Source organism: Cylas formicarius, unplaced genomic scaffold (assembly GCF_029955315.1).
Source record: "Cylas formicarius isolate icCylForm1 unplaced genomic scaffold, icCylForm1.1 PGA_scaffold_3__17_contigs__length_32017465, whole genome shotgun sequence".
NCBI classification, from domain to species: domain Eukaryota; kingdom Metazoa; phylum Arthropoda; class Insecta; order Coleoptera; family Brentidae; genus Cylas; species Cylas formicarius.
In genome coordinates this window covers 21,020,420-21,270,292 of record NW_026844326.1, presented here as the reverse complement: position 1 = coordinate 21,270,292, position 249,873 = coordinate 21,020,420, and the positions used below count along the sequence as shown (strand labels likewise).

General features: G+C 35.3%; 12 protein-coding genes and 2 long non-coding RNA genes across 36 annotated transcripts; 6 read left to right on the top strand and 8 right to left on the bottom strand.

Moving 5' to 3' along the window:
• Positions 1 to 46,737: 46,737 nt before the first annotated feature.
• LOC132699104 (polypeptide N-acetylgalactosaminyltransferase 1-like) lies at positions 46,738 to 61,077 on the bottom strand. Its single transcript, XM_060665595.1, has 10 exons — positions 60,949 to 61,077; positions 60,222 to 60,371; positions 59,878 to 60,159; positions 59,409 to 59,578; positions 56,845 to 57,160; positions 55,062 to 55,241; positions 50,721 to 50,812; positions 50,340 to 50,664; positions 46,958 to 47,132; positions 46,738 to 46,904 (listed from the first exon to the last, which is right to left on the bottom strand). Exons 2-10 carry the CDS (start codon positions 60,365 to 60,367, stop codon positions 46,764 to 46,766), a joined length of 1,827 nt encoding a protein of 608 aa, XP_060521578.1. The 5' UTR covers positions 60,368 to 60,371; positions 60,949 to 61,077; the 3' UTR covers positions 46,738 to 46,763.
• LOC132699105 (uncharacterized) lies at positions 60,857 to 62,057 on the top strand. The gene is made up of 3 exons (XR_009618473.1): positions 60,857 to 60,934; positions 60,984 to 61,110; positions 61,923 to 62,057. It is a non-coding gene; the product is annotated as an uncharacterized LOC132699105 (long non-coding RNA).
• A 1,622-nt stretch (positions 62,058 to 63,679) lies between these two features.
• LOC132699102 (uncharacterized) lies at positions 63,680 to 189,160 on the bottom strand. Of its 2 annotated transcripts, none has more exons than XM_060665593.1 (11): positions 188,916 to 189,160; positions 71,424 to 71,599; positions 70,842 to 70,992; positions 70,560 to 70,779; positions 67,652 to 67,907; positions 67,421 to 67,597; positions 67,030 to 67,368; positions 66,834 to 66,980; positions 66,668 to 66,777; positions 66,447 to 66,613; positions 63,680 to 63,863 (listed from the first exon to the last, which is right to left on the bottom strand). In XM_060665593.1, exons 1-11 carry the CDS (start codon positions 189,029 to 189,031, stop codon positions 63,680 to 63,682), a joined length of 2,043 nt encoding a protein of 680 aa, XP_060521576.1. In that variant the 5' UTR covers positions 189,032 to 189,160. The 2 variants fall into 2 exon arrangements, with proteins under 2 accessions (XP_060521576.1, XP_060521577.1); XM_060665594.1 differs by having other exon boundaries at positions 71,424 to 71,594; positions 188,916 to 188,986.
• Positions 135,526 to 145,759, top strand: LOC132699814 (uncharacterized). Of its 9 annotated transcripts, XR_009618552.1 has the most exons (6): positions 135,526 to 136,913; positions 139,487 to 139,561; positions 139,615 to 139,668; positions 140,401 to 140,613; positions 145,093 to 145,267; positions 145,376 to 145,759. It is a non-coding gene; the product is annotated as an uncharacterized LOC132699814 (long non-coding RNA). The 9 variants fall into 9 exon arrangements; XR_009618554.1 differs by lacking the exon at positions 139,615 to 139,668; XR_009618549.1 differs by having other exon boundaries at positions 139,487 to 139,668.
• A 7,480-nt stretch (positions 189,161 to 196,640) lies between the features above and the next one.
• LOC132699787 (1-acyl-sn-glycerol-3-phosphate acyltransferase alpha) lies at positions 196,641 to 200,993 on the top strand. Its single transcript, XM_060666672.1, has 4 exons — positions 196,641 to 197,601; positions 198,550 to 198,865; positions 199,652 to 199,817; positions 199,899 to 200,993. Exons 1-4 carry the CDS (start codon positions 197,417 to 197,419, stop codon positions 200,072 to 200,074), a joined length of 843 nt encoding a protein of 280 aa, XP_060522655.1. The 5' UTR covers positions 196,641 to 197,416; the 3' UTR covers positions 200,075 to 200,993.
• Positions 200,994 to 201,048: 55 nt separating this feature from the next.
• Positions 201,049 to 204,477, bottom strand: LOC132699249 (BLOC-3 complex member HPS1). Of its 2 annotated transcripts, none has more exons than XM_060665868.1 (10): positions 203,819 to 204,477; positions 203,613 to 203,759; positions 203,456 to 203,559; positions 203,157 to 203,402; positions 202,890 to 203,107; positions 202,616 to 202,824; positions 202,340 to 202,566; positions 201,957 to 202,074; positions 201,718 to 201,908; positions 201,049 to 201,667 (listed from the first exon to the last, which is right to left on the bottom strand). In XM_060665868.1, the coding sequence occupies exons 1-10, from the start codon at positions 203,936 to 203,938 to the stop codon at positions 201,490 to 201,492; spliced, it is 1,758 nt and encodes a 585-aa protein (XP_060521851.1). In that variant the 5' UTR covers positions 203,939 to 204,477; the 3' UTR covers positions 201,049 to 201,489. The 2 variants fall into 2 exon arrangements, with proteins under 2 accessions (XP_060521851.1, XP_060521850.1); XM_060665867.1 differs by having other exon boundaries at positions 201,957 to 202,099; positions 202,341 to 202,566.
• Positions 204,478 to 204,610: 133 nt separating this feature from the next.
• LOC132699250 (peroxiredoxin 2) lies at positions 204,611 to 207,216 on the bottom strand. Of its 2 annotated transcripts, none has more exons than XM_060665869.1 (3): positions 207,104 to 207,216; positions 205,328 to 205,442; positions 204,611 to 205,276 (listed from the first exon to the last, which is right to left on the bottom strand). In XM_060665869.1, exons 2-3 carry the CDS (start codon positions 205,422 to 205,424, stop codon positions 204,780 to 204,782), a joined length of 594 nt encoding a protein of 197 aa, XP_060521852.1. In that variant the 5' UTR covers positions 205,425 to 205,442; positions 207,104 to 207,216; the 3' UTR covers positions 204,611 to 204,779. The 2 variants fall into 2 exon arrangements, with proteins under 2 accessions (XP_060521852.1, XP_060521853.1); XM_060665870.1 differs by having other exon boundaries at positions 205,328 to 205,447; positions 207,104 to 207,190.
• LOC132699251 (DNA-directed RNA polymerases I, II, and III subunit RPABC4) lies at positions 205,454 to 207,225 on the bottom strand. The gene is made up of 2 exons (XM_060665871.1): positions 207,104 to 207,225; positions 205,454 to 206,555 (listed from the first exon to the last, which is right to left on the bottom strand). The coding sequence occupies exon 2, from the start codon at positions 206,525 to 206,527 to the stop codon at positions 206,345 to 206,347; it is 183 nt and encodes a 60-aa protein (XP_060521854.1). The 5' UTR covers positions 206,528 to 206,555; positions 207,104 to 207,225; the 3' UTR covers positions 205,454 to 206,344.
• Positions 207,226 to 207,625: 400 nt separating this feature from the next.
• LOC132699352 (ubiquitin conjugation factor E4 B) lies at positions 207,626 to 219,359 on the top strand. Its single transcript, XM_060666009.1, has 13 exons — positions 207,626 to 207,737; positions 207,816 to 207,990; positions 208,391 to 208,855; positions 209,202 to 210,090; positions 210,581 to 211,051; positions 211,815 to 212,061; positions 212,119 to 212,343; positions 212,403 to 212,640; positions 212,774 to 213,027; positions 214,393 to 214,735; positions 216,212 to 216,345; positions 216,403 to 216,590; positions 217,635 to 219,359. The coding sequence occupies exons 2-13, from the start codon at positions 207,967 to 207,969 to the stop codon at positions 217,697 to 217,699; spliced, it is 3,543 nt and encodes a 1,180-aa protein (XP_060521992.1). The 5' UTR covers positions 207,626 to 207,737; positions 207,816 to 207,966; the 3' UTR covers positions 217,700 to 219,359.
• A 52-nt stretch (positions 219,360 to 219,411) lies between these two features.
• LOC132699353 (ubiA prenyltransferase domain-containing protein 1 homolog) lies at positions 219,412 to 221,641 on the bottom strand. Its single transcript, XM_060666011.1, has 2 exons — positions 221,165 to 221,641; positions 219,412 to 221,105 (listed from the first exon to the last, which is right to left on the bottom strand). Exons 1-2 carry the CDS (start codon positions 221,451 to 221,453, stop codon positions 220,414 to 220,416), a joined length of 981 nt encoding a protein of 326 aa, XP_060521994.1. The 5' UTR covers positions 221,454 to 221,641; the 3' UTR covers positions 219,412 to 220,413.
• A 498-nt stretch (positions 221,642 to 222,139) lies between these two features.
• Positions 222,140 to 234,453, bottom strand: LOC132699233 (uncharacterized). Of its 7 annotated transcripts, none has more exons than XM_060665839.1 (13): positions 234,182 to 234,453; positions 233,800 to 234,130; positions 233,365 to 233,586; positions 232,582 to 232,828; positions 232,415 to 232,519; positions 228,287 to 232,034; positions 225,555 to 225,743; positions 225,274 to 225,495; positions 225,060 to 225,208; positions 223,541 to 223,733; positions 222,660 to 223,092; positions 222,505 to 222,559; positions 222,140 to 222,327 (listed from the first exon to the last, which is right to left on the bottom strand). In XM_060665839.1, the coding sequence occupies exons 2-12, from the start codon at positions 234,113 to 234,115 to the stop codon at positions 222,516 to 222,518; spliced, it is 5,868 nt and encodes a 1,955-aa protein (XP_060521822.1). In that variant the 5' UTR covers positions 234,116 to 234,130; positions 234,182 to 234,453; the 3' UTR covers positions 222,140 to 222,327; positions 222,505 to 222,515. The 7 variants fall into 7 exon arrangements, with proteins under 7 accessions (XP_060521822.1, XP_060521825.1, XP_060521821.1 ...); XM_060665842.1 differs by having other exon boundaries at positions 222,505 to 222,541; XM_060665838.1 differs by having other exon boundaries at positions 222,140 to 222,559.
• A 139-nt stretch (positions 234,454 to 234,592) lies between these two features.
• On the top strand, positions 234,593 to 241,169 carry LOC132699442 (serine/threonine-protein kinase PRP4 homolog). Of its 2 annotated transcripts, XM_060666152.1 has the most exons (7): positions 234,593 to 234,710; positions 234,766 to 234,981; positions 235,036 to 236,203; positions 236,278 to 237,201; positions 237,250 to 237,402; positions 239,365 to 239,474; positions 241,030 to 241,169. In XM_060666152.1, the coding sequence occupies exons 1-7, from the start codon at positions 234,693 to 234,695 to the stop codon at positions 241,033 to 241,035; spliced, it is 2,595 nt and encodes an 864-aa protein (XP_060522135.1). In that variant the 5' UTR covers positions 234,593 to 234,692; the 3' UTR covers positions 241,036 to 241,169. The 2 variants fall into 2 exon arrangements, with proteins under 2 accessions (XP_060522135.1, XP_060522134.1); XM_060666151.1 differs by lacking the exon at positions 241,030 to 241,169 and having other exon boundaries at positions 239,365 to 239,514.
• Positions 241,170 to 241,415: 246 nt separating this feature from the next.
• On the bottom strand, positions 241,416 to 242,169 carry LOC132699443 (E3 SUMO-protein ligase NSE2-like). The gene has a single exon (XM_060666153.1). The coding sequence runs from the start codon at positions 242,092 to 242,094 to the stop codon at positions 241,426 to 241,428; it is 669 nt and encodes a 222-aa protein (XP_060522136.1). The 5' UTR covers positions 242,095 to 242,169; the 3' UTR covers positions 241,416 to 241,425.
• Positions 242,170 to 242,780: 611 nt separating this feature from the next.
• LOC132699853 (DNA fragmentation factor subunit beta) lies at positions 242,781 to 248,697 on the top strand. 5 transcript variants are annotated; one of them, XM_060666792.1, is made up of 4 exons: positions 242,781 to 243,037; positions 243,369 to 243,624; positions 243,692 to 244,130; positions 247,017 to 248,697. In XM_060666792.1, the coding sequence occupies exons 3-4, from the start codon at positions 243,692 to 243,694 to the stop codon at positions 247,592 to 247,594; spliced, it is 1,017 nt and encodes a 338-aa protein (XP_060522775.1). In that variant the 5' UTR covers positions 242,781 to 243,037; positions 243,369 to 243,624; the 3' UTR covers positions 247,595 to 248,697. The 5 variants fall into 5 exon arrangements, with proteins under 5 accessions (XP_060522775.1, XP_060522774.1, XP_060522773.1 ...); XM_060666791.1 differs by having other exon boundaries at positions 243,296 to 243,624; XM_060666790.1 differs by having other exon boundaries at positions 243,286 to 243,624.
• The last annotated feature ends 1,176 nt before the right edge of the window (positions 248,698 to 249,873 follow it).

The following is a 249,873-nucleotide window of genomic DNA, read 5'->3' as shown; positions in this document are numbered from 1 at the left end:
TTGATGGGACTGAGCTAAAGAAAGGGTATGAACATTGTCTCGGATGACGGATTCTCAGATTAAGTAGCGACTAAGATTGTTTGGTTGCTTGTAGAATTCTATAGATTCTCCGATTTTATCATTGGTAGAAGAAGAAGAAGGTTTATTCAAATTTACAATCTCCAGGTTGCATCTTTTTGAAATTGCTTCTTATTTAAAGTAAGTCAATCAATGACCCTTTTGTAGTGGTAGCTGCTATTATAGATGACCATAGCAGACCCAGAAAGAATAAAATCTAGCATTTGATGCAAGTAGTCTGCAAAAACAACAGCATTCATGTCTTCATGATAGTCTCCAGTCCGTTTTGATTGGACAAATCCATTTTTGCTATCAATGTGAATATTTTTATTAATCTTTTACCTTTGCCAGTGTCTTATTCTTCCGATTACTTTTTTACTTACTTTTCACCCTCATTTATTAGAGTTTCTTTTCTTCCTGCACTTCCCTTTGTTGACCTGATGAAGTCGCGTTTATCCAAGTCGTTATATTCACTGACAAGTCTTATCCTTTTCTTTCTTCTTTTAGTTATAAGATTAGTAGATTTAAGATTACTTATTTCGTCCCCTATGTATGTATATTCTTCCCTATGGACATTTTCTACCCACTGTTCAAAAAATTGTAACTTCGTGTTGGACTACTCTCGTGCGTTGGGTAATACTATGTTGGGAAAAATTTAAAACATTGGGTTATATAAAATATTTTAATTGGAAAAAAGTGGGACAAAACCGATTGTTTGTTATAATAATAGAAAATCAACAACAACATAAATCAAAACTTCTTAATCGAAGGACATTTGGTCAGATATGTATGGGTATTAAATGATGTTTGATAGCATGATCCAAAATATTTACAAATTTTGAAATTTGGCCAGAAGTCACAAATTACCATTCACTACCCCCTTATGCTAATTAAAATCTCTTTTCCGTCTAAATATATTGCTCTGTTGTTTCGGGGTTTATAGATAAAAGCAAGCAAAAAATTGAAAAATGGGAACTTATTTTAAAAACTTATGTTCAAAAGTAATAGATTAATATCAAGCAATTTTTAAATTCAAATATCAAAATGTTATCCATTTGAGGTCAGTTTCCATTAAATACAAGCGTTGTGTCCAATTAGTCACAAAAGTTTTATATTATATTTTAATTTACTCAGAAATTTCAGGGGTCCTGAAAACAATACTTGAACTAAAAAAATGAAAAAACCTTATCGGTTTGAACAGCTTGAGAGCATGGAAGGTCGGCGGTAATTGCAATAAGTACCACTTAAGGCCGTACGTATTTTACATTAGGGCAATAAAAATAAATTGAGGTTAGATAATCTTCGCAGAAACATATGCAATCCATGTTGGGTCTTTACTGTAGGCGGTAAGAATTTTCTTACGGTTGAAATTTGCATTTGACCGGAACCCGTTAAAAATCTTGCCCATTTTATGGTTCCGGTTGCTTTTCACGGTTGCCGTTTATTCCTTGGACAATTCCTTGAAAATTTTGCATACTACTCAAATGGCAATCAAGCCGTTTTTTATTTTAATTCCTACGGTTCGTAGAAATAACATTAACACCCGCATAGAATAATTGCGATCGCTGTCATAGATAAAAAATTTTCAAGAAACAATACAGACCGTGGATTCTCCTCCCCATAACGATTATTACGTCACTGAAAACTGCGTTTATGTAAAATTTTATACGCTGCTTCAGGCTGCAATCGTGATAGTTGATAAAACCACTGCCATCGACACAATTGCACTTGCAGAGGTAGTTAAACAATTATAAATAATTCCTTTGCACCCAGAAAGTAAATATCAACAAATATGGCAGTTTTGAAAATTGACAATTAAAAAATTGGAGCCATCTTCATCACTCACTGTAAAGATAGACCTAATGTCTATGAAAATATAGAAGCTACTTAAAGCATTTAAAATTAGTCAAAAAGAAGTCTTTCGGTTGATCAAGTCCACCTCAAATATCATACTAATGTAATTAAAACAAATAGACGCTACCTATATCATTTTGGATGTTGTTTCCCTAAAGCATAGATAAGAATGTTACCTAGTTGCTACGGTTTCTCTTATTTCCGAATTAGAACACAAAAACATTCGAAGAGAAAACAACTGAAAGCCCCGATAATTGGTACCTCAGGATGTAAGCACAAATTGAATTGTATTCTTATACTTTTTTTAAATTTAGAGGCTATGTGAAAGCGAGATTTATCAATCACAAAATAGATAGCTCGACACAACACAAAATACACATAAATTAATAATGAGAACTAAGGTGTACCTTGCGATCTGACAACCTGAAAAAGTTTAAGTTGCACAACTTAATATATACTTTTGTGGCATTTTGGTGGAAAATTGAGGACTAATGTTGCTACAACGACAAAGCTGACTTACAACTTAGGACACAGCAGAGCAACAATTATAAATTCTGTTTTTTTGTAATGATCCTACAGGCTGCATCAGTTTCATCTATAACAGGACATAAACATCACTTCTTCTAGAAAATACGTTGTTTTCAACAAGTTTGGAAGCAGTAGAGAGAATAGGAAGGGAAAAACAAGATTGAATGGAAAAGAGGATGCGACAGACGATCCACAGGAATGTAACAAAATCGCGCACAGCACTGCTTTTTTCAATAACAAATTTGAACTATCGAAAGAAAACATCTCAAAAAGTACGAAAAACCACAAGACGCCTATTTGAAAAAATATCATTATTATTATATACTTTAACCGAGTACAAAACGTCGTAACCCCGTAAAGGGTAGGGTGTGGTGCACGGCCACCCACTTGAAAATCATCGGCTCGCTTTCTTATGCTTTATTAGGCTAATATAATATGCAAACTGCAACTAACTTCCAAGCCGGCTCGGCGATGCCCACTCGATTTGAACCACTTCTTTACGTCGCGGTTGGCTTCGAGTTTTATTGCATCGGTAGATCTTCCAGATTAATTATCGGGAGGGTTTGTTTCGCCCATAAAGATTCGTCCGTTCGATATATGCGTGCGCGTATCAAAGATACGCCTCGGAACTCTTCGATATCTTCACTGGAGGATGTCTAAATACCGAGGTGAATCACTTTTTAGGAGTACATATTAACTTGGCTGTAACTGGTTGGTCTCGCTGCCTACGCGTTATTTTTGCTTTTTCTTTTTCTCCAATTTTCTTTAGCCATTCTTGCGCTCTACAGCAGTCTTAAATTCCAGTCCTCTACTCCCTATCTATTATCACCTGTCTAATGAACTTTCATACCATTACAGGTTTCTAGTTTCCTTGTTATTGAGCAATCTACTTCCAGCTCCTGTAACCTGTGGACACCTCAAATTCGACCGTTCTTATTTGTTTCGTATAGTTGTTGTCATTCGCCACACCTCTGCTCCTTATAAGGTCTGTACTATTTCTGGAAATATTCTTTATTTGTTTTGTTTAATGGATGCTGTGGACTAACATAGCAATCCATAAGGGTGTTTTCAGGTTTCTTTTCCTCTTGCTACTTTTGTCTTTATATCTTTTACCATCTCAAAGTATTGACGATCCTAAATACTTAAAAGTCTGTGTATTCATAACAGGTATACAGTGATTTTGATGTTTGAAAGCTGTTCGCTTATTTGTACATTTTTGGGGGCCCTTTTTTCAAAAAGTGCCACATTTTTGCTCTATCGCGTCATTTCTTTTATAGCGCTCTATATATGTTTGTTCCATGTTACGTATAATTTTTAAATGAATTGATTTTTATGAAATTAAATGTGAATAACACTGGATAATATTATATTTCTTTGCAAAGCAACAGAGTTGGCGCAGAAACCGTTGTAATCTTATAATTAGTTTGGTGGTGTTGGTCCTCGTGCTGCTGTGTTCTCGGCTTCGTTGTTTCGTGTTTCTAGTGTTCTAGAACGTATAAATATGGAAAAAAGACACTGTGTGAACAATCCAAATAACTTTTGTTATATCTGTAATAGTTATGTGGTACCAAAGCAAAGGCAAAACTGTAACTTCTTTTGCGAAAAATATAAACCACGCTTATTTTGGGGTAAAAATTGCCGACCAAGACAGGTCCTGGGCTCGTCATACTGTTTGTTCTATTTGCGTGGAAGCATTAAGAAACTGGCAAAAAAGGTAGGAAGAAATGTTTAAGCATTGGTATTATTATGGTATTGCGAGAGCCTAGGAATCACAGTGATGTTTTTGTTCGTGTAATGTTCTAGTATTCAGCAGAAAAAATAAGAAATAAATTGCGTATCCGAATCTTGACTCTGCTATTCTCATGGACTGGATGTACCGGATACCTACAGCCCCTAAAGAACTAGAAAACGTCATATAGTCAGAATCGGAGGAATCTAATTCCGACCCAGATGAGAGAGCCCCCCGTCCAGAAAAGTTTTACTGGCTCCTCTTCTTAACAAACTTGGCTTGATGAAGACGTTTGTTAAAGCCCTGGACAAAAATGAACAGTGTTTCAAATATTTGTGCCAGAAATGCCCAGCGATATCTGATGCCAAATAAAAGAAGGTATTTTTGTTGGGCCGCAGATAAGAACATTATGCAAAGACAAGGATTTTCAAGTCACAATGACCTATGTCGAGAAAAACGTCTGGGTTTCATTTAAAGAAGGAATTGATAAATTTCTTTCAAACTCTAAGAGCGAAAACTACGAAAGTATTGTTCAAAAGATGTTACAACACTTCCATCGTCTAGGTTTGTAATATGAGTTTGAAAGTGCACTTCCTGTTTTCACACTTTTTTCCTGAAAAGCAGTTAGCGAAAAACAGGGAGAGAGGTTTCACCAGAACATTAAGGAAATGGAACAGCCATACCAAGGCAAATGAAGCATAAATGTGATGGCGGACTACGGCTGGATGTTAAAATGGATTATGCCCTTAAAAACACAGAAGAAGACGAAAAAAAATATGTAGATTTCACTTTTTTAAACTAGGATTCCACATATTTACTAAATAAAAAAGTTAATTATTTTAGAAATTTCGTTTATCTAATAACAAATCAGCCTACAAAAATTCTGTCAAATCAGCTTTCAAAATGAAAGCATCTGTCAAAAAGTTTAATTTTGTAGACCAAATCCAAAGCTAAATCTGCAATATGTTGTCCAATATACGAGAATTCAGTTTTACCCACCCATGTCTTTTTTTCCTGTGCAATGTGTAATCTTTTCGTTATATTAATCCATTTCTCTGCAACGTTTATTCTTTCCATAGCTTTTTATAGTGCCGACACACTGTCATATGCTAAATCTATAAATGTGTTTTGGTTTTTGTGGCTTTGTTCCTTTCGGTGACCTGCCTGACAATATTTTTCGCAAAAAAATGCACTACTGCCTCTCTTTTTTTTTCAATCATCTTTTTTTGTCTCTTAAGATTTTTCGTATCTCGATTTGTAATTTTGATTACTTAATGCTAAAAGCCGCTACAAAAATACTTGTTCTTATTACGCCAGAAAATCCTTAAACAGCACAATGCTTAAACAGCTAATATCTAGAAAATAAAGTTAGAAAAAACTGACATTTCCCTAAACCCCACTTTGTGGTCGTGTATTTAAACGACCTGTAAAACGTTTTAAGACAAAAAACCTATTTTAAGTTGCTTCGACATTATTAATTCAAATATCCTTAAGCGGTGCCTACGACACAATATATATTTTTCCAGATGAGGATGATGAGGTAATACTCAAACTGAAAATCGAAGTCTACAATTTGTTTCATAGACTTTACTATATTATGATCCGCTGCATTTTGTCTTAAGTGGTTAGTAATATAAAGGAAACGCAAGAAATTTTTCGTATTTTCATTTTCATTAACGACGATTGCTTTAGAGATAACGAATAATAGTCTACATTAAAATGTTATATACTTAGAAAGGTAGTAGCATCGCGGTCAGAGCAAGGTAAAGTCCGTTCATAGATATAAGAAAATGACTAACTGCTACGAATTAAGGAAAGACCCGGGCAAGCTGTAAGAATGAAATATGGCCCAATAGGTCCGTACTTCGCTTAGAATTTAATTATTTGGGGTTTTGTTAGGAAAGATACTAAACAATATTTATTTATTTATGTATGTATTTATATTTAAATCTAAAATAAAATTAGAAATTATTTTTATTACCTACTTAAATTACTTAAAATTATTCATATAATATATCAGTATCACTATCGCTATCATTGCCTGTTCTAATTATTATTTGCAATATGGATGTACGATTGTTCTGCTTTTTCTATATGTTTAACAGAATTTGGACAACTTTGTAGAGGAATGCTAAAAACTTCTGTTTCTATAAGTTTAAGGATATTGGAGTTAACACGGGGAAAAACATTGTTACGACGAATCGCAGATTTCAGTTGGTGCCAAACATGTTCAATGGGATTAAATACACAGTGCTAAGCCTTAAAACTGTATGCCCTAGATTTTTTTGCATAATTATCACAGACGTATTCCTTTTGTAGAACCTCAATTAATTACTTTTTGGTATAATTTTCGTGAAAATAAATCTCGTTATTATACATGTAGTTTTGGATTGTTGCTTTTGTATCACATGAGGAAGGGGTTTTAGTCAACTGTCTACTGTGATAACTTGCATTGTCCATTACAATGGCGCTATTAGGAGGAACGTTTGGAACTAGTTTGTTTTTAAACCAACTTTCAAATAAATCAGCGCCATTTCCGAATTCTAAAAGATTCCTTTAAAACTTGCCTTTTGTCATTTTTTTAAATCTAAAACCCATGTCTTGCATACATAAGGTAGTTCTGATATATTTAACACCGGTTTCATCTTTTTCAAGCCCCCTAATTAAGATATTTAATGTAGGCACGCTTTGTTCCTCGTATAACTGGTAAATGTTACGCCGTATTATATCTTGATCACTTTCATCTACACTCGAGAAAATATCAGCATCGCTTCTTTTCCATTTATTTGTTGTTAGTTTCCATATAGTTGATGTTGGAATTTTTGTCAATGTGGCCGTTTCTTCTAAAGATGATTGCTTGCTGGCACCACGTTCAATGAAGGTCAAATAAACATTGTTTATAACTTCCTTAGTCTCAATAGAATAGTGTTTTCTACATTTAGACGGGAGCATCTCCTGAGATACACTAGACTCGCACATATTTTGCATAATTCGCACACGATTCAACACACGCTGTATTACACACGTAATAAGAATGATTACTAATAAAAATAAACTAAGTAGTATACCAAACCAAAGAATATTAAACACAGGTAGGCATAAAATTATTTCTTATTACGGACCACAATTTTACCTGAATTTAAATTCCGAAACTTTAGGTAATAATCTTGTTGCATTGTATGTTAATGACCACCCTTGGATAATCCCATTCAAAAGCAATTGGTCACTTTCTTATATCTATGAACAGACCATACTCTTAAAAGCCAGGGCACCTCCGACAAGGTGGTCAGATAACCTGGTAACTAAGGAAGTAAGTAAGGGAAGCTGGACGATACAAATACTCGGACATGACGACGGCACTGTGCTAAAGAGTAAGTCGAAAAATATCAACTAAGGAAAAAGATCATTAGAGATCAGTGAGGTTTCGAAACTTCAACCAAATGTCATAATAAATAGCAAAATTATCCGAAACGTTTTTAAAAACGGATGATCTGGCAACGTTCTGGCATCGTCGTTGGCGAGATGAGTGAAAAGGGCACCCGACGGCTAACTAATTAATCGCCCTCTTCTGCAATTAATTATCGAGCTATTCACGCTTATTTTTCCAGACCGCGGTAAGTGTGCCACTCCGTGGGTGTAGTCGAAGGCCCAAGGTCAGGTTGAACACGAAAAAAATTCACGATAATCGGCTAATAATACTTTTACTTATGGCTTACCGCATCGACTGATTGGCCGAGCGCCTATTATGGACGAGAGTGTGCAATGAATGTTATCGGGTCATACATTTGCCTAGCCGAGGAGTTAGATGTGAAATTGATACTCGGTTCGGAGATATATGCAGCAGAATTTTGATGACCCGATCATCTCTTACAAAATCTTACAACCAAAGAAGATGTCTAATTTGATTCGAGTATATGATTCATGACTATTTGGTGGATGTGCGAAAAATGACATTCTGACGGTGGTTTTGCTTACTTTCGGTTAGTCATCTTCTATTAAAAAAACATCTTGAATGATTGTAGTCTTTTGATTTTACCATATCGGGGAGTTTTGTTTTATCTAAGAAGTTCCAAACTCAAGCGGACTTACCTTAGCAGTTACGGCAAAATCTAAATTGCTTTTTCGCAATGAGAACCCAAAAAGATTTAATCTATTAAATGTAAGACATACGGTTGTAACAGCGACCATCAAGGAATTATATTTAACGTAATATTTAACATAATCGTTTTGTTTTTTGGATGAGGTTTTCTTAGATAACTTTTAAGAAATTATTTTCTTCAGTTCTATACGGAACTACAGAAATTTTGTTTTTCAGTTTTTCAATGGCTGTAGAAGTTACAGTAGAGTCCACTCGAACAAATTTCATAATAAGAAATAAATAGTGACATTTTGATTTAAAAACAAGTTTATTGAGCTCCTTTGCTATCCCAACCGACAGGTTGCGGACTGGTTGTTTATTTAAAAAAAAAAACCTTTTCACTCAAAATCTTTAAAAATAAATTTAAAAAAATATCACCACCCGAGCATATAACTGTTGCCCGTACGCAGTCACAAAAACATTCCAAAATGTTCCTGAAAAGGCAAAAATTTATCCATTCAGGCATTCGCCTTGTCTTGGCCCAAACTCGCCACAAAACAGGCTATACATACCTATTTATACTTCGACCAGAAAAATAGTGGTTTTAAAACCGCAGCCCCCTATAGAACACCTTGCCGAACAGACCAAAACTTGTAACCATTCCATGAGCGTTCTAGGAATTTATCTACCTACATTAACAAGCGAGATATAAGTATGTTTTCAATCTTCAATATAAAGTAACATTTTATTACGTTCTATTTCATTACATTTCTACAAATTGATTTGTTGTTAGTCTTCAAATTCTGCGTTGTTTTCCATATCTTCTTCTGACAAGGGAACATTTGCTTCATCCCACGGTCTTCACATTTTAAAGGAACCTTCAAAAAACATTTAATTGTAAAATTGTAATAAATATTTGTCTGATCTTATCTACCGCGAGTATCATCTATAGTCTTAAAAAAGACTGTTGTTGCTTAGAAATCGAAGAACTATGTAGAAGACACAAAAGTAGAAGAAGAAGAATGTTGTTAATCGACAGGCACACATGACAAAAATGATTATTTTCAAACTTACCTTTAAGATAAATAGAGCACAGGTACTTACCCTTGAACTATGCGGCCCCGCAGGGCTAAAGCCTGAAAATCAGGTACATAAATACGTTCTTACTGCAAGGATCACAGTGAAATACCTGCGTAATATATACGAATATATTGCAATTTAGATTAAACTTGTACTTATTCGAAAATACCCGGCAGCATCAATGCTTAATCAAATTTAAAACGGTCCATTTATGTTTCAAATAAAAATATCAAGTTTTTACAAATATTCGTTAGGGTCCATCTCAGGCAAGATCTACTTAATGCAGAATAAACTCCTGTTGGGATGCGGTTAAGGTACTGTAAAATACTTAAAACGTCACAGCAATAAATGCACTATATTTTTGGTTGTATTATACCGGCTATCTCTTCTTTTAGATCATATCAGTGGCTCATTAACATAAAGATATCGCGTAAACATTATTGCTACAGATAAAATAATGCAACAAAGAACTAATTGCGACACAGGTCGCTACGAATTGCGAACTCCATTGTATTCCGAATAATCGTATATCGAAATATAGGAGATATCTTATCGGCATTAACGAAATATGGATTCTCGAAATGGTACGGGTATAATTGTTAGGTCGGGAAATTTTCAAAAGGATCGGTTAATTCTAAATGCCCCCGCCACGTGACTTACAGGGTTATCCTTAAGTTGAGTTTATTCCATCTTGGTCATGGAACTCGTTACAATAAACAACTTTTCGAGTAACAAAGATGACCCATAACAAATTTTCAGATTGCTGTGGACACTCATGAAAGGTCATCGTTTCAATATAGTTCGGTTTCTGAATATATGAGTTCCATTTCCACCAGCAACTATTGTAAAATATTCACATCTAAAATTATTCCAATCGCAAACCGAATGGAACTATTGTTTGGATCTAATTATTTTATTCAAATTTATGACGAGGAATGTACTATTGGGTAACCACGATGTTAGTATATAGGACAATGACGACGTTCCTCTTTTGAAAAGATAAAATTTTAAGATGCACTTAACCGTAGGAGGTCCGCTGTTATCAAGATTGAGTCTAGAGCAATTTCAAACGTATAATGAAGCAGTTATGTAGATGATATACCAGCAAATTACGGAATTTAGACGAAATGGGCAGTAATAAAGATTTATCCACACGATTCGAGCATTCATAAGTCAATTATTTGAGCATTCAAAAAGTTGTCTTGTAAAGTAATTCAGTATCAATCTTAATCTTAATTTAAATATAAGAGCGCAAGCGCCTAAATCTCAACATTTTTATGATTTTATATATAAAATATTGTGTTAGCCAGTTTTCACTGCAAATTTTGAAGGCGACCTAACATATACTTTAACTTTAACAAAGCATATTTATCTATAAAAAGAAGAACTTCAGAGATTATTTAACCGTAGTAATAATGGGTTTTCTTTTTCTTCTTCTATTTTTTATTCAAATCACTCAACTATCACCTTTGCTGGAGATACCGAGCCTTTGTTCCTCTTCAGGAAACAATAGTCAAAATCAAAGGCGTGGCAAATATCTCCGAAAACATCAGATTACTCCCAAACGCGTGCGGTAAAATCCTGGAAATGTCCGAAGTGACTCGGATTCATGGGAAACGAAACTGACGTGGCAAAGTGACGCTTCCCGCCCGTTAGATCGGTGGGTACTTAGGTATTTTACAGGCGCGAGTAGAAAAAAGGTATTATTATTGTTATGATTAGGAAACATTTTTAGTTTAAATGATGTATTAGCTTCCTCGGAACGATCTACGGTGGCATCTTCATACAACTGGGGAGCAGGCGATTAGAAGTACTACACCCGATCAAAGAGTTATATACTGCACTTCCTCGGGAGTACAAGGCTCTTCTCGTAGAGCTTAATGGATAGGAAGGTCTGAATGGAGACCGCGTTTCTGTTGTTTGATGATATATTATGCAACAAGTGCGGCAAAAGACGAGTGACTTAAAAAGTTTACCGAACGTGTTGCATATTATACTTTTTCTACGACTGTTAGTTTTTGCGCACATTTTCGCAAAACCACACGAATACATTCACTGATATGACCGTCAGAATTGACAAACATCAAAATTCAATCCGTGGGAAATATGTTCGAAAACATCCGATTGCTTCCAAACCCGCGCGGTAAAATCCCGGAAATGTCCGAAGTGGCTGGGATAAGTGGGAAACGAAACTGACGTGGTAAAGTGACGCTTCCCCCACGCTAGATCGGTGTCCAATTAAGTATTTTACAGGCGGGAGTAGAAAATAGTATATTATGCAACAAGGGCGGTAAACAGCATTTGACTCACGAGTTTATTTCACACGAGCGGAGCGAGTGTTTAATAAACGAGTGACTTAGAAAGTTTACCGAACGTGTTGCACACTATACTTTTTCTACGACCGTTAGTTTTTGCGTAAATTTTCGCAAAACAACACGAATACATTCACTGACATGACCGTCAGAATTGACAAACGTCAAAATTCAAGGCGTGGGAAATATCTTCGAAAACATCCGATTGCTTAAAAACTGCTGCGGAAAAATCCCGGAAATGTCCGAAGTGGCTCGGATAAGTGAGAAACGAAACTGACGTGGTAAAGTTACGCTTCCCACAATAGAAAAAGATATTATTATTAGTAAATATTTTTTAGTTGAAATAATTAGTATTAACTTTCTCGGAAGTACTGCGGTTCAATTCATTTAATTGAAACACCTCGGGAGTACAAGGCTCGTCTCGTAAAGCGTAATGGATAGGAAGGTCTGAATGGCGAAATTCAGTTGTTTAAAATATATTTCTAGTATAATTCCACATCAAGACTTAGTAATCGGCTAAGCATTGCACCAACCAATTAAAATGTTGGTTTTCAAAAGCTCATACCACGTCCCGCCAATAATAATAATTACTTCTTTAAGTGCGTCGGCCATATTGAGGATGGCGTTAGCGGTCCCGACAATGTACGACAAATCTCCAGACTCGCATTTAATGCACCAGCCGATGCATTTATAAGGACTTTGTATATAAAGTTTTGCTACCCATTACTGTCCCGTGTTCGCGATCAGTTTTTTTTTTGGACGGGCATGAAGGCAATTCGTTCGGAATACGTGACACATGCTCGAATTGCACTGTTTCTAGAACGCGTAAAGTGACGTTTAAGGAATCCGATCGAACGAAACCAATTCTCAGGAAAGAAATAAAAACGCAACCCGCTTCAATCGTACGCATGTAAAGCACGCTTGAGATTCAGAATGGCTTTATTTGCAACGTCAATGGTGGCACCGATGAACCAGTACGCTCTCCGACCGATAAACAGTGGCGGAACGAGGGGGTTGAGACGCGAAGACCACAAGAAACTAAATACAGGTTATGGTAAAATCAAATCAATGAATGTATAGGGTGAGCCGTCAATCTTGGGACACTAGCTCAACCCAGAAACCAAAGTTAAATACAAAAGTTAGTTGGGGTATTACAAACCTTCAATTTATTTTAATGTTTAGTTTTTCATTTTGCGTGGGCGAGTATCAACTTTTTTTATTTTAAATTGAACACCTGGTATATTACTTCATATTTGAATTCTATACAAAATTCTAGACATATTTTGTGTATAATGTCTTATACCTAAGTCTAACCGTTTTTGACATTTTTAATTTTTTATGCCAAAAATGACGTTTGCAGGACGTAAAATATCTGCCAAATTCTTCATTCGAAAGCGTTTACTGTTTCACTTGAGTAAGTTTTGTTGTATACAAAGGACTGCAATAACGGATTTCATAACAAATTTCGATACATTTTTAAACAGGGTACTTGAAAAATAAGATTAAAAATGAAATAAAAAAAAGCCAAGAAACTTAAATTAATGGAAACTACCTATTTTTAAAATCGTGTCATATTTAGCATTAAAAATTAAGACAATGTTATATAAGGTTGTATATGCCTAATATTTTTACTTTACTTTTCCTTTTACACATTTGTCAACCACAAATAATACGCTGTTGCTATGTAAGTTCAGTTAGTGTAAAGTGGCTACGACGGCGTTTAAACAAAACAAGTGCTAGAACGCTGCTTTCTTGGACGTGGGTTTTGTTGTTGATCACTGTCACAATTCAAATGTTTTTTAACACTTTTTCATTTATTTATTTATTGTTTATAAATTTAATTGTTTCGCTTTCTTGCGTATCATGTCTAACACAGAGGAAAATATATGTTAAGAAGTTACATATCGATCAATAAAAACCGGACCCTGACTCTTAATTGCGCCCAGAAAAAAAGGATCTACCAACACTTTAGAATATATGAAACCTTCGAGAAAAAAAAAGATGGACGTTATCATATTTTGAATGCTGAAAAGCAACTCAATATTGTGTTGCATTTTTCGGAGACCACTGAAGGTTCAAGACGAAATGCGTCTTTAGATCTGGATGTCAAAAGAACAACGCTTCGAACGTGCCTTCAAATAAACATCTGGAAGTCCTAAAAATTCTGTCCAGTGCAGAAATTAGAGCAACCGGATTACAACATCAGGTTAGATTTTTGCAACAATCTTATGGAGAGACACTTTTCAGAAAATATATTTGCTAATACTATTTAGGCAGATGGAAAAATACCCCCAAGATCAGGTAGAATTTCTGTCAAAGTATGGTGCGCCTTTTGGAGATTCAGAATAATAAGCCCAGTATTTTTTGATCAGAATTTAAATTCCCAACGCTACTTAGATCCTTTAAATATTATTTATCTCTCTGTTGAAAATGAATTGCCTGAAAGGGAACGATTCAATTTAATTTGGCAGTAGGATGGCGATCACCTATTTAAATGCACACTATAGAGAATGGATTGGGGACAATGGTAGTTACGCCCGGCCTCACAGGAGCCCCAACTTAACTCCCCTAGATTATTTTCTATAGGGTACCCTTACGCATTCAGTTTACAAAAACAAACCGTCAACTGCCGAAAAACTTAAATGTTGGAGAAGAGAAGGTTTCGGATATTTAAATAGTACTGAATTTGTTAAAAATATTGTTATGTATTTAGAAACCCTTGTACTACTTGTATTGCCCAGAGTGGAAGACATATTAAACAATTGTTACAATAATTATTATCCTTTGTAAGCTATTAATTTTTTATTGATTCGCTCGTTAATAAAATATTCACCAACGTTATCGAGTATCCTTGATCTTATTCTGTATAAATAATGCATACATAATTTTGCTTAATCTTTGGATCTTCATAATCGCATCGGCAAGATGGTCGACTATGAAATGGTAAATCATAGTGACAGCACTTTAGCACTTGTTTTGTTCAAACGCCGTCATAGCCACCTTACATTAACTGAACCTATATGGCAACAGCATATTATTGGCGTTTAAAAGGAAATAATTAAAAAAGTAAAAATATTAGGCATATACTACATTATTCAAAATTGCCTTAATTTTTAATGCTAAATATGACAAGATTATAAAAATTAAAATGTTAAATTAAAGTGTTAAAATTAAAAAAAAATTTTTTGGAAGTTCATTTTTAATCTTATTTTTCCAGTACTCTGTATTAATATATAAATCGAAATTTCTTATGAAATCCGTTATTCGAGTCCTTTGTTTACAACAAAATTTGCTCAAGTAAAACAATAAACGTTCGGAATGAAGAAACTGGCAAATATTTTACGTCTTCAAAACGTCACTTTTCGCATAAAAAATTAAAAATGTCAAATAAATACAAATAATAAATAACATAACATAACAACAACATAGCAAATAAACAAATGTCAAAAAAATACTTAGGTAACATAAAATATGTCTAGAATTTTGTATAGAACTGAAAAATGGGATAATATACTCGTGTTCTTCCTAAAATAAAGTTGTTATTCTCTCACGAAAAATATGGAGATATGGTAGTGTCCGAGGATAAATAGCCCACTCTTCAGTTCTTATACAATACAACATGTTTATTTACTAAAAATTTATCTTGATCAAAAGAACGTCCTCAAAATTGATTTTTTTGCAGTTGTTCTTATACTCTCTTCCAAATTATTTTAGAAAACTCTCCAAGATCGAGATCACGAATCGTTTCATTTAAAGTGACGCTGTGTTTTGGTATACGCAAATTAACAAGAAAAAGAGAACATTTGGGGTAATTTTTATTTTCCATGACAAAAGTATTATAGATAAAAACAGACAAATCCTCTTATATCAATGAAAAAATACTCAAATTTATTGGGTAATGGATAATGTGCAATTCCTTGTTCGTTTAAATTAAAATTCAAAAACAACGATGGGTTTGAGAAAAATGAGAAACTGCAAACACGAAGCAGTTTCTTGAACAATATCTTCGAAAATCTGATATTCGATTTCAAGAAAAATGCTCGCATACGTCTATCATCCTTTTTTTGCGCATTTTTTGCAGTAAATAGATAAACAAATATACAAGGTGGGTCAAAACTACTTTTAGACATCTACATGTCGATACCAAGTTCCTCTCCAATCTTTTTTAAGTGAAATTTCAGTTGCTTGTTGACCAACGAACTGCTTTGCGTATATTAAAAGAAGAAAAGTATCATCCGCACAAAATTACACAGTTTTGTGAAACTATGATGGAAATGTGCAGATCCATTTTTTCATTATCATTACTGTTGTTATTATGATGTAGCCACGTTTTGTTGAAATTATACGGTAATTAAACAAAATTGTAGGTTGAACCGAGGTGGCTTTTACTTGATGAAAATCCATTTATCAAAATAAATAAGAACTAAAAGTTCAGATTTTCAGGGAATTATATATTTTGACATGACAATTGTTTCGACAACATCGTGTCTTTATCAAATGTTATCAAACATTACATTATTAGTACATTACATTATTAGTACATTACATTATTAGTACATTACATTGATAGTACAAATGATTCCCTATAGTTAAGAGAATATCATACACAATATCAACAAAAAATAAATATTTTTTTGCGGGGATTTTGAATGACAAAATTATTGAACCTTATTTATTGACTAAATTCCTACTCTCGAAATTTATTTCCCAAATGCACATCAGCCTAAGATAGACAGAATTCTCTATCCACATATTATCCACATATTACTTCACTGGATTTTTTCCTCTGCTGAGATGTATAATCAAAATTGCATAGGGAAAACCACAAAATTAAGATGGTTTAAAATTTAAAATTAGATACGAAATAAAGACAATTAATGAGAATAATGTTTTGGAAGAGTTTTTAAAGCGATTAGCATATTGTCAAAAAGTTAATGGTAGGTATTTTTAATACCTAATGAAATAATTTCTTTGACATGTCCTGTTTCTATAAATTTTCTGTGAGTTAGAAACTTCTTCTTGAGTTCAATTCCCTGAAATTCATTTTTAATTCTGTTTTTTAGACTTTTACTTATAAAAAGTGGTATTGTTCTATATTTTAGCGATTTACTGTATTATATACTATTCTGTCTTGCTCTTAACCGCATTGTTATTAAACATAGTTATAGAACATAATTATTTTAACAGGTATTTCCATTTAAAATATTTACTCTTAAGCGAAATATATGACCATTAATTTATAACACTCACAACATTTACATTTCATTTTAATATAATTAATTTTTCGGTTTGTCAAAATAAAATATAAAAATAATCTCTTAAATCTCTACTAATACTAATCAGAACTTGTTTCTATAAAAATTAATAAACCATTTTTTTTTTGTATTTAATAAATACTGAAATCGTGATGTATAACAGAAAATATTTCACTCAGTTTAAAAGGGATTAACGAAATATTATATATTATGTTTGTCTTTGTTTTGGTTTAGTATAGTAGTATAGTATAATGTTCAATGTACAAATTAATTATTACCAGCTGGATACAATAAATAATGTGATAATTATTTTTTCTGGATATTTCGACCCAAACCGCGTCCATCTTGTAAAACATTTCCTCATCGCCGGCATATAAAAAATCAGTCTTGTAGTACATTTATATCCATGGGTATCGACCAAAACGCCGCCTTGCGTAATCAAAAACGGCCGCTTAAACAGATTCTATAAGGATACACCGATTAAATCGATGAAAGCCTAATAGGCAGTAAAACTTCGTAAAAGTCCATTCATAAACATAAATCGGTTGAAAAAAGCGCGAGATCTAAAGCAACGAGCACTTTCACTGATGGCTTGGAACGTTGTTGGGCTCAGCCAGCACGAGCTAACGATATTTATGTACAGGGTGTTGCACGTCGGCGAACATTGTTTGTTACTTATCGGTGGATGGTTTAAGTATGCCCCAGAAACTAATTTGTTATTGCCGTTGTAAGTTTGCGATGGCGGAGGGCGTTGCGAATGTTAAATATCAAGAGGTCTTCAGGGACCTGTATGTATACATTTGGTGTTGAATAACTCTTTCGGAATTTGGCCCACATTTTCATTCCTCCTTTAATTTCCGTCCCAATAATTCGTTTAAATTTCTTGCCAGTTTGTGTTTACATTGAATCGAGTGGTCAGTCTGTTTCCCGTTTCCGTATGAACAGCGGGAGTTTGGTTGTTCCAGACAGACCATAATATGAAAAATTCAAAACCTAAATGAATAAGCGGTCTTCTCCTAAAAAGTGCCCAGTGCCCAGTTCACGGCTTGAGATAGCGATTTGACATTTGGAAGGGTTAATATAAGCTGAAGGTCCAATTTTTTGACAATACGTAGTCGATGGTTGCACTTTGCACGTGAATTTCAAAAGACACAACCTAATTTTTTTTTACATTTTTGGATTCAGGAGATCATTCTACGTAGGATATGACGGTTTTTCACTGTTTTTTTTTTAATTTAATTTTTGAAATTTGTATCTAGAAGGCTGGGACCATCATAAATACTATTCACCGGGCCACCTGTCAAATGTCAAATTGTTGCAAAAAAAGTACCGGTTTTAAAAAGTTTTTGTTCCCACCACGGTGCAATTCGAAAAAACTAGGTTATCCTAAGAAATTAATAGTTCATTACATTAAATGCTATTTGCCAATAGAAAAGTATATAAAAGTCTCATTTTAATTTTTTCGTCGATATTTCCTAAACCAAATGACCGATCGTAAATCTGAAGCCGTTATCAAATGCATTAAGATTCCTCTAAAACTTTCCCTATTTAACCTTTGCTGTATACATCCTTCGAAAATTAATCAATGCTATTTTATCTGAATGACTATTTGGTTAGAGATCTCCAACGATATACCGTTTTTCCGATATATTAACTTTAATATATTTTAATGAAGGTCTAACGCAGGCCTACCTCGCTTGGGTTTCTCTTTGTACTTCGGTACTTCGTGCATACGTGACGAATTTGTGTAGAGTTTCATTGTTGAGATTCCTCGATTATTATTAGTCCCTGCAGTGAAAAATCTTTTCTTACTTTAAAATGTTTATTATAAATATAAATGAAGGAGTAAAACAATGTATTATTTATAAAAAAAATAATCTACATCAAAATAATCACTACCGTCACTGGACTCGTCTGCCATATTAATAATTAATTCTGGCGCTAGTCGATTTCTGTAAACATTTTCTTCTTCCATAACATGTTCCTAGATTTTTTCCAACTAGAAGCAGAATTTTTTTCTACTTCACTTCTAGTTAATTCTATTTCCCCAGATCTAAATTTGGGTGAGGTGTTTTTTGTTCATAAACTGGGTCTCAACTGTCCCCATATAAGTTCTATCGAATTAAAATTGCAATGATATGGTGGAAGACGGATAACTTTGAATATCCGCTCTATGGCCAACTTGTCCATATTATACTTCTCCTTAAACGATTACGTCTTAAGAACTTCTAATAACTGCTTCTTTGTATAGGAACTTTCAAAATACGTATCATTGTCAAGCAAACAATTTTGAAAGACTTCTTTAGTCGATGATGAATTCGATATTTTTTTCACTTGTGCAGAATGGTAGCTGGCATTCTGAATCACAACACTTTTTGGTGGAATATTCGAAAGCAATTTTTCAGAAAACCGTTTTTTTGAAGTATGTCTGCTGTCATGTTTTCGTAGTAGGTAGTCAATCTTTGCTCCTTTGACATTTTTTGCAGAAAGGAAAAAAGCGTTATCTACCAATCAGCTTCAGAACCCGCATATATTATGATAATTCGTTTGCCCCGCAAAACTGGCACATCCAACGAACATATCCTGCTGTGACCATCAGTTCATTCTTTCTTGACTGTATCGTGCCTGTCAAACCAAGTCTCATCTATAGATATGATGGGGACGTTTTTATCACGAATTTTTGGGATTTTTTTCAAATATCTTGTCCTCCCCTCCGAAATTCTTCTTGATTTTATCAAAATTTGTTTCTTATTGTATTTATTGTAATAAAAACCACTTCTTCAGAAGCACATTTAAAAACATAATTTTGGCAGCAACCAGCAAATTTGTCCGAGTCCTTGATCCATTTGAATGTGACGGATGTTCATCAAACCAAGTCCCATCTATAGATATGATAGAGATGTTTTTACCACGAATTTCTGGGATTTTTCTCAAATACCTTGTCCTCCCCTAAGAAATTCTTCTTGATTTTATCAAAACTTGTTTCTTATTGTAATTATTGTAATAAAAACCACTTCTTCAGAAGCACATTTAAAAACATAAATTTGGCAGCAACCAGCAAATTTGCCCGAGTCTTTGATCCATTTGAATTTGACAGATGTTCATCGTCAACGATTATTACATCACCGACCACAATCTCAACTTGGTCGTCGCTGGCCATCGCAAGAGACTAACAAAATTGAATAATGTTAGTGTTTGGTAAGAAATAAATTGATATAAATTGTATATGGTACCTCTCTAAAAATTTCACAGTGAGTCTTGAAAAACAACTGGCAAGTTGGCAATTACTAATTACAAACACCAACCAAATCAGCTAGTAGCAATCTGGGAAAACATACGAGATTAGCGCCAAAATTTCCCGGCCTGACATAGACGCAGCTCCAGTATCACGATAAAACGTTGTCTTCTTTTAAATATATATCTTCGTATTCTGTAGTGAAAGAATGGGCAAAACGTTTTCGAATGGGGCAGGAGTCCCTTGAAGATGATTCAAGAACTGGTCGACCAGTGGAGGTCATAACGGAAGATATTGTTGAGATTGTGGAAGAGGTGGTATTGAGTGATCGACGTTTAAAGGTGAAGGAAATCTCAGAAATTACTAAGCTTTCTGATACAAATGTTCGTCCATTCCTGCATGGTCATTTAGGTATGCATAAGGTTAGTGCAAAATGGGTTCCTAAAAACCTTTCGGCTTTCCCCCCCTTCGGTCTTTTTTGGAACTCTGTGGGTCGGAACCGAAGCCTGTGATAGAAACTATTGTGAAGGGAGATGAAACCATGGTTCTCTATTATGATCCTCTATCTAAAAAAGAATCAATGGAGTGGCGTCGTAAATGTGAAGCACCTCTCAGAAAATTCAGTCAACAAAAAAGGTGATGGCCACGATCTTTTCGGATTGTGAAGGAATTGTTTTGACAATGGTAAATATTACGCAACATTATTACATAAATTGCGAGACTGCATATGTGTAAAACGTAGAGGAAAACTGACCAGAGGCGTGCGTCTTTTGCACGATAATGCACCTGTCCATACTGCTGGTGTTGCACAAGCTGCCATTTTAGAGTGTGGGTTCCAACAGATAGATCATCCTCTCTATAGTCCAGATATGGCCGCCAGCGACTATTATTTGTTTGGATATTTGAATAAGGACTTACGTGGACGGTGGTTTAACGACGAAGTTGAGTTAAAAGGCGCTATTTTAGCTCATTTTGCAGACAAATCAAAATAATATATTTTTAAAAGCATTAAGTTGTTAATAATGAGATGTAATAAGTGTATTGAAGTTAAGGGAGATTATATTGAAAGATAATAAAAAATTGTTACTCTACTTTGTTTCTTTCATATTCAGGCCGGGAAATTTTGCCGCTGCCCTCGTACATTATAAATAAATTATTTAAATAAGATTTTTTTATTGCTTTCCGTGGAAAATATTTTAGAGTCATTATGTTAAACCATTTAATTGGAAATCAGTTTAAGCTTGAAATCGAGCTACTTCAAGTAGGGCCAGTTTACAGGGAATATAACAGTTTAGTCAAAGAAAATTTCCCTACTTTCCGCACGGCACAGTTCTTGTCGGCTAAGATCTTAGATACGGCCCTGGCTTGTGGTACACGTGCTGAAAAGAATGGTCGCTTCCGCTTTACAACAGGCGGATCTTAAACGCATTGCCAAGTCAAAACCATAAAAGGTTGTGAAAACGGTATATCGTTCGGTGAACTTCACCAGATCAGAGAAGCATTTTCACAATATTCGCTCAGGAAATGATTTTGACATTCAGTGTATATGCAAAAGCAACTGTTTGGCGATGCTCTTCCTTTGTATGACGCTCTGCATGCTGAATTAAAGAATGTACAAAGCGTTAAATTATTTACAAAAAAGGTTAAAACAATATTACTTAAATATAAAAAACTGTTTCTTTTTAAATGTTCTCGCTATAGATGGGGTCTCTGTAACTAATGTCTCGAACGAACCGCGCTTTCCCTAAATTGCGAAAATTCGCTCTTGATCATGAACCGGCAACTTCGCAATCGCTTCTCGTTTCATAAATAGCGGCTCATTAGTTTTTAAAGTCGGTGTATACCGTGCTTTAAGCGGTGGTCCGGCCGTAGACGTCACATTGCGGCAATGTGGCGCGCGTCTCAGTCACGTAGCGCACGTTTTTAACCCAACTAAGAGAACGTGTTATGACCCCACGTGCGTTATTATTTTAAACGAGATGCCGAAGAAAAAGAAGCGCATTTTTCCGTAATCATATCATTTCGGAACGTTCGACGAGTGTCATCGGAAAATGCGACATTTTTTGCTCCATTCTTTTGTTTTTAACTTGAAGTTGATTAATGATTTATTTATGTATCGGTTTCCAAAAAGGAACCGTTACACTCCAATTCAGATTTAAAATGTTGATGCTGCCCTGCGTGCTGCAGAGGTTGCACCGCCATCTACATGTAAATGTAGTTTATTAACATTTTGGAGAATAGTTGCGATAAATATGACTAACCATCCATGGAATTCTTTTTTTAATAATGAGTTGTGCCTAAACAAAAGTGTTTTGAGTTTCTGGTAACTTGTTGACAAATTGGATCTTGCATTTGCTGAGGGTAAAGTGTAATTTCGACCTTCGTAACTGTTACTGGCTAAATCCCAACAAGCAATAATTTATTCATGAGTAAGGGATTAGAGGAGGGCGGGTCAGGTAGTTGTGGACCAAGGGCCTATTGTAAGAAAGAATCGCTTGTTATCAGTTGTTACGCACGGGTGTTTCATAAATATTCGCAATGTTCAAATTGTCTGTAATAATTGTACTGAACAAGAAGAGATTCGCGAGAACTTGGCAATAACTTTGTACGCTAGAGACAAATCACGCGTGAAATCTGGCGTACCAGGCATAAGATAAGATCATAAAAAATATTTTATCCGCTTTTATTTTTTCTTATTATAGAAATTCCTAATTAAATGTGTTGAACGTGTCCCTTTCTATGAAGAAAATTGCTTAATTAAGGTTAAAGAAAAAAATTCTAAATATTATTTTTATGTGAAAATTTATGAACTTTAATGTAACCCTGACACTGACAAAACACCTTCCCACTTTTTCAAAAAAAGTTTTAAGTGTTTTTTCAATATATTATCTTTACGACTCAATACAAAAACTTTCCACAAAACCTAAAAATTTTGGAAATACTGTGAAACCCTTGTTAAATCTATCAATTCATATAGTTCTGTGAAATCTGGTGTACCATGGTGATTTTCTCCTAGTTCGTACATAACCGAAAGATTTTGACCTATAAGGTTAAAAGTATCAGAATTTATTCTGAGCCTAAACACGTATTTGAACAATTTCTTCATTTTTAACAATGAATTATTGTATGAAAGAGAAACGCAATAGTGAGCAATATGTGGTAGAGGAAAAATATGTTCCTTTTATCAAAACCTGCTTGTCACTAGAAGATGAAACCAATATAATTATTAGCCGTACCACCTATAGAGCTATTTGTAAGAGGCGATTTAGAGTCCGCAAAATAGACAAAAAGCGCTCTTTTTTACCCAGGTACAACACGATACAGTTCCAAATAATGGTTTTATTTCAGTAAAAATTGTCAGATCAAAGCACTTTCAAATAAAGGAACACGTATCACCATAATTCGAGGAGAAGAGTGATTTATTACAAACTGCTTCCTCCTGTCTGAATATTAAGGACTCTAGAGTGAACTATCATGAATATACAAGTACAGAACTTTTTGAAAACCGATTTCAAAATTATCCTTCAAAAAATATTCCCAATAACAGTGTTATTGCCATGGATAACGCAAACTACCACAGTCGCCTGCTATAAAACGCACCAAATTCATCAAATGAAAAAACTGAAATTCAAGAATGGTTGTGGAACTGATATCATATGTCACATTCACAGTTACTCTAATGTACAAGTCCAGTAGATACTTGTTTTTCAATACCCAAAGTTGTGTCCAAGTCAACAATCTATTTTAGTAGCATTTGAAGCGCACGATTAAAAAAAACTACAGCCTCTGTTTTCTTATTTGATAACCAGAAAAACGTTTTATTTTATACGGGAATTTTTCCAATTACGCAGAAAATTAATTCCCTCCACCGCACAATTAATTCCGCGGTAAATATACAGGAAAATTGTCTGGCTGAATATTCAATAAATTATTGCTGACATTGCGTTGTCGACTGATTAGCAAAATTGAACGGTTAAATGCTTATTCAAGTAGCTGGGAATAATAATTAATGAAATTACTAAACGCATTAAATACGATAATTAGTCCCGTGTGTGTCTGTAGAAAAAATACCTTTCGTTCCGCACTATATATTAAGGTTAAATATTAATATAGTAAAATTATTGCAAAATATACACGTACGAGCAACAAATTAATATATATCGTTGTACTTCCTGGAGGATGGCTCGTCAAATTACATTCGGCTTAAAACCGAAATATTGCTCGTTGAAAATGGCAAGCAACCCCCAAGACGTGGTTTAATATCAACAGCTTTCGAAAAAATACCTGTGAACTTTTGTAAGCGATCCATCCCACTTTTATTTTATTTTTAAGCTAGGGCTTCGTCATGCGAATCCCACACGATGCTTCCATACTGTGGAAGTAATATAGTGCAATATTTCGCTGAAGGGAATCCTTAGATACATTTTAAACCGTCCCAAATCTGGGTGGGCTGAACGTTGTCTGCGTCAAATTTGCGTATCGTATTTTGGGCAACGAAATTCTAGTCAACTATGTGATCATGTTAAAATTCCTAAACCGCTGGTATAAGAATAAAACGCTTGAATTGCGACAAGTTCCGAACTTTATTAAATTCGTGAGCCTCAATTTAAAGTTCTTTGTCCACCAAGTCAGTTTTTGAGGTTAGGGAACAGAGCGTGGTCGCTGGATGCTAACTCCGTCAAATAACATGGATGAGGAAGAAATTCGAACTTTAATTAGAGAATTTTGGCTGAATCAACGATTGACGAGGGTGCTGATGCATTTCCATGGTGATCCAAGATTTTTGGCCGCCAAATGGCGCCCTATTTTCTCAATTTCTTTGTTCAATCAATCCAGTCCAAGTACATAGTACTCGCCACTGATGGTTTTTCCCCCTTTCAAGGAAATCAATCAAAAATAATCACCTCGAATCCCCAAAAAGCCTTTTGTTAAGTGACATAATCCTCTTTGCCTTCTTTAGGCTGATGCACCGGTTGCTGTCCACTGTTTAGACGGTTAGAAGATTTCGTTTATAGAATGCTAAATTCTCACTTGAAAGAGTTTTCTTTTTAACTTTTGCTTTGAAATTAGCAGGAACATCATCTATCTTGCTCAAAGCCAACCCTTTCTTATATTATCGCAGTCTTCACTATCTCGGACAGTTTTAACCTGCGGGCTTCCATATTTTTTTTAATTCAGAAACCCATCTTTTTAACCTTAAATATGATGGCGAAAAACCATTCAGTGTGTCAAATATTTAAATGGAGGTGCCAACTCGATTTCAGGCCCGGGACTTCTTGAAACATAAAAGTTTGTACCCAAAAATTATAGAGTGTACATACTTAACGAATTGCTTCTTTAGATGTGGAAAATATCCATTCAAAAGACATTTTTTTATATTTATTGTAGTTTTTTCACTTAACTTGCTTCTTAATATTTCCTATTTATGAATATTATCAGAAATATCTACAAGAAAATGTCAAATTTGCCTATTGCCATTTTCGGATGGGTACCTATCATAATTTGGACCTCCGATCTTTGTAAAATTCTATTGTTTCTCTGTGAATAATTTACTGTCTATTCTTCTGTTTCTTTATTTTTTATTCTCTTTTACTTCTCCTTGTTTGTATGGGCTCAATTGTCGGTTCTTCTCTTTTGTGTACATTTACAATCTTATTTCCTGTAGTTAATTTTAACTTTATATCGTGTTGTGTATCTTAATCTTTGTTTCAGTGCAGATTTTCTTTTTATTTATAAAACATTATTCATTCGAATTCTCTATTATATCATCCAGTAACCTGATATATCAGTTCTTTTTCTATTCTTCCTTTTTCCCTAAAAACTTTTTATTTTAAGGTATTTTCATTTCGTATTCTTTTAATCATTAGTTGTAAATAAGGGCTTCTTCTATAACTTTTTACCTTCCTGCTACATCATCTGCGAAGGCACCAGCTGCAAAGCCAATTTGGCGTAATCGACTGTACCCTATATACTTTGGTTTTGTTCTCTAAGATATATTCTCAATCAATTACTGTATGCACCAGATTCCAAACCACGTTAACGAAACCGCGTCGTATAGGAAATAGTAATGTAGCGAGCAAGTAAAACTGAATTGCAAATAATAACAATTTGCCTATACGCGTGTGTACTAGTACCGCGTGAAATAGATGTGTTTGGGTGTGGTGGCATTTCGTAAAACCAAGGTGATACACTTTTCGTACTACTACGCTTCACAAGGCAGATAGAATCTTTCGAATAGTCGCGATATCATTACACAGACCGGTTTTTTCTACTGGTTTGTTTGCCGCATTTGCGATTATCGACGTTTTTCTTTTTGTCACAACTATACGATCTTTAATTATTGCAGTTTGCCTTTTCCGTATGACCAAAAATTACGGAATAACATACAGGGTGATTCACCGGTGCAGTTACATGGTGCACCAGACGTAGGACCTTTCTGAAACTTTACATTACGTTACGTAAGCGCTAACGATATTGCGAAGAAACGTTGCTGCTTCTTTAGCTGTTTTCCAGAAAATTAATATGTTATCTAAATATATATATTTAATATGTTATCAATAATAAATGGTAACAAAAATAAATAAATAAATACGAAATGAAATAGAGAAACACAGAATTAAAAAAGAAAAGAAAATATAATATCATAAGAAAAATATCATAAAGGAAAAAATGACCAAGGGTGAAGCTTAGCCCTTTCATCAAGAGGCTTACAATGAACCCGAAGAAACTTTTAAATATTTTAAGGTAAACTCAACTCAATTATAAAAAACAATAATTTTTTAGAGAGTAAAACAAAACGTGTGACATGTGGGTCTTAAAAAAATGTAAAGAAATGTTTTTTTGAGTGCACGAGACAGTAAATCGTAAGTTTTAACAGCACAGCAGGAAAAGCATTTCTGAAATAGAGCAGATGTAAACACAAGAAAAAATTGCTTATCACCCTCTATGTTCATCCACTTCAGTTCAGTCATTTTTGGAGAGATATGGTTATAGCTAAGTAATCCAAAAAGAAATGCACAGGGTGAGTCAACAATAGGTTAATAAACGAGTGACTTAAAATGTTTACCGAACGTGTTGCATACTATACTTTTTCTACAACCGTTAGCTTTTTGCGTACATTTTCGCAAAACACAAATACATTCACTGACATGACCGTCAGAATTGACAAACGTCAAAATTCCGAGGGAGCTCGGATCCGTGGGACAAGAAACTCGCGTGGTAAAGTGACGCTTCCCACACTCTAGATTGGTGTATACAGTATACAGGGTGGTTAAAAAGCGTGACATGGAACACCCTATATTTTAATTTTGTATTGAACTCGTTTTGAAATTCTTCCACATTTTATTAATAATAATACATATATAAACCTAATAGTTTTACCATAATATTAATTTTTCTAAAAAAAAATAGTTTTCACACTTACAAAAAACCTACGACAGCGTCACCCATGAGAACGTAAAACATAATATAAAATAAACGAGCACATTTGGATCAGTTTAAATTGAAAAATCGCGATTTTCCTAAAAGGCATATTATAAATTCTTTTTTTTTGAGAGATCCTAGGAAAATCTGCAACAAGGCCAATTTTTAATACTTTGCGATTTATTTTAACTTTACCCCTTTTTCGTTTAAAGCGTTTAAACACAGACTTTAAGTAACCAAAATGTGTTACACAATGTGCTATTAATTTCTCGATCGGTTATCCCCTGGGGTCGATAAATAGTTCACCGGATTTTTCAATAAAAGACTTTCCTATTTATCGCTATCTAACGATCCGAGCGCTGTTTGACAGTTAAGGTCTCGTTTACAACGCGTTGCGACACCCTTCTTTCGTCGTTCAACCTTGCTCCGGTAAAAACACAGAAATCTCCGGGTGTGGCCGCCGTATCGTACCGAGCCGTTTCGCTCGGAACATTCTACGCGGGAAGCGGATTATCGATCGCAATATAGATTCGCCTTTGTTTTCCGATTTTCGTATCCCCCATCATTAGATTCGAAGCGCTAGGTTACGCATATATTTTTTTTTTTCAGTCAAACAACGCGTAACGATTCATTACGTCTGGCGTTATAATTAATTTCACAAAATTACGTCACGCGTTTGGGTCTTTTAAAAATTCTGGGCGGGGTCCGCGGAAGGCTATAGCAATTTAGATAGAAGAGGTAGATTGCCTGTAGGTCATCTGACATCATCCTCTACTTTTCCGTGTGTCCGACAGTAGACGGCGGAAGTCTGCAGATCTGTTCGGTTTTCATTATGCCATAGTTTACAGAATAATATATAACGTTGCTTCAGCTTGCTTTGCTTGAGCCTAGTTTTATAGCCTGATATGTTTTTGTTAAGGGCAGGGTATGGTAGACATTATGGTCGACAGGGCATAGATATACAGAGTGGTCGGAATTATACTGGGGAAATTTTAACAGCGTATTCATCAAATAAAAATAAGGAAAAAAATTCATATTAACTTATGTCCGGAGACAAAATATTGCAAAAAAAATCTCTTCCCTATTTTGCTTTCAAACTTGGTAGTTATACTATATTATGCAACAAGTGCGGTAAACGGCATTTGACTCACGAGTTTATTTGACACAAGCGGAGCGAGTGCTTAATAAACGAGTGAGATAAAGAGTTGACCAAACATGTTGCATAATAAATTTTTTCTACGACTGTCACGAAAAAATCACAATTTAACAAACTAAAGAGAATAACAGATTATCGGATTACTGAATTCCGTACCATTCAAACAAAATATTTACTACATTAAACCTAGGCGTTTATCGTTCCGATCGGTTCTACTTTTGTTGTCTCTTTTTAACTGTGTACGTTAGACAGAGAGAGATGTATTATGGGATACGTTAATTAAACCACGGAATAAATACAATTTTAAAAGGTTATTTAGTTTATTTAACTTTTACAATTGATCATTAAGTAGTTTATTTAAAGAAAAAGACTGTAATTGGAAGAAAAATTATCCAAGAGGATTAAATTTTTAAGATCGTGTAATCAAGAAAAAGCAAGTCAATTTTGTTTTATTTGTACGTATGAGACATGGATATTTGAAAATGTACGGGAGTAGAAAAACAAATTTATAACATAGTGAAACTTGTTTTTGTTTGACCAGTGGCGTTGGTGAGAACGTTTTTCTTAATTTAAATAATAAAACAAGTGCTACACCAAACGGTTCGTTTTCACGAAAAAACTGAACAGGATTGATCAGGGTATCTATATTTACTAATAAACTCAATTACATTATTTATTATTAATTTAGCATTAACTTAACTGAAGGGAACAGGCACGCATTGTAGTGGTAGTAGGATGGAATTAGGACAAAAGAGTATCTAAGTAAAGATTTGGTTAAATAGAAATGAACTTTAAATCTTGGTGGCATGCATTTTGCTCACCCAAAATGCAATTTTTACATTTATTTTACAGTGTCTATTAAGGAGACATATTTTTTAATCATATTGAAGATTTGGTATGACAAGGAGATTCAAATTATGGAAATCTATCAAAAAGTCTAATTTTGTTGTACTGATATGGCGGTGTCGTACATTAAATACTTTTACAATTGAAAAACCGGCAGTTTTTCATCGATTGAACATATTAAACCAGCCTGATGAATGCGATACTTCTCTATATTATCTAGACAAAGCATGCATAGGCTGGTAAAAGTATCATAAACAAACTTTTTAGTATCACGTGAGAGACAACGACTACTTAAATTTTTGGTGGGAATCCAGAGAACCAAACTTTTGTAACTTGTACAAAAAGGAAAAACAAGGTTTTTTATAGATAATTTTACATTTAATATTATCAATTTGATTGTCATTTACATAATGATTTATTAAAGTTATGTGTATGTTAAGATAATCTATTCAAATCAGAATTTCTCAGAAAAAGACTAAGTGCGTGTCAGATCGCCACAAAAATGACAATCACAAAAAATTGCAAACAGAAATGGAGCTAAAATACTACCCTAGGATACTCCTTTCTTAAGAGCCAAAAGCCTAGAGTTTGATTCTTTAAATATAATTGTTTCACTGTATCGTATGTCGTGACGAATTGAAGTGAGGATTTCATGATTTATCATATCAAAGATTTTGCTAAAATCAAGTAAAACCAACCAAGAAATGCTAGGCAGAATACTAACAAAACACAAATGATCAAACTCTCGTTTTTTTATTTTTTCCAGACTTGAGCTTTTTTCATTTGCTAATACAAAGCTTTCGTAAAGTTTTTTTATAAAACTTTGACGCGAATGCAGTAACCTGCCTAAAAACAAGATTCGATAAGGTGACAATAAAAAAAGGATCGGTTCCCCATTCTTTAACTGCTACCGATAAACATCGACATGTTTAATTTGCCACACCATTACAACTGATGCGTATTCGAACTCGAGGCATTTAAAATCGATTTAATGCTTCCATTCATTCATATGGATGGCTTAGTTCAGATGCATAATGCATGTTTGTATTCAAATCAAATTAACCGAGAGATAGATGTAGCATGTCTCGGAATAAATTAAGTGGCAGCTCCCGCCTAATCCTAATTTCATTTTAATATAGCACGCGGAAAGTAAAATACATTAATTTTAAAGGTAGTGATTATAATAATTAAGGTACAGGTAGTTTCTTTGTACCGTATGCGTTGAAGTCTCTCGTGTATGTGTGTTCAAAATAAAACCCACCCTTCGCCCTACGCGTGTCCTATCAATTGAAAACAATTTTGTTATAGACTTAGTTTAGTATCACATTTATAATTATTATAACGTTTTCCCGTATATTTTTACTTTATATCTGGGGTGGTGAAAAAAAATTGATTTCCTTAAAAAATTTTCGTCGGCAATGCACGTTATTTCAATTTTTTACGCATCTGTTTTCCTGCATGAAATAAACTAAAGTCCGCAACTCATTAACTTACACAATATAACATTATATTAATGACAGTATATTACGAACCTGGAAAGTGCACAAATTTGCTAAATAATTATTTATTTTACCTGAAAAATCCATTTGCAAAAAAAATAATGCTCTACGATTTTGAAGTTCATTACTGTACATAATGCGAAAAATATATTTTGTTTGGTAACTATTTTATCTTTTATCTTATCAAGTAACCTTTGGCATCACAAAAAAACCATATTAAAACTTTTCAAGGCGACGGAACTGTTTTGAAATTTTTCGGAGAAGGCTTTCTTCCTTTTTTTCTGTAGGCAACTCTGTAGGTGGGTAATCGAAACCAAAATCTTTGATTCTTTTTGTCGTTGTTACTAAAATTGTAAAAGAATTAGAGTCATACTGCTAATTGTTATAATGCAAAAATATTACAAGATAATTTTGGATAATAAAATTACACCTTCCATCGAGTTTGCACAAGACATAGCACCAAAGAAATAAACGGATATCTATAACCACAATACAAAACAAAACTTAGATATTAAGCAAGTACCTAAAAGAATCAAAAAAATAAAAACCAAAATGAAGAACACGAACAGAACGAAGATTTGCCAAATATACTTATGTGTTCTTTATATAGTACCTAAATAGCTCCGGTATAGTCTAATGCTATACCCTGTGGATGAGTTATAAATAATCCAAATCGGTGGTATTAGCCGTAGTATTGTACCTATAATGATTGTCACAATTGACACCTATGGGTAAGATGAAATGGTGCACAACTTTGAAGAAAGCGAATTTTGTTTACGAAAAATCTCAAATCAAAAAATCAGTTTTTAGTGGATTGTGAAAAATGGAACAAGTGCGTTGAAAATGTGAGCATGTCGCACTTTGATATAGAAGAAAGGATTGATAACATACTGGAAAACACTGTATAGCCCCATATTATTTTTCTGGACGACAACGCAACATGACGGCTAAAATTTAGAAAAAAATAAGTGGTATAAATAGTTTTTTTTAATAATAATATTTTCATATTATTCTTATTTTTTTATAAATTTTTATTTCCTTGATTTTAGAACAATTAATATCTCAATTATCTGTCCATCTCGGTAATTATAATTATGCATAATTATAATTATATTAATTCACCAAACTCTTCTCTCTAATGTACGCAAATTAGTGTGACCCTAATTTATGATAACCTTTAAGTTGTGCATCCGGTTTAATGATCCCTGTCAGTCCAGATGTATATTTTATTACTCTCTCTCGTTAAGAAACGAAATATAAGATTTTCCTAAAAACACTTCCGTTTACGGCAGAACATCTAATTAGGTGTATTTCTATCGAACCTAAAGCAAAAACGGAATTAAAAAATTATCGACCTCATTCTCAGTAACCGGGACATTTTGTATTATAAACATTGCCCGCGATTTGTCCCTTTTCAAACAAAAGTAACCGCAGAATTTTCGATGAAACCGATACCACACCAACCGCGTTCATGTCAAGAAATTCTGTGCTAAAGTAGCTTCCCGAAAAATTAAAATTATCCACTTTGATGATGTATAGTATAGTATGTGGATTGGCTTCTCCACCAAAGTCTATTTTTGGTTTGAATTTCAACCTCTTTGGGGGCCTCTGTTATTTGTAAATGTAAAGTATTATCTTTTACATTTTATTACAAAGAGTTGAATACTCCAAGAATCTGGGGATTGATTGATTTCTTCAACTGCAAAAACCAATTGTAGCGCAAAAATTATTTTATTTTGCTCTGGTTGGAATATGCTTCTGTAATTTGGCACCCCTTAATGCCTCAAACACTGACTTGAAGTGTTTAAAGGCTTTTCTTAAATTTACTCTTATTTAAAAAAGATCTCAACTCCTCCTCTGCTATAAAGATTGGGCATCTCCTCTTAACAAATAGGAAGGCAAGATGCTGGGAAATTTGTTTCTTATAAACTTGTTTAATACTCTTTTTGCTATCAAACTTGAACGTTAAAACCCCGTCTCCAGAACAAGGTGTGTAGAAACTTTTGAATGTACGAAATCATTTTCTGGTTCCAAATAGTTTTTTGAAGGCATAATGAGCATAACATGTGATAAAGTTAAACACTTGAACATTTCATATGGAGTGTAACAGGCACTCATGAATAATCGTTATAGGTTGGCGCGATAATGTGTACTAAATCTTACCACAGACTAAGTGCGTGTCAGAAACTTGACCGCCTTTTTGCTGAACGGTCGTAAACGATCAGCATATCCACCCCCTCTAACATAAATAGACCTCGCCGATCTAGTTGCTTAAAGATGAACGTCCTCGAGTTCGAGACTATTATGCGGTTTTCGATGAACGTGTGGGCAACGCCATATTGCTTTCTAATGGTAAGTAGGAGACTCATCTTAATTGAGTTATCTTTATTAATGCAGCAGTGCGTTTGTACTGCCTACATGCGCGCAGACTACGAGATATACGGGGTTGTTCGTGACGTACCGATGGTCTGGTCTTGATTGTCAGTTGTTCTTACATAAATCAAAGAGCGTATAGAAAAAAGTAATGGTAAATATTTACATAAATTGGGGTGGAATACATTTATTGTTAGATAGATAAATAGATAGATAGATTTATTTCGCCATTTTTTACACATATAAAAAGTATTTACATCAAATGGCGCGCCAGTAGTACAAAAGAAAAAAGAAAGATTAACGCTGACAACTTGTGGTTGTGGATAAATAAATGGAATAAACAATATAAAAATTCCATGCGTGAAAGCAATATGACAAAATATACAATAGACATACACTACAAAAGTACAAAACATAAATTATAAAATGTAAAAACGATGGAATCTAAAATTTAACTGAAATCGTATCGATAGGTAAAATATATGTTGATTTAAAATTCGTGTTTGGCCGAAAGGGTGTATTCTGTAATCGAGTAAAAAGCGTGCCCCAGAAGAAACAGTCTAATTACTCTGAAGAACATTCTACAAGTCGGTGCGAGGCTTATTCCTTGCGGAGGTCGTCAGTGTGGAATAGTATGGTACGATGAGGTCTGCCTGTCTGGTGTTGTGTGCATGTCTGTCAGAATGTCTTTCAAAAGCATGTATACTTTCATGGACGTGGGTCAGGGCACGGTAAATGAACAGACTAGGAAGTGTCATGATTTTTAGCCTCTTGAAGATAGGGCGACAATGTGCCAGAGGTGTTGATCCGTGAATTGTGCGTATAGCTGTCTTTTGCATTCGGAAAGCTTTGGCTGCATGGGCAGACCCGCCCCAGTTGGTTATGATAACAAACATTCTCTAAATATATGCACCGTGTATTTGCAGAAATTACTTATTATTTTTGGAATCACTTAATCGGAAAACACTTTAAAGAAAACACATTAAATAAAATGTACTTCTGTAAACAATTTTTATAATTTATTGTTTGACTTGTTTATATAATAGAAAATAAGCATATTTGAAGGTGAAACTGCTGAGCCCACAACTTCGATGAGACGCTAGGGTTATTTTATTGCTGCAAATATTTTGCATTTTCAATATCTACAAACAAAATAATAAATTCACCTCTTACGCTTAAGAATTTCTCGTAAATTCATGTTTTTGCAGTAAAATCTAAATTGAACTTCATACACGATTGGCACAGTACAGTAGCGGCAATTTATTACAATCGCTCAACATCATTTCCTATACAGGATGAATGGTGAATAACTGCTTTTTTTAGGCAAAAAATCCATCGCCCAATATTAATGACTGAAAATTTAAATTATATGTTCGAATTTCTTTAAAATAGATATGTCGGAGTTTTTTGAGATGAGATCATTTTGCCCGAGGACCAAAAATCTGTTTTAAAATGCTTTGAGGCAAAAAATAATAATCTCTTTATGTTCGTACATCAGAAAGTTGTTTTCTGTTAGTCATTTCATTGGACTAAAATACATTATTCATTTGTATTAAATTAAACAATTTTTATTTAGATCTTGTACTTTTCTATATACGCGAAAGCCACAAAAAGTGAGAATAGATTCGGGTCTATTTTTGTACACCTATTACAATACTGTTTCTTCACTATTTCTTCATTAAAAACTCAACTAATAGCAAAATTTGTAATCATCTCCATATACCAATAAAATTACTTAATGGTTATAAAAAATAGAATAAATTATTACTATTAAACTATTTCTGCATTCTAGAAGAGTGTTTTGAAGCAATATTACAACACGATTATCTCCATATCTCAAATTGACAACGACAAGAGTGGCTTTTCTCTGCAACTGCAATGGCAACAGAAGACAGAAGATATGATAAAATTAAACAACAAACTGAAATATATACTTAACTTAATCGGAAAGTAAAGCAAAAATGTAACGAAGCTCGAGAACACTGGGTGACAGGAAAGTGAGGAGGTTGAGAGACTACATACGCAGGAAGGTAAAGCAGGTTACTGGCTCACTCAGAAGAGCACCAATTCCGCCTCTTAAGAAAGAGAATGGAACCAGCGAATCTCCGTAATGAGTGGAAACAGTATGCACAAGCACTCTTTGAAGACCAACGAAATTTCAATTCCCTAATCGTATCGGAGGATCTAAGTGGGCCTAAAATTCTAGAGAGTGAAATACAACAAACAATTAAGAACATGAAAAACCAAAAAGGCCTATATACATCTGGCATACCATGGATATGCACAGGACACGAAAAGAAGAAGAAGAATGGCAACAGCAGCTGAATAATTACAACAAAGAAAAATAAAGCATAAGAAAAATTTTTGCACTCACCAAAACAATCAAGCGGCGAAAAATGAACATGTTACCAGATCAATTCGTCCACTCTTAGGTCTTGGTCTTGCACTCACATGAAAATACATCGTCAGCAAATAATTAAATTCGTTTATATTATTGTTAATTTATTATATTATTATTATTGATTAAAGGTGTATGTTGGGCTTCTGTTGCCTTTACTCCACAACTCGTTAAGTTTCTCTAGTCGTTTTCAGGTGAATACTGCATGTTTTGTAATATAGAATTAAAATTGTTTCTATCCACATTGACGTGCTGTAAACTAAATTTGATGTGGTGAGTAAATTAATTTTTTTCTACTCCCGTCTGTAAAATGCATAATTACACACCGATCTAGCATGCGGGAAGCGCCACTTTACCACGTCAGTTTCGTTTCCCACGGAACTTAGCCATTTCGGACATTTCCGAGATTTTACCGCACGGGTTCGGGACGAATTTTAACGTTTGTGATTTCTGACGGTCATGTCAGTGAATATATTCGTATTGTTTTTCAAAAATGCCCCAAAAAACTAATAATTTTTTGATTTTTTATAATAATATATATTATACATATAATACAATTTATAATTTAAGTTTCCCCACAGAAATTTTACATACTGTTCGCATTAACTTTAATGATTTTTACGGTTTTTATATTAATATCTTGCCAAGACCAATTTTCAAATATCCATGTCTGATCAGTACAAATAAAACAAAATTGAAGGTTAGGTCCTGCTTTTTCTTGCCTTACGATCTTAAACGTTTTAAAATTCTGTTTATTCCGTTTATGTGACATAACCAGTAATACATCTCTTTCTGTCTAACACACACAATTAAAAAGAGACAACAATAGCAGAACTGAATAGCAGAAATATTTTGTTTGAATTGTTCGAAATTTGATAATCTGATAATCTGTTATTATTTTTAATTTGTTGAATTGTGGCAATCGTAGAAAAAGTATAGTATGCAACACGTTTGGTAAACTCTTTATCTCACTCTCACTATTTTTAGTTGATTTTATTTTTAATTTCCAACTGATTTTCTTTGGCAAGGTGTCTGTCTAACGGCGATATCGGGTTCACTTCTCACCCACACCGTTTCCAATCGAGGAATGTATGTGCGGGGGCATCGAAAATTACAATAACTAATAACAAAATAATTAAGGCAGTGAAACAGATATTAACGATGCTGACAGCATAAGAATTCCGCTTTAATTAGTCTCGAACGGAGACAGTTTGATGGAAATGGACCCGGTTGCACAAAAGTATACTTTTAATCGACAGAGAAAGACGGACGCAGGGCCGTACGCGATAGAATTATTTAAAAAAAAATAATCTTCGCTTACTTCGTCGTTTGTGGCAAGCGTCGATCCCAAATATCGGACGTTAATTCCGTTATAATGGTAGCGTTGCGTAAACCTTTCTGCACGTGTGTGGCAAATAGCGAAACCGTAAAAAATAAAACCGTGTAAATATGGAAAATATACGCAATTTATGGTTTTGATTTAATATCTCTGGCGCGCGGAAATCGCAATACGTTTGCAGAACAATTCTGTTTACGACAGGATAAATGTTGTTTTTTTTTTGTTGATAATAGAAACGGATCAGGAAATTCTCATACTTGATGTCGGTAAATTCTCGGCGCGTATTTTGAAAAAATGTAAAAATAGCCGTATTAACAGTGCTGGCTACAGTAAAGGTGCGGATTTCAAAGGACTTTTTCTAAACGCAAGGTGATTTCATAATATTTAGACAGCGACAGTAGTCGTCAAAACTTAACTAGTAACTCGTTAAATCTTCAAATAGATGATTATTTAATTTCGAGCACCACGCAAAAAGGTAGAAAGTAAGAGATGGTAAAAAAAGAAATAAGGACTGTAAAAATACAATTTTCCAAAGTTCATTCAAATAAACGACAAAATAATAATAATGAATATGCACCACGGGACTAACCAAAATACATTTTCATTTTTTAGAGGCACATGTTTTAACTCATCTGAAAGTGGATTGTAAATTCAGTAAAAATTGGTTATTTTTTAAAATATTACTTATAACTGGAATCATAAAGCAGGTCCAAAAAGGAGTATTTTATTCAATGAGAACTCTTACGACGTCACTGGCCTGTCCCCAGAACACAATGTATAGGGCATTGTAGAGAACACTAATGCGTAGTATTTTTTTTAAACCTTATATAAGAAAAAGTATTAGAACCCAACTATACCAATTTTAATAATGTTACAATACAGGGTGTTTGAAATATCGTTTGCGCCCCGCTTAAGACTGTACTTCGTTGTAAAATCTTTGATTACGGTTTGATTTTGAGAATTCTTGGAGATTTCTTTAAGTGTCAACGAATTCTTCTTCAGGGCTACATAAAACCTAACTATGCTAATTTTCATGAATTTCAAATACAGGGTGCTCGAAATATCGCGAGCGCCTCGCTTAAGCTTTATTCCTGCAGAATGTTTGTTTATGGCTCAATTTTGATAATTCTTTTTTTCTTGGATAGATTTCAGTGAAACACACTAACGATTTTCTTAAAATTAAATATGATTAGAGAGGGTTAGATATGAACTAAACAGACTTTCGAACACTATTTTTTTAATTAAAAAGGATTTTTAATTCTTATCTAATAATGAAAATAACTGCATACTGTTTCCTTTGTAAAACCGAGTTTTCCATGGATAAGCGACAGACAAATTCACTCGCTAATTTATATTTTAATTTCGAATTCTAAGATTTATTAAGATGATACTAAAAAATAAATGTTCCTTAAAAAGTCTTTTTCATTAATATTTTTTGAAATTTGTATAATTAAAATTTGTATGATCTTAAAATCACACATACGTAATTTCAATACAATATTTCCAATATTTTTTTAAAACATTAAAAACTTTGGTCATTGGACTAGTTACTTTTAGGTGGTCCTGAACACGAATCTGTTGTCATTTTCAATTTGAAAAGATCTCTAAAAGTACTTTTCTATTTTCCGCTTCAAAAAACTGTGTAATCGATGCTATACATACATTTCTCTTTAGTAAGATCTATCCAGCAAAAAGGAATTATCAAAATTGAGTCATAAACAATCATTTTATAGGAGTAACGCTTAACCGAACTTAATGAAAATTAGGTTTTATGTTGTCTTGAATAAGAACTCGTTGATACTTTATTCTTAAAAAATCCCTAATAGCCGTTCTCGATATTTGACATCAAAAATTAGTCCCAGTTAGCTATGACTTCAGGTTAATGCGTTTTTGACAGATCTATCCAACAACAAAAAATCAAAATCAAACCGTAATCAACTATTTTACAATGATCTACAGCCATCTGCGGGCGCAAACTATATTTGAAATACTCTGTATTGAAACATTATAAACATTGGTATAGATAGGTTCTAAGTAATCCTAAATAAGAATTCGTTGTCAATGTTTCTTTTAAATCCCTCTCTTCTGCATCTTTTGATGAATAGCCCGATTTGGCCATGACTTTAAGTTGAAGCAATAAGCAAAACAAGGTCATAGTGCATTTTTCAGTGACCCATCCAACAAAAAAAAATATCAGAATCGAACCATAAACAAAGATTTTATAAGGGTGTACACGTCTGTATATAGTGATTGATTATTATTGAATTTAGAAAATTTTCAAAACTAAAAACATAATTTATTCTATCTATTCTCCATTATGCGATTTCGATGACCTGAAAAACAAAAAGAAAAATTTCGAAATAGGCTTTTTTACTTATTTTTTTGTCTTGGTAAAAGAAAGATATTAATTTCCTATTTCATAAATTCCACCTAATCCGTAAGTCTTGAAAACTTTCAAACTGCATTCAATATCAGCTATTAACAAACAATGAAAGATTTTTGCAACGATTTGGTAAAAACAGTCGGACGCTGTGACACAATTAACGTGAACTGAAAAACTTTTATTCGACTATTAACGTGCTGCCCGAAGTCTTTACTGGTTCAGCGGAATCACGATTTTGAGCATTTTATTGCGAAAACTCTTTGGAATTTCAGATTTTTATCTACATTTGCTTTACTTTAGTATGTACGGCGGATGCAGTCTGTTATATTAACGAAATAAATACTAGTCGGCTCTCTGCTAGATAACATAAACTGTTTTCACTTCATTTTTTGTGCACTAGATTGGCCCCAATTTTGAAAGTTTTAAAAACGCAGTAAAATCGTATTTAAAGGCTACGAAACGTGACTACCTTCAATTATTTTATATATTTGTTGAGCATCATGTGGCAGTACATAAATATCAAACTTCAAATGTAATAACCAATTAGATTAGGTTATCTCACAAATATTTTTGATCATACGACGACAGCTAAAGAACAGTTAGCTTTTTCCAAAGTTGTTTGGATGAATATATCATAGTTTTGTGGATACATTTATCTAAATTCCATGTTAAATGTGATGAAATAAAAGTAATATTACTTTTCGCACTGGTTAGAAGCCTAGACATGCGTCCAAGTCGACGAACGGTACAGCATTTTATGAATTTTGAATCACTTGTTTTGCGTCATGTTGACCAAAACGGGAGCCGAGTTGCAAAGGGCACATAAACCATATATGTTCCACACGTGAGTTGCTTTCTTCTCGTTTTGAAAAAATGTCCGCGCACGTGTATAATAGCGCAATAAGTATGCATTTGTAATCTGCCTCGAAGAGAACAAAAGCCGGTCTGATTGCGTCCTAAAATCGGGTTATTGTGCGGACCCAGAGTGAATACAGAAATTCTGACACAAAAACTTAACCCTTTATATATATTTTTCAAAGAAAAAACTCCTAAACTTAGTGCGAAGATGTTTGAGCCGTCCAGTTTGTCAATGAACATATTTTTCAGGCTTCATATAATTTTGGCTTTTCTTTCTCAGATGTGTAGTTGATGTTCTTCCTCAATTCACTTTGCTTTGGCAGGAATGCACGTATGGGACCAAGAGATTGATTAGTATGCAAAGTTATTGTGTGCTTTCTGCCTTGCGCAGCGTTTTCGTCAGTTGCCATTTTTTCCATACATCTTTGTATCCCTGATACTCGAATACGTTTAGTCCGTGATTTCGATGCTTTGTATACCGATTTCCACCACTTCCTTCTTGGTTTTCCTAAATGACACAAATCTTCGTATCTCGGGTCTCGGGTGTTATTATGATTATAGGTTTTGGCTACAGCATTTTCCTCAAAGTCAAGGTGAAGGGGGCACACGCACAATGAAACTTAAAATTTAAGTTCTAATTAGCAAAAAGCGACGTCAAGAGCTGTAAAAACACTTTAATCTTGAATAATAAGAAACTCTTAATCGTATGCAGAATGCAGGTTCAGGCAATGATTCAAGCGTTGAATATAGAAGTTTTTCTACTCCCGTTTGTAAAATTCCTAATTAGCCACCGATCTAGCGTGCGGGAGGCGTCACCTTACCATGTCAGTTTGGTAGCAATCGGATGTTTTCCGAGATATTTCCCACGCTTTGAATTTTGACGTTTGTCAATACTGTCGGTCATGTCAGTGAATCTAATCGTGTTGTTTTGCGAAAATATACCCAAAAACTAGCGGTCGTAGAAAAAGTATAGTATGCAACACGTTCGGTAAACTTTTTAACTCACTCGTTTATTAAAAACTCGCTCCGCTCGTGTCAAATAAACTCGTGAGGCAAATTTTACCGCACTTGTTGCATAATATAACTAATATGTATAAGTATTTTTGAAAAGACTTCAAAAGTTCTAAGATCTTTTTAAGAGTTAAGAGTTTCTTATTATTCAAGATTTTCTTCCTCATATGCTCATATCCTTCGAGCACCCGGCGAGTGTTGGTTTTCCAGCTCGCTAAACTCGTGAATTCTCTTTTTTAGAACTAAAATTATAAGTTGCAGTTGTGCGTGTAGCCCCCTTAAGTCTTGAAATATGTAAACCTGGACTTTAAGGAAAACATGCGCCACCGTTCTTTCACTTCTTCGACGCGGTTTAACGTTAACCGTATGCAGTAGCCAAAAGCTATAATCATAATAAGACCCGAGAACCCCGTCGGATTTTTTCGTTCGCCACGAACGTAGATACCGATCAAGCGGCACGTTTGGCCTTTAGTCAAGTTAAATTACCGCGAAATCCGCCCAGGCAATGCATATTACGGCCGCGCATTCATCATTGCAGAAACCGATTGAAATGTAAAATATGATGCGTATTATACTTCCCTCGGCCAACCATAAAACTACTTTTCAGGCGCAAATATAATATTATAACGGCTAATGAAATAAAACCTGACACTGCAAAACGTGCTAGAACATAAAATGCACTTGAAAGCGACCCTTGAACTTTGAATAAACATCCTGCATTTTCATGTCCTTTAGGCAAAACATATTCGAATATCAGAGAAATTGAACATGGAAAAATCTCAATTAACCAAATTACTACTTCAACCGAGACTTCAACTAACAAGAAGCGCTGAGACACGAGCTTTAAAATAATAAGACAACCCATATTTCTATGAAAATTATGATAAACCTTCAAGAACATTAAACTCTGCGGAATGATGATTCTCTTCCTTATGCATATCCTGCTTATCTTCAACACTTTTGAAAATAAATTATATGAATAAATGAATGAGATATTAAAAGATTAGCAATATAAATGCGTTGGTGTGGACCTGGATATAGATAGTAGTTTTCTTCACATCCTTCAATTCGCCGAGTAATATATGAGACATATAGTGAGATCGGTTTAAAAAGAATTTTCAGCAAAACCAAGTATCTGTCAGTGGAATCTCCCAAACACAATTTAAATGTTGATGGACAAGTAGTCGAAGCCTCTCTGTCTAGGTGTAAAAATATCGAGGGAAAGGTAAAGTAAAAGAGGAAAACAGATAAAACTAAGAATACATAACAGTAAATTATGCAACAAGTGTGGCAAACGGCATTTGAGTAATGAATTTTAAGTACTGCTGGAAAAAGAAGTAACGGAAACAATTACTACTAAATAATTATCTATAGAAATTTTTACAAGCAAAGCTGGGAGCATCAGAAATGGTTTTTCTTAGGACAAGTTGTTAAAGGACAAGAATAACAAAGAACGAAATAAAACGAAGAATGAATGTAGAAACAGCGAAATCACGAGAAATGGAGAGACTCAAACTTAAGTGGTACGGACATATACAACGAATATGGCATAACCGTTGATTACCTAATAATTTCCTATGCACTGGATAGGAAGAAACAGTCCTTTTGAGCCCTGGCCTCCGAGATCCCCTGATGTTACACCACTCGATTTTTTTTTGGTGAGTGATAAAAAAGAAAGTTTAAAAAACAAGACCCAGAAATCAAGATGAACTTTGTGCCAGAATATTTATAATGTATAAAATTTAATTCAACTGAGGTGGCTTTTACTTAATGAAAATCCATTTATCAAAATAAATAAGAACTAAAAGTTCAGATTTTCACGAAATTATATATTTTGACATGACAATTGTTTCGACAACACCGTGTCTTTATCAAATGTAATATTTACAAACTACCTGCTACTATATATATCAAAAAATGACCATAAAACCTTAATTAATGTTGTTGTGAGAATTTAAGTTCAATAAAGGAGTAAATAAGAACTAAAAGTTCAGATTTTCAATGTTCAAATGTTTACATTTGATAAAGACACGGTGTTGTCGAAACAATTGTCATGTCAAAATATATAATTTCATGAAAATCTGAACTTTTAGTTCTTATTTATTTTGATAAATGGATTTTCATCAAGTAAAAGCCAATCAATAAATTCAATCAAAGTTCAATCAATAAATCAAAATCAAAAATTGATCGTTAATTTGAATGTCTCATTCTGTTAATCTCCATGGCTTCCAATAAATTTAATTTTCTACTTTTTGTGGCTGTATGTAAAATATCAAAGTTGTCGTCAAAAATGTGTTTTTCTGTGTTTAAGTGTGTAGCATAATTAGAATCTAGACTATTGTTTTTAAACGCCTTTTATGTTCGTTAATGCGTTTCTTGAAGGATCTACCTGTTTGTCCAATATAAATTTCAGGACAAGATCCACATTTCAACCTGTAGACACCTGATTTTTGGGATTTTGGACATTTCGTTTTATTGTTTTTTAAATATTTTCCTGTTGTGTTGTTAGTTCTAAAAGCTATTTTTAAACCACATTTTGACAAATGTTTTGACACTTTTTTACTAGGTTCTCCTATGTATGTAATTGTTTTAAATTGTTCGTGTCCTGTATTAGGTTCGGATAAAAGAGTTTACTGTTGTCTGCATTTGTTTTTTATTTATAATTTTACCTATAATGGACGGATTGTAGCCGTTGTTCAGTGCAATTTGTTTAATGATATTAAGTTGTTTGTTGTAATTTTCTGTAGAGAGTGGCGTATTAAGAAGTCTGTCCATAAAAGAGTTAAATGCAGCCATTTTGTGTGTATAAGGGTGATTTGAGCTGTTATGTATGACTGTGTCCGTATGTGAAGGTTTATGATATATTGAAAAATCTAATTTGTTTTGCGCTTTCGTAATAGTTAAGTCTAAAAAATTTATTGAGTTAACCTGTTCAATCTCGATAGTGAATTTTATACGATTATGTAATGAGTTAATGTAATTTAAAAAAGAATTCAATTATCTGTCCGTTCCAACAAAGCAAGCAAAGACATCATCCAAGTATATATACCACCATAAAAAACTTTTACTTAAAGGATGTTCTAGTATGATATTTTCCAAATTATCCATAAAAATCTCTGCTAACAAAGGACTAAATGGGTTTACCATAATCAAACCTTCTTTAGAGATATAAATCTGTCAAAAAAGTATTTTGAATTTAATGGAAGTAGAAAGAAAGACTATTAAAGTAATGAAAAAACTAAAATTCGTATGTGAGGTTAGAATAATAATCAGAACAACTGTTCCAAATACCTTTTTTCAATATCTCTCAATATCGAAAATTCACTCTGTTTGTGGATTCGCCGGGTTTTATAGCAGCGCAAAACTTTAAATATGTATTTATTTTAGTAGCCAAAAAATATGGGAGTCTTCATCTTAAATTCGACACACTGTACATGATAAACCAATTTGAATATCAAAGAAATAAAGATATAGTTGGTAAGATGAATTGTGCCTGAAAAATCTCAGCTAATTAAACTACACAATTCAATAATGAATACTTGCATTAATTTCAAATCGAAATGAAAAAAATGGCTATCAACATATGAAAAACATCATCATATGCTGTGTTTTTATAGTATGCAACTTTTTTCGTCTATGATAGTTTATTTTAGATTTCTCGAAAATGAGTTTTTGCAATCAGATATTTTCCGTGTACCCAAAAACTAACGGTCCTAGAAAAAGTGTAGTATGCAACACGTTCGGTAAACTTTTTAAGTCTCTCGTTTATTAAACACTCGCTCCGCTCGTGCCAAAAAAACTCTTGGGTCAAATGCCGTTTACCGCACCTGTTGCATAATATACTACTGTGATATACCTAATTATATACCGATCTAGCGTGCGGGAAGATTCACTTTACCATGTGATTTTGGGAAAACCACAAATGCTATAATGTGTATTTGTCCAAATCACCCGAGGCACCGGCGACGAACACCCGAAAGCGGCCGAATCATTTATCCAAATAAAGAGAGAAGTTAAAATACAAGTGTAAACACGGCTCAGATAGCAAATTAATTTATAAAATGCTGTTAAATTATTTTATTTTGGTTAATTATCTATGTAGATGGTTTCAACTATACAGTGTACTTACAAACAAAATAAAATTAACAGTTTACAAAACAAAGTAGAGGTTATTGGACATGATATAAAGAACAACATTTTACGCTATTGTTTAAGATAAAAAAACTTACAACTTCTATTAAAAATACTACAATGAAGGTGTAGGCATGTATTTCATTGGCGCCTAAGGGATTTTTATTTTATATTTATCGTTAAGTAATTGGGCGCTGTTCTTTTCTAAAATTTTAATGCAATTTCAATTTTTTCATACATTTTATCCTGATAACTACTTAGGTAACTTTTACTTTTTGATTCTTGGGTATGCTAGGTAGCTGGGTAATTTTTTTCATAATCCAAAGTGTTTTAATTAATGGATAAAGATATTGATAAATCATATTGCTTATTGAATAAATTTAAAATTCATCAATAATTTTAGCTGTGAGAACAATTGGGCACACGTTTTTATTAACGTTTCATGATTCGTGATAATCGCCGTATGCAATTTTCCGAGTAAAAAGCACCTAAATACAATTTTAATATAATCGCAAAGATTTATTTAAAATAATTGAGAATCTTTAAACAAACACATTTATGATGGCTCTACGGTTAATTAAAATACAACAGAAATTTTTTAAACTGAGTCACTGTAAATATTATCAGATGTATTTTACAGAGATTGTAATGTATTCTCTATTAAAGAAAATTCTTTCTCCCCGGAATCGCTTTACCGGCCTCCCTCCCGCGCTGCCCCGAACAAGCCCCGAACGTCCCGATACGATTTGGACAAATACGGCCATCTCGTGAGTTTCTTGTTCCAAGGATCCGAGCCACTTCGGACATTTCCGGAATATTACCGCACGGGTTTTGGACCAATCGGATATTTTCGGAGAGTTCACCGCACGGCTTGAATTTTAACGTTTGTCAATTCCAACAGTCATGTCAGTGGAAGGTATTCGTGTTGTTGTGCAAAAATGTACCCGAAACCTAACGGTCGTAGAAAAAGTATAGTGTGGTTTGTTAAACTTTTTAAGCGACTCATTTATTAAACACTCGCTCCGCTCGTGCTAAATAAACTCATGACTCAAATGCCGTTACCAAACTTGTTGCATAATATACTTCTTGCTCTGCTTCTTGCTTCTTGGTCTGCTCCAATGAGGGCTTTAGCGACCAAAGGTTTAAGAAATACACGGGTCAAAATAAAATTATTTATTAATTAAGTACAAAAATGTAAAAAATATCGTCAAAAGGCGGTTCATTTCCAAGGAATCGGGTGGAATTCCCATTGCTGGGTTCGGCTCCCGTCGCAGTCTTTTAGAATAAGTTCAGCTTCGTGCCCTTTTTCTTTGCTGACGTCTAAGCACTTACGATTGCTCACATGTCGCAGTTGTTTACTCTGAAACCGCTTTCGTTGGAAATTTGCACCCGGCAGATATAGTTTAGACTTACGTTCTTCTCGTGTTCCCACTTCTGTCTCGAATAACCGCTGCAAGCGAGTATTCTAACTTTCATCGGACCCAATCCGTCCCTTTCTGGAGCGTCTAGGCACACGGAGTCGTCAGTCATGATGAATCCGTCCTGAGTCATCACAAACATCTCCTCTTCGATGTCATCTTCTAGGCACCTTCAACAAAAGCCATCTCGATTTCAATTGCAATTGAAGTAGGTCGTCGAAAACGTCTATTACGTTTCTCCAAGAAATTGAATTGTTAAATAAGCTTTAAGGTTTTAGTAGGTGCAGGATGAAGTCCACCACCATCACTTTTAAAGGAAAATGTTTTTGTAATGCCACAAGGAAGCAACTGGTATCACTGTGGCTCCACTAACACAAAATAGGATAGTATACAGGGTGAATATCCTATTAGACATTTAGACATTAGAATGGCTTACAGTAAAAACCTGAAATGTTGGTTAATTATGTTAGCGAATTTGAGCTACCTGTAAGATATTTTTGACCATCCGGTGTTGCCAGATGCACTCGTAACATATATCAACTCTCGTTTTTTAAATGAAACACCCTGAACATTGTGGAATTTTTAATTATCTTGATCATTTTCGGACATAAAAAATACTTTTTAAGAAATTTGACAACAAACAACCCGAGAGAACGGCTTACTCCTAGGAGTACTATCCATTCTGTGAATGTAAGACACGACTAGCGATGCCACATCATCAGAGTGCCTTGTTTTGTAAATCTTTCACATTCAACGCAATTCGTGTTTATAATTCTTTGTCACATGAATTCAGTAAATCAAATTTATATTCATTTAAAAAAAGGTACATAGATCATTTGTTACAAATAGAGTTTTTTAATAATGTGTTACTAATTATGTTATTAGCAAGGGATTATATTGAGTTATCTTCAATTACATTTTCTGTAGTGTATAGTAGAGTTATGTTGTTCTTCCGATTTTGCAGGTATTTTTTATATTTTATTTGTTGTTCGTCCATTTGTTATTGTTATTTAAAGCTAGACTGTGCCGCTTTTGAGCTATCTGTTTACTTTGTTTTGAAAAATATTAATATTGTATATTGTTTTTTTTTTTGTTATAATAAAGGCTATTATTATTATTGTTATTATATAAAATAATTATTTTTTTCGCAAATAGACACTTGAATTTTTGGTTGCGGTTCTCTATTAAATTGCTTTATCATAATATAATAAGAGAATTAACTTATCGCGTACAAGGAGTTCATAAGATAAGGCCCAATTGGCAAGATAGAAAAATTCATGTTACTTGAGAATTTTATATAGAACACCCCATATTTTATATCACCACGTAAATGAGCAATTAATTTTCCATCGAAAAGTATCAAACTATGGTATATCTATTTTCACTGGTTTTCGAGTTATAAGCAAAAAATCAAAATATTTGAATTATAGTGATTACTGTATTAAAATGACTGACATGGATTGCATTTAATTGAGAAAGAGAAGAGCAAGCACGATGGCACATAATTATGAAAACTCAGATATTTTGAATTTGTTTTAAATTTATTTTGAGGGTCAAAGAATTGTTTGAAGAACGTGGAGAGGATTTAATACATTTGCCTCCAATGTACGAGAAAAAGCTGATAAGAATTGAAGAAAATTTTCGAAACCTAGGTAGAAGGGACCTTCCAAAACCTGTTACAAACTCAGAACAAAATGAAATCAACGATTTGGCATATTTTCTATTCCGAGAGCTAAAGATTATTTAGAGATATCTCATTCGCCCATTAAACGGATACTGAAGAAACCTACTTTTTACAAAACTTTTGGATTCCTCCTGCGTCGAAATTGCTGACGTTTCGCCAATCATCCTGTTGGCTTCTTCAGAGCTTGACTGAAACTGGCTTGCATTTTACTCTGTACCTGCTTTTATATTGTTTGAGAGGGGCGGAGCTAAATGAGGGTTATAAACACCGTCTCTGGTTCCCATATTGGTGACAGGTAGAGACCTGAGTCGCGGTTAAGATTGTTAGGTTGCTTATAGATTTCTATAGACTCTCAGATTTTTCGGTGGTAGTTTATTAGTTTTATCGAATAAAATGTTATGTCCGGTTTCGTGATTGTGTTCGGCAACACCTGATGAGTTTATTTGTTTTAGTCGCAAGGCTCTTTCGTGTTCTTTGAACCTTGTTGATATTTTTCGTCCAGTTTCTCCAATGTAATCTTTGCCGCATATACATGGAATGCTCCTGGCATCTCAAATGGAATTTTATCTTTGACGGATTGAAGATGTTGAGAGTGGTAAATCTGGTTTTGGCGTTATACTTCTTTAGAACTTTTGATATGTGGTCAGTGATATTTTAAATAAAAGGAAGGACCACAGTGGAAAGTGTAGGATTTCTTTCAAAAACTTGATCTAAACGAAATTCGAAGGGCAACAGTTTCCAATGTTAGTTGTATTAACCGTTTATTAGTCTTTAACAATAGTCTTGTGTATAACAATTTCTATGAATATTAAATTTTGGCATATGTATTTCGTTCCAGTTTCACTGTTACAATTACTCATTTGACCACGGTAATAACGGAAAATTAATCTTATTTATGTAAACGACAAATTTGTTTACCAAAAACGTCACCATGGCCGGCCAGAGACTGCTTTCCAAATGAAATATGATTACTTTAATTCGCTTTAATTGCAATATTTTTGTTTTTTGCTTATAACTACAAAACCAGTGAAAATAGGTATGCCATATTTGGTGCTTTTAGATGGAAAATTAATTGCTCATTTACATGACAATATAAAATATGGAGTTATTTAAAACTCTTACGTAACATGGATTTTTATATTTAATAAGTTAATTCTGATATTATATTATGATAAAGCAATTTAATAGAGAACCGCAACCAAAAGTTGTCTAGCTGTTGGGATTGCGATAAAAATTATTATTTTATATTGCAAAATTTCATATATAGTAGGTAGTAGTATAGTATATGTTACATAAAAAAGTTCCAGAATATTTAGAAGAATCTAAATATGTAATAATATACAGGGGGTTCCATTTAAAAAACGAAAGTTCATATATGCTACGAGTATATTTGGCAACGCCGCATGATATATCTAGCTGATATTAGCTAATATAAATAACCAACATTTCAGAATTTTACCGTAAGTCATTCTCCATAAACATATAAAACACCGTGAATAACCAATTAAATTGGAACAAAACTACTTTCAGTTTTAAAAATCAGGTATAACACACTTCTCAAATAACGCAAGAAAAAAATTGAATGAAATCAGCAAGTTTCGGGTTTTCAGAATTTTAGAAGTTTCAAAAAAACATATTGCTGAGCTCTAAAATTAGCATCGCAGTTTTCTATTTTCCTAAAATCCCAACGCACCTGTCTATTTTGGCAACGCCCATGGGCTGATTGATCCATTTGTCCGACCGCAGCGGTCTCAGTAAACACAAGTCCTTGCCCAAATTTCGAATTTTACCGAAAAAACGATCGTTCGTGGGAAAAAAGTGCTGAGGCCAGACGGTGTCGAGGTACCATCGGAAACTCTTGCAGTGCAGCCTCTCTTTGAGTTCCATTCGAGCGGTGACGTTTTGCCTTTCTTTGGCCGTGCGAGCTTTATCATTCAACTTAAAATAAAATTTACCCCAGTCGTCCATCCAGACGAGGGCGACTCGAGCCAAATTTGAATACAAGACGTTCGAAATGCCTGTAAAAAGCATTTCCCTAATACCAAGCGAATGTTCGGGTGAAGTCATTATTTACCACCCGGAAAAGAATACGGCGATGATTTTCGAAACACGTGACCCACGTGGGAACAGGGTACTATTTGGATTTTGCCCCCGCATTGCCATATCCTAAAATTAATCCCGGATTGAATATAATAAAGTCCTCAAATTTTCAAGATGTACCCCCGAAATCTCTGTTTTCTAATTGAATGTCAATAATATAAGGCGGCGACTTTTGGGTCCATTTTAAAAATAAAACTGCATATTAACGCTCAACGTCTTAACTTGTGAAATACAGGATAGTAAAGTTTTCAAAAATGTAATATATTTTTTAATACATGTAGTATATATAGACATTTTAATTAAATTTGGTATACATATACTACGTATGAAGAGGCATTATTATTTAATGCACAACAATTTTCTAAAATACGTTAGTGGCGGGAGTTCACATATTAACCATTTTCCTGAATTCAGCTAAGTTTTATATACAGGGTGTTTTCTAATTGAATGTCATTAATTAAGATTTTTGGGTCCATTTTGAAAAGAAAACATATGTCCTAAACCTCTTAAACTTTTCAGATCCAAGGTGGTAAAGTTTTCAAAAATTAAATATATTATACTAGGGGTACCCATAAAAAACCGGAATTGAATTGCCGCGCGCAGAGCTTGTATAGTACACCTTTCTGCCGCTGGGTTGTGGATAGTACAACTTATTGCGAGTTCAACGCCACTTTCGTTTTAAATTTAACTTGTTTTGTTCACAACGTGCAGCTGTGAAATCTTGTTTTCTGCTCGGTAAAAGTGCTGCTGAAACTGTTTCAATGTTAAAAACAGCTTATAAAGACGATGCGATAGGAAAAACTCAAGTGTACCGTGGTTTGTTCGCTTCAAAAATGGCGACGAGTCAATTGATGACTGACCTCGTTCTGGACGTCCATCAACTGCTCGAATCGACGAAAATATTGAAAAGATTTGAGAGTTTGTGCTCACAGACCGTCAAAAGACAATTGAACAATTATCAAAGATAAGTGGGGAAGATTTGGGAATGAAAAGAGTTGCTGCCATGTTTGTACCTCGTGTTCTGACTGACATGCAAAAAGAACATCGAGTTGAAACATGTCGTGCTTATAATCAACAGCTTGAAACGGATTCAGACTGGTGACGAGTCAGGGTGCTATGGTTACGATCCAGAAACGAAACAACAGTCCAGCCAATGGAAGACGTCACTGTCTCCCCGTCCAAAAAAATGTCGTCAGGTCAAATCAAACATCAAAACGATGCTGATTTGCTTTTTCGACATTAACGGCGTTGTTCATGCAGAGTTCGTTCCACCAGGTGAGACCGTTAATCAAGCTTTTTATCTGGAAGTTTTAAGAAGATTGCGCAACAGTATTCGACAAAAAAGACCCTATTTGTGGCGGACTGTTTCTTTCACCACGATAATGCACCTGCACACACAGCCATTTCTGTTAAGCAGTTTTTGGCTAAAAATGGCTCCTCTGCCCCATGCTCCATACTCGCCTGATCTCGCTCTGTGTGACTTCTTATTTTCACGTATGAAAAGGGACATGAAAGGACAGCGATTTGACAACATTGAAGAGGTCGAGAAAAAAACGAGGGATGAGCTGTCGGCTATAGCCAAAGATGAATATAAAAAATGTTTCGAATAGTGGAAGCACCGCTGGGACAAATGTATTAGTTATAATGGAGAGTATTTTGAAGGGGATAAGGTCGTTCTGTGATTTTCAAAACAATATATAGTTTATAAAAAATGATTCCGGTTTTTTTTGGGTACTCCCTCCTATTATGCAGCAGGTGCGATAAACGGCAGTCGACTCAAGAGTTTATTTAACACGAACGAAGCGAGTGTTTAATAAACGAGTGACTTAAAATGTTTACCGAACGTGTTGCATACTATACTTTTTCTGCGCCCGTTAGTTTTCACTGACATGACCGTCAGAATTGACAAACGTCAATATTCAAAGCGTGGGAAATATCTCCGAAATCATCCGATTGCCCCAAACCCGTGCGGTAAAATCCCGGAAATGTCCGAGATGGCTCGGATTCGTGGGAATCGAAACTGACGTGGTAAAGTGACGCTTCCCGCACGCTAGATCGGTGTGTAATTAGGTAGGCAGTAGAGCAAATTATTTTTATATCTCTGATACCATTTTAGATATTTTAATGAAATTTCATACCGATGTACTATAAATCAAGAGGCATTATTTAGTGTACCATTTTTTTTTAATGCATCAGTGGCGAGCGTACGGAATTTCTCCTGTCTATTTTGACAGAGAAAACCGCGCGAAGGATTTAAAAAATTCAAAAATCATATCTGTTCATAAATGAATGCAAATGTCATTATTTTTTTAAGGAAATCAGTGGCGTGCCACTGACCGTCTATGAACAAATAATATTTTCACATTTTAAAATAAATCGAGAACTTTTTTTTTTGTGAAAAGTAAAATATCTGCTCCTTTTATTTTTGCAGTTTTAATGAAATAATCCAACATCCTAACAACAAGATAAATAATAAACGATTCTTATTTAAATTAATTTAATTTAGTTAAGTTTACATATTTCGTATTTGTACTTCGGTTTTTTTTAATTATTTTAATAAAACAGACAAATAAGTACAAAACTAAGAAAGAATAACAATAATAATTCTCTGTACGATGTCATATTAACGATATTGTTAAGATCAGAGGTTTTATTTTTTTAATCGAAAACCAGTGGCGTACCAGTGCCTCTTTATATATAGTACATGTGTGCCAAATTTCATTAAAATATCTGAAGTGGTATTACCGATATTAAAATAATATATATTTTATTTGTGAAAACTTTACCACCCTGTATCTCAAAAGTTAAGACGTTTAAGACATAGATTCATATGAAGTTTTTTTTTGGAAATGGACCCAAAAATCGGCAACTTAATTATTGACATTCAATTAGACCACACCATGTATAACATCTTGGGCTTTTTTATGCATAATCTTCGATAGAACGTCGATAATTAAATGTGCTGTAGACCCTGGGAAAGTATAGAAGTATAAAGAGAAGCTGTTAATAAGCCACTCCTTTGAATTTTAAAAAATATTTTAATTGAGCGATATGAACACTAAATTTAATTAAATCAGATTAACGTGTAGAAAATCAATTAGCAAATAAGAAGATGAACGGGAAAAGGACTCACTAGCGCAGTTACAGTGCAAACAAAATAAGACCGATACAAAAATGAATCAAACAAATGTTTCATTTACAATATCTTTTGTTGCTCTACTGTGGATAAGTGGACACCTTGTATACCCACTTAGGACAAATGTATAGCAACGTATATGCAACTTTTAAAGCACAGAATACTTTCCAGAGTGTGGTACAGATAGAATCAGTTACAACTGTGATCTTTCTTAATATAAAACTGTAGAATTTAGTGATCTTAGCCGTATTCCACAGACGTAGTATTGTACATGGTGATTGTCAAGGGTGTCGAGACTGAGAGCTAAATAGACAGGTAAGTGATTAAAATTAAAATTATAGTTACTGTCCGACAGTTGTTAGCAAAGTTCGTTCTTAAAAATGGTTAGGTTCTAAATTTGTTGCAGAGAAACGGATAAGCAAAATTGCGCTATCTAAAAATCAGAAAATTATTATTCTCAAAGCTCTTCGCACCCAAAACTCAACATTCGGAGTTGCAAGAATAGTTTCAAATCTGTTCGAATCGGGTCACCAAAAAGAAATAGAGAAAGAAATTTAATTGTAATAAATCAGGATGATAAGACTGCCTTGAGAAATACAAACAGAAAATCGCTTTTGATAGGGAAAGACGAAATTATTTGTTGGCGACCACGATATTTGAGGGCTGTTGGTAAAACATGGCGGAATAACAATTTAAAAAGCGCGAGTCAAACCTTAATGAGGGAATAAAAGCACCCAGCGAGGTAAGCAAATAATAATTACTCACATTGGTGGATGTTGTTGATGTTTTTGAAGACTACTTCCAACTAAATGATAAATTTTATTCCTCCTGGGACTGATATAATCATGGATAATAATAATAAATCCGAAAAAATATTCACATCTCCTTCGTAAAAAAAAATGGTCTCTTCATTGACTTACTTTAAATAAGAAGCAATTTCATGAGGATATACTGAAAAAGGAGCTATTAGAGAATGTAAATTTGAATAAAACTATTTGTACGAAATTGTTTAAAATCAAATATATTCAAATCTGAAATACGGAATTTTAAAAAAAGATTATTGCAATTTTTCTGAACTTTATGATATTACTTTTAAGTATTAAGTGATCTTTGTCATTGCACATTTACATTTTATTACTCTCTCGCCTCAAGAAACATAGTATCGCTTTTTATCCTTACCTAAACGACATCTCCAGGTTCTCCCCTCCCCAAACGTCCATGCCCTCGTCATAGGACCCGATCTGGAAGAAAACCGCCTTGTCGACCGCAAACAACCCCCCTGCCATCGCAGGAGTATCGAAAGGTTGAGTGGTGTCTAGTTTACGCTCGTCTAATTGTTTCCCGGACAAAGTGAACCACCTGCACGAACTCGCATATAGTATTCCGTATTAAACGGTTATGGTCTGTTCATAGATATAAGAAAGTGACCAATTGCTTTTGAATGGGATTATCCAAGGGTGGTCATTAACATACAATGCAACAAGATTATCACCTAAAGTTTTGGAATTTAAATTCAGGTAAAATTGTGGTCCGTAATAGAAAATAATTTTATAACTACCTGTGTTTAATATTCCTTGGTTTGGTATACTACTTAGTTTAAGCTAATTAGTAATCATTCTTATATCGTGTGTAATACAGCGTGTGTTGAATCGTGTGCGAATTATGGAAAATATGTGCGAGTCTAGTGTATCTCAGGAGATATCTCCCAATCAAATGTAGAAAACACTATTCTATTGAGACTGAAGAAGTTATAAACAATGTTTATTTGACTCTCATTGAACGTGGTGCCAGCAAGCAAGCATCTTTAGAAGAAACGGTCACATTGACGAAAATTCCAACACCAACTGTATGGAAAATTGTGAATAATCCCATTTCAGCGAGGAAAAAAAAAGAAGCGATGCTGACATTTTCAATGATCAAGATATAATACGGCCTAAAATTTACCAGTTATACGAGGAACAAAGCGTGCATACATTAGATATCTTAATTAGGAGGCTTGAAAAAGATGAAACCGTTGTTAAGTGTGGCAGAACTACCACATGGGTTTTAGATTTTAAAAAATTGACAAAATGCAAGTTTTAATTTAATTGTTTAGAATTCAGAAATGGCGACTGGAATAGGGTTGGATTGACTCAACTGATAAGTGTAAAACAAACGCGCCATCAAAAAGAGGTAACAGAATAACTATTTTGCAAGCTGGCTCTAAAGATGGTTGGATTCCAAATGCACTTTCTCTGTCTACGAAAAATATTAAAGATTCTTCTCTGGATTACCATGAAGACACCACCGCTGATTTATTTGAAAGTTGGTTTAAAAACAAACAAACATTACTCCCAATAGCGTAATTGTAATGGACAATACAAAACCCTTTCCTCATGTGACACAAAAGCAACAATCCAAAACTACATGTATAATAACGACATTTATTTTCACGAAGATTATACCAAAAAGCAATTAATTGAGGTTCTACAAAGCTTGAACCTACAAAAGGAATACGTCTGTGATAATTATGCAAAAAATCTAAGGCATACAGTTTTAAGGCTTCCACCTTACCACTGCATATTTAATCCCATTGAACATGTTTGGCACCAACTGAAATCTGCCATTCCAATGTTTTCAAACTTATAGAAACCGAAGTTTTTAACATCCCTCCACAAAGTTGGGCAAATTCTGTTAAACATATAGAGAAAGCAGAACAATCGTATATCCATATTGCAAATAATATAGAACAAATAATAATTAGGACAGGCGATGATAGCGATAGTGATACTGATATATTATGTGAATAATTTTAAGTAATTTAACATAACATACAAAAACAAATAAATATTGTTTAGTATCTTTCCTAACAAAACCCCACATAATTAAATTCTAAGCAAAGTACGGACATGTTCGGCTTGCCCGGGTCTTTCCTTAATTCGTATCAGTTAGTCACTTCCTCATATCTATGAACAGACTTTACCTAAACTGCAGGTTCCAATTAAAAGCGCCCCAGTGCAATTCGAAACTCTTGACGTAGGCGAAGGTATCGTCGTGGATGATATCGATCACGGGACAGACGACAGTCTTCGGGTTCCTTTTTATCACAGACAATAGGGGCTCCAACCATCCGGTAGTGCACTCGCAGTGAGCGTCCAGGAATGTTAACACTTGCCCGTGCGCATGGGCCGCCCCCTTCAAACGGGCTTTGATCAATCCGATGCGTCGTTGACTACGGAGGAGTTTCGTTCTCACTGGGATCTTGGGTAAATAATCCTCGAGAGGTTTCCGAAGGTATTCTGGAACGATGAGAGTAAAAAAAAGAAAAATAGGTAATTCGCAATTTGCCCGCGGTAAGCAGTCCTTTAAGTTTACGAATTATAAAATATTAGAGGCCAGTTTTGGTTAGTTATTATTATTAGTTGAGAAAACAAGACGTTGTGTCTTATCTATGTTTTGTTTAAGGTTATTGTTGGTGAACCAAATTTCCGCCATCCGCTCAACATTATCAACATTGTGCATAAGTTCATTGGAGTCATAAGTCATAAGCCATAAGTCACAAACGATGTATCGTCCGCATAAAGTGTACACTTAAAGTCATTGATGTAAATAGTGAACAGTAGCGGACCCAAGACGGAGCCCTGAGGCACCCCACTGCTCACAACCCTCAACTCCGATATGTTATTGTTAAAGATGACACACCGTCTTCTGTAAGTTAAATATGACCGGATAAGTTCCTGAGGGTGACCACGGACACCATATCTGACAAGCTTCTCCAGAAGGAATTCATGAGAGACGCAGTCGAAAGCCTTAGTGAGGTCACTCCAGGCCCTCCACCACGTCTCGCACGACCCTGCGAACCGCCTGCACAGTGGAGCAGCCGGTCTTAAAACCAAATTGGGAATCACAAATGCATTTTGTTTTTTGAAAAAATCGTGATAATTGATTTTTTAAAAGTGTCTCGAAGACCTTACCAAGTATGGGAACTATTGATATCCGGGAAGCAAAAGCAAAATGCAACGTTTTATTTTGGCTGCAGCAGCAAAATTACATTTTAATAAATAGAAAAAATAAGAATGATCAGCTGATGTAGCCCCCTGATTGCGGATAAGATTCATTTTTTTTATCTTTACATATCTGGCTTCTTACGTAGTATCTGTGCTAAATTACGTTTGCTTATTAAATTTAAAGAAGTCTGATTTACAGGTTAAGTTAGAGTAACCATTGGCTTCGCATGTTAGTTCGACTGCTTGTTGATAAATTGGAATTTTTTTATTTAGTCATTTGTTTTTGTTTACTAAAATAATATGGTCCGGTCTAGAGAACATATATTTTTATTTCAAAATTACTTGTCTCGAACTTCGGTAAAAAAAACAGAGCTTAAAGAGTTCGCTATTGGTCAAAACGAAAAATATCGGTTTCAAGACAGGCCTATAAGATACGATTAATAAAATAAATGTATGTCTGGGTGATTCTGTTTTAACTGTGATTTTTTATGTTTTGTATTGTTTGTTCTCACTGGTGATTAATTAATAATCTATAATGAAATTTTTGTATTAATAAACATATCTCAACATATTGTTTATATAATATAATTTGTCATTCAGGGATAAGTTATAATATATCAGCTAAATGTCAGTACAGTTGTCTATTACCCATTATCTATAAATTCTTTTTTGTCGCAAACTAATTACCGCATAAATTTTTATTTTTATGACCAAACTAAAAAAAATTTACACGTTTTTGGTTAATGTTTTAAGTTACCGCTAAATTCCAGTTTAACATTTCACGAATTTTCGAATTGGAATTTATATGACTCGAGTGCCATCTACCTTGAGATTTATGAGACGTCTAGATAATCATGTTGAAACTACGTCATCTGAATACTGTTTACAAACATGGAGTTGAAATGTTGCAAAGAGTCAGTAACATGAAACGGAAAATTTTAAATTTGTTTCTCGTCCTTGACTCTTTGAATTAGTAAAATCCTTTGAGACTTTTGTTTTTAATTAAGAGTTAACATTAGAGAATTATTTGAGCGAATTACAAATTATGTAAATAGCAAACTGGAATAATGTTCATGCGTATAATACAACTCAAAATGTAACCTTGAAGATGGCAAAAGAGTTCAATAAATTTGGCGCAAAAATGGTGTCGCTTAGTAAAGAATATTGTTTAGCGAATTTCTTATCTGCTACGGCAAAAGCAAATCTCATGTATGTTAGCATAATAGTTTTTGCGAATAAATAAGAGAAATTGGCAAAATGGGATCGTTTTCGCCAAGAAAGAAAAGAAGAATCTGTAGAGTGGAATAATCATTACCCTCGAAATTAGACTCTTCACAAAAAATTGAAAAAAAAAAAAAACTAATCCAGAGGCGTTCATGTAGATCATCTCTCCGAAAATATCCTTGAAACTCGTTATTTGGTTAATTTCCTATCTACTTTCTTTTCTACTGATAAAAATAATGAAAAAATAATCATAAGTGCTATAACTGGGAGGAAGTTGCGATAGGTAATAAACAAATCAATAGTACCATCATCATACCTCTTTCGCTTGCGTCATCAACCAGAACTATCTCCTCCAAAAGTTCTCCCGGAGAACGGTTCACTACACTCCAAACAGTCCTCAGCAGCGTCGACCACGCCTCGTTGTGAAACACTATGATAACGCTAGTTGTGGGGTACGTCTTATAATCGTCATATTTCGTGCGACACCTACAATCGAACACCATTTTGAAATCTATGAGTTAAGAACGTTTCGATCGATTTATACAGTTTAGAGCCAAAATTGTTCCTTTAACCATGGAATAGTACAAATTTTGCGCTGAATTTAAGGGACCAGTTTCTAATAAAAAATATTCTTTTTAAGTCGGTTTTCTCGATATTGTTGAAATTTGGCAATGTTACTTAGGAATGATTATTTTAAGTAGCCTCCATGTGCCAAGAAATGAATTTTTCTCCCAATGCTAAAGAAAAAAGATTTTACTCAATTATCTTAAATCAAACCGATTTACTTTTTCCGTCTGACATCAGGTAGAGTACGGTTCAGAGGTATCCGATCGCTAGCTAAGAGGTTAAACCTATTGATTTGAAACAGTTGCTGCATCACTAGGAGATCTTTGGGTTCGACTACGACCGGATTTCCCATACTTCCCGCCTCTGGTCGCGGATCGAAGTTGTTCTTGTTCAGCATATCGTAGGTGGCGTTGGGAACGTTTCTTTTGGAATTGCCCACGTAATGACCCACGATCACTTTGATTCCATTCTTTCCCATATATTCTTCTTGCCCGCTTTCCCTAAACGTTTCTGGTTTGTAGCTGCCGCTTTCGTGACGATTACGAAAAATTATTCAACTCACCTAAAAATGTGTTTCTTAGGAATGGAGAGAAAGTCGCCATCTCTGTTGGTTCGGATGTGTATTCTCCAAACTATTATTAGGACGAGCGTTAGGAATATTATCGTAAATAAGAGTCGTTTGCTTCTCCTCACTTTCGGTGGAAACATATCACTAAAAACAACGTCATGCTCAAATTAAGTTCAACTTTTGACCTCTCCGGTAGTGATACAAGAAATCGCGATTGAAATATATAGTATGTCATTTTTTTAATTCTATAAGATAACGTTTCTTTTTGCAGAACGCGAGAAGAGTATTTGTTTCGGCAATTGCTCCATGTAAATATAAATTAAAATACAGTATTTTGGTAAATTAAAAATTTAGCATTACTCTTCAAACAATTTAAAAATCATCGCAAATTTAATCGCTTTCGTAACCTTCATGTTATCTTGGGCACACTCTAATTTCGAATCAAAGTGTGACTGGAAAAATATATATAACTTTTGAAATCTGTGTGGCAGCTAACACCGCGCTACCTAACGTCCGGTAGCTAAAGCAAAATGACTTAAAGGTTGCTTCGTTTTTGTTTCGCACTGTTACCATGAGATGCCAACCGTGTGGACAAATTTTTATTTGTAAATACGCGATCAGTGAAGCGGATTAGAGGTTAGATTACAAACCACCGTTACAAGCTGTTAAACTATTTATGAAGTTCTTCGAGTAAAAAATAATTGAAAGTGCGGGTACTCACGATTGCTGTGCAAAAATGAAAAACACTCATTTTAGATTGGATTCGGCGCATCAAATATTATTTCTGGTCGCTCTTGTTTTATGGTACAACTGACTGACCATGAACCGACCATGTGGAGGCGTCTTCTTTACCACCACTACCACAATCGTTTTTTTGAAATAGGTATTTGGGTTTTTTATACCTACCGCTTTTTGTCTTGCTCAATAAAAAATCCCTGTTTTTCGGCAATTGCCGTTTTTTAAATAAAAATTTTAGTTGGCAGTGGATAGCAGTAGGCACTCCAAATTGTCAATAAAACACACCTGTAATATTCATAGTTTTTTTATTGGTTTACATAAATAAAAATCCTAGATAAATGAGAAATGCTAAGACTAGCCATAATAACATAATTACATACTTTTTGTTTTATGAATGTACAATATATTTCGTTTTAATCAATTTACAACTGAAATTATCATAGAACATAGAGATACTATATAACATAAATATCTTAATATGATATGGATTATAAATTTTTTAGAAACTTTTAAAATTTTATCTTTAGCAACATGCAATTATTAAATTTTGTGTTTAAAAGTTTGCCTAATAGTATTTTTAAATGGCAGTGCAACATTTGGTCTCCTTTTCTAAATTTGGCTAAACAATGTTTGTTTAATTGAACAGTTCATTTGGTAAGCTGGAAAACGTGTGCACCAAGAGTTACATTTTCCAACTAACATTAACTTACAGAACGATATTTCAAGGTGAATTAAATATAATTTGGAACATTCCTGAAATATGGTTCTATAAAGGCAGGACACAAACGGATATAATTTGGATGCCTAACGATTATAAATTTTGTATTTATTGTCCTAAAATTATTCAATAAGTGTAACTGTCAAGATTGAAAAAAGTTCGAAATTTTAAAAGAATATTTACAAAACACCAAACAAAGTCGAAAAGGCAAAAGGCTTATTTATATGGTTATATTACAGAGCCCCTAGCAGGCCCGACGCGAAAACAAAAATAAATAAAAATATCTGTACAGTGGCCCGCTCTCCGGACCCGCGTTGAGGCTTCAACTTTGACTAATAGTGATGGAACACTTATTGGTAATCAATTATTTCAGGTATATATAAGATATATCTTTAAAAACGTAATTAAAACAAGATCCCTCAAAAATATATGAAAAAAATACGCGATATACTTGTAAGAAATAGTTCTTCGCGATATGGGAGTAAGTTTTTTTACAAATATTTTCAAAAATCTCGAAACAAAACAATTTCGGTAAAAATTTAGCATGGGAAAGTGAAAAATAAAGCCTGAGTATTTCGAAATTTCTTAATAAATTTCCTTTTTTCTAATGTCTGCTTTATACTTGTGAGGTTTGTCTACTACATTTTGATTGATTATGAAAGATTTTTATGTAATACGACAATAGACACTTTGGTTCTATACCGCAGAGTTCTTGCTTAATTGAAACCCAGAAAAACAATTCTTTCATGGTGTACTGATTCTTTAAGGATATGCAACCCAAATTACACACATTGAAAATTGAGGGTTGCCGTTTATTTGTTATTTTTGCTATTTTCATTATGCTGGAAACATTTGTTGTGCGGAATTGTTTATTGCGTAAAATTATATACAAGTGCAAAACAGGCATTTAGAAATGTGTTGAATATTTATTTTAGTAGCACCGTTCATAGAATATACCAATACATATCACACCTCTCAGTCACGTGGTGCAACCTAAAACGAAATATTTACTGTCTCTTTTCAAAGCCCGAATTTATAAACTTAACAATCACCGTGTATATTTTTAGTATTTCGATTATTTACAGGGGAGTTGATGTCAGACTCGTCAGTGATTGTGAATCAGATAGAACATTTTGTTACCTTGGCAGTAGCCGTAGCTGGTTGATTCGCTTTCTCATTGGCACATAGAATACTTTAAAGGAAAAAAAAGGCACTCAGTGCATCGCTTTTTGCCTTTTGATTATCCAGGTGGGTGCATACAGGGTGAGCTCTTTTTAAACGTTAGGGGAAGTGATTGTGTGCCTTGGGCTTTGCGGAGCTCACCGCCTATGACCTTGAATTTCAACTGCAAAAACAAGTTTTCTTTTTGAAGTCAAAAATGGAACTGGAATGAACACGACTTAATTATACACCTAAATTTACCACAATAATATGAAGAACTAACACAAAACTAAAGTTACATTTAAGCACAGCCTGTAGGTTTTTGTATTAAATCCACATTTCTTCCGCTCACTCTGGACTGTTCTTATAATCACTTAATTCGCTACTTCTATACAGGACGTCCGGAACCTAAACGGACAAATCAAGACGTTCAATTCTAGGCTTTAGACTTTTTATGTTCCAACTTTCGTCCTGAGGATTGTATTTTTCTTTTGGCACTAAATAAAATGTGTAAGCAGCAAATTTCTTTGTCGACTTTATTCCCGGACGCGCTGTACAGTAAACTGTTCGAAAAATATTGGCAAAAATTATATTCTTAGAAAAAAAACCAGTAGATTCACACAGCCCACGGCCGTGTCTTGATTATTGGTTTTTCAATGGTAAAAACTAACAGCTATTGAATATATCACAATTTGGTATGAAAGAATGTGCTGGAAAAGGTAAAAACAACGATCGGCGAATCTAACACCTAAACTACGTTGGTGTTGGTGGTGGCTCGTCGTTTTTTTACCCTTGTCCAGTTCACGCGTGATTCAGTGTGTAGCGGTAAACCGGATCACTTGGGTATGTTAAAGTAGCGCAACACCATGTAGCCAAGTAATCTGAATACGAAGAAGAAACCTAATAATACCACGGTGTTCGCCCATAGCGGCAAGTATGTTCCCTGCGCCTCCAAAATGGCGGACACCGGGATGTGACCCGATTCGTGACAGATAGCGAACTTTGACTGTTGGGCACATCTGAAAATACAAGAACAAATATAAATATTGTTTTATAAAGCATGAAAATTATTCAAAACCAGCACACTATGCGTCCTTCATTTAGTGACAGGAAAAAATTGTTTTAAAAGCACCTACATTTCAAAATGTATTTTTTTTTATTTTTTTATTGATACAATTCACATCGCAAACCTTTGGTACTTTTTTTGTGATTTTGCAATTTGAAGTTTTGGGGCACCCCCCGTACTTCGGATATCCTATGAAAGCGCATCCGATATAGATCCTTACGTAGAATTCAGTGTAGACACAGTGTACATTAGGTTTCCAGATTTTTTAAAAAACTGTCTTTTGGTATCCTCAAAAATCTTTTAAACAGTTCAGGAATCGTTTTAAATTTATTTGTAACCCATTTTAACTTTCGATTTTTAATTTCCTACCCAAAACCTTGACGCATCACGTTCTTTAAATATTGGATAGCAGTAATGACAAAGGGAAGTGCAGCATTTCTTTTTCTAATTCTTGTATAATTAAACATTCACGAATTTATTGTTGGGGTAAAGCTAGTAATAGAACTTCTTAAAGAATTGACAACTTAACAAAGTTGTTCAATAAAAAATATCAAACATGCATCATGCCAAGAGAATGGCTTCTATCAACCTTCATCCCAATTCCTAAGTAGAACAACACCAAAAAATGCGAAGAACATCGCACGATTAGATTGAGGAGTTATGTTCTCAAGGTTCTTTTTAATATATAATCCACAATAGAATACACCCTCAACTAGAAGAACATATCAGGGACACACAAATGGGATTCAGAAATGGCCTAGACACCAGAGAAGCATTATTTGGAATTCAAGCATTGATCCAAAGAGCTCGCGACATTAACTGCGACGTGTTTCTTTACTTCATTGATTTTGAAAAGGCATTTGACAAAGTCAAAAAAAGCTCCTCGGAATACTACAGTCACCAGGAATAAAAGATGCAGATATGTGTATCATTGCCCACTTATATACTCAACACAAAGCGATAGTCCCAGTAGCAGAGTCAACATCTACCGAAATAAGTATATAAGTCCATTAAGGATGCGTTTTATCACCTCTATTATTGAATGTCTACTCAGAGCATCTCTTCAATGAAGCTTTGACTGAATGTACAGATAGAATACTGGTTAACGGAGATATCAATATTAAACAGCGCGGAAGGATTACAGAGATTAATTAACAGGATCATAATTAGAATTAAGAATATTTCTTAAACACAAAGAAGGCCAACATTAGGATCAGTAGCAAAAATCCAAACACCAAAGTTGATCTGCAAGTGAAAAACACTAAGCTCGAAAAAATAGAAACATTTCCGTGTCTTGGTTGCAGCTTGAATGAAAGATGGGATCATTCCTGGGGAATTATTGCTCGAATAGAAAAAGCATGCTCAGCATTCAACCGCTTCAGAAACATTTTCTGTAATCTAAACCTTAATCTCCAAATACGGCTGCGATTCCTCAAACGTTACGTGTTCTCTGTAATGCTCTATGGTATGGAGGCCTGATCTCATTTGAAATGTGATGCTATAATAGAATGATGCACATCTCATGGACACACGATATAACTAACGACACGATCTTGGAAAGAATGAATAAAAATAAAAAAGAAGAAGAATGAATAAAGAAAGAAGGAAGAAAACAAAGAACATAAAAGAAATGACGAATACTCCAACTTATAACACAGGAAAAACTAGAAGACAAAAGAAGACCTGGAAGGCGCAGAATCTCATGGTTACACAAGCTTAAGCAATGGACAGGGAAAACATCTGTCGAACTGTTCAGGGCGGCAGTAGACAAAGTTGGATGAGCCAATATAATCGCCAACGTCAACAGATGATAAGGCACTAGAAAAAGAAAAAGAAAAAAAATGGGTGTTTTGTAGAAAACGAAGATTAAGTGCATTATTAATTTTAATTGCAATGGACATTTTTGCCTTCAGACTTCGATTGAATATTGCACGAGACCAAGGTCAGTTGTTCTGTAGTGAAGTTGCAAGCAAGTTCTCAGTGTGTCATTGTGATTTACTGTTTCTAATGTGAGAACCACCAACATGACCATTTATATTGCCTTTGGATTTGGAACCCGTAAATATACCAACGTGGTATTTCATTTTAAGCTAATAGAATAAAAAATAACTTATATTACAAATAAAGTTATTATTAGTCAGTTGTTTGGAAATCCACTCCCACCAGGCCTCGACTAAAAAATAATAGTACATTATGCAACAAGTGCGGTAAACGGCATTTGACTCACGAGTTTATTTGACACGAGCGGAGCGAGTTTTTAATAAACGAGTGACTTAAAAAGTTTACCGAACGTGTTGCATACTATACTTTTTCTACGACCGTTAGTTTTCGAGTACATTTTCGCAAAACAACACAAATATATTCAAGGCGTGGGAAATATCTCCGAAAAGATCCGATCGCTCCCAAACCCGGGCGGTAAAATCCCGGAAACGTCCGAAATGGCTCGGATCCGTGGAAAACGAAAGTGAAGTGGTAAAGTGATGCTTCCCGCACGCTAGGTCGGCATTTTACAGACGGGAGTAGAAAAAAATCTTACAAAATGGGCAATCCATCGCTAAACTCAACGATCTGCATATTCTGGTAGGCGAAATGTACCATGGAAGTGTAACGCATCCACGTTAGCCACGTGGGTATGTTGGTGGCCAAGTATCCGCCGAAAAGTTGCGTCGAGAGCGTATACAGGGCGCTAATCGTAATGCTGACCTGAAAAAAAGCATGTTTAAGCAGATTCCGAGTCAAAAATTTGACGATGTTTACCTGCATGTCCATGCAACAGGCGCCGATGAAGAACCCGACGCTCTGCGCCACAATGGTATTCAACAACAGGAAACCCAACAGCTTAAGGAACACTAAAGGTGAATGGAAACCTACAAATGCGAGAACGAAATCGGGAATGTTCTTGTGAACGAATGCAAATTCTTACCCAGCATGGGATAAGATATCAAGTGGTAGATAGCAGGGAGGGTGACGGTCAGTGGTAACTCCCCCACCATTTTCGCTAAATAATAGGCAGACAATCGATAGGCGCCCGATTGCCTTTCCTTGTTTATCACTTCGCGTTCGGGCGGAACTAAAAGCTTTTGATAAAATGGAGCTCAATGAGTTAACAAGCGTCTTACATGAACTGAGTGCCCCGAATAGCGCGAACAGCATCCAATACGTGGTAGAGAAAAACATCCAGCCTTGAATGTCGTGCAGAGCTTCTTCCCTTCGTTCCAACTGAAACCAGAGGAGACCGGCCAGTATACCTAGGCCGATCGTTTGTACCCAGTTCAGTTTCGATAACATCCTGGGCCTGGCTTCCTGAAAGTTCCTTTGCGACAACACTTTGAACTGGGTCCAAAAACTCGTGGGCCAGTTAAAGTAACAGTCTTCGCTGGTATCCGAACTGGCAGAGGACGAAGCGTGCGAATGGGTGTCCAGCCATAATCTTCGGACATCGGGTTCCATTTGTTCATCTAAAAACGTTCGACGTCAATCTAAAATTTCGCTAGGCAACTTCTCACGCACGTTCTAAATTTGGGTAGGGTCCTTGCGTTGCTTGCAAGATTTTGTGATCAAACTTGTCCGTGATGTAGTGCATTTCGTGACACCTGAGCTCGATCGGATAGTCCTTGTCTTTCCTCGTTTGTTCCGCGGCGGCTATGAGTTTTTGTCGAATTTCCGATGAAGCTTTGACTTGTTCCACTGAAACATGGTATATTAAAAATCGGTTTTCCTCGTATGGATCCTCGGCCGTACGTATAAAATCCGCAGGGTTATAATGAGGCATGATGTTGAGGCCAACGCTGCTGAAGAAGTCCACCACTTTGCACGTGTCGCCGAAGTACGCGGTTCGGCCGTTGCAAAGCAGCAGCAGCTTGTCGCAGAGATGGAATATCTGCGACGACGGTTGGTGCAGGGTGACCACCACAGTTTTTCCTTCCAGTACCGCGTACCGTTTAAGCGTCGATATTAAACTGTGGGCCGAATGCGAGTCAAGACCGGACGTTGGTTCCTAAAACGTGGACGATATGTTTTAAAAGACGCAAGAGGATGGGCCTTTTTGTTGAGTTTAATTTAACAGTTGTAAGTTGCAAATTTAAAAGACTATCGTCGGTCAAGTGCCATTCTTCAACCACCTTAGTGTCCAAATAACCAATCTATAAGAACATGAACGAAGAAGTCAGACTTTAAATAAGTAGGGCGTCCACTATATCTGGATGCTAACAAAAGTCCGCATCTGTAAGAGCATGGTGCTGACACTGACATCCACAAAAACATCAGATATGATTAAGAATAATTGCGAGTAAGACAAGGATGGGCAGAATAAAGGATGAAAATAACAGGGAGAAGTGTAAATATCAGAAAGTTAGCTCATGGATCCAAACCACGACAGAGTGGAGTGCATAGGTATTAAGAATGTTGGTGTGGAAGATTCATTATAACGTCCTTTTAGGAAAGAGACCGGGGCAAGCTGTAAGAATGAAATATGGCCGATCAAGTCCGTACTTTGCTTAGAATTTAATTATTTGGGGTTTTGTTAGGAAAGATACTAAACAATATTTATTTATTTATGTATGTATTTATGTTTAAATCTAAAATAAAATTACAAATTATTTTTATTACCTACTTAAATTACTTAAAATCATTCACAAAATATATCAGTATCATTCTCGTTATCATCACCTGTTCTAATTAATAATTTTTCTATATTATTTGCAATATGGATATACGAATGTTCTGCTTTTTTGCCCAACTTCGTGGAAGGATGTTAAAAACCTCGGTTTCTATAAGTTTGAGGACATTGGAGTTAACACGGGGAAAAACATTGTTACGACGAATGGCAGATTTCAGTTGGTGCCAAACATGTTCAATGGGATTAAATATACAGTGGTAAGGTGGAAGCCTTAAAACTGTATGCCCTAGATTTTTTGCATAATTATCACAGACGTTTTCCTTTTGTAGGTTCAAGCTTTCTAGAACCTCAATTAATTGCTTTTTGGTATAATCTTCGTGAAAATAAATGTCGTTATTATACATGTAGTTTTGGATTGTTGCTTTTGTGTCACATGAGGAAGGGGTTTTAGTCAACTGTCTACTGTGATAACTTGACAATTGACATTACAATGACGCTATTAGGAGGAATGTTTGGAACTAGTTTGTTTTTAAAATAACTTTCAAATAAATTTTAGCGGTGGCGTCTTCATGGTAATCCAGAGAAGAATCTTTAATATTTTTCGCAGACAGAGAAAGTCCATTTGGAATCCAACCATCTTCAGAGCCAGCATGCAAAATAGTTATTCTTTTACCTCTTTTTGATGGCGCGTTTGTTTTACACTTATCAGTTGAGTCAACCCAACTCTTTTCCAGGGTATCATAAGTGTCGAACCAGGTTTCATCCAAGTAAATAATTGGCCTTTGTTGTTCTCTGTACATCCTATTTTTTTCTAGATATTCCAGTCGCCATTTCCGAATTCTAAAAGAATCCATTGAAACTTGCCTTTTGTCAATTTTTTTAAATCTAAAACCCATGTGTTGAATACACGTCCATAAGGTAGTTCTGTCACATTTAACACCGGTTTCATCTTTTTCAAGCCTAATTAAAATATCTAATGTAGGCACGCTTTGTTCCTCGTATAACTGGTAAATTTTACGACGTATTATATCTTGATCATTGAAAATGTCAGCATCGCTTCTTTGTTTTCTCGATGAAATGGGATTATTCACAATTTTCCATACAGTTTGATGTTGGAATTTTTGTCAATGTGGCCGTTTCTTCTAAATATGCTTGCTTGCTGGCACCACGTTCAATGAGAGTCAAATAAACATTGTTTATAACTTCCTTAGTCTCAATAGAATAGTGCACACAATTCAACACACGCTATATTACACACGAAATAAGAATAATTACTAATAAACTTAAACTAAGTAGTATACTAAACCAGAGAATATTAAACAGGTAGTTATAACATTATTTTCTATTACGGACCACAATTTAACTTGAAATTAAATTCCGAAACTTTAGGTGATAATCTGGTTGCATTGTATGTTAATGACCATCCTTGGATAACCCCATTCAAAAGCAATTGGTCGCTTTCTTATATCTACGAACAGACCATACCTCTCTCTTTATTGCAATCACCTCTCACTTACTAATTGTAACACTTGCATTCTCGTGGTCGATCAGTCGAAAAATCAAACCGAAAAGAGGGAGATAAAAAACATGGAACTAGGTCCAGATTAAAAACTTAAAAAGGACAAAAATACACTGAGGAAAACATAAAAAAAATTGAGAAGAATAGGTCCATAGAGAAAACTAAAAGATAAATTTATTTCCCTTTTTATAACTTCTATAGATTTAGATTTTTTAATATCCTTCCTCTCTTTCTTTTTTTAGTTATAGTGAAGATTCTGAAAACGAGAGGTGAAAAAATGGCGATTCTAGTGTGATACCCGACTAATACTATTTTATATACTATAATACTATAATTTGCGTAATCATGTACGTTTAGAATGACATTTGGATATTCATTGCGTATCTGTGTATACGATCACTGAAAAATATAGACTCTGCACCGCCGCAATCACACCCACTGACTCGTAATTAGATATTTTCCACCCGATTTGCTAATGGCGACCTTAATTACCGTTTCAAATCGCCACTTACGTCCAACAACATGAGCGACGGATTCGTTAGGAGTTCGCAGGCGATGTTGGCTCTCTTTTTCTCCCCTCCACTAAGGCCTCGTTTGATGTAATCACCTATGATGGTATCTTGGCAGTTGTTTAATTCTAAAACATCTATGATATGGTCGACGTATTGCATTTTCTGCGAATGGGGCATCACATCGGGTAATCTCAGTCTTGCGGTATATTCTAAGGTTTGTCTGCAACAAAAAGAATAATAATACCGTCAGAGTTGCAACGCAGCTAAATGGTAACAGCTAACCTTAAAGTTAAATCCGGAAAGAAAATGTCTTGTTGCAACACGTAACAAATCTTCCTCTTCCATCGTTTGCAAAGGAGGTCTTTGTTGAAGAAAATCTGACCGGAGTCAAGTTTCAGTCTACCACTTAGGCAATTTAATAGGGTTGTCTTCCCTGTAATACCAACAAATTAGTAATATTATATGGAGCGCAGGAAAAATTTCGGTACAAGACTTTCCATTGTAGAGCCAAATAGAGTTCGAAAAAACATCAATATTGAAGGTGCATTTGGCAGTGTTTCAATTAGGAAAAATAAAATGTAGCGACCGTAGATTGTTGATTATTTATAGGCATAGATAAAAAGTGAAAAAAGGTCGGTCACACTGAAGAATCTTAAGAAAATTGAGCAGCAGAAAATGCAAAAAGAGATTGTTTTTATTTGATTGCAGTATAGCAAGGAGTGCCCTCTACAATCTACACGATAATTATCTACAAATTCATTCGCGCCAAAAGGAAACCAATTCCAAAATTTCTTGCAAAAATATTATTTCAAAATCATGGTAAGTATGGAAAAATTAAAAATTTATTCCATCGGTGCGACTTACCGCAACCACTCGGTCCCATGACGGCCAAAATTTGACCGGGCCTGACCAAGCCGTCGACATCTTGGAGTATTTGCCTACCGCCGACGGAAACGGACAGGCCGCGGAAGGCCAAATGGATAGGAAGCGGCCTCTGTTCCCCGAGGAGGCAGGGAAAGTGAACGGCAGTTGAGTCTACTCTGAAATAAACGACAGCCGTGTAAGTTTTCGCTAGAAGCAACTTTGCGAACGCCCCCCGTATGCCAGACACATACTTAGGTTTTAACCAGGGGCGAGGACCTCGTTCCAACGCATTTAGCTTAATCACCAACTCAACTATTTGTCTAAACTAGGTAGTAGTCTGGCATGAGGAGTAAATTTAGTCTCCGAATGGCGCGCACCGTCCGCACCAATCGACAAAATTTCGATGTGTTTCAGTGCTCTTAAATCACAAACTAAATCTTAATTATGAACTCCATTGGTGTCGCAAGCGGTGCCTTAAACCCAAATCTTCTTTAAAAAATTATCAGGGGACTGTAAAAAGACTTTTTAAATCGCTAGCGGTCATTTTTTTTTATTCAAAAATAACGGCGTGCTTCTCAGAACGCCACTGGAATTTGTGATTTTCGTCTAATTTCACATTTTCACGGGATCTTGAAAACCGTCAACTTTTATGTTTCAATTTAATTCACGAGTGAGAATTATGACCAATTTCTTATTACAACATTAATAAGAGTTTCTTTCAAATTTGTACTACAAAATTATCGTTCAAAAATAAAACTAATTTAAAATTTTAGGGTGAAAAATGTAATGGTCCTTTCCAGATGCCTAACCAACCAGCATTAAGAGTAAGCTTTTTAATTTTTACCTATTCAATGATTCATTAATTAATAGCATTTTGAATGAAACGGAACTGGAAAAAAATTAACCGATGCAGCTTGTATCTTTCTTAAAAACAAAAACACAATTTCAAAAAAAAAATGTTTATTATTACCACCTGATGTGCCATAAATCTCGCATGATTGGGTAATCCAAGAAAACTATTCAACAACAATCCGGAAATTGGTGGTGAACAAACAATTTCTTCATTATTGGCACCGATGATGTTTTGTTGAATTTAAAATCTCGTCCTACTCACGTCTGAAATAATGCCGAAACCATAAAAATCGATTGTTTGTTTTTATTGTTTCGATTATTTCTTGTATTGACGAGGGCATTTTTCTATCAACGCCACATTTTGCAATAGCACCAAAATGATCGGGTTCGGCATAGAAAATGTCCCCGATAAATAAATGCATGTTGCACACATTGTTTAGAAAATTATACGCATAAACACGTCGAAAATAAACTATGTAAATGGAGCGTTAAAATTGTTGGCGGAAAGTCCACCAATTTATTTTCTGTGAGTCTACGGCGCAACGCAACGACCAACGTCAAATAACAGTTTTTCCGGGCTGACAGTTAAAATTTGCCACTAGATTTATCGACAGTTTAAAATGAAATAAATTAAAAGTAGAATGTTTCGATATTGAATGAATAATATTTAATAATCGGTATCTACCACGCTACTAAGATCACAACAATATTCAACAAAATGGGTATGGTGGACAAAAAGATTAATGCAATGAACAGGAGAGATAAAAATAGGCAATAAGTAAAAATAAAATTTAGTCTTAACATTTCCTCATTTTTTAGGGTAGGAGTGTACATTAAAACTTATCGCTTAGGTTTTTATAAATAACACTCAGTCAAATTAATTGTTCTACTTGGAACATAGCAGTTCTTGAAAAATGTTAAACTACTTCTACCAAGTTCTTCTTTTATTTTTCCTATAACTGAATCCCTGCAACCATATGACCCAATATGCCAGAAGCATATGAACCTGGACGCTAAGAAACGGTTCATCCAAATACTTCTGAAATGAGTCTGAAAAGTTTATGAAAACAGCTGGAAGACCCAAAATAATCGATAATTTAACCAAAACATTGTCAAATGCAAACCACCGATGTTGGCTTAAAATGCATGCACCATATACCACGGATAAACTGTTCATTCTATGCTAATTCTAACCTGACATAATCAAAAATTTAACTAGCACAGGACGCAACGAACGTGACCGGTTCTCCTCTATCTGTGGATAGGTGGATACGCGTATAAATAGAAATCAAATTGCAATATACAATTCTATTTGAAAAACGACATTCTATCCACTCAAATTAACCCCCATCAATGTCAAAGTATAGGTACATTTCTCTGATATAATAATAAAAAAGTCTTTTATTACCAAATTGACTGAGCTCGCAATGGATACTCTCACTCAACCACATGTGGAAGAAAACGTTTAAAAGTGATCGAGAAACACTTCTCGGCAGTTTGACTGGTGTCGTTAGAAAAATTTTGGACATAATTCCAAAATCAAAGCAAAATTGCAATGGGTCAAACATCAGTCCCCGTGCAGCTTCTAACCCTAGATCATATAAATTGATCATAACTAACTCAATCTGCTGAATTTTCTTGGGAAACCGGCGTTTGATACAAACAATTAATACTAATTGGATTAGTTTATGGCCAAACTATTACCTGATAAAATTTGTGCACATTCAATATCGTTTAAAATAAAAATAAGTAAAGGTAAAATATCATCGTATCTATTATTGTTATTTCAACCTGGCAACCCTGTAACGAATAAAATTTGAATCTCATCCCGCTGAAGCTTTTGGAAACGTCTTATTATAAACCGAGATAGATAGAAAAAGGTATGTTGTTTATTAAATAAGCTGGAGTCATCCACGTTCGTTTATAAGTTCTATACTTATAACCTGCGTAAAAACCGCGGTCAATGGGCAAATGTTCTTGGTTGACTGGGCCTCCTGGATTGAAAAGCATTAAATAACATTAGCATTAATAAACTTTTGTTCGATCCGATTATCAAGAAGGGTGGAAAAAAACGGCGCGCTTGGTGCGGCCCCGCAAGTTTCGTGGACACCGGCTTGGTACGTTGATCCTCGGGGTCAGCGGAGTTCAACGAAGGTCACGTGACGCTCCCGGCATCGATCCCGGGAACCAGCGATGAGCAACGTCCGTTGCGTAATTTCGCTCCCGAGGGTGCAGCTGCGAGATGCCGAATTATCGATATTCGGATAATAAATAAAGCGGAGGGTATATGGTGATCGGAGAAACGGGCGGAAAGGGGAAGGGTTATTCGCGAGATTTTGTCATCGTCGTCCTTAAAAATGTAAGACACTGGAGCAGTATGGGGAGCTAGACGTGGGACAAAGTCATACCGTGTATTGAAGAAGACGGACATTAATTTGATACATTTAACAATTTGGTGTGTTCAAAAAGTCCACCCACAGGGGTAGACTTCAAAAACCACTAACTCCTACCACCATGTGTCTGTAATATAGATAACACAGATTTTCGCGTAAAACCAAATTTTCAACAGTAAAGAAAATTTCAGGACTTGCGTCCTGATGAAGGACCCAAGCAATAATGTCGGGATACGAAAAATGCCCTTCCCCCAAAAGTATCTGCTATCAAAAATCATGAAAAGCATAACATATCAATCGAAAACAAAATGAAACTAAAGAGAATCTCGGACCATAAAGTGTTAAAAAGGTTACAAAATATATGGATGCACAAACCAGACGCTATTAATTAGATAACAAAATAACGGTCCTTGTCGTCGGGTCCGCTGTTGTAAATTGAACACTTGACATGTTTCATAAAGTTCATATGCACATTTTTCCTAAAGTGCCTGGTGTTAAAAGTCTAAAAAAAATCCGTATGAATAGATTCAAATTACTAGTCCCCTAAAATTTGACGAAAAAAAAAGTCAGCTGCTGTATTTTTGTCTTTTTCAGATTCACCAGTCAAAATATATATTTTTTTTGTTTTCTAATGTTAGCTTTTTTATATGCAACCAAATGCTAAATTGACCGGAAGAGTAACTTATAGTTTAAAGTAGCAGTAACAGTAATCCTAGTAGAACGTGATAGCTACAATTTTTTTGAAACTTAGTTTTGGTTAGTTCAATTTAATAATATTTTCAAAAACGTTTCTCATTTTTGCAACTTACCCAAATTGCGCTAAGCATTCTTGCAAGCATTCTTGCGATCATAATCTACAAACGACAAAATACCATCAGTGGCTAAAATCTATCGAAAACATCCGGAAACTCCAGAACCCGTGACATTCAAGCTGAATGTCACATTTGCTCACTCTTGATCAGTGCAAGGGTATTTTAGAAAAAATTTCTTTTATTGGACATATCACGCCGATTATGTTTAAATTTGCGGTATACACAAAGATTAAAATGCAACAACATCTGTGGATATCGAATGTTTTTGGTAGATATTTGAAACACTGATGATATTTTGGCGTCAGTTCTGATGATTCTACATGCAGTCAGTGAAAGAACAATTATTGCATAAGATACTATTCGTTCCAGGATTTTATTTTCATTTCCGTTTTTTTTTTAGAACTTCGCAGATCTTTTCTATGCGTTGAAACGTAGTCAAAAACTTGTCTTGCAGCAACGAATTCAAACTTTTTAGACCAATAAATTTCGAAATACTCAGATCCGGGTGGGATCGAATTGACACGTGCCGTTAATCATTCGAGCCCATAATTAACCGTGCAAAGGCAATTATTACAGTTGTGGACATTTCGGCCGAATTCTATTACAGTCGGACATGACGGCCGTAAACATATTTTCGATGTAAATCATGGCTCCGATACTTTTGAATCCAGTTTAATAACTCTTTAACTGTTTATACAATGTTAGCGGGCAAATTTTAATGGTGTTTGGTTAGTAAGTTATGTATATCTGTTGCAATCGCCTCGACTTTAGTGTTATTTGCTTTGCCTAATTTCATCGACGAATGCAGGCATTACAATATCACTCTTTAGAGGCGATACCAGTACCTATATGCCGAGATAATATTTATTTGTATTGGTTAAGATTTAAAAGTGGGACAAGGGGTAACGTAAACAACTATGCTGCCTGTGTATGTATATATCGCACAATTCTTAAACTGCTATATTGCAACATATTACATCTCTGGTTGGAAGTAATGCATTTCTGAATCCTTTGTAGACTTTCAAAAAGTAAATAAGTATTTTTTATTGGTAAACATATTTTTGAAACATTTCATGATAATTTTCGAAAAGAACGGAGTGCATGCGAACTTTTCTTTAAATCCATGTGGCCAATTTCAAATTTTTACACTCCATCGTTTTTAAAAGAATGCAGAAAAATTTTAATTTTTTTTCAAGTTGATTGTCTGTATGTTTTTAACGAATAAAGTCTCGTAAATAATAACTAGATGAAAAAAAGTTTATAAACATTTTCTGAGAATGCATAAGGCAAAATAGTTTTTTTAATTAAAGTTACGTTTTGACAAGATTTCGTGTGTTTCTTATATTACTTGGATTCAAAGTATTTGAAGTAACGGAAGAATTTTTCATTTTAAATTCTGATAGTTATTTTGGCCGGTATTCGGAAAGAGATAAATTCGAAACTCTTCTGCTTTTATGTAGGTATAGTCCATTTTATTAAAATTACTTTATTACAAATGTTACTATTGGTTTGGTTACTATTACAAATGTAATAAATATTAACTGCAGAAAAAAAATTGAACAATAAAAAGAAATACTCTACTCGAAGATCAAAGAAACTTTTATTCATTTAAAATGAAAGACCACATGTTTGAAATGAATTATATAATAGTAACCATGTGACTTTTTTTACTATACATTTTATATACTGGTCTCGCTCTTAGGTAGGTGATGTTTGGTCTTATATATAAGCTAGCTTAGTTTTAGTAATATTAAGGGAAAATCAGTGAAAACTCGACACTTGGAAGTGATGCTGTTGTATAATTAAATAAAAAGCCTATATAATCATTATGACTAAAAAAGTTTATCAACAGTTTTTCACTACCTTTGCAAAACAGCATGAATTCATTCACTGAGTGACATGTGAGGTAATCCTTAGGATTCACAAACATCAAAATACCATCAGTGTCTGGCTAAAATCTACCTAAAATATCCGATCACCCCAAAAGCGGTTTCTAAAGTATCGGAAATGTCCGAAGTGGCTCGCGACCGCGGCTAATGAAGCTGACGTCTAAAGACTTTGCGCACGGTTGATCAGTGCATAATTTTAGGGAAAGGAGTTGAAAAACGTGTTTTATTTTAATTTCATTAAGTTACATACTTATAAACACCCAACCATTGAGTTCTCTGTTCGATTTGGTTACTATTTTGCTTTTTAATTACGTTTGATACTTCTTATTTTTGAAATAAAGCGACATTAATCATGAAACATCGCTTTTTTATTATTTTTCCCTATAATTTCCCCATTCGAATTTCCCGCCATAAAAGTATTTACTTCGTCTCGTAGCTCACGGTGGCGCTGGCAAAGCGGTTTTAATATTTACGGTGTCTCAGTCTTCTGTATGGTTTTGGCTACGTAACTAACATCGCCGCGGTGCCGACCGAAAACGACTTTCTATACAAACGAGTCGCACAATATGTCGAAAACGCGAAAAAAAAATGCGTGTGAGTGTGTACGTATGCATATAACTAACATACACACTCACACTGGGCGAGAAAGTGCAACGACCTTAAGCGTTTGCGATGTTTATTTTTAAATTTGTCGCCGATATTGTTTTCGTTTGCGCGTACGTTTTATAAGACCCCTCGAAGTGTGTCATTTGATAGTCTACGCTGTTGGGAGATTTATCGCGAAGCATATAATAGGCTGGCACGGAGAATTCGCGGAGATAAAATATGATTATTACGAGACTTTTTCGTACGATACCGTCGTTTCGGAAAAATCGGCTCCTCGTACGCCTCGGCAACAAACAAACGGAAGTTATTACTCAAGTTCTTTCGAATGAAGTGCGTATTTAATATACATGGTGATTCAGAATCACCGCTTACCCAATCGGTTTCTTTAAGTGAAGGAGGATATCGAACATCACATCACTCAGGCCTCAGCAGGCTAGCCGTGCTCCTTCCTGGACAGAGCGCTCATCAGTTTTTACAAATCGTTTCCTCTAGGTTTCCATTGTCGGCTCTGACGGCACCAGATCAACAGCAGGTTCCGGTCCTGTAAAGCTGAGACCGGCAGGCCTCCTGGCCACGGAGTCGGCAACATAATTTCCTAAGGGTGACCCCACATTGTCAACTAACGCGTCAACGACTCTATGGTGACATTCTAGTGCTAGTTCAGACGTAAAACGTGGTCTATGAAGTATGAAAACGGTCTGTTTCCGCTTCATTCTCTTATTTTCTATTATTTTAATAGGGCAAGTGGGCCAAAATTAACAGAGGCACGCGATAAACTTTCAATGTTTATCCCGTAAATCTATTTTCCAAATATTCGTAATCCTTCACCTCTATTTTTATCCCCTCTTCGCGCAGTCGGAAAACAAAAACGCGACCGGTATACTTCGACGTGAGTGCCACTTTCTACCAACCTTTGCATCAGTTTGCTAGATTCTGTTCCCAACAGCATGTTATGTTGGTATGTAAGTGGAGTGCTTCTCTTGACCAAATCATCAGCGTACGCAATAGAGTATAGTGATTTTCCTAATTGCCACTTACCAAATAAACACGGATTACTATCTATCTGGATCTAACATTTTAAAGTAGTCGCAAAGAACCAAAAACATCATTCTAATATTTTTAATTTCATTTACTATGCTTCCTATTCAATCTTTTTCAAAAATGACATTTCCGCTAGATCAATTCTCGTTTGTTTGTTTGTTAATGTGCAGCTTCCGCTCCATACCACAGACTAACTGGCCTAGTCGTAGTCATATTTTTTAAATATTTATTCTTAATAACAATTTAAATTAGGTAGTGAATATACTATATAACTTCAACGAATGCCTTTCAAATGTAGTATTGGGGCTGGTCAACTGACCACTTCTTAATTGAACAGTCAAATGTTTTAAATAACAGCTTGCAATTATAGAGTGTTATCTATAATAATAATATGCATTTTATAATAAATTATTATTCGTTTGTGATGTCCAATTTTCCTATAACCCTATTCAAGAATACTCGAATGCGATACTTAGCGATTCGAGGAATCCCAATAAAAATATCGACTCTATTTAGTTCTGAGAACGACGCGGCGGCACACGATATAAATAAATATAAATAAATAAATATAAATTTCATTGTATTTTTAAAATTATTTCGGTCAATTGACACGAAAAAATTTGACCGGCCAATTGCACAACTCTAGTCAAATGTGACCTCTTCCTCATGCAGAGTTCAAATAGGTGCACAATCGAAGTACATAGTTGCTAACTAATACTAGTATCGGGTTCTTTATACCGCCGTTGCTTTTAACGTGTTATTTCATTATCGGAGGACTTGCAAAGTGGGTATTGCATACATAATTGGCAATTTTAATGAAATTTTATGCCAATGGTCAGTTAGTAGTGTACATGTTGTATAAATCAATTTATCTTTGTCTAGTTAGCGGGCATTAAAATAGACGGAAGAAAAATGTTGTGATTATTGTTCGGTTGCTTGCAATCTATATTTTTATATATTCGGAACCGGAAACACTTGATGCATTTTTCGATTTATATATGATTGGCATAGTAGTGTAACAGACGTCCCCGTGGGCAACGCCACTGTCAGCGGTCCATTTTTTTTTCATTCCTCGACGGCAACAAAGGCCGCCACTTTTATCCGTGTAATAATATCAACGCATTGTCCGCCCGTTTCACTAGGCCCGAAATTTCAACGGGTCAACGATCTGCACCAGGTCACTAGGTCAGTAGTCGGCTCGAAGATCTGAAAAAAAATATGTCGCTCCAATCAAAGAGAGTCTTTGTTGAGGAACGGCCTTGTTAAATGTGTGCATCGGTAATGGTCGGTTTGTTTAGCCGGTACGCGTTCGCCTTCCATGCATTTCCGCTTAAACCCTTTCTTAAGCTTTTCTTAATACGATGATAGCCGAAAACGAGACGCTGCGTATATGGGTCATTTTATTCGCAATACCACTCACTGGCAGTCAAAAAGTGCGCCACTTTTTTTTATATATTTTTTATTTATTTTTAAGATGAACCAGTAACGCAAAACTTTTTGCGTCTCAAGACAAAATGAAATTATAAAAACAGTAGTAATCACCAAATCTAGTTTATTCAGAGCCGCCACTGGGATTGACAATTTCGAGCTCAGGTTTCACTCATCCCCTTATTAAAAAAATCAAAGTATGATCAAAATTGGCGATGACGGTTTATAATACATATCAAATACTCATTATTATACTTATGAAATGTGTCGATGAGAAATCTGCTTCAATGCTGATACGCAGTTATATATAGTGCAATTGTAGAATGTTATCAATCATTATTTAATAATAATACGTCTTTTATAATACATTATTATGCGTTTGTGACGTGTAATTTACCTATTCCTCTTCAAGGGATATCCGAATACGATACTTAGCGATTCGGGGAATCCCAATCATAATATAGACTCCATTTGGTTTCCAGAACAACGCAACCGCGACGTAAAGCACAATATAAATAAATATAAATTTCATGGTATTTTTAAAACTATTTCGGTCAATTTACACAAAAAAAAATAGACCGGTCCACAACCCTAGTTATATACAAGAACACCCTGTATATTGGGAAAATAAAGTAATAAAACGTTTCTTTTTAAGATTTTCCTTTTAAACTTGACTCGACCTAGGTCATTAGCAGAAAATTCGGTCCATGAACAACAATGTAAGTTTTAGAATATATGCAAATTTCATTGAATTGAAATGGTCAGTTTCATATTAACAGTGCGGCGTTTCTTCGAAATGCCAATTTAAAACCAAAATCAAATTTTCAAAACGCTTCTTGCTGGTCCGAACATATTTTTTTTATTACGATTAAAAGAATCACATGCACGCAAAAAATGTAGAAAAGTCAAAATCGAATACAAATTTTTGTACTACGGTAATCAACTGTTAGAAAAACGCAAATACGTCCGATTTTTGCTCTCTTATCCTTTTGAAAACGAACCTCTCCCGTTACAAAAACAAGAGTTTTTTTTTCTTAAGATCAATTAGATTTCCCTAAAAGATTTGAATATGCACAATTGTAGTTTATCGCTTGCGTTTTGGTTAGTTTTAGTTGTGCAAAAACGGCACTCCAAACAAATTTGCTTTTCACCAAGAACTCGGTAAACCGACAACGTTGCGGATGCAGGTGAAATTTTGAGTCGTCGCCGTAGAAAAAATTTCACGCGCTTACGTAAAAAACCACGACGAATACAAAACGCGACAATTATATTGCTTTTTCCCGGGTCAAAGAACCGATTTTTCTCAGTTCGCTCGACGCACCCGAAAACTTTTGTTTTGAACCGGCCGTGCCAATTTGGCAACATTTAGCGGACCAACGCCGTTCGAGGCCGCAATTCCGTTTATTACACCTAATTTTAAGGGGCGCCATGGGTTCGTCCCTTTGCGTGCGGAGCATTGTTCTCATACCTTTTTAATAAGGTGTTCTTAAAAATATAATTATTTTCCTCAAATATGGATGGAATTTTGTAATTATTTCTGTTATGTGGAGGGGACACATATTTATTTATTTAATTTTTCAAAATAACATATAATTATATTTTTCATTCATAAAATTTATGAATGAATTAATCAATCTTAGAAATAAAGTGAATGTCACTTTTTTCCAAAATTTAAGAGTTTTCCATTCATCCAAATAAATTTACATTTATTTCTTTTCGTCTATTCGTGAATAATGCTTTATCTTTTCTATTTCGAATGTTCCTTTTTTTTATTACGTTACTTGAGTTTGCGCCCGTTCGGCTTCTTCTTATTGTGACTGTAATATACACATAACAATTCTATCAATGCTTTATCAAGTGGTCTGTGAATAAGGTATCAAGTTTGTCCAGAGAAATGGACTCGTCTTCTGAAGAATTGCTACTTTCATTACAAATACGCGTTCTTCAATTCTTAAACATACTATTTTCATCGAGGGAAACATTTTTTTCTCGAAAGTCCAGAGCTGTTTCAGGACGAAATTCAGACTTGGCAACAGGGTAATCGATGAAATTCAGTGACAACTAAGTTCATCTCTATTTTCTTCTCGGTACTCTAAACTACTAAGCGCGAACAAAGTGTCACTTTGTTCGGAAGCTTTAGTCACGGGTTGAGGAGCGATCGGACGTTTCTAGTAGATAAATACCTTGACGTTTGTCACTGGCACTTCACAAGTAACTCGGTAAGGGTAGTCTTCGGGCAATTGGGTATCAAACACTGGCTTCGCTACTTCCAAAACAAACTCGTGATTAAAGTGGCGTTTATCGAACTTGTTGCGAGTTATAAAGTGGTAAAATGGATACTTGAAGAGACGCCCCGTGTTTTGCTCTGGTATTCCTCGTATACGCGGAAATAAATGAATAAATGCTGATTTGTTGCCGAATTGTGCCAAACCAATTACGCCACCATTGCAGCGAAATTATACTCGGTGCCTGGTGAATAATTAATTGAAATTTAATTAAACTTGCTAATTATAATAAATATATTAGATATACCTATATAATAATTATAATCATATTCAATTAGCAAGCATGCTTTTTAGAGCCTTTTAAATTTCACTGTGACTTACGGGATAGTCCTAAACTATCGAATATTATCAACAAAAATGTCAGCTTCAATTCAGCCCAAGACAATACGCAAACTTTCTGACCAACTAATCAACTGCAATATGTACTATATAGTATGTATACACAATTGCATATAGTACTCATCATTAGTTTGAATTAGTTTGTAAAAAATGTTTTTATTTATTACATAGATATATCATGATCTATGATGGTAATTATTTTATTCAAAGTCTGTTTAGTTTGGCTCTTTTTGTTAATTGTGAAAAGCATCCACCTAGTTTCACACTACTGCGATTACAGAATATCTTATCTTTTAGAATAAAGCAAAAATAAAAAAATACGCTTTGCGACACTCTGTAGTCTAACTAGACGAACAGATCCGCCGCCATTGTGTGCGAATATGATAGTCCAAATGCAAACGCCGAACTGGCTAACAATAAAATAAATCAGTTGTACAAAATATCGCGTTCCCAAATTTGGCACACTCCACTTTACCTGTTTGGTCGCTTATTGATTAATCGAATACCATTGGGTAAGAAAAAAAAACGAATGTCGATTACGGTCACGCATGCCAATGACTAATGCTCACGGTTAAATTTACAATGTAAGATGGAGGTAATCCTAGGCTAAAGAACGGGTACATCTTTATACCTGTTTCATTTTTTTTAAATGGGTTTAGATCGTTTAAAGCCCGACCCATCCACGGTCATTATTATGTAAGATTCTTAGAGCCTTCGTCAGACCGCCAGTGACAATGGATTATCACGGAAGAGAAGTTCTAGAGTCGCTAAAGTTAAAGTATCGCAGCGCAAAACCAAATAATATGGCGAAAAAGCGGCCCACAATTACATTCCTGTGGGAGTTTGGTTCTTGCGGAGAGGTACGATAAAAAGCTTGAAAGATAGTTGAACGCGGAGGGTGGTGGCAATGACTTGAAGCCAAAAGTCTTCATTATTTAAAAGAACTAGGATTTGTGGGAGATGAAGAATGATCACCGACCGACATATAAAGTTTCCTCAGTAACGTCGAAATGTCGTCCCATAAGCCACCAGGCAAAAGACAGATCTTGCATTTTAGAAGCCATTCATTCATCACCAGCGTTACGTCCGTTGTACGTTGTACAGCGTACGTTTGTACGTTGTACAAAACAAGACAGAAACGAGAAAAAACTGATATTCGTCGCCGCAAAGAACGTGTATAATGTTTCGAGTTGACTTTTTCGCTATGGCATTTCTTATACCGCTAATAATTTTTTATTGGTTTGGTTGTTATTAGTTTCCATAATTCCAACTTTGTATTGTTTGGATTTTCTTGGTGGTGCCCTTGGACACAACACGATGTACTCTAGCTTTATAATTTACTAGAGTTCATAATTCGCAAAAGTTTTATGTACGAATTTAGAAGTAATTTTTTGTAAGGTCATTCTGTCTACATTATGGGGAAAATAATCTTAGGTCACAATGGAAATAATACCAAATCGGTAATGAAATTTATGGAGATGATTACTATGTATCTCTCTGAAATCAGTAAGATGATTGAAGCGATAAAGCGACACAAAGGAAGTACAGGTTTGCAAAAATACTTAATTAAACGAATGGGTCAGTATTCACGCTGCCGGTATACACTAACACGGCAGCCAATCAATATGAAATACGCTCGGTGGCTAGGTAGGTAATGTTGGATAAACGATTTCCCCTGAAAATGCAATAAAATTGATTATCCGGTCTGCGGCGCCGGTATATGCGGCATTAATCAAAGCTGACACAAAACGCATAAATTAAAGGTAGTTCCGAAATTATAACAGCGTGCAAGAAAGTCCGGTTCGTAGTTTGAGATATAAATAGCAGCTACACTATTACGCGACAAGTATTAACGACAAATAATGACGAATACAGGGTGATTCATGATTCAATATCTGGATTTTAATTAGAATTTAATTTGGAATACAACTCGAACTAAGCACTACAAAAATTCCAAATCGTTTTAAAAGGAAAATTTATGCCTTGTGAAATCGTGTGAAACCTGCCTTTTGTTTCCGTTATGGACAAAAAGTACAAAAAGGGAGTTGTCAGCATCATATAAGGGAAAAATCATATCCCAAGGGAAGTCCAACCGGAACAAATTGAACTCTTTTTTTTTAATTTAAATTCATAAAAAATTCTTGGGATCCCTGGGATTGTATTTAACAAATTTAACCAAACTTTATCCTCCTTTCCCGGTCAAATTTTAGGGTAAACTTAAATTTGATGCTGCCTAGGCATAAACCGCAAGCCATTTTGAATCTCTTAGGCCAAAAATATTTATTTAATTTTTTTGTATGTTTGTAACACATTTTTATGTAAATATTTACTAAGATTTAGGTAATTCTTTAACTGTCATAATCCTGTAATTTGTAAATCATTTAAGACACGATTTACTAACACAAAAAATATTTTTATCCCAATCCACAAAATCCGCATATTGCACAAACGATACGTTACGAAAAATATAGAATGCGACGACAATAACTTTCTATTCTCGTCATTTTCATTTTCCTACAACGCCCGAAAAGGTTCCGGAAATTTACGACCTCCGGTAAAACACCGTGTGGTCACAGAATAACACTATACAGAAGCGAGAACAATTTTTGAACGGGTGAATTGTGAGACAGCAGTAGAAACGATTGTATTGATTATCTAGGAAACGCCTTGTTTCATCAAAATAAATGTTAAATGAATGTCGTTGGAAAATCCTCGCTAGAAGTATTGCAATCTGCAATTAGAAAAAGGAAACGGCGTTAATAAAAAAAGGTTTTGAATTTACAAACTATGAAAAAATATCCGGGAATCCAAGTTTTCACGTCGAAATCGGAATGACAAACAGAGGAATAACAATTTCGGGAAATGAACTTTAGCTCAATGCATCTAGCTAACAACGAGCGACATCTTACCAAAACATATTTTGTTAAAAATACTTTTTCACAGGTTATTCTACAGCTCCTTTTTGATGCATAAATTGTTACACGGCAGAAAAATAGACGAATACACCGTAAATTGTTTATAATAACTCGCTTCTTGGTTCTTCCGCCATAACCTTACATTTTTCATGACAAAAGAATAATATTTGAGTCATAATAATTGGAAGAGAACCTTAGTGAAAAAACTTAAGCGCTCCTCACTAAACTCGAGATGTCGGTAACGGTACATCCTACGGGACAGAAATGATCAGCATCGAAAAAAAAATTTTTTTTCTGTCCGTTCTCCGTTTTCTGTTCCAGGGTTTTTCGACGATAACTTCCAAACGGTTTAGGCTACACGCTTCAAATTTTGTTCCTTTTTTACGGCATAAGATATGTAGAAATGACTGCGGTCAAGCTTCGGCGTCCATCTTTTCTTTTTTTTGATTTTCGACTGTTGAAGCTATCGACTTCAAATTTGACAGGCGAATCTATTGAAGTTGGGTTGGGGGGTCAGGAAGTATTTAAAAAAATAAAAAATCGCGTTTGCAAGGATCTAACATTTCTCAAAAAGAGAGATAAGCAACCGAAAAAATTCTTGAACGAGAAGACGCACAAGATTTGGCTCGGAAAACTTTTATTATTGATAATTTTTCAAGAATGTACAGGGTGGACGGCATATTAAAAAAAAACTGAAAAATGGGTAGCCTTAATAGTGAAGATTGGCGGCTATCACTAAGAGACTGTGTTTCAGATGTTAATTTCTTTTACATGATTTACATAGCCCGTATAGACAGCTAAAACTTTTGTATTTAAGGTTTTCACCCATTGTAAAGGGTGTTCCCGCCATTCCGTGCTATATAAGAAATATGCTGTGTCCTAAATTTGCAGATATAGACTTCAAATTTAGCAGAGAAGTAAAAGTTCATGCCCGCATTTAAACAGTTTTTTTTTAAATTGAACTTTTCTTTTTGTTATTTTGGCTTCCAGAAGAGCATGCTTTTCTCCATAACCATTCACCGGATCGGCAAAATTCTTTAACCCACAGGCGCGGAAGATCCAGTGCTATAACATTTATTTCAGTCATTTTTTCGATTATATTCACGATTTTCGAATTATAGAGAAAAATCTAAAAGAGCCAGAAAATTGTTCTTATCCAGATCAAATTATTAACCGCGAATCAAAAATCGTAAAAAGTATTGGCCAATCGGTTCAAACAGTGTCACAGGCCGCATCAAGAGCTACAATTTCTTTATTTACGGTTTTCGTCTATCACACGCGCTGCTCTAGATATTTGAAAAAATCCATATGAAAATCTACCTCGGCATGGTTTCAGAAAAAACTTATTTTCTCGAAAACCATTTACTATTTTGGAAAAATTCTTGGACCAGGAAACGTGTGAGCTCCAGGGCGCTTCATTTCCGGAATTTTTTCAATTCTGGGTAAAAATATCTAAAAGATCCCATTTTAGTTTGTAAATATTAGCTGTTAATGAAAAACTATAAAACTGTAAAAATTACGTCCAAACAGTATCTTAAATTGTGAGGAGAGAGAGAGTTTCAGGTTTCGTTTATCATACAGGGTGGAGGAGATACTTGGAATAATATCATTGGAAATCGTTATTTACAATTTTTCATATTTATCAAAGATTGTCGTGACTTTGAAATTCGTGAAAGACGCTTTATACCGGGTGTATGCACAATATAATTTCATCGATTTTGCGAAAGTTCCATTCCAAAGCGGCTTCTTTTTGAAATAGAAAGCTGTTTCGCGCTACGCCCTACGAACAGGGAACTCAGACGTAGACATCAGCACAAGGGGTGCAAAGAAAAAGCAGTATTAGGAGCTTTCTCCTTTTTTTTAAAGGTGAATGATTATTATCAATTATTATGTCCTATCAATTTAGGGATAGGCTTAGAAAATCTGGTGACGGGCACAGACGTAGACGATAATCCCAATCGCCTGAACATACATGATCAAAGATCTTTTAGGTGCCACGAACAAGTAGGTTTACTACCGTTTTCGTTTATTATTTATTATTTTCAATTATTATTATCTATCAATTCCAATTTTCAATCCAAAACAACTTGGCGCTTTTGCATGGCGTTGTTCTGGTAGTTCGGGCAGCCGTGGACGCAGTTCCATTTCGGGCGTCTTTCGGTCGCATCCGAAAAACTCGTTCGATGGCCGTCGACGACATGCGTGACATTCCTGGGCCACATTTTAACGGTGCCTAACGGGAGATTTTCGGTGCCCCGGGCGTCCATGTATACGCATCCGCCGTGCGTAGAGGCGCACCTGTCTGTCGGTCTTTAACGTCGGTGGCCCCACTTTCTATTTTATCGGACCGATGATATCTTTCTTTTTTTTCTTTTCTCTTCTATCAGCCGGCCAATTATTCGAGTCACATAGACACTGCTAGTTAGCAGCACACAACGATCTATCATTTTCTGATGTGTAGGTAATCGTGATAACGATCGATATCTATCGCGCGGTTATGTACCGTTAAACAATTGGGTGATCCGTCCGTAACGAGGTTTGATTTCTTGACGTTTCGATGTGTCGTCTCATCCTAAGAAGAAGCCACGCCCATCAGACAGAATTAAACGATAAGATCAAATAATTGCAGCAGAGACCAGAAATATTTATATCAAGCAAAATTGAACGGCGATATCAAATTTTAGTTTGTTTCTCTTGACTGGTCAATTGATCGATCAATTGCCAGAAAAAAAATTCACCGGTCAATTCCACAACCCCATTAACGAAGTATATTCATACAATAAAAAACTTATATTTACACAAAAATGGGAGAAAAACAATTTCCTAAGTCTATCTGCCTATTTTTTATTCTCTGCTTTTTTTCTCTGCCTATGTACTAAGCATTTCCTTTATGGTGCAGGTTTTCCAATAATATATTGCTGAGGAAGCGGAATCCAATCTTGAAGGATGGGGTATATTTATTTGCCGAATACCGAAATTGAACACTCGTTTCCTTGAATAAAATCCCCACCGTTAAACCAAAGAAATTCTGAACAAAGTTCAAAACTATAACGCATTAAGTTAAATTTCGATATACGATATACTTTTGCGCACAACTCAAATCGATCAAGCGTTAGAAAAAGTGTCCAGACTACAAACTCAACCTTTCGAAGATATTTTACAATAAAACGGCACCTGTCACCCACCAAACATTATACTTTAGGGTAATAAAACAATCAAAAGTTACAACCACTGTCGGTGGTATATAATTTTGCAACATTGTTTTCTTGAGTGGGGCCACATTTCATCATTCTCAATGTTCGCTTTCAGCGACTAAACGTCTTTAAGTGCGTTATAACTTCTGCCGCATAACGACCCTGGAGAGGCCCTTTTTTTCTATCGAGACCGACTCTCGACAGCTCCGTTTTGACTACGCCGTTTATTATTTAATTTGTACCGCTTTTTTGTCTCTGTTAAATCTATAAAATTCCTAAACGTAAACCAACGATAATGTCTTGCACAAATTAACCGTCGTTTTTTTAACAGTCATTGATCTAGATTACAAGTGCGTAACTACCATTTTCTAGTTAATTTTTTAGTTTTATTGCATTGACGATGGAACCGCACCATCACACTCCTTTACATATGCCAAGAGGGGCACTGGTACAAGCAAGTCGATTAGATTTTGGTGAGTTTTCTAATACCGGAATGTAAAGTTTGCCTCTAGAACAATATCCATAAATATGGGTTAACTCATAATTTCAATGATGCACCGGCCGCGGGTCATAGAGATTCCGCCATGCCAACGGTTTAATAACCTTGGATAAATTTTCCTCTTCTATAACAGGGGGATGAGTCAATATCGCTAATTGAACGATCTGACTAGTGTGTTGTATAAGCCAACGTTCGTTTCGCTCATTAAAAAAGTTCAGATGGGCAATTGCTTAAATTCGGCTCGATGCAATATTCTAAAATTTTCAGCGAACTAATAAAAAGTTCTTTGACATCGGAGTTCAATGATTGGGTACCACAACATTTGCAGATTTGAACCCGATCCGCACCAATCAACGCGACTAATTTTTGGCAAACTCATAATAATTGGCCGTTTATATATACCGGTACGGTAGAAATTCGTTTGTTTTTCGGGGAATCGGGACACACTGTAGTTTTGTTGTTATTTTATAGCCTCCTAGAATCCCATGATATATTTTTTAAATCTTCCTCATAGGATTCACGCGGTTTTTGTGGTAGAATCGTCTGACCTCTACCTACGAAAACTTCTATATTTTAAATTAAAAAAAAAAAAGACTTTTAACCCGGGTTTGACAGTTACTAGCTTTGGCAATTACCAACGGCTTCATATTACACTCGTAAAAGATACTGTCGCAGTATTAACAAAAAAGTCCATATTTATTATATTTTTCCCTTGTTATATTATGCTAAGAGATTTTTAATATTTCCTGAAGATCTCGCAAATTGATTGTTTTTTCACTTAACAGGCCAAATTGAAAATGACTTTTTAAATACTGCTTTTTAATATTCTCCACCCCCAGATTGTGCATTTTTGAAACTCTTATCCATATACGCGAAAGATTTGTTGAAAAATTAAAAAAAAAACACATATCTTATCTGACGAGGAATAATTTTTAAACATGCGAAGAAGAGCGGAGTATTGACGACAGAGCAGTTAATTTTTTGTAATATTGTTACTTGTTAATTTGAGACTTATTTGTTTATGTTTATGACATTGCGAAGTAATAGAAAACTTCGTGTTTTAGAAATTGTAATCAGTGATTTGTTTTTTTGGTAAACCTTTATAATAAGATGCGCCTCTGACGCAAAACTAGTTATAACACGACCAAAAATATAGTGCATTTATTGCTTTATCGATTCAACTATTTTTCAGTACCTTAACCGTAGACCTTCGCAGGACCGTGGTAAAACCCATCCCAACAGATGTTTATTGTGCATTAAGTAGGTCTTGCCAAAGTTACGAAGTCAACCGTAAGAAAAATTGTTGCAGATGGGATAGTCAAGAGGAAAGTGAGAGAAGCACAATATGCCAATAGTGTATTTAGACGAAAAGTGGTTCGACACGTACGACATGGTAAAAAAACCATGGTGTGATAACAGTAACAAGTGTGTACTGGAGGTGCCGCCTTCACATGCAAAATGCATAATAATTTTTCATGCTGGGTTCAAAAATGGTTGGGTGAAAGATGCCTTATATTACCCCCTTATCATTGTATATTTAACCTGACTGTGTTGATTTGGTCTGAGGTGAAAGCGCATATAAGAAGAAAAACGTAATTCGGCAAGAGATACTTAACATATCAGTACAAAGCCGGTCTAACTGTAAAAAGGTGACGATAGTAGCGATAGTGACGATTTTTTAAGTGACTGATACTTTATTAATATTATATTTAATATTTTGTATATTAATAATGATACTATGTAGAAATATAATGAAATAAAACATAAATTGTTACTTTGTACTTATCTTTTTATGTACATGTTTCAAAAATTGCTCCACGAAAAATATTGCAAACATACTTATATCCCGCTTGTTAGTGTAGGTAGATAAATTCTTAGGACGGTCCTGGAATCGTTACGGGTAAGGGTGTGTAAACAGTAGGCAAAGTTAATCACCGGGTCGGTTGTAAAAGCACTACGTTTCTGGTGTATGTATACCCCGTTACTTTTTTTTTAACAGCTTCGAAGGTTGATGTTGAAAACTGTAAACAAATTCCCCAATTTGGTTGCACATTCGCAATCTACGTGAAATTCTCCTTGAAATGATGTATGACGTTGACATTTAAAGCTAAGATGGCCGCCAAATGGCAGTTTTTTCCAAAACCTAGGTTTGCCATAAATTCGCTGCTAAATAATTTGTATTGGCTAGTTAGTTAAAGAAAAAATTATACGAAAAGTCTTTATAAGGCCAGTTTTTTTTTATATTATTTAATAACTGACGGAGGAAGTTTCCCACTCTTTCCCGCATTTACAAAAGTAGTTTTTTAATTAAATATTTTGATTCGGCGTCAAAACACCTCTTGTTCGTGATAAAAAACACACATGTATATTTCGATTACCGAATTCGAATTCGTGGTCTATTTTGCCGGCCATCTTGGAAACAAATGTTAACATGTCATGTGCAATTTTAACGAGAATTTCACGAAAATTGAAGCAGGATTGCGGGTTTCCATATAAGATTATAAAATTTTGCCACTTGCCAACAAACCAAATATGTAAAAATAGACTCCTTGCCGGCTTAAAAAAAATTAAAGCAACATATTCAAAGCTGTAGAAAAACGCATGTTATGCGCCACCCGGCGCGTGTAGGCTTGCAGCCCAAGTCAGGATTGTGGTGCGGACGATCCATGTCCGAGTAGAGATTGCATTGGGGTGAAACTCGGCCGTCCGTAAAGTGCAACGCACCCGAAAAAATATCGATTATCCGACCGAGACCGCAATTACTACATTATTGCCATTTTCCGTGTCAAAAGTCAAAGAGTATATGAGTTTGTTCAACCTGCGGTCGAAGCAGAGGAAAAAAAAGAGACAAAAAAATAAAAACAACGCCCGCTAGATTTGCCGGGCGCGTAGAAAGCGACACTTGCGAAAGGAATGGCGCAACCATACTATTGACCCCGAGCTGGGTTTTGTTGCGTTTTATTTACTTCTTTGTGCGGCTGTATAATGAATGAATAAATTTTAGAAAACGTAAACATGCACAAATTTGCTCTGCAAAAAAAATACAAAAAAACAAAATTATTAGAGAAAACATTAATTGAGCAAATTAATTGAACAGATAATAGAAAAACAAGATATATAACTTAATGAAAAAAATATTATAATTTATAGATAATAAATAATAAACAATAAACAGTAAAAAAATAGATATATATTACTTAATGAAAAAATATTACAAATAATCAAACTACTATTGCACTGACAACGGTCATGAACTAAGAGTAGGAACAGAGATACGCACTAAGAGGATAAACATAATATTGAAGTAACGGATTACAATTTTGAAAAAGGAGAGCAATATGCATTTTTTTTAGTATAAGTAGAACTAGAAGAAGTTGCATAACGCAAAATCAAGATAATGAAATATAAAGAAAAAACTCCTATTGGAACGAAAACGGCATTAAACATGCAAATATTAGCTTAAAACCTCACTTTCTGTCATTTAATAATAGTGATAATAATATTTATTTCCCCAAAAACAACTACGAACTTGTATAGGAATAGTCAAAATACATAATAGGTATAATAGATATAAACATATAAAAAAACATTTACTCAAAAAAATCGTCTAGGCTATAAAATGTTTTGGATAATAACTATTTTTTTAACGTTTTTTAAATAGACAATGTTTTAACTTATGACAGATTGTTAAAAATACGACACCCAAATCAACAGGTGACCTCGAAGTCGTCGACAGCGTACAATAGGGAACCTGCAGCTTACCGCTCTGTATGCTTAGGACGTACCTCGCCAATCAACTTAAAATTCGATAAATTATTAAAGCCATACAATAACATTTCAAAAACCAATAGACTCGCTAATGTGATAATTCGTAATGTGATGTTCGTAATACTCCTAAATATACGTTTTTGAGCCAAAAATACTTTATGGGCATTTACAGATGCTCCCCCACAAATCGATTTCATAACGTAATCTCGACTCCACTTTCGCATAGTATAAATTAAGCAACTATTGCCTAGTTAAAAGCTCACGAAGATTTATAAAAAGATAGTTTACACTATTTTGAAATAAGAGTATCACGAGGAGACTTCCAGTTTAAATATTCATCCAAATTCAATCTACGAAACCTCCCAGTATCTCCACTTGCGATTAATATTAATTTTTCCAAACACCAATCTATCGAGTACCCTACAGCACTTCCCTGAGAGGTCGTCGTCATCGGCACCCGCATACATCACAAAAACCGGATCAGGAAAAATTGTCAATATACAAATATACAAATAATTCGAAGAGTACAGGGCCTAAAACTGAACCTCCTAATTTACACCTCCCATTCAAAAACCACTATATACCCGAAGCGTACAGAGCTTCCTCAAGTTCCATAAAATAAACATAGTCAAACGCCCAACTTAGGTCGCAAAACATTCCAACCGGGCATATATGCGGAAACAAGCAGCAGTTGAAGCGCTTCTATATTTGATCAAATTCTAGTAAAACTCGATTTTTTCATCACTTACTGCACCAAGAACATCAACATCATTGACAGCAGATATTCAACACCAAAAAGTAGCTTTTTCAAGTCGTATGCAGTCACGTACAAGTAAAAATAGGCTTTCCGCTACTCATCGGACCGAAGGCTACAACAAACCTGCAGATATTTATGCCGGAAAAACCGATTTTGGCTAGATTTCACCGAAATCGACTAGAACAACCTCCTGTTCGAATCAGGAAATGATGTTTTAATGTGATATCTGCTGATTTATTGATGCGTTTGTTATAATAACTGGAGGAAACGCTACTGAGACTGGAAAAGTTGCTGTTCGACCCAGCAATTGATGTTTTCCAATCTCTGTGAGTTTGATGTAAGAAAAGGTATGACACAGAAAGTGAGGTTCTAATTTGACATCTGTGGGTTTAATGCCGTTTCCGTTACAACAAGTGGCGGAAAAGGCGCATTTGATTACAATACATCTAATACACTGACTGAATGGGGGGTGTATGTGTGTTTAGGATTGCTTAGTTTTTGTGAACGGTATTCAAATAAGAATGGCTCTCGCTCGTAACTCAGAATTTGGTTGCGCATAGACAAAAAATTTCATTGGTGAACATGCTTTGAACTTGAGATAAGTTTCAAAGTTGTCAGATGCTCGCTAGAGGGCACAACTGCCCTGTTAAAACCGATAAATCAAGTTATTACACTCTTATCGTATATGAATGATTTTGGGGTGGCTCAAAAGAATTTTTTATGCTTGCAAAATAACGTTGAGGGTGATTAATTTGCTCTGTAAATAGCGCTCTCTACAGTTTCTTTAAAACATTAAATATCTTTTTATATATATGCTTGAGACCTTTGACTAAACAAATATTTAAAATGATTTATTCCCATAAAGTAGTTCTTCCAAATTTCCTTTGGCTCACTTTGCCTTGTCCTTGTCTAGGCGCCCCGTGCCAATGATCTCATCGTTATTACATTGTTTATTCGATATTTTTTAATTCGCACAAATTCTGCCCACGGCCGAAACAATTGACGCTCGTTGCAGTTGCGTAATTTGCCGAAAAATTTGATAAGGAACGATCGCCACCGATTAACGACTAGAACGTTGCGATGCGAGATGTGATAAGGTCAACGATATTTCGATGTGACGTTTCTGCCGCGGTCAATTATTTTTAGTTAGGTTTGCCGGCAACGATCGATTTGTGGACCGCTACGTGGTCACTTACTAATAAATTGTCTCGTTTATGGCTTTATCCCTTAAAAGTGACGTCACATTGCCACATTCCGGTAGAGTTTTCTGATAGAACCTCGCTTCAAGTTACTGGCAATCTTACGTGCGCGAGTAACTGACATAGGTAACTAAATGCTTGTACGTACAGAAATTGTTTGACATTTATTTTCTGCCTTTGAAGTCACTGATCAACCCTAGCGTTCTCCTAGCATTGACTCATATATAATGCAGCAATATTTTCCAAAAGTCTGGAAACATTCTCATACTACTATACTACAATTAGTATACTCCTCGTCCTATTAAAAATTTTAAAGAGAATAATGTATAGGAATTCATTTTAAGTCACAATATTCTTCCCTTGCATCAAGCACGTAAGGGTCACAGCACAGCATCAGCGCTATTTCCTGTAGTAGATGATATTGGATAAAACGAGGTAATTGCGGTTTTCGTTTCTCTTCCGAGGCTGCAAATCTGTCGAAATTCTACTCTAACTTTACCCAGGTTACTATCGGTATCCCAAAAGACTCGATCCTTGACCCATTTCCCAGATTGTCTCATACTCAAGCAAATGCGGGATGACCAACAGGTATCTGCAGATGCGTCTGTCCTTCTAGACTCGGAGTTAGAAGTCATAATGAACCGTTCATTACGGCACAATTAAATTTAAAGTCCTATATAATGCAATTTACTTGTATTTGAATGAGATTAAAGAATTTTAATATCACAACTTTACAACTTAAGTTGGATAAGCGTGTAAATACTTTAATGTCCAAATCTTATTAGGCACTGAGGTTGCTCTCTACTCTAATAGGGCAACTTCAGAAAACAGATACAAAGAGTTCAGAATTCAAGCAGTCGATTTATTTATCGACTTAACAAGTATCACATCACATATTATTTCATTGATTGTGTCCTTAATCTCAAACTCCGCAAATGTGAACACCCCCGAAATAGTAAAATTGCCAAAATAAGAACACTAAATCGCGACTTCACTGTACCTACTAAATTTAAATAAAAACTTAAAATTTAGTCCAGTTAAATGCTTGGATATCAATTGCATCAATCATTTGAAGATGTACTTTTTTACCAATAAAACGGTTTATTATTATTATTATCTGCTGTTCTTTTAAAAAGTAATAACTTTTCGTGGATTCCATCAACATCACGGAATGACCCGAGGTCATATCTAAAAGAAACCTGTCAAATAGCTTATTGTTGCCAACGTCTGTAATAGATAACGCGGGCGTTGATACAACGCGAGATTTCCGACTTTGTTGTATTCCGTGCGAAGAGGTCGACGACCTCGCCGATAAGCGACGTTTTAATCGTCCCAGTTTCGACGGGAGCGAACGTTGGTTTTCGACGATGTTGTCGAAGAAAACGCATTTTCCTAGCCGAAAAATCGATTGTCCCGTTCGCTGAATACCCGAGACTAGAATTAGTAAGAGAAAGTGACAGTAATACAGATATTTTGTCTGCTGCAGTGCAAGGGCGACTAGTTGGGGAATTTTTTGAAAAATAATTTTCTTCTTCTTCGTCCAATGCATATATCCGTTAACCAATGCTTGCAATAACATTTTCCAGAGTCTGATATCTCGCAGTCAAGACATTTTCTTCCTTACAATCCCACTCCTGCGTTCGATATGCTGTTGATATGTTTTAAGATTTCTTCATTTGCCAATCTAGCCGATACCTCATCTTAAGAATTCTACGATAGGGTGACCTCAGCAGATAATACCTCAGAGAAGTACCCACTAAACACAAGACTACGTGTCTTAGTCTTTAGTAAAGATCAAAATAGGAGCAGGTAAGCACTCTGAGATGCGATATCTTATTTCCTAGTCGCATATCCAATTCTATTTCGATGCGCATTGAGGTGGAGTCTACAGACATATTTAGGCTTTTTGAAGATAATCATAAATTTTGCTTTGTTCTCCCACCTTATTGACCAGTTGTTCTGGGTCTCGTAGGCTGGCAGGTTAATTCCCATTTCCACGTTTCTCCCAGCTCCTTCAAAATTTTTTTCCCAATACAAATTGACAGCACACATCCCTGTTCCACCCCCCTAATCTTCTAATCTTTATGGACCCAGTATTGTCTAATTCTAGTTGTACGACTTGGTTCCGATATAGATACTCAATTCACCATCATGTATCAAGCATTTTTAGGAACTGCATTAATTTTGTGGTGTTGTACGCGATCGAATGCCTTTTCGTAACAGTTGTTTCGCTGTAAGTTGCTGATGCTGAAGCAGAGTTGGGGGTGAGCTCTCCGTCATAGATAGAACTGTCGTCGACCCTGAAATGGCAACACGTTGTTTGGTGCCTTTCTCAAGCTGGATACGTACGCTGCTATATAGTTGCACCGCGCGTAGAAACTGGTTTGACCTGGCAACACCGTTTTTTACGCAACCAAATATTAATTTAAGGTGAAAGTCAAGTCGTTGCGGAGCCGCGGTAATCTCGTTCGCCCAGGAGGTCAGACTGTTTTGTTTTGGTCCATAAATTACAGAGATTTTTTTGGGCAACAATGAATTTTTAATAGAAAATGTTGGTCTCCAAGTTGCAGAGAGCCAAAAACGAGGACTAGTTTTAAAACGAAAGTAGATTTGGTTCCATACAGGGACACCAGGCTATATTGTTATATTGTTCAAAAATTCAGTTATCCCAAAACAATACTCTGGTATCCCAAGGAAATCCAAAAAACCATGCCCAAACTAAGTCACACTCTAAACGCTTAACCTAAATTTCAAGGTATTTCAAGTAAATGGCTGTTTTACTAAGCAAGATTCAAATTTCTACTGCATTTCGCCTAATAGACGGAATGACGGAAGAAAATTTAGAACATTTTCTTCCGTGTTTCACACGGTAGAATTTCAGGTGCTGTGTTGTGTATGAATTAAGTTTAACTCTTCCGATCTTCGAGTACCTACGTACCCTAGCGTTTCCTCATCCTCCAAGAATTTTGGGATTATGGATGTATGTTCGGTTACGCAACAAAAATATATATAAATTTGTCCGTCCCAACTGTATTACCTAGATCATTCTTGTGGTTGCTCCTTGAATGTTTACCCAGTTCGTAAAGTAATGATCATGCTGTGTCTCTAAGGGATTCTCGTTAGGCATCTACCCTATGATTGGGTATTCAGCGCCGAAATGCTGTTACTCGCATAAGCACTAAACCAATCTTTTGTATTTTATTGTAACTTTGAGAAAAACGTTAAAATAAGAGTCGACGGTTACATTTGTCGTCGATCTTGGACGTGGTTACGAATATATTCTTGGGGTGGTTATATACTTCCCTAACAGGCATATCCGCTTTCCCGATTCGTTCTGGCGGTTCCCCTTTTCATAACACCCTTTCCAAAAAGATTAGTCCAATTAGTTGTTTTGTGTGGATACAACAGCACCTGCTAACACGTGGTCCTGTACGAAACTGCATTGAAGGCCATTCATCCGCATTGTTTGTTTCATTTATTTATTGTACCCTTTTTTTTTTCATGGGTTAATAAACGGTTATTTTTATTATTATTTATTAAGAACATATTTTGATGAAAAACCAAGCAGAACAGCGGTTAATGGAACGTATAATAGAAAAATTATTAGGCAATCCAGTGCGATGCTGAATTGTCGCTATAAAACGTTTTACGAGTTGTTTGTTCGACTCCGAGCCGGCGGGATACTCGAAGCGTAGGTGTGGGTGTCCGTTGATGCGGATCAGGAACGTACACTGTAAACGACACAGTCGGAAAATTCATAAATACGTTCATAAGTGTCAACTTATTCACATTTTTATTGTTTAAGTTTAGCTCTTCCGATCTTCGAGTACCTACGTACCCTAGCGTTTACGCATCCTCCAAGAATTTTGGGAATATGGATGTATGTTCGGTTACGCAACAAAATTATATATAAACTTGTCCGTCCAAATTGTATTACCGAAATCATTCTCGTTCAACGAATCCTGTACTTCTTGGTTGCTACTTGAGTGTTTACCCATTCTCGTTAGGCATCTACCCTATGATGTACAGAAAACAGTCCTTTTGGAAACTGATATCCTAAGGAAAATTATTAGCTAAAATCTTTGGACCTACATCCTCCCAATTTAGACCCAAAATCTGGTTGATTGTCGCTGGGATAAAATACCATTACAAGGCAATCAGTATTTTATATATTACATTTTATGTAATTACCTTGTAAATATACACAACATCCTAAATCCCTGAAACACTGTAATTATCATATGTATGCAGATGACATGTACATGTATTATATTGACCTTGCTGATAAATAATATTGATATAGATAACCTGAAAATGGAGGCAAAAAACATCTAAAGATTAAGCATGTCGCCGTATTGTTAGAAGACGTAAGGCAAAATATAAACTATTATCTTTAAATTAAATGAGCAAGATATATTATTTAAAAAAAAAAACTTACGTTTAATATCGGATCATACAATGAGACTTAAAGAACATTTTGTTTTAAATCATTAATGATTGGGTATTCAGCGCCGAAATGCTGTTACTCGCATAAGCACTAAACCAATCTTTTGTATTTTATTGTAACTTTGAGAAAAACGTTAAAATAAGAGTCGACGGTTACATTTGTCGTCGATCTTGGACGTGGTTACGAATATATTCTTGGGGTGGTTATATACTTCCCTAACAGGCATATCCGCTTTCCCGATTCGTTCTGGCGGTTCCCCTTTTCATAACACCCTTTCCAAAAAGATTAGTCCAATTAGTTGTTTTGTGTGGATACAACAGCACCTGCTAACACGTGGTCCTGTACGAAACTGCATTGAAGGCCATTCATCCGCATTGTTTGTTTCATTTATTTATTGTACCCTTTTTTTTTTCATGGGTTAATAAACGGTTATTTTTATTATTATTTATTAAGAACATATGGTAAAATATATAAAATAAATATATAATTAGTGGTGTCGACTAATTTTCTCGTAATGGTATTTCATTGTTGTGAGAATCAACCAGATTCTGGGTCTAAAGTGCGAGGATGTATGTTCAAAGATTTTAGGGGTGTTGATCTGGGTAAGAATTTTCCTTAGGATATGGGTTTCCAAAAAGGCTGTCACTCTTTTTTTTCGTAGCACTACAGTTTTGTTTTTTATTATTCTCTGCTCCATACATCTCATTTTTAGCACTTGTCCTAGGGCAGTGGTGAATCAGTTTCTATAGTGCCACCTATCTTTAACCAAGAATTCAATATGACAGTGTCTACTGGAATGTCCTGTATATTCCTAACCAGGTGCAATGACGGCCATTAAATCACATTGTTTGCTTCATTTATTTATTTTCTAGTGGGTTAATAACCGAATACACCAGTTTGGTTTTCCAGTTGGTCATGCTTTGGTTCAGTAGTCGTGTTCTTATCGACATTTTTAAAGGGAGCCTTGGCAGTTCAGGGATCAGATCTTCCTCGGCTTGGCATTTTTGTACTACTTTCACTTTATTCTTCGATAGTGTAACTCTTGCTAGCCGATCAAACTGGGCTTTCTGTAGTTTGCAGAGCCCTCGTTCACTGTTATTTCTTTGTACATAAAGTTTCCAAGTGTCTCCTCTAATTATATTATTATTATTATTATTATTACGCCAATGACTCCATCTCAGCACTCGGTCCATTTTTCCCATCAACTACATCTTAACCAAACGTTACCGTTTGCTAGATTAAATCCAACACATTTAAGCCAATTCAAAATCGCTCCGTCTCAATCGACGACTCCAAATGACCCACATAATGTCAATCGTGAACCGAGCAAAAAAAGAGAAGCAGTGCCGAAAAAAACCGGTCGATCTCAAAGTGCGTAAAACGCCCCGTAGCTTTTGAAACGGAACCAATCATCGAATCGGCGCAAAAACGAAACGCAAACGATCCGTTTCATTATCCAATTAAAAACGCAATTTTGATGAAAAACCAAGCAGAACAGCGGTTAATGGAACGTATAATAGAAAAATTATTAGGCAATCCAGTGCGATGCTGAATTGTCGCTATAAAACGTTTTACGAGTTGTTTGTTCGACTCCGAGCCGGCGGGATACTCGAAGCGTAGGTGTGGGTGTCCGTTGATGCGGATCAGGAACGTACACTGTAAACGACACAGTCGGAAAATTCATAAATACGTTCATAAGTGTCAACTTATTCACATTTTTATTGTTTAAGTTTAGCTCTTCCGATCTTCGAGTACCTACGTACCCTAGCGTTTACGCATCCTCCAAGAATTTTGGGAATATGGATGTATGTTCGGTTACGCAACAAAATTATATATAAACTTGTCCGTCCAAATTGTATTACCGAAATCATTCTCGTTCAACGAATCCTGTACTTCTTGGTTGCTACTTGAGTGTTTACCCATTCTCGTTAGGCATCTACCCTATGATGTACAGAAAACAGTCCTTTTGGAAACTGATATCTTAAAGAAAATTATTAGCTAAAATCTTTGAACATACATCCTCCCAATTTAGACCCATGATCTGGTTGATTTTCGCTGGAATGGAACACCATTACAAGATAATTAGTCGACACCATTAATTATAGATTTCCAATGTTTCATAATCCTGTTATGTGTTAATTCTTAATAGACAATAATAAAAATAACCGTTTATTAACACAATAGAAAAGAAAGGTACAATAAATAAATGAAACAATGCGGCTGAAGGCCGTCATTGCAGTTTCCTACAGGAATACTGTACTATTATTTTTCGAAAGGGCGTTATAAAAGGGGTATCTGTCAAAAGGAATCGGGAAAGCGGGTATGCCAGTTAGGGAAGAATAAAACCACTCCAATATATCCGTAACCGCGTTCAAGGTCAACGACAAATTTAACCGTCCACGCGTATTTCAACGTTTTTCTAAAAGTTACAATTAATGAATAAAAGAAAACAGAAAGCTGTTGTAGGCGTTCAAAACAAAAGATTGCCTTGGTGCTTATGCGAGTACAGCATTTTCGGGGCTGAATGTCCAAGCATTAATGATTTTAAACGAAATGGTCTTTTAAGTCTCAATGCATGATTCAATATTAAACCAAAGTTTATTTTTTAATAATACATCTTGCTGATTTAATAAAATAATATTGTCAAGGATATATTTGGCCTTACGTCTTCAAACAAAAGGGCGACCTGCTTAATCTTAAGATGTTTGTTGCCTGCAATATCAGTTTATCTATATCAATATTAATTATTGGCAAGGTCAATTTCGCATGGATCAAACGACTAATTGAGGATGTAACGGGTTGCAAGAACTGCAAAGCACGGATTCACCAAGAGTTCGCAGACTAATTTGCCGAGTAGTAGTAGTATTTGACTCACGAGTATACTTCAGGTCACAGCAACGACCGATCGCTAAGTGTTGTAGGCAGGTAAAATTAATGGACAAAAAAAGGAAAGGTCCCCCAGAAGAAGTAAAGGATGAAAAATAAATAGACAAAGTACAATTGAGTTCAAGCAGTTCCTAAATTAAATAACAAGAATTGTAAAAAAAATCACCCAGAAACCATTAATAAAGACGTTACTTAAAAAATTAGAAAAAAAAATACAAATGGAGAAATGGAAACAGACCTTGAGGCTGCAATGGTGTACGTATGTATCAAGGTATAGAGAGTATTAATCCGGGTTGTGATTGCGTTTCTAGCAAATGGCTCGCCTCCTTGCTAGAAGGTTGGACATTTTGTCAAGTCCACATAATTATTTCTTATTATGATTGCCATGTGTTTTAATGTCCATATAACATCTTTGCTCTGAGATGTTAAACGATGGCCGATTAACATTTCAGTAATTTTGGTCTCCCTGGTTGCGGCGTCAATGTAGGTTGACTTCATAGGGAAAAATGTCTTAAGCAAGTCTAAGAAATGGTAAACCACAGACTGCGTTACACTATCCATTGAGTGCCTATAATGCCTCTCCATCACTTGTTCTTTTCTCGAAACTGTTTGATAATTTCAAAACCATGTTAGTCACTTACATTTTAAGATGTACCTTTCATTTCTTTTCTCTGCTAGCTTATTTTCTACCACTTCTAAAAACATTACATTTTCTATTGCGAGTTAAGTTTAAAAACACAAAAGCTAATCCGACGAAACAAGTCAAACGTCTAAGCGTTTGATATTATATATAGGATGTCCCGAAATTAGACGTCATTATTTTAACCACGTATTCTGTGACCCAAAATAAGGATAAAACTTTATATAAACTAGGCTCCAAAGGGTCTTAGTTTTTAACACAAAATCCCGGAAATGTCCGGAGTGGCTCGGATTTGTGGGAACCGAAACTGACGTGGTAAAGCGACGCTTCCCGCACGCTAGATCGACGCAGACGCAGACGCGAGTAGAAAAACAAATAAAGCGCGTCATTAACTTCCAAGGATTACTCAGGATTATCTGCACCTCGATTGCTAATATTAAAATTAAAAAAAAAAACAATTGTAATTCAATTTTCAAAAGCATTTTTTTCGAAAACGGTGTGTTCAAGCGAGGTGCGACAAGGGTACCTTATTTACGCAAATTCTGCAGTCCAAATTACGAAATTTCGACAAACAAAAAATTTGGGGCAAATTTTTCCCACGCCTCCCCTGTGTTACCCACCCCGGAACCTGTACCAAATTTTATTTAAAAATATTTACGCGTTTCGAAAATATTTTTAAAAACTTGCCATCTCTTCTTCAAATTTAACACCCTGTGTGTTAAAAACTAAGACGTTTTGGAACCTAGTTTATATGAACTTTTATCTTTAATTTTGTCACAGAATACGTGGTTAAAATATTGACGTCTAATTTTATTTGAGTTTTTTTTTTATTTCTAATAGGTTTTTTTCAATAGGAACCCATCATTCCATCATTTTAAAGTTTGGGAAATATCTTGCTGAACTATTAACAGAAATAATACATAAAAAAACTTCTTGAAAAAATTGAAAAACCATTTGTTTTTTATGATCTTTCCAATGAGTTACTAGTTAGCTCTTCTGGTAAAAATGTTCTCAAGATATCTTATAAGCTTGTATAAGTTTCAGTGAAATTGACAATTAAAAAAAAATAATTTTAGAAAAAGAGCAAATCACAAATATTCAAAATTAAACACCTCCAAATGTGTAAAAATTAGAATTTTTCGTAACGGTTTATTACTTTCAGTTTTAAAATACGGTTACTACGGTACCAACCCTGACGAAACGCCCTTCGGGATTTTAATCGAAACGGGAGGCGTGCGACCGGGTCCCGATCCAAAAACCCAAGCCGTGAAATTCGAGAAATGACTTTCGGCGACCGCCAGGCGAACCGAAATCAATTCCTGACAACTGAACGAGTTCATTGACTCCTTATTTATTGTTGGAGAATATTTAATTTTAAATCTAAATGAGATTACATTATGTGTGTTTGTTTAAAGTCTACACGGTTTTTATTGTGTGCATAACACATGTAATCGGAAGGATTGATTATGGGAGTACCAACGGCCTATCGAATTATCTAATAAATATGTCTGGATATTACGCGACGTGCAGTATTTTTTGATATGGTGGACGTCGCGAACGCGATCGCTCACGGAAGTGGGGGATTTTTTATAATTTTTCGTTAGCTCGCACAATGCGTTATCATCGCAACGTTGCCAGATCGGTTCGTAGCTTAAACAACAATTTCGTTGCAGTTCCACATTCACTCGTAAAAAACTGAAACAGAAACACTTTATTTGAAAACGAATTTTCAAATCAATTGCAATTTGGATTGCCCTTATAGTGTCCAAATGACCAACCAAATGAGCGGCCGCCATCATTGTTATTAAAACATTTGAATTTTTTTCAAAAGTTTTTAATGCAGTAGCGAATGATTTCGATTTTCTCTTTTCAGCTTTCAATAAAAAAATAACAAAAACGATAAAGTATTTTCAAATTTCATTTGACACCACTCTTGTAACCTATTTTAGATATTTTCTTTACGTAGTTGGTCAGTCGCTTTGGTTAATACCATTAGCACTTACAGTATAAATGCGTGGTTGGGGCATAATCAAAACTAACCTATCCCACCGAAATATTTGTCTGTAAAGAGCAAAAGCGAGCACCAAAAAAGAGAAAGAAGACAATTCCCGTAGCGTTTTCTGTAGTCGCAGAGTTAATCGTATTCTAAAAATTAAAATTCCGCCTTATCAGGCGCAGGCAAGACCTTTTATAAAATATTTATTACATCCAGACATTTCGTTATCAGCGATTTAAATGTTGCCGATATTTAAAACGCCGACTGAAAGCTGCGGCTTCAATTTCACGTTAGCGACGAGAAACCATAACATTGATCCACGGTTTTAAGTTACCGTTACCAAATAGAAGTATATGGTCTGTACACAAAAAGTAATTTTAGCAAGTCAAAAACGATTATCTAAACTTTTAGATGCTTAAGTTTTGATAGGGGTTTTTGCTCCCCTTGATTTTAATAAATTAAAAATAACGTAAAAATTTTAATTAAAAGTTCGAAAAACCTGAGTGCCGCAGAAGAAATAGGCCAGTACCGCCCTGGCGTCGGTGCATTGCCCCGCGAAGTAGGCCCCGACTTTCTCCTCTTAGGCCTGTTTTATTGTTTTCGCATTTTCAAATAAAAATAACATCTCGTTTCCTTGAAATTAAAGAAAATATTCGAAGCAATAACTTTTGAACATTGGATTTTAATTTTTCGTCCTTAGGGACGACGAAAAAACGTTAAAATGAGGGTCAACGGTAAAAGTTAACGCTGACCTTGAACGTGGTTATCGATAAATTCGGCGAGTTTTATTCCTCCCTAACTGCGTATCTGCTTTCCTTACTCGTTTTACCGGTTCCCCTTTTTATAGCACCCTCCCGAAAAAGATTATTCTAATTAATCGGAACCATTGCCGGTTCGCAAGTATTTTTAATCTAGAACGAAAAAATATGTTTTATGTTTATATGTACAATTCTGATGAATAGACCAAAAAATGTAATTACCCACCGAATGCCATAGATAAATCTTTCAGAACAATAATATCAAAATACGTATAAAAAAAAAACAAAAAAAAAATTCTTTCTACAGAAATTTTCCTTTAAACATAATAGATAAGAATTGAAACCTTTTATTACAAAAGCGCAAAAAAATGTAGGATCAGAATGTCATGGGGTCATCATGTGTGAATAAACATGTAAATTGAAAGGCTGCCTTGAGAAAGGACCATTTGGAAAATGTCTTGCATATCACAATTTTCCGAGAGTATCGACGATACTAGCATTTAATATTTTCGCAACCTGGCACTGGCTCGTTGAAGAGTTGAAACTCCTTGGAAAGTAAACAGGACGATCAGGGATCAGCCAATCCTGGCACTTGATCAGGATGAAGGATCAAGGGCTGATTGGTACTTCTTGCACAATGTGTTGAGTTTACTTGGCAGTAACGTCAAAAGCTTAAAAGCTTCTTGGGCATTTCTTTTTAAAAAAAAATTTCTTGCTATTTATTTGTTATTACTCTTAACGACAGTCGTACCTACGCGACAAATTTTAACAATGACCAACGGAAAACATTGCAAAACTGGTGTTCGAAAATGAGGAAATGGCCGATGGTGGCCCACCCGTCGCCAAACACTCCGTACAAATCGGATCGTTGAACAGCGCCATTAAATCTGCCATTAAGTCGTTACCGGTTATCGGTTTTCTGGTATTAAAATTGATTATATTGACGCGAAACTTAATTTTCGAAGCGAACGATATGTTCCAAGCTTTCGCCCGCGAGATTACCAGACCGCATTCCCATGGAATAATCAATCTCTCAAACGAAAAGCTGAAAAACGGGCAAAGCAACGCGGCAGCCCGGGTCCCGATGTATAAAAGCAAACGTCGTTGCCAAACCGCCAGTACGGAGTTTGATTTCGAAATTGTAGGTTCTCTTCCTTTTGGTGAGCACTATTTTCAAGTAGAGCAGGCAACTCATTGGGTTCGCCCTTCTTAGTAAGGAGACACGTTTCATAATAACAATTTTTAATGTATAATAGACGAATTTTATCCTAAGCTGTACAAACTATAACTATTGAACTATGTTCTCTCCAATAAAAAGTAAAAACATGTATGTTTAATTAATGTGGTAAACTGTGTCATTAAATTTAATCAACTGATAAAGAGCATGATGATGAGGTGAGGCCCATATCATCCTTGAAAGTACAAGGAAATTCAGTTGGGTCATCAACTCAGGGCAGTAAAACCTAGTTTTATGTAATGAAAGGCACCTCCTACGATTTGCAAGTAAGAGAACATTAAATATTTCTAATAGTTAGAAATCACTATGTTGATTGCCATATTGTTGAACCATATTCCATTTTCGTACGTACATACAGCAATTTAGTATGGTTGCTTGCAAAATCTCTAGAACTTAGGCTACGAACTAGTCCATCTCCAGAGACTATATCAATGTGATTTCTAAAGAACAGATTAGGTCTTTAAAAGTGTCATATCTTCTTAATAATACCTTAATCAAGTGGTAATTAAGTGTAATAGTACCGGTTATATTTGAAAACGACATTGGCGGGACAGGGTATTATTGCAAGGAGACCTAAAATGATTTTGCAGAGATACACAGTCAGTCACACTGTAAATTATTCTAAACAATTTTACATAATCAAAGAGCAAAATTTGAATGTCCGGGTTAGGGTTTTAATCTTAATATTTCAAGCCCAAGATTTATTTATGTATGAACGAAACGTCCTGAACGAACGCTGCGCTGTGATTAACGAACGTTTCAAAATTTCGTGGATAATCCGCAATGACTGCGCCAACAAACCCGGCGATCGAACCCCGCTAGGAAAGATCGCCTCGGTCGGGGACAATATGTAGAAGCGGCAACGCGGCACGCAACAGCTTTAACAACAAACAGGCGAGCATCGTCGGCAAGATGGCGCCCGGCTTACTGACTGACTAAGAAGTGGGCCGGGGTCGTTGACCGCGGCGCGAAAGTAGGCCCAGGGGCGGAGCGAGAGGGGGAGGCGCGGGCGCGCGATGTGTCGGCTCCGATTCGGCCGACGAAATCCCCAGTTCCGTGTTGTTCAATTGTTTTGGTTTTTAAATTGCGTTTTGTTTTGAAATGGCGCCCGTCAAAACGTAAACAAACGAGAAGCGTGAACGCGCCGCCGCCACCGACTTCTTCTGGAGTGAGTATTCAACCTTAGAGTAACCTTTATTGGTCTTTCAAAACGCACAACTAATGGTTAATCAGTCCCAGTGGCAACTGATGTAAGTGGTTTTGCTAAATACAAATATGTTATATCTAATCTTTTAGCAATCTTCCTTCTACCATTCCGTGCCTCGTCAACCAGAATGCTATTGGTACCAGGTGTGGCTTGCTACATCAGCATTATCTTTCACAATGGTTTAAACTGCTTTGGCAGAGGACTCTTTAGAAAACTAATAGTTCAAAAGCATATGGCGGTGCGACCGCTCCAATGGTTTGACTTTGCAGGAGTTTAGACAACACTTTACTAAAACTAAAAACCTTCACATTGTTGAAGAGTTGGAAAGTAAACCAGGCAGAAATCTATGAGCTAAGCTTGGACCATTAGTATCACCGATACAGTATACCTCATGTACGTTTCGCAGCCTTGTTGACGCAGAAGCATTGAGCAGAAGCTATATAAGTGTAGATGACAATTTCGGAGACCCTTTTAATGAGAATGCTACCTAACTATCTTTATCTAGTATAAGATTACAGCATGGTACATAGAGGCCACGCCTAACGCTGATAAAGTGGGACCTTTTGACGCCACAATGAAGAAAATGTTGAGAAATTGCAACTGAAATCAACCAATAAGAACTTACGATGTTTATCAGTCCACATGGCCGCTGAAAGTTCGTCAATTCAACTGCTTGCAATGGGGCAAAGTGCAGATTAATCTGTGAAATTTAGGGGCATCTACGAAACTATCATAGCCATTCTGCTCCGAGTTCAGCTCAGTGGTTTGGCTACGCGATGTTCAATGAGCAAAAATCAGAGGCAAAGACGCGAGAAATCTCCAGCGGGGCAGAGTTCTTGAAATAAACGGAACCGATGGTGGACTTGTCTGCACGTGTTTTATGTAACCAACCCCGAAAATGACGCGACCGCCATGTCCGTCCGATGCGGTTGACGCACGCCTCTGAAAACGGGTTTTAACCGATCGACCAAAAAACACATCGAAAAAATGCACACCCGACGCGTTTCGAACATTAAAATTTCATTGTAGACAAAACACTCAAAATCGGGAAACGGCCGCGCGCACAGAAAGAAAAAACTTTTTTAATGGTCGCCTTTTTTGGATCCCCCACGGTTCGAAGCGGCGTTGCCGGATCGCCAGTGAATTCGGGGATTTCGGAAGTGCGACGCGACGACGGCGTCGCAGCTACTTTCTCTTTGAAAAGTTCGATTTTTATCCAGATGGCGCGGCGGAATACGTGCCAAACTTCACGTCGCTCAAATTGTAGTTAGAAGCGGGCGCGGAAATTATGTCACGTTCAAATTTTACGCGAGGTTAATTTGAATTTCGACGGTGATTCTGAAAAGTTCAATTCGATCGATCAATGGGAGTTAAACAAATCGGAGTGTTAAATGTGAATAATATAGCTAAGGGTGAGAATAGGCATATGAAAAAAATATAAACTATCGGTCGAATCATCTAATAATCCTATCCTTTGGGCGGGGCTACAGCGCTAGGCGGGTCGCCGTTTAAGACCCGCCTTATAAAATTTCGTTGATTTGACTAATTCGCATATTTTTGTTGCATCCGCTGTATCGCGTTTTTCAGCAATTGTCTCAAAACATTGTTTAAAAAAAATTACAAAAAATATAAACAATATAAATGGTAAAAAACCGATTTCAGCGTTGTTGTTGGAGGTCTCAAAACATTGTTTAAAAGAATTAGAAAAAATGTAAACAACAATATAAATGGGAAGAAAGCGATGTCAGCGATGTTGTGGCAGGTCTCAAAACATTGTTTAAAAAAAAATACAAAAAATGTAAACAATATAAATGGTAAGAAAGCGATGTCACATTTTAGGAGCTTTCTTGTAGTTTCTTGGATGACGGAAGACAGAAGACGGTTAAAAATCTAGTTAGTTATTTTTGCCAGAACATACAATTCGGTGCTTGATCTCTGCATACCTAACAGCTCAAAGTCAGTGTTTCAAATTTGTAAATATTTTTAGATATTATATATTTTACTATTTTTTTATAACATCATTAATACTTGTCGGAGTCAGCTTTACTGAGCAACAACTCCTATAGGCTGGCTGGCTACGGCGCTTGGGGTCACCATTTAAGGCCCGCCCTAAAAATACGATTCTTGAATTCGTGTATAAATTCAATCGCATGTTTCTTTTCTAACAATTATTACCAATAATAGAATATACGAGGTGTGTTCAAAAAGTAAGGTAACTTTTAAGTTCGATCAACAAGTATTCATTTATTAATCAAAATTAATATTGTCCCCTTCAAAGTAATCGCCCCCAGATATAATACACTTGTGCGAACGTTGTTTCCAATCCTCGAAGCACTTCTGGTAAGCACTTTCTGGTATAGTCTTGAGTTCTTCCAGCGATTTTTTCTTTATCTCTTCAGTTGTCTCAAACCTACTTCCTTTCATGGGTTTCTTGAATTTTGGGAACAGGAAAAACTCCCAGGGGGCCATATCCGGTGAATATGGTGACTGACTGACTGGTTTTGTTTTTCTTCAAAAAGTTAGACACAAGCAACGATGAGTGAGCGGGTGCATTATCGTTATGCAAAATCGATGAATTGTTTTCCCACACAATTCCGGTCATTTTCTTCGTATTGCTTCTCGCAAAGAAAATAATAAGCAAAACATTTGATCGAACTAGGCCTGTTTTTTTTTGTGATGACTGCGCTTTGGTTTCGACGTTATAACCATATTCGTCACCAGTCATGACCTTTTTGAGCATATCAGGATCATCATTGACGTTCTTTGACAGCTCTTGAGCGATGCTCCTTCGACGATCCTTTTGTTAAGCAATTTCGGAACAAATTTTGCTGCTACACGTTTCATTCCCAAAACTTCGGAAAAAATTACATGGCAAGAGCCAATAGAGATGCCGACGTCTTCAGCCACTTGGCTAATAGTGATTCCACGATTTCATCGATTATTGACTTGCTGGAGCGTCGAGAGCGAGGTTCCTCATCGGCGTCTTCTTGGCCGTCTTGGAACGGCTTGTACCACTAATAATTTTTTTTTGTTCAAAGTAGGTTATCATATGCCGCTGTCAACATTTCAAGTGTTTTGCCGCACAGTATTTCATTTTTTACACAAAATTTTATGCAAATTCTTTGTTCCACTTGTTTTGACAGCAGAAAATCGCCGAGCACACAAAACACGTCTGATGCTTCTGTCTCACAAAAAAAGTAAACCTGCAAACTGGCTGAAATTTATGTGTACCAACATAATAAAAAATATATCGAAGATCGAATGTACGTAGCCCGTCCAATTACAAAAGTCGCCTTATTTTTTGAACACACCTCGTACATTTAATAGTACAATTCTTGTAGCAGCCAAGAAACGGACTCAATATTCTTGAACTACACTTAAAGAGGTTTCTCAAAGTTAGTTGATGAAAAAAAAATTATAATTTATGAATTGGGATAATTTCAGCTTGCTTCTTCCGATTTATTAGAATTCCTTCAATATTTTCATTACGTTTCTTAATGAAGGGGATAGTTTCTTGAGGTGATGGCCTCAACAATGGCCGGTAAGATCGTCTGATCCTAATAGTATAAATTTCTGTTTAATGAGGTCGTCTAACGGTTGAGAATATTTGAGGCAAATTTTTATAATCATATATCTATTTCTTATTAGTGATAAAAAATTAATAAATTTAAACTATTCTTGAGAAGTATGTTGTGTTGTTTATTACTCAAGAATCTGACAAGAAAACCCCAAGAGGGTATTTTTATGCCCAAACGACTATACTATCTAAAGAAAAGATGTGCTTGAAATAATATCAGTGGCGTACCACTGTTTTCTTAAAAAATACGCGACGCAAACCGCGATGCGATGTAGCGGCAATAGCGTGTTCGTTCTCCCATAAAACGAAAGTCGTAGGACAGAGTACATTTCGAACAAAAATGCAAGTGCGAGATGAAAAACGCGGCAACAGACACTCCCGAGACCGGTTCGTGTTCTACAGAAAAAGCCAATCGGGCTCGTTCCCCATAGCCCGATGATGAATCTAGCTGTATCTTGCGTACGCTCGGTCATGATTGGCCTATTTCCTCCTGCATTATTGTTGTCTAGTCATTCTATATTGCTAGTGTGCTGACTTGGTGTGTTTCATTTGCGCTAATGCAACGGTCGATTAACTTCTCGACACGTTGGACGCCTGATATCTCTTTCAAGTTTGATATGATAGAAGTATTCGAATTTTGGCCATACTGATCCAAAAATGTAATGAAACCAACAAAATTTCCCAAGCTCACTACCAAAATACATGGACTCTGACTTGGGTTGATGGTGACAAATCGTCAGAACTGTCAATAACGATATTTTTATTTTTTTACATTGTAAAATGTGTACAATTTTTTAATTCTACGTGGAATAAATCTTTGCAAAGTTTGAAATTATCATTTGAAATACGTTATAAATCCGAGTAGTCGAGGAAAAGGTATTCTTTACAATTATAAATTAAATCTGAGTGATTTAATAATTTTAAGTGTGAAATGAATGAAATAAATTGAGAATTCCAGTAAACGAAGGAAAGGTATTCTTTAGAAATGCAAATTAAATTTGAGAGATTTTTATTTTTTGAAGTATGTAATTATTCTTATATCTTGAATTGCAATGAAGCGTTGTGAATAAATTTTTAATACTATATGGAATAAATCCTTGCAAGGTTTGAAATTATCGTTTAAAACCAATTACAAATCGCCGTAGGTGAAGAAAAGCTATTCCTTAGAAATAAGTGTAAATTAAATTTGAGTGATTTAATTATTTTTTCTTTTATATTTTGTGACTTTAATGGACTAATAAAGTGCTGTGAATATTTGGAGTAAATCTTTGCAAAGGTTTCAAATTATTGTTTGAAATAAATTAAGATGAATAAAACGTATTCTCTAGAATTAATTCAAAATTAAATTTGAGTGATTTAATTATTTTACGTGTGAAATTCTTTTATTTTGAATTTAAATGCACTAATGAAGAGAAATGAATGAAATAAATTGAGAATTCCAGTACACGAAGGAAATGTATTCTTTAGAAGTGTAAATTAAATTTGAGAGATTTTTATTTTTTGAAGTATGTAATTCTTCATATATTTTGAATTGCAATGAAGCGTTGTGAATAATTTTTTAATCCTTGCAAAGTTTGAAATTATCGTTTGAAATAAACTACAAATCGACATAGACAAAGGAAAGTTATTCTTTAAAATTAAGTGCAAATTAATATTCAGAGATTTAATTATTTTAATTATGTAATCCTTCCTATACTTTGAATTTTAATTTATTAATGAAGTGTTACGAAAAAATGTTTAATACTATATGGAATAAATCCTTGCAAGGTTTGAAATTATCGTTCGAAACCAATTACAAATCGCCGTAGGCGATGAAAAGCTATTCCTTAGAAATAAGTGTAAATTAAATTTGAGTGATTTAATTATTTTTTCTTTTATATTTTGTGTGCTTTAATGGACTAATAAAGTGCTGTGAATAAATGAAGTGAAAGGTATTCTTTAGAAATGTAAATTAAATTTGAGAGATTTGAAGTATGTAATTCTTCTTATATTTTGAATTGCAACGGGCTAATGAAGCGTTGTGAATAAATTTTTAATACTATATGGAATAAATCCTTGCAAGGTTTGCAATTATCGTTTGAAATAAACTACAAATCGACATAGACAAAGGAAAGTTATTCTTTAAAATTAAGTGCAAATTAATATTCAGGGAATTAATTATTTTAGTTATATAATTCTTCCTATACTTTGAATTTTAATTTACTAATGAAGTGTTATGAAAAAATGTTTAATACTATTAAAGGTTTGAAATTATCGTTCGAAACCAATCACAAATCGCCGTAGGCGAAGAAAGGCTATTTCTTAGAAATAAGTGTAAATTAAATTTGAGTGATTAAATTATTTTTTCTTTTATCTTTTGTGACTTTAATGGATAAAGTGCTGTGAATAAATAGAGTAAATCTTTGCAAAGGTTTCAAATTATTGTTGGAAATAAATTAAGATTCTCTAGGATTAATTCAAAATTAAATTTGAGTGATTTAATTATTTTAAGTGTGAAATTCTTATTGCATGTACGATTTTCTTTTTGCTTTTTAAATTCAGAATGGTAAACATATTGTATTATATAATTATTAATATAGGGGTAATAATGCCTTGAAGCTACGAAAATTAAATTATCAGAGCTGGACTTTGCAAATATGGATTTTGGTACTTCCTTGCTTAAACAATTGATTTCCAATTTTACAAAAATAAAGTTATAGGATAATTCAAAATTGGAATACCCTGTAGCCAAAACAAATGAATTTCGAAGAAGCTCATTTTGAACCCGACAACGTTGGTGTAATTTATTTTTCTAAAATTAGAAAATAAATTGGTTTTTGTAAAATATTTGCTAGTCTACCCCTAATAATTTATTAATTAATTCATTCACATTTGTTATATTTAACCATTACCATGAAAAAGTTTCGGTAAATCCGAATTTCTAAAGAATCGTATTATAGTCGTAAATTCATTGAGGCGACATCCGGGATTTAGTATCGACCGATCGGCTCGGTATATATAAAATCCACAAATCGGCCTCTACTTAAACAGACGTCGATGTGCGTGATTCGTGTAATTTTCTTGATGTTTCTGGTATTCTATTACTTTTTAATTGGTTAGGTCAAGCCACATGCTAGTTTTTTTCTTTTCACGCCCAGCAGTCCAATCAATTTTTTCTGTTTCATTCCCGAGAATAATAAAATTCTTTTTGGTTATAGTTTTTACTTAGTGTCTACAATTCCTCGAAATATCAGAATAAATTATTTGCTCCCAATATGGAAAATTAACTGTTCAGGGTGTATAAAGATTTTTGCAGTAGATACTGCTTTAATCTTATTTTAAACGTTGTTAAAGAGTTACATCTTATTTCATCATTAAGGCGATTAAAGACCGCAGTATACAGAATGATCTAGTATACTGCGCAGTATACAGAATGACATTTTGTTTTGTTGTCTGGTGTTTGAGTAAAGTAAAAATAAATAAACTTGGTAAAGTCAGGATACCGTCTTTATTAAATAAATTTCTACAAGAATGAGAGCTTCAATGTGAGAGTAATACATTTGTAATAATTGTGACTCCGCCAGTATAGTGCGCAAATTCCTCAATAGATAAATATCAGAGTTGGACCGAGAAATCAAGAACTCGCAGTGATTTTTGTAGTTAAAACTTTTTTAACTCTCTCAGACTGAACTATTTTCTGAGAATGGTGGGATCTTAGAAACGTTGTCTTATCGGGATTTAAAAACAAACTATTACCGTTAAACCAGTTATTGACGTTGCTCCACACATCTGACAAATAACAATGGAAGTGTCATCAGCATATAGCGTCAAAGAACGTCATAGCGTCATAGAACCGGTTTGTACATCATTGACATGGAGTGTAAATAGGACAGGACCTAAAACCGATCGCTGTGGGATACCTATATCAATATAAACTACAGAGGAATTAATCCGACGACTGAGATTATCTTTGTCATTAAAAACACTAGCAAACTGCTTGTGCTCCTACAAAAAGGAGTCTACCCAGCTATGAACAATATCCAATCCCTAACGACATCACAAAAGATCCCAATAGGGCACTCTCCTGATTCCAGGCTTTTCATTACATTTCCGCAAAACGATGTCACTGCCGTTATGATGACGTTCTAGCGCTAAATCCAAGTTCAAAGAAAGTATATTATTCCCTTCAAGAAAAAGCATCATTCTTTCAAGAAATGCATATTCAAATACTCTGAAGAAACTCATGGGTTCTGTAACTGGACGATAATTTTCAACCCTCTTTTGTGTATTGGAATTACTTTGCCTGTTGTTAACTGGTGGGGAATAATGTAGATTAAAAAAATTGGAATGCTATCACTACCCGAAGATTTCTTGTTTTCTATGTTTTTATAAAGTAAGTTCTATAATTTCTCTGCACTAAATGATACTAGAAAAATTGCAAATTTCGTGTTATTGATAGGTATCAGCCAAGTTTTCAAATGTTTAGTAGTTTTCTCATAAACGATCGCCAATAACCGATAACCATTCCAGAAAGGACATGTTCAATTATTTAGAATTTAGAATCCATTAGAATAAGTGATAAGAATATGATATTATTGAATTGCTGCTACATTTTTGACCAGGCGTATGCGCGTAATACCATTCTTCCTTTCAACGAACACCATTGGGTATATAAAGATCAAACGCCAGAGAATGAGATTTGAAGCAGTCATCGAGAGGACACACAAAAATTTGGAAGAAATTACACATGGATTTTTTTTTCTATAGAGTGGTACAGTACAGTACTGTAAAGTAATAAAATTTAAACGCGACAGAAAACGTCCACAAACGAAATTTAAATTTTCTAACACTTAGAAAGAAAATTAACAAGGTTTAAAAACCTTTGCATTTTTTTCCGTTTGGTCGGTACTCCGTCATTTTGAATTAGTGTGGTTTGTAGCTGTGGGAGGCCAGTACCAACACTATGATTTAGTTGGAAGTTGTATTTGATTTATATTGGGTGTACGTACGACGACCGGTCGCCGGTACATAACACGTAATCACAATACGCCGATACATTCTAAAATGAGAACCGAAACCCGTATACCTACATCAAGTCATAGCCCAAAGAATTTGGGTCACTCGTGCTCTTATACGGTATACGAGAGTAATCATCAGATCTTTGACACGTGTTCCCCAACACGAAGTGTCAGTTATCGAATTTTTATTATGGCTCGTTTGTAATTAAATCCGCATCCATCATCAGCGATGTATATAAGTTGCGGCAACGTTTAACACGTAAACGGAAAATAATTGATATCCGGCTGTCTGTGTTAAAGGTTATATGCGTGTTTGCATAATTGTTTTTTGTTTTTCTGATCCGCGAAGAAACGAAGAACCGACAGTCGCCATAAACGGCGCAAGATGCAAAACAAATAAAGCGTTCTATGAATCGACGACGTAACGCTCGAAGATGCATCTTTACAAACAAAGCAATTGCTTTAATGAATTTATTGCATTATGGTGCTATCGTGTCAAGTGCCGTTGTAAGTGCATTATTTCTAAATTGCTCTCTCGCTCGCTCGTTTGGTGCGACCGCATGGGCCTACATAGTATCGCCGGGTACAAAATACGACGCAACAAAATTTTTCAGTAAAGTATAGTGTGTCTCAAATTATATCGTCTAGACTTTGACTTCTTCATACTTATTGTTGCTGAGGAAGGGACAAGAGAGGGACGAGTCGACGATGATCAGTCGTCTGATTTTTATATCACTAATTTTTGCCATTATATCTGGCTGAGATCACTTGTCATTAGATGCAAAGCAAATTGTGAAAAATGTGTATGAATGTCTAATAAATAGAAGATTAATTAAGAAATAATCATTAAAACAAACCTGCCTATTCGGATTTTTGAAGCAGCTCCTCTAAAAAGTTTGGACGATATACACCTGACACTGTCTCTCAGATCGCGCAGACATGATATTCTCCTTCTTCTTATACTTGTCTATACTTTCCTTGCTAGATTCTCGGTGGTCCTCTGGGTTTTTGATATTCTCATAAACTTTGTTTTTTGTTATGTTCACTGTTAGTTCTTCTTCTTGGTCGAATTCGATCATTTTGTTCATTAGCCCTTGAAGATCATCGATGTTTTCCGTGATTATTATTATATCATCTGCATATTGCTAATCAGTACTACGTTTACCTTTATTTCAGCTGTCTCACCTTCCAATGCTTTTTTTAGGATTATATATTAGTCCTATTTGTTTTGCTTTTAAGGACTTCCATTAGTTGTCTATGGGTACTCTGTCAAAAGCTTTGTTGTAGTCTATAAAACGAATGCATGATTCACATCTAGGCATTGAAGTGCGAAAAAGGCCTCGCGCGAAACCTACATTTGCGAAATCGAAATTATGTTCCCTCTATGTCCATGCATTGCAAAATTGAAGATTATTGAAGAGAGCCCATTGTAGTTAATCTTAATTAATCGGATAAATTTTGTACTTACTTAGGTAATTATTGATAATTATAATTGTGATTGTGAAAAGGGACAAGACTAATGGTTAAAGTCCAGGGTTCTAAAAGGTTTTTCGAAGAATGCTACTGTTTTCTAAGATTACTTCCTGATAGGGGTTATAGATAATATTAACTGTCTAGGGCGACGCATACAACAACAAATTCGTCTTAGAGAAAATAAGAAATTATCGACTGGCTTACCACCAAAGATACTAGATTTGAAGATAACATTATGAAAAAAAAAAGTATATGGATGAAGAGGATTCGTTGCTAGAAGAAATAACCTGTTCGACCAAGCAGTGAGTGACCCCAAAGAAGTGGCATGTTAGCATCATGTTAGCAAAGAAGAAAAAATGTGATAGCTCCTTTAATGATAATATCAATATCAATATACCTTTATTATTCTGGAATAAATTGTATATAACGTTGTTGTAGTATATTATTGCAAATTGTACAGGATATCCGACCATATTGGTAAATGCAAAAATTTTGCAAAATTTCAAGTTTTAGAAACAACAAGATTGCTTTCGAAAAATCGTCGCTGGGCGGGGCAAGTTCGTCGTAAATAGCGCGAATCAGCTCTTATTTTCAAAAGAAGGATTGTTTTTCTATCGTGCTCCTGCGGACCACTATGGAACTTTCGCAAAATCGATGTAATTTGATTGTGAATACACCCTGTATAAAGTGTCCTTCACATCTCATCGAACTTCAAAGTACAAACTTCGGTAAATATCAAAATTTTTACTGGTAATTGCAATTTAAAATTATATTTGTCAAATATCTCGCGTCCCCTGTATTATAGACGAAACCTTAAACTCTCCCTCGAGACAGTTTACGATACTATTTATACAAATTATCACATTTTTAAACGTTTTTCATTTATCGCCAATAATTCACCCACAAAAGCGGAAATTTCTAGGATCTATTAGAATTTTTTGCCCCCAAACGACGTACCCTGTATATTATTCCAACAATGTTCGAAATAGAGGCCCTGGATTTCCTTAGTTTCCTGGTATCCGAATTTTTCCAATGGAGTAAATGGTTTTCAAAAAAGTACTTGTTTTCTGAAACCATGCAGCACGTGGTAATAGTAAATGAAGTCATCGCTTCTAGATTGAGGGCGAGAAATGATTTACATTTGGATTTTTCAAATATCTCGAGCCGCGTATGTGATAGACGAAAACCATAAATACAAAAATTGTAGCACTTGATACGGCCTATAAAACACTGTTTGAACGGGTTAGCTATTTTTTGTACAAATTATGATTTATGTTAATAATATACTCTCTAAAAGAACAATTTCCTTGCACACGCGATTTTTAATTTTTTAAAAATAATTCCTGACCCTCCAGCCCCCCCCCCCCCCCCATTTTCAATAGGTTCCGTCACAGTTCAAAACTGCATATATGTGCTAAATATGAAGTCGATTGCTTGAATTTTCGGACACTTATCGTGTTTCATAGAAATTCTCAAAAAACAGTCGAAAATCGCGAAAAAAAGATGGATGCCGGCTACGGATCGAGGCCATTTCTTACAAGCAAGGAGGCAAATTTCAATTTTGTTGCTCCAACACGGTTCGAATGTTATTCAGGAAAAACCAAAAGACGAAAACTGACAAACAGATTAAAAAATATATTTTTCGACGCTGATCATTCTGTACCCCGGAATTTTTCGAAAGTAACAAGTCGCTAGAATTTTTTATGATGTTGACTGACTTTTTGTTCATTTTGACGAGAGAATTTTTAATTCATATAAAAAATATATAAGTCGATTTCTCATCTTACTCATCTCCTCTCCGTCTGCTACGCACAGTGCCGCTGAACCGGTAAAATTGGTAGCGGAGATTAAAAGGCGCAAAAAGGATGCCCTATTTTCGGGCCATTTAAAATGTACTCCCATTTGAATTGCGCTGGCTCACAATGCATCCACTGTACGTAAAAAAAAAATAATAATTGGATATAATTATGTAAAGTGCCCCAACCTTGCATAATTTAACCTCAATAGTTACGGAACAGAATGTCAGTTGTAGTCTATTCCGCGGTCGGTCATTTGAAAAGGTTACCACCGTCGGTTTTCGTAATAGCGTGGAGGCTTTTGCCTATACAGGGTGTTACTTGACGATAGGTCGTAATTGGAGGAGTTTCTAAACCAAACCATAACCAATAATGATTTAAACATTAGTTTCTAAACCAAACCATAACCAATAATGATTTAAACATATGTCCTAAAATGTTAGGTTTGAAAAGTTTTTTTTTACAAAAAAAAAACATCCTCTGATTATTTAAATTAATTTAAAAAAGGAAAAACTTTCTAAATAAGAAAGTTTAAAAAAATATAGAAATAAAAATTACACTAAACCTCTTTGGTCCCAAAAATTAAATCACAACAATGTGTTCCAACTATGAATAGCCATTTTTGATGTAGGTTTTTTCATTTGTTAACTAGTAGCGCTATTGATACGTTTTGCCCGCCACTGCTTTCTTTAGAATAAAAAGTATTTTTTAGATTCCCATTCATTTTTAACTCTTTTTGCAAAACTTATCTTAACTTAACTAACCAACCCAAAAATCTGTAAATATTTATTATTATTATGCAAGAAATTGTAATGACGCAACAACCGTTCCAGCAAGAATTAACCACATTCTAAGTCTAAAGTGAGGGGATGTATATTGGGAGATAGGCCTGTGCAGCCGATGTCTAGAGGGAAAACAGTGACTTTAGTTCTCCATATCGTCCACATATATATTTCAGCTTCTACTCGACTTCTTTGCGGATAGAAAAATGTAATGCTTCTCCTATAGGATGACAATGTTTTAGGTTTACAGATTCACTTTGTCAAGTTGATTCGGAGTATGGGATAATGGACGGAACCACCTTCGAGCATTCAATTCAAATTGATACTATTTGCCCAGCTCAAAGTGTAGTAAGTGTACTTGTTATGCCTATGAACATATTCTTTTAAAACAAGAATTCAGCAGGATGACTACAGCTTTTCTATGCAGATTATACACTTCTCATTCCATCTGGTTTTGGCTTTTGGCAGCGTCTGATTTAGTTTTCATGGTGCCTATACTTGCAAATGAATACGATGTGACCGTGTTAACTAGAAAGTCTTGCATAGTTGGTCAGGGTTTGGTTCAGTAGTCGTGTTCTTCTCGACGGTTTTAAAGGGAAATTCGCTGGATTAACCAGGGACTTTTTTCTACTTTTGCTTGATTTTGTGATAGCATTAATAGTCAGATGGGGCTTTCTCTAGTAGGTATCTTTCGAGCTTAAAGCCGTCACCTAATGTTAGTATTATTGTTGTTATTATTATTTGATATTGTTCGCACATACTGATCTGTTAAGTACTGCCGAATCAATTTTTACCCTTTCTGCGGTGCTACAAAGTCACATATTTACGCATGCGCATTGAAATGAAAATGAAATGAAAACGTGGCTAACATTATACTTGTACGTTGCGTATGTTGGTCACTATTTTGAATTTTAATCAATTTTGAGGTATCCCGAAAACTCGTCTGTGCTTAAACTATCAAACTTGCATTCTGTATTTTATTTATTTATGATTATATTTTATTACTTTTATATTTGAAGTTAGTTCAAAGAAATTACCGCTTATCGTTAAGTAACGATGAAGGATTAAAAGCTTCGAGATACGATTACCAAAATCGAAGTTACAACAGGCGAATTTAATTATTTCGATCTAACGATCCTAGATTATAGATCGGTATCCCAAAATGTCGTCGTGGTATACAATTATTCCGAATTATAGATCCTTCGAGAGAAAAAAAATCGAAGCTTCGTTACGAATCGCCAAATTGGGCACGATTACGTCACGCATGAGGAAGCGCCTGTCGAAAAAAAAAACTTACCGCGCCTACACGTCCGCGAAGGCTGATATTTAAAACCCCTTACCTGAAAAAAAAACATTTTAGAATATTTTGAGATACGAGAAAAGCGAAGAATTTCCGCTTTTACGTCAAAGGTCGATTTGAGATTTCGATGGAATCCGTCGTCATTTAAAAAGCAATTGGGGACAAATGTTTGGGGACATTTGCTACTTCTATTGATGTGCGGGAGGAGACTGATGCGTAAAAAACATTTTTTGATGCGAGATACACAGTGCGAAAAGTAAACCTCAGTTTTTACATAAAGGTAAATTCAGAAATGTTGAGGTACAACTTCCATCAAGATATTTCTCATATTAAAAAGTTTTTAACATTTTGGATACTTTTGTGAGATATCTCCGTTATTTTTAACTTTTTGATTTCGGGGATGGTTATTTTTTTATATTAAAAGACAAAAGAACTGGTAGAAAAGGATAGATTATTTTAAACATATTTTTTTGCCATCCCCATCGTGAAAATTATAGGCAAATACTTTGACTAACTTCGAACTCAACTGCACTTTGAAGTGTCTCCGCGTAATTAACAACAAACTGTCAAATTGAAGACCGAATTTCAATGGAAGTGCAATGTAAATATACCGCTTACGCATTTTAACACTTCTGTTAGTTTTCGTTTTAATTTTTCCAGCGGATACAAAATTCATTACAATTTTAGATACTCAACAATGAACAAGAAATTCTGGTGTTTTTGGACAAATAACTCAAAGTCAACTAAAGGAACCTTCATTATTTTGTGTTGTTTCAAGCTTAGTATTTATAGCCAAACGCATAGACCAAAGGGATTAAAGTTTGAGAAAACTGCACATATGACCGCTGAACCAATCAAAATAAAGCTTGGAAATAAACACAGTAGCCTACATAGCCTACTCATGGATTCGAAACATTGTTCCCAAAAAAATTACGTTTTTGGTTTTTTAAAATATCTACATTGGTCCGAGAGGGTTGAAATTTTTATTGAAGATGGAGGTCAATGACGTCTATCCGCAGATATTATAAAGTCCCCCCACCCCCCGCTCAACCATTTTCGATTAATATTCTCGATTCATAATTTTCATGTATGTCACGATTTTCCTCAAAAATTTAGATTTTTAATTTTTTAAAATACCTACATTTCATTTTAATTTTCTTTTTTTTTTAATTTCATTAAATATAAATTAATTATATGTAGTAACAGTACACTCAACACTTTAGTCACGAGCGGAACGAGTGTCTAAAAAACATGCGATTAGAACATAATTAATACATACAGATTTCTATTTATATTTCATTTCAATTTTTATTTTTTAAAAATTTTATTAAAGAATTATATATAAAAACAATACATTTAACACTTTAGCACGAGCGGAGCGTAGCGTTCGCGTTTTCACCATTGGATTCAAAAAATTATGTTGAGGGCGGAAGCTATCATAAAGAATCGCTTTTGAGGAGGTCGCCTTTTTGAGGTTTCCGGAGTTATTTGAGGTCGAATCGGGATGCGAAGGGTATTTACCTGTTGAGGGGCCCGAAGGCTACCGGAATCCGTAAAAAGGACCTTCCTCAAACTTGAGAAGGTTTTGAGGTACCAGAGAAAAAATGAGTCCTACGTCGACGCGCCTATACTCACTTTTCTGAACGGTCATATCCTATACCTCGCATATGCTTTTTGTTAAGAGTGCCTCCTCAAAGTTCAAAAAGTTTGCTATCTTGGTGGTTTACTGACCGAATCGGATCAAAACCGGCCTAGGAGTATTTTTCGGGTCGCAAACACCGTATCCACCTTCAAAAATTACCTACCTCCAAAATTCGAAAATTTGCCGTTTTTAAGTATTGTCTTTGTAGGGTCGGCTTAAGGCCGTCGTAGGTCCTGCCCTTACAATTTTTTAAAAACTGAAATGTTGCAAATATTTTGACTGACTTCGAGCTCAACTTTGAAGTGCAAGATCAACGCTCTCAAACTGTCAAATTCAAAAGCGAATTTCAATGTAAATGTAAACTTCATTTAATTTTCGTAATGAAAATGTAGATACTTCAAGATTCAAGCAAAGTAAGGCATAAACTTCGGTATAATTTATTATAAACAAGTGTCATAAAAAATGTATACACTATGCTTAAAAGAAAAATAGAAGAAATTAGACTATGAAGTGAATTAAGGGACACAGAGAATAATCATGTTTTCATAAAAATAACGAATTTTTTAAATAAACCAATCAAACAGATCTATGGGTATTCTTTATTCTTCACGTGCGATGGAATTTTCCCGACAAGCCCGAGAAGTAAAGCCACATCCGTATTATCAGGATACAAGACGGAACGGAAGTACTTTGAACGCAATGGGAATCGAGAAAAGAAAAATAGTCGCCTGTTATCACCTCGTTCGAAGCATAAAATAAGGTTTACAATACAGCTGGGTGCGTGCGTGTGTGTTTGTGCGTGGAATTCGTGATCGCGGAATGCAAGTGTGTTAGGGACCTTTTTGCATTCAAGGACGCTGCCTCGAACAGTTTCATTTTTTCTTTGCCGCGCACTGCAGATTTCTGGTTTGGTGCTGTAAGTGGGCAAGTATTAGAAAATCGACATGCTTCATTACCCAAAAACTAGTTCTGCATATATGCAGGCTTAATCTCTCGCATTGAGGGGGCTATGGAAGCTGACTTTATGGCGCGAGTTTCTTCACTTCGCAAAATGGCTCGCTTTAATTGCCGGCCTGTTCGAATATACGGGGTTTTTGTTAAACGTTAATGTCAATGTTAATTTTAAATGTCAATGCTGTTAATACACAGGGTCTTTATTAAATGTGCTTCGTATGGATTTTCCGAAGATTTTCTACGTTTTTTTTTTAAATCATATTTGCTACAAAACGACGTTCTGAAAACTACATTTGCATACTACATGATTTTCTTTTTTAAATAAATAATAATAACTCTGGATTGCGTACCATATTCGAAAATAAAACTTAAAATTAAAATTTAAAGTTACCCGAGGTAATATAAGTTGTGAGACCTTTTCATTAGTAACCTTACTTAGCATATTTGATCTGTTTTTTTATATTATTGATGATTTTATGCGTATGGATTTTGCGCTTTAAAGTAAGTTTATTGTTTAAATTTTTACTGACTTCGGAGAGTTTCTAGTAGTCTCTATGTTGTTATTAAAGTGTTGATAGTATTTTATTAGTTTCTGAGAGATTCTGTCATGTTTTTCTTTTACATTTGTAAGTTTTTGACTGCCTATATACAAAGTATATAATAAAAATATATCGTATGACGACTGTTTCTTTTTTTCATTTCCTGATTAAAAGCACAGTTCGGTTTTAAATACACCGAAAAGTCAGAAATTGGGAAAAGTATGGTCAGACGAAAAAATATCGGAAAATATAATTTGAAAAATATATTTAAAATGACATTTTGGAGCTGTAAATGACAAGTATATGAATTAAATTTATATTTCCCGCGTTGGTTTCAAATTCTCTGAATGACGCGTCACTATTGTTCGAGTTAAAACGTTTTCGGAAGCTGGTTCCACAGAATTTGCATCTCTTTAGGCGAATTTAAATCAGTGACTTTGCCTTGAATACATATGAATATAACTATTCAAATAAGAACCAACGACGTCAGAGAAAACGTAGTCTGGAACAAGACACAGAATTCGTGACCAAGCCATTCAGCATGGTTAAAGAACTGTCAAATTGTTGAGGTGCTTTGTTGTTCGCTGCTATGTTAGTTTAGTTGTTATTTCCTTGCAGCTGCTTTGTTTGTGGTATTGATTATTAGGTTAGGTTAAAAAAAAGTTTTTTTTGGACCTAACGCACAAAAAACCAGGTGCAAGTTACCTACCTAGAAAGTACACACAACGTATAAGCTCTTAATATTAATGGGAGGATTATCTTCATTCCAGTTTTGCATTTTCATATATAAATAATCATATCTTAATTTTTCAAAGAAACTTCCACAAGCTATTGTAGTACATTTTATAAAACTTTTGGATTCCCCTACGTCGGATTTTGTTGAGTTTGACTCAACAAAAACCGACGCAGGAGGAATCCAGAAGTTTTATAAAAAGTAATCATATCTTATCACCAATAGATCATTAAGCCAATATACATATCAAATATCAAATAATATTTTAAACTCATTTTGAAATGCTGATTCCTTTTTTTGTGCTGGTGATTGTTTACGCTTGTAGTTTTTTTGAATTCTTTGCCATTTGCTATGACATCGAAGGATTCTTTTCACTACGTTATCAGCACCAGAAGTCGGAATATTATTTTTTTCCATAGTTTGATAACTTGATCTGGTACATTTTTAGCACTTAGTCTCAAGGAATATTTCAGAAAATTAAGTCGGTAAAAAAATATACACATAATCTCTTACATTGTTGGTAATTTTTGTTATCGGTTTACCGATGAAATGTATTTCTTAATTCATATTAAATAATTAGCATATAATTCACAAATAGCGATAAATTATTTGGCTACAGTAATACACAAGAAGACACAACTCGGAAGCTTTAAAAACTTTTACGCAATATAAAAACATAAGAGGCGGCATAGAGACGATATAAAACCACAGATGGCGCTAGAATAACAAGAAATGAATGAATAACAGAATTAGCAAACCCAGACATAAAGAATTAAATTATAAAATTTCTATTCTATTTTAAATGAACCCGTTGAGAAATATTCATGTATGAATGTGTATGTATGTATGTGATTAAAGTAAAATTATAAAAGAAAATATCGTTAGAAATTTGATTAGCAAAAAATAAACTAACATGCAAATGGTAAAAAATGATTTAAAAACTGTTATTTTCTCAAAATAAAAAAGTTTTATGAATGTTGTGAAAACTCGTCAATTTAATGAATAAACTGAAATCCATGAATATAAGTACCCAATGCAAATATCTTCAAAATGGTTCGAATAATCGATAAACCACAAGAGACCTTTTTTGTAAAGCATTAAATTTTGTAAAAGAATAATTGAAAACAATAACAAATACAAAATTCAAACAAAAAGTTATTTTTCTTTAAATTCTTCAATCTTTAAAATGGTTCGATTTATCGAAAAAGTATGCAAAACTGTAATGAGAATAATCTTCCCATTAATAATATTACGAGACCTTGCTAGAGGTTACTAGCAACTAGTTTTTGTGTGTCTGATAAAAAAAAATCGCACTATTGAATATGGAGGCTATTAAAATAATAATAAATAGAAGCATTGTATACTTTTGGAAATCCAGCGATTTCCTGATTAACAACGAACAACCAAGACTTTATAGTAAATAATTTGTAATTAAAATGAAATCAATTTGTCATTTTATTTCTTGGTTTCGGCGTTTGACTATGACTGTGAATAACATTGGCCTTTAATTGTTGCTACTCCTTAATCAGAAGTTTTCTGTGTCCATAATAACGAGAAGGGAGGCGTATTAGAAAATAGCGTAAAGTACGAACCTCCATTTGAATTTTGGAGCAAATTTTGCGTCCCACATTCTTAACTCTTTTTGCAAAACTTATACTATTTGTCTGTATCTATACCAACTCAAAAATCGGTATATATTTTTTATTATTATGCAAGAAATTGTAATGAGACAACCATTCCAGCAAGAAACAACCACATTCTAAGCGTTAGGAGATTTTAGGATCTTGAATTAGTTAGAACCTTCCTTAAGAAACTGGCAGTTCCCAACAGGCCTGTTCAGTCGAAAATAGTGACTTTGGCTTCTACCCGGCTATATTTTCGTGTAATGAAATAGAAAAAATTAATTAATGGTTCTCTCAGATGAAAATGTTTTAGGTTTACATTAGTTGCTACTTGTTTGGGCTCATGATAGAAGTTTTGAGCCTTTGAGCGTACTAAATATAATTCGTAAGTGTTTTAAAATTTCGCATACTTTTGTGAGGTGTCTCCGTTGTTTTTTAGAGATAAATAATCGTGGTTTTCGAAATAGTGTGCAACCTTTTGATTTTGGGGATGGTTATTTTTTAAACCATTAAAAGGGCAAGAAAACTGGTAGAATAGGATAGAATTTTTCAAACATTTTGTCATTTTGTTTCTAATAATCACATTGGCCTTTTATTGTTGTTACTCCACGTTAATCAGATTTTTCCTGTGTCCATCAGGACGAGAAAGGAAGCGTGTCAGAAAATAGCGTAAAAGTTCGAACTTCCATATGAATTAAATCAATCCCGGTGACGAAGAACGGGAGGATTCGCTTCGAAAGTTCTGCGCGTAACACGATCTTCTCTGTCGCTCAAGTCCCCCCGCCGCCCTCCTCTTCCGTATTATTATGATCAAAGCCGGCAAGGTGATATTTCCTATTAAAGAACAAACCGCTTTTGGCGGCCAATCGGGCGGCGACGCGTAATCAAAAACCCGATCGAACACGAATTCGGCGTTATCCCGAAACGCGAGAGCGTTACTCACGGGCGTTTGACTTACAATGTCAAATAAAGAACGCAGAACGCCATCATCCAATTAACGCGTTAAAACGAAGAAACGAAATTGCCCGTCCGCGCGGGCAAACGAACTCTTTGGAAACGTTTTCCGACCAAATAACGACGCTGTCGTTTCACAACTCTCAAGGCGACTTTCTGTTTCCGATGTCGCAACATTCTAAACGATTAGTTGAACGTTGAACTCCTTTTGTCTCGATTTATATTTTTAGGCAGGTGAAAGATACCGAAACGCGGGCCAATTTTAACTACGGAGATAAGGACGCGTGTCGCGATCTGTAAGACGCGTTCCTGAAATGGCCACCAGGGTGTGTTTTTTGAGAAATAATCTTATATGTGTAAGAGATGGTAACCATAAAAATCAAATTTTAATTTGAAAATGTATAATATATATATTTATTTTTTTTTAATTAAATATTTATTAATTATTTTGGTCAAAACGAAAGGTGATCAATCTGTCAAAGAGGTGACACGGTTCGCATCTGAAACTAAAAAAATTAACCTGAGTACCAAAAGATTATTAAAAATAATAAAACAAACTTAATATTACTTAATATCACCGGAAACCACAGATTACACATATATCTTATCACGGCATAAAATCTGGGACTGAGTTTAGATTGGTACTAAGGGCAGAACACACATTGTACTTATTTCAATCACTAGTCCTAATTATTTCGATCGTCCAATGGATACTAAGGGCAGAGACACACGAAGTATTCTGTCGCAAATAACCACACCGGCACTGAAGGCCTGCAACACGCGACTGTGCAATAAACCACAGATTATAATATACTGAAGAGCAGAGACACATATCAGTAGTGCTGTTTATTTCGATCGTGGAATAATACTAAGGGCAGAGACACACGAAGTATCCTGTTGCAAATAATCACACTGAGCAGATTGATTTAGATTACTCCTATCGCCGCTAAAAAATTAAAAGCAATGATAACACTATTATTGAAACAAACCTAACCTATAATAAATAAATAAAATAATGTCGCATCTTTCCGTTCTTTTACTGTGTACTGTTAAAATACATAAACTATATTTAAAAAGTCAATGTCATTCAATATGACTGAATATTGCCCATGGGGAAATTTAAAAAAGTGTGCTTTGGAAAACAAAATAACACAAATCAGTGTCTTTTGGTAGCTTTATTTCTAAAATAATTTTCCACTTGTAGAAGTGATTGATATGTTTCCGTGTTTATTTTCAAAACATTGAAAACTCAACTGTTTCTGTTAGAATCAATCTCTGCGATGGAATAACCTGCACTGAGACACAAATATCTTAGTATTGTATCCGTATTATTGTTTTTTAGTATCGTAAAACAGGGTGTTCAGATAGGGAGTCAAAATGATATATCTCTTAGAAAAAATGTAAAATACAAAAGTTAAACAAGACTAAAAGAAACAATATAAAATTATTTTCAAATATATATGCGAAACAAAACAAATAATTTTCAAATAATGTAGGGTTGCGATGGCCAATGTTTTCGGATTTCCGATAGCTGTAATTTTATTATGCGAACAATTTTATTAAGTAGTACAGTCATTTATCCTATACTTATCTTGAAGTTAGTTCGAATCGTTTATACCCGGTGAGTCAAAAGGAAAAATATTAATTTTCGTAAAAAAATCAAATGGAATACTCTGTAGATTATACTTATAATTACTATTAATGCTCCTTCAATTTTATTAACCATTTCCTATACCTAAATTTAGTATTTTTTGAGGTATACACATGTTTATGAACAAAACTCCGAAAATTCGTCAAATTATGAGAAAATATCGAAATAAGCCAAGAAATATAAAAATAAACCGGCAATTTTTTTATTTTGTGAAAAAAAAATTTCCTTTTATCCATTCATTTAGAAAGTGTGCCTTTGTTCAGACCCAAAATTTTATTGAACTATAAATAATGTTTTCAGATCGCACCTTTTAGTGCAAAATATAAGTTGTTCATGCAAATGCAAAATGGCCCTACAAATAAATCAAATAAAACTGATTTAAACAGTTCCTTTTCGTTTTGCAGTTTTCTTCTTAGTTTTTAAGTGTTTTTTCTGGAACTACCAGCAATTTTAATATTATCCCTACCTTAAATTACTGATTTTTGTTGCGCAGTTAATAAATTATTTCCGCATCACGTTTTGTATTAACACATTCACGTATTTATTTTGCTCTCAATCTTTTATGATATTTTCGTACGGTTTGAAAATGTTCAGTGTTTTGTTCGTAAACATTTGTATATTCCAAAAAATACTAAGTTTAGGTATACGGAAAGCTTAATAAAATTGAAAGGGTATTAATAGTAGAGTAATTAATGGAACTATAATATACAGACTGTTCGATTTGATTTTTTCACGAAAACTTATATTTTTCATTTTGACTCCCTTTGTATAAACTATTCGAACGAACTTGAAGACAAGTACAGTATAAATGACTCTACAACTTAAAATTGTTGACACAATAAAATTAGAGCTGTCATAAACAGAGTCAAAAATAGTGAGTTAAACATAGGGCATTTTTGTCGAAAAAATATCCACAAATCGGAAAACACTCAGTATAGACCATAACAACCCTACATTGAGACTGACGGTGATTAAGTTAATGCCATAATATACAGGGTGTTCCGTTTACAAAAATATAAGTTTGATTTCCAACATATTTATATGAATCACCTATATTTGGAAATAATTTTAAATTGTTTCTTTTAGTCTCATCTATAACTTGTGTATTTAACATTTTTCTCTATAACAAATAATAAACACATTATTTAGACACCCTGCTTATTATATTGCAATATTCAATGAAATGGTATGGTAATCATTATTATTGACGTTTTAAATAATAGTGTTGTAATTTTATCCTGAAAATTTGTCCAAAAATGGCGACATTACTTTGTTTTTATTTCATTTTACTAGCGTGTCAGAGCTACCTTTTGCTGCAATAAGATAAAAATATCGTTGTATTTATTTTTTTTAGAAAATACGTATTATTTGTAGTGATCAATTCGCTTAGGACAGCGTTGACGACGTAAGAAAAGCCCATTTCAACGACTTCATGTTTGACAAAGGGAAGGGACAAAAATAAGTTTTTCCAAAAAACTTTACCAACTTGGCCAACGAAAAATACTCGAAATTATTTATAAATTTATAGAACTCGATTCTTTTTCGTGGAATGGTTTTTGCTCTACTTAATGGAAATTTTTAGGCCGGGCCTCTATATCTCAAGTGACCCCAAGTCTTTATGACAACTACTTTTCGATATAGGGCCGAGTGCCCTTCTTAATTGGTCATCCGGTAATCATTGAATCGTAAAATAGCCAGCAGGGAAAGCTTCGTATTCTACTATTTTCAAGAATCGGTCGCCCGATAGTCGGTCCGTGTCAGAAGCTTGCGCATCATCATTTCCTGCGAGGTTGCCGCTGTGACGGAAAACGCGAGGAAGCTTCGTTACGTCTCGGCACGATTTTGATTTCCCTCACGCCCGATCCGGTGTCCGGGGCCCCGACCTAGCCCAAGCAGGCTCAGCTTATTGCCATGCCAGAGGCGAGCGGGGTGAAACACCGCGGTCCGATGGGGCCAACGTCCCCAACTCGTTGCGGGACCCCGGCAGACGCTTTTTTGTCGACACAAACGGATTTGCAAACTGTAAATTGGTACGACGACGACAACGAGAAGCGGTATGAAAAGAAAAAACGCAATCTCCGCAAAGATTGCCGGCATATTTTAAACTAAATTACTTTCGAAACGGACGGTGGTGTCGCTCGTTACTTTTAATGAATGGGGTGAGTTAGAGGGGGGGGGGGGTCAGGAGCGCGGGATTTTTCCATGCAAAGTCGACTTAAATGTGAAAATTAAAAAGGATTGTTTAAGTAGCCCCTGCTCCAAAATGTGAGCCACAGCCATGATTTTACCTCCTGGCTAATAATAATAAATAGTTAAGGGGTCCTTAATTAGAAACCAACAGACTAATATTTCGTTATCTATCATTATTTAACAGTAATAAGAACGATAAAATAAATAAAAATAAATATAAATTTCATGGTATTTTTAACATTCAGTCACTTGACCGGTCAAGTGACTGGTCAATTGTCACAAAAAAATTTGACCGGACGATTCTACAACGTTATACTTATATTTTTAATATACGACGCGGTATAGACGTCAATATTGTTAAATTTTATAACTTCTGCAAAAAATAATAATTTGACGAAGTTAAACGCTTCCGAAAAATGTGTTTACCTACTGGTGTTGCAAATGTATAGAACGAACGTCTTAAAGTAATGACAAACTTCGAGGTCGAGCATTGACTCGTGAAAGAGGAAAAGAGAAAAAATACACATTTTCTTCACCAAACTAACGGGCATATTACAAACTGATCAAACTGATTGGTTTTAATCGTTTTTCTTACTTATTATTTCGTTAAAGAAAATTTTTTATTTTATTTATTTCCAGTTTTCACTTGAAATAAACGAGCTTCAATGAAAAAAATAAATAAAAATATAATGAATAATTAAAGTTGTGACTCGTGAAAGGGAAAGCATAAAACATACACTCTTTTTTGCCAAACCAACAGATAATATTACAGATCAATCATTTTTTAATCGATTTTTTTTATTCATTTATTTATTTATTTATCAATGGACCAACCGCCCAATATAAAATAAGGTTCACGTAAACAAAATAGTAAAAAACAAAAAAATAAAAAAAGTATGACAAACATTAAGAACGCAGTAAGGACACATATGACAGTAGCGAGGCATCAACACATTGTTCACATAATAATATTTAAAAGTCAGACAACGGAACAGTTTTACTGACAATCTTTTAGTTCTTTCTTAAATATTTTTGCACTCTGGAAGTAGTATGAGGAGTGGTTTATTATGGTCTGGTGAGCCCAATCTTACATAACAGCTCAGGTCCATGAGAATTTGAGTGCGGTAGATTATTAGATTCTTCAGTTGAAGAATATTGTTAATTAGGAGATTATTTAAGTTTTTTATTGCAAATAGACGCGCCTCGTTGAATAAAAAATTGCACCCAATAATAAATAGATGTTTAATAATAACAAATTTTGAATCGTAAAGGTAAAAGTTATAAAACAAATAAAAACATCTTCTTTGCCAACCAACAGGCATGTTATAAACTGATCATCTTATAATCGATTTCGTTTTACATTCGTCAGTTAAAGCATATTTTTGTTAAAACATTATTTAGGTTTTTTATTGTAAATAAATATACTTAAATAAATAAAAAATTACATCCGATAATAAATATTAAAAATGTTGATTCCTGACAGGGAAAGAGCAAAACAAATAAAATTTTATGTACACATTTTCTGTAATAAATGATTGCTTTTTAATCGTTTTTTTTTCTACTTCATATAAAGAATACTTTTTCTTAGACTATTTAAATTTTAATATTAATAAAAAAGTAATAAATAATAAAAACTTTGACTCTTGCAAAAGGAAAAGCATAAAACAAACTAGAAATAAACATTTTCTTTGCCCAGGTGACAGGCGATGTAAATGATGTTTTTTAATCGTATCTGTTTTGTGTCCTTCAGTGGGAGAACGATATTAAAGTTTTCATTATAAATATATGTATTGAATAAAAAAATACATCCTGGGTAATCCGAACATCCCATTGCAACAGGGTGTTGCAAGGGGGCTCCCGCCGCATAGACTTGTTTGTCCGAGTCGAGATGACCGCGCAAACTTGTAAAGGTGGAGTAATTAAATTTAATACGGAGCCGCATTTTTCGACCTTGAAACTACTGTGCCATAAGCGAACGCAACAAGACAGGAAGCTGCCAAAAAGAAGAAGGCAAGACGGTTGAAACGAGTGCGCGCACAATTATTATCATTTTTAAATAAATTTATAACCTGGCGGAAACTCGGAGCCTTTTATTATGTTGTTTTAAGGTCGAAAAACAAAGAAAAACTGCAAATCGCGAGTCGCTAAGGACGCGTTATTGCCAGATCAAGCAGATAGAGGTAACTTTGTCGCCAGATTGGTGTTGCTCTCCCCGTCCCCTTTTTAAATGTTTCCGCCATTTATCGAAACGAAAAGACCATCATATTTTGACACAAAAGGAAATCGCAACTATGAGGTATGGTCTGTTCATAGATATAAGAAAGTGACCAATTGCTTCTGAATAGGATTATACAAGGTTGGTCATTAAAGTTTCGGAATTTAAATTCAGGTAAAATTGTGGTCCGTAATAGAAAATAATTTTATACTTACCTGTGTTTAATATTCTTTCGTTTGGTATACTGCTTAGTTTAAGTTTATTAGTAACCATTCTTATTTCGTGTGTAATACAGCGTGTGTTGAATCGTGTGCGAATTATGCAAAATATGTGCGAGTCTAGTGTATCTCAGGAGATGCTCCCGCCCAAATGTAGAAAACACTTTTGTATTGAGACTAAGGAAGTTATAAACAATGTTTATTTGACTCTCATTGAACGTGGTGCCAGCAAGCAAGCATCTTTAGAAGAAACGGCCACATTGACGAAAATTCCATCATCAACTGTATGGAAAATGGTGAATTATATGTTACACCTCTTCTATGAAATCAATATACGTAGTCCCCCTTCTAGTCGCTAGGTGGCACCACAGCTTTAAAGCAGAGCCAAAAAACTGTGGAATAACTTACCATGGACGGTATATTCGCCATCTATGGTCTTAACCTCATTCCTCTTTTTGTGCTTTGGTGGCACATGTTCATTTTTATTCGGCGTCGGTGTTTTCAGCTTTTTTCAGCGTTTTTGGAAGTTAAATGGAGAAGTACAAGTGAGATTTACGTTATTCCTTATCGGATGAAGAAAGAACCTACCTACGACGAAAGATTAAATCTTTCCATCCGCGATTACATAATCGCTAGTGGCGTGGTTCCCATCAACGAGATTTTCTTACAATTGGGAGACGAAGACCCCCCATCTTTCCCACTTATACGACAGCAGTCGTATGTAAGTGTTTCACAATTGGAAGCAATCCTTTTGTGAGGGGGTCGGCCATACATATGGTTTTATATTTTTTCGACATCGAAAAAATAGAGTTTTCTGGCTCGTCCGGCTATGGATGAGGCGCCCGGGATACTGGGACATAATGAACAATTTTTTATGGCTGTTGGAATGCATTTACTCCATCGTAAGTATATTTTTTAGGCCCTTCAATTAATTCTGATGTCATTGTTGAGCCCCTTGAGACGGATTTAAAGCAAAATGGCCTTTAAGCTATGGGGTCGATAGTCCCAACACAAAGTTTGATGTGTCATGACATTTTGGCAAGTCAGATTAATACCTTTTTGAAATCCGGTGTGTCCGAAGATTGTCTCAGTGACCTTTTGCGTTGATATCCTGTGCCGAAGAATTGCCCGCTCAATAACTCTCCTAAATTGAATGTGCAGATGAAATCTGCCATCAACAAAGGTGGAAAGAAAAGGGATGAGAGACTGACTGCAACAAGGGGTGCTTTGATGGTGGTTGGTAGGACGCTCTTGACCTTGCTTTTGAAACCGGTTAAGGATGAGTAGTACTTACTTCTCATCGAAATGTTGAGTAATGCAATATTTGTTTTAAGCAAAATACACCATTTAGGTTCAGTATATAGAAGTTCAGCCGCGTTAAGCCTTTCGCTGGTCTCAAATGAAATGCAGCCTTGTATGAAGGAAGTGCTCGTTGATGCTTCTTTGCACTCTTGTTTATATGGAGAAGATTTGGCTGATAGGCTCAAATCAATCAGATTAGCTGCAGATTAGTGGCCGAGTTAAAGTCAGGTGCATCCGGAACAAGGTTTTTATAGCATACAAATTTAAACTCGACCGTCCCACTTCGTTTCCGGAAGTTGCAAGGCTGAAGTGGGTGAAAGTCATTGTACCCTCAAAAGAGGGAATACAGGAAGGTTCGAGAGGAAAGGGGGTGGAGTTGTGTCCCCAGGAAAAAATAGTAAGTACTTTTGTTGAAAGATTGCACGAGTTTCGGGACATTTGGAACTCTAGAACTCAAGATGCACAGATTCTACCTTGGTTAGATGGATATAAAATTCCATTTGCGAGGCCAGTTATACAGGACTTGATTACGACAGATCCTGTTTGGTCCCAACAAGAAAAAGATTCAATTTGTAATGTGGTCAAACACCTGTTAGAGATAGGTGCAATTGCAGTTTGCGAACCTTGTAAGAATCAATTTATTTTACAGATCTTTTTGGTTTCAAAATTGGATGGTTCGGTTTGATTAGTTTTAAATTAAAAGAAACTGAATGCTTTTATTGACACTTGTCATTTTAAACTGGAAGACAGAAAATTAGTAGAAACACTCTTCACAAGGAAGTCCTTTATGACCACTCTGGACTTGAAAGAAGCTTACTTTCTAGTCCCAATAATTAAAAATCAAAAGAATTTTCTAAGATTTTATTTTGATGCTCTCTGTTATCAGTTTAACGTGTTACCCTTTGGTTTATGCACCGCCCCGTGGGCCTTTACAGAATTAATGAAATCTGTGGTTTCTTATCTCCCTGCCAAGGCTTTTCCCTTAATAGTTTATTTAGATAACTTTACTATTTGGTGATAGTTAGCTATCCTTAAAAAATGTTCAAGTAACTTGCAACACACTGATTAGGTTGGGTTATGTTATTAATTATAAGAATGTTTTACATCCTTCGAAATCCCGTAAATTTTTAGGTTTTGTTTTTTTTGAATCCCACCACTTGTTTTTCTGATGAGTAAGTAAGTTTTGCAATTTGAACCGTTGCGAAATAAGAGTCTTTGCCGAGCTTTGTGCTGTGCTAGTTTTCAGTTTGCCCAGCAGTTTGTTACAGTTGGGTATATACTAAGAATTTTTGAGAGAATCAAATATCTAGCCCTTCAAGACTCTGTCGATAATTATGATATTTGGATGATAATTCCTTGTTATTTACGGAGGGATTTTATGTGATGGCTAAAAAGTTTACAGAATCCTGAATGCCCTGTAAGGCAGCAATGTTACAAACTTGAGATTTTCTCAGATGGTACTCCTTTGGGTTGGGGAATTGTGCCAGAGGACTTTGGAGTCCTAGGGAAGCTCAGTTTCATATTAATGCACTAGAATTAACTGCGGCCTCATTTGGTCTCTAATGCTTCGCCTCGTATTTGACTAACTGCGAGACACTTTTGAGGATTGATAACACAACTGCTATTTTGTATGTAAATAGAATAGGGTGAGTAAAATTTCCTGTTTTAAACGAAATTTCGATACGCCTTGGGGTTGGTGTGAAGAAAGGAGGTTATGGGTTAAAGCATCTCACATTCGATCATTTTGAAGCGCATAAGGAACCCACGAATTTGAATTTTGATGGTGAATGGTACCTTTCGGACAATGCTTTTGCTAAAATAACAAGCAAATTTGGATTCCCATAAATCGAACTGTTTGCTTCTCGCCTAAGTAAGAAATGCGGAAAGTTTATTTCCTAATTTCCAGATCCGGAGGCATCTAATGAAGACGCGTTTACTGTTTTTTGGAGCGACAGTTTCTTCTATGTTTTCCTCCCGTTTTGCTTGTTGCCACTTGTTTTACGAAAAATCAAGGCTGATTGAGCTACAGGGATCGCAGTAATCCCTTACGGGCACAGCCAGCATTGGTTTGCTTTTTTTTCATGGGAGGCGTTGTAGTTATTTATTGTTTCTAATTCCAGACAAATTACCTTCTTCTTGTGACAGGAGAGGTCACCCTTTGTGGAAATCCCTTACCCTGGCTGCAGGGATTTTGTCAGGCAAGCATTCCAGAAGATTTGCTGGATATTTTTCTATCATCTGTTCAGAGCGCTACCTTGAGGCATTTAATACCTGCATGCATTTAAACTTTGGTGGAGCTTTAACGAAAGGAGGGGAGTGGAGTGTTATTACTTCTCACCTAGGCTGTATTAGATTTCCTTACTATTCATTTTAGACAAGGCAAGTCCTATGGCTTATTGAGTTCTTTCAGTGCAGCACGGCCTTATTTTTGGATCAGATTTATTTAACAATGCAAATCTAACTAGGTTTTTTAAGGTGTTTATAATCTAAGGCCAAGTAAACCAAGATATAACAGCACTTGGGGCCCTAGTTATGTCCCTGACTTTGTAAAAGGGTTACGTTCTAATGACTTGTCATTAAAGCAATTAACTGTCATTAAAACAATTAAATTAGTTTCTCCTACTGAAGTTAACGATTGTACATAGAGTCCAAACGCTCTCTCTTATAGAATTGGTCAACATAAAATCATTTCCAGATGGATTAGAAATTAGAATAACGAATCAAATTAAGATTTCAGCTATAAATAAGACTCGACCTGTTTTTTAATTTTGCATAAATATGAAGATGTAAATCTTTGTGTGGTTTCAAATATATTATTGAGAGGGCCAGTGCTTTAAGAGGCAGTGAATCTCGTTTACTCATTACATTTAAAAAGCCTTGTAGGGCAGCAACTATACCCAACAAAAGTAGATGAATAAAGATAACTTTAGAAGATAGTGGTGTCTACACTTTTATTTTTACTGTTCACAGAACTCGACATGCCTCAACATCGTCTGCGTTTTGTAAAGGTGTTTCAATTGATATGATTGGAAAAACGGCAGATTGGTGAGAATGCTCTAAATGTTTTCCCCTTTTTTATAATAGACCTATTTGTACAGCAAGTGCAGGCCTTTTTGTTAATGCCACATTTGGGACATAGAATTTTTCAGAAGGTTTGTTTTCTCGGATAGCCATTTATTTTGTATTTGTACTCGAGGCTTTCATAAACTTCCTGGATTTCCTTATATAGCCGAATAAAATCGTTTTATAACAAATTTGCTGAGTTGCCTTTGAAAGTCTACGTATATTGATTTCATAGAAGAGGTGTAACATATAATTCAATGATCAAACGAACTTACCTGGTAAGTGAAGTTCGATCGTAATTATATGTTACACCTCTTCGTAGAAATCACCCATTCCCGCCCAATTTACTGTTCTGAACAGTACTAAAATGCCCTTTGGCAAATTTATTATAAACGGGCTTTAAAATAGAATGAGGTTAAGACCATAGATGGCGAATATACCGTCCATGGTAAGTTATTCCACAGTTTTTTGGCTCTGCTTTAAAGCTGTGGTGCCACCTAGCGACTAGAAGGGGGACTACGTATATTGATTTCTACGAAGAGGTGTAACATATAATTACGATCGAACTTCACTTACCAGGTAAGTTCGTTTGATCATTGAATAATCCCACTTCAGCTAGGAAAAAAAGAAGCGATGCTGACATTTTTTCGAGTGTAGATGAAAGTGATCAAAATATAATACGGCTTAAAAATTTACCAGTTATATGAGGAACATGGCGTGCCTACATTAGATATCTTAATTAGGAGGCTTGAAAAAGATAAAACCGGTGTTAAATGTGGCAGAACTACCTTACGGAAGTGTATTCAACACATGGGTTTTAGGTTTAAAAAAATTGACAAAAGGCAAGTTATAATGGAATCTTTTAGAATTCGGAAAATGGCGACTGGAATATCTAGAAAAAATTAGGATTTACAGAGAACAACAAAGGGCAATAATTTACTTGGAGGAAACCTGTTTCGACACTTACGATACCCCGGAAAAGGGTTGGGTTAACTCAACTGATAAGTGTAAAACAAACGCGCCATCAAAAAGAGGTAAAAGAATAACTATTTTGCTTGCTGGCTCTAAAGATGGTTTTATTCCAAATGTACTTTCTCTGTCTGCGAAAAATATTAAAGATTCTTCTCTGGATTACCATGAAGACACCACCGCTGATTTTTATGAAAGTTGGTTTAAAAACAAACTAGTTCTAAACATTCCTCCTAATAGCGTCATTGTAATGGACAATGCAAGTTATCACAGTAGTCAGTTGACTAAAACCCCTTCCTCATGTGACACAAAAGCAACAATTCAAAACTACATGTATAATAACGACATTTATTTTCACGAAGATTATACCAAAAAGCAATTCCTTGAGGTTCTACAAAGCTTGAACCTACAAAAAGAAATACGTCTGTGATAATTATGCAAAAAATCTAGTTTTAAGGCTTCTTGTCACTGTATATTTAATCCTACTGAACATGTTTGGCACCAATTGAAATCTACCATTCGTCGTACCAATGTTTTTCCCCGTGTTAACTCCAATGTCCTCAAACTTATAGAAACCGAAGTTTTTAACATCCCTCCACAAAGTTGGGCAAATTCTGTTAAACATATAGAAAAAGCAGAACAATCGCAAATAATATAGAACAAATAATAATTAGAGCAGGCGATGATAGCGATAGTGATACTAATATATTATATGAATGATTTTAAGTAATTTAAATAGGTAATAAAAATATTTTGTAATTTTATTTTAGGTTTAAACATAAATAAATACATAAATAAATAAATATTGTTTAGTATCTTTCCTAACAAAACCCCAAATAATTAAATTCTAAGCAAAGTACGGACCTGTTCGGCTATATTTCATTCTTACAGCTTGCTCGGGTCTTTCCTTAATTCTTATCAGTTAGTCACTTTCATATATGAACAGACTTTACCTATACAACTCAGAGCACTGCATCAAACGAACTGAAAAGCCTCCGGTACTAGATTTTTGAGTGAGACGGATAGTAATGTGGATTGTTTTCATTGTCATGCAGGTTAATACCGATTTTTTCTACCCGTTTGGGTTTTTTTGTGGATATATCGTTAGTTAACTACTTGTTTGAAAAATAATTTGAATAATTAATGTATTGAAGTAAATGATTTTCATATATTTTGAATATTTTTTATGGTGACCATAAAACCTATTTAGCGAACGGTAACCTAGACCAGAGCAGAGCTATTGCACCGCGAAAATCAGTTAAAACGCGAAACGACTTTCTAGAAGGTTAAGGACGTTCCAACGGAATTTTTAGTGCATCGAACAGACGCGCGCCGTCCATGTGCATCGGTGCAACCGAGCGAGAGAGGGTTTATTGACCCTTTCCGGATCTTCCGTCCCGTTCTGGTGAGACGAGAGGAATAGGGGGGCGCTGCTATCGCCGCGACGGTCGTAAAATTCACTCCGCGAGATGGAAAGACGCGAATTTTCATACCTATACGAGCGCGTCCTTTTTGCATGAAACAAAAATCGTTGACTAAGACCCGGGAGCCCATTATCACACGAACACCATCACCAACTAAGTAGTGAAATAGTCGGGCAGGATTAAAATGTAGGTACACGGGAAAATTCGTAGTAAAGAGAAGAGTGGGCGAAAGAGATTGTTTTTTTCTCTTATATCTTATTAACTATTTTTGCTGAATTCAAAGGTCTCATCGCAAAGATGTTACACTGCCTGTTTTCAGAAGTTCGCTCAAACCTTTAAGTTATTGAGTCCTAAACAATTTGATAGTATAGTTAAAGACTATCTTCTGTAGCGCTAGTTCTTCCTTTTTAGCTACATTACACAGCTAGAATGCTCTCTATTTACTTCTTTTTGTTGTACAATAATTAAGCAGATAGCTTTTTATTTTTTAGGTGTGATTTTTGCATGTCATCTTATTATTATTATCAAAATAAATACAGGTTTTATAAAGTTAGGTGTAAGAACAGCTCTGATGGTTTATTATTATTATTATTATTATTATTTTAAATATATAAACCAACCACATTCCTTTTTCACTCCGGCAGGCGACGTCACTGTACTAATTATTTACCTCTATTTTTTTTCAATTCAATTAATTTATTTTATAATTTAACGGGTCTTCATTCTGTCGGATACAGTTTCTATTGTTTTATACCGGATTTCCTAGTAAGAGCAACTAGGTAAAGTCTGTTCATAGATATAAGAAAGTGACCAACTCATACGAATTAAAGAAAGACCCGGGCAAGCTGTAAGAATGAAATATGGCCGAATAGGTCCGTACTTTGCTTAAAATTTAATTATTTGGGGTTTTGTTAGGAAAGATACCAAACAATATTTATTTATTTTTATGTATGTATTTATGTTTAAATCTAATTGTCGTCAATGTGGCCGATTCTTCTAAAGATGCTTGCTTGCTGGCACCACCTTCAACGAGAGTCAAATAAACATTGTTTATAACTTCCTTAGTCTCAACAGAATAGTGTTTTCTACATTTACGCGGGAGCATCTCCATAGATACACTAGACTCGCACATATTTTGCATAATTCGCACACGATTCAACACACGCTGTATTACACACGATATAAGAATGATTACTAATTAGCTTAAACTAAGTAGTATACCAAACCAAGGAATATTAAACACAGGTAGGTATAAAATTATTTTCTATTACGGACCACAATTTTACCTGAATTTAAAAGCAATTGGTCACTTTCTCATATCTATGAACAAACCATACAGTATTAGGAAAACGCATAGTCTCAGAAATTTGAAAAGAGTAAGTAAATTCGAGATCCTGACACGGCCATACCAGGATGCGCAGTTGCTACATTGATTTTTTAAAGCTGAAACAATTTTATTTAATGGCCTTCGCCTTATCTCTGAAAGGAAAGTGCTGGGGTTGTTGGAACGTTTTCGGAAATAAATGTCGGTGACTCCAAGAAGGTTTAACGAATTTCAATAAACTTGGAGGGGTTAAAAAGGGCTGATTCGGGCCTATCAATCGTGTTATGTGTGGATGAGTTGATAGCGCTGGCTTACATAATAGCAGAAATTAGTATATTATGCAAAAAGTTCAGTGAAAGAAAGTAAAAAAATTTCTCTGTATATATTTTTTTGATTAATAATTTGTTTAATTCTGTGATATTCTGTAATTAAAAGTATTGAAAGATATAAAATACAAAATGCTATTTGTTAAAATATCAATATCTTTATCCTAACCGAAAATTTCCGCTTTATGGGTTGTTATTAATGTCTAATTATTCATCCATATTTAATTTCGAAATAAAATTTTTAATTTTTCAAAGAAACAAACATACAAATCTTCTAGATTCAATCAACCTATTGGCTTCTTCAGAGCTTAACTAAAATTGTTATTTCTACTGTTAACTCTTATTGTTATTATTTTTTTTTACTACTTTTTTACAATACCTTCGAATTGCACTAACCAAATTAACCCAGTAGATGACAACAATCGAATATAATCTCGTTCCTTTTCTCTTGGGCAATGGGCAAAGTAAATTGTAGTAACTGTGGTAAACATAAAAGTGGACGAATGCTATCCCTTAGAAATGTATATTCTTTCAAAATTGAAATTTCCCAATAATAATAATAATAATTTATTAAGGAATTCATTAAGGAGAAGTCTGAACTTAAAGTCACTCACACTTAACCCACATCTAAATACATTCTACACATTTCATGTAAATTAAGCACATTATAACAATAATGTATGATGTACCCCAAACTACACATCAAATAAGAACCTTATTATAACGTATAAAGTTACACTTGATTTTTGCAATTCAGTTATTTCAGCCGGGAAGAAGTAAAAAAAGTAAAAAACTTTGATTTGAGAACATGATCTAAGGAGTTGAACCAAATTACAGTAATATAAGTAAAAGAACACCGAAATTTTGCAATTGAATTGAAATTATGCCCCTCCTCAAAACTGGCTATATTTTCTAAATTCCTAATCATGATGTTCGCTGCATATCCACAATTGTAGCACTCAAAGCGATGATACAACCGTGCATCATCAGCAAAAAACTGAGCTTGGCACCATGCAACCACACCACCCAGATCCGCCGTATAAATCGAAAATAATAACGGTCCAAATACTGAGCCCTGTGGCACCCCGGGTAAAACATCCATATTCATTTATCTGTTTGTGTGTATACTACTTTTTCCAGAATTTTGGACAAAATCGGTAATAAGCTTATCGGCCTTCAGTCTTCAAATACGGACGGGAAGTGGTACGATCAATGTCTCTTTCCACAAAGCTAGGCAATATTCGATTTCGAGGCAACAATTCACTAAATGTCAAATGTATTTATCTATTGATTTCTTTGGTATTACAAAAAGTTATGATTGATGCACATTTGTTATCGCTCTTCTCAAACAAGGAGACGAACGAATAATTTTCTGACGTGTTTGTAATATTGCGGAGCTGCCATGCTTCTGGTGTTTTATGTTTTTTACAACTTGATATAGCTTTATGTCTGTTTCATAATCATTTTTAGGTTTGAAGTTCACCATGGGGCTTTTGTTATACGAGCCCCGCGAAGAGGGGTATGCTTATTACAAATTTCAACAATATTTTGCGTTACAAAGTGGACCTTATCATTTATATTTTGTGCCAGTGCAAGTCAATATTGAACTGCTCAATATTTATATGTTTTAGGTCCTATAAGTAAGGTAAGCAGGTTCTATAAGAGACTTAGGTTTAGGACATTGAAAATATATTTCACGAAATACAATATTGTGAGCAGATATGTGGTCTACATTCAATGTTCCAATTTTCAGAGTGATTTATGAAGGAAGGGTCAATTAAAGTTTCAGAATGTTCAGTAATTCGAGCAGGTTCAGTTAACATTTTCTCCACTCATGCAAAGTTAAAAAGAATGATGATATTATTGAACGATGGGACAATATATGACATTATATTGTCGAGGACGTCAACAGCTCGGTCGACACAGCCCCCAGGTAGATTATCCGGAATAATATAGACTAAAAGACACTTTTAACGAAATATGTTCTGTAATCTGATTTTTTGTGATTTAAGCCCCACCTCAAACTAATCGCAATGAGAAATTGTTATATATATTAAATACTTTTTATTTTAACCTCGATTTTAAATATTTTTATAATATATTTGTTTAGTTTTAGGAACATTAAAATATGTCCGCCTTTTTTACGCGAAAACGCAAGTTCCTGCAATACGAAAAGTAAAACGGAGCAGCAGACGTCGGTGCGGAACGGGCTGAAACACGTTCGAATCCCACACCTGTTTGACGCCATTGATATAACAATTCGTATAAAATAGTTTTCGCAATTAGAACGGAGAACCCGAAAATTTTATCTCGTCTTATCGCGGAAAGGATAAAAGTTCTTCGACCTTCTAAAAATAATTCCATCCCAAATACGTTTTTATTACGTGTCGCTCGAATTTTGGGATCTCAAACGCGGTCGGAGATACAAAGTGGCTCAAATCGGGGCCAAGTTACACGAAAACCGAAAAAAGTCTACAAGCATTTTCTGTTTCGGCAACGGCTGGGTTTTTGGGTATATTACGAACACTGACGATAAACTAACTTTGTTGAATCTTGGCATTATTCGATAGGCACGCCCCTTTAAAGCGTTTTGAAAAAAATAAACCACCCCGAAATTATACTATATCAGCGATACGCCGCGAGAAAAAAGAATATGCGTGTCATAAATTTCAAAAATCAAATTCGAAGGACATATGGTCAGAGTTAAAAGGACTCAAAATAACCAAGTCTAAAGAAAATATTCTACCAAATAATTTGGGAAATTCCGATGATCTGAATCAATTTTTTATAAACTCTGAATGCTAGATCACGAATTAATCAATTTTTTATTTTAAACAATCAATTAGAAAATGTCGATCAAGAGCTACATTTTACATTGGCTACAGAAGATGAAATACTTCACATAATAAAAAATTTAAGGCAGTTGTTGATATATTAAATATTACTCTAATACATTTTTGTTTTCCTTTTATAATCCCTTTAATTACATATGTCATAAGCGAATGTATATTGAACTCTTCTTTTCCAAAATCTTCACAATTTAAACAACTGAGATCAATTAGCATTCTTCCTACTCTTTCTAAAGTTTGAGAAAAAATAATTGATAGGCAAATAAGAAAATTCTTAGCTCTTTTTGATATATTACCTACAAAACAATCTGGGTTTAGACAAGGTTATAGTTGTGAGAGTGCTTTGACCGATATTACTGATGATTTACTGCAGGAATCGGATGAAGGCAGAATTGGCACCCTAGATTTGTAAGACTTTGACAAGGCTTTTGTTTATTGTTTATTTTACACAACCGGGTGTAGTGAAGGTGCACGCGCGTTTTTCAAATTCGTTTTTATCCGAAAGAGTTCGACAGGTGTTCCGAACCACTCTCCGTTGAGTTAGGTGTACTACAAGGTATACAATCGATACGTTTAACATTGTAAAAACCTTAAAATATTTTAATTATCACCTATATGCTAAGGACACTCAAATTTACTTTTATTTTCAATATCATCATATCATCTGAGGCTAAAATTAACACTGATTTAAAGAACTTTTAGAATATTGCATCCGATCATCTAGTAAAGCTCAATCTAACTAAGTCGTCGGTGTTGGTTTTTGGAAATGACTACCAGGAACGTAAAGTCAAAAACGAAATGATCATAAAAATTAATGACACTCCTAGATCATACTCGGATACGTCGAAAAGTTTAGGATTGATCTTGGACTTTGAGCTGCGGTTCAAAGATCACATTACAAACAAATTAAGAATAGGGAATTTAAAGTTAATATACAGTCATAGATATTTTCTTCCAATTTTATACAGTATATCGTATACAGAAAATACAAAATTTATGTTTGCGGTTTGTTTATGGAGTTCGCCGACAGGATTATATTTCTCCATACTTGACTGTTTCGGGTTGGCTTAACCTTAGCATGTGCAATAGATTTAGGTTACACCATACTACATTCTTTTTTTAATTAATTAAACATAAATCTCCTGAATAGCTTTTAACAAAATCACTTTTCGTTCATGACTTGAGTCAAAGAAAAAAATTTAAGTTGAGAATACCACAACATCAAAAAGAAATGTTTAAAACATCATTTTCTTATAGCATTGCACATACCGGTATACAAAATATCTTCTTGGAACTCAATAATTTCTTTATCGGAAAACCACCTAGCTGTTTACCCTTACCCCCTCCTTTCTGCTTTGTCCTACGACTGCGTAACGTATTTAATTTTATCTTTTTTTTCTTACTTTTACGGTAATTTGTTTACCTTAAAGTTGGTACCATTTAATATTGGCTCGTATAATAATATGTACATTTGGCACAGCAATAAATGTATTTATTATTATTATTATTATTATTATTATTATTATTATTATTATATGTCGAATTGTCAGTGAAAATTAAGACTAAGAAAAATGAAACAGGAATACTTACTTAGGTTAAAACAAAAATTCGAATTATTAAAAATTAAATTAAAGAAGGCACTTTGGGTTTTCTTGTTATACTGCTTTCTCATATCGCTTTCCTTTTCATTTGTCTTCCCCATTTTTATAACTTCAAAAGTGACTTCTAATAAATCAATAATAATAAGGGACTATCCGGAGCTGAGCTGCCCTGTGTATTTGTTACCGCTTTCGAGGTCTCAACGTCGAGGGTCTTATTTGAATCACCCGGTATAGAGAAAACAGTCGCACGCGTGGTAAGGTAACAAGCGATTTTTAATATGTCCCAATTAATTCTTAATTATTGTGCTCGACAGTCTATACTTTCGGGTAGGTCGATGAACCTTTCCGACTCCGAGTCGCTAGACGAAACACAATCGTTGCGAATAAAAGTAATCTACCGATACTCTCCGCAGATCTAAATCTTGAGTAAATATTTTTCGTCGCTAATATTATAAACCGTTCGCTCAATATCTCTTGCCAGATAATGACACGGAGCTTTAATTTAACCTTGAGTTTGAATTTAGTTGCCTTGTTTCATTACGGATTATTTGTTTTGCAGGTTTTAGTTGGCAGATCCGCGACCATCTATTGAGAACAACGTATTAGTTGTACCGACGACTGGCGCAACCTAGCTTAGAATTAGCTACTCTGCTGAACCAGTGCGTGACAGAATAGTACATAACAAAGTTATAAAAAGAAATTGATGATGAAACAAAACAAAAAAATCTCTACAGCTAATTCTCTAGATGCAGTAATACTTTCTTATATTTAATTTTCAATGTATTACACTTTAAATTTACCAGGTTATTAGGTATTCAATTATAATATTTTACGGCATTATAAAAAACTCCTCAGAAACATTTCACTCCGACGATGACGACGATTGTTAAAAATTCCCTAACCTGAACATTCCCGTCATGTATTTCGCGCCTAAGCACTATTCGTTCTCGAATCGCAGACACAGTATCGGGAGCGTTTATTATAGTCTTTAATAAAAAAGTACGGAAATGTAGTCTTCTACGAGCCTAAGCCACCGAGTCTGTTTATAAAGATTAGAAACATGATCATATTTTCTTAGGCCAGACTAAAATGTGATAAGCCAAGGAACTCGCACAAGTTTTTCCTTAACTTTTGACCTAAAATTTGCCTATTACTGCATAATATTTGCTTTTTAAAATGTTCTTTCAATCTTGGCCCGCTATCTAAACAAAAGCTCAAGTTCTTAGCATTATTAACGAAGTTAAGCACTGTGCCATCAATTAAAATATTTAAAGAACGTTTGATCCTATTCCTCTTATTTTTATTACCAAAAATTAATAATGAAGATTTTGTAGGGCTTTACTTAAGACTGTGGCTTTTGGAGTTCACTTAAAGTTCGTAAATCATGATTTATGTTTTGCTCTACCTCCAAAAGATCATTATCATCAAAACCATAATACATTTCTGTATCGTCAGCAAACGCTTGAATTTAACAGAAAAATAATGATTTTACAATGTCCGAAGGATACACAATAAACAACAGAGGACTTAAAATGGACCCTTGTAACACTCCCGAGAGTATTTGCACCTGATCCGAAAAATTGTCACTTGTGGAATATTATTCAAATATGGATGACATAAGAGTAAAAGATTCATTAGAAAATCAATAATATTTTAGCTTTAACATTAGAAGTTGATGATTGATTGTATCGAAAGCCTTCGAGAAATCTAATAGCACAAGAACGGTACTCATTTTCTTATCATACGCTCGAAAAATATCATCGATTACACTAAGCAATGCTACTTGTATCTCAGACTTATAAAAAATTCGAACATTTGATTATATATTAATATATTTCAAATTTTTACTCGTTTTCTCGTTTCACCTGCAATAACTATTGACCACTTATATTAACCTTGTCTGTCAAAATTTAATGACTATTCTACAAAAAATTACCTTATACTGTTTTTTTTTAATTTTTTTAATTTCTAAGATAACGTCTTTGCAATCTTTGTGATAAAAAATCTTAGAATGATAATCTTACAGCTAGCATATATAGTATATGGGGCCATAGTTAACAGAAATGTCAGTTGCCGCACCGATTGTATTTTATATATTGAACGAAGTTGATTAGAGTTTTTAATGTTAGTTGGAAAATATTTTAAAATAACATTTTGAATGCTTGAACTTTTATAGTTTTCGGTGTGTACGAAAGAAAAAACAGTACACGGTGCTAAGTTTGCGATAGGATATGCCAAACAATTGTTCAACTTTTTCAATTTGTTGAGTTTTAGTTTATTTTTTTATTTTGTATGATTTTTTTTTATACTGAGAATTTTCAAATTAAATTGTCAATTTACTTTTAGGAAGTTTTACATTAATTTATACTTTTTATGACTTTTTAATAATAAATGTCAAAGGCCACAAACTGACTTCCCAAAAATAAACTTCTTTTATGTCAAGTTGCTGGTAAAATACAAATAACCGAACTTTTCGTCCTTACCATTTTTAACAAAGGGTCGTATTTCCCCTATTTACATTCTGTAAGAAAGATGCTTTTATGTTGTAGTTTGCCATATTGAATTTGATCTATCTACCTCTATAAAGTTAATTTTAAGTAGCATTACGTAAGCAAACAGTATTAAACAAGCACGATTTTACAGTTTTACGCAATATCCTGATTAAATAGAAAAAATATAATAATTTGGCAACGCTGTGCCGCTGTGTGTTATTTGGCGATCACAGTTAAAATTTCCCCATATGCTATATGAGTAAACTACAAGAATACCCTTGTAATTTGTATTGACCTTTTATATTAGTTTTGTTGTATCATTGACGAAATTTTAATATTTAAAACATTCTAGACAACATTAGATAAGTCCTTTTTATTATTGAGTGTTTTCTTCATAATCGATATGGCATATAACTTTTCACGAAACGCACCGACCCGTGTACAAAATTCGGGCGAATCAACAATCCAAAACGAAACTGAAAGTCAACAGTCGAGTTTAATTTCACGGGCGGCAAGTAGTAAAAATGTGATATATTTATTTTTGCCGCAGGATCCCGCTGCGCACCACCTCTTTTTGATATCTTCTCCACAAGGAATGCGATCCGGCTGCTACATTCAAGCCTACTACGTATATAATACGTTGTAAAAAATTTATACAACTGCGAGAAGGAAAATTGTACAAAAAAAAATGCAACGACAAAACAACAATTAATTTTAACGAAAACAAACCGCTATGACTGTCATTATCGTAAAAATCCAAACCCCACTCGGCAGTCGACAACCAAAAACGGGGAATGACAGTGAGAGCCAAATGTCACGAGTTATGGGAAGGAACAAGCCGGGGGTCCGTTTTTACCGGAGATGCATAAGAAGAAAAATCAAAAATCCTTTTAAAATTACGTAATTTATCAATGTCAGCCGTTTTCGCTTCAAAACCGAGAAGCAATTTTAAACGAGCCGTGTTCTGATTTCCTACGCCAATCAAATTACAGCGGAACCAATGGTCGCGGAGACTCTTAATTTTAATTATTTTAAAGTAGGTTAAAATTTATTTACATTTATTTCCACCAAACACAAGGTGGCCCATTAAGAAAGCCTAGCTTATAAAGAGTTGGAATGAAACATAATATAGCTACTAGAAATATAGAGGCTGTGCAAATATAAAAAATAACTTTAATTTTTTTTAACAATCAATATGCGCATGCGCGTTTTTAAAAAATTAACTTGAGATATTCCACAACAAGGCCGCTGACAGATCGTCCTTGGATGCGGCATTTTTACGGCAGGCAAACGGGAATTAAGTGTGTGGGCATCGCTATTTAGAAAGAAAATTTCGCAAAATGCAAGTTAGCGGGTTAAATTCATTCAAGCGGCCAAGTAAGTATTTTTAAAATTTCAGGATTTCCCCTGGACCGCTTTAGTTGTAAAAATTTTTATTTCAAGTCTTTACGGAAACTACTTTTCGAGATAGGGCTGAGTGCCCTTCTTAATTGACCAATATGGTGCGACACTAAAGAGGAATTTCGGTGTTTGTTTGCCACCTGCGCGCCCGTTTCACAAATTTAGGCATGCGCAGGACGGATGTGTGTTATTTCTTCGCTAAAAAATAACACTTTCGCTCTTCTTGACTTTTTCATCTACGGTTCGCAGCCATCAATGTTTTGCCAATTTATGCAAATCGATTTTTTCACACCCAGGAGTGTTAATTAACGCGGGTGTGAGTGAACTTGAAAGTTTGGCCAGACGATTATTTTTGGTTTAGTTCGTTTTTTTTTTTTTTACTGACCGGCGAGGCAAAACGTTTACAGCGTGTTAAATATTTCCCCAAGACCATCTTAAAGCTTAGCCCGAATATGTCGGTTTCTCATTGAAACCGATTTGAAATTCCTTACATCGCAAAACTAGTAACGGTTTTTTAAAATGTAAAGTCGGCTCTCTGCGTTGCTTTTTTTATTTTAATTAAACGTTTGTTGAAATAATTACGAATTAATTTACCAGCGGCATTGAATTTTTAGATTATCCAATTAGAAATTGAATTTTTCTCGCATTTACCGGTTTTCACCGATTTACTGATACAAAAAAGTAAACTGAACTAATAAATTATTCATGTCTATAACATATTTGTCACAGTTTAAGGTTACAAGGAAAACACAATCGTCAACAAGTTTTATCTAGTTTACCAAATTACAAAATAAAAGTGACAAAGTCTTTACTTTTCTTAATGTTGGTTCACACAAAGCCTGAGAAAAATTGAAATACGAATTGACTTTCACTGCACTGATGTGTGTTTTATAGTAATAAGTATAATAAAAATATCTATTATTTAAACTGATGATGTTATTATGTTAGCACTAACCTTAAAGTTCTACCAAAAAGTTGTATAACTGATTATGAAACGTTCAAGAGTTTTGAAGTGTTAATTACAATATTAGAATTAGAAAAAAAACTATAGCAGAGACGATAGATGCACGTAAACATAGCAAAATAACGAAAATGAGTCCATGGAGCTTATTTTACAACACCATCTAAGCTAAAAAGAGCATATTAATAAATATTTTAATTTTTCTATTCACCTGATACTAATTACATGAACAAGAACACGGCTAGTAATAGCAACTAGCAGACAGATAGAGGTCTTCTATATTTCCAATAATCTCATCGATCTCGCTTAACATAATATCATTTTTCTAAATCGTTCACAATTATCCTGTGGGATTTTTTTATTTTCTACTTAATGAACCTTAATGTCATTTAAATCCTATATTAAGGAAGAAAAAAGCCATTAGGACTCAAAACAACGTTAATTAAATTTTAGCATTTTTATTATTAGAAATAACTGACACTATTTATTGTATTATTGGTTTTTATGATGATTTTTATCAGAAATCTGGCATGTGAATTTCATCAGAAGCGTAAGAATTCTACGATTTTTAAAAAAATCAAAACTGTTACCATCGGTACACTCGTACGCTTCTGAAAAAAATGCAAAACCCTTTTTGACCGACCATTTTCTTTGCATGACCGCAAACAACAGTTTGCAAGTTTTTATTATTGCCGAGTTTGAGTCCATTAGCTTTATATTTCAATTTGAAAACATTGGATGACATATGAAGAAGCTACGCGCATCCATTTTAAGCCATTTCATGTCATACGAGCAAATTTTCTCAAACCATTGATAAACCTAACACATGCATTTTCACATAAACAAAATGACAATATTTGAAGTCAGAGTGGACCAAGGATTCACATAAAACCTCATTTTAGTTGTTTTGTTATTGTATAGAATTTTCACGGAGTCAAAAGATTTTTGAAATATTTTTTCAGATCTTTTTTAAAACTAAGATTAACGCGTGCGGTCTTTAAAATTAAATTTTTAATTAACGCACAATCTATCAAGTTGTGAACTTGAGAAATTTCATTTAAGCTTTTTAAGTCATCATTCGCATATGTTTGAAATTCTTTATAATTGTTGTGGATAAAATTACCGCAAGCTTATGTGTCATCTGCAAAGCCTTGAATTTAAGGGAACTTAAAATATCAGAAGCCTAAAAAATATCTGTGATCTGATCTCTGAGAGACAGACACTGGACAACACTTCTGTTTTAGTATTTATCATTTCAAAAATTGTATTGATATCTGAACCTTAAGTATGATTTAAGAAGCATATAAAATTCTGAAGTGAAACTCTAGTACGGCGATTTTCTGATTTTCACGTTAAAATCGAAACAAGCTGGTTTCAAAATACGACCTCGACGTTTGCGTATCCGATGTTTTCCACGTTTAACGCGCCGCCATTAAAATTCAGGGAAATTTTCGTAATTTCCTTCGCCGTAAGTCGTAAACGCCTCGCAACACACCTCGTCGCGGTCTAGGTTAAAGTGGCAATAAAATTCATCGACACTGTATTCTTTGCACTCAGATAAGGTGACTTTGACATTGAAAATTTCATTTCAGATGATTAGTTTAATGACATGGACTTAACGATGCGCCGATTCCTATGCGCAGTAACATTTAGAGTCCGTTTCGGTTTGTGCGTAACGCGGGAGAGACTTGTTTTCGTTTTTTTTTTACACCGTAGGGTAGCGCAAACATAATGGTTTATGATGGGTGTTTTTTTTTCGATGTATAGAACTTTAGGTTGGCATTACTGTTCAAGATGGCGACCGATTTAACAGCTGTCAAGTGATTTATTCTCAGTTTGGTTTAGCAATTCATTTCGAATTTTATTTCGAAAATAATGCTTCTGTGCGGAATACGTATCGCGCACTACGTCCATTTTATCGTCGACAAAATCGTCCATCAGAGCAGTTAATTCGATTAACCATGGAACGTTTTCGCACCACGTTTACTCTTATTGATAACTCGCATCCCCAGAGACGCCGTACGGTGCGTACAGAAGAAGCTATTGCTGCTGTAGAGCGTAGCATTGAGGAAGACCCGAATGAGTCCTTCCGCCATCGAGCACAGGAATTGGATCTGTGTCCATCCACTTTATGAAAGATTTTGCGGAAGGATCTTGGTTTACGTGCTTACAAAATCCAACTTGTGCAAGAATTGAAGCCAAACGATCATCAAGTAAGGCGTAGATTCGTCGAATGGGGCCAAAACGAGATTGCTTTATTCTCGATTTTCATAAGCGAATTTTGTTTAGCGATGAAGCGCACTTTTGGTTGAATGGCTACGTCAACAAACAAAACTGGCGCATTTGGAGCGCAGCTAATCCTCAAGTGTATATCGAAACACCGTTACATCCAGAAAAACTGACTGTTTGGTGCGCTTTGTGGGCTGGTGGAATCATTGGTCCGTACTTCTTCAAAAACGATGATGGCCAGAACGTTACAGTCAATGGGGATCGGTATAGAGCTATGATTACTAACTGTTTCATTCCTGAATTGAATAACCATGATGTCCAGGAGATGTGGTTTCAACAAGGCGGCGCAACATGTCACACAGCTCGTGCCACAATCGATTTATTGAAAGACACGTTTAGTGACTGCCTAATTTTACGTTGTGGATCTGTGAATTGGCCTCCAAGATCTTGTGATTTAACACCGCTAGATTACTTTCTGTGGGGCTATGTAAAGTCATTCGTCTATGCGGATAAGCCACAGACGCTTGACCTTTTGGAAGATAACATTCGCCGTCTTATTGCCCATATACGGCCACAAATGTTGGAAAAAGTCATCGAAAATTGGACGTCCAGATTGGACTACATCCGCGCCAGCCGTGGCGGTCATATTCCAGAAATCATATTTAAACTGTAATGCCACAAGATTATCTTTCGGATAAACAAAATTCATGTTAATCGAATAATCCATCTTTCTTTTATTGCAACTTAAAATTCTACACATCGAAAAAAAAAACCCTTAGATACAGTTTGCGTGGTCGACAACTGTAAGACATTTTAAAACGAATAGCGCAAGTTTTACTAAAAAGTAAGGCAAAAGTAAAAAAAAATTGACGCGTATCAAAAAGGCATTTCATTTTTTGCGGGGCGGTTGCTTTCTCCTAAAACAAGTTCCACGTCGAAAAAAAGAAATTAATAACGTCGTAATACTTGCACCATCATCGAGCCGCCATCTTCAACCGTCCAACAGCCGACTTTACTACCCGCGTTTGGTTTTTGTACAGGATGTCCATTGTTTCATATATTTCGTAAATTGCCCAGGCCATAGCCATAACGCCCATCCTAAGTATTGAGCAGTAAATTAAATAAATTAGAAGAATTAATTTGTACCTAATTAATTTCTTCAAACAAAAAAATGCAATAGGCAACCGCATATAGATTTTCGGAAAGAAAACAGGATTTCAGAAAACATATAATCCAAAAATCTGAGACTAAAAACCTATTTAATTATTGAACATAAAGAATAAAGTGTACTTACTGTGCACAATGGCCCTGGCCGAATGCGTTCCCCTTCCCTTAAGTTCTTCTTTTTTGTTCGTTTTCGCAAATTTTAGTAAATCTTTTTGAGTTATAGGACCAAAAATATGTGTTCAAACAAAACACTGCAAACAAGAGATATTCAAGGAAACCAAAACGTGATCCTCGATTTTCTGAGAAAAAAATCTTACTTCGATCGTTGCCTATCAAACTGGCGCTAATGAAACAATCTACGAAGTCTTTAAATCGATATCGAGATTGTTTTGGGTAAAGTCTGTTCATAGATATAAGAAAGTGACTAACTGATACGAATTAAGGAAAGACCCGGGCAAGCTATAAGAATGAAATATGGCCGAACAGGTCCGTACTTTGCTTAGAATTTAATTATTTGGGGTTTTGTTAGAAAATATACTAAACAATATATATTTATTTATGTATGTATTTATGTTTAAATCTAAAATAAAATTACAAATTATTTTTACTACCTACTTAAATTACTTAAAATTATTCACATAATATATCAGTATTACCATCGCTATCATCGCATGTTCTAATTATTATTTGTTCTCTATTATTTGCAATATGGATATACGATTGTTCTGCTTTTTCTATCTAATCTTTAATATTTTTCGCAGACAGAGAAAGTCCATTTGGAATCCAACCACCTTTAGAGCCAGCATACAAAATAGTTATTCTTTTACCTCTTTTTGATGGCACGTTTGTTTTACACTTACCAGTTGAGTCAACCCAACCCTTTTCAGGGATATCATAAGCGTCGAACCAATTTTCATCCAAGTAAATAATTGGCCTTTGTTGTTCTCTGTACATCCGCCATTTTTGAATTCTAAAAGATTCCATTAAAACTTGCCTTTTGTCAATTTTTTTAAATCTAAAACCCATGTGTTGAATACACTTCCATAAGGCAGTTCTGCCACATTTAACACCGGTTTCATTTTTTTCAAACCTAATTAAGATATCTAATGTAGGCACGCTTTGTTCCTCGTATAACTGGTAAATTTTACGCCGTATCATATTTTGATCACTTTCATCTACACTCGAGAAAATGTCAGCATCGCTTCTTTTTTTCCTCGCTGAAATGGGATTAGTCACAATTTTCCATACAGTTGATGTTGGAATTTTCGTCAATGTGACCGTTTCTTTTAAAGATGCTTGCTTGCTGGCGCCACGTTCAATGAGAGTTAAATAAACATTGTTTATAAAATTCGCACACGATTCAATACACTTTGTATCACACACGAAATAAGAATGATTACTAATAATCTTAAACTAAGTAGTATACCAAACCAAAGAATATTAAACACAGGTAGTTATAAAATTATTTTCTATTGCGGACCACAATTTTACCTGAATTTAAATTCCAAACTTTAGACAATAACCTTGTTCCATTGTATGTTAATGACCACCCTTGGATAATCCCATTTAAAAGCAATTGGTCACTTTCTTATATCTACGAACAGACCATACTTGTCAATTTCCTGGAATTAGCACTGAAAAACTACAAGCTGGTATATTTTATGATCCTCAAACAAGGCAACTTGTTCCAAAATTCGAGGCGTTCATTTGTTCAAAATTGTCTTGGTATGAATTACGTTGAATTTGTGGACACTATGCTTTTAAATTTTAATATTGTCGGTTGTAACGTGAGTATAAAAGTTGACTACTACCCGCATAGCCACCTAAATCGTTTTTCAGAAAAGTTACTTGATGGTAATGAAGTTCAGGGAGAAAGTATCCAGCAAGTCAATAAAACTATGGAAGATTCTTATTGAAAAGTTTTAGATGATAAGTGATCGTAGGGAAATCTAGTTTTTGTAATAAATGCTGAAATTCATATTTTTTTGTTCTGGTTTAACTGCCAATAACAATAACCTAACAACAAATATAGCCTAAAATTCTGCACTGCAAGATTCTGCACTAAAAAAATACTCAGGAACAGTTGAAAAGTGGCAGGCATAATAAATGTTTGCTAGTTTAAAGCCTCTCCTTTTCCCAGGCTCCATCAACCATCAAAAATTCGACACCCTGTATGCTCCGACCGCGACGTTCGATTTCGATGGTCCCGAAATGACATTTCGAAACCACCCACGAACAAAAATTTGCGAAAATTCGCCACGGCTTTTTATTAACCCGAATGACTGCGCATCTTGCGCGCCCCTATTGGAACATTAATCAAAGTTTGTTCCCGCATCGGACCCTCGGTCATTTTCTAAAACCGTGAATCTCAACGTGCTCCAATAAAAAGAGGACCGACCGATCGGACGTGTTATTTTCGTCGGGAAAAAGACATCCCGAGTTCCCAAATTGCAATTCGAATTGTAACAAAAGCCTTTAAAATCGCGGATCGAGGTTGTTGCGCTTTTAGGCCTATTATCTAGCGAGCAGATGGTTGTACGTTGACTGGCACAAGGGGAGCGGTAGCATAATAAGCCGCCGGCCGCGGTATTTCGTGGCAATATGGGTCGAGGTGTGCACACGGGGGCATGTGTGCACAGCTTTGCGTACAATCAGGTCGATTCTCTCTCTAGTTACGGCCAACTCGGCCGTTCTCGCTTAGTAACAGTTGTTAATAACACAGATATACAACATTAAACTTTTTGAAAGATGTTATACTCAGATTTTTTTGAGTGAAATCTTCGTCTTTTTGCTAGAAAGCTGCGTTGTCCGGACATTCGGCTTTGTGTTTTTAAATCCATATCCCGTTTCAACGTCCAGCAGTAGTCCGCCATCATCGTAATGCTCCATCTGGCTTGGTATCGTCGTTCCATTTCCTTAATGTCTTGGCGAAACCTCTCTCCCCTGTTCTTCACTTACTGCTCTAAGATTTTCAGGAAAATACTTCAAGAGTGAAAACAAGAAATGCATTTTCAAACTTATATTACAACCTAGACGATGAAAGTGTTCGGCGTAATTCTTTTATATACCTAATTTTGAAACTTAGTCAGGAATATTGTTGCAATACACTAGCGGTCCTTCCTGAGTAAAATACTTAGATAAGTATGTTTCGCGATCTTGGTAAAAGCTTGATGTGACGCCAGATGCCAGTAAGTCTGGACGCTAACAATTCTTCTAATTTTTCGGGTGTGAAATCGGAGTCATCTGGGTCGGAATTAGATTCCTCTGATTCTGACGATTCGAAGTTCTTTTGGAGCAGTAGGTTCTAGACTCTCGCATAGGAATATTTCTTCTTACCTTTATGCCAGTTTCTTAATGTTTCAACGCAAACGGAATAAACAGTATGAAGATCCCAGGACTTGGCCAAAATAACAAATACCAAAATAAGCGTTGTATACAATTTTCACAAAAGAAGTTATAGTTTGCCTTTGGTTTACAACCAAGACACTAGCCCCGAAAACACAGTAGCAGGACGACGAATACAACCAAACTACCCATAAGCAGGTTACAACGCTGTATTGACGCTTCTGAGCCAAGTCTGTCGAGAAATCTAATTTTATCCGGTGTTGCCAATTTACATTTAATTTCATAAAAATCAATGTATTTAAAAATCATGCCTAACATGGAATAAACATATTCATGTCATAGATATAGAGCTCCATAAAAAAATAACGTGATAGAGCAAAAACATGGCGTTTTTTGGAAAAATACAGATTTCAAACATCAAAATCACTGTGGACCCGTTTAATCGGTGTTATGTTTGACCAGTGCCAACTCTATGAAATATCAATAATGCTAAAACTGATAGTTAACCAGTCACCATAGTTTTAAGTCAGTTAATAGATACTTTGCATCTCATTTTAAATTTAAGGCAAAACATCACACCTTTTTTCAATGACCTGCTGAATCCTATCTGTTAGTAATTTTTCTCAAAAAAAAAAAATACTTCTATTAAAATTGCGGATTTAAAGTGCATACAGAGCAATTGCAGAGTGTCATCTATCATATAACCCTTTTAAAGGAATATCCAAATACGATAGTTAGCGATTCGTTGAATCCCAATAATAATATCGATTCCATTTGGTTCCCAGAACGACGCGATGGCGACGTAACGCACGATAAAATGAAAGACAAATAAATAAATATAAATTTCATGCTATTTTTTAAACTGACTGGTCAATATAAAATAATTTGACCGGTTAATTCCTCAACCCTATGTCAAACGAGTGAAACAATTTCTGCAAACATATTTTCAAGTATTTTTAACACCAAATTCCTTACCTTTTCTCTATGTAGTCTCTAAATATTTTGTCTGTCACCACAAAACTTTAAAACTGGTAAATCCCAGAAATAAGTTACCATTGAATAACCCACACCCGGCTCCAACTAATATACATACTCAGACATGACTTGATTATTCACGGTCATTGCTTATGTATATCCATTTGTATTTATTTTACTTAACAACCTTACTGTAAATACAGTAAGGTACTCGACAGATATATCCTCGCAACAAGTCCCGCTTTTGAAAACATGAAATTTGAACAATTTCTTCCAAAGCTTTTGCCTTGGTATGCTTATTGCACTAATTCCGGTGCTTGACTGCATATAAACAAGGATGTTTAGTATGTTAAGTAAAAGCAAAACTTGTTCCCCAGACCAAGACATTTAAGTGTTACTTTTTGTTCATATGGAAAACTCCTAAGATATACCGTTGAAAGATCAACAGTCAGTCACATCCATTTAGAATGGATCGTTTTGCGCAATTTTACAGATACATTTAATGGTTATTATTTTATTTATTGTTTATAAAAAAGATCTTTAAATTTTAATACGTACAAAAAACTATAGATAATAAATAAAGAGACATTTTCCCGAAAACCGACAAAAATTACTCATTAATGAGAAAGTTTCAGAATTGAAATCAACCCTGCACGTTACGTTACGTTAGTTTTAACTTCGTTATAAGGAAGAGAGGAATAGAGTTTCATTTTCTTGGAGATATTACATAGTGCAAAATTTTTGTGAAATAATTATTCCTTCAAGTTGAGCTAGAATCCAAGTTGTGTGAATTAGAGCTGAGATATTTTGGAAAACAGTCACTAATATTTAAGCGATAAATGCTACACTTTTAAGAAATGTATGTCTGCGACCACAGATATTGTTGTTAACATTGTTATCGTGTCAGGTGGGTTTTACTCCAACCTTAGAAGGGCTTTTCCCATTATTGTCTAACTTGTTGTCGTTGCCGTTGTCGTCCACCGACCACAAGTTTTCCAAATACTTTTCGCAGCGCTGTGTATATTATTAATCTCATTTTGTTGTTTATATCGTTTTTTCAACGGTCTACGTGTGTGTGAACCCTTTGAAAACGACACTTTATTTATTTGTATACGTACGATAAAGTGCGTTAACCCGGGAGAAACATGTGTGTCACTTAATATCGCAATTATGTTTGCTACAGGGAGGTATTTAGCCTTTAATTACTTCGATATTTTTATTTATGCGTCTGGGAGGAAACAGCGTTCGCTTTCGAAACGTATCGATCGTTCCGACTTTTCTCGCCGTGTAGATAAAAATATTAAATGGAAACAGCTGTTCGCCCCGAGAAAGAAAAATCGCGACAAGCGAAAAAAAACCTTTTTCACCGCGGCGGATTCCTGTTCTCTTAACCTTATTTTCTCTATAATATTTTTCGACGTACATAATATTAAATTTCCCTGCGATTTCTACGGCTGCAGGATGTTCGGTGTCAGAGACGTATAGGCGAGTGAGCGATTCTACACGATGACTGCCGTTCGTCTTTCATTAGGATAAAGAGTCGCTGCCGTGTCGATATGCGAATGGTCTGAAATTGAGCAACGCAATATTTTAGTGGGAAGATGCGTCAGTGTAACTCAGTAAATATAAACTGAGTTCTACAGAACGAGAAAGCAGACGGAACAGTAGCAGCGGTCATAAAGTGTAAAAAAAACATCTGTTCAAGAAATGAAATTTCCCTATATTTTCGATTTTTTTTTAATTTTACTATTCGCAGTGTATGAACAAAACCAAAAACAGCTGACAAGTGGCGATGCGTCATAGAAGTATTTGAAATGTGCAGACTTATCACTCTTGATATTACAGAAATATTGTTTAGAGTAGCATGAAAAGAAAAGCAGACTTCACCTTTCACTACAAAATTTGTAAAATACTTGTAAAGAATTTTATTTTTGTAATTTTAATATTACTTTTGTTAAAACTATAATTCCTGTAAAACGTTTCCATTCTTTTGTATTTTTTATAAGGTATTTCTTTCTTTGAATTTTCAGAAAAATTTGAAAATCCTACAGCTATTTAAAATCAATAAGTGACAGCAATGTTCGGAAGAGTCAAATAATTTAATTAAATTGAAAGCCTAGTAGTCCACTTTGATATCTCAAGTTTTAATAATTTGTCATTTTAAATCATAGTTGATCAAAAATACGCGATACTGGTCTAAAAGTCTTCCCAGAACAACACATGAAATAAAAACCTAAGGGCACCCGTGGGTGTGGTCACACATATTGTAGGTGCGACCTTTGTAGACCAAATATTACCTGGAGATTATTCTCAGTATTTCTTAAAGACGATATAATACAATATATAAAAAATCTACACCTAAATATATCAACATAAATAATATGGCAGCAAGATGCGCGTCAAAAATTTTCTAAATATGGAATATCCGAGGGGTTCGAATGGAGGAACCATTGATTGGCCAACCAACAGCCCGGACTTGACATAAATGGAATTCTTCTTCTGGGGGCACATAAAAAGTTAGAACTATTATTAAATGTCAATAATCTTAAAATTAACGAAAAATAGTGGCTACATACAGCAGCATTGAGAATAATAAAAGAAGTTAATTTATTTTTGTTGTTGCAAATATAAAAGCAACTCTTATCTTTAATTTGTAAGTAGGTCCTAGTCCTAATAAAATAAAAAGTGTGTTATGTAATTGTAATCAGAATAAATTGTTCTATTAAGTTGGTTAGTTTGTTTTTTAATTTACCTTCATATCTTTAAAAACAAAAAAGTTAAAGCCAATCAAAAGAACTTGAACGCGCGGTACTACCGACTGACCACCAGGTGGCGTATCGTTTAACTTGAAATCCCAATAATAGTCGTGATTCAACCCACAATAAACATAAAATAAAAGCCGTCTCTCTCTCAAAATCATATATTTCCTATTCGCGGGGTTACGCAAGACGGCGAGGCGCAATAATTATTGCGCATGCACGCGATAGACGCGCGCCGCTGTGCAAAATTAATGCCGAAAAAATGTCAAACGGCGCAGAAATTTCGCGGGTGCGGCGCCGGTACTTATTGCGATACTAAATAATAGGTGTTACCGCGTAATATAAAGTGCATTTATATTATGCTCGGGCCAAGCGTATTTATAAATTTAATTAGAGAGAAGTTCGTAACGAGTCGGCGATTTTTCCGCCCGCGGAGAGAAAGCGCCTTAACAAATCGATGAGTCACGCGCGCGCGCATTTTCTGTAGGTTTCCCATATTGTTTATTTGCCTATTTGTTTATTCGAAACGATGGGATAATTGCGCGGAACGAAGTTACTTGCTTGCCGGTCAATTAGATGTCGCGAAAACGGCGTGAAAGTTGTGTTGGTTTATTAACGCGGCTCAGGTCCCTACAAAAACTTTTTTTTTTTGGAAGACTCCAATTTTTATCCTTTTCGTGCGATAATATCATTACGCTATGGCATTTTAAATAAAAAATAAATTTTCCAGCAAAATAATCGATCCACGATATATTAGCGGTCGAAAAGAAATCGCAATAATAAATTAATTGAAGTAAATTGAGGTAGCGTATAAACGAACATCAAGCTAACCGAAACTAGACGTTTCGTCAAATTTCTGGTTTGGCCTGGGAATGGGTAGGGTCCGCCACTGGCTGCGTGGTTACAGGTGCCGTTTGTCGAGAAGTCGACTGGAATACACGACCCCCAGTAAAAAAGAAAATATTCATTGAAAAATGTTGATTGCTCATACCAATATTTATTTAGAACATGAGTTATAATATAACACACATGTACCATGTAATGAAAATAAAAAGTAGCTCTAATTTTGGCGGATACTGTATATCAATATAACGTTTTTCATAGATAGAAGCCTTTTTTAGAAATATTAGTAAAAAACAGTTTGGCATTTTTTTATGATAAGAAGATAAATACACTGGAAAAGTTTTTTTTTAAGTAACGACATATTAGAACTCACAAATTCTCTGCATTGACGAAACACTGAGTATTTTTAAAACACAAATTTGAAAGCATTTATTACTAAGTAATGTTTTAATTTCGACTTAAAACAAGAGACAAGTACCAGAAAAATGTCTATAATATCGATATGGATATTGAAAAAGAAGCAAAATTAAAAAAAAATAAGCAAAATACATTGAGGCACAACGATTGCACAGAAATCGATAATATTTAGGAAATTATGCAGAAAAACAACGATAAAATAAAACCTTGAGACCCTGTATCTCAAAAACGAAGCATTTTAGGACACGCGGTAACCTTTTACGTTAAAACTATATTTTCTACATGTCGTTTTGAACATTTTGTATACGTAAGTCCGTTTTATTTTTTTTTTAATTTCGATTAATTTGATTTTTAAATCTATGTTGGGGAGGGGGTGGCGGGGCTGCTAGTAGTTATCTCGCGGAAACATGAGTCGTCGCGGCCGGTTTGATTTCGAAACGAAATCGTCCCACACCTTAGCGGATTTTTCTCAAAGTAAACGAGATGCCCCCTCCCTTCCGCCCAGCCACCGGTGCATTTGTGCATTTTATTTGGTTCGCTGGTAACTAGAGCCAAACGAATAGGTATCGCGAACCGCGAGCCTTTCTAGATGGTGCCGGATATGCAAGAGAGAAACCGTGGGTGGACCCGGTGAACGGAGCCTACGGAGATGACTCCGCCGATGAGGTCTGACCTTCTTCTGCGGAACGCGACGCGAGATCGGAACGATCTGGGCCGGGTATACAGGGTGGTCTCTCACTTAAAGGCAAGAGGTTTAATGCTTTTTACCAATTCCAAAAATGGTCCGAGATATTCCGATACGTACTTAGATTGTGGCGAAAAAAATTTTTTTTTGTTTTTTTTTTATTTATTTCCTTCTGTTTCTCAATATGTCACAATTAAGTTGTATCAAAACATTAAAATAGGCCGATAAGTGTTATGACAGAACTACTTTCTTTTTGTTTTTTACTTCTGAAATTCTTCAAATATATTACGCCACTGTGTGTCCAATTGTCCGGCGCGAAGACTTTAAAAGTGAGCACCCGGTATATCCCGAGTTGAAATGTATTTGCGATCGGACCCGCTGACATTTTCATTGCTGCACTGTCGTCGCCGATGGGAGATTTTTCGGATGCCGTTGCAGTAAATCTAGCACGGTACCATTTCTGCAGGCCCGAATTGTCTCGTAGCAATCGTACAAAATTCGTTGGTCAAACGGGGCGAGGAAAACTAGGAAAATTTAAAAATAAAAAAGGTTCCCAAAAATACCGACGCTAAGGCTGAAAATAAATTCTGGAGTCTGGAGAAAAATGCTCCGATTTTGACTTCAAAATTGGTACTCTTACCAACAAAGTATTTTTTTCAACTGTTTTCTTCCAGACTTACTACAAAGAAACAAAAGAAAAACACAATTCAATAAATTGTAATAGGCATATCATGACAATAAACGTCTATATTAAGTTATTAGACAGAAATGTTAATTTTAATCCCCGCTTCTACTGTTGTATTTCTTCTTAACATCGGAAAATCCTGCCACTTTTCGGTTCTTCCAAAAGTATTTTCCAGCCGTTTCGTAATTTGACTTAGTAGAGAGCTCGGGATTTAAGTAGCCATTTTGTAGTAAATTTATTAAATTAGTTTGCTCAAAACATTTTATTTTATTTATTTTTTTAAAATGAATGCCTTCTGTGGATTATTTCGCTAGGGACCAGCTGTGACACCAAAAAAGTTTCGTTGCTTTATTTTAAAGCTTTACCGATTTTTTTTCAATTTCGCTTATGTACAAAGTTTTTTCTTCATTTACTAAGCTGGTTGTAGCTTAGCCAGTCTTGATGCCTAATAAGAGGACTATTTATAATATACCCAACTTTTTATTTATATCGTCAGCTGTTACCACTGCAGCTTTGAGGCTAACTTCACAAATTTCAAAAGCTTGGTGTCCGATACTAACGTGTTATTTGTGGGGCGTGTGCACTGAAATCCTTGAAGTGGTGGATATATGCACCTAGACGCGTTGATTTGTATTCAGCGCAATAATTCGTCATTAAAAAAAAAATAATTGCGCCGCATTAATATTGATGAAACGGCGAAGTGGGGGAAAAAGTGCCTTTATCTTTGTGTGAAATCGACGCACGAACCGCGATTCTCGTCGCTATTGTTTCCCTTTGCAGTTTTAGAGAATTGCAATTAAAAAATATATCGGCCTTTTTATGCGTTTGAAACCGAGTCTCGCGTTGCCGATTCGATTTAATACGGTGCATAATTTAAACATTATTTAATTTTTAATTAGGAATTATTCATTATTATGCAAAAAGAATTTTAATTTAAAAGTATATAATTACATGTATGGTATGCATGTTATGTAAGAAACATCTGTAAACTATTTTTTTGACAATTTAAGATGGTTTTTGATGGTTTTTAGAATTTAATCTCGTAACAATAACATTTTAGTACGTAAAATTTGTTAAGTCGTAAATTGAAATATTAATTTTATGCCTTCAACTTTTAATTTTGAAAATATCGAAAAGTTGTTCGTAATGTCAGATGCAACATTACATATTTTACATATTTTCATAAGCTTGTAAAAGTTGTATTAGTATTGATAATTCTGTAAAACTTCTGTAGTCAGGAAATAACTGCACATATGATCGAGAATGTATTATTATTATTGTGCTTTAGTATATTGAAATAAATTACATTACAATAAACATTACATTTTATTTTGATTTGCAAAATAAAATATTAACTATTCAAATGCAATAGAACCTTGTTCCAAAACTTAGTAATACACAACAAAATAGCTGATGTACAATTTATACAAAATTTTCAGAATTTGAAAAAACTAACCCAAAACTAACCAAATTATAACGATCGGTCATGTGGCGATCGTTGTCCGCATTGAAATAGACAATTTCCGGCCGCGTTCTACACGACTCCGGTCTCCTTCAAGTGATTCGGCCATGACCATACCTAACAATTACTTTGGTAAATTGCTTAGTATGCAACAATGATGAATGTTAATGCGCCTCGTCATCATCGTGCAAAAAAAGCGCATAAAAGAAAATAACAACAACCGTCGAAACAGCATTGTTTAAATTGTCTAAGATAAAAAAATAAACAAAAACAAAGGGGCCCGCGCAGGTCCGTACTTAACAAGTTTTTTTCGTAGTTTTTTTTTTAATTTATATTCAACGCCTTATTTGCAGCAGCTAATATTTATTTTGGGTAGAACCTAAGTTTTAAAAATTTACATTGATTTTGATTCAGTTTTTTTCATTATCGTTTATCAAGATTGAAAAGAAAAGCCTTGACCACCCAGTACTACACCTGGGGAGTCTTTTTTATTATGACTTTACAGTCCTTGCGAACATCACAATCAGGCCAACATTAAGAAATATTATGATTTCTGATTAATGATCAGTTAACCGCGGAGTGTCACAAAATTTGCAAAAGACAAATCTGATTTACCGAACTTGATCAGTTCCAGTTTTACCTTCTAGTTGACTTCAGGCGGAACAGACGAAAATTTGAAGGAGGAGGAACAACCTCAATAACCGACACTTAGCACTTCCCTATAGGAAGACTAGCAAGCCTTAGAACAGAAACCAGATTACGTATTAGAACACGAATAAATCGGAGACATCCATCAGAGTTACGTAACCAAACACTCAAAATTATCATCCGGAGTGCCATACAAGCTTGTCTGGATTCTCTCGACCTTTAGAGAGATAAGAAGACACTTCGAATCGTCTATGAAAATAATCATCAAAAACCGCGGTCATCGACCGTGAAAACGCGATTGCATCCCTAAACGCGACGACGGCGGTGGTGCATTGTAACCGCCCCCTTAGGTCGTTTCCTATTTCGGAGCAGCAGCGATGGCGAACGGATCACACGCGACGGCAGTGGGGGGAACGGCGGTGACGGGAGACCGGGTCAACGCCCGCTGAAAGTGAAAAGAGAGGGTCCGCAAGGATGCCGCAACGTTGCCGGCTCGTTTCCGTTGTTCCCGGCGCCTAGGGAAATACTTTTGTTCCCGTTTCGGAACCCCGAAAACGACGAGCCTGGCTTTTTTTTTCTACCGCAGCGACCTAAAACTCGAAAGCCCCGCTCCGTACCGGCAATTACACGATTTCGAAGATTACCGGTGTTTTCATTGTATACAAATGAATCGGTCGGATGCACACGACAGCCGTCTCGTTGCTGCTTTCTATCTGGGTTAGTATTCCCGCGCTAAACGTGCCTTGTAATCATATATAATTGTTGAAGTAACGTACCAACGTAGCAACCAGGCAAGTACTATAATAGCGTAGATGATTGCATGGATCTACCTTCGTTTGTTCGGCTCCGTGTTATTACTTTTAATTGGTGTGGAGAACCAACCGGGCTAGAGAACAGGAAACTGCCAGATGACAGTAGGTACTACTGTGGAATTATGACGACTTCTATGCTGTTGTCAACCAAAGTTTAAATTGCTAGCCAAGTTCTTGACGCTGGGACCTCATTTTGGAAATTGCAGTCGGTTGGTCGCACTGATGCGTCCTGGGCAAAACTGAGTGCGACTTTCCACAACCAAACAGATCGATTTAAAATATATGCAATGAAGAATGTTCTTACTAGTTATCTGCAGATAACTTTCAAATAACATGTCTACATCTACTTTATTTTTCTTTTTATTTGTTCTCACCATCCAATATTCATTTCTGAATTTACAAATGTGCCTCTAATTTCTAAGGTAAATAGAACATTGAAAAAGTAACATTGGTTTGATTAATGAACACTTCAGAAAACTCCCTAAATATTTTCTATTGCCAAAAGAACTTCGAAATAAAAATCTGCATAAAAACTGAGGGTTCTTGTAATTAAAAATTTAAATAAACGATTTTCCCATTTTATTTCCATAAAGTAAACTCCGAGGTAAATTCCATAAATTTTACAAGTAATAAAGTAGTGGTGGTTATGAAAAAAACAACGTTTCAATTTTGCGATCAGCCTGTACATTTCGCCGGCAAGGAAAAACAGATTACTTAGCTGCGTATGCGGAAGTCGTAAGATTGCTCTGAAAACGGCGATCCGCCCATTTATTGTCAGAATAGGTTAGTCCAATTGTGTTGCGGCTTTAAACAAGACAAATCGTTTTTTTATTGGAAATAGTAAAAACTATTTTTATTATTTGTATTATGGAGGCCGCGACTTTTGACTTCTTTATTGGCGATTTCATAGAGCTGGGCGGTCGACGGAGGCCGTAGCTTCACTATTGCAGCTTTTTTTTAAATTCTTACACCTTGAAAATAATACAAGGGAAGGACGAACTGATAAACTTAGTAATTGTATTTTAATCCAGAATGTGATTATCAAGACCGCAAAAAAGTGCTTCGTTACACATGACAACACTGGAAAATTTTCTGCCCAACCAGAAGACTTGGCAAGACTTGTTTACAGCTCTAGTAGGGTTGTAATTATTTAATACCCACGCTAGATAAAAATATACAGTTTTTTTATGCATTTCGGGTTCAAAATTATTTTGTTTTTAATATCCAATAACCTTTATAATTATTGATGGCATTGGTGTACTACATATTATTATTAGTATTCTATGATCAATGTTCCATTATTGTGCGATTTGGGTAGTTTCCCAAGCACTCCATACGAGTATTGGCAGAGCCAAATGACATGTTTTGTGAATCGTAGAGTAGTATGCTATGCTGTACGTTAGTTTTCTTCAGTCTTAAACCTATATCAACCTCATTCGTTAGATCACTTTTTACTTAGTCTGTCTATTTTTGTGGTCCAAATAATATCTGCTATAAGCTTTAGGTTATGAGCCGAATATAATCCTCATTAATAGTCAGCGCAATTACTTCAAAACAGAAGGAACGTCAAAGATGTTGGCTGCGAAGAACAGAGGTCCTAAGATCCTTGGGGGTACGCTTTGTCTCACAGAAAGATGTTGTTGTAGATAACCTGTTGCAATATTCTGCCAAAGTAAGAGTGGATTAACCAACCAAAAATAATCTGACAAAGAATTACTGTATCAAAAGTATGGAAAGCTGTTGCGTAATCTATATTTAAAGAGGAAAAAATGGCTTATTCTTGGATAACGAATTTCCAACGAACGTGGGAATGTTTTTTGCAACACCCTGTATATAATCGGTATAGACTTCTATATATCACTCATATGCTCATAACCTACAAAATCTTCTGCTTCTCGACCGCGTTTTGGTCGTTTTTCAAACTCGGTCCCGCCTGATGATGGAACGGATTTCGAAACTGGATAAAAAAAATTGCTCGCGCTAGACTCTTCGTTGGACTTAAACAACGGCGGGAAAAAACGGATCGAGAGAAAAATTACGGCACTTTGCTAATGTCACCCGACGTTCTGCGGTTATTTATGATGATTCGCCACGGCGAAAAAAACTTCTGCCCGCGTTATTAATACTAATTTCGTCTCGAATTTTCTGGTCCTAATCACTCCCGAAAACATCATCAATCATTAAAAAGTCATTAACAAACGCCGGGGCCAATTTTCAAGGACAAATCGGAAGGATTATTAAGAGCGTCTAAATGCGCTAGACAGCATACTGAGTGTTAAACCACAGGCCGACCTCAATCCATTTCGGAATACAATCGTTCGTCTGGGAATGTAGATGCAGTCTGTTTTCGGTTTGCCAAAATGACTACGTACAAATGGTGGACCTTTAAGGGGCGCAAAAGAAGGAAATGATTATCGGGGGAATGTTTTAACGAACGTTGTAGGCGAGGAGCCCCCGACCAAATAGAATAAGATAGAATTTAAAGAGCGGTTTTTCCAAACCAAGTTTATTACAAAAAAATATTTCCTACTTTCTTTACAGAAAACATTTTTTTCTGAAAATGACGATTTAACAAGAAATAATGCCACTTAAGTTATTTTAAAAGTCACTATCGCCACTTGTATCATGCAAGCGTGAAAGCATTAATTTATTCTTGGGAAACATTTGCGAATTCCCCTAGCACCGTGTGTTACCAGGAACCTTCCTTTTAATCTGATCCTATAATTGTTCTAAAACTTAGATAGTATGTGGAGGTGCATTATCTTCCATAATTTAGAAAAAAAGCCTACAGATTACAAAACTAACCAACAAACCTTTAACCTGCTAGGGTTTGTCGAACAGACATTACAGGAGATCTTGAGTCGTCGATTCTGATTTCATCCGAAACTAAGACATTTTCCAAATCTTCAATAGTCTTCAGTTAAATAATTCCGAAGCTCTGACATTTCTGCTTGCTATTGGAGGTGCAAAGCGATATTTTCCTTCCGTAATTACTCTTCTGCGAATCCTTCGGTGTTAATTCTTTTGGGTTCCTAATTTCGGAAACCTTGAATAGGTTTTTGAAACAACCCCTTGTGTAAGCTCAAACATTCTTGCAATTTGACTTTCTGACGTTCCTCGTTCTGCGAGAGCAATGATTCTTCTCCTCTGGACTTCTGATCTTATACCAGTGAGTTTGTTTATCTACCTGTTCATCAAACTATAAAGATTCAATTGAACTCCGAAGTCGGTGTCTCAAAACTAATTATAACATATTACAGAGGTTTCGGCCACACGGGCATCATCAGACATACAAAGACGTTGGGGACGACTTTGAAGATGGGCGATTTGATTTACCCATTCATGTACTTGTTCATCGCTCGTATCGAAGGAAAACTCGAATAATTCATATTGGAAAATAAAGGCGAAATTTCACTTGAAAATATCATTCAAAAAGCAAAAGGTGGCTACCGGTTTGTTATTCTTAAAACACTACAGCCTTCCTGCTGTCGCAATTAATTATCTTTGTCAGACCGATTTCGATATACAAACCGTCCAAAGCAATAAATAACACGAGAACTTATATTTACATATAAATTAGAGATTTACATACGCGTAGTATTTTTAATGGACGTATTTATTTCGATACACATATATACATACATAGATATAGCGGTAAATTATCGAGGTAAATTAATTTCCCGTTTGATTTTCGCTGAGAAATCTGCACGCCGACATGACCGACACAAGAACAAAGAAAAACGATAGAAAAATAGCCCTTGATCTGAAGACTAGTCTCTACTATAATATAATACGACCAAAAATATAGTGCATTTATTGCTTATTGTTTTGATGTTTGAAGTATTTTACAGTAATCGCATACCTTCGCAGGGCCGTGATAAAACCCATCCCAACAGATGTTTATTCTGCATTAAGTAGATCTTGCCTGAGATGGCGCGTAACGAAAATTTGTGAAAACTTGAAATTTTTATTTGAAACGTAAATGGACCGTTTTAGATTTGATTAAGCATTGATTCAGCGAGGTATTTTCGAATAAGTAGAAGCGTTTATTTTAATATATGTTCGTATATATTACGAAGGTATAGGACTGTGATTCTTCCAGTAAGTACGTATTTATGTACCTGATTCTCGAGCTTTGACCCTGCGAGGCTGTTTTCACTAAATAGTTCAAAGGGTACTTTATTTATGTTGTAGGTAAGTTAGAAAATAATCATTTTTGTCTCGTGTTCGATGTCGCGTCGTGTCGATTAACAACATTCTTCTTCTTGAATTTTTGTGTCTTCTAAAGGGTGATTCAATAAGGGTTTCCACATTAAAATAATAAAAAGAACTCGGAAGAATATAAAAATATACAAACATTTTTATTTGCCGTTTTAGATTAGTGTATTACAATTAGGTATGAAAGATGATGTCATTCAAATGACCCCCGCGACTCATGTGCCATGATGTAATCCGTTTATTGAAATTGCCTATCACTTTTTGACACAATTCAGGTTCTATTCCGGCTATTTCGCGTCTAATCTCCTGTTTCAGCTCTGGAATAGTGTTTGGTTTATTTCTTATCGCTCTGCTTTTTAGATACCCCCAAAAAAAAATCTAGGGGAGTAAGATCACATGATCGCGGCGGCCAATTGATATCGCCATTACGTGAGATAATCCAACCAGGAAACTTGCCCCGCGTTTCTCTGGATGTGTGACAAGTGGCTCCATCCTGTTGGAACCACAAATCTTCAATGTCCATACCTTCGAACTGCTCCCAGAAAAAATCAGATATCATGTTTCGATAGCGAACACCATTAACCGTAACATCGTGCTCCGCATTATCCTCGAAAAAAAAAGGGCCAATTATTCCTCCGCACCAAAATGCGCACCAAACAGTCACTTTTTGAGGATGCATTCCTTTTTGATCAATCTCTCTTGGATTTTCTAATCCCCAAATACGAGCATTGTCTTTGTTTACAAAACCACCAAGATGATTTTCGTTGAAAAATGAATCGCTTGTTCTCGTATCCATTCTGCAAACACGCGGCGCTGTTGATGATCTCGAGGTTTCTAACTCCTGAGTTATTTGAACTTTATATGGGTGTAGATGCAAGTCTTTTGTTAAAATACGCTGTGTGGTTGACGAATCGATGTGTTTGGATCTTTCGGCTACACTTTCGCGAACAATGGTAATATTTTGATCTGACCGGCCTGCACGAGCACGTTGAGGGACTTTGAGGTTAGTTACAGATCCAGTTTGCTCACATTCCGAATTGTCCTCTCAGAAGGTCGATTTTGGGGGCCGAAAAATTCAAGTAGAGCCCGAAATGCATTTTTTCTTGATCGACCATTTTCATAATAGGCTTGCACAATTTTTACACGTTGTTCAGTCGTATATTGCTCCATGACTAATTTTTATTATGTTTTGAGGTTAGAAATCTCATATCTCATAAACAAATACAGTAGGGTTTCAAAAATATTTCAGATTGTAATGTGGAAAATTTCTAGAAGGTCCCTGTTTTCTAACACAATAAAATGTGTTTTGAATGTTTACCATTTTATAAGAAATTCAGAAGAGAAAGTAGGAGCAGTAATAAAAACAAGTGACATGGCCAAAGTTCCGAAGTCAACTGTAAGAAAAATGGTTGCAAATGGGATAGTGAAAAGGAAAGTGAGAAAAGTACTTCGCGCGTTTTTAAATTTAAATTAAATTTTAAATTTAAAATTAGGCGTATAATCTACGACGCTTATAAAGTAAATAGTGTTTTCACCTTAGAAGAACTACATAAAAAGTACTGACAGATTTAACAAAGCCAAAGAGTTGTTGCCTACTTTTTTCACCACCTTTTTTTACCTTCACGTGGAATAACTCATAATAATTCTTCATGCTTGCTTCAAAAATGGTTGTTTGGAAGATGCATTATTTTTGTCTGCTAAAAACATCAAAGATTCAAGTGTGGATTACAATGATAACAGCAACAACAAACACTGTTATTGTGTTGGATAATGCCTCGTATCATTGAGCCCAAATTAGAAAAATTCCGAATAGTTTCAATTCAAATAAAGAAGAAATTGAAGAATTTCTGTACGAAAAAACAACTTCGGACATGAAATCTTGAGATTACCCCCGGTATCATTGTATATTTAACTCGATTGAGATCATTTGGTCTGAGTTGAAAGCGCATATAAGAAGAAATAACAGTGCAACAAAATTTAGTAATAGTACCATAAATGAAATTCGACAAGAAAAACGAGTAATGAAAGAAGAAAATATTTATCGAGAACGATTAGTGGTGGAGTTGATCATTGAACTAGGTAACGACCGTACCGATTTTTTAAGTGACTGATACTTTATTATTATAATATTTAATATTTTGTATATTAATAAGACACTAATAGAACGTAATAAATTGTTACTCTGTACTCATGAAAACATACTTATATCCCGCTTGTTAGTGTAGGTAGATAAATTCCTAGGACGGTCCTGGAATGGTTACGGGTAAGGATCTGCTCGGCCAGGTGTTCTATAAGGGGTTGCGGTTTTGCAGTAATAAACAGTAGGCAACGTTAATCACGGGATCGGTTATAAAAGAACTATATTTCTGGTTGAATTATACCAAAATGTCGGATACTCCTATTGCATTTTCTAAATACACCCAATCCAATTTCAAACATAAGCAATAATGACATTGTTATTAAAATATATATGTGGTTTGATATTTACACCGAATTACTATGAAACAGTACTGACTCAGTACGTTTGTATGTTTTGGAGCGAGAACATTAACAGCGGTGAAATAGTGGTGGATCTTGAACGAGCGTTTGAAATAATAGATATGGGTATTTTTGTGAAAAAATATTGGCCAATTATGGTTTAAAACATTTTTCAGAAAGTGGTGGTGATTATTCCCTGATATTAGATGTTTTTTTTAAATATTGAACTGAAAGTATTATATAACTGATTATGTCAAAATAGATTAAAATTAAGATTGTCAAAAACAAAGCGTCAGCAGCAAATTGTAAATGATTTTACAGCTCAGGACTATCAATCAATATTTTTAAATGATTCACCTAATGAATATGTGTCTGAAATTAAATACCTGGGAGTTATTCTAGACCCACAACCAAATTATTCTAGTCACGTCGATGATCTGTGTAGAAAGTTAGGCAAAAACAGGTTTTTTTTTTATAGGTATTCATGCATTTCTTGCAAAACTGGACGGAAAAAAATCTAGTTACATTATTGGCGAGACTATTCAAATTCATTATTTTTTTTTATTTTTGGGCATAGTATTGGTAGTATTTGTTTTTCTTTTTTTTCTTTTATCTTTTAACAGAACTTTACTTTGAATTACACTTTGAGCGCTTTCATCAATGACTTACACTAATCTGACTGGTCTTTGAGGGTTCCAGCTCTCTTACTCTCTCGCAAAAATTTAAGTACGGTGAACTTTTCAACTTGTCACTTGGGAACATCAGTCGACAGTTGTACAGTACGTTTAAAAAAACTTTTTCAATTACTGATATTGGAGAATTATTAGACCATCTTTTTTTTTTGGTTTGCTGTAAATGTCACTATTTTGTTGCTAATCTTATAATGCTGTGAATACTATGACTCACAGGAAACAGTGAAGCGTTTCACTATACAAATATACTTAAAAGGCGCTACCGTATAGGATTATCCATTTTTTCTCATTCAAATTTTAATTGAAACCAATATTTATCAAGCGGTGAAGTTCCCAGTAAGAAAAGACTATTGGTAACAGAAAATAAAAATAGCACATATTGTATTAAATTGTTAAAATTTGAAATTAAAAAAAAATACATGCGAAGAGCAGTCGAGAGAATGTTTCACTTTACATTATTCTGTTGGTGGTGACATTGTGAACGGTTTCTTTCGGGCCAACTTATAATTCAAAATATATTTACTTATATCAAGGTTGTCTACATTTTTTAATAAAGTCCCCTGAGCCATTGGGTGTCGATACCGCGTTCATCAATCACACAGCCAGTTATTGATCGATTTGGGATAGTTGCTTCCATCTCATCGACGGTTCTTTTTCTGTTCTGTTTATTGGAGTCAATTACGCGCTGACGTGTGACGCGTTTTTTAAATTGTATTTCGTTAAAAATTAAAAGAATCGCATACCGTTTGGGTTAAATGGACCGTTTCCACGACAACCGACGATAAGATGGGTCAGCAAGGCGAGTTACTTTTGGTTAGTTGGCCGATGCTATAGTGGCCGTGGCGGAACAACACCCGTTTCCTTTCCCGGTCTATGGTAGTTTTGCCGTGCGACCTCCAGCACATGCATTGCCTCCTTACACTGTTCCGCAAGCGCGTTAACTGATGAGTTGTCTTGCCAACTCTGCACCTACGTTTTATACTTTATACCCATAGAACATCCCTAGGTAACGCTATAGTATTCCTTCACTCTTTCAAATGATCCTTATAATAATAAGAAACATAATAGTCTTTATTAAGATTAAATTGGCGAAGTCTATCCTTAAAGCCACTCACATCTAACCAATATCTAAATACAATTTAGATATTTCAAGTAAAAGTAAACATAAAATTATAACAATAATATATGACCTACCTTAGACTACACATCAAAGAAGAACCTTATTATAACGTTTAAATGTACACTTGATTTTTAAAATTTCGTTATTTCTCCCGGGAGGAATTAAATGCCTATTTAACAAATTTTGCATGGACCAAGAAACTTTGATTTGAGAACATGATCTAAGGAGATCTAACATCGAAATTTTGCAGTTCTATGTAGCGGCATACTGAGCGTGGCTTGGTGTATCAGATTAAGGTCATGAATTGGTTTCCTAAATACAAATCTGTCATCCACATATTTAGGAATGCCGGGATTTATCACACGTTTCAAAGAGCATAGAAAGTTGTGTTGAAAACATTTTTTATTTTTAACCAATTCTATTTCTTGAATGCTCCGGATATACGAGGTGTGTTCAAAAAGTATCGCAAATTTTGAATTTTCGCGGGTTACGTATATTCGAATTTCGAATTTTTTGTGGCGTTATGTTGGTACTCATGTCTCTCATTTATGCCGACAAGCTGGGCCATTTTGAATGTTCATTTAATTGTTGACAGCTGCTTTGCTTGCACGTGTTTTGGATCGTCTTCGATTTTTACCTATTCAAAAAAATGGATCAAAGAACCTGTATCAAATTTTGTGTGAAAAACGAAATTGAGTGCGCGGATGCATTCCGAATGTTGACTGTGGCATACGGAGAAGCTACCTTGGACCGAAGCAACGTTTATCGGTGGTACAAAATGTTCTCAGAAGGCCGAGAAGATGTGAACGACAAAGAGCGTGCCAGACGCCCGAGCACTTCAACAACAGACGAAAAAATTAATGAAGTGGAGAAAATGATATTGGCTAATCGTCGAATCACTGTTAGAGAAGTTGCTGAGGACCTAAACATATCGATTGGCCATCGTGCCATTCGAATTTTATCAATGATTTGGGCATGAGACGGGTCGCCGCGAAATTCGTACCAAAATCGCTCAATTGTGACCATAAACGCATCGCATGAACATTGCTAATGAGATGTTAAACTCTGTCCACGACGACCCAAATTTGCTCCAGAGGGTCATAATTGGTGACGAATCGTGGGTTTATGGTTATGACGTGGAAACCAAAGCTCAATCATCTCAATGGAAGCTGCCGCACGAACCAAGGCCGAAAAAAGCGCGCCAAGTTCGGTCGAATGTGAAAGTTTTGCTAACAGTTTTCTTCGATTGCAGGGGAGTGGTGCATCATGAGTTCTTGCCACAGGGAATAAGGAATATTACCTGAAAGTTATGCGCAATTTGCGCGAAGCAATCCGCCAGAAACGCCCGGATTTGTGGAAGGACAAAAATTGGCTTTTGCACCACGATAACGTCCCTGCTCACACATCGTTGCTTGTGCGCGACTTTTTGGCCAAAAACAACACACTAATGATGCCGCAGCCACCGTATTCCCCAGATCTGGCCCCCTGTGACTTTTTCTTGTTCCCTAAACTGAAGAGGCCCATGAAAGGACGACGTTACGCTTCTCTTGACGAGATAAAAACGGCATCGAAGGAGGAGCTGAAGAAGATAAAAAAAAATGATTTTTTGAAGTGCTTCGAAGATTGGAAAAACCGTTGGCACAAGTGTATAATATCTCATGGGGATTACTTTGAAGGGGACAAAATAGATATTCATGAATAAAAAAATAATTTTTGAAAATGCACAAAATTCGCGATACTTTTTGAACACACCTCGTATGGTCATATATATATATATATATATATATATATATATATATATATATATATATATATATATATATATATATATATATATATATATATATATATATATATATATAAATAAAATAAATATATAATATAAATATGTAAAAGTCTCTCTCGTTTGTCTTACTGAAATATTGTGTAGTACCCCAGCTTAGACAATGTGACCTTTTATCGGCTACAGAAAATCCAGAATACACACGAGACGTGTTGTCGCTTTATTTCTAACTTACGCAAATTTGACCATACGAGGTGTGTTCAAAAAGTATCGCGAATTTTGTGCATTTTCAAAAATTATTTATTTATTCATGAATATCTATTTTGTCCCCTTCAAAGTAATCCCCATGAGATATTATACACTTGTGCCAACGGTTCTTCCAATCTTCGAAGCACTTCAAAAAATCATTTTTTTTTATCTTCTTCAGCTCCTCCTTCGATGCCGTTTTTATCTCGTCAAGAGAAGCGTAACGTCGTCCTTTCATGGGCCTCTTCAGTTTAGGGAACAAGAAAAAGTCACAGGGGGCCAGATCTGGGGAATACGGTGGCTGCGGCATCATTAGTGTGTTGTTTTTGGCCAAAAAGTCGCGCACAAGCAACGATGTGTGAGCAGGGACGTTATCGTGGTGCAAAAGCCAATTTTTGTCCTTCCACAAATCCGGGCGTTTCTGGCGGATTGCTTCGCGCAAATTGCGCATAACTTTCAGGTAATATTCCTTATTCCCTGTGGCAAGAACTCATGATGCACCACTCCCCTGCAATCGAAGAAAACTGTTAGCAAAACTTTCACATTCGACCGAACTTGGCGCGCTTTTTTCGGCCTTGGTTCGTGCGGCAGCTTCCATTGAGATGATTGAGCTTTGGTTTCCACGTCATAACCATAAACCCACGATTCGTCACCAATTATGACCCTCTGGAGCAAATTTGGGTCGTCGTGGACAGAGTTTAACATCTCATTAGCAATGTTCATGCGATGCGTTTTTGGTCACAATTGAGCGATTTTGGTACGAATTTCGCGGCGACCCGTCTCATACCCAAATCATTGATAAAATTCGAATGGCACGATGGCCAATCGATATGTTTAGGTCCTCAGCAACTTCTCTAACAGTGATTCGACGATTAGCCAATATCATTTTCTCCACTTCATTAATTTTTTCGTCTGTTGTTGAAGTGCTCGGGCGTCTGGCACGCTCTTTGTCGTTCACATCTTCTCGGCCTTCTGAGAACATTTTGTACCACCGATAAACGTTGCTTCGGTCCAAGGTAGCTTCTCCGTATGCCACAGTCAACATTCGGAATGCATCCGCGCACTCAATTTCGTATTTCACACAAAATTTGATACAGGTTCTTTGATCCATTTTTTTGAATAGGTAAAAATCGAAGACGATCCAAAACACGTGCAAGCAAAGCAGCTGTCAACAATTAAATGAACATTCAAAATGGCCCAGCTTGTCGGCATAAATGAGAGACATGAGTACCAACATAACGCCACAAAAAATTCGAAATTCGAATATACGTAACCCGCGAAAATTCAAAATTTGCGATACTTTTTGAACACACCTCGTATATCCGGAGCATTCAAGAAATAGAATTGGTTAAAAATAAAAAATGTTTTCAAGCACAACTTTCTATGCTCTTTGAAACGTGTGATAAATCCCGGCATTCCTAAATATGTGGATGACAGATTTGTATTTAGGAAACCAATTCATGACCTTAATCTGATACACCAAGCCACGCTCAGTATGCCGCTACATAGAACTGCAAAATTTCGATGTTAGATCTCCTTAGATCATGTTCTCAAATCAAAGTTTCTTGGTCCATGCAAAATTTGTTAAATAGGCATTTAATTCCTCCCGGGAGAAATAACGAAATTTTAAAAATCAAGTGTACATTTAAACGTTATAATAAGGTTCTTCTTTGATGTGTAATCTAAGGTAGGTCATATATTATTGTTATAATTTTATGTTTACTTTTACTTGAAATATCTAAATTGTATTTAGATATTGGTTAGATGTGAGTGGCTTTAAAGATAGACTTCGCCAATTTAATCTTAATAAAGACTATTATGTTTCTTATTATTATAAGGATCATTTGAAAGAGTGAAGAAATACTATAGCGTTACCTAGGGATGTTCTATGGGTATAAAGTATAAAACGTAGGTGCAGAGTTGGCAAGACAACTCATCAGTTAACGCGCTTGCGGAACAGTGTAAGGAGGCAATGCATGTGCTGGAGGTCGCACGGCAAAACTACCATAGACCGGGAAAGGAAACGGGTGTTGTTCCGCCACGGCCACTATAGCATCGGCCAACTAACCAAAAGTAACTCGCCTTGCTGACCCATCTTATCGTCGGTTGTCGTGGAAACGGTCCATTTAACCCAAACGGTATGCGATTCTTTTAATTTTTAACGAAATACAATTTAAAAAACGCGTCACACGTCAGCGCGTAATTGACTCCAATAAACAGAACAGAAAAAGAACCGTCGATGAGATGGAAGCAACTATCCCAAATCGATCAATAACTGGCTGTGTGATTGATGAACGCGGTATCGACACCCAATGGCTCAGGGGACTTTATTAAAAAATGTAGACAACCTTGATATAAGTAAATATATTTTGAATTATAAGTTGGCCCGAAAGAAACCGTTCACAATGTCACCACCAACAGAATAATGTAAAGTGAAACATTCTCTCGACTGCTCTTCGCATGTATTTTTTTTTAATTTCAAATTTTAACAATTTAATACAATATGTGCTATTTTTATTTTTTGTTACCAATAGTCTTTTCTTACTGGGAACTTCACCGCTTGATAAATATTGGTTTCAATTAAAATTTGAATGAGAAAAAATGGATAATCCTATACGGTAGCGCCTTTTAAGTATATTTGTATAGTGAAACGCTTCACTGTTTCCTGTGAGTCATAGTATTCACAGCATTATAAGATTAGCAACAAAATAGTGACATTTACAGCAAACCAAAAAAAAAGATGGTCTAATAATTCTCCAATATCAGTAATTGAAAAAGTTTTTTTAAACGTACTGTACAACTGTCGACTGATGTTCCCAAGTGACAAGTTGAAAAGTTCACCGTACTTAAATTTTTGCGAGAGAGTAAGAGAGCTGGAACCCTCAAAGACCAGTCAGATTAGTGTAAGTCATTGATGAAAGCGCTCAAAGTGTAATTCAAAGTAAAGTTCTGTTAAAAGATAAAAGAAAAAAAAGAAAAACAAATACTACCAATACTATGCCCAAAAATAAAAAAAAATAATGAATTTGAATAGTCTCGCCAATAATGTAACTAGATTTTTTTCCGTCCAGTTTTGCAAGAAATGCATGAATACCTATAAAAAAAAAAACCTGTTTTTGCCTAACTTTCTACACAGATCATCGACGTGACTAGAATAATTTGGTTGTGGGTCTAGAATAACTCCCAGGTATTTAATTTCAGACACATATTCATTAGGTGAATCATTTAAAAATATTGATTGATAGTCCTGAGCTGTAAAATCATTTACAATTTGCTGCTGACGCTTTGTTTTTGACAAACTTAATTTTAATCTATTTTGACATAATCAGTTATAAAATACTTTCAGTTCAATATATATATATATATATATATATATATATATATATATATATATATATATATATATATATATATATATATATATATATATATATATATATATATATATATATATATATATATATCTCACGTATTGATTCACGGATGGAAAAATGTGATGACACTATACTCCGGGATATCATCCGTTCGCTCGTTGAACTCCGACTGGAATCCTGCATCCGACTGGAATCCTGCAAATCCTGCATCCGACTGGAATCCTGCAGACGTCTGCAGGATATATATATATATATATATATATATATATATATATATATATATATATATATATATATATATATTTGAATACAGCAATCTCAAACTCATATAACACAGTTTCGAGATATGCGCGACATGATCCAAAAACTTCATATTCTCACCAATACTTAGACCCAGATTTTTCACAGACTTTACAAATTGAATGAGTTTATTGTCCACATACAGTCGGTCAAATAAGTCTCCGCACACATAGTATTTCTTCAGTTTTCTTTTAGTTTCTTCTTTCAAGTAATAAAAATAAAATAAAAATCATTTGAGACAATTTGTTTGAACGATAAAAAATGAGATAGTTTTAGAAGCAAGAAACTATGTCAAATAGGTCTCCATACACTTTAATAAACCACTATTCAGAACTGCTGATAGGACCGTTAATTATCAATATTTTATCAAGTCAGCTTGTATCAAATTTCGCTTAAATACATGAGTTATACTTGTTTTGTTTATGACGCCACTTTTAGGTCAGTTGTTTTTGAGGTAAAAGCAAAATGAGCGCTAAAAATTGCGAAATTCCAATTGCGAGAGAGATACTGGTAAAGTAATAAAAAAATCACAGCCACGCAGCCACGCCACGCTCTGGTCGTCCCAGGAAGTTAACTGCACGAGAAGAGTCTTCTGTTATGAAAAAAATTAGGATTAATTGCAGAGAAAATCGGGGAAGAGTTCTCAAAAAATGTTAACCCTCAAACGATTAGAAACTGCTTGCATCCAGCAGGTTATAACGGCCGCGTTGCCAGAAGGAAACCATTAATTTCGAAAAAATCGTTTGGAATTTGCCCGAGAACACATTAATAAAACCAGGGAGTTCTTTGGAAAACGTTATCTTTAGTGAGGAAACAAAAATTAACCTTTTTGGGTCAGATTATCGGAATAACGTATAGGGAAAAAATAACACAGCTCTGAAAATCGAAAATGTTTGTCCTACGGTGAAGCATGGTGGAGGCAATGTTTTAATGTGGGGTGCATGTCAGCTAATGGGACAGGCGATTTAGCTTTTATTGACGGAATCTTCTAGCGACATGGCTATTTGAAAGTGTTGAAAAACTTAACATTGAGGGGCGTTATTTGGCAAAATTGAAAAAATACTATGTATACGGGGACTTTCTTGACCGCCTGTATAGATTCATTCTGGATTTGATGTTGATTTTCTTTCTCTTGAGGGCAAAAATAATGACGTTACACTTTGATGAATTTAAACGTAAATTATGCCCCTCCTGAAAGCTGGCTATATTTTCGAAATCCCTATTCATGATGCTCGCTGCATATTCACAATTGTCGCACTCAAAACTATGATGCAATTATGTATCACCACCACACAACCAAACCACCCAGATCCGCCGTATAAATAAAAATTAATAACGGTCCCAATACTGAGCCCTGCGGCACCTCCGATAAAATATCTAGAGATAACGAGAGCGGATTTTTAACAGTACTTTTGCCAAGAGTTTTGTAGATATGCCTGCAAAAAATTTTACATTCTTGCATCTATATACCGACATTTGGCAATCAACAATTTATGATTAATAGTATCGAAAACCTGTGTGAAATCCATTAAAACCAAAGCTGTCGCCATAGACTTGTCACTTGCTCTCAAGATTTCATCACAAAAGTGCAATAGAGCAGCAACCGTGCTATGTCCTTTCCTAAAATCAGATTGGTGAATTGGAACTAACTCATTCACTGAAACATATCCATTTATCTGTTACTATACCACTTTTTCCAGAATTTTGGCTAAAATCGGTAACAAGCATGTCCAAATACGGACGGATAAGTATTCTTGCGAATTGGCACGACCAATGTAAACTTTTCAAGAGACATTAAATTCCAGAAATGCGCACGAAATGTTATTTTTGAAAAATGCATGTATATTGCTAATTTTATTTTATTTTAAATTGGGAATATTCATTGTCTGATCTCGCTTATTTCGACGTTTATCGTTCAATTCTGTTAAGCAATCGCCAAGAGAAAAACATAGTTTCTCTCGCCTGTATATTTCTGGTTCATTGGAATTCGAAATGATAAAAATTAATGATAATTAATAAAACCATTCGCCAGATATTGGGATATTCGCATATAAATCGTCTTTAAACTTTTTTTTGTCGGTTTGCGTTATCAATATTGTTTTGGTTACCACAATCAACGCGTGAATACGGATGACGACAAAAACAAAAGGTTTTTAAATACTGCGGTACTCGCATGTGTTGAAAGCCTTCCAGAATTTTAATATTTGTGGCCTAAAACGTAAACTGGAATGGTTATTATCAACGTTTGTCGTGATCCCAAAAAAGCGTAACCTAAAACAACGCACATATACAAAAATATTTTCTTAAAGAATACTTAACAGAATGTTCACAATCTCATTACAAAATATCAATGAAACTAGGTTCCGTTTCCGAGATGGCTTGAACGTTTTGGGGCAGCGGAGTGATATGATCCAAGACCTTCATAGATGATTTATTGATTATAACAAAGGTTTCGACAACGTACGACACGATTTTCTTATCCAGCTCCTTAGAAGAAGGAATCAGGAAGAAGGAAGTCAAAAAACTTAAACCGCAAAAATACGAATGGAATAAAAATGCATAGAGGTGTCAGGCACCAGTGTCGAGCACTAGTTTTGATTATAGTTAATCGGTAGCTCATTTAGCGCCAAGTAGATTAGAAGCAATAAAATTATTAAGTCTAGATGTGTCTCGGGGGTTTGTTGCCGTTTGTTTTTGTAAAAAGATCCCTTTATTACCTACATATGCATAATTAAAATTTAAAAAAAAAGCTGAAAAACATTACGTTCCTATTATCCCTTGACGAACCATTTGGAGTTTTATCACTCAAAAATCTGCAACTAGCTGCACGCGACAATATGACGTCAAATTTGGCTGTGCCCGCGACAAAGGCCAGCAAAACGCACCAAAGTAATAATTGTTGAGTTGAAAACTCGTTAAAAAAATCGTTAAAACGCCCAGTCGACACGTCAGAGTTGACATACATTATTTTCGGAACATGTTGTATTGGTCTGTGACCGTTAAAGCAAGCAAACAGGCGACCTTGGCCTTTGCCGCGGGTCGTAAACTCCCAAAAATACAGACACAATTACTGGTGTATGTATATATGTTTAAGAATTTTATTAAGCAAACTTTTCGAAAGATTTTTTTGAGACGAGACCGGGTCGTTTTTTTTTTTTTTCGCCTGGCAACAGGATTGCGAGTTCTTCTTCGAGCGGTATGTAACTTTTAGTTTCCAGAATCTATCAGCTTCCGAACTGTTCGAATATAAATATAGGCGTAGCGACGTCACGAAAAAAAAAAAAAACGCCGGGCGTCGGCGATAAGGTTCGACGCGAAAAAAAAAAGTTCTACGTTCTTTAAACTTTCAGCTTTCCGGCTTCCTGGTTAATACGTTGCTGCGAACGATAAGTCAAAAAAAATCTGTACGTTGATTCCTAGTAATACTTCTAAATTTTTAATTGAAGATCACTAATTCCACTAATAACTACTAATTCCTTTAATAATTTCGATGCAGATTTCTGTTAATAAAAACATAAATTTATTAAAAACTTAGAACTTTAGGTATACAAAAATATCAAAAATTCTCTGGAACAGTTTCAGAAACTGCAAGTTACTAGGTTACTGATTTACAATCCCAATTAAAATCGCTAGTTCGGGATGTTAAACCATCGTAATATTTTAAACAAAGAATAACATTTTCCAATAAAAAAACATACGTATGTCAACTCTCTGTTAACTTTGGACGTTACGAAGTCTTGTAGCTTTTAAGCAAAAGTGACAACGGCAGCTGTGCGACTTTTATGAACAACTGAAGCTGTTTTCTGTGACTTATTCGAAGAGTCTTTTCAATTTTACATTTACTGATAAGAGTTGTATCCCGAATTTTATTTTGGCCACTCAGAAGGAATTTTAATTATTTGACGAAGTAACCAGTACGTTCAAATACCTCCGTTGCAAAAATGGCCATGCCACTAATTTTACTTGTTAGTAGTTCATTTTTAAAATATTTGGAAAAATCTATTAATCGTTATTATATTTTATTAACGACGAATTTTAAGGAGTAGGTACCTCGCCTAGTACTATCTCTTTCATATTGTACCCAAAGTGGTAAGTTAACTCAAATATGGACGGCATGTAATGTCAAGTAAAACTAAGATAAGTCTGTCTGCAAATTTGTTTCGTTGTTTCTTTCCATCTTTATATGCTATCGGTCTTACAAGTCAATCCTTTAACCTACTCGTAGGTAAATCTGTGCGAAAAATGGCGAAATTAATGTATTATTGAAATAAATTGAAATTCTCGTAGCAAGCGCTCAACAATCAAACCAATAATATACAGTTAAGTAGTTATGTTTCATTTTTCCTCTTAAAGCTGTAAAATCTCAGGTGTAATAATAAGTTCGAGAAGTTATTTGAAAAAAATAGTCAGTATTACAGTTCTGCTGGGAAATATCATCTAAAATAGGAAACGGGAAGTGATAATAAAAGGTAAGATTGACATTATCAACGCAGCAACCAAGAACTGACCTTACGTCTTATAAAAACTGTTAAGTTCACTCACTTATCGAAACAAGTACTTGATTTACTCTAAACGCCACTACTAGACTATGTAACCACTCAACACGACAACGACGGTGAAGTCTGAGAATTTTTGAAATGCCCGATAAAATTCCACCACTGCTAGTTAATTATACGGAGAGTTATACGGAGATTATAACCAGACTCAAACTTAAGAGTTGGAAGATTTGTACGCCAAATATTATTTTAGCGTTCAAAAGAAAAAAGCAAATCTGTATTTCTTGAGTCGAACTGACTAAAAACACAGGCATGGCGAGAGCTCTGCGACGTCATCAGATGTTCTGACAGTTGACATCGAACTGGCATTCCTGATAGATCCGTAGCAAAAACAATTATAAGTCTGAAGTGCAGAGACTCACAGAGGTGGCGATACAGGTAACCCGGCGGAAGTTTTCGCGGCGTTGTCAGATGATAATTACAACGTCGAAGGAGGAAGTGATCAGTTCTTTATTAGAATTGGAGGAAGCATAGTCACTGAATTGCTGTCGGGCTATTTGCTGAAAATACATTGGAATCCACAAGTATTCACCGCAGAAAACACTCAAGGTATAACAGGCCAGGAAAAAAACTCTCCACCGATCATCCATACATACTAATGAGAAAAACGAATACTAACTCCCGTTTTACACTGACGCGAAGTCAAATATTTTGCATTATACTTCAGCTGATTGAAATTTGACGTTGCTGGGGGCTTTTCTATTTGATATATCAAAAACTTGATAACTACCAAGTAACTTGACAGTTGACCTTTGCGAAGAATACAACTTAGTGCAAAACAGGTCGGAGTTTAACATCTCTTTTTCACTTAAATGTCCGGTTTTTTAAATCTTCCCTGCACGAAAACCTCGACGACCGGCTTTTCTAGTCGAAAACGTCTAGGATTTCCGTTATTTTCAATTCCTCAAAGTTCATGTTTTATCGTCTTTATGGTCAAAATATTTTTCGGCCGATTTAAAATAAAAGCGAAATTAATATTTGCTCGTCGTTTGTGATTTCTGCCAAAGCCGTTTCGATCGGATTTAACTTTCCCTCTCTGTCGTGTCAACGTCCTGCGATATATAAGGACGCGAAAACATCAAAATCGGACGGGAAAATTGACGCTCTGAGTTGGCTTTGATCGGCGTCAGCTGTCCCAGGAAGGCGCGGTATAATTTTCCCGAAACGTCAAACGAGGGAAAAACATTCGGATTACCTGTGCGTGGGGACGGGCGGCTGCGGTCGTCCCATCGCGGACCTTTTCTCGTCCTTATTGGGAAGCCGTAGATAATCTTGATCTCCCAACAGAAACAAGTCCTTGGAGATGATCATGGCGGCCCCCCGAGAGCCGAAACTCAAGTCACTGTTTTTATTCACACTTGCGTACGCGCGATCGTATGGTGCATGCGAGCGGCGAAATCGGCAACATGCTCGTGAACGTGCGCGTGCGGCTCTAAAGACTCGCTTACGCGGCGGGCGATTCGTTACTGACAGTCCGACGCACCGTGCGCGCGAACGGACGCACTTGTCGTGCGGACTCGCGCCGCCACGTTGCCGCGCGTTTCGGGATTTTTCTCTGGTCCGTGTGTGTGTGACGCGCGGGATCCTCATTAAAAAGTTTGTGTTCCGTGTAACTACCAGATAATCCCAGCGATTCTGTAGCAAATTAACAACAATGGTTGTGTTTTTTTTTTAAATCTATTATTCAGTCAGATACTACATATACATATTACAACTATATTGTAATGCACTATTATACTATCTAGATATGAATTAAGGTGACTTTCCAAACAATGCATTAAGCATTGGTACCGAAAGCATTTTAACTGATTTATCTAATATAATAGGTTCGAGTCTTGTAAGAATTTAATTAAATGTATTTTTTCATTGCATAAATATTTTTTAATTTTTTAACCAAAATATTATAAGAAGTCTCACTTTTCGCAATGTTGGGCGGTGGATTGTATGTATTTGAGGCCGCACTTATTGGATTTGGCAATTCTTTATTTGTTCTGGCATTCCATAACTGTATGTCAGCGTGATTTCTTAAGTTGTGCGAGTGTATTTCATTGATATGGGTTATTTTGGTGTTGCTTTTGATTTTTGTTCTATTTTATTTTAATGATAAGTTTAGATTGTTCAAATTTTAATACAATTTCAATCGGGTTAATTTGAAGCGTTTCAGTGTGCATTTTGCAATCTAAATTTTGAAGATTTTATTTTGAATTATTTTTATTTTATTAAAGTTTATTTTATTACATGTACTACAGACTAGATATATAAGATATCTTATAACCGACAAGAAACATGCATTATAAATTTTGTATCTTGCAATTTCGCTTAAAAAATAGTTACATTTGTATAACGCGGGAACTGAGAGACCTATTTTGTTCTTTATATAACTAATGTGGGCATTCCAATTTAGCTGCTCGTCAAGCATTAGCCCCAAATATTTTATTTTATCAAATCTTTTATCTTAATGTTTAAGTTATAATTTTTTTAAATTTTTTGTTTAAATTAAATGTATTAAGTTTTTTCAATGCTCATTTTTAATTTGTTATTTAATAGCCAGTTGTAGTATCCTTACTTCTGAATTTTTTGCTGTATAAATTAAGACCGTATCTGCAAATGTATAATATTGAGCTTTCAATCCAACCAAGCGCAGACTCAAGATATACAACTTATACAAGATGGGCCCAAGGACGGAACCCTGAGGGACCCTACAATTATTAACCATAACTGCTACTGCAGTCTTCCAGAATTACGTATTGTCTACGGTTGGTTACGTATGTTCTAATTAGGTTTGACATAAGTCCCATTTGTTCGACAACATCGAAGGCGTTTCTTAAGTAGACGAATACAGCCAAAATCACCCTTCCCTGATCAAGACTATTTGATATTAAGTTCACTAAGTCCATAGTGGCATATAGTGTACCACTTTGGGCATACTTTAACAATTTTTAGTTCCTCTGGAAATTCTCCGGTACCCAATATATTATTTATTAATAATACTAAGATAGGTACAATGTATTGATTCAGGTTGACAAGATCCTGATATGTTAAGTAGAGTATTTATTTGATGTATCCGCAATGAGCTTTTCATTAATTATTATTTTGTTACTGTCTGTTACTGAACGTTACTGTCCATTGTTTTCTTGAATCATTTCCCGCTTTTTGATTTACGTTTTGTGCGATGATTGTTGTCATTTTTTAAATTCTTTAATTTTATTTTTAAATCTTTATTACTTAGATTGTTTTTACAGTGTTTATACTATTAGTGTTGCAGAATTTTCGAAAACTCTGGTGGTTGGTGTGTTGGTCTTTAGCGTTGAGCAAAAATATGCCGTTTCCCATCTTTAATCAAAACTGGAGAAGTAGGGTTTGAAGGGAAAAGTTCTAGAACTTCCTAAGTATTACTTGACAAACAGAAATCAACATGTTAAGATCAATGGTGTAACTAGTGAAACAAAATAAATAGTTGTTGCTATTTTGAAACTAGCTGGTTAGTATGAAAATTATTAAATTACCATTATTGGTTTTATATTAACTAGATATTTTAGATAATTTGTATATCCAATTGTATTTAGTTAATATGGTTACTACAAACGTCCTAGTCGCCTAAAATTGGTAGTTTAGGGGCTAATTTGCACTCTACAACTGTGGTACATTTTGCCCGAAATCAATTTGAAATTTTTAAAAAGAAACTTTTGTCAAACATACTAATGTATCAAAACAATGTTTCAACATAAAATGCAGCGGATTAAGTAAATAACACCAAAGCAAAGACCGCGCTAGTTGTTTTTATAGGATTTTGTTAAAAAAACGTTTGTTTTAAAAAATAGTTTGATCTTAAAAGTATGTTTCCATTATTTGAAAAAATAGTCAGAAAGTGATAATAAAACGTAAAATTAACATTATCAACACAGCAACCAAGAACTGACTTCTTATAAAAACTGTTAAGTTCACTCACTTATCGAAACAAGTATTTGATTTACTCTAAACGCCACTACTAAATTATCTCACCAATCAACACGACAACGACGGTGAAGTATGAGAATTTTTGAAATGCCGGATAAAATTCTAGCACTGTTAGTTAATAGTTATACGGAGAGTTATAACCAGACTCGTATTTAAGAGTTGGAAGCTTTGCAAAAACTGTTTTAACCCAGGAAAAAGTTTTTTTATAACTAATTCCTAAAACCGAATATCAATTCCCAAGATTTGTGCGCCAAAGTTCCTCTGCGATTTACCCTAAGAATGAAGGACAATAGCAAACTGAGTCCATATTATTTTAGTGTTCAAAAGAAAAAAGCAAATCTGTATTTCTTGAGTCGAACTGACTAAAAACACAGACATGGCGAGAGCTCTGCGACGTCATCAGATGTTCTGAGAGTTGACATCGAACTGACATTCCTGATAGATCCGTAGCAAAAACAATTATAAGTCTGAAGTGCCGAGACTCACAGAGGTGGGGGTACAGGTAATGACTGCTTCGACTGATGAGATATTAATCGTACGTTTTGCCCGAAATCAATTTGAAATTTTCAAAAAGAAAATTTTGTCAAACATATTAATGTATCAAAACAATGTTTCAACAAAAAATGTAGCGGATTAAGTATATACCACCAAAGCAAAGACTGCGCTAGTTGTTTTTATAGGATTTTGTTAAAAAACGTTTGTTTTAAAAAATAGTTTGTTTCCATTTTAAAAAAAATTGAAGTTATTTAGAACAAAAAATCCATAATCATCAACACATTTGTTTTTACACTTTATACTGAGAAGTTGTAAAACAAAACAAAGTGAAATTCTAACGCATTACTAAATAAATAAACAAAACTATGTTTAATGGTTTTTATTGAACATGTAGTTACAAGGTTAAGAAGGTTATAAATCCGCATAAATAGGAAAAATAATTACAATATTAATAAAAAAATAAATCTATAAATAAAAAATAAACTTATTTGACATTTTTTGCAGGAACTGAGGTCTATATTAGCCCATGCTTTCCGTAAAGCTTTCTTGAGAGCGCTGATGTTAGAAGTAGAAGTATTGCGTGTTCTCATATCGGGCGACCGCACTTTGTTTTAAATTTTGTATTAAAATGTTTACGTGCATTTCTTGCTTTATAATTTCCTTTATAAAAAGCAAGTTTTCCGCTCCTGCTGTAGCCATATAGCCCGCGCCGTGTTTCGTTGTCACTGTTTTTCTATTATTATTATGAAAAATAACGAATTTTCGCATCGCAATTAATGTATGGTTTCCTTGACTTCCCAAACTGAGTTAATATTTTTTACTTTTAGATTAGTAAATTTTGTAATTATTTTTGGTAATTATTTTCATTCCTATGCCAAATTATATTTTAAAATTTTGTGTTACATACTAATATAAATCATCAATTATAACTATTTTATAAATTTATTTAAGAGCTTAAATTTCACTTTGACTGTTTATTAAGTTGCAAAATGGGAACGAAATATAAAATAAAATTTCGTTTTAGTTGAAATAATTTATAGGTTAATAAGAAAATTTTTGCTTTTTTAATACTTAAAAACTTCACCAAACTGCAACAATGAATTATCTTATTGTTTAATAATACCACATTTTAACATTTAAATACTTCAAACGCTCTAGCTTGTTAAAGAAAACAACAGTACTTTTTGTAACGGTTTAGTCCTACTGTTAGTCATAAACTTTTTAGTTGAACGAAAAGGGGAGAAAATTTTCAAAAATATGGTTAACTATGGCTTTATGAATTAAAAACGATTAAAAGCTTCTTATAATCCAGTTGCAACTATACGACTATATTGACATTGATTTCAGGCTTTTTCAGGCGAAGACAGTCAACGCAGGAGGAATTCAGAAGATTTATAAATATAATTTATACATATTTATAAAATTGTGCACATCCACTTATACAAACTGTATAATATCCTCAAGATCGAATAAGTGTATACTAAAAAAATTCTTGGTTTAAACACACCAAAATCAAAAATCAAAATCTAGTCAGAAATTAAAAAAACGGATTTTTCAATTTAGCTTATACGTTTATATAAATTCTTGAACTTCTGAGAAAGGCTTTCTTCTTGAATTATCTAAGTTTCTTTGAGAAAGTCCAAATTAAACCCGGAGATGCCACCATAGTTCTATAATCTAGGCAATTTTTATGACGATTTACAGCTCGATAATATAAAACTTATTAATTTAATTGTAATAATTGTACCGGGAGCAATTTGGCATTGCTACCTATGTTTTTTGTATTGAAAAAAATTTTTTTTAATGTAATTTGGTAAGCAAATACAAACTAATTCTGTCAATTTTATAACATTATTATCATATTTCCAAACTTAAAAATGTCTTAATCTAATAATCTGTCCGATTTTAAATATATTTACTGAAAAGATATACGAAGTTCTCTGGCCAAAACGGACAGCTTCCTAAGTGCTTATTCTGGTTAAAACAAAACTCACTAAAGGAATATTCAGATTTTTTCTGTTTACGATCCAAATTTTTCATTTTCATCTCATAGAGTTTAGATCGTTACCATTTGAATGCTGATTGCTGTGTTTCCTAAATTCCTTGAATTGACAAAATCCGACTTTGCACAATACACTGAATAAATTGTCTGATATTTCTAAAGGCTGAATTAGAAAATACATTTAGTGCGAGAATCATGGTTTACAAGTACAATTAAGTTATAGGTTAAAAGCTATTAAGTTTGAATATAAATTTCGCTTAACTTAACTTAAATAGTGAAGTAATTATTCGGCACATTAAATATAATTGAAAATGTGTTTTTTGACAGATCACCATGGCAACGAATGAATTTTAGTGGAATTTGTTTCCTCGTGGATCACCATAGCGAATTAAAGGGGAATTTTATAGAAATATGCGTTGCTATGGAAATCTGCCAACAAAATCAATTTTGATTGGTTAAAAACTATTGTTGAGGAAGTTTCTTATCGAATACCACACGAGGTCAAATTAAATCCGAAAATAATTTGACGTCTAGTATTACTAGTGAAAATTTGTTTTATAATAAAAACTTTATAATAAAATTATAAAACGGCAAAAGTCACAACCACTTTTTAATGCTGACTTACCCTTTCATTCTTCTTGCCACACAGTAGCCGTAAAAAAATCTGCTCCCTACACCGATTGCGAAAAAAAAAACAACCCCGGATCAAGGACCACAGCTAGTTATGAGGAAGATGTCCCGCGAATGAATAAACTGCTATAAAAAAAATCTCCGGCGTTTACAAACGGAACAGTAAAATGACTCCGTTTTATTTTAATTTAAATAAAATTTTATCTTTTTTAATTTGAAGATTTAGCCCAAAACAATACCAGAATATTTACCCAAGGATAAACGTATTTACCGCCGTTTGAAAATTGTTTAATTTTTGGCCTAACAATAACGCCCGAAGAGACAACGAACTTTCGTGTAATAAATAAAATAACTATAGATATCGTGTCTCTTCCAATACCTTTAAATCTTACGTAAAAAAATCTGGTTGCGTGCAAATTTCAAAAATACCAACTACTTCAACTATCGCGGATGTATTAGAAGAATATTAATTAGTTAAATCCTCATAATCATAAAAAATAATTGGACTATATGATAAGGATTATCTTGGCAATTACTGATTGCGAGCCTTTGGCAATCGAGTTCGTCAGTTGCATTTGAAAAATACGACAGAATAATTATTACAAATTATGCAATAACTGAAGGAAGTTATATTTCTTTTTATTGCAAAATTATAAAAATTTCAGTTAGCAGGAGGTAAATTGTAAAACCGTAAATCCGATTCTAATCTTCTGATTCTTCTGCCATATATACCTTTGGAAATCTACCCCAAATGAATTAAATTATAGAAACAAAAAAACTTCCATGATCTTAAAACCGCTGACCGCTCAAATAGTTATCCGGACATACATTTTTATTTCTTTTTATTGGTGGAATGGATATTTATTATTTATTTATTTAATGTTTATTTTAATTGACAAAAGACAAATTTGTTTGCTGAATACAGCTTAGAAATCGTAATAGCTACAATTAACTGGTGAAAAATAATAGTCATTAATTTAACAATAAAAACACCGGATCAATGAGTTATACAACCACACATACAACCGTGCGCCGACAGAAAGCGGCGGCGCTGTGATATAGTTGCAAATTTTGTTATATTTCATGAATTGCATCTCTTTACTCATAACAAGCTGCGAGTGGAATATGGGAATAGCTAGACAACTGTTCCGATCTTCGCAGAAGGAATGTATAAAATAATATATATTTTGTGTTCTATGATACTAATCTTACCACAATTCCGGTCTGATCTGTGTCCCACAATGTTACCAAAATTGGTCTGTGGTGCTTATAGTTTAGGAATTAGTCTATGGTGCATTTTACTAATAAATTTTAATTTTTGGAAGGGTCCAAAACTTGCAAATAGAAAAACTAAAACTAATCATGGCTGGTGGTTCTGATGCAGCTGAAGAAGCAAAACTTAAAGGACTTTCCAAATATTTTAACAGCATTACCACACGAGGAAGAGCCAATGTACGTATATCGCGTTTATAAAACGATCAATTACATAACAACCAAAAATGTTTTGTTCTTAATTATTATTAATATTTCTAATTACTCATAACGAAATAATCACTTATAAGTCTAGCACTAGGAGTACATATTTTTTTATAAAGTTATGGCATGAGTTTATTCGCTGACGAAAAAATCGCAACAAGTTCTTGTGGCGCTGCAATTCCCTTACTTTTAACATCTAAATCTAGAACCCCCTGCTTTAATTTGCTATTGAACATAATAATAACGAAGATTTATGTTATGTATAACTTTATTTTCCATTTTTAGGTAGCAATAGCAACACTTTCGTCACTGGCATTGTTAGGGCTGTATTATAAGTTAAAACCAAAAAAACAGAGTTAAGATTTTTACTATATCTCATAGCATTAGTCGTTTTAATAATGTATCTACTCCAGTATGAATAAAACCCATGCTACTGTAAGGTGTACACTTTGTTCATTTTGATAATTTGCCACCATTTTTTTTAAATTAATTAATTGTTAAACTTTATACAAAAGTTTTTATTAACTAAAATCAACATTTAAAGTAGCATGTGCTCCTAGAGTCTCAAAGAGTGCTGCTATTCAAAACATATTTTAAAACTGCTCGTGGTAAATATATTCAAATATTTATTTATAATGTAAAATATAAAAATAAATTTTTCCTCTTTAGAAGAACAGTTATTATTATTGCAAGTAAGTAAAACATTTTGCAAATTCAATTTTAGTTATAAACCTGGGCGATAAAATAAGGGTGGAAATATTGAGGGTTGCATAAGCATGAAAAAGGCTTACACGCTGCCACCTAACCTGAGTCGGTCGAATCTCGCCCGCATATACAAATCCTGCTTTTTCGTGTCGCTTTAGGAGTGCAATTATTTGAAAAATCAATCGTCTAATGAAGAGAAGATCGTGACTCTCCTCAACCCATTATACAAGCTCGCCGACATTTTGAGAGAGTTAAAGAGTAAACAGAAGAAGAACGAACCGATTTCGCCTTATTTAAGGTTATCTATTATTAACGCTGTGTTTGAAATGAAATTTCAAACGAAAGTCGATAAATTGATAGTAGCCTATCTATCCGCGGACTTGTCCTTAAAAGCTCACATCGTGTAAACACGGTAAACCCTTCGCCTCGCAATGACGGTACCCTACACCGAAATTCTGGTTGTGGGGGGACTACTCTTACTGCCGATTTTATACGAATCGAGTCATGTGTTTCGTTACCATCTCAAGTTTTTCGTGTATTATTTTATAGTCATGTTTAATTCAGTGCTCCTGATTCCAGTCTTTTGTTTGAGGGCGAAGAATGTGAAAAATTTGATGTAAGTACTTCTGTTTCTATTTTTATTGATATAATATCAAATTCGCTAAAAAATAATTTTATAGTTTCGTATCGTCGAACCGTGTCTATGTAACTTGTTGAACTTTACCATTATTGTATTTTTCTCAGAGCAATAACAGAATAATTATCTTATTAATACTCTGCAACTCAATAGAACGTTCACTTCTCGCTATCAAAGAAAACCTAAGTAAAATACTTACGTCCGTTCAATAAAAGATACCGGTTTAATTTCATATTACTGTTAAGTTGAATTCATTCTTTTAAAAAAATAATAGTAGCTTTCTGATATGTTTAATTATAAAAATGGCTAATTAATAACATATACATTTTTGTTGCACTTATGAGTTTAAAGAGTCCAATTTATTTTAGAACTAATTCCCGATGGATTAAAACTATAATCCGCTAAAGATTAAAGAAAAAAAATTATGTCCTAAAATGTTCCATTTCGGAGGGTTGAATATTGCAAAAAAAAAATCCTTTTTTCCTATTTTAAAAAAATCTCTTCTAGATTTTGCTTTCAAACTTGGTAGGTATTATAACAATTAACGACTCGATTTAGCAATAAGCTGAAGAGACGATTTTTGCTTAGAATCAATCAGGGTATCAAAAATTATTAACCAAATTGCAATAAACCATTTGCGTGCCACTTTTTTTATTGTTTAAAGTAATTAAAGCGGTCTCACGAACGCCACTGGTTGTTTATGCCATACATTAGCATTTAAGTGGCAATAAGTTTGAAATCTAGGAAAGTTTTTTTTTAATAAAAAAGGAAATAAGTTTATATGAACTTCTTTTACTTATTTTTATCTGTCCAATGCGATGTAAAATTTCTCCATTATAGTTCGGACCACCCTGTGTACGCTTAAATAAGAGTTTACATGAAAAAACATGAGTTGCTAAAAAAATAATGAATTTGCTTTTGTTTTAGTTTAGCTTCGTATTTTTGCCGCTGGATCACAGCGCTTATAGGTATTCGGTGGATACTTCGCGGAAGTGATAATCTACACGAAGAAAGGGCATGTATAATTGTCTCGAACCATCAAAGCTCTTTAGATATTTTGGGCATGTTCAATATCTGGCCGACCATGGGCAAATGCACCGTGGTCGCGAAACGTGAACTGTTTTTCGCTTGGCCTTTTGGTCTGGCGGCCTGGCTCGCAGGACTGATTTTTATCCCGAGGGTCCAAAAGGATGAAGCGAAAGTTATTATGAACAAGGCGGCGGAAAAAATAAAATCTGATAAGGTACCTTTAAAGTAGACATTTGCTTAACAAAACCTTACGAGCCTATGCCCTTGAAGTAATAATTGTTTTAAAAAGCTTTATCATGCTTTTTCTTTTAATTTCAATGTTATTGGTGTAGCTTGTAATTAGTTGTCATTAAAGCAATTGGGTCTTTAGAACTAATGACATGCGCATCGCGTAAATATTTTCTATTGACACACAGACAAGTTTGTACAAAATAACGCAACAATTTATTCCCTTAGAAATTTTAGAATTCCTGTTCAGTGTGTTATTGATCAATAGAAATTATTTATTTATGTGTACTCGTATTTATTGATTTCGTAATTTATTTCACGGAAAAACAAGCATTTTGACTGAGAATATTACGATATACCTATTTAAAAACTGGATAATTTTGTTAAACGTTGCTCCCTATACATGTTATGGAAACGCAGATATTTTAGCGACAATAATTGTTCGAAGGTTACTGATCATATCACTTATTGTAATATAATGTAAAATCTGCAAATAATTTAGGCGTTAAAATAAATTAATGGAACGTTTGAACTACTTTATTTCCACAACGTTTTCGTCAGATTTGGAATTTGAATTTCCCGGTTTTCGTCATTCGTAAAAATATGAAATTGTACGAATTTAACAAAATAGTTATTTTAACTATTATTAAATACTTTAACCATTTGAGATATTGTGACCATTTATCAGGCTATCAAAAATAATTAAAAACCCTTCAGTTCAAATATAGGGTCATCAGCTTTTACAATTATGTATATTATGTGTGTGTTGCAGACCAAATTATTCATATTCCCGGAAGGCACAAGGCGAAACACTGGGCAAATACACCCCTTCAAAAAAGGTGCCTTTCACTTGGCCATTTCCGCTCAGCTTCCAATATTGCCAGTAACGTTTAGTCGTTATTACTTCTTGGATAAAGAAACGAAGCGATTCGATTCAGGTATTTTATCAATATTATTTTTATCATAGACATCTTTAAACGCATTTTTTTGTGGTGTCAATACTTCAACTTCTCTTCCAGGTGTAGTTATAGTTAACGCTTTAGATGCCATTGATACCAAAGGCATGACCTTTGGGAATTTAGATGATCTCATGGAAAATGTACGCGATAAAATGTCCGCGTCGTTTAGAGATTCCACAAAAGAAGTTCTTGATATGGTTCACCACAATAATTTGTGTAGTCAAAAAAATCTATAACTGTAATCATAAAGTGATACCGAGTGACCCGAATTTGGGTATATATATTGGATCTGACCATTATCAAATTTGCGCAGTATTTAAGACGTGACATGCCAAAATCACTTATTGAATTAAATCATTGTCATATTTGTTTTATATTTCGACCTAATGCGTTTTTTGAAAGTAATTTTCTCTTGTGTGTCAGTTACTACAAAGTATCAGAAAATTTTGCAATTTTTTATGAGAACGTTTAACTGAAAATTGTTTTTAATTAGGCAAGTTTATGCTACATTAATATCAATTTTATAAATTTGTTTATGAGTACGGTATTATTTTTAAGTTCATAATAACAGTTGATGTGGGCTATAATTTTGCGGAAAGGCCTAAAATTTTAAACAAACATCAGTATTAACTCCTTCATAATGATTATTCCATCGTTGAATTGAGAAAACCCATTGTTATTTTAAAATGATTGATTTATATAGGATTAGAGATTTAATCTGTAATTAAAATGTCAAGTTTTTAGTTTGATGATTTGTTAAGTTTTAAAATAAATTGACGCGACAGGCCTTATTGGCTCATATTTTTGCTGCCTTTGTACAAGAACTCTCCTGGAAATCTAAACCTAAACTGTAGATTTTGTAAACTTGATTTTAAGGCAAACTTATTTGATGTAAGGGAATAAAATTATTTGTCAGTATTTTTCGCAAAATTCAGTGTGATGTTTATTGACCTAGGTGCGGAATTCCTTTAATGTGTAACACAATTAAGGTACTATAATTTAGGCTAATAAACTTTTGCCATTATATATGTATTGAATGGTTGCCTAAAATATCTAGTATAGTTTTATAATATCGCATTCCCAAATTTGTGATTTTTGTTGCCATTGAATTATTTTTAATATGACTTTTTATAAATATGAAATACATACTTGCAAAACGTCGGTATTTGTTTCCTTATAAACACCACCCCATAAATGAAGCACAACCATATTCAAAGTAATTTTTACTAAGGGAAAAGTTACACGAACAAATTTAATATCAGAGAAATAAAATATCACAGATACAAAACTAGTATTTAAAAAATTGATCCACAATAAGGTTCAGTCACGTTCAGCTAACTGTGGTGACAATTATTTTTGCATCTTCGCCAAATGCATCCTATTTAATTAGGTTAATTAAATCTGGTTATTCAGAGGGGTCGTGTAGTTCAGCCCTTTTAGGGAGGCTCTGCACAAGTTGTCTTTTGACAAACATTTAAAATTATTACATACAGTGGAAAAATGATTTGATTTAAAAATTGCACAAATAATTTAAAAAGACACTTACAATTAAGACATGGGTCAATTCGTGAGAAATTAGCGATAATAAATTAAAAAAATAACACAGGAACGACAAAAACTTAACAAGAAAATTGGTTAAGAAGATTTAATTCTAGAGTAGGTCCGCGACACTACTCGGAAACCCTTTGAGTTCCCAAATAGTGGCGGCCAACCTACGCGCTTGCTCCAATACGCACGAAGGCGTCACTAGTCCCAAATGTATACAAAACAACTCGAAGCATTTTACTTTCAACGGTGAAGTTTTGGGAAAACAAGTTTCCTTCATTTTCCTGCAATTTGTTTTGCGTTACGTCCTATCATAAAGAGGCGACAAACTCACGTATAAAAATGATCCGTCAGGATACCAGGAAACGACCTAAATGGTCCTGGAGAAGAGGTAGTTTTCAGACCAGATCCTCCACTGTCTTCAAACCAGAGAAAGAAACTGCAAGTAAATGCCGAATCTTTCCATATTAAACTGGTGTGGCCTTCCTGTAAATGTCGCTGCGAAAATTTCACCATCTGCCAAATCTAAATATTTTGGTGTTACTTATGAGAATTGCCAAATGCAATTTTTACCTTCTTCTTTGTAAGATGCGCCTTATTTTCCTCCCATTCTAAGGCCGGTGTTGTTATTCTATGGGTATTGCGGTCGACAAACAAAAAGTGAACCAAGCCCGGAAAATCTTCCAAATACTTGTTAATGGTTATGGAATCTCTTGTAATGCCATAATTAAGGATAACAAAATCTGACACATTGCTGCAGGTAATTTAAGATGGAAAAGTTAATATAGCATACACCTAGTATTGCTTGATTTAAGATTAACATTTTTTTTTGTGGTTTACATTTACAATTACAATTAAGTCCAAGGTAAGTAAAGGTTCTTAACAATTCAGTTACATTTTCTTTGGCAAAAATATGTCATATAAATTGTTTATCTGACACTGCAAGAAAAGGATATGATCCAAAGGTGAAATTTTTAATTCCCTTAACTGTGAAAAATTCGGTGAAGGTGCTCAAGTCCTTCTTCACCTTCTGACTGATGTTCAGAACGTGCTCAGCACCAAAATCCAATACGGAATCATCCACAGAACTCAATGTCAATAACTGTTTCAAATTCTCTAAAAACCCCAAAAGTAACGTTTCTGCCCTTAGTATTGCCTCTTCGGATCCAGTTTTTAAATATTCCTAAATGGACATTATATTCATTATATGAATATACAGGAACAAATTTTACCTGATATTTTTTCTTTATCACGTCCCATTTTTTCATTAACTGCTTGTGTGATGCTTCAATATCAGTGTTCTTATTTTTTTTTAAAGAAATGTTTAATTTTTTTGTCGCCAAATCTAGATTCTCAAATGCTAGCTGAAGTGTTTCTTTGTCTCGCTGTATCTGAACACTTTGTATAGTGTGCAAATGACAAAATGCATCATAGAGCGAGCCTAAAATATCCGATACATTGTTTAAGGCAAAAATATATGATTCTATTATTATTAATCTGGCTAACCTGCAACTGATGGATTTCCTATTTCCATCAAATAGACCAAAAACATCTGATCACAAATTTCAACAATATGAATTGCATGGGGTATACATTTTGGTTCAGTCTCAGGCCCTGCCAAGAGGATTCTGTAACTTTCGATATTCTTAAAAACATCTCCGCGGCAGTGTGTTAGTATAATTGTAAAAAGAATATCAGGTGCAGATAGTTGTTTGGCATTTGAACTGAAAATTTATACCTCAGAGAAATAAACAGCAAATGTGAGATGGGTACCTTGAATACAATGACAGAAATTTATCTTTTACCAACAATAATGCATGTACCCTGGATAAATCTTGATACAAGGACAACTGGGTGACAGATTCCTTAAGCGCCTCAAGGCAGGTATTGCTGAGATCGCTGTTGATAACTAGTTGCTCTAGCGCTTCCACCAAAAAGGCTTGGTTATCCTCTTTTAATTTTAACCAATTATCATATAATTTATGGAGTAAAGAACACCTTTCTTTATTTAAAAGCAATCTAAAAAGATTCAAATCTGCAGCTGCTCAATAAAATGATACAAATAAACTCACTGATATACATCAGGTCCACACAAATATCTAACAAAAGTTATGCAAATGTTTAAAAAACCATCATTCTCGTCAGAAGTCATGCCCAAGAATAAGTAACCCATAAACTAAAAAAAACGAGTACGAATAAATAGATTTAGCCAGACAGTTGGGCTTCTACCTCATTAAAAAGCATTTTAAGTTCATCTTTAAACTTCATTGAGGTATACGAGTTACCAAACTGGCAATGCATTATACGGTGGGACGTTACAATAGGTGAAAACAGTTGAATGATAATGTTCCGATTTAGAGGAGCGTCAAAATCCCCCTTCAAATAAAAATACTATAGTAAACAATGTATTAGGTAAAGTTTGAAGCGCCACTTACTTCCAGCAGCAAACCTTCACTTAGTGCGAATTTTTTTATGTGATTTTCAAATGGATCGTCGTACTTCATAAAAATTATATCATTTAAGTGATCAAATATTAGCAAACAATTCATTTTCATGTTTTGTTGCTAAATGTTACCCATAACCTAAAATTCAGAGAATAGCATACCAAAGTTTGGTTGTTCTTTGGATGCCATTGCGGTGTGGTCATCTTAACAAATAACCTGTGTTGTGATAATTGTTAGGTATTAACAATTAACACTGTTGCAAGTTGGTAAGCCGTTATTAGACCTGCCAACTCAACTTGCGGTAGGTTGTGCATTGGGTGATGCAATCGTTAAAAATTTGTCTATAAATTGAAACTTGGTTGTAAGCTGGCCGAATTGCGTTACGAAGCAGTGGTCAAATAAAGCCTAATTAAAAAAACTGTTACAAATTTGTTGTCTTATGCATAACGAGATACATAATTATAAATCATGCGTTGTATCTAAGTAAATATAAACATAATCATAATTTGTACTGTTTTTACAAGTTCGGTAAAAGCATATTACATAGAAAATGCTTTTCAAACAGGCTGTGTTGTACCATACAAAAATTATTACATTTTCATTCACATCTCAAAATATTAGTCATTTATTTTGTTACTATGGCAGCTTAAATTAAATTGACAGTCCCGAATGTAACAAAATGAGGACCGCAAAAGTTCCACGGGACTCTTGACGCGTGATAGGGCCGAAAAGATCAGTTTTAGGACGCTTAAAAAAAATATGATTAACGTCCAAAAAAGCCAATGCGTTTTGATAATGCCTTTATTTAAGAGAATATTATCATAAGGAAGGGTAATAGCATGGTTTCAACAAACAAAATTGAAGAATACGTAAATAACATGTACTCCTTATCTAAACAATTATTCCAAAAAGAAAAACATACAGTGAACAAATTTTGGGAGAAAACTTAAATTTACTTGTTGACTGTGCCGAAGTAATCTTTGCTTGCGGCTACATCAGGTTTAATAGATTTTTTGCCTGGAGTCCATCCGGCGGGGCAAACTTCTCCATGTTCATCAGTAAACTGGAATGCCTGGACCAAACGAATTGTTTCATCAACTGACCGACCCACTGGCAGATCGTTGATTGTTATTTGTCTCAAAACACTTTTCGCATCGATAATAAACAATCCTCGGAAAGAAATCCCAGTGGATTCGTCCAAAACTCCATAATCGCGAGAAATTTGTAAGTTTTTGTCGGCCAAAAGTGGAATATTCATCTCTCCAAGACCACCCTGTTTACGTGGGGTATTTACCCAAGCCAAGTGAGAGAAATGACTGTCCGTCGAGCATCCAACCACGGCAGTATTGATTTTCTTGAACTCTTCAAACCGATCGGAGAAAGCTATGATTTCGGTGGGACAAACAAAAGTGAAGTCCAAGGGGTAAAAGAAGATGACTACATATTGGCCTGGAAAAATATCGGTCAACTTATTGGCCGTTAAAGAATGGTTTTATGTACCTTTGTAATCCTCCAATGATATGTCTTTGAATTGCCCGTTGACAACAGCGGTTCCTTTAAAGACTGGAGCTGGTTTTTGCAACGATGGCACCACCATTTTGCGCTTATTTGGTAACTGCACTTAAAACAAATTAGTGGAAGGATTTTAATGACGTCTTACACAGAAATTTATCCTTAAAAAAATGTCCCAGGCTGCCAAGAAAAAATCATTTTTCATTAAAAAAACATGCGAAACCGTGGATGCCAATCATCATCGGAGTTCAAATCGACATTTTGTTTTATATGAACCGCCTAAATTATTTATTAATATACGAAACTAATACACCGACGCAACAAAACATCTTCACCTACCAAAAGAACGAACAACAGAGGATGGAATGCACACAAAAAGTAAATTGAAGGTCGAGTAATATACCTGTTCGATGAACTTTTTTTGCACCTGCAAGTGTGTCAAGCAAATCCCAAGCGAAGCGAAATGGATTTGATGTAATTTATAAACAGGCTACTCTTGTAAATTGAAGGTTTATTTATTAAAGTAGCTAATAAAACAAACACCACGTTTTCTTCTAACTTATATTAACAGTTTTCTATTATTTACAATCGCATTTTAGGAAACAAGGGCACACTAAGCAAACGCGTAAATTACTATTTAATTGGGTAATGTTTTTTTTGTGATAAATTAAATCAATTGTCCAGAGTCACAGAACGAACCTTAAAAATTCATAGACCAAAAGCATGAAATTTTAATTTGGCGTTCTTGACATGGATTAAATAGCATAGGACAAACAAATTAAATTGTTTTGGGTCACCTTTTGTTCATTCAGTTCCTTATTTTGTTAAACGCTTAAAAAAACCATTGCCGATTAGTTGTAAAATTTATTGATTCGCCGTTTTTTTTTTGGATTAATGAAAGAATTTTGCCCGGCTAATTAAATATAATCAGACACACACCGTTTATTATTATTTACGGAATCATACACAAACACAAAAACTAATATTGTAAAAAAGTGTCGAATATTATCTGGCATCGAAAACAACCAATCGTTTTGTTCTTTTCTTGTACATTATACGGTAACCGCATTCTCTGCATCGTATGGGATCTCTGGGCCTTATTTCGTTTTCGTTGTGACATTCGCCACAAATGTAAACCATGGGGGCTTTCTGAGGCGCCGTGTCTTTACCGGTTGAACCTTCCGACATAGCTTTTACTCAAAATTAAATGTTCTACCTAAAAAATAACAAGTTACAAATAACAAGAACGTAACACAGATCGATCGAAATATTTTGATAGGTAGAACATTTAATTTTTTTAGTGCAAAGCTTATTTTATACATGAAACCACTTTTTTTTTTTAAAGTAGTTTAAAAACGTGTGACCGGCATAAAAATTTAGTCGGCTGATAAAAATTAATCTGCTTCATCTTAACTGTCGAGACGTAACTTTACGGCGTACTTTGGAATGGTAGAGTTTAATGATAATTTTACTCAGCGTACATTATTGAATTTTGAAAACGTGTTAATGTTTTTTGAGACGTATGTAATTTTAGTAATTTTTAAACTAAAACAATTCGTCACGTACTTTCAACGAGATAATTGGGGCACAAAAACCGGTTGACCCGTGTTAGGATCAACTACGATTGTGCAATGCGTCTTTTTTTAAATAAGATAATTTACTGTCCTCTCACTTTAGTCAACTATTGAGTTAACCGAAAAAAATAAGTTTTAAATATATACGTAATAGATAATCAAAACGTTGGATTGAAATTCGAATACTTACACAGATCTGACAAAAAAACTACCACCCAACGACACCGACTGTTGGATATAAAATGACAAACAGCACGCGGAACTGCAATGGTGACGACGCACAGATAAAGAACCACTTTCAAAGGTGCAAACTCAACGCTTAGAACGCTTAGGGGTCGACATCTGTTAATACTTAATACTTAAAGCGCATTACGCAGTTTAATTTCTTGGAAAATTATATTTTATTTTTGTTTGACAGCTTTACGTTTTCGTAAATTATTAGATATGTAATAAAATAGAGTACCAGTAATGTCATTTTTTTAAATTAGTAACAAAAAAACCATAAAACTTGTCCTCGAAAGAAATGGGGTCTGATATTTTTATAAACGCTTTTCCGACTCCCGCCATAAAGAACTATGAACGCGGAAACGAAATTCAAAGCACAAAGGAAATTTTGGCGGCCAAGTTCATTTACACCAAAATAGATTTTCGTTTTTGCAACTACGCTTCAAAAAAATAAAGATAGCATGAGATCTGCGCATTCATTTCTTATAAACGTTTTCGTTTGGCACCATTCTGGTATGTTATTAGGACAAACGTGAAAAATTCGTTATGCGAATAACGTTAGCAAAAGTGAGACGGACTGCCCTAATGAAGTGTGCGGGGTAGGTTGGCTAGACTGTGATTTTTATTGTCTGACTTGATGGTGATTTGCAAATTCTAACCAAGCAATCATTTTACAGCTGTTCAGAGGGGTGACTGACATTCGTCTGACGTCGCAGACACGGAAAAATCATTGTGGCGATAGGAACTGGTGTGCGTTTCGGTAGATCGGGTTCAAAAGAAAACTTTGTTTTTCGATAACTGTAAATACGTACGTAGGTATATCAAACAATGAGCGAATTAAGTCAAGAAGAGGTAAGTCCCGGTTTCTCTGTTTTTAGCAACGATTTCTTTGTTACTTACATCTATTTGCACTAATCCAAGGCCTTGACAATGTACATTTCATTTTTTTATTGTCGTTTTTGTTCTCTATTTAAGTACTTTTTATCCATTTTTATTTAATCAGGTTTTTTTTGTTGTTGTTTGCCAAACAGCTGAGTATGTTTTTCGATAGTGACGTTTAAAACGATGTTTTTCCTATACCACAAATTAGAAATATATAGTTAGGTAATTAATATTCAACATTAAAACGTAAATACAAATACAACTGTATTAAATGCTTTCTCCATCTAGTGGAAATTAAAGTAATAAATAAGATAGTTTGTGAATAATTGTGGTTTGTGAAATGTTAATTGATATTTCTCCAAACTTCTAGATTCGGAGAAGACGACTAGCTCGTCTCGCCCCCCTAGAAAGTGGATCGCCCTCGAACTCGATCTCTCCTCCCATTACCCCAATCTCACAATCTCCCATGAGCAATGCACAAAGTCCTCCTGTGCTGGAAACTCAAATAAATCCTCTGGACCAAAAATGTTTTATAGCGCAGGGATCTAGTAGAGATAAACAAGAGAAAGAGCTGACATTTCATGATGAAAAAGACAAAGAGATGAAAGATGTTATGTGTAATGAATCGGAGAATAGGCGTTTCGATGGTGTGTTTAAAGAACCAACAAAACCTATAGATATACAAACGCCAACAAGTTCCAAGGTGAGAGTTAGGGCGCCTCCTCAAAGAAGTGATTCAGAAACAAGTTCCATACATATGGAGGTTGACGAAGTTAGTGGATGTGCAGATAAAATGGGTGGTACTGACATTGATTCAGGATTTGAAAATATGGAGGTAAGTAGTAAATTGTTTGGTGGTATATTTGATGGTTTATTTATTGTTTGATTTGTTCCTTAATGCTACAGTTCTTAGTTAATCCAAAAAATGTACACATCTTAGTATCTTATCATTTTTGTCATAAGCGCTAAGAGAGTCCATAAACTATAGATTAGTAATAGTAAAAACCCGGTAATTTGACTTATTCGATAGTCGGAGAGCTAATGAACTTTATATCATTTTATGATGCCTTTTTTTATAACTTCGAAGTAGAGTTGTGTTCTTGTAAATTTATTAATGTACTAAATATGTGTTGTGATTTTTATTGTAAATTAAAATAAAAAATAGCTACGGGTTTCGCCAGGTGGACGAATCGGACGCCCAGAAAAAGGATAATCATAGGCAGCGGACGACGTCCTCATCTAGTGAACTGACTGTAGAGCAGGTTCACGAAACTATAGAACGCATCCTATCCGTATCATTCGACGGACCGAAAGAGAACCGTCTCTGCTTAATAGACCTAGAGAAAGGCGTCGAAGACAAACCCGAAATGCCGATCAGGAGCCTCATTTCGAGATCAATTTTCGAAACCATCGCTCACATAGCGTTCAACAAGGAGCCGTTTCAGAACGTGTCGCCCCAGAATCATGATATTTCGGACAATAATAGCCTCCACTCGGGATCTGTAAGTCCTACGCTGAACTCACCATCACCCAGCCACGTTATGTCGTGTCCCATACCGCTTCTGACCATGAAGGAAGCCCCAGACCAGACCCCTATGGCCTCCGCTTTGAAATATATCATGGACTCATATAATCGGGTTGCTGTGGAAGAAAGAAACCACCCGAAAAGGTCTAGCGTTCCGCCCTTGAGCGACGTCTTGACGGAAATCAGAGCTCAGCTTATCCAATATACGGTTATAACGGTCGAGGGTCCCTTCGCTTCTTTGGAATACCCCATCGCTAAATCTCCCCTTCTTGGACCGATTTTGCAGCAGGTTGTGCCAAGAGGTTTCCTGACCGAACTGGTCACTCGTACTTATTCCGACGAGAAGATGTTCGATCAAGTGTTTAGCCCCATTTTGCAAGGGTTATTTAGGATGATGCAGCACGCGGACATTGTCGAAGACGAGCACCGATTACCTTTGCAAACGTTGTTCGAATTGGCCGATATCAGGTGCAGTAATAGGCCGATATGTTCGTTGATTACGCGGCAACCTCAGTTCGCCATCGGGGAACCTTTGACGGTCGCAGGTAGTGTACAGAGTGGCCTTTTTATCTTGTGACACCACCTTGTATAGGGAACAGTCATTATTACATACTTAGTGTCCATAAAAGAAGACCCAGCACTCTCTTGGTGTCTCTTCTATATGTACTTTTTGATTCTGGTTGATTTCAGTTCAATGTATACACGACTTTTCTTCACATAATTCCCACTTACCGTACCTTGCCTATTCTGTGTCCCAATCGGATCTACATTTTTCACTTTCTTTCTGTAGATTTTATTCTTTGTAATATTGTACTGTCTAGTTGCGACTTTTTCAATTGAGTATTGTGCCAAAAAAAACGCAAAAATATACAAGAGCTAAGACTGGTCTAGAAGCAAACTTCAACACCATATATAACATGTTAACTGCAACTTTTTGTTTCATCTGCTATATTTTCTGAGACAAGGTGGTGTTCCGCCCTATCGTAAAGTCATTTTGTCTTTCCCGGCCATTTTTTTTACTCGCCGTTGTTTTAGGTGGACGCGAGGTAACGTTCACGTCGTTCCTCGGCCCTTTCCTGAATATCTCGGTGTTCGCCGAGGACGAGCCGAAGGTTGCCGAAAAACTGTTTTCCGGCAATGCGGTCAACGACAAAACCCTCAACCAGTGCCTGCAGCTCGAATTGGAGAACATCCGGAATACGCTGCACCGCATTTTCCATTACATTTTAGCGAATCAGGACAGCAGGGAGCCCTGTCTCAGGTACATCGCTCAGTTGCTCAAGTATAACGAGAAACGGGCGCAACTAGCGATGGACGAACGCCTATTGGCCGGCGACGGTTTCATGTTGAATCTGCTCAGCGTCCTGCAGAATCTCTCGGTGAAGATAAAGTTCGCGAAAATGGATCCGATGTATCCGTTCCACCCCGAAGCGATGATCAGCATCCAGAACGACACGAGACTGAAATTTTCCTCTCAGGAAGTCGGCGATTGGTTAGAGAAATTTGGTAATAATAATAATCGTTCCTCCTCACATCTGTAAACTATAGTCTCTACTGTAAAATAATAGTGAAAGGGCATAATACACTATATTCTTCTTCTTCTTCTTCCTATTGTATATAGGCACTATTACCTGTTCTTCACATCTTTGCCATCATTCAGTCATTTGGGAAGTTGTCGCTCCACCTTTGCCTAGGCTCCTTAGTTGTGCTGGTGATTTGTGCCTCGATATTTTCACTACACTATATTCACTGTAACAAAAATGTATGTTTAATTTCAACTAGTATTTCTCGCAGTTTAATCTTTTATTATTTGGTAACCCATATTTATAAACAAAACTAACAAAAACGTTTGGCAAACAATGGGTTCTCAGTTTTTATAAAATAGGTAATCAAAAGGTAATTAACCCGTGTGTGCCATAATAAAACGAAAAATGTTAGTTGGAATTATGGTAACCTGTGAGAGACTAATATAGAAGTCATTAAATAATTTCATCAACTGAGATTACCGTTGATAAAAAAAAGATTTTTTGGGGGTACTAGGCAAAATATAAGTGATACCCCTACGCTCTTTTAAGGAATACGAAAATTCCTCAGGATTTTTACTGCATCTCGAAAGAGCAGTTTTGTGTCGCCCTCGTCTTTAAAACTGTCATATTTTATATAAATTATTTATATATATATATATATAGCACAGCGAGAATCAATGCGGATCAGACCTCATGTCTCATCATATATGCCCCGCAATTGATTTTTTTTCTTCCGCATTCAGGCGAATCATATGACTTTTCCGCGCCGAAATTCTCTACCATTTGCTGGTTTTTGACCCTCCACTGCCACCATTTGTCCCTTTTGCCGGCCATCCAAAAGTATCAGCGGCGGCTGCGCGCGATCAAAGACCTGCAGAAGTTGCTGGACGAGACTGTAGCGGCGGAACCGCAGTGGAAGAACACACCATTCGCCAGCAGGAACAAGAAATTCATCAAACGGTGGAAGCATCAGGTCAAAAAATTGAACAAGTAAACTATAGGTCGCGAAAATACCCGCCGCGGAGGTGACACGAGCCTATATTTTAGGTCGAGAGCTTGTGCCAACGCGGGCCTGTTAGATAAAAACCTGATGGGCAGGTCGTTGATATTTTATACGACCGTCTCCGAGTATTTGCTCAGTCTAATGACCGGGGCGCCACCCGGAAGTCCCGTGCCGGACCTACCACTGCCTCCTCCCACCTCCCCTGCGTTCTACGCAATGCCCGAGTGGTACGTCGAGGACATCGCGGAGTTTTTGCTGTTCGCCCTGCAGTAAGGCCAAACCGGTCAAAGGGTGCGCCAGAAAATTTTATCATCGGGGTGATTTTTAGGCATTTTCCCGGCCTTGTCACGAAGTATGCCGAGGACAGCCTGATAACGTGGCTCCTGGTCACAATATGCTCATCAAACATGATCAAGAACCCGTATCTCGTTGCTAAGCTGGTGGAGGTTGTGTTTGTCATTATACCCCAGATCCAGCCCAAATGCGAGTTGCTTTATAACAGAATGTTGTCGCACCACATTTCGCGGACCGTTCTGCCTAGCTCGTTAATGAAGTTTTACACAGAGGTTGGTACATTTGAACTACTCGATATAGCGCGTTAATTTGGCGAGCTCTCTCGAGTTTTATGCCGCAATGAACTACATTTGAATTACACCACATCTCTGCCGGGAGTTTTACAGCAAGTTTATTTTGATTTAGGTGGAAACGACCGGTTCGAGTTCGGAATTTTATGACAAATTTTCCATAAGATATCACATAAGTCTCATAATTAAAGGCATGTGGAATTCTCCGGTACATAGGCAAGTTTTGGTAAACGAATCGAAAAACGGCAATCAGTTCGTCAAGTTTGTCAATATGCTGATGAACGACACGACATTTTTGTTAGATGAGTCATTGGAGTCGCTAAAAAGGATTCACGAAATACAGGAATTGATTGCGGATACCGATAAATGGTAAGTCCTAATAAATTTAATTCGTTTAACTTTCCTTACTTAGTCCTTCAGTGTTCAGTGTTATAAAATCCTTAAAGTTAATAATGGATTCTTTGGGGCAAGATAACTGTAAGCATAGGCATCTTCCTGTACGCACTTTAATCGTCATAAATAAAAATAAAAGAAATTTGCATTTCTTGCAGAATTGCTTCAGGTATTAATAAATAGAAAATATTTGATTTTTCTCAGTACAGCCATGTTTGTTTACAATATATTTTAACGATTTAAATATGTAATCAGATTCAGTTTTCTTTTTTTTTCTTTAAATGCAAACATTTTCGTGTCATCTCTTAAAAAAATATAACAAGTATTTATTATACTTAAAAAAATATTGTTTTTTTTTGTTAAACAAATTTTTTGTTGTGTTAATAAAGGTGTGTTATTGTTATTATCAACACTTTTATTATTATAAACTCCAAAAAACTTTAAAAGTTCCGTTTTTAAAATGTGGGTGTTAAACTTGCAGAAAACTTTGTTGATTTTAATTATTTAAATAAAATTATGTAACTTTAACATGTATATTGTAAAATATAACTTTTGTTGTTAATTTTTCCCGATTGTTCCCCTCCTCAAGTATGGAAAATTACTCAGTTACTACGAAGCTTAATGTAAGGTCACGAAAGGAACCCAAAAATATTTTATTTTGTCGGAAAATCTATTTATTTAAAGGATATTATAATCCATATAAACCCACAAATTTCTCTGATTCATTGTGCATTTGATATATTTTTGAATGTATAATCTAATTGCTGAGAAATGTATTTACTTTACTTACTTGCTTACTATGCATCTCACAGGAAGTCTCAGAAATATAAATCTTACTCTTATATATTGTTTGAGGGGGGTGAAACTAAATGAGCGGCATTAACATTGTCTCAGATGACTGACTCTCATATTGGTGATAGGTAAAGGGAATCAGTCATCCGAGACCCCTCAAGCAATATATAAATAGGTACAGAGTAAAATGCAGTTCAATTAAGCTCTGAAGAAGCCAACTGGCGAAATGTTAGCAAGTTTGATTCAACACAAACCGACGCAGGAGGAATCCAGAAATTTTGTATTACAGTAGTCTGTGGAAGTTTCTTTGAAAAAAAAATCCTTTTTTTTATATTGAATAAAGTTTTTCGTGAACCCAAAAAAAGCCACGCCCTCTCCGGTGGGTACAGCAAATAATAGCAGGGGCGTATTATAATTTTTCTTTGGATTGAATACGAATTGGTTGGAAAAACTTGCTAGTATTGTTGCATATGTTAATTTCTTTCGTTGGTCTCCATTTAGGCACCCATAATTTGTATTGTTCAACCATTTCACTTGTATTTCTTACAGGTCGAAGCTGTCAAACGATCAACAGCAAAGCAAAATGCGACAGCTCAGCGCGGACGAAAGGCAGTGCCTTTCCTATTTGACTTTGGCGCGGGAAACTGTCGACATGTTCCACTACCTCACCATAGACATTAAAGAGCCGTTCCTGAGGCCCGAGCTGGTGGGCCGACTGGCATCCATGCTCAATTTCAATTTGCAACAGTTGTGCGGCAAAAAGTGCAAAGACTTAAAAGTTGACCACCCCGAGAAATACGGTTGGGAACCGAGACGCTTGTTAAGCCAATTGGTAGACATTTATTTACATTTGGACTGTGATGCTTTTGCGGAAGCACTGGCTGGTGACGAGGTAATATAAATATAATAATAATAAATAATAAAATGAAAGATAATTTCCAAAGAATGTATTAAATTACATTTTTAAAAAAATGAAGAAGTAATACTTGTTCAAAAAAATTTTTAACTTTTCGAAAGGCACTTCGCTAAGTAGAAAAATACATAACTTTTGTCCAATTAAAAGTCTATACTGTCGGTTTTTTATTATCATACTGTAATTTTAGTGTAACCATATTCATGTTTAAAGACATCAATAAAGATCTATTTATAGATGCTCAGGTTACTCAACATTGAAAATCTGATGAACTTAATATACAAGGTATCAAATAATGTTCCGCAAAAAAAAATTGCTTAAGATAGCTTATTAATTGGGTCAGCATTCTTTGCTAAAATCTCAAGGGAGGAGGACTACTTCAAATATTTTTTTTGCCTGTGATGTGTTTTAATTGGTATTGATGTGATTTTTTACTAATAAAATATCTCTCTATGTATCTACTTTAAACAAGAGTGCCTTTTTATGGAATACTATACAAAAAATATGATTTTTGCCCAAGAAATTGAAAATAATTATCCCCCATTTTAGGAGACGTTTTCGGACAAACTAACCTAATTTTTTAATATTCTATTTTGCCGAGAAATTAGCGGAACATTAGCAGCATTAGGAGGCATTAAATTGTTTTCGCGTTTTGGATATCTTATAAACATATCAGAAAACTGTACTTCCACCAATTATAATCTTTAAAAATCTATTAAAGTTTTTCTATAGCTCCCATTTCATACTTTCACTGCATTAAAAAAAAAAATTGTTTAATGAAAGGAGTTAGAGTGCGCATAATTTCAGAATAGGACAGCACGTGGCGATTGCTATTGTTCAACTGTGGTCGGCCGATGCGGTGTGTTTATATTTTGTATTTTCATTTGTGGGTGTTTATTTTATAGGTTGATTATTCTCATATCTCTAGGTATGAAAATGAAATTGCTTCATATCATTTCATCATCAAACTTCTCCAATCGGTCACATGATAGTGTCCCATTCCGAAATTATGTTCTCTCTGGTTTACGAGTCACATTTGCCACACTTTTCTTTTTTTACTCTCAATTTTTGATTGACGTATTACTTGATATTAATGTTGATCGCAGATCAATTTGTAAAACCGTGAGAGTCCTCTCGATATACGCGGTTTTGCTAAACAAGGAAATAAATTATAATTCAAAAAATACTCAAATAAAGAACTACTATTTTTTTTATGGAAAATTTGAAATACATCGATTACTGGAAGGGGCTCATAAAAATATCAGTTGTAGTTTTTAATCGAAATTGTTAGGAATTATGGTCTCTCTTTTTTGTTATCATTTGTTCATGAAATGTGGAACGTAAAACCGAAATAAAAATATTTACTCAGAAAAAATACTCAATCATAAATAATCATAAAAATTTAAACCTTATAGTTAGGTTGGAAAGCATCGTTGAACGATTATAAATTTGCAGAGGTCTTTCCGTCGGGAACTTTTTAACGACGCCCTCGTCCGTCTAGAGCGGAACGCCATAAAAACGCCCGTCGAGATTGAACAGTTCAAGGAACTGGCCGCGAAAGCGTGCAGAGTGTTGGAGAACAACCAAAGGTGAGCACGTGCGTGCGCAGTCGCGTCGCATAGTCTCACCCTAAACCGTCGTTTTAGGTCAGACGAGTGGTTGGAAGATGCACCCGACGAATTTAAAGATCCCCTAATGGACACACTGATGACTGATCCCGTGCTGCTGCCCAGTGGACAGATTATGGATAGGTCCGTAATTATGAGACATTTGCTGAACAGCAATACCGACCCGTTCAATAGGCAGCCGTTGACTGAAGAGATGCTTTTGCCAGGTGAGATGTTGCAATTAATCGATGATGATCAGGGTTCTGAGTAGGACTTTTACCCATATATACATGCATATTAAGATACTTGACATTTGTTATGTTTATATTGTTATCAAACTTGCCAGGAATCTTTTTTTTTTAATTTTTTATTTCTAATGGGAAAGTCATCACCATTTGAATTCTATACAACTATTTATTTTCATTCAAGAAGCAGTTTTAACCGTTTTAAAGGGACCATAATTTCGTTACAAGCTTCAGAAGTTAACACACAAAAAGACATTAGTTTATCACTAAAATATTGCAATAAATTGGGATGTTTCAATTCATTCTACAAAGTATTTGCCAAAAAAAATGACACAAAAGAAAATTTTGAAGTTTACTTATAACTCTTTCGAATTCAATGCTGCGCTCAGAATATATGTACGGGTGTCAAAAATATTCTTTGACGCTACTTTTTTTTTTAAATATAAGATACATTTATGGAGTATTAAATTTTAGCAAAAATTGCCTACTAAATCACGCTTTCGTGAAATTATTTGGAAAAACTTATGAGTGATGAATTACAAATTTGGTCCTCGGGTTTCGAAAGTTTTGTATCTTTTTTTTTAAACGAATTTTAATTTTTTTATTTTAAAAACGGAATAAGTAATAATAAAGGTTTATTGAGATTGTAGAACAAAAAAAATAATTTAAAGTGTAAGATGGTTATAAAATATTTCTGAACATAGTTGAATTGGTTTGACTCATATAGCTACTAGATATGTAGAGAGGTCCTCTTTATGCTGATAATTTAAAGATTTTTAAAGGCGTCGATGACGAAAATATATTGAGATGGTATTTTCTCAAAATATGCCCGGATCACATTAAATGTCCGTGGTAAATGAGTTAAGTGGGTGGAGATCGCTGTTTAGAAAGAAAATGGTGCAGGTTAGTGGTGAAATTTAAAGGCATGCTATATATCTAATAGCCGTATGGTTTGACCAGTATTAGAGATTAGGCTTCATGTGTGGTCGCAAGATTTGTCCAGTAACATATATAAACGGATTTCAGTGGATGACCTGAAGGAGAGGATACGGATATGGAAAACGGAAAAAATACGCACGACACTGAACTGAGCGCGCGTCGCTTTAAAAATCGCGATACAAAAAAATCCTCCTAACGCGTGACCGTCGAACGTCAGCCCGGTTATATTGTACAAACATGGCGATTTTGATTTTTTTGTTTATATATTTTTGATTTTATTAAGATTTTATGGATTTATATAATATGGCGCGTTGCCGCGAGAGACAGAATAAAGAAAATATAGACGTTATTTGTTGGCACGAGACGCGGTCCAGTATTTCGTACAGTCGGTAACTGCCAATAGAAGCTTCGGCGCTTCGCAACCGTAAGCATTTAGTTCGGACCTGCGTATAATTAGAAGGGAATTGGATATTGAGCGTACTTTAAGGCTGATAAATTTAGATCTCACAGCGTAATGTAAGGTTTATATTTCTTAGCGTATTTCGTTTTTCCTTAACAAAAAGTAAGTTTTTTTTCTTGCGTATAAAATCGTCGGCCACCCGGTTCACTAACGGATAATGGATATTGCCGATGTATATTCGTGTTGACTACAAACGTAACTGCCACTAGGTATTTTGCGTTCGTAAACTCTCGAACGGGTTCGCGCAATTTTTATCGGCCATTTTCCAACTCGGCGATAGAAAATCATTCTTACGCACTTTTTTATGAAATAAAAGAAGTTCTGAAAGGTGTGATTGGTACGAATTTAGGTAGGACACAAAAGTTTTGTCGAATAACCGTCATTACTTCATAAAATTAATATAATAACAAAAATAGAAAACACTTGAGGGAATACTTATTCCAGTGGCGTAGGAACTGTTTGTAGTCCACAAGGATACGGAGGCCACCTGAATGACGCATCTGAATGCATGTTTTTCTCGAATTGCCGTCTTTACTTCATATAACAAAAAGTGGCGTCCTGGAAACAACTTTTTCTACTTTTTTATTAGTGCGTTAATTAGAATAATAAAGGCGTTATCGTTTATTGCTGATAAAAAAGACAGCAAAAAACGAAAACACTTGAGACAGCACTTATTCCAAAAAAATAAAATTAACAAACCCGGTGGCGTGGGAAGATTAGATAATAAATTTATATGAAGTGTATTAAAAGTTGTTTGCGAAAAACAGATTTCCGGCAACGTGTTCTACCTAAGCGAGCTTGGCCACCTGTTGTTTTTGAAGCTCGAAGTTTTCTCGAAAATCGGAACATAACGATAATTCTCGATTAATTATTCTGTAGCGTTGCCAACTTGGTCAAAAAACATTGCCTCGTTCCGAGTTAGTGGCCGTTCAACGTCACTAATCCTCATATTTTCGTGTATAATGTGGATGCGATGTTCGATATTCATTTTCAGTTCCAATGGTCACTGTTTTTGTTAAATAGAAAGTATAAATGGGAATTCATAATTAGTTGTACATAGGTGGTAAAAAATAGGTTGAATGAATTTTTAACTTGTAAACGTTCTTCACCCACCACTGTCGAAGTGTGATTCAAACCGACACAAATAATAAGTGCAAAGAAGAGGTTCGTTTCGGAAAAGTATGAGAAGGACGGATCGTTTTCCACACGCACACCGATTTAAAGCGCGTGGAGCCGGTCCAGTCTTTTTTCCTCGTAATATATAACAATTTTTTATATGAAATTTAGCGGTAGGATGTTAAAATAAATCAATTTGGGGCAAACTACTTTTTTTTACTTCACCCTGGCGTCACAACCATCAGGCCCGACGTATCGAATAAAGGTAAGCCATGGAAATAAAAGTAATTACGGGTAAAAATCGGTGTTTTATTTAAACAGTGAGCAAATGTTCATTTCAAAATATAACAGATATGTATCTTGCAACACGTGTTTGGTGAAATTAAGTCACGGCACCGTTAAGTACAAAAAATACAAAATCTTATTACGCAAAAATCAAAAGAAAGTGCAGTGAATTAATTTTTCAACATCCATCTTTGTTACCACACCAAAACAAAGCGGCCGGCACTTACATTTATGTAAAAAAAAAACTTTATTATTTTACACTTAGTTTTGAACACTGTCTAAGCCCAATATTTTTTTTACGTCGTATTTATTAAATCTAGGACTAATTGATTTATTGTCTTAACAGTTCATTGCAATAGGAAGTCTCAAATCACCAAGAATGGCTTTCTACAAGCTAAATCTGATTGCAAAATTTACTAGGCTTTTATAAAACCGTTTTGATACGGGGGTAATAACAGCAACTGTCACTAGCGTTAATGGGGTCTCTATCGAAAAAGTTTGTAATCAATTTGTCAAGTATTTTTTAAATTTAAATGGGTTTAATTTCATTAATTGTAAACTTATTGAGGTTAAAAATGTATCTATTAATTGGTCCATTAACCATTAAGGCTATGACCAAACATTAATAATCTTAAGGATTTTGTAACCTATAATTTTAAAATCAACGTTGCCACTGTCGCCTTATTAAAATTAACGCAATTAATATCCTAAATATTTTGGTGAAAAGAGGGCGGCACTGACCTACTACTAGAATAAATATTTGAAATATGATATTCCAAATTAAAACCACAACAAAACTGGCCTGGCTTCATACTAACCATAAAAAATATATTTGCTATAAAGTTCATCTCAATAAAACAATAAATAACACATTTAGCTGAAATACATACATATTAGTAAACAAAAATTACAAAAACATGACCAGACATTTACTATAAATTACTGAATGTTTTTAATACACTGAGAATCTCACACATGCAAACATAAAAAGTAAGATTTTGGTGTCTATCTTTTTGTTATAAACGGCAAAGAGGGCGCCATATTGCATGCCAAAACATACAAAATACCAAAATATAGATTTAACCTGGCGGTTTTTTTGGGTACATTGTGTATGTCATTTGATCTAAACTGTTTCTCGATTTTGAAAGCACCTGGTAAAGTGACTAAGGGCAAAACAAACCATTTTGAATATTTTAAAGTAGCTACCATGAACATGATATATGGAATAAATAATAAAAATGCATATAAAATATGGGATGCTGTGTGACCAATAATTATAGCCAAGGTAACAATTCCAACCTTTTTATCTGATTCAGCATCTCTAGTATTGTTACTGTGAAGAATAGCTTCTGTATTTAGGGCTAATGGTATTGCATAGTAAATAGTCGCCCATTCAACTCTACCTGTTTGGACCATAAATGCAAAAAGAACAGAAATGGGGCCAAAAATTATTAGGATCAATACGTCCCCTAATGCGATGTATTTGAATCCGACACCTCCAGTGTAGAGGAAGCTTGAAGACAAGCCTCCAAAGTAAACTAGTGCCAAGTGTTCAATTTTTGCTGGTGATAAAGCTCCCATTAGAATAAAACCAATGCACCCAAATAAATAAAGCAGAGCTCCTAGCGAAACTACTTCATCCTTTGTCAAAATATGGTCGACTAGGATTCTATCATCAGATTTTCTATTATCAATGCCTGGAAGGAAGATAAGATAAATGTTCAACTGATAATAATAGTGTAATAGTGTAAATTACCTTTAACATAATCAAAATAGGTATTCACGACATTTCCAGCACCATGAACGCAGATTATTGTAAAGAGAGTGAAAATTAATGTCAAATAACTAAAATCATCTGAGCCAGGATATTTGTGAGCAATGGTGGCACCTAATAAAGTAGGCATAAGACTAGCGCTCCACGACCAGGGTCTTAAAGCTAATACATAGCTAGACAACTTCATCAGCCCTGACTTGGATTTAATAGGAATCTTATTTATCTCTCCATTGGTAACTAACTGGGACACTTCTTGTTCTGCTTGTGACATACTTTCGCGGAAGTCTATGCTCGCTGTGAAATAAAAAACGCAACGAATATTGTATTGACGTAGCAGTTTTCACTTTCAACTTTGGAATCTATCAAAAAATAACGTGTACTTCTTTTAAACATTAAACTTATCTTTGGAGGACATAACCAAAAATTTTGCTTTAATTACGGCCACAGACCAGAAAGTAGAAATTTCAATGTGTATAGAGAGGAAACGCGGTATGAATATGTTCCGTGATTCCAGTGTCGCCACTCTTATTTTGAAGTAAAATAACCTGAATTTTGTTGTTTACTTTTTGTCTGCAACGAACCTACGGTTTTACTTTTAGATATAAATATGGTAAATGTTGCGATTGTTTTTAACTTGATATTTTTGTTACCTATGTCATTTTATTTCGATAAATATTTAAAAAGTTAGCTCTGGTGGAAGTCGTTGTTTTGAAACCATTTTACTTGTTACCCACAGCTTCCCAAATAATGGTAACGGGAAACGTAATTTACAAAAATTATTTAACAGAACGAAGAAAGTGACATTGGGCAAATCATGTATAAATGAGGATTTGAATTCACATTTTTTCCGGAAATCTTTGGCTCTAAATTGTATAAAATTTGTAGTCCGATATCTACTATAGGGCGTTCAAATAAAGTGTGCTGGTTTATTTTAAAAAGAAATTTATTTCTACCACTTTTACATTAACAGTCTATTGAGGTCGCTAAAACAAAAAATAATTGTATAAAAAAAGATACAAAAAAAGTTATATTTGACAATCGCATAACCACTATGTACAATAATAGAATGGATTAGTTAAATCTTAATAAATAATAGACTTTGCATAAAAATTTTAGGATTTGCTCTCAAAATGGTCGGGTCTGTCCTGAAATTAAAGTAAAGAAATTAGCGCACGTCCTTCCTAATCTAAACGATAAAAATATAAATGCGAATTTAAAAGCGACGGGCCCAAATAATAACCGACTGCGGCCAAAGAACTCAAACTAAATCTTAGATTAAGCGAAATTTAAATGCTAGACCCATGCTCCCTACTACCACTCACCTATCTGACGCTCACCCCTCAATTTCTGGGTGAGAATCTAGAATAAACATTGACACTGTGAACAAGAAATTTTTTCCACGAAAATTTCTATGGGATATTTACTCCAATAATGAGAAATCACCATCATTACACATTTATTGGAAATCGGCCCTTACCTGAACGAGAATGCGAACCCAACGACATTGGTGGATGATGACTTCGCGAAACGTGGTAAGGTGGTGGGGGCGTACCGTGATGCGAAGGCGTCCTATGATTTGGGGGCGGAGGGGGAGGCGCCATTATGATATTCAAAGGGGGAGGTGGGTACACGGGAGCGTACGACACTTGTTGCTGCTGTTGCTGGAGCTGCTGTTGCTGCAACTGATGGTGTTGCAGCTGTTGTTGTTGCATGTGCTGCTGCTGAAGTTGCTGAGAGTTTTGAATAATCGTCGCGAGATACGTTGCCGTCACGTTATTTACCGGGCTCGTTTTTATACGGGGCGGGAAAAGATGGGGAGGTGGCGAGCCCGGGGGCGGCGACGGTGGCGGTAAATTGTCCTCGTCCGATTCGCTGTCTTCCGGAGTTGGCGGTTTTTTAATAATTTTTACCTGAAAGCGTCACCCGGTGACGATAAAAACAAAACATTTACTGTCTAGTTCAGTCCAATTTTCTATAAAAAAACATATCTAGCCACTTTGTTGGTTTATATCAAACCCTATTCGCGCTGTTCAAGAAAATATATTTGAATACAACATTAGGGTCAGAATAATTATGACCCCAAGAGTACCTACCAGCAAAATATTCTGTTTCATAAGAGTCACTTCTTTAGCTTTAGTTTAGGGATGTACAATAGTGTTAGATGGATTTTTTTATTTACTTATATGCTTGTTGTAAGCGTGGCTAGTGTTAAGTAATTTTATTCTCTCTTGCGTTGGATTTAAAAAAATACACAAATTTTTATCAACTCTAAATACTTCCGACGAATACCAACCCAACATTTTTACAAATATAAACAATATAATAAAATAAAAGAAAATAAAAACAAAAAACACAGACCTTTACCTTCTTCTTCGGATGTTTCTTGCCCTTCTGCAGCTTCAAGTACCTCTTTTCTTTCGGCAGCTTTTTTCTCGGAGGCGGAGACGCGAGCTCTTCGCCAGCCGATGGTGACGTGCCCTCGCCGGGTCGCACGCCATCGGCGAAACTAACCAATTTGGTTTTCTTCTCGGAGGGTGACGTTGCGTCCGCCCTAGAACCGTTCGGATAAAATTGTACTCCATCCACTGGACAGACAATTAGAATTGTCATTGAAGCGCCCTCTATTAGAAAAAGTCAAAATCAAATTTTTGAATAGACATTTTTAAGTGTTGCCAAAGTTTTAGTTAGTACCAAGCCGTCGGATTGTACCGGGTGTCCCAGTCCCAGTCCCATACGTTTTACCATTGAGTTGGAAACTAATAATAAACCTTCCATTCTTAGATATTCTTATCAATAGAAAATCAGACCTAACATTGGGTCATTGTGTTTAAAGAAACCATACGCACTCAGACCGATACTTTAATGCATCGTCATATCACCATCCGGCCCAAAAATCATCAGTTATCAACTCTCTTGTTTACAGAGCCATAAAACTATTTCAGCCCGAGTCACTGAACCCAGAATTAAAACACCTTACCTCTGCTCTTCTCTCTAATAATTTCCACATTAAAGATATTAAGTGTTCCATCAAAAAATAAACTTCACCACAATCTTCTAATAACAATGAGGCCGAAAGCAATCCTACACTTGCCACTGTGGTCCTTCCTTACATTCAAAACATCACTGACCACATATCAAAAGTTCTAAAGAAATATGACGTCAAAACCAGATTTACCACTTGTCCAAAAATCTCTCAACATTTTGAGATGATTGAGATGCCAGGAGTTTACAGCATTCCATGCATATGCGGCAAAGAATATATTGGAGAGACCGGATGAAAAATATCAACTAGACTCAAAGAACATGAAAGAGCCTGACGACTAAGACAAATAAACTCATCAGCTGTTGCCGAACACACTCATGAAACCGGACACAACATTTTATTCGATAAAATTAAAATTCTTGCATGTAATCAGTTCTTCTACCAACGAAAAATCCGAGAGTCTATAGAAATCTATAAACAACCTAATAATCTTAATCGCGACTCAGGTCTCTATCTGTCACCGATATGGGAATCAGTCATCCGAGACGATGTTTATGCCCCTCATTTAGCTCCGCCCCACTCAAACAATATATAAGCAGGTACAGAGTGAAATACGAGCCAGTTTCAGTCAAGCTCTGAAGAAGTCAACAGGATGGTTGGCGAAACATCAGCAAGTTCGACTCAGCAAAAACCGACGCAGGAGGAGTCCAGAAGATTTGTTAAAAGTATCACAGTAGCCTGTGAAGGTTTCTTTGAAAAATTAACATGTATTTAAATAATTACTATTTTTCTTCGTACCTAACGCGTACTGTTTTTCAATGAGTTTAAATAAGACATTTTGAATGCAACACACATTTAAACTAAGCAATCAAGAGACTTTGACATCTCACTTACTCTTGTTTATTTAACAGTATACTCTTGCCGGCTTCTTTCGCAGTGGTGTTGTGTACGACGACCAACGACAACGGCGGCCATTGAGTGGGTTTGGCCTCAGAATCCTCCACGTCTATGTTCTCCTCCTCTTCCTCCAATTCCAAAGCTTTCTGAGGAAACGATGAACGCCGCTAGTGAGCGCGCCAGTTCAACGACACGACGTGTTAAGAGTTACCTTAATCATGTTTTCCGTTTTAATCTTCAGTTTGGCTTGCCGTTCGTTTTCCTTTTCCATTTTTCGCCGTTCCTTCTCTTTCCTACGCAACTCTTTCTCGTGACGTCTCTTTTCTCGTTCCGCGCGGCGTTCGGCCACCTTCTGCATCAGGGCGGCCTCAGCAGATTGTTTTTCCTGCACCGCGATCGGATCGACCATCTCTTCCGCCTTCTCGATTTTAATCTGCGTATTTTTTTTTTTAATGAACGATATGTACGAAACGAACCGGAGGTGTCACTCACTTTGGGGCTTGGCGGGAAAGCCGCCGACTCCGGCATGGCCAGTATGTCGCTGGGCACGATTTGCAACATGTTACCGACTTGAACGATCTGAGGTTTTATATCATTCATCGGGGCCCTTCCCTCAATGAGAGGAGGCGGCAGATGCATATACGCGGGCGGATCGGGATTCATATATCCCTTCTGTGCATCCTTGAAAAGTAAGATCAGGATCAATAAAACAAAAACACCACCAGGATATCGATTGCGCCGGCACAAGATTAGGTACTGCGTCGCTCGGGCCAGACAGCACCGTACATTTGAACTACTCCTTTTTCCTGACATTATACGCTTATAATGTCTACCAAACCTATACCTACATATACCTCATCCATATATCTCTCCTATATCTCCATATATGTTAGGTATAATGGTATAGACTGGGTGGTGCGAGTTATATTGGAGAAACTTTAACAGCGTATTCACCAGATAAAAGTCCACATAGGCTTATGTACTAAAATGCTTTTATTTCGGACGGAGTGTTGAAATATTGCTTCCAAATTTAAGCCAGTACAACCAGTGGCGTTCGTGAGACCGTTTTAATTAATTCAAATAAAAAAAAATGGGTATACCAATTAGGAGCACATGTAAACGAAAACGGTTATTTTTAGCGAAAAAACAGACCATTTTTGTTTTAAATTGATCAAAGTTCGATCTAAATCTAAATTTAATAATAAAATGACTATAAACCATTGGTGTACCACGAACGCAACTGGTTAAACAAAAACCAATTAATCTATGCTATAAATATGTTTATACGAATAATACAATACGTGTTTTTTTCCAATATTCAAACACGGACCACCCCGTGTATGGAAGTATGTCAGACATACGGAGTAGTTGAAATGTACCGACCTGTCTCATTCGAGCCACGTATACCTACCTATTCATAAGGCATCTGCCACAAGTTTATTTTTTCTCGGTCCTTGTTTATAGAATGAAGGATAAATGCCGACGAACAAAATGAGCGTTGGGACAACTCGATTGGGTGGGTATAAGATATATGATAAGTATGAAGTGCTTAATGACACTTGTGGTTTTTTCTTACTTGGTTCTCCGCTCTGACAGAATACAAACGCTCCGTAGTTTTGCCACAAAACTATAATCATTTCCTTTCTACCGACTGATCCATATAGTCTATTTCAATGTGGTGTAGAGTAATAAAACTTCATTAGGTAGGCAAGTGATTCATTGAATAATTAAGCAACTTTCATTGTATGTATGTATGTATGGGTTTTTGCCTATTCTCATCCATTTACCATCACTAAAAATGGCGTGCCAAAGGCGTCGCGCTAGGTTATTCGTAACAATGGAAGAATTTCAACAGAATAAAAATTGAGCATAATGTACATAGTATTTGGCAGCACTATTATTTTAACATTATTCAAGAAAATGCATTATACATGAATTAGATAAAAAATCATAATATTCTTGATGATCTCAGGAGATCTCATTTCCTCTGGTCAAAATTATCAAGTAATCAAGATCCCACATTGTCTCCTTATCTTTAATGACACGCTGGACTGCTTTTCGCCAGTTCTCTGGTATCACTTCCGTAATTAGTTTAAAATAGATATAGATATAGCATTTCACCCAAATATTTTAAAAACCGTAGAGTTTCCAGCTCCAAGATGGTAACTGGTCAAAAATGATTAAGCGGATTTACGATAGGGTATGAAAAATAATTTTATTGCCCAAAGTTTACCTACTCCTATAATCGACATCGAAGTCATGCGCGACATTCGTCTGTGTGAATATTTTCTTTTGTATCAGCCGCCTCCGCCTTGATATTCAATATGGTCGCTGACAGTCCGTCGATTTTACAGGTTCTGTACGCAAATGTCATGGGGTGCATTAAATTTACGATATGTATGCGATACTGTTGTGTGCTCACTAGAACCTGAAGAAAATTTGCAGAGACGGTCGAGCGGTTATGCTCCTCGGAAAGGATCAGCTCGGCTTTGCTACTTGACTGCCGAGAAACAACGATAAAACTGGCGATATGTATTTTGGACCGGAACCTTTCGTTGAAATAGCATACAGTGTACTGAAAAGCGAACTGAATAAATGATTCGGGAAGTATTGGGAGTTGTACTGAAGTGGCTTTTACTTGATGAAAATCCATTTAAAATCGTTAATTATGCACAAACGTTGTTCAGATTTTCACATAAATATATTTAAATGACAGCTGTTTCGGCAACACCGTACCTTTATCAAATGCGAATATCAAACGGAACCAATGTTTATAAATACAAAACAGGTAGTAATTACTTATGTATTAAATTGAGATTTAACAAGGGGGATCCGTTCAAATCCAGTTGGTCATTAAGTAATACATTCGAACCTCTCATTTTATTAATCTCCATAGCTTCTAGTAAATTTAATTTTCTACTTTTTGAAACAGTGTGTAAATTATCGAAATTGTCGTCAAAATTGTGTTTTTCTAAATTTAAATGTATAGCGTAATTAGAATGTGAACTATTGTTTTTAAATGATCGTCGATGTTCGTTGATACGTTTTTTAAAAGATCTAAATGTTTGTCCAATATAAATCTTAGAACATGATCCGCAATTTAATCTATAGACTCCAGAATTCTGGGATCTATTAGATATAGATTTATTGTTTTTAACACTCGTTTAGTGTAGATAGCGAGGATGCGGTGGGTCGCAGATAGAATAGCAACGTGTAACTCTTACCTCAAGTTTAAAGACGGGCACCTCGTCGCTCGGGACGATCTGCAGCATGTTGCCAACCTGCTTGAAACACGCTTGCCCGAGCCGGGCGACCTCCCTGTTGACCCTGAAGCCGACCTCAGTGGGCAGGGGCGGAGGAACGTTCGAGGAGTAAGCAGCGACGTACTGATGATGGAGATCGGGCGGACGCTTCGACGGATCGACCATGTAATTATTATATACGCCGTATTGTCTCGGTCTCGGCGAGCTCGGCTCGTCCAATCCCAGCACTTGATTAATCCTGACGTCTAACGGTATACGTTTCGGCGAATCGTATTCGTGGTCCTTGAATCTGTTACCAAACATCAGCTGCTGCACCGACGGATTGATGAAGTCTTCTTGGACGGGTGCTTGCAGAAGCAAGTCGTCGCTTATTGTCGAATCGGCGACGCTGCGCTTCAAACCTTCGTACGGAGACGCGACGGGCGACTTTTCCCTCTCGACCGCGGTCACGTGGTGTTTCGATGGCGCGGAATTCTCCAAAGAATCGCTGAGCCTTCGTTTCGACCTAGGCGAGTTGCTTCTCCGAGTCCATCTCCTCGGCGACTGCCTATCGACTGTACCGCCGCGTCTTCTGGGCGACGAGATTCTTCTCCTCGGCGACAGACTTCGGCGTCTCCTCGGCGAAACGCTCCGTCTCCTAGACGGAGACTTGCGCCTCGGCGACCTCCTAGGCGAGGACGCTCGGGGCGACCTGCGTCTCGGAGATGACCTTCGTCGCGGCGACGGCCGTTTTGGAGAGTGCGGTCGCCTCTTGGAATGTCTCGGCGACGATTCCCGTCGCCTAGGCGAACAGGCGCGGCGTCTCGGTGACGGAGCGCGTCTCTTCGGCGACGATCCTCGTCGCTTGGGCGACGTATCCTTTTTCCGAGTCCTGGGCGACTCTTCGCGACGGCGCGGAGACGAGTTTTTCCTCTCGCGCTTAGCGGAACTATCTTGTCCGCTGTCGTCTGGTTTAGGTTCGGCCGGCACTCGTATCTCTTCGAGGCACGTTTCTTTCTGATTCTTTTCGATCGGCGTCTCCAATTTCTTTTTTTTCGTCTCTTCGACCGCGCACGCATCATCCTCGTCCGATTCGTTCAAGTTCAGGCCCGAGTTCGGCAGCAGTCGTTTGCTGCGCAGCGTCAGGGCCGTGAAGGTTAGTTTGTGATTGACGACGGCCGCTTCTTTCACGACGTCGCGGGTGAAGCCGTCCGAAGTGCTGTCTTTTAACGACGGCGAATTAGAATTCAAGGTAGGGGGCGCTCGTGGATCCGGGTCGTTGACCAAATCCGAACCCCCCGTCGTCGAGATTTCCACGCCCGCCTTGGATACGTTGATGGTGGAAGTGATCGGCGCCGCGATGCTGGACGACGTCGTCGTGATGTTTTGCGTGACGTTCGGCTCGAAGCTCAGATTGATGAGCGGTTTGCTTGTGTCAGCCGGCGCGTCGGCCGACTTGGGCAACGGTTGAACTTCGATCGGTAGTGGCGGCGGCAGAGGAATGTGCTTCAGGAGGATATCATCGGTGGGCGCACTCGGCACGACGTTCAAATCGGCAAAATTAATCATTGGTTCTCGTTTCGGCTTTCGGAATTCGTCCACCAGCGTTACGGACGAATCGGAGCTGCTCTCGATCACTATGGCTTCCTTCGTCTCAGACGACACGGCCTTTATGAACTGCTCGTATTCGTTTTCGAGCGCTGCGGACGAATTGTTCGACGAGTTCATGCTCACGTCCGCCGTCAAATCGACCTTTTGCTTCGGACTGGACACCTTTCGGTCCCATCTGCCCTTCTTCCACGACTTGTCTAAATCGTTGACGCTCGAGTTCGCGCAAGCCTTCCCCCCGCTTTCCCCTTCGTTTTGTTGACGTTTTACGGGTTCGTGGGAGTCCGCCATGACGCGCAAAGTTTCCGCTTCGGACAAACCTTTCTGCCGTTCCAAACTGCACGCCTCGTTTATCATTTCGTCGAGTTCGCTGTTCTCCACTATCATCTCCCGTTTGAGGAAAGGCCCGATGTTTAACGGAATCTCTAACGAGAACGAGCTGCGCGCGGGCGACGTTCGCCTCGGACTCTGTATTTGGGCGACTTGTCTTTCGAAATCCTCCTCGTCGCTCTCCCACGACAGATTCATGAGCGGCTTCGGTTCCGCGACCTGTTGATCGTCCTCGCTTTCCCAAACCAACCTCGAGTCCTCCTCCCACTTTCTTTGACATTCTTTAATGTCGGGGGTGGTGGTTCTACGATAATCCTCTTCTACTGCTTCCGTTTTGAAAGTAACGAGTTCCTGATCTTTGGCGTCCGGCGTATCGCACGATTTCGCGTTCTGGTTGCATTTCTGCGCTAGAAACTCGGCCGCCCGTCGCTTCCGCCTGTTCCTAATCTTTTCCAATTCCTCCATTTCCTGTGCGCGTTTTTCCATCGTTATCTCGTGAAACTCGTTGTAAGTCCTGACGAGTTCCTTCGCCTCCTTCTTCAATTCTTCGATGGTGCCGAAATCGCTTCTCGTTGAAGACCGTCTTCGGTTTTCCTCTTTCGAAGCGATCCCCTCGCCGCTGGATGTTCTGCACCGCTTTCCCCCTTTATAGTACCGTTCTTTTTCTTTTCCGGTTTTGATTTTTTCTATAGGCGCCGCATCGCTTTTATGCCAACCTTCCGTTTCTTCTTTCTTCTTGAGCATCTCCTGTTCGCGTAAATATTCCTGATTTTTCTTTAAAAGATCTATTTTTACCGCCTCCACTTTCTCTTCGCTTTGTCGAGAACCTTCGTCCCTGACGCGCCTAACCAACTTCGGTTTTGCTTCTTCGTCGGAAGATAAAACCGCTCCGGTGAGGACCAGGTTTCTACCTTTCTTCTTCGGCGATGATTTTTCTTCAATTTCTTCTTCAAACGGATAACGAACAGCTTCCGAATCAGAAGCTTTGTCGCCCGATCTTTTAGATTCCAAATTGCCATCATTATCTACCCGTTCTTCCTTCTCCTTCTTTTTTCTTCTATCTTCGGCCGAGTCGTCGGAGTCGCTTCGGCTCTCGTCGCTCGTGCGCCGCTTCCTCTTTTGTTTCTTCCCTGATTTCCTTTTCTTGCCTTTTTTAAACTTCTCCTTCTTCTGTTTCACTTTCTTGGATTTCTTAGCATTCTTATCGTGGAAAGGTTCGTCCCTCTGCCTTTCCCTCTTTTTCTGCTTTTTGTCTGAGCCTTCTTCTTCTTCTTCTTCATTTTCCAATGAGTCAACGGAATATTTCTGGTCGTTGCTGTTGCAGATGTCCGCCAGGATATCCAGTTCGCCGAACTCAGCGGCTGCTTGTTTCAAGGACGCCTCCAGTAGCTCGATCTCCCGTTTCGTCTTATTATATTCGTCTTCTTCTTTAGACACATCAATACTGGTCTTCCGCTTCAAGTTTTCAGTTTCTTCATTCGATTTCTGATTCGCGCCTTCTTCCGTATCATCCTCGTCGTCGGAGTAGGTTTGCAAGAACGAAAGTCCGACGGAATTTTCGAGCAGTCTAGCTTCGGAATTTTCCTGCCGCCTCCAGTTGCGCGGGTACCATTTTCTCGCGTCGATTTTTTTATTCGCGGGTGGGCATCGTGGGGCGGAACTCCAGAATTTGACCAGCAACTCTTTCCTTTCGGCCGGCACGACCGCGGTGATCTGTTCCTTGGTCAAAAATCCCGGTTGGGATTTGCGATGATTCCTGCTGTAGACGATTCGGGGTTTGCACGCAGTGTATCTAAAGAAATGGCGACCCATGGGTTATGTTTCTTTTTTCGGAAAATTTCACTTTTTATTATTGTATAAATACTTATCATGTACTTCCAATTTTTCAAAAATGTGGGATGCTAAATGTCAATCAATTATTCGGTTTTTGGCTTTTTGATTAGAAAAAATGAACAAGTAATATATTTTCGCTCGTTTTTAGTTTTATGATTATGTAATATGTAAACACTAAACTTTCAAACAAAAAAAATCTACAACATATTTTGCTAGCAAAATTGCATCGTGTCTTGGGGGGGGTTTAAGATCCCAATAACGAAATGACACTGCGAAACAATAATATTACAAATCGAAGTTTAAAATAAGGAGAATGTTTCTATTTAACTTAACACTTACTGCAGAAATTCAAAAGGCACAACATTGGGATCTCCACTCCTTGGCATACACTTAAACGTCTCCATGCGAGGCGAAGGAGTTTCAAAAGCATAAAAATCTTGAGGACTAAAAGGGAGCCAACCATTAAACAAGGTTTTTTTTATTTTTACATTGAATGTGTTACATACTCCGAGCTTTTTGTTTTCAATTGCTTGAATAACTTTGATTTTAAATATGCGTCTTTTTCTGGATCCAAATTTAATTCAATATATTCAGACCAATTTTTCGGATACTGCTTGGGCCCTTTATCGACCACCTCAGTTTTGCCAGTTCTAAATTGCTTTTCCGGAGACGGGGACCTTCTTATGTTAGGATCCAATTTTCTTATGTTCCGACATTTAATCTCCCTTTTTTTAAACTGAAGTTTTTGGTCATCTGGAATATTTCCACTTATTGCAATCTCTTTCAGTTTAGAACAGAACATAAACAGGACAATAATGGTTGACTAGATATAGATTTCAGGTTCATGTTAAACTATTCGCATAGCTTGTGTTTTTTTATATGGGGGCTCACCAAAAATTACTTCATAGAATGAATGTTACAAGCACAAAAGAGGACTAATAAATTTTTAAATGGTAAAATAGTTGCTTTTCAATTTTATCCATCCATTTTATAGACTTTTAATGTAAACAGTTAATGCAAATCATTTTACCTAAGTTTCTCGATTATCATTACTGTTGCCATGTTTTACACAACACTTATTTAACACTTTTCATGTATCACCTGCCATTGATCAATCCTAATTAACCTTATCTTAAGGGATACACGACACTTACGTCAACATATTCATACTTTCCGAGACAGCATATTTAGGAAGAGTGGCATCAAAGAAGAAGTGAGAAACATGACATTGGTGGAGCTTCGAGTGACCATTCTTGTTCTGTTTATGTTTAGAGATTAAAACTAAGTACCTGAAGAAGATGATTGTGATCTGGCTCTAGTTATAAACCCAAATTTGGCAGTTTGTATGGTGTCAGTTTTGATGGGTGAGAGAGGAAGGTGGACAGGAGCAAATAGTTGATTTGGTTTTGTACTTAATTGATGTTCCTGTCTGGTACTCCCAGCAAATCCTGCCTTTTTTAAGTCTTCAATTTCTTGTATTATAGCTTTAGCAGCATCCTCAGGATAAAGACCTACACATTTAATATAATAATAGTTACACTGCCACATTAACACACAGAATTTCTTTAAATTTCAAATTTTCAAATTCAATAATTCCCTTGATATCTGGAAAATTTATATTCAAACTAACCTAGATTCAAAAATCAAAAGAGGTAAATTTTATTTAGCAAATTAAACTAAATAAAATAAAGACAAGAGGGAAACAATCATGCAAGTTTTCTAACCTTTCTTGAACTTTTTTAAAGAACTCTTCGGAAGTTTTTCTATATCAATATTTGCGTTATTCTCTTCGTTTATTGGGTTGCCTTTCAATATCTTTCTATAGGCCTGCAGCCGCTTCTTCGCAAGCAAAGCATTTTTTGAAGCAGACTTTAGATTCAAATCATTGTCTGTACCAGTTTCAGTTGGTATATCAAAATTGTCATATAAAGAAACTGAAGAACTGAACAAGTCATCCCTTAATTCTACATTATTAGGGGAAGACAGCGTCTCATGATTAACTAGAGCTTGGTTGCATCCACTCAACAGATTATTATCCATTTTTAAAACTTCGACCTAAAACTCAAAATAAAATCCGCCGAGTCTTTGCGATTGTGCCGGGCTTACCTTTTTAGCAAACAGTGCATATTGGCTATCCTATTCAAGTCGACATTGCTATATCGGCACTCAATAAGCAGATAGATATTTAGCGGGCTTTTATTACAATTTTTTTATTGATGTGCATTATACAACGAGTTTAACTAAAAGGGGTAGAGTTTTATTTTCGATGTATGTGACAAATTAATTTCCTAAAAATTGAATTGATAATAATTTAATAATTGAATAATTGAAAAATTTGGTTGACAATCATAACATGGATAGTTTATGAGAACTGAGAACACGAGCCACGAGAGACCTAAATCAATATGTAGGGATTTTATTGATAAATGGAAAATAATATCTTGGCAACAGTGACATGACATGACAAGTTTCACTGTTGGTGATCCTGCTGCGACTCCAGCGACATTTGACAATTACGTCCATTTTGAAAAACGACGTAAAAGGAAAGTTGTCAATAGCCATTGCCATCCATATTGATAATATATTTCCTATGCCTGCCCGGTTATAGAAGTTTGATATGGAACTCGAAAACAAAGTAAGTATCTGTTTATAATTTGTAATGATCGTACTTTAAATAAAACCTTTCTCAGGTTCCCGTATCAGACGACGAGGAAGATTTGGAAGCTTTACGTTTAGCTGCTCTGCAGTCTCTTAAAAGAAAAGCTGCTGGATCAAATTGTTCACAACAAATCAGCGAGCCTAATACGTTTGCGCTGAACGAGTTTGGATTTCGTGCTGGAATTAGGTCTCATAGGGGTTTCTCTAATAAGCGGGGGAGGTATTTTGGAGGCAGGGGTCTTAAAAATGTAAGTTGATCTTAAAAGCAAAGTAATCTCTGAGTAGCACTGGTTTAATTTTAGGGTCAATTTTTTAATGCAAGGGTTAGAACCAGCAACCTAATTTCCATTACCCCTGTGAGTTCAGAAGAGGATAAAGTCTCTGAAAATGCTGATGACACTAGCACAAAATTGATTCTTCCTCAGGATAGATACTGTAATAAAAGTAAATCTGAAGAAAAGCAAGATGAATCATCAAGTAAATTTGATAGGTATAATGACTCGGATGAATCGGACGAAGAATCAGAGGAAGAGCTTAGTTCGCAATCTGAAGACCTTAGCCCAAGTAAATTAGAGAGGTCAAAGAGTTTAGAGGCATTAATGAAAGAACTAGATGATGAAATACAAGGTACATTAAAAAGTGGTGAAAAAGAGGATAAACCAAAAGTGAAAACAAAAAATAAAAAAACGAAAGAAACTATGAAAGAGGATGTACAGAATGATGAAGCTGCAAAGAAAAAAACAGTGGATACAGAAGTAATTTCTGAAACAGAAATCACTGAAGGAAAGAACGAAGTTGTTGAATCCAATGCATTGAATTCTGTGCCAAATGAGAGTGGACCAAAGCCTAAAAGGAGAAGGTTGTCTCCAATTGAAAAGAAAGAATTTCATTCTAGAAATATGCAAAGAAATGTTCACAGTTACAGTAGACCACAATATTTGCCCAGTTTGCCTGTACCTTTTCCTTCTCTTGGTTCAAATGTCCTTCCAATATTTAATCCAAACTTGGCGCCTCCAATAGTAATGGTGCCACCATCAAATCCTCTATTTTATGATAGACCTCTTTCACCATTGTCATTAAATGCTGACACCTTACAAACACAAACGTTGGCTCCTTTGTCTCCAAGAAGTGCTGCTTTTGTATTAGAAAACAGAGCCATTATTGAAAAGAGGAAAAGGTCCCCAAGGCGTTCATATTCCAGGAGCTTGTCGCCTAGAAGCAGATCTATGAGTCCGAGATCACCTAGAAGGTCTCTAACGCCCAGAAGAAGATCACGATCACCCAAAAGAAGAACTTCACCTGCCAACCAGGCTCAGTTGCCTGCTCCCAGAGGGTTGATTTCACCTAAGAGAAGACTTTTATCTCCAAAGAGGAGGTCATTGACTCCAAAAAGAAAATCTCCATCTCCACGAAGAAGGTCACTGTCACCCAGGCGAAGATCCACATCCCCAAAAAGAGGGAGTAGAAGAGGTCAGTTGATATGATTTTCCTACCAAAAACTTCTTCAAGACACACTTATTTGCAACTACAACTTTTTTTTTCAGAACTTAGAACGTCACCCAAACTTAAGCCACACATTAAAGAACGTTTGGGTTTAAAATCCCAACAAAAACCCGAAACAAAAGTAGACAAAGAAAAAAACTCTTCAAATTCATCTCCTAAAAAAGAGGAAAAACCATTGGACCCTGTTCTGGAGGCCAGAAAACGTAAATTTGAGTCGAAGGAACTCAGGGTAAAAGAAGGAGTTATCAAGTTAAAACCCAAAGAGGAGACAAAGGTTGAACCACCTCTTGAAAAGGAAGAAACTAAATTATGTAATGTTACTGAGAATAATCCCAAAGATGAAGAAAATGCTGATGTCAAAGAAGAAAAGCTGGATGACTTAGAAGAGTTTAATGAGGATTCACTTTTGGAAGATTATGAATTAGATTTAGAAGCTAAAGTACATCTGTTTTCCGATGAAGAGGAGTCAGGAAGTGAAAATGAAGGAAGATTTAAGGAGAAGGAACACAACAACATCAAACCGCCCATACTACCATTCTCCAAGTTGCTTAATGGAGTACAAAAGGATGTACAGAAACCCTCACCAAAGTCAGAAAAACCTAAAAAAGAAAGTGTGAAAGAGAGTAAGGAAACTTCAACATCTAAGAAGGAAAATGAACCAAAGAAGATGGGAAGCTCCAAACCAGTATCAAAAAGAACCAGGAGCTCACCATCACAGAAAAGTCAGATTGTGTTGAAGTCAGATAGGTACCCTCCAAAGAAATTTGATAGGAAGATTGAGATCAAAATAAAAAACCCTTCAAAATATGAGAAAGGTGCAAAATCTAAGCAGACCAAAGAAACGGACATAAAGGTCAAGGAAAAATCATCAACCAAGTTAATCACAAAAGATGATGAGTATGAAAGTATTGAAAGAGAGCCTGAAAAAGATGTAGAGGTAGAAGAAGTAGCCAGCTGCAGTGAAGGTGAGTTTTTGTATAGTAACTATGATTTTATAATGTTCGTTTGTTTAGTTGACTTGAGAGCTCAGCTGAGTAAGAAAAGGGCGGAGAAAATGAATAAGGTAGTCGCTCCAGAGCAGGTGCCCAGCAGGCTATTACAGAATGCCTTGCAGAATGCCCTTCAGAAAACGAGCAGATCAAAAGGTCAAGAATTTTCGAGTTCTGGTGAGTTATAAAATGTAATAAATGTGTAATGTCCTTTTTGTATTGTATTTGTTTTAAATGTTTTTTTTTTTACTGATTAACATTATAAACTCACTCATATTGAGGCAATTTAGATCATTATTTTTTTGAAAAAGTCTACTGGATTTTTGCAGCTCACTTCAGTGACGGGGTTATTTTGGCTTTCCTGGTTTCATTTAAACTTACAGTTTCTCTCCCCTCTAGAACTGGCATCAATCAAACGTTTGTTCATTGCCGATTTTATCGCGAGTAAATTGCGGTTGACTGTTAAGTCAGAAAGAAGTGTGATGCTCTATCACAGTGGAAATTTAAAATTCGGTTTCAAAAGCAGGGCGTCGGCAGGTATCCATTTAGATTATCCTCCTTTTTTTTCTCTCGACCTTTTTTTTAAAGATCGGAATTGCTGAGGAAATCAACGTTTTCTAACCTAGTAATAATGGGCGCTTTTCAAAATACAAAAAAATATAATATAATATAAAAATATAATAATATTCATAGTAGGCAGCAAATGCTGATAAATTTTGAAACATTTTAAATTTCCACTTGGACAAGTCGGTTGACGTTTTGTCTCATCTAACCGTTAAAAATGACATGGAATTTTATGAGCGAATGTTAAAGTGACAGTAATGATTTTTTTTTTTAGCACAATTTAGAAGATTCTTGAATTACGAGATAATGAACAAGTTATTTTAATAGCTGACTTGTTCATATTTAAAATATTTATATCGGGGAAAAAAAACTTAATCACCAAACAAAGAAACCAAAATCTTATAGACCAATAAAATAAGAAACAAAATCCACATTCTCCAATTACAATTATGGCCGAAATGTAAAAAAAATATATCAAAAAGGCAGTTCTCAGACAACTGTTCTAAAGAAAAATTTGTAAAAGTTTTTCCTATCCAGTTCTAACAAACACCTCTTTTAATTTTATTCATAATGTATAAAATATTTGAATTCAAAAGATTTTCTTTTTTATATGTGTTTTTAGGTTTCTTATTAATGTAATACATTTTCTTTATTGGTTTGTGAAATATATTCCTCAACAGTATCACATGACATAATCTTCGAAGGGTCAAATGAGGCTTTGCATCCAAGTACCTCATCAGAGTCCTCAAAAAATCCCCAATGATAGCATTTTATCCTCCTGAGCGCTGCTTACTTTTTGTTTATTCTATAATTTTTAAGCAAATTTCTTAAGTTGTTTTCACATTCTTCTACAGTAACAAAAAGTCTTTATTGTATTGAACACTCATTTCCTTTACCATAATTTGATTTTTTTTGCATTCTTTTTCATTGGAAAATCTTTTCCGAAATCAAAACAATTTATGTGTAACGCTTGTATAAGACCTAATATTCAATTATCTTCTATCTTCCGTGTTTTCGCCATATCCAATCATTCGCTAGAAATAAAAAAAAATGGATTGAAAACAATGTCTATTTTTTAAAATAAAAAAATGTATTTAATATCCCATATAATTAAATGTGAATTATGCATGTATGTATCTTTTCCTACTTGTTCGTGTCATTTTTCATAATATCACAGTTATTGTGTAATAGTGACCTGCAGGCCTCCTTTACGTTCATCTTTGTTTTGTTTGGCAGGACTTTTTATTTCTTCCACTACACAAAAATTAATTTATATGCGGTACAGTACAAATTGGCTGTTCTTCCTGAACGAAGACTTTTGTTCAAATATGTTGTTTACGTTTTTGTTTAAATTAACGACAAAACCGTTGAATATTGGAACGTTCTATTCAGAAAACGGTAGACATCGACGGTTTCCGTCAATTTTGAAAAGCGCCCTTAATTAACTGTTGCACCGCCGACTTGATTCAAGTACCGATTCGTGGGGCTGTGAGACGCACGCAACTTCTCAGTGATCGCGATCTTTTAACGCCAAATTTAAATGTCGCGTTTTTCCTCAATCTGCGTCACATTTAGATGGAAAGCTGCCTATACATCTGCGTTTGGGTCTTGCCGGCCACACCGACGTATTTTCGAAGCCCAAACGCAAGTCGAGAAAGAGGAAGAGTCGCGAGGTCCCGGAGCAGGTATATACAATTTTATTGCGTCATTCCTTACCCACGTAACAGGTTGTATTTTGTATTAGTGTAATTTAATTTTCTTGTATCGATTGATTGGTGTGGGTGCGCGTGCGCGGGAGAGTGAATGCCGTTATGCTTGACGTAAATTTCTGAATTGCGAAAAAAACTTAAAAATTTATATTTTTCCTATAGTGTTAAAATTGACCCGACCGAAATAGTCTTAGAAATTGATTGTTTGCCTCATTCCGGATGGCAGACCCGAATGAATGTGGTTTAGTTATTGTGCAGTTGTGTAAATCTAGTCAAACGATGGAGTCTGTGATAATGCGCTGCTGTGCCGGATTCTTATACCTCTTTTATATGTATACAGGGTGTTTCGAAAGTTATGAACCAAATTTAAACAGGCGATAAGGGAGGTCATTTCCAATTAAACCGCTAGGGGTGTTCACAAAAAGTGAGGTTGTTTTCGATTAACGTGTTAAAAGGTAATAATTTTTCCATTGTCACATTAAAAATTTGGGATTTTTAATCATTTTGGAAATACTTAAACATTCAAATTTTCCAAATTTCTGCTTTTCACATGGTTGACATATATTCAGAAAAAATGTACCTCGCATTTCTGAGCTGGTATCAACAATCTAAAGCGCTTTTAGAACTTATTTTTTTGCATTTGCATTTAATGTTTCTGAAGGCAGATGAAAAAAGCCAAAAAAAGGCGTTAGCGTGTCTGAAAGTTGCAAATTTATCAAATTGGTGAGCTTCTATTCTTTTTAGTTTTCATGATTCGCTCACTAAAAAATATGTGGCACTGTCACACATAGTTTTTTTTGTTGATAATTTACTTTAATCTTAAATATTTAATTAAATATATAAGTTATTTCTAAAGAGCATAATCCTAAGAAATGTTCAGTCAAAAAAACATGATATTCTGGTTAGGGTAGTCAAGAAAAAATAAATTCAAAATAGAAAAACTCAACAAACCAAAAACTTAAAATTTTCAAGGATTCCGATAGATTCTTTAAATTTGGAAATGACATGCCATGTTTCCTATTTTAATTTGATTGATGAATTTTGGGTGACTGTATATTCGACGCGTGAGCTTATACTAACTGCATGTAGTAACTTGGTTTTTAGGGTTTCAGTACCTTTTTGCCAAAATTTTCTGTATAAGCAATTTATATTATCGCAACATTTTTAAAAATGTAATTGAATTGTAAAGGCTAAGCAAACTGTGGTCATGTTCGGTATGTATTTTTTATAGGTACATATAAGTGCAAATATTAAAAAATGCATACCACTAGAGTATTTATTTATTTATTTTTGATGTATTGTATTCACACTTTTCATAAACATTTTTAAATATATATACATATTTAAGTTCCGGTTCTGTCGAATGCACTAGTATTAATTCCCAAAATCTTCATTTTGACTGTGTCAATATAGTTTAGGGTTATCTGATCATCTGTAATCGTAGACTTAAGTGAGTTTTAAAAAAGGAAACGTTTTTATTCTAATTTGGTGCTCAAAATAACTTAACAATTGTATGTTTGTCATCATATAGGTGTAATGAAACAGAGGAGTGCTCGAAAAAATAGTCCAACCAATATCGGAGTAAATACAGCAGGAAATGTGCGAAATAAAAAATAATAGACTTTTTCAAAGTGATTTTCGTATTAATAGGTTCCATTTGTACCATATAAATTGCATTGAACGTGTATAAATCTGGTTTGTTAGGTTTCCAACTTTGTTTTATCTAAGTACAAAATTATATTAAGATTAAAGTTTAACCTAACCTTACACACAGTTTATATTGATTTGTACATAGACCTTTTTTTGTATATACTGTTGATAAGAAGCAAGTTTTTATTTTATTTACAATAAACACCTATTAAAAAAATAAATTGTTTCATTGACATTTCATGGATATTTGTCTTTCAACCCTATAAAAATACAATTATTATTCTGAGGTATCAGAATCTTCCTGCTGTTCTTGACTACTGAGGTACTGAGATATTTTTTCTTCAAGTTCTGTGTCGTTAATTAAATCTCTATTTGTTAAAGTGTTGTTATTACATCCAATGTATGGGCATTTTGCTTTATTTCTAGACTGTCTGATATACTGCAATATCGAAGTCATGTCATATATGTGCTTACAGATTTGATTCCTAACAGGTTTTTTTATTATAATCTTTGATATGGGATCAATGGGAGCAGAAAATGCATCTGAACATAATAAAGAATCGTCTTGAACTTGCTTATAATTTGCCTTATCCACCTTCTTTTTGGGTTTTATTTCTTGCACAGAAGCACGATTTTTAAAAATCTCTCCCCAAATTTCATTATCTCTAATTTCAATATCAGGCTGTTCCCCCAATTTGCTTTCAAACATGGCATCAATGTCATAATCTTGTCCGGGCTCATTTATGCACCCCTCTAGATCCTTGAAAACATTTTCAATTTTTTTGTGGTTGTTGTCGATGACACAATATTCCTTTCCTAGTTTTTCAAGTTTCTGCATCTCCTCATTTTTCTCGATGCCTTCCAAACGACTTACACATTTTTTCCATGTATTTAACGAACCGACACACTTTCCCAACAACGCATAGTACCGCTCATTAAGCGCCATTTTTCGCAATGAAAAGACTTGTTACTTTCACATAGAGTTGTGTCAATCGTCATTGATTCGGTTACTTTGATTCAATCACTTCACAGGAACGAACGACCGAATCCCGTTTGTTCGTAACGCTTCGATCACCTACCTTGTTCGCTCTCGCTGCCGCTCTAATCGGTTTGAAGTAACCGAATACAGGACGACCGATCGACCGAATTCGCCGGAATACTTTGAATGGTTTAAGATTTAAATGCATGACTGAGACAGGTCACGGAAAATGAATGCGGGTATTGTTATAATTATTCAATAGTATTGAGTTGCGACATTGATCTGTAGATTTGCTGATGTGTTTACTTTAAACAAACTAATGTATTGCTGCTACAAGCTAATACGTAGAACCTATTTTGATAAAATTATGATTCAATAAAATGGAGAACACAACTAAATATTATACTAACTAGAACAGAAAACATAACATATACATACACACAATAATAATTCAAATTCAAATGAATCTGAAACGGTCATTCGGACTGTTCGGATTCAGTGACTATTACCTTTTCGAAATTGGTCACTGATTGATTCGGTCTTCGTAAAATGAACGATTGACACAACACTACTTTCACACTTTAATTCAAAAATGATAGAAACCAATAATAAACATCTCTTCAGACTTTATTTACATCATAGCAGAGACCATAGAATAAAAAAAATACAGGAACAAGAATGAGCCCTCGGCAATTCTGTCAAAATTACTACATTTTTAAATTGATTATGCGTTTGTAAAATTATACATTCAGTCTGCCAATATTTCTTATCCATTTTTTTTTTACTTTCCCGAAAGGTTCTGTAATCCTTCCGACATACATTATAAATCTTTTGCATACGCTTACGCAATTGGTTGTATTATTCACCTTACAAAGATAATGTTTAAAGCAAAAACGGCGTTATTGTGCAGGTACACTAGAAAATAGAAACAAGCCTTTGTTTTCTCTTGATGAATAGAAGGGCAAGTAATCCAAAAAAGCTTCCCACCATGGTGGGGTTTTTATCCATGTTACGTACACGTTGCGTGTTTTATTAAGTTAAATATCAGGTCACTTTAATGGGAGTTCAAGATGCATCATTTAAGTAAAAAAAACTGTACACAAATTACAACAAAACTAGGACTTTTTTACCTATAGTAGAAGAAATAAATTAGGTTAGTTTGTTACAGGCGGTTGGCGATTAGGTTATCGACAAACGTTGAACAAGGATCCGCAGAAACGAATTTATTGAAAAAATGATAGTCCGTAGCACTGCGTTTGCGTCAGGAATCGCGCACCTCACGAATTTCCCGGACCTGGGAGAAAGGGAAACTTATGGGAAATTCACTTTGCCATTGGCATTGGCCTATTTGTCTTCCGTCCTTCTCTCGTCGGTATTTAATGTGGAAACGGGACCAAACGACACCCCAGTCAGTTGCGCGTTGCCGAGAGGGTTAGATTTGATTTGTTTGTCGATCTTTTCATCATTTTAAGCTACTTCCCATAGTATATCAGCGAAGTAAGTTATTTTTCCTAAAATTTTCCGCCTGCATTTATTGCTGACACGACTTTCGTCTGTTGTTAAGATGATGACTGCGATGACCAAGGGCTACAAAGTGACCGATGCCGAAAGGAAAACGAGAGTCGGCATCGCGGTGAAGAATTTGGAGGAGCTAAAGAAAAAGACGGTCGACAAGTTTAAATTGGCACATTGTCCCGACGAAATAGACTTTCAAACACCGGACGGGACCCTCGTCGACAACGACGAATATTTTCAGACATTACCCGCGCAAACCCTTTTGATTTGGGTGAAGAACGGCGAACGTGCCGAAACCGACGCGGAGCTGCTGTACAAAACTATCAGGGAGGTGAACGAGGAGTATCTGAATGCGGGCGAGAAGGTCCAAGAGTTTTTCACCGAGAAAATGAAGAACAAAGTTTTCAAATTGGCTGAGGTGTTAAAAGGAATCGACGTGGAAAAAGCGAAATTGAGTGCCAAGATTGATCACCCTGAATGGTTCGAAGGTACAGTTATTTTGTTGGCTATTTTTTTCGAGTTTTTGAAAATATTTTACGGCATACAGTCGGTGAAAAAAGTCGCCGTACACATGGTATTTTTTCAGTTTTCTTTTAGTTTCTTCTTTCACTTCCAATTAGTAAGAAATATATTTTAAGTAAATATCGGCAATCTCATTAAGAGTACTAAAATTGAAATAAAAATCATTTGAGACACTGTATTTGAATGATAAAAAATAAGGCAGTTTTAGAAGCAAGAAACTATGTCAAATAAGTATCCATACACTTTAATAAATCACTATTCAGAACTGCAGGTAGAACCGTTTATTATCAATATTTTATCAAGTCAGCTTGTATCAAATTTTGCTTAAATAAATGAATTATACTTGCTTATTTTTGACCCCACTTTTAAGTCAGTGGTTTTGACGCAAAAGCAAAGTAAGCGCTAAAAATTGCAAAATTCCAAAAGTCATACACCACCACAATCTCCGGATGTTAACCCCATAGAGCACCTGTGGGAAGAATTAAAGCGACGAGGGAAAAAACATCAAGTTACGAGTAAAGAACACCTCAAAAATAGGATAAGGCGAAAGTTTCCTTATTTTTTATCGTTTAAATCAGTGGAGGGGGAAATATTTTTTTCTACTCCCGTCTGTAAACTACCTAATTACCCACCGATCTAGCGTGCGGGAAGCGTCACTTTACCACGTCAGCTTCGTTTGCCACGAATCCGAGTCACTTCGGACATTTCCGGGATTTTACCGCACGGGTTTGGCAGCAATCGGATGTTTTCGGAGATATTTCCCACGCTTTGAATTTTGACGTTTGTCAATTCTGACAGTCATATCAGTGAATGTATTCGTGTTTTGCGAAAATGTACGCAAAAACTAACGGTCGTAGAAAAAGTATAGTATGCAACACGTTCAGTAAACTTTTTGACTCACTCATTTATTAAACACACGCTCCGCTCGTGTCAAATAAACTCCCGAATCACCGTTTGCCCCACTTGTTGCATAATTAAGACTGTTCATCATTAAGGTGCTCATCTGTAATTCTGTTTCTGAAAGAAGTTTTCCTAAGCTTCATTGTTGAAAATATTTTTTCGCATATATAAGATGAGCCGAACATTGCCATTGCATGAGTAATTGATTTGGGAAATTATCTGGACTTAAATTTTTATAAATTTCTAGTAATGGTACTGTATGAAAAGTTTGGTGAAAGTTGAATTTTGCATCAACTTCTTCGTAATTAACATTGAATGGGGTCGCAAAAATACTAAACTCTCTAAAGTCCCGAAATCTCCTTTCAAATTCTGAAGATAGTTTTCTCAAATAAATTTCATATTTTTTAATCTTATTGTTTGATATATTGAATTTTACAGATTGTAATCTTGGAAAATGAGAAAAATCAGATTTAGAGATCTAATTAGCAAATAATAATAACTGTAATTTGAAACTCTTCAGGTATTGCCAAATATCGTGAAGAAACTGATTTTTCCCTACACTTTATTTAAACTTTAAATAAAGTGTTTCAAATGATTTTTATTTTATTTTTATTACTCTTTATGAGATTGCCAATATTTACTTGAAAAATATTTCTCATTAAATGTAAGTGAAAGAAGAAACTAAAAAAAAACTGAAAAAATACTGTGTACCGAGTTTTTTTTGACCGATTGTATGTCAACTAGCTAAGGGGTGATTGATTGTTTTACACTTTTCTTACATTTTGGAAAAAAAGGTGAATACAAAAGTTGTAGGGTTTAATGTGTTAATTTAATATTACATACTTATTTATATACAAGGTACGCCGAAAATGTATTAGCCAAAAATGAAATCGTCACTTATTTAGCCATAGCGTCAGTTACGGCATATCTGCAATATTATTGTTCTAAATTCTATACACAATAATGTTTTGACTTAACGAAAAATGTCAAATATCGTCGTGGTAGATTAAAATTAATAAAAATGCAAACTGGGCCAAATGCGAATATACGGAAATACACAAGGAAGGTATGCGCATACCATCCAAAATTACATTCAAGCGCACTTATACAACATTTCAAAGAAACAAAACTTTCGAGACAACAAACTAAGCGGTGCGTTTTAAACACTGATGAAGAATCGAACGTCCTTTTGTTTTTGTATTACTTAGGTTAAACAACTTGTTTAGCCGAATAAATTCATATAAAATTTTAAAATTTTTTAGAAAATCGATTTAATTCCATGCGAGGTGTGTTGTTTGTTACATAAATGCGTTTGAATCTTATTTTCTATGGTCCGCGCCTATCTTTCCTGTTTATTTCCATATAATCCTGGCTCTATTTGAATTTTTTTATCTACAACAATAATATTTCGAATTTTTTGTCAATTGAAAACATTGTTTTTTTTTTTGTGAACTGTCGTAATTAAACAAAAGAGTGACGGGGGCGTGACGCCATGATGATGCATAACCTACTGACGGTTTTGTCTAATTGTTGCCTTAATGTTAAAAATAACCATAATTTGTTATATATTTCTGAAGTCAGCGCAAAATGAGCTTTCTTTTTACAGAGCTTTCAAATTAAACACTATGCTTGTTTGGCGTACCTAATATATCTATTCATTAGACTTTAAAACTTTTGAATTCACCTTTTTCTTCTAAAATAAGAAAGTTAGAGGGGTGTGTGGGGGGGGGGGTAACATCAAAATACTTTACCAGATTATTTATTGTTATCGTTGACTTTTTCTCTTTACACTTGAGCGATGGCGGCAGCTAAAAGTTTTAAGGGTGGTTTAAGGTACAATCGCCACTTAGAAATATTTCTCTTTCCAGAGCTCTCCGCTTCTTTTGTTTTTTTTTATTTGCAAACTTGTACACTTTTGTTTATTTTGGAGAACCCTGTTTGTTTTCACGCAGGCTTGGGCACTCGCGCCAAGACAAAAGAGGAATATTTGTCAATGAGGGCGCAGGATCGCATCCGAATGTATTTCTACAAAACAAAGGAGGAATTGTTAAAGGCGACCGAGCTACCACCCGGGACGCTGTGCAATTTATTAAACGACTTACAGAGTAAACTGAAATTAAATAAATACCACGGCTATTATTTCGACAGGAACGCTGCTGCTGGAGACGCGAACGTAAGCGCCCTCTGCAATGTGGCGGGCGTATTTACGTGTCACGGACGGTGGGACAAAAACGGTTGTCTTTACAATCCGTCTCATTCCATTAATCCTTATACGAGTCGGGAGGAGAGGATCGTCTTTCAAACGTGGAATCTGGATCATCAAGTCGAACGATCCAGAAGTATCATACCGGCGATACGCGAAGCTTTGCGGGAATCCGGGAAGATTATGAGGGACGAAAAACCCTCCGTCGACATAAAGGCAATTTACAACGACTTGTTTACCCTCAATAATCTAAAGCTGGTACATATCGTGTGCCACGACAAGGGGGCTCACGTGACTAAGAAAGCTGGACCCTATCTGATTACCTAATGAGATTCGACTCGTTGGTAAATAATTCGCCAGACAGATTGATAATATATTTTTCGATATCAGATTTGTTTGACAAAGTAAATAATATATTTTTTCTGGGTTTATTTGGCGTGACTCACTTGAAATTGGTAACAAAAAGGCTGTTTTGCTTAAAATATTAGGCACCTTACAGAACATAAAATATTTTTGCAATAACATTTTAAATTACCCTTGTATAACACAGTTGTTAAACATTTGATGTATTTTGGTGAAAGGTAGGAAAAACCTCGTAAAATAAATAGTTCGTTGTTAGAAAATAATTTTAGCATTCAATTATCAGTAGACAATATAGAAACAATTAGAGCGCCAACTTTAGGAGTTGATATTTGACAAATGATTTTTTTTTATGGATTATTATTTTTAAATTAAATTATTATTTTACTTGATAATTTTTCCGGTGGCACCATTTTTTTTTCAGTGTTTTTTTTAAATTAGTTTGAGTTTTATCGGTGGCTTAATCCTTTTAAATTGAAACGCTCTAAATGTTGAACGTGACAACGAGAATCCGAGAAAAATTGCCATTTAGTTTATACAATTAAGAATAGTGTTTTATGTAGGTTAGATTTAAATAGCATTTTTTTAATTCGTTTCCAAAATTTTTCTTCTATTATCAAAACACCTGTTTTGCTGCCAAATGCGTGCAACAAAATTACTATTTCCAGATTCAAATGGGCCACACTACTCTATAGACGATCTTTCAAAGCGCTTCGAATATACTTGACAATTCAAAGCTAAAAGAACGTAAAAAAAAATATTTCACATTTCACTTTTGATGACTAAACCAAACCGTATAATTGTTGCAAGTTTACAACATACCTTTTTATATTTTTAATAATTTTATTGTAGATTTTCAGTCGCCAGGAAGTAATACTTGATATAACTTATTTAGTGAAAAAAAGGAAACCCCCTCAAATTTTTTTTAAATATTTTAGTAAAATCAGTTAAAATCTTCCATCCGATTATCTTAAAAATGTCTGTCGTAATCTAACAACAATTGGTTAACTCAATTTTAAAACAATGCGCCACAATGCGAAACCCTCTAAATATAAATATATATATATATATATATATATATATATATATATATATATATATATATATATATATATATATATATATATATATATATATATATATATATATATATATATACTACGTCAAGTCGATAATCAGGTAAAACATATCAGTATATAGTATAATGTAATGTGGACTTTAGAGGAACCTTTCGCTAGCTATTTATTTCTAGTGCCCCGCTTAATTGATATAATCGATGCGAATGCGGCTATCGACTTGACGTACTTTTATTTAGCACATTTTAAACAGGGTGGTACTCAGGAATGTTCCAGTTTTTAACGAGTTTTTGGTGACGTTCCCCCGCAGCTTCCACGTATTCCAAAAAAGAAATACATTTGCATTTAATTTAATGAAGTCATCGATCATACATACTTAGGTTAGATGTAATCAAAGAATTACGAGCCCAATCTAGGCAGAAATCTTTTTGTAGAAGGCGATTTTCAGCTCGAATTGATATTCAAAAATCGAAATGCAAAGAACCTGTGAAAAAAAAAACGATTATTCGCTTAAACGCTTGATATAACTATGTAAACGTATTTGTTGTATTTTCCCCATTTAAATGGCTAGTTTATAAACTACATCGACGATGGAGCTTAATGCTATTATGTTTAATCGGGTTTTAACTGTTAAAATAGTTTACAAACTAACCAAAAGACGACTGATTTTATAAGAGCTTTCAATTAGTTCAACTCGGATTTGAAAAAATCTGCCCTTTATTTTTCCCCATATATCGGCAATATTACTACTTTTCGAACGATATACTCGTAGCAATTAGAGACTTGTTGACTATATATATTATATCGTTGAAGCATGTTACAAAAATCGAAGTAAAACTGTTTAGTAGTAAAGTGACAACTTATATATTTTAACTAATTATACGAGATGCTTGTCAAATGGTATTGTGATTACAATTTAGGAGTTACAGTTGCCACAGCTGCTTTGGACAATTTGGTAACGCAGCCCCTTGCTTCCGCAATAATTAGAATAGAATGTAGTAGGGTAAGAGACATATTTAATAACATAAGCGACGCGCTGTGATTATATTTTGACGTATTCTTTTGTCGAAATTCTTCGAGAAAATGTATTTTTTCTAATGTTTGATTTTTTAAAACCATTCTATTAATGTTGTTTTAACCGTTCGGTTTTCATGGCGTTTGAAAATAGGT

Coding starts and splice junctions, on each gene's coding strand:
- LOC132699104 (XM_060665595.1), bottom strand. CDS start 60,367: ATGTTTCCACCGAAAGTGAGGAGAAGCAAACGACTCTTATTTACGATA. Junction 50,813..55,061: donor AACCTGGAGATGTCGTTTAG/GTAAGGATAAAA, acceptor GATTAATTTTAG/GATATGGCAATGCGGGGGCA. Junction 47,133..50,339: donor GGCGTTGCCAAAATAGACAG/GTGCGTTGGGAT, acceptor CTTTTGTTGAAG/GTGCCTAGAAGATGACATCG.
- LOC132699102 (XM_060665593.1), bottom strand. CDS start 189,031: ATGATCATCTCCAAGGACTTGTTTCTGTTGGGAGATCAAGATTATCTA. Junction 66,778..66,833: donor GATATCTTATCCCATGCTGG/GTAAGAATTTGC, acceptor TCGCATTTGTAG/GTTTCCATTCACCTTTAGTG. Junction 63,864..66,446: donor AGCGATGGATTGCCCATTTT/GTAAGATTTTTT, acceptor TTGTATTTTCAG/ATGTGCCCAACAGTCAAAGT.
- LOC132699787 (XM_060666672.1), top strand. CDS start 197,417: ATGACGGTACCCTACACCGAAATTCTGGTTGTGGGGGGACTACTCTTA. Junction 197,602..198,549: donor AAGAATGTGAAAAATTTGAT/GTAAGTACTTCT, acceptor CTTTTGTTTTAG/TTTAGCTTCGTATTTTTGCC. Junction 199,818..199,898: donor AACGAAGCGATTCGATTCAG/GTATTTTATCAA, acceptor CTTCTCTTCCAG/GTGTAGTTATAGTTAACGCT.
- LOC132699249 (XM_060665867.1), bottom strand. CDS start 203,938: ATGAAAATGAATTGTTTGCTAATATTTGATCACTTAAATGATATAATT. Junction 203,403..203,455: donor TGTGGACCTGATGTATATCA/GTGAGTTTATTT, acceptor GAATCTTTTTAG/ATTGCTTTTAAATAAAGAAA. Junction 202,567..202,615: donor TGATAAAGAAAAAATATCAG/GTAAAATTTGTT, acceptor ATGTCCATTTAG/GAATATTTAAAAACTGGATC.
- LOC132699250 (XM_060665869.1), bottom strand. CDS start 205,424: ATGGTGGTGCCATCGTTGCAAAAACCAGCTCCAGTCTTTAAAGGAACC. Junction 205,277..205,327: donor ATCATTGGAGGATTACAAAG/GTACATAAAACC, acceptor ATATTTTTCCAG/GCCAATATGTAGTCATCTTC.
- LOC132699251 (XM_060665871.1), bottom strand. CDS start 206,527: ATGTCGGAAGGTTCAACCGGTAAAGACACGGCGCCTCAGAAAGCCCCC.
- LOC132699352 (XM_060666009.1), top strand. CDS start 207,967: ATGAGCGAATTAAGTCAAGAAGAG. Junction 212,344..212,402: donor TTTTTGCTGTTCGCCCTGCA/GTAAGGCCAAAC, acceptor GGTGATTTTTAG/GCATTTTCCCGGCCTTGTCA. Junction 216,346..216,402: donor GTGTTGGAGAACAACCAAAG/GTGAGCACGTGC, acceptor CCGTCGTTTTAG/GTCAGACGAGTGGTTGGAAG.
- LOC132699353 (XM_060666011.1), bottom strand. CDS start 221,453: ATGTCACAAGCAGAACAAGAAGTGTCCCAGTTAGTTACCAATGGAGAG. Junction 221,106..221,164: donor CTATTTTGATTATGTTAAAG/GTAATTTACACT, acceptor TCTTCCTTCCAG/GCATTGATAATAGAAAATCT.
- LOC132699233 (XM_060665838.1), bottom strand. CDS start 234,115: ATGGATAATAATCTGTTGAGTGGATGCAACCAAGCTCTAGTTAATCAT. Junction 232,829..233,364: donor ATCACAATCATCTTCTTCAG/GTACTTAGTTTT, acceptor GAAATATTCCAG/ATGACCAAAAACTTCAGTTT. Junction 225,496..225,554: donor CTTTCCCGCCAAGCCCCAAA/GTGAGTGACACC, acceptor AAAAATACGCAG/ATTAAAATCGAGAAGGCGGA.
- LOC132699442 (XM_060666151.1), top strand. Junction 234,982..235,035: donor GAGGCAGGGGTCTTAAAAAT/GTAAGTTGATCT, acceptor GTTTAATTTTAG/GGTCAATTTTTTAATGCAAG. Junction 236,204..236,277: donor AAAAAGAGGGAGTAGAAGAG/GTCAGTTGATAT, acceptor TTTTTTTTTCAG/AACTTAGAACGTCACCCAAA.
- LOC132699443 (XM_060666153.1), bottom strand. CDS start 242,094: ATGGCGCTTAATGAGCGGTACTATGCGTTGTTGGGAAAGTGTGTCGGT.
- LOC132699853 (XM_060666792.1), top strand. CDS start 243,692: ATGATGACTGCGATGACCAAGGGCTACAAAGTGACCGATGCCGAAAGG. Junction 244,131..247,016: donor TCACCCTGAATGGTTCGAAG/GTACAGTTATTT, acceptor GTTTTCACGCAG/GCTTGGGCACTCGCGCCAAG.